At 39.6% G+C, this 288,358-nt stretch overlaps 5 protein-coding genes and 2 non-coding genes across 7 annotated transcripts; 2 read left to right on the top strand and 5 right to left on the bottom strand.

Moving 5' to 3' along the window:
* Positions 1–68,078: 68,078 nt before the first annotated feature.
* On the top strand, positions 68,079–97,656 carry gli2a (GLI family zinc finger 2a). The gene is made up of 11 exons (XM_063005590.1): positions 68,079–68,175; positions 71,443–71,640; positions 80,591–80,792; positions 80,899–81,094; positions 82,769–82,879; positions 85,881–86,009; positions 91,694–91,843; positions 92,001–92,165; positions 92,315–92,596; positions 95,089–95,425; positions 95,516–97,656. Exons 1-11 carry the CDS (start codon positions 68,094–68,096, stop codon positions 97,654–97,656), a joined length of 3,993 nt encoding a protein of 1,330 aa, XP_062861660.1. The 5' UTR covers positions 68,079–68,093.
* A 10,658-nt stretch (positions 97,657–108,314) lies between these two features.
* LOC134324559 (sterile alpha motif domain-containing protein 9-like) lies at positions 108,315–116,760 on the bottom strand. Its single transcript, XM_063006441.1, has 4 exons — positions 116,727–116,760; positions 115,916–115,971; positions 115,402–115,445; positions 108,315–114,712 (listed from the first exon to the last, which is right to left on the bottom strand). The coding sequence occupies exons 3-4, from the start codon at positions 115,426–115,428 to the stop codon at positions 110,261–110,263; spliced, it is 4,479 nt and encodes a 1,492-aa protein (XP_062862511.1). The 5' UTR covers positions 115,429–115,445; positions 115,916–115,971; positions 116,727–116,760; the 3' UTR covers positions 108,315–110,260.
* Positions 116,761–131,380: 14,620 nt separating this feature from the next.
* Positions 131,381–228,856, bottom strand: clasp1a (cytoplasmic linker associated protein 1a). The gene is made up of 42 exons (XM_063005986.1): positions 228,775–228,856; positions 224,453–225,008; positions 208,051–208,129; positions 206,160–206,263; positions 205,378–205,469; positions 204,822–204,897; positions 202,577–202,674; positions 200,533–200,603; positions 185,963–186,106; positions 181,880–181,956; positions 181,675–181,767; positions 181,428–181,573; positions 178,904–179,039; positions 177,337–177,407; positions 177,169–177,228; positions 176,043–176,120; positions 175,779–175,946; positions 171,828–171,874; positions 171,531–171,701; positions 167,954–168,061; positions 164,713–164,862; positions 163,481–163,588; positions 161,268–161,330; positions 160,514–160,617; positions 158,475–158,498; positions 155,918–156,165; positions 155,040–155,103; positions 154,859–154,861; positions 154,469–154,632; positions 152,319–152,397; positions 152,080–152,223; positions 149,875–150,015; positions 148,854–148,960; positions 148,413–148,535; positions 147,847–147,994; positions 146,296–146,536; positions 144,241–144,297; positions 143,507–143,679; positions 142,253–142,381; positions 138,881–139,087; positions 135,965–136,081; positions 131,381–135,109 (listed from the first exon to the last, which is right to left on the bottom strand). The coding sequence occupies exons 2-42, from the start codon at positions 224,645–224,647 to the stop codon at positions 135,023–135,025; spliced, it is 4,695 nt and encodes a 1,564-aa protein (XP_062862056.1). The 5' UTR covers positions 224,648–225,008; positions 228,775–228,856; the 3' UTR covers positions 131,381–135,022.
* Positions 228,857–234,138: 5,282 nt separating this feature from the next.
* nifk (nucleolar protein interacting with the FHA domain of MKI67) lies at positions 234,139–238,543 on the bottom strand. Its single transcript, XM_063005950.1, has 6 exons — positions 238,366–238,543; positions 236,291–236,413; positions 235,943–236,051; positions 235,645–235,856; positions 235,504–235,563; positions 234,139–234,994 (listed from the first exon to the last, which is right to left on the bottom strand). The coding sequence occupies exons 1-6, from the start codon at positions 238,477–238,479 to the stop codon at positions 234,788–234,790; spliced, it is 825 nt and encodes a 274-aa protein (XP_062862020.1). The 5' UTR covers positions 238,480–238,543; the 3' UTR covers positions 234,139–234,787.
* LOC134324764 (small nucleolar RNA ACA64) lies at positions 235,067–235,203 on the bottom strand. Its single transcript, XR_010014225.1, has one exon. It is a non-coding gene; the product is annotated as a small nucleolar RNA ACA64 (small nucleolar RNA).
* On the bottom strand, positions 236,123–236,250 carry LOC134324763 (small nucleolar RNA ACA64). The gene has a single exon (XR_010014224.1). It is a non-coding gene; the product is annotated as a small nucleolar RNA ACA64 (small nucleolar RNA).
* A 3,383-nt stretch (positions 238,544–241,926) lies between the features above and the next one.
* On the top strand, positions 241,927–260,459 carry si:dkey-219c10.4 (high affinity cGMP-specific 3',5'-cyclic phosphodiesterase 9A). Its single transcript, XM_063005336.1, has 14 exons — positions 241,927–242,014; positions 242,739–242,900; positions 245,581–245,632; positions 245,799–245,901; positions 246,762–246,904; positions 246,998–247,057; positions 251,493–251,670; positions 254,954–255,076; positions 255,199–255,291; positions 256,648–256,715; positions 256,805–256,907; positions 257,962–258,066; positions 259,792–259,938; positions 260,028–260,459. Exons 1-14 carry the CDS (start codon positions 241,927–241,929, stop codon positions 260,211–260,213), a joined length of 1,611 nt encoding a protein of 536 aa, XP_062861406.1. The 3' UTR covers positions 260,214–260,459.
* The last annotated feature ends 27,899 nt before the right edge of the window (positions 260,460–288,358 follow it).

Below are 288,358 nucleotides of genomic sequence, written 5' to 3'. Positions count from 1 at the left end.
TTTCTGTGCAAGCAAGAGAAAGGCTTTCAATTCTGAGTTAAGCTGAGCGAAGTAAAGTTTGTGTATGAAGAGAGTACTGGAGAACATCAGCGAGGTAAAGATACAACTCGTATCACACCGCTGCCTTTAACAACACACACCAAGAGTTTTCAGTTCACTCTGTGGGTTGTTTTTGTTGATTAACTTTACTCGGGTTTACTGGAAGCATCATATGTAAAAAAGACAATTTAGAATAAGTTCTTTTTATTAACTATTTAACTATAGCATTTGTACATTGTCCATCTAAGATGCTGTTGTTTTCTTTGAATCAGTGACAATTCCATAGTGTTGGATTTACTAATACTAATTCTTTATTCATGTTTTATGTCACTTTTCCCCTCTCACTGAAATGTGTTGATTGTTCTCATACCATATTGTCCTACACATATTCCATCCTACACAGACAGCTTATTTTAAAAATAACAATACATACAGAACTATTTTGTTTTAGGTTTTGTTTAAACAACTCATTTCACACCGCTGCTTTTAACATCACACACCAAGAGTTTTCAATTCACTCTGTGGGTTGTTTTTGTTGATTAACTTTACTCAGGTTTACTGGAAGCATCATATGTAAAAGACAATGTAAAATAAGTTACTTTTGATTTACTATTTAACTATAGCATTTGCACAATGTCCATCTAAGATGCTGTTGTTTTCTTTGAATCAGTGACAATTGCATAGTGTTGGACTTACCACTTACTTACTAATGCTAATTCTTTATTCATGTTTTATGTCACGTCTTTTCCCCTCTCACTGAAATGTGTTGATTGTTCTCATACCATATTGTCCTACACATATTCCATCCTACACAGACAGCTTATTTTAAAAATAACAATAATTACATAACTATTTTGTTTTGGGTTTTGTTTAAACCAAAAACGTTGACAGTTGTGTGTCTTGGTATGGATTCTTTATTCTTTACTTGTTTTTTTTTTAACTTACCAACAGATAAATCTAATTTTTCCTTTTATTTTGTGGTATTTTTCATGTTGTGTCAGCAGGCATTATTTTACAAAATCACATATTTGTACCAAATAAAAACCATCACTGGTGTGAGGAAAGCATTCTAAATTTTACAGAGTTGAGTTTGAATACAGGTTGCCCACATGACCTGTAGCACCAATGTGCTGCCCTGTTTTTCTAAATTGAATACTTAGAAACTATAAGTTGCCATTTAACTGCTGAGCAACCACTGTAACATTTACAGACAAGATGCAGTCTCATTTATGAACAGAGGATTAATGTGCAGATGCAAAAAGGTTTGTTAACACAATACATGTTTCAATTTTCCTCTAAATTGTAAGGAACACACAGCTAATACACAAACTATTGTAACTGAACACTTTGATTAAAAATCAGTCAACTGGAAGAAGTGATCTCGTTTTTCAATATTGTTAGGTAGGTAGGTAGGTAGGTAGGTAGGTAGGTAGGTAGATAGATAGATAGATAGATAGATAGATAGATAGATAGATAGATTCTTTGCATGCTTTTTTAGACTTCTTTCACCCTGTTCTCAGCACTGCAGTGACACTGACATGGTGGTGGTGTGTTAGTGTGTGTTGTGCTGGTATTAGTGGATCAGACACCGCAGCACTGCTGGAGTTTTTAAATACCATGTCCACTCACTGTCCACTCTATTAGACACTCCTACCTAGTTGGTCCCACTGGCATTATTTTACAAAATCACATATTTGACTGATTTTGTCAGAGGACTTGCTTGTTTTATGTTTATAAAATTAGAGATTATAGACATAAAAATTTGTTACTGTAATTTTGCCACCACAATGACAGAATGACCCAGTTGTAAAGGAGACACATGAATTACCCAAAGTCAAAATAAACCATTCAGAGGACCTGGATTGGTTAACATCAGTCTGTGACCTATAATCTTGTGAAGATAATTTTTTCATTATAAAATAAATAATATAACAAATGCATTTATTAACTTTTTAACATACCGTTCTTCTTCTGAAATCTAGTCTAAGTTTTTAGTTTTTACACATAATTCTTGTTGTGCTTTCGATTGTTTCCTGATGCTTGAAATAATAAGTGTTTAAGATTGTTTTAAGGCATATCACAGTAGCTCTTTCATCTTACATTACATTTTTACATTTTAGGCATTTAGCAGACACCTTTATCCAGAGTGACTTACATTACAGTATACAGTCTGAGCAATTAAGGGTTAAGGGCCTTGCTGAAGGGCCCAACAACAGCAACCTAGCAGTGGTGGGGCTTGAGCCAGCAACCTTCTGATTACCAGTCCAGTACCTTAACCACTAGTCTACGGCTTGCCTTAGGTTAATGTGCAGATTATTGATAAAGCCACTTAATAATGTACTCAGATTATGTTTACTTTGATTGATAGTATGTACAGTACAAACTTAATGTTTGTAAAAGTTGCAGTTTTTACTTTGACTTAAGCTGCTCAATAGTTAGACTTTCACAAATTGTCAGATTCTCCTCATCGAGATGTGCCACACAATTATAATAAAACACAGAACTGGACTGCCGGCAGGCTAGTCCAGCACATTCTGTTGCTGAAATAAATATAGACCTCTTGGGCAAAGATGCCACCTTGATAGCAGCATATGTTTCTCTAAAATCCCAATATATGCCTCTCTGATAATGCGACCTCCATATGTATGCAGCACACCCATGCATGGTTACTGATGCACTTCAATATCATGACAGATGTTGACTTTTGCACCTTTTGCTGATAACAGTCTGTATGGTCCTTTTTTGTCTGTTTTTGTCTGTTTTTGTCTGTTTTTGTCTGTTTTCCTGTGATGAGCTTGGACTCAGAAAACTGGCATTCTTGCATAGAACTGATTTATGCTTTTCTCTTGATGCAAAATACAGTTTCAGGCTGCATTTTTTGATGCAGTGGCAGTGACAACGGTTTTCAGATGTATATTTAAGCACATGTGGCTATTTTTATCACAGCAGCATGGTTTCTTATGCAATGCCATCTGGTGTTTGGCTGTACCCTACATGGACTGAGACTTATATAGATTTACTGAATCTTTTCACAATATTATGCATAGTAGATGATGATTCAGGAAAAAAAAGTTTGGCAAATCTGAGCTTTTGGTGGATTCTTTATTATACCCTATCATAACATTGTTACCTGTTACTAATTCACCTGTCTATTGTGGGAGGTTTAAAAATCAATGTTTATAAACTTTTTACTTTTATTTTGCACTTGTCCCAACATTTTTAAATTTGCTGTAGGCGTTACATTTAAAAAGGAATTGTTTATTTTTAAATTGATTTTTACAAAATTCTATCAAATCAGTAATTTATTTGTACTTTTGTTCATTAAATAAAGGTTTGAGTCAAATCACAGATTGTTGTTTTTGTTACATTTCATGAAATGTTCCAATTTTTCCATAAATTGGATTTGTATACTAAATTTAGGTAGCAACATCACTGAGTAATGTGTGTTTTTGTGTCTGTGTTGTGTATGTGTTAAATTTAATGTGATGCCCCAGTTGAGTCCATTAGCATAAGAAGAAAGGTCTTAGTGAATTTGCTATTGTGTGGAATGAGGAGTTTCAACAGTCAGAGGCAGAACCAGTGAAAAGCTGTAAAGAAGTGATGGGCTATTCAGATTATTCAGCTCGCCTTGGGCTCCAGTCATGAGCCTCAGAGACACAAGACGTCAGTGATCACTTTCATCTCCAAGGCCTTTTCTGTGCATCACTACCCTCTAGCTTTTCCCTCTGGTGTGCAAACTTCAATGAAGGTTTAAAAAGGGTACCGTAGGACAAAACCCAAATGCTAGGCAATGGTAGAGGAACTCAAGTAACAGCTTGGTAAAAAAAATGCCTACAGTTAATCTGATGCAAAAGTGTGAAAACTCTGGGTCTGTGCAATCACAAGTAAATGCAATAATGCTAATCCAATGTCTTCAGATCACGAGTGTTGGACTTTGGCACACTTTGCATTCATGAGATAGATAGATAGATAGATAGATAGATAGATAGATAGATAGATAGATAGATAGATAGATAGATAGATAGATAGATAGATAGATAGATAGATAGATAGATAGATAGATAGATAGATAGATAGATAGATAGATAGATAGATAGATAGATAGATAGATAGATAGATAGATAGATAGATAGATAGATACTTTATTTATCCCGAAGGAAATTATTGAATTCATGGGCTGTTTAGAGGTAACTTGTGGTATTGGTGTTTTTACAAGTGATTGTTAAAAGCAGTGTTGGTCAACCCTTAGTTGCTAGGTTGTATTCAGTCACAATTGTAAGTTTATTTAGATATAAGCATCCGCTAAATGCCTTAAAAACCACCTCCTTGTTTCTACAATCACTGTCCTATTTATCAGCTCCACTTACCATATAGAAGCACTTTGTATACTGACTGTAGTCACCGTGTTTTTCAGTGGTCAGGACCCCCACAGGACCACCAGCAGTAGGTATTATTTGGGTGGTGGATGATTCTCAGCACTGCAGTGACACTGACATGGTGGTGGTGTGTTAGTGTGTGTTGTGCTGGTATGAGTGGATCAGACACAGCAATGCTGATGGAGTTTTTTAACACCTCACTGTCACTGCTGGACTGAGAATAGTCCACCAACCAAATATATCCAGCCAACAGCGCCCCGTAGTCAGCGTCCTGTGACCACTGATGAAGGTCTAGAAGATGACCAACTCAAACAGCAGCAATAGATGAGCGATCGTCTCTGACTTTACATCTACAAGGTGGACCAACTAGGTAGGAGTGTCTTATAGAGTGGACAGTGAGTGGACACGGTATTTAAAAACTCCAGCAGTGCTGCTGTGTCTGACCCACGCATACCAGCACAACACACACTAACACACCACCACCATGTCAATGTCACTGCAGTGCTGAGAATGATCCACCCCCCAAATTATACCTGCTCTGTAGTGGTCCTGTGGGGGTCCTGACCATTGAAGAACAGCATAAAAGGGGGCTGACAAAGCATGCAGAGAAAGTCAGTAACTGACAGTCAGTAATTGTAGAACTGAGTGGAGCTGATAAAATGGACATTGAGTGTAGAAACAAGGAGGTGGTTTTAATGTTATGGCTGATCGGTGTATAAAGATTGTTTTAACATGTAATTCAATTGGTTAACACATATTTACATGTTAAGGCCTTGACGTATTATAAAGCTCATTATGTTAATTGAAATTAACATTTTTAAAGTAAAATGTATCCTTTGGAAGCTTATTGTAGTACAATATTGTGATACACTGGAATTGGTAGTCCATGAGCTAATCTCAAATTAGGCTCTTTTTGTACCTTGACCAAGATAGGTACAAAATGTTTCATACAAACCTGCAGTGTTGTTAACGGTGTTTTCAGCTGAAGAAACAGCCTGTGCGACAGGAAACAAGGGTGAAGGGTGCTAACTGCTTACATTCATTCACACTCAAAGAGTACTCTTTGAGTTACAGCTCTTCAGTTCTGCCTATTAAAGTTTAGGACAATCCCCTCATTTTAGTAACTGGTGTAAGAGACCCTTTTAGACATCTGATTCATTCTTACTTGAGTAGCTGGGGTTAATTAAGCCCACAGTACATCCGGTTTTGAGTGTGGATCCTTGAGGCTTTTCCCCACTCATGTAAAGCTACTAGCACATTGTTCAGTACTGACATTGTTTGTCCAGGATCTGTCATGAAGGAAGCAGATTAAACCATGAATGTGTGAAAATCTGTTTTAAAAATCTGCAATTAGCCATATGTAGAAGTTTTTCCGATTGTATTTGTGCATTTTCTCCCAATTTAGTGTAGTCAATTTGCTTTCCGCTGCTGGGGGATCTCTGATTGCAGTCGAGGTGGGTATATTGCTGCTCACGCCTCTTCCGACCCGCACGCAGCCCTTTGTGGAACCCTTTTTTACCTATGCACTCCGCACAGACAATCAGGGTCTTTACACAGCGTTTGAAGACCCTACCCACATAGTACGATCATCCCGCCCTATCAGAACTGTGTCTGCTGCAGGCACAGCCAATTGTGCACGCTAGATGGTGCCCAGCCAACCGGTCGCAACGGCAAGTTTCAAACCGAGAAGTTCAGAATCTCGGTGTTGATGTGCTCGCGGAATATCCCGCTGTCTACTAACAAACATCTGAAGCTTTATGTTGTCAATGTTGCCATTTTTTAAATAATCTTTATCTAGTTTAGTGTGCAGCTGCTTTCTGGGCTTTCACATTCAACTTTACAGGAAAAGAGTCAGGTCAAATGTAGTTTATGCTGGCTGTCTGTAAGGTTTGCATTGACTAAATAGTCCTGCATATTGTGTTAAAAGCTTTAAATGGGGGCGCCTAGGTGGCAAGCTCACAGCAAGAAGGTTCTGGGTTTGATTCCTCAGGGGGAGCGGTCTGGGTCCTTTCTGTATGGGGCTTGCATGTTCTCCCTGTGTCTGTGTGGGTTTTCCTCCGGAATCTCCGGTTTCCTCCCACAGTCCAAAGACATGTAACTTGAATTGTCCTATAACTATTTAACTATCTATCCTGCCTTGTATGTAACAAAAGTATGTAAAACATGACGTTAAAAGCTTTAAATGCCCTAACCCCTACATGTCCTAAGCCCCTTTTCCATTGCACAGTACTCCACAGTACAATATAATGGACACAATATGAGCTATCCACACTGTACTCTTGTCTGTTGTCATAAAAGTAGGAGGAGTTTGATAAAGGTGTGTATTAATAATAATAAATATTTGTTGAGGAAAAGAAAGGTAAAGCATCTACATTTTCTGGGTTTTAATAAAAATGAGATCTACAGCAAACATTTATTCTAGGATTTGCTAAGTCACTTTAACCTGATTATACTTCATTTTGTATTCTGGTCACCCACCCTAAAAATGAAAACGTTAGTAGATGAAATCACACTGTTTATACAAAGTTTTATATGGTTTGGCACGTCTAGACAGTTATTCTGTCTACAGAGCAATGCAAGCATTTCCCAAACCACACATCCACCTCTGATTCAGAGAAGAGAGCCCGGAGATTGCGGAGGATGGACTCAAATTTATTTAATTACCCGACCGAGAGTAATCACTATTTTTTTATCCAAATGATAGGTCACAGCTGCTAATTCTTCATTATAGTTTATTTTACACTATGAGGACATGTTTTAGTTAATCACGGTAAATGAATGTTGAAATGAGCTAGTGCAGTTATCTTGGTCCAGTTTATTGTCTGACTCATTGACAAGGAGAATGATGATATGGCTGGAGGAACACTGACCTTTTAAAAAAACACACATAACAATGTGTGAATCTGTAAGATAGAATGTGTTAAGAACATTAGGAATCAGAATACTTTACAGGACTGGCTTTGGTGTATGGTAGTGACATTATAATAGTTGTGGGATTGCAAGCAGCCTTGCTGTTTCTTACCAGCACACACTTAGACAATAGCGGTGTTCCAAGTGCAAATATGATACAGAACCAAATTCTGATCTGCTCAAAATCCTTAGCCAGATTGGTAAAGCCTTCATCTGGGGAGTCATCTGGTTTCATTCCCAAGACAGGATTATTTAAGGTTTAGAGGCCGCTATAGCTCAAACCTGACTTGCCAGGAATGGGGTGGGTGGACAGATCCCCCCAATATGTTCCATAGGATGAGCAGGACCATCTAAGGGGAATTCTGAATCCCTGCCAGGCATCAGATTCCTTTCTAGCCGGGTTGAAGACGAGTGGGATTGTGTTAATCTAGAAGGAGCCATGTGGAAGTCTTTAGCAATCAGCCCGTCCCACTTTCTGACATTCATATCCACTCCCACTAATGGCCTCTTGCTGAACGCCATTACGCTGAGTCTTCAGTCATAAGAATTCACTCATTATACCCAGCATTATCAAGATCATCTGCAATACTGACATCATCTGACAACACCTAAAGTTTCAGATTATGTGATTATTTACAGTGGGTGATAGAAGAGTATTTCTGCCAGAGGTAAAAGGGTCAGCACTGGTGTCAAACAGAGCTGGCAGTTATTACACATTCATCGCAGTAGGGTGCTGAACTGGACACTTTCTTAGAGCAGTTGGCTTGAAGGTGATTCTATCAGAGGTCGTACTGGAGCTGCGGTGTCAAGCGACTGGTATATTTCTGACCCCACACACATTCAACATCAGACGGCTCGGCCCCAGTTTCCAGTTCACAGCTGACACACAGCTGATTCACGACTCAGACTAAAAAGACAAATGGATGTCTCACACTGAGTAGTAAAATATACACACCCACTTTAACAGTGTTAAGAAATCTTGTGCAAGACAGCTTAAATCCGCTCTTGCTGGCCATTGCAGTTTAGCTGGGATGTAAAATTCATTTGATAATAAATACCATGCAAAACTGTGTCAATAGCAGAAAAAGGCAAAAACAGCCTAGATGTACTGTATATAGGGTTGGACACAAAATCAGCATACTGTGTGTCAGTATCATGTAATTTACCAGCAACATTAGTTTTACCAGTATATCCATGGTTACCCAGCTAAACTAGTACCAGACCAGCAATAACTTGCATAAATGTGTATGGATTTTATTCTAGCCAAATCTGTTTTAGGGCCTTTTACTTAGAACACAATACCTTATTGTTGTCTTGTAATGGAAATGACTTAAGCTATTAAAGACACCAAATCTTACACATTTTACTGATGTAGTAAATTAAAAATACATACCAATGGGTTTAATTTCTTTAACAACTTACTTACTGGACGTTACCTTTCAAGTCAAAACAAAATAAATACAGTGGTACCTTGAAACTTAACGTCAGCTGGTTCTGGAAGTGCCGTTAAGCTTAACAGACGTTGAGTTTTAAGGTATTTTTCCCCATAAGGATGTATGGAAAACCTGTTAATGCGTTCCATGGTCCCGTGGAACTGCATATATTTTAGGCTAATGTAAAATAATGAGGTTGTTTTTAACACTTATACACTAAAACTAACACAAATATAATATAAAAACACTGAAATACAATTAAAAAACTGTTAAAAATCAATAAACAATATATTATTTATTGGAGAGAACTAATGAGCAGTAATAATTAAGAGAGGTTTAATGTTCCTGTGTCGTTCTTTTGATACATTAAACCACATTAAGCTTTTTTTAACAGTAAGCCTTTTAGACTCTCTTGGAAAAGCTGATTCTCACAATTTCTATAACAGAGCTATAACACAAGTTTAAAAGTAAACAGGAGAAAAATCCAGCTAAGCACAGATACATGTGGAGCTTTCAGACTGGATTTGATGGTTATTCCACACAAATGCAGATTTGTCTCATATTCGCACTTTGATGACGTTTTACAGCACCGCTCAAGCCGAGCGCTGAACAAAGCAGCAGGTCACACACGTTGAGTTTAAGGGAAATGTTGAGTTTAAGGGAAATGTTGAGTTTAAGGGTACAAATTTCTTGACGAAGGGTGTTGAGTTTCAGAGATTTTGAGTTTAGGGGACGTTGAGTAACAAGGTACTGCTGTATTTTATTTTTACTATGAGCAAAGTAATCCCCTTTTTTATTTGGTTCACTAAAGGTTACATTTACTGGATTGAAATGTGTAAAAATGTAAATCAAGTAAATTCAAAGCATCCAATTTTATAATCATATTCTGAAGAAAACACAACAGTGTATAAGTATATATATAATTTTTTTCAGTAGCAACTTTACAAGTAGTAATTGGTTATATGTAATTTACCTGATTACCAATTCAAAGTCCAGGTATCTTAATCAGGTTTTCCTAATTAAATCCTTTAATTCCCATACTCTAATGTAAGATATCAACATATTTGTTTATGGGACAACTTAAGTAATCAGATAATTTCCAAAATCCAAAGACAATTAGAATATTTGTGTGGAGGTAATTGCACTTAATTACACAGCAAACGTAGGTCTTACTAGTGTTTCCGGGAAAGAGAAATAACAGCTGAGGCTGTGACATTAGAGTGCCAACAACACTGCTTGGTTTATAGCGATCCAACCAAATGGTGTCGAGAGGAAACACATTCTTTTATGAACCTTATTATTTGAAAATCAACAGCTGTGACCTCAGTGTGACCCGAGTCCCAGAGTATAATAATAATAATAATAATACATTTTATTTATATAGCGCTTTTCAAGATACTCAAAGACGCTTTACATAAGACAAATAATCAAAACAAATACGTACATACACCATACAAATCATAGTACAAAATCAAAATAGTACATCAACATCAAGAATAATTAAGATAAAAACAAAGAGAGCAGCATAAGACAGTTCATTAAAAATTAGCTAAATTATGAGAGAGAACAACAAATATAGAACAATTTCTTAAAATTAGACAGAAACAGGACAGATTCACATGCAATCAGGAAACTGAAAACTTTACAAGTTTTAGGATCTAGGACTTCACATTTCTGTCGTGATCTAAGTATAAAAACTATTAAAAAGAATAGCAAAAATAAAAGCATTTATTTCGTGTTGTTACAAGTTAAATGCCATATTGAATAGATGAGTTTTGAGAAGTGACTTGAATTTGGACAGGTCAGGACAATCTCGTAGGTGTTTGGGGAGAGCATTCCATAAAGATGGAGCAGCTATGGAAAAGGCCCTGTCACCCCAGGTCCGGTGCTTGGTCCTAGAGGGTATGGACAGTAGGTTAGCCTCAGAAGAGCGAAGGCTACGGGAGGGATATTGAGTAGTATGAAAAAATGAAAGTATGAGCTCGGTAAGCTGAGCTATTATTCCAAAACCTGTTTGTAGTGTTAACACAAGTGTCATAATGATTTAATTATCACTTTAAATATATACACATAGGATTCTTAGGCAGTGAGTGCAAAGCATTTGACATGCAAGAAGAATTCCTTCGCATGTTCATATGTAGTTTGTGAAGCCAACATCTGGTTTAGATTGGAGGGGCACAAAGAGATCAACCACAGGATATTGCATTTACTGGGGGCTCGAAGGGGGAAGGGCAAGCTCATCCTTTCAACATTGGTCTTTTTAAAACATTTTTCTGGACGTCAGTGATGTTACTGACTCAATCCAAATGCCAGCTCATCAAAGGTTGCAGTGTAGGCAAGATTTATACACTAAATGTGCTGCTAGAGTTTAGCACATCTGGATTCAATTGAGATTATACCTACCTTTGTCTCTATGCTATTGAAAAAAGTTGGTTTGTCTAGTTAAACTCATAGTTTTTTGCAGTAAATTTAGTAACCCCTCAAGGGCAAAAACAGGGTGTGTGTTCTGAAATGCTATAAAATACAGTTTCCTAAAACCATTATTCTGACATCATTTAAGTACGGCCATATATACTACAGGAAAAATGCTGGGTTGTTAAAAGTGGATTAAATTATAGTCTTAGTGTGTAGTCTGACTGCCAGGAGAAAGACAACATTGGTTGACCAGCCACAGCCACAAGCCGGATCTAAAAAATGCATGGCTATGTTTTGTCTGCATTAAGTTTTGCTTTTCATTTCAAGTCTGGAAAATGATTTTCAGTTGTGGAACTGGAAGTCTTTTTACTTTCCATCTTTTCCTTTTGACCTTTTTGTTTTATAACGACCATGTTATTTGATTAAAAGAACTATACACTTAGCAAATGTTGTGTTCTAGTAAATGTATGGTTGCAGCCAGGTTCTGAAATACATAGTCCAGTTGCTCACAGTTTATGCTTAATTAATTTTTAAAGTCTTTAAGTTGTTACATAAGCATTTGGGTGAACTGATTTAAATTCAGGCTGAAATATTCATCCCCATAAGTGCATCTGAGAGCAGCCCTAAACTAATGTTTGAAAGTAGGGAGTCTTTCCTGGGTCAACACAACATTATGCCAAGTTCACACTACACGACTGTCAAGTTGTTCAGATGGCTGTACAGTTCACACTACACAACCTTGATCTCTTGTGGTTTTCACACTACACGACTGATCGGCAATAGGGGGTCACACACTACACGATCTATCACCATGAGGAATCTCAGACGAGTCTATCTGGTCTCCCAAACTACGTTTTGTCACGAAAACACATGCGAGAAGTGACAAGTGATACCATGTCCAAAAAAGCACGTTAACATGAAGTGAGCGATCAAAGTTGTTTGAGTGCTGATGTGTAGCAGAAAAGCAGGTAGGAAAAATAAATGAATCTGGGTAAAGGAGTGGGTTTGGAATCGAGTCGTTAAACAGTTCATACATAGCAATCGAGAGCCAATATTTGAGCCCCGAGCAAAGGCGAGCGAAAATCAGGGCAAAAATAGTGTTGTGTGAACTAGACATTACGAGCAACTTAGCTCTGCTTCAAACAAGAATGTGGGTAGTAAACATGCTGTAGTAAAGAGTAAAAACGCATATTTTATGAGACATTCTAAACTAGTCAGTGCTCAGGCAGCTCTATATTGCTAAGATCACATAACATCTTAAAACCCTCCCATGTTATCACTGCTGTTTACTATCTGCCTTACCATTTGATGGACACTCAAGAACTTCCTAGTCCTTAAATTAGCCATGAAGACATTCCAATTTTTTTTTTTTTGGGGGGGGATTTTACCCCTTTTTTTTTCTCCCACTTTTAGCGCATCCAATTTCTACCCGTCAATCATCCTCTCACTAATGCTGGTCCCTGCTCCTAATTGGGGAGGACAAGGCTGCTCCACGCCCCCTCCAAAACGTGCACAGCAGTCGAACATCTTATCACCTACACTTGACGAGCGCAGTACAGTACAGCGCTGTGCATGGACAGCCACACCCCTTACCGCACTCCTTCCCCATCTCCGTGCAGGCGCCACCAACCAGCCAGCAAAGGTCGTAATCGCACTAGTCTGAGAAAGAGTCCCCATCCAGCTTCAGTCCCGCCCCTTATCTGAACAACAGGCCAGTCGTTGTTCATGTAGCCACTCAGCCTCAGCCGGCAAGGCAGAGCTGAGATTCGATACGATGTATTCGAGATCTCAGCTCTGGTGAACAGCGTGTGTTATAAAACGGATAGTTCCGGTCCTAAAATCTGATTGGCTGAGCCGCGTTCGAAGCCGTTGTAAAATCCCCGATAAACACACACCTAGGACCACCTCACATCATTCCATATTAATACGCCACTGAATCGAAAAAGTTAATGTTATTTTCGCCCTCATGTTGCCTAGCAACACTGTTAATCGAACTATTTTGCGTTGCGGAAGAATGCTTTATTGTAAGTTTATACACGATAAATACATTTATGAATTAAACATTGTTGTATTTATTATATTTTTTGTTGACCGCCGTTTTATAAAAGCAATAAGCCACTCGAGACCGTGCATTACTGTTATGATTTTAGCACGGGGAAAGAAATTTTAGGAAAAACGTCATCCTTGTGCTAAAATCACAGTAATGCACGGCCTCTCGTGGCTTATTGCTTTATTTTACTGCTGCGCCACCTGAGCGGCACATTCCAAATTTTGTTTTGGGTAGCCCTCTAAAGCACTTCTGGTGGAATGTAAACCGGCTTTGAACAAATGTGTTGGGGAAAAAACTGAAAATCTGATACTTAAGAGCAAAACTAATTATATTTCAATTGACCTGTGGATCATTTTATACGATTTAGCATTACCAGCTTAAAAATGAATCATCTTTGTGTAAGGATGACTTAATAGCAGGAAGCTGTACATTCACTGACCTGCTTTAAGGGTCACTGACTTTCCTTTCTGGAAGAAAATTGGTGAATCATCTTCCTGTGCCAAAGAAAGGAGGCAAAGAAGTAGAAAAAATGAACAATGTGTTTGCATTCTTTTGAGAACTAATGAAGGAGAGCAGATGAAGTGAAATGAGACTGGAAGCACATAATGCATCCTTAGTCTATTGCTAAGAATGCTGGAATTTTTGTGGTTATGTAGAACTGCAATGCATTGTCCTCTTTTTAGCATTGCAGCTAATCATATACGTTTTTAAACACTCAACTCTTTAGTCCAAGCATTGCTCCAATCTGAAATATGTTACCCCTGCATTGTTAGCCTAGCAATAAATAAAAAAAACGCTAGTTTTTATTATGTCTGACACTAGAAAAGTCATTTGGCTATATTGGTTATACTGTGATTAGAGACATGCTGTCAAAACATGACTACTTATCAACCAGCCAAAAGTGCTTTCTGAGTACAGAAGGAGAGTTTACATTTTATTTATACAGGACAAACTGTCTGCCAAGTGACTAAATCTGGCACCAAGTAGACAAATAAAACACAACTAATTTTCTCCCACAATTTTCTACATAAAATTTCCATAACGTTTGTACATTTATGACATTTAGTACACGATTTTATCCAAAGTAACTTATAATTGTGATATTATTTGAGGGTTACGTGCTTTTCTTAAGAGCCCAGCAGTGGCAGCATGGCAATGCAAAGACTTATACCCACATATACTGTAGGGATTTTGCCTATGTTGCCTACTAGTAAAGTAAATGCATTTCTTTTTACTACTTTAAGGAAGTTGGAACTTGGACAGCTTGGAGGTTACATTCATTTTCTTTGTATTAATATTTGTTATATCTAGTTCTGGGACTAGAATCTGATACATGTTAATTATTTCAAACTGATTACAGCCACTAAAATGGGTTAAAGCTGTGTTATGTTTTATTACTGCCAAATCTTAGTTCATACTTTTCTGTCTATGCAACAATAAACAATTAATTTTACCTATATCAAATGTATGGCATTTTGCAGGCATTTAGCAAGGCATCTCACAATTTTGACTTAATACTTCATATGCTATTAAAGGTAAAAGGTCTTGCTCAGAGGACCATTGGTAAAAACCTGGTGGGGGTGGGGTTTAAACCAGCAACTTTGTGGTTAGTAGTCAAGTACCTGAACCACTGTGCCACCAGTTCCACCTTTTTGCTTACATCTATGAGTAATCCAACATAACTGTAAACAGGTCATGCTCTTGTCATCCGTCTAACATAATATCCTGCTAGGTCTCCTTCAGCTAAATTTATATTGCTATAAAATAATATAAAACAATATAGAGGAGAATGACACATTTAAATGTTTTTTAGACTTTCTGTTTACCTTACAAAACTCTGGGCGGCACGGTGGCTAAGTGGGTAGCACTGTCGCCTCACAGCAAGGAGGTCCTGGGTTCAATCCACAACTGCTCCGGTTTCCTCCCACAGTCCAAAGACACGCAAGTGAGGTGAATTGGTGATTCAATATTGTTCGAGACTGTGTCTGACATTAAACTTGTGAACTGATGAATCTTGTGTAATGAGTAACTACCGTTCCTGTCATGAATGTAACCAAAGTGTAAAACATGACGTTAAAATCCTAATAAACAAACAAACCTAACAAAACTATAAGCTGTCTTTTGACCTAAAGATCCTTGAAGTAGTAAAAAGACCCTAAACAAATGCATTTACTTTTATTTATTAATTTTTCATTAGTAAACCTTACAGTTAATTATTAATAACAACATATGTGTACTATAATGTCATGTTATGTAAGACTTATTTACCATATTTATGTACTTAGTGATGTTACTGTCTGTCCATTAAATTTAACTGCACTGTAATTCTACTTTGCATCCAGAGCACTAGATAGCTTGTAAAGCACAACTGTGTTCTACTAAGTGTAGTAATCAATTAAAAGAAATATGAATTCATTTGGATTCTTGAAACTAGACTTATGAGCACACTTGAGTAGCTAGTACACTCTTTGTAGAACCACTTTCCTTGAAGCAAACTGGTAGTATTTGTTAAAGTTAAAATTTGCACTGGTACACTGATGCTAGAAGATATTTCTATGTTACTTATCCAAAGCAGTGGGCCAATCAGCAGAAAGATAACCATAGCAGTGGCCCCTGTGAATTCTCTGTGCAGCCATTGGTCATATAAACCTGGGGTTGTGATCCTTTTCACACGCTACACTTGTCAGAGCAGCCATCCAGAATTAAAAGGGTACTCTCTTGTTGTTCTTTCACCCCTACCACCACCTGTCTACCCGGTCCCTGACACCTGTACCATTCCATCAAGTCTCATGAGCCTTGTCAGAGGATCAGTCTCAGGCTGGTTGTTCCACCTTGAAGCGTGCATGAAAGCAAGCATGCAAAGCTGTGATTCCAAGTTTTGTTTGACATATGTGCTGGTTTTCTGTTTCAAAGTAAGCCATGATGAGGTCCTTTTCGGTTTGTGGTGCTTGTTGGAATGTGGACCCTGTCTTCAAAGATTAGTCTGTAGCCTGCCCAACGATTGTGCTAATGACATGGAACAAGAACAGCTCTTTCTCTGTGAGGGTGCAGGTTGTTTGGAGAGCGATTGAACATGAGAGACGTTTACAAACGTACAGCTTGTTATAACTGGCCATCAGCCACACGGTGACACCATGGAATTCAGCACCTATAAAAGCAGCATTTAAAATGTAAGTTACTTAGCTGCATCTCCAAAAGAAATCTCTGAAAGAGTTGCAAGTAATAGAAGATGGCAAATAGACTTTCTTGGCATCGGAGAAGTGACGCAGACGTCGTCCAAGCCCAACAGACCACCTCTAATCGGCTTACCTTGGCAGTGAGATCTTCAGTTGGCATTACTGAGACATGATGAATATGGTCAATGTTCATCTTACTGGATGCTGACCATAGGAAAAATCATATTTACATGTAGTGTGGTAAAACAGCAGATCTAAAATGCAAGCCTTGTAGACCACTAACATTCTGGTTCCAGTATGATGCCAAGAACAGTCAAACAATCTTACACGTAAGCATTTAGCAAAGCAGTAATACATCTATTTATCATACATTTATTCATCTTTATTAAATGCTTTTTGGTTGTCTTGGAATCGCTGGCTACAAGGCAAGAATACTTTGTGGACAGATCAGTTTATTCGAGAGCATTAAACACTAACCTTTTTACTTTTACATTTTGGGGATTTAACAGACGCTTTTATCCAAGCAACTTACAGTACTAAGACAGTATACAGTCTGAGCAATTGAGGGTTAAGGGCTTTGCTCAAGGGCCCAACAGCAGCAACCTGGCAGTGGTGGGGCTTGAACCAGCGGCCTTCCACTTAGGGACAAATAAACAAATATCCTATATGTGTAGCATGCAGCTACAAAGTACGTACTTACACATATTTAACAGAAGCCCATTGTTAGGTGATCTTCTTATGGTTTCCACTGACACATTTGTCCCAGTTTTCATCTGGCCATGCTGTAAGTCCTGTGACCACTGATGAAAGTCTAGAAGATGACCAACTCAAACAGCAGCAATAGATGAGCGGTCATCGCTGACTTTACATCTGCAAGGTGAACCAACTAGGTAGGAGTGTCTAATAGAGTGGACAGTGAGTGGACCCGGTATTTAAAAACTCCAGCAGCGCTGCTGTGTCTGATCCACTCATACCAGCACAACACACACTAACACACCACCATCATGTCATTGTCACTGCAGTGTTGAGAATGATCCACCACCTATGTAATACTGGGCCAGTGATAGCTCAGTGGTTAAGGTACTGGACTAGTAAACAGAAGGTTGCCGGTTCAAGCCCCGCCACCACCAAGTTGCCACTGTTGGGTCCCTGAGCAAGGCCCTTAACCCTCAATTGCTCATTGTGTTTCGCTCATTGTGTAAGTCGCTTTGGATAAAAGCGTCTGCTAAATGCTTAAAATGAAAATGTACTTGCTCTGTGGTGGTGTGGGATGGTCCTGGGGTGGTCCTGTGGGAAATGTATTATACAATTTATTAATAATTTCATTTAAAACAAAAACCCCTACAAATGTATGGTGTATGGACTTGTATAGGTGACAGAATGGTGCTTATTATGTGTAGCTGGCATGTGTGATGACAAAAAGCAATACATTAACCAGTTAAGGGAACCTAGTATTTACACAGGTATTAAGTGTAAAATGGGCTGTGTTTTTCTTTCTTAAAATGTTTAGGGAGCACTGACACAGAGTTGGTCATTCGAGGTTCATGACCTAAATCTCCTAAACCCAAAGCTGCTTCTGATTTAAATTGTTATCTATGTAATATTTGTATTTATTTATACAAGTTCACTAATATTGGTAAGAGAAGTAGTTGGCCAATTAAATCACTAAAAACATATGTTTCTCAGCCACTCTTAGGAGCCGTGTAGATCAGCTAAAGAGTAAACACAGTGGATAGACTTAATCAGTGCTTGAAAGGTTCCAAAGAAGGACTTCTTTTCAGTCTTTAACCGCCACTTGTTTGCACTGCACCAAGGATAATCTTGTAGGTTCCACAAAGTTAAACAAGTGGCACAGTGCCAAGTCATCTGCTCTCAGCACGGCAGTTGGGTCCAGTGCCAGAGATCCAGGAGACCGAGCTCTTTGTGCCCCTTCTTTTAATCACTATGCCACGTCTCTTGCTGTAGTCAACATTTAAATAAGACCCCAAACCCTTAAATGTAAAAGTGGGTATGTGGCGGGGGGGTCATAAGAAAATAATGTTTTTTTCTTTTTCTTTTTGGTCAATTTATTACAGTTAGTTGGTCACTCCAGTATGTTTTTTTCTAATCAGGGTCACAGACTGAGCTTAAAAACTAATTTACAAACAATTTGAATGGCGCATCTTAGTGAAGCCAGTCTACCTAGTAGTATGTCTTCAGGATTTGAAGATTGTCCAGAAGTTGTTGTGCTCCATCAGCTCCATCTACCATATAGAAACACTTTGTAGTTCTACAATTACTGATTATTGTTAGCCCCCTTTCATGCTGTTCTTCAATGGTCAGGACCCCCACAGGACCACCACAGAGTAGGTATTATTTGGGTGGTAGTTTAAACTCAGCACTGCAGTGACACTGACATGGTGGTGGTGTGTTAGTGTGTTTTGTGCTGGTATGAGTGGATCAGACACAGCAGCGCTGCTGGAGTTCTTAAATACTCACTGTCCACTCTATTAGACACTCCTACCTAGTAGGTCCACCTTGTAGATGTAAAGTCAGAGACGATCGAGTTGGTCATCTTCTAGACCTTCATCAGTGGTCACAGGAGGCTGCCCACGGGGCACTGTTGGCTGGATATTTTTGGTTGGTGGACTATTTCCAGTCCAGCAGTGACAGTGAGGTGTTTAAACTCCATCAGCGCTGCTGTGTCTTATCCACTCATACCAGCACAACACACACTAACACACCACCACCATGTCATTGTCACTGCAGTGCTGAGAATGATCCACCACCCATTTCTTTGCATTATCCATGACTTAGCTGCACGCTTACACTAACTGTAAAAGCATTTTCAGCTGACCTTGGGTGAGTAAATATTGTAGTGGTTGGACAGCACTGGTAGTGTAGCAGAACACAGCAGTCACCCAAAGTTCTAGTTCTCCCCACTTTCAGTTAAAAAACACTTATATTTTAACACTAAAGGTGTGGTCAGAACTTGCACATCAAATGTATAGACAGTGGCTACATGGATTTGTCACTGTATAATCCTCACTTTGTTTAAATTTTTCCTTAGGCTCTCTATAATTATCATCATGGAGACTAAAACTTCAGCTCCAGAGAAGAAGGAGTGCAAAGATTTAGGCCTGGATGGTAGCAGCTTCTCCAGTCTGCCCAAGAAGCCCTCACCAACCACACTAACACGAGGTATGAAAATAAAAGCTCACTGCATTACCAAATGTCCTTATTCACCTTGAAGTAAAAGTACTGTCCTAAATGAAATTCACATACAGTGTTCACCTTCAGATGAGTCAGACCAATGTATGAAATTCTAAACACGAGATGATCAAATGATGACCTCGAGGATAGTTATCAATTTTAATGAAACCAGGCATACAAAGCTTATATTTAAATGTAGGCATATGAAAAGTAAGCTTTATGAAAGACCTTCAGAACTTGTAACATGAGCAATAACTTGGTACACTTGAGAAAGACATTTTAATGTAGAAGTTAGAGGATGTAGACTCGCATTGACAGGCATTCCAAAAGATTCATTCATTTAGCATTGGTGCAAAGAGAGAATAAAGAAAAAAAAAAAAAAAAAAAAAGCAGCACATGTTTAAAAGATGTCAGTGAATGTGTGATGAAAAACCAGACTAACGAGGTTGAAAGACCTTGTTCTTGCCTCCAGAGGATAAATGTTATAAATTACTTAAAGCAGCTGGCGGAGCAGCGGTCCACACTGTCTTTCAGAGGCCTCTGACAAACATGAGTCTGGTTGAAGACCTTTGAAATGCTAATCGTCTTTTGATATTGTACAGTTTTACTGTTTAATGCTCTTGGTGACCTGCCATAAGAGAGAATTGATTATTAATAGTTAAAGGAAACTGGGCAATTTAGGACACGGATTGCAGGTTCTGTAAAGTCAATAAACACGAATACAGTCTGATGACGTCTCTGAATGAACATGTTATTTTAAAAAATACAGTGGTACCTTGAAACTCAACATCAATTGGTTCTGGGAGTGGCATTTAGTTTAAAAGGCATTGAGTTTTAAGGTATTTTTTCACATAAGGATGCATGGGAAACCTGTTAATGCGTTCCATGGTCCCGTAGAACTGCATATATTTTAGGCTAATGTAAGTTTTGACACTTATACACTGAAAATAACACAAATATAATATAAAAACACTGAAATACAATTAATATAAAAATATAATAAAACCTGCACTTTCCCTTATACTTCTTTATTGTTTCCTTGTGCTTCTTAATCATGAAGAGAACTCATGAGCAGTAATCATTAAGAGATGTTTAGTGTTTCTATGTCGTTTAAGCTTCACATTAAGTCACATTAAGCTTTTTTTTTAACAATAAGCATTTTAGACTTACTCGGAAAAGCTGATTCTCACAATTTCTCAGCACCTCGAGCAGTAACACAAGTTTAAAAGTGAAACAGTAAGGACAATACAGCTCAACAGAGATACATGTGGAGCTTTCAGAGTAGATTTGACGGTTATTCCACACAAATGCAGATTCGTCTCATATTTGCACTTTGATGACGTTTTACCGTTAAAGCAGAGCACTAAACAAAGCAGCAGTCGCACTTAAGTTGAGTTTAGGGAAAATGTTGAGTTTAAAGGTACAAATTACAGATTGAGTTACAAGGTATCACTGTACAGAATTGTAGATAAATATTTTAACTAATACCTAAAGCAAAATAAATATTAATACATATTTAGCAAAGAATATTATTGATCTCCAAAGCTGCTGCTTAAAGGTGGAGGATGCTGGGTCCTCTTATAAAGAAATGTGTGTAAAATAATCCTAAGCGTTCTACTTGTTTGTCCTAAAAGTTAATGAAACATTTGTACACATGACAAAACATGTCTAAATCCTTTCTATTTGTGATGTGTATTATTCACGTCATCTTAAAAAAAACTGCAATCCTTTAAATAATTAATAAATCTTACAGGGTGAAAAACAAACAACATAAACAATTGAATTACAGCCAATGGGATTTTATTTTTTCAGATAGTCCAGAAGTAGTCTATAAGGTTTTGGTACCCAGCTGTGACATATGATAGGATCGATAAATTAAGGGATAAATGTGGTTGATTCTTTGGGACTCAAGGTAGGATAGGTAGATGCACAATTGGTTGGATGGATGGATGGATGGATGGATAGATGGATGAATGGATTGATGAATGTTTTGTGGGTGTTTTTTACTACATTGTGACTCAGAATAAATAGATGGGTAGATAAATGTGGGGATGGAAGGTGGTTTGTGGTACATAACTGTGATTCAGGATGGTATATGTAGGGCCTAGTGAGCTACCTTGCTGTCTTACTGCCTACATAGGCAACTGCCTAAGTAGAGAGGATTCTAATAAGTCATTGACTTATAAGTCAGGTTATTCAAACGCACTTTTAAGGAGCGTACGTAAGATGACATGAAATGCTGTCTATGTAGAGAGCTCACTAAGTTTTCATACACACCCACAGATTGATGGATATTGGATGGCTGGTAGGTAGAGCAGTTCCTGACACCAGTACATCAATTGTAATTTATAAGAGGGTAAACACATAGACAGACAGTCAGTCTTCTGACCTATGTTTTAATACTTTCCTCTAGACAACCTTGCACATTTGTGTAATTCACAATAAGGAGGAATGGTAAGGTATATATGTATTATAATGTTTTATAAGAAAGAGTGTTTAAATGGCATGTATAGATAAAACTCTGTAGATTCTAGATTTTATTTATCGTGGAACTTTTCCTAGTATGAACTTTTCCCTTTTCTAGTATGTCCTTGATGATTATCAGACAGTCAGGCAGGGGTGGCAGTGTCAAAGAGGCAACATGCTCAGCCATGCGGCAGCTAACCGCAAGGATAAGAGAATGTTCTAGGGGTCAAGCCACTGGCAGAGAATATGTGGCTTTCAAAAGCTGTTCCATTTGTAGCCACTCTAAAGAACAAGCCACTAATCTTCCTGAGAAAGGGATTTATGCTCTGTTTTTTCTCTATCTCAGAATGAGGCCTTTCCACTGCAATGGTTTCTTGGTCTCACAGACAGTGAAAGAAGAGTGACTTTTTACAGGTTTAGCTATCTAAATCTAGATTGTTGCTTACATATGATTAAAAAACATGTAAAGATGTATGACTGTAGTCAGGTATTTATCTTTAAGTGAAGTTGTTACTAGAGATTGGAAGGTTACCCGTGTTCTTGGTAGGTCAGTGGTTGAAGTACTGGCCTTATGATTGAAAGGTCACTGGTTTAAGCCTTACCATTGCCAAGCTGCCAATGTCTTGCCCTTTGAACAAGGCCCTTAATCTTTAATTGCTTGTGATGTATGCGGTCTAGATGAGACGGAGTTGGGACAGTATGGAAATGTATTAGGGCTGCACGATATTGGAAAAAACTGACATTGCGATTTTTTTTTCCCCTGCGATATATATTGCGATATAAAAAAAATGCAGGAATTTTCACCACATTATTAATAATATTAATAATGCATGTATCTTACTCTGAATAAGGGGCTCATCTGTGAAAAAGGGTGGTGCCTACAAGGGATACAAAAGATTATGACAAGCTACATCTTTGTACTTGGTTGAAACTGAGCATTAAACTAAGAAAGCTTCAATATCTCTTCTCTCACAGAAAAATAAACATGGCTGACGGAGCAGACAAAGTTATTTTCAAACATAAATAAACAATTATTGATTTTTAACGAGTGTTTTTATTAGCAAGTTTGGGCTTGTCAGCAAATGTAACCGTTTTCTGTACACGAATCGAGATGTTATATTGACATGTTAGTGCTGTGACTAGGGTTGCCAACTGTCCCGCAAAATACGGAATCGTTCCGTATTTTTATCAATGGGAGAGAAATGCTGCAGATTAGACTGTTCAATACTAGAGCTGGGCGGTTCCTGAATCAACCGAGTTAATGATTCGAATCTTTGTACTGAATCAGGAATCACGAGTCCGAAATCACAATGAACCCAGATCCTATGAGTCCTCTGACTGGCTGCTGCTCAGTACACAAGGCGTGTGAGCCGTCATTGAAAATGAGAACGGTGTGAATTTTCGTTTTGTGTCAAGCAGCAAAAAAGTTGTAGCATGACGTATTTGATATAATTTGCATTAAGAAACATCGCACGTCCTGCGATGTGACTATCGCGCATGCACACATCGCGATGACGATGCTGAAACGAAATATCGTGCAGCCCTAAAATGTATTATTGCATTTATTATGCTTTATTACGTTTCTTACATTTACTTTGACTGTACTTTTTTAATATATATATATATATACCGTGAGCGAACATTCGGACAGCGGACGGTGTTGTTCCGGTGTTGTTCCGGTGTTTTCTTTATATTTTGTAAAATTCTATATTAAAATGGCCCCATAGAATGTGCTTAAAAGCTTAGTGGTGAGAAAATGAACAAATCTACATTACTATTTGTTGTGTTGTATAATTACTCCTGCCAGTAGCTGTCACTGTGTATCAGACAGAGGGGAGTTAGTGAGAGAGAAGAAGAAAGTTATTCTTTTATGCAATTACACCTATAAAATACAAAACTATTGAAATAAAGAAGGAAATAATAGCGAAATATGAGAGTTATTGATGTTTCTGGTAGATACATTTTATAAAACAAGAAGGAAATTTATTATGGTGGATGGTACAGCACACGTACTGTACTGAAATGTGATGTGTGTTTTTTTATGTACAGTACAGTATTACTCTGTATTGTTGTTTATTATTATTTATTACAGTAATGTCTATTCTATAATTTAAGATTTAAGGGAAAATATACTTGTATTTATAACAAAAAAGGACCTTTTAAGACATTAGAAAGGTTAGGTAAGGGGGTGGTTTGGGAGGTCTGGCACAGATTAATTCTGTTTACATTATTTCTTATGTGAAAAATAGGTTTAACTAACAAACATTTTGACTTAAGAACAGCCCTTCGGAACCAATTAAATTTGTAAGTCAAGGTACTACTGTATTGGGTTTATACTGTCTGCAGTTAAATAAAAGTCAAAGTAAATGTAAGAAACTCTGCAAAATTGCATTGTCCATACTGTCTATCATTTTTCTGATTTGGGGTTGCACCATATTATTAATTTTACAATACTCGTACTGTTTCTAACATAATTTACTCAAAATTACATCAAATGCCAATTAAAAAAACTAATTAGCAACAGCACAAGGCAAAAAATATGTTTTATCATGACAACTTCATACTATTTTTGGTAATCAAATGCACAGTTACATAATGTGATTAAAGGGTAGTTGATTGCAGCATAATTAAAAAAATAATATAGTAGATGACTTATTAGCTTAATCTGTGTGTTTATGCTTTAATAGTGCTGTAGCAATACAGAGAACTATTACAGAGGCTATTTAGGTCACTGATACAAGAATAAACAATCCCAAAAACTCTAAAAGGTTCTTAAGAAGTTTCCTGGTGTCTATAATAATACTTACCTTGTAAACCCTGATACACAAAACCTAAGTTGTTCAATCCTGATATTGGCTTGAAGAGTCAAAAATAACAAATCATATCTGGTGGTCTGTGTTTGTCAATACTGTCTCTTTTAATAACCGATACCCAAGAAGACTTGCTGGCAGATTACAGGAAGGTCTATCGACTCAAGACAATATTCCTGTTAGGAATACAGCTCGCCACTATCTGGAACTGACTGCCTTCCTCGACAAGACACAGATATATTTCTAATGTAAAGGCTCAGGCTTTATTCATTGATCAGCCACAACATTAAAACCACCTCCTTGTTTCTACACTCACTGTCCATTTTATCAGCTCCACTTACCATATAGAAGCACTTTGTAGTTCTACAATTACTGACTGTAGTCCATCTGTTTCTCTGCATGCTTTGTTAGCCCCCTTTCACCCTGTTCTTCAATGGTCAGAACCCCCACAGGACCACCACAGAGCAGATATTATTTAGGTGGTGGTTCATGCTCAGCACTGCAGTGACAATGACATGGTGGAGGTGTGTTAGTGTGTGTTGTGCTGGTATGAGTGGATCAGACACAGCAGCGCTGCTGGGGTTTTTAAATACCGTGTCCACTCTATTAGACACTCCCACCTAGTTGATTCACCTTGTAGTTGTAAAGTCAGAGACGATCGCTCGTCTATTGCTGCTGTTTGAGTTGGTCATCTTCTAGACCTTCATCAGTGTTCACAGGACGCTGCCCACAGGGTGCTGTTGGCTGGATATTTTTGGTTGGTGGACTATTCTCAGTCCAGCAGTGACAGTGAGGTTTTTAAAAACTCCATCAGTGTCTTATTCACTCATACCGGCACAACACACACTAACATACCACCACCATGTCAGTGTCACTGCAGTGCTGAGAATGATCCACCACCCAAATAATACCTACTCTGTAGTGGTCCTGGGAGAGTCCTGACCATTGAAGAACAGCATGAAAAGGGGCTAACAAAGCATGCAGAGAAACAGATGGACTACAGTCAGTAATTGTAGAACTACAAAGTGCTTCTATATGGTAAGTGGAGCTGATAAAATGGACAATGTGTGTAGAAACAAGGTAGTTTTAATGTTATGGCTGATCGGTGTATATCTGCTAAAGTGTAAGGTGACCCAAAACATTCTTAGACTTGATCCATGCTTGGAGTAAGACCTTTGACAAGTTTTAAACTGTGGGTTATTGTGTTAGATCAGTTTGTGTAGTCAAAAGAACTGTTGCTTGAATATTAGTTGTTCTGTCAGTACTCTTTGCATTCTGTGCAGTTTGACTTTTCTGTCCAGTGGTGGCCCGGTAAATAACTAGGCTAAGGGGATTTGTGAGAAGATTAATTCATGTGGCGTTTATAAACAGTGAACTTGATGGCTTTTCAAGCTGCCCCCTCTTCTCTTCATATTAAATTTCACTTGTGGGACTAGCTAGCCCTAAAAGGGATTTAAAGATTAGATATGGTAACTGAAAGCAGAAAAAGGGATGTCTTGATTTTGTTTTGGAGGTTTTGCTCTGTTTCTAGGAAGCATAAAGCAAAAACATACAGGACATGACTGCTTTGTGCCTTAGTCAGCTCAGTTTTGTTGGTAACTTATGCTAGAAATGTATCAACACTTTAAAGATGGAAGATATGGTTTCACAGTGTTTTTACAGACAACCATGCAAAAAGTATCTGAAGAAAGCAATATATTGTTTGATATACTGATGATTTGTGTAAAATAGTTTGGTAGAATATTTATAGTTTATTCTAAGGCACATCTGAATAAACATCACAAAACCTTAGAGCTTAGTTGAAAGAACATCAAAAAGTCTTGAGAAGTTGTACTGCTTCTCGACCAGTTAATGGAAATTAAAATCTTTAAAATGATGCTGTTTGGAGTACGTTCTGATTATCTCTCTTTAAAGTAAGCTTGAATTATTCCACAGGGGTTTTCTTTTCTTCTTTTCTTCAGCATTTGACTTTAAAATGCACTTAAAATAGTTTGGCATATTTCTAAGTCTAAGCTAAGCACATATAATCAATTAAAAATTACAGTTTCAACTTGTGAGGAATATCGTTAAGTAATACTTTTAAAAGCAGATACAAACCTCATTTTCAGAAAAGTTGAGACCTAATTGTGTTTTGTAAATATTAATAAACAATAGAATATGATGCCTAAAACACACTCAAAAAAAGAGTAGACAGAGGCAAAATAAGACTTGTTCTTTAAGGTTCCGGAACTGGTAACAGGTCAGGTCATCAAGGAACATCTAAAGAAGACTTAGTCTTTGCAAGCATGGATGGGTTGTGTGTCCCCAGATTTGAACAGAGAATGTTTCTCAGCACACGACTGCAAAGAATTTAGGTCTTTTCCCATTTACAGTTACAGATAATATCATGAAAAGATTCAGGGAGTCAGGGTGAATAAAGGCCAGGGGCATAAAAGCCAAGGATGGTAATCGCTGCTGTATGTGTGTGACCATCATGCCCTTAGGTGGTAATGTTAGAGAAACTATAGTAATGGACAAAGCCACATGAGTGGCTCCGGAGTACTTTGGAAAATCATTGTCACTTAACACAGTTTGGTGCTACATCAAGAAATGCAACCTGAAAAAGGAAACCATATATTAATTGTGCACAGAAACAAAGGTGAGTTCTCTGGACCTGAATTCATCTGGGGTGGACCGAAGGTTAGTGGAAACATGTTCTGTTTATCAGACGAGTCTACATTTTAGCTCATTTTTAGGGAAAACTGTTGAAAGTGCCAAGATAAAAAAAGACCATCCAGACTGTTTTCAACGAAAAGTGCAAAAATCTGCATCTTTGATCTCATGGGGGTGCATCAGTGTCAACAGTATGGGTGATCTTTATATACGTGAAGGTGCCATTGATGGCTTACATTGGTACAGTATAGAGAGACATAAGCTGCCATGAAGATGAAATCTTTTCCCAGTGTGAACTCCATGTCTATTTTAGCAGGACAATGTCAGGCCTCATTCTGCTTGAGTTACAGCGGTGTGGCTTTGTAGACATAGAGTGTGTGTGCTTGAATGGCCTGCCTGCAGTCCAGATCTGTCTTCTATTAAAATGTATGGTGAAAAATTAAGAGGAGAATCAGACAGCAGCGACCACTGACTATTGAGCAGCTAAAGTCTTGTATACAGCAAGAATCCAGCAAATTTTCCACTTGCAAAACTGCAACAATTAGTATCATCAACCAAATGATTAAAAAGTTTAAATAAAAAAGGTGATGTGACCCAGTGGTATACATGCCTCTGTTTTTCTGTGTCCTTTTATCTGTTAAATAAAGGTTTTAGGGTAAATAAAGTGAATTAACAAATTACAGATTTCTGTTTTTATTGAGGGCGGCACGGTGACTCGGTGGGTAGCACCGTCGCCTCACAGCAAGAAGGTCCTGGGTTCGATCCCCAGGCAGGGCGGTCCAGGTCCTTTCTGTGCGGAGTTTGCATTTTCTCCCCGTGTCTGCGTGGATTTCCTCCGGAAGCTCCGGTTTCCTCCCACAGTCCAAAAACATGCAGTCAGGTTAATTGGAGACACTGAATGCCCCTATAGGTGAATGGATGTGCGTGTGTGTGTGTATGTGTGTCTGCCCTGCGATGGACTGGCACCCCATCCAGGTTGTTACTGTGTGCCTTGTGCCCATTGAAAAGCTGGGATAGGCTCCAGCACCCGCGCGACTCCAAATGGCTGAGTGAGTGAGTGAGTGTTTTTATTGCATTTTTAGAAAGTGTCCCAATTTTTTCAGAATAGGTGAAACGTTCTGATCCACATTTAAGCCACATTTTAATTATATTCTGATATATCTTTCGAGCATGGACATAGATACGGCACAACTCATGGGAAGATGAGTTATTATATAATAATAAATAAGAATAAATTACACTGAAATGAAAGTATATCTCTGTTATATTACTTTAATGCCAGAAGGCTCTGCTCTTGCTTCAAAGCCTCTAGTTAAAAGTCAGAAAGATGGCGCTTCAGGCAATGTCTGCACACATAAATCTCTCTGTATTAAAGAAGTCCACACACACAGGCTCCAAAGACAACATGTTACATTCCAAGCCATTTACAAGCAGTGGGAGAGGAGTTGGGAGCAATATATGGATGCTTTAGGGGATTAAGCAACTCCCCCTTTCATCCCTGCTTCATTTCTCCATCTCCATTCTTCTTCTCCTTTTTAAGAACATACCATTCCCAGCATGCAAAGTTTAATCCTAGCATCAGGCTCACACGTAGTTCCCTCCTGTCTTTGCTTCCTTGTCCTCTTTTTTCTCCTGCTCCACACTTATCTACCAGCACTTTAAAACACTAACCAGATTTGTCATCGAATAGGCATCAGGAATAATAAACAATTAAAGAGCTTAAAAGAGAAGAACGTGCGAGAGCTGTAAACATGAACTTGTGTGAGCAAGCTACTTCCTCCAGCTAGCGTGCAATAAGACACTGGGAGATGTGGCATCTTTAGCGTTCAGACACATCTGTGTCCACCGTAATGAAAACATGCTGTCAGCCAGTACCCACATCTCAGCCTTGAGCCAAGCCAGTTAAGCGTGACAGAAAGGACATGTCTGAAGCCATCCATGTAAAAGAAAAGGAACATACATTGAACAGAGACATAACTTATAGTACTAAATAAGAGCAAACAAAACTTTAGACATAACTGTTATTTTTTACATTTAAAAAAATTGTCTTATGTTCAAAAAGAATAATTTTAATGTGACAACTGGTGTATGATGACTTATTTCTTTCATGCATTGTCTATTTGCAGTTATTATCTTATAACAATAAGATGTTTTCTTATGAAAGCACTGCTGAAAAATATAGGAGGCTTTGGGTCTATTAATTTAGTTTTAATGGGGCTGCAAGAATGGAACAGAACCCAGATGCAAAATGTTTTAACTAAGGCGGAACAATACTGTGGCTAAACAGCCACTTACAAAAATAAATATGGTGGCCAAAATAATGGAAACAAGTAATAAATGAAAGACACAAAAATGTCTGCAGCCCACAATGGAGAAAGAGGATCAGAAAGGGATAGCGCAGAAAAGAGAACTGGTTGTCACAATATGACAGGCTGCTCTGGCCCTCTACAACAACTCAATTGTTGGAAAAAGGGACGATAGGGAACCTTAACACAAGCCGGGACAGAAAAACACTATCAACAGGCATGGTCAGACAGCATGGCTCCACTACGTAGGGAACGCTACGGGAAATGGGGCGTAATTCGTCCATTAATTTAGTTTTAGTTTAAGAAAAGACCTCTGCTGGCTGATTGATGGCATCTGCCCAGAGAAAGAAATAATGTTGATCAGGGTGTGGCGCTCCGTGCACAAGGCTGATCGGCATATGAACTCGCCTCGTGCAGGTGAAAAGATGCAGTCGGCTACTGCTAATCGTGTCAAAGGGGGCATGTGATAGTGCGCTCTCCTCAGTCGGGGCATGGGTCAGCACCAATAGAGAGGAAGCATGACGCAATTGGGTAAAATTGGACGCGCTAAAAATCGGGAGAAAAGGGGTGAAAATGCATTTGATAAAAAAGTCTGGTAGCTACCAATAATATTTATTTGGTACAGTTTCTGAAATTGGGTTATAATTAAGGGTTCACAAGAAAGCAAGAACATTTCTTGCGAGTACTTTGTTCATATTTGTGTAAACAGACTTTAACAAGAGAGGAAATGTAATATTTAGCCCGTATTAAATACCATTACCAGTTAGCCCACCTGTCAGATTAGTCACAGCAACTCATTCAAGCATTTTAAAGTTTTAGCTAGAGGAGACAGATTTAGAAATGCAAAAATATGACATAAAATAAAAAAGAAAGAATAATTTGCCAGCGGGATTATGACTCAAATTAAATCCTATTTTACCACAGACTGGCAGTGTCTTTAGTGGCAAAAGTTCTTATTTAAAGAAGAGTAGGAGGCTGGGCGACAGCAGTCATTATTCAAGAATCCAGTCCAAATAGTCTGTAGAATAAATGTGTCACAGCAAAATAAGCAGCAGGGAATTACTGTTATCCCTTGGTTCACTGAATTTACACAAACAAAGCAATTGTCCAACTGCCGCTGGACACACAGTCATCCTAAAACAGGAGGGGACTGAGCCATTTAGGCAAAACACTCAAGTGAAATGAATGGTGCCGTGATTGCATTAGCTCATGCTAATTCCTAGTGCATACTGTGTGCCGTGACGTGTTGCAGTGACCTTGCTGCAATGGTGTTTTGTTAGTCCAATGGTAGTGGATTGTGGTTGTGACCAACTGAGTTTTTTTTTTAGTGAGATGAGGTCAAAGCCCAGGAGAAACCAAGATTTGTTTGGACAGAAGGGAGTTGGTGTATTTTGGCATTAAGTTTGCAAAAAAAGCAAGTTTACAAGGCCCTCTAATTTAAAATGGAAATGAGCAAAATGGCTGCTTTAGGAAAGCATGTTTATATACTGTACTCAAAACAACTCCAAACTTTATCTGGACTAGGATTGTCTGATGTCAGCCATGTCAAATTTTAATAAAGTAAAGTATAAAAAATTATATATATATAAAAAAAATTAAATAAGATTCAAGGGCAGGTCCAAATTTGACACCCTTGAACTGCCGCTACACCGGCTAAGTTCCCTGAAAATAGATAAAAAATGCAGGCATCCCTTGCCAGCAAAAACCAGACCACACCTAGCCCAACATCATGGTTTCACAGAGAAAAGCAGATTTGGCCTGCAACACATTCCAAACAAAGTTGGGACGGTAACGGATTAACCACTTTGCAATGTTGACATTCCTTCTCACAACACTTAATAGATGTTTTGGCATCGAGAATACCAAGCCATAAAGGGCTTTAGGTGTTATTTTATCCTATTATTACTGCAAACACAAAGTTGTTTGCAGGAATAATACAGGGTTGCCATTGTAGCATTTTCACTTAAAAAATGCATGGACATCCCTGGAAAAGATCAACTTAAGGGCAGCATATGCTCTAAAATTTCAATGTAAATTTGTGCATTAATGCTGCCATCACAGAAGTGTGAATTACCTTTACCAAGGGCACTGAAACAACCCCATACCATGACAGACCCTGGGTTTCAGACATGTTGCTGATAACAGTCTGAATAGTCTTAGTTCAATTAGATCTATTGTTGGTTGGGTAAAAGTTCAGGGTCGTAAGTCTGCAATTGCAATTGTTCTGTTGGTTGATGCAAATTCACATGTTAAAAAAATAATAAAATAATGTAAGTGCTGGCCGCTCAGGTGGCGCAGCGGTAAAATACACGAGCACACCAGAGTTAGGTTTTCGAATACATCCTATCGAAACTCAGTTCTGCCATCCGGCCGGGCCGGGCGGCTGCATGAACATCGATTGGCTGTTGTTCATAGGGTTAGGCAAGCCGGATCATGGGTCCTCATAACTGGTGCAATTACGACCCCTGCTGGCTGATTGATGGCGCCTGCACAGAGCTGAGGAATAATGCCGATCAGGGTGTAGCTCTCCGTACACAGTGCTGACCGGTATATATGAACTCGACTCGTGCAGGGAAAAAATGCAGTCTGGCCGCTCAGGTGGCGCAGTGGTAAAAACACACGCTGCAACCAGAGCTGGATCTCGAATACATCGTATCGAATCTCAGCTCTGCCTTGCCGGCTGAAGGCTGAGTGGCCACATGAACAACGATTGGCCTGTTGTTCAGATGGGCGGGACTAGGCCGGATATGGGTCTCTCTCTGTCAGTCTGGTGCAATTACGATCTCTGCTGGCTGATTAGAGGCGCCTACACAGAGATGAGGAAAGAGTGCTCTTAGGGTGTGTCTCTCCGTACACAACGCTAGGTGGCACAACACTCATCAATGTGTGGGTGATAAGATGCATACGGCTTGCTGCCCACGTGTCGGGGGGGCGTGGGTTAGCTTCGATCTCCTCGGTCAGAGCAGGGATCGGCATAGGCGGAGAGGAAGCATGATGCAATTGGGCAATTTGATGCGCTAAAAGGGAGAAAAGGGGGAGAAAATGCATTTTTTTTTTAAATGCAGTCTGTACTGAGCACGTGCCGGAGGGGGCGTGTGACAGTTGAGAAGCGTCAGCGGTGGAGGGTTGAATCAGTGGAGGATGCAATCAGGGTAATTGGACACAGCTTGATTAGGGAGAAAATTGGGGGAAAAAGGTTGGAAAAATAGAAAATGTAAATAAATAAATAAATAAAAATAATATAAGTGCTGACAAAAAGCTGTTTAACTTGTTAAAAATATAATTGGATTTTTATACAATGTTGGACTCAAGGTCCTACCGTATTCCAAGGTGTAACTCTATGCAAATGTAAAAGCCTGTAAGAGAGTCCATTTCATGGCTCAGGTAATTTCCCACAATGTAAACTATGCATTCTTGGCCTGGGCTTCAAAGAGAAGCAAGGTCAGCTTACCACTTTAACAGATACGGACTTGTTCCTCGCTCTCATGTTCATCCCGCTTCTTCTCCCTCCAGCACACGGATGGTTCAGCGGGTATCCGGGGGATCTTATCTTAACTGTGACTCAGACGATGGGATGAAGCTGATGAAATAAACAAGACATACTCATGACATGCTGTGACTTGGAACCATGTACATATTATCGCAAACACACACTTGATCTCGCAAGAGCAGAACCAAAAAGCATGTCTCAGGTTCTAGGCTTGAATCTGAGTGCCAGTGAAATAATGACATGATGATTATTACTCTTGAGTGGCTGTTAGTTCAGCTTGTGCATTTTTCGAATCATACTGTACACGCATTGTAATTGTTGTTTTTGCAACTAAAGTGAATCAGGTACTTGGAGTAAAACCCTGTCCTAATCCTTCTTATTCAAGACAGTTGTGCTGTACCAAAGGATAATGCTTGCTCTGAAATTCCCACGACACACAGGGGATATTTAAGAATAAAGGAAGGAGAAAAAAAATATATATCAAACACAGAGACTTCTTTGGCTCCACCAAAAACAAAAGAAGTTACTGTGTAAAGTGGTGAGCCAAAGTGTTTTTGGGCATCACAAAATGTGTTATTATTGAGGATATTTGTATTTACCCAGACATACAAAGGGCTATACCACAGAAAGTGAGTATAATCATTGTGGTATTAGGATTAAATACATTTTAATACCCATGTTTTGAAATAAGAGAATGCTTTTGTTACCTAACGTTACCTGAAGTATGTGAATACACTCAGTAAGCACTTTATTAGGTATAGTTATCTTGTTCATACTTTTATTTAGTACAACCCATACAAATGCACTTTGTGAGTATACACCGATCAGCCATAACATTAAAACCACCCCCTTGTTTCTACACTCACTGTTCATTTCATCAGCTCCACTGTGTAGTTCTACAATTACTGACTGTTGTTAGCCCGCTTTCATGCTATTCTTCAATGGTCAGGACTCTCCCAGGACCACCACAGAGCAGGTATTATTTGGGTGGTGGATCATTCTCAGCACTACAATGACAATGACATGGTAGTGGTGTGTTAGTGTGTGTTGTGCTGGTATGAGTGGATCAGACACAGCAATGCTGATGGAGTTTTTTAACACCTCACTGTCACTGCTGGACTAAGAATAGTCCACCAACCAAAAATATATCCAGCCAACAGTGCCCCGTGGGCAGCGTCCTGTGACCACTGATGAAGGTCTAGAGGATGACCAACTCAAACAGCAGCAATGGATGAGTGATCGTCTCTGACTTTACATCTACAAGGTGGACCAACTAGGTAGGAGTGATTACTTAGCCCATCTGTTGGTCTGTATACTTCATTAACCCCGTACCCAATTTATTAATTAACATGAAGCCCTATCGGACCCCTACTGACCAGATGAGCTTAAGCCAAACACAGCCTTCATTGCTCTATGTAAGATTTGTTCTGGAGAATAAAGTGCCATGTTGATTGACCTGGTCAACCACTTTTATGGTACAGTTAAATAAGTTCAGTTAACTTGCTAACCCTAAAATCCCATTGGATTTAATGCAGAAATTCACCTTGAACAACTTGAACATCGGTATTGATAATGACTCCTTTGCTATTCCTTTGCTATTTTGTTTTACTGTTTACACAATGTTTAACTTAGTTAAAAAATAGTAATTTAAGAAAAGAAGCTCTCACCGGTGAGGCGCTCTCACAGACACAGTTAGCTGCATCTGGGGGAGGGAATGGTCGAAGCTGTTTCTCATTGCTGCTGCAATTGTGGCTGACTGGTCTAGCATGAGCAATAGATGATTCATGGATCCTAGTGTGTGATTCTTTGTACACAATGACCCTGTCTCTGTCAGGTTAAAAAACGCAGTCTGTGACTGCATGCGTGTCAGAGTAATTGTCTGCAGCTCTTCTCGGTCAGGGTGGGCGTCTGAACTGGCAGAAGAAGTTACAGTTGGGAAATCAGATTTGACTAGATTGGGAAAAAGGGAAAATGCACAAGAAATAGAAAAGAAGCTTTCACTCTTGCTGTTGTGAGCCTACCATAAAAGCTGACCTTTATATACAATATATGGCTAAAAGTATGTGGACACCTGACCATAAACTTGGTGGAGATCCCATTTTCTGGAAAATGTCTGGAGCTCAATAATAACAGTGCAAATTGTAAGGTTAGGAACTGTTGTTGGATGAGAAGCCCTGGCTCCCAATCGATGTTGCAGTTCATTCCAGAGGTGTGAGGTTAGGGGTCTGTGCAGGCCAATGGAATACCTCCGCATCTCCAAACTCATTGAATAATGTTGTTTTGAGCTTTGATTTGATACCAGATTTGCATACAGGTGTGGCTGTAACACTGTAACTAGGGCTGGGCGGTATATCACAAATATCGCTAAATTCTATATTACTTTTTACACGATGTTGAAAATGACCATATTCGATATATCAAGTATGCGTAAAATACACAGATTACCATTTCCTTCACGTATGAGCGGTTGGGCGTGTGCACGGCGTACACACACACACGGGAAAACTGAATCACTGAGTCAACGAGTCAGAAACGACTCTTTTTAAACAAATTATTCATTGGAATCGAATCAGGAAGCTGTGCTCTTATCTATGGTAAAGATTTATTCCTTTTGCTTACTCTGTTTCAGTTCATTTGTTGAAGAGATTCAGCTGTATAAACCAATCAGGAATTTCAATCTCTCTCTTCATTGGTTGTTGTATAAGTGAAAGCTTAGTGAACGAATTACCAGTTTCAGTGTTTTACCGCGAAAGCCGAGAGGATAAATGATCTAAAATGGTTTTTATTAGTTGTTATTAGTAGTAACTGTGGATAAACACAGTTAAATATGGATTTTTATACTCTGGAAATATTCTGGAAACATACAAGATGGCCTCCAAGAAGAAAAAAGTGGATTACACCCCTAATGAAACAACACACAGATATAGATTTGGTCTCAATTTAAAGAAGAGAAGCTCAGGAAAGCAGCGGTTATGATTTTATGCTGCTGTGTGGTTGATCTGGGTCGTGGTTCTGCTGTTTACCGTGCGCTTTCATTTTGCAATGATAGCAAAGCGGTTTTTATGCTCATTTATTGGAAGTAAAGCAGACAGCAGAAATGTGACTGAGATTCTGCTGGTTTGATTGATACAAATATTGTCAATATTAATATAAATACAGGCTGTAATAATACAAAATAGTCAGAAATAATCAGAACTTCAGTATTTTGTGTTTTTAAGATTGACACTGTAACTAAAATATGGGCAGTGGCCTGCCATTGTACTTTAAGTTTACATTATATCGTATCGTATATCACCACTTCTCAAAAGTATATCGAGATATGAGTTTTTTTAGTCATATCGCACAGCCCTAACTTTAACCATAGTGTATGTATGTTTCAGTTAATGAAAACATTTGTCTTATTATTATTGAAACACCATTGTAATAATAATGGGAAGTGTAATTTATGTGTATTAGAGGTATATTAATGCTATAAGACTAACAAATATCTAACAGTTGGTAAGGCAAATAAAGAGGAAGAAACTAATCACAGTAAATTAGACTTTTTTCCTACTGCTGATTCCCTCTGTTTTCTGCAGTTTGCTACAAGCAGCCAATTAACCTTCAGCTTCAGGTAGGATTTTCTTCTATCAGATGGGGCTTACCCTGCTGTTAGAGACACAGAGGCGTCTAGGCTTGAAGGGAGTCATTCCAGGCCTGCCAAGAGTAAACTGAAAGAAAAAAACCCAAACCCATAGCTGCTTTCACACAAAACAACACCTTAAAGCCAGAAGATGACAGCCCCCACCTTGCAGAGTTGTCCAGGTTTGCCATGTGACTAAAAGGTCCTGAGTGTCTTCTGTGTTTGCCCAGCAGCTAAATGCCTAAACAGAAAGGGGGGACAATGTTGACTGAGCAATTGAGATTGATCAACTGAAATGAGAAAGTGGATTTGAAAGCAAGTCTGCTTTGTCTTATCTGATTTGGAAAGCTGGATGCTATATACAGAATCCTGTGGGCTTTTGGTGGTCGCCAGCCAGGGTTCTGCTTCAATTTTTATGATTTATATACACCGATGAGGCATAACATTATGACCACCTTCCTAATATTGTGTTGGTCCCCCTTTTGCTGCCAAAACAGCCCTGCAACTGTGATGCACTGTGTATTCTGACACCTTTCTATCAGAACCAGCACTGACTTCTTCAGCAATTTGAACTACAGTAGCTCGTCTGTTGGAGCGGACCACGCGGGCCAGCCTTCGCTCCCCACATGCATCAATGAGTCTTGGTCGCCCATGATCCTGTCGCCAGTTTTCCACTGTTCCTTCCTTGGACCACGTTTGATAGATACTGACCACTGCAGTCTGGGAACACCCCACAAGAGCTGCAGTTTTGGAGATGCTCTGACCCAGACATCTAGCCATCACAAAATTTGGCCCTTGTCAGACTCGCTCAAATCCTTACGCTCGCCCATTTTCCTGATTCTAACACATCAACTTTGAGTATAAAATGTTTACTTGCTGCCTAATATATCCCACCCACTTACAGGTGCCATGATGAAGAGATAATCAGTGTTATGTACTTCACCTGTCAGTGGTCATAATGTTATACCTTGTCAGTGTATATAAGTGAAACCCAGTGTTGATGTGTTTATTATTAAGACCTTTTCTATTGCATACTGTATTTACTATATAGCTATTTGCTATACTTAAACAAGGTTCTAAACCACAAGATATGCTTTGCTGGAGAAGTAAACTGCCAGATATTGTTTTTTAAACAAAATATTAATTTATAATAATTTAAATGACCAAAAAACAAACTTTACATCAGCACAACTAAAATAGGCTCACACTGGCATCATTGCACTGATTTAGGTAACAAAAGGGGGGGTGGGGAATCTAGCATATGATACCCATTACCAATGAGAAGAATAAACTGTGGATCTAGACAAATCTGTGGCACATGTGTATCTTAATCAAGGCAGCAGTGATTGTTAAATTTTAGTGTTCTTTGAGATTACTTTGAGGAAAAAGCGACTACTCTTTAATCACATTTCTTGTAGGCTTTGCCTTTTTAACTCCGCGTTGCTTTTATCACAAAGGTAGGAACCAGATGTTGGTTTAACTTGCTGTGTAACTTAACTATAATTTCCATTAAAGGTATCTCATTATGTGCTACCACTTATCACAAGTGTCCATCTGTTAACACTTCATATTGTTTTAATATTGGTACATTCATAACATGTAATCTAACCCCCTAAGGGAGGTTTCTTAAAATGTTAATACATTTATTCTGAACATTTTCATTGTCTCTCTTTCAAAGCATTTCAGAGGAAACATAAAACCTGTAACTTTCTTTGATAACCTTCCAAACATCTCATTAGAGGGAACTTGGTTCTGTTAATGACTTCCACATGGGCCAAATGAACCAACTTTTTACTTACAGTTGAGGTCCATCACGCTTTAGATGACTGTGTTGTGAGGCCGAATATTATAATACCAACATAATAAGGTACAAGTACTCAGTATCCACAGTTTTATAGTGTTTAGTTTTTTAGTTTAGTTGCTGCACAGCATTTGGGTCTTACCTGGGTTCAAACCTTGGTTCTGGCAGTTTAGTTAGTTTTTTTTTTTTTTGCCTTGTCCTGGGGGCTCAAAGTTTCCCTGTCCAGGGTGTATTACTGTTTTACACCCACATTGTTCCCAGCTAGGCAAAAATCAAATAATGCTGTCACATCAGCTGTTCCAATTTTGATGCAAAGATTGAGGCTGCATCACAGACCTAATACTTGAGTAAATACCATGTCCGTGTCAAAATACATGGTTTGAATGTGATCTGTGATGAGCTTTTTTGTCTCTGTACAGATTCCTTTCACACATACACTGACCAGGCATAACATTATGACCACTGAGGGGTGAAGTGAATAACACAGATTATCTCTTCATCAGGGCACCTGTTAGTGTGTGGGATATATTAGGCAGCAAGTGAACATTTTATCCTCAAAGTTGATGTGTTAGAAGCAGGAAAAATTGGCAAGTGTAAGGATTCAAGCGAGTTTGACAAGGGCCAAATTGTGATGGCTAGACGACTGGGTCAGAGCATCTCCAAAACTGCAGCTCTTGTGGGGTGTTCCCAGTCTGCAGTGGTCAGTATCTTTCAAACGTGGTCCAAGGAAGGAACAGTGGTAAACTGGCGACAGGGTCATGGGCGGCCAAGGCTCATTGATGCACGTGGGGAGCGAAGGCTGGCCTGTGTGGTCCGATCCAACAGACGAGCTACTGTAGCTCAAATTGCTGAAGAAGTCAATGCTGGTTCTGATAGAAAGGTGTCAGAATACACAGTGCATCGCAGTTTGTTGTGTATAGGGCAGCAAAAGAGGGACTGACACAATATTAGGAAGGTGGTCATAATGTTATGCCTGATCGGTTTATACAGATCTAACAAAACAGCATTTTTTTTATTTCTCAGAATCTAAAAATGGACGATGTAATTTCAGGGATAATTTTAAAATATGTTAAAGTAAACACTATGCACTAGACATGACAATCACAGCTCAATATACCCCAACATAATAAACCTAGTGGGTGTTCTGCAAGCTTTTTCGTCATGAAATCCTCAAAGATAACCTGTGCAGACACTGAAAAAATGCAACTTTCTAACAGACAGTGACTGGAAATGAGGCCCGAATTTAGGTTCTCTGATCCTGTGTTGCTGTGCAGCTTTAGTCATTCAGTGAAATTGCCAGACTGAACCCTGTTCTGAAATACACTACCCACTTTAAAAAGATACATCTATAAAGTTACATCTTTAAAGTTACATGTATAAAGTTTCTCCAGTGTGGTCATTCCTTTTTAGAGCAAGTTTGCCTGTCATTAATGGACAAATTATCAAATTAATGTGTCTAAAATGATGTCTTTTTCTCTATTATTTGTGTTAATGACCCTATTCCAAGCTGAGACAGAGCTCATGTTTGAAGTCTTCCTCGCTGTCATCCTGAAATCATTCGAATAAAGCGGCTCTTAATGGCCACCCGTTTTAAACATTTAGATCAATGATTTTCAGTTCCTACATTCACTCTTATTGCCTCTGTAATTGCTAACAATTACAATCCTGATTGTAGTTCATTGTTATTATGATGGTAAGTGACAGATGGATGTGGGTTGGTAATTCTGTTAGATAAAAAGGTGGATAATGACAGATTTCTTAAGTATAAAAATGTGTAAATTTGTTCCTCATACATTTCCAGTAACTGCTTTGTTCTGGTCAGGGTTACAGTAGATTTCAGAGCCTATTTTAGAAACACTTGAAGCAAGGTGAGATTGTACCATGGACAGGGTGCAAGTCCATTGCAGGGCATAAGGCTCTTACTATGTCCTTATTCCCTAACTCACTCCTCAAAGGTAAATTAAACAGCCAGAATAGATTTGCACTGGACATTTTGTCATTGGTTATTACTTGTAGTTCTTTACTTGTAGTCATAGTCATTCAGATGGAATTTTTGTTGGCAGTTTAATTCTTTTTTGAAACATTTGTCTAATTTTTGTCTAATAATGCAACCAAACACTGTCTAAACTAGCAGTTTTATGGCATTTTAAGATTGTTACTTAAGCAGTTTCAAACAGTTGCAAGATGAACATGCCTAGAGATACAAACATGCCAGCCAAGGCCAAGATTATAATATCACAATTTAGTTTTACTGTGTTCTCCAAAAAATGGCATTTGTAGTCTAGTGGTTAAGGTACTGGACTAGTAATCAAAAGATTGCCGGTTCAAGCTTCACCACTGCCAGGTTGCCACTGTTGGGCCCTTGAGCAAGGCCCTTAACCCTCAATTGCTTAGACAATATACTGTGACAGTACTGTAAGCCGCTTTGGATAAAAGCTTCTGCTAAATGCTGAAAATGTAAATATATATGTCCACCTTTTTTGTAATAGAAACACACATATTAACAGTTGCTCCTTTAATTTTTTTTCTTGGGTTGGCATGGTGAATCAGTGGGCAGCGTTGTCGCCTTACACAAGAAGGTCCTGGGATTGATTCCCAGGTGGGGCAGTCCAGGTCCTTTTTGTGTCTGTGCGAGTTTCCTTCTGGAGTCAGTCCAAAGACATGTAAGTTAATTGGAGATACAAAATTGTCTGTGATGGTGTTGCACAATAAACCTGATGAATCATATGTAACTACCTGTCCTGTCATGAATGTAAGAAAAGTGTAAAATGTGACATTAAAATAATTTAAATAAATTAAAAAAAAAAAACATTAAAATAAATTTGTTGGCGCCCAGGTGGCGGAGCGGGATATTCCCGAGTTGAGGCTCGGTGTTGCCACCGGTTGGCTGGGCACCATCTGGCAGGCATAATTGGCAGTGCCTGCAGCAGATACTAATTGGCCACCATATCTGCAGGGTATATGTGGGTGGGTGGGTCTTCATGCGCTGTGTAAAGACCCTGATTGGCAATAGAGACGCCCGTGCAGGAAGCACGGACGAGAAGAGGAGGGATGTACACGTGTAAAGAAGGCGTGGGCAGCGGCGTGCTCTCCTTGGATGCAAAATCTGGTGTCTGTCAGCAGCGGAAGACAAATTGGATGCGCTAAATCGGGAGGAAAAATGGGGAGAAAAATTCATTAAAAAATAAATAAATCAAAAATAAATGTGTACACTTGCATTAACTGTGCTTAACTTCTACCAAAAAAAAAAAAACTTAATACTTAATTTTCAATTCTTCATATTGTCACTCAATTGATTTGTTACATTAACATTAAATGTACTTTTTTACTTTCTGTTTTAAATGAAGTTTTGATTTGTGCATTCCTGGTATCCTTTCACTACAAAATATAAAAACAAATCATCAGACAAGTCTGCCTAAGCCTGAAACAACATGGCTGTGGCATCCCATTTGGAAAAAGATCAGTTCCCTTTCTAGTTAATGTTCCTGACCTGTCATCAAACAATGAGGTGTTAACATGCTGTTGTCTGATCTCCAGTTAACACAGTGTTGTAGAATCAGAGGTGAACCACTGGTCCTTTTTAGTAGTGTTACAGGGCTATCTCCAGTCCCTCTGAAGTGTTCACGTAGACCTTTTGTGCTGCTTTTCAGCCTGCTCCGCCAGCTTGTGCTAAGATAAATATTGCTTTACCAGAGTGCACTCTGAGGGCCAGACAGAAGCATGCTTCTGCTCGTCCGACAATGTTTACAAAGAGTACAGAGAAGACTTAAACAAGTGTGTGAACAAAAACACAGTGGACCTACAATTGACTTTGACTTCCTCAGCTTCACTTTATATACACAAGGTTTAATCTTGTTTAAAAAATTTAGTCCCTCTTTGGTCCCTCTATTCTTGTTTTTAGATCCTAAAATGTACCTTTAATTTATTTTAGGTCCTTGTATTTATTACTCTGGTTTTGTCTGTTTTCTTCACCTGCATTTGTGTTCTGTGTTGCATCATGGTCCTGGAGGAATGTTGTTTCATTTCATTATGTACTTGTGTAAAGCTGGAATGATAATGAACTCTTGAACTTACTCAGGTAATGTTAACAAAATAGGCTTGTTATTCTACAACAAGCTTTGTCTTTCAAATATTAGGTCAGTGATATTCTAGACTTTCAAAAAGCTTTATAGAAAATTGTTTGACAGTAAACTTTGAATGTACACTTTATGGGCACAAATATATGGTCACCCCTTCTGCTTACTGAAAGTAGGTATTTTAGGTGTCCACATACTTTTGGTCATACTGTGCACATTAATCATTAAGCTTTAAAAATTGTATAATTTATTTTTATGAAATATAAACCCTAAGAAAAAAGGTCAGATCACAAAACTACACCTAAGTAAATTTAAGAATGTTCTTTGGTACGAGGTTACGAAGTACTTAGCGTTACGAACATTTTGGGAAACGCACCCCAGTTCAGTTTTGATTGGTGTCTAAATTGTTTTAAGGATCATACCAAGTCAGTGTGAGAAAATGTTAACAAGTTAAAGATGTATGGTTTTTGGAAAACAAAGGGTCTCAGGATGTCAGGTCAGAGGTGAAGCCAAACTGAAAAGAATCTTAGCAGGATGTTTAACAAAATAAACAGATTGGTTCCTAAAATAAAAACAGTGGTAGTAACATCATGACTAAGCAAAATACTCATTGTCAAAAAAGAGGGAAACTGGGCAGGACAAGCTTTCATTGTCATTTGTTGCCAAACACAAAGATCTGACCAGTGCTTTTCAAGGCAACTGAGTCCATTGTTAGTCTCTGTTAGAATTACAAAACACACAGGTTGGTAACGCTTGAAACCCAGTGAGACTGCAAATTGACTTTGACTTCCTCAGCTTCAGTTTATATACACAAGGTTTAATCTTGCTTGTGTTTTTGGTCCCGTGGTGTCTTTTGGTCCCTCCATTCACGATTTTAGGTCCTAAAATGTACCTTTTATTTATTGTAGGTCCTTGTATTTATTACACTGTTTTGTCTGATGATAAGTGAGATTCAGTGCAGCAAGATTCAGTACAGTATTCTATGTAAAATCGTATTTAATCTGGAGTGGGAACTAAAAAGAGCACTGGTTTTTGCCAAGTAATATAAATATTTTCTGGTACTGACATAATGTGGTTCCACAAAATCTTTTGTTGCTACTTTGTTCCAGAAAATAAATGTCCCCCTTGAAATAAAAGTCTTCAAGAAGTGTTCTGAAGTTGAAGTGGGTGATAATCTATCTCATGTTTTACTCATGAATCTACAGACTTGTTTAAATGGCACGTGGTACAACTCAGTCTCTTGTTTTGAGAGTCACTGCTGCAATCACACTCCACTCCAGAGAAGAAAAACAGTCTCAGAGCTTGTTTGCTTGCCAGATCCTAGAGTTTGCATTTTAATTCATGTCATTGTTGACTCTGTCCCAATTGCCGTCCTCTTTAGACTTCAGTAACTAGTCCCCCTGCTGACCAAAGCTGTATATCTTTTTTTTCAATAAGGCTAACACTGTTGTGCTGGGGCAGAAAATGTTTGATGTGGGCATTGCTTTCTTTGACCCCTTCCTCCTGGGTCATTTTGGGTGCCAGAGCCTGTTACAGACCCTCCTACAGTCTACAGTGAATCACTATAGATGAATTGCTCCCCTATTGTTGAAAATAAAAGTCTGCTGTGCTTCCCATCCCCCTTGCCCTTCAGTAATAGGGGGCCCCCATGCCAGACTGTTGGACATCTTCCTGCTCCCTTCCCCCTTTCACCCTGTTGCTATCCCGTAAATTGAGCTTTCCCCTTGGAAGCACTAATTAAGAGCCTAATCTTTTCTTCCATTGAAAAAAACAAGCTGAAGGGCAACATTTCTGTGGAGCACTACATTATCCGTGTGTCCATTGTCCTGGATTAAAAAGTAAATAATCATTCAATTATTTATGCATAGCAAATCCTTTTGTTTGCTGCTTTGATTACTTAAATTATCAATTCTAATAAATATGCTGGGTGCAAATGACTAAGCCAGAATCATGTGCAAAAATTTTATTACCAGGTAACTTAGATGCTTATTTAGATTGCTTAAAAATGAGTGTAATAGCGGTATAAGTGAGCACCTAAACAGTGAAAATGACTTTAAGGATACATCTTAAACATGTTGAAGATTTGGTGTAGATGGTATTGGAGTGTGACCATTCAAACCTGTAACCCTGTATTTACTATACTTATATACTTATTATATTTACTATACTTTGCTATAATATAAATATTCTTACATGTATGGTCCCAAATAAAGAAAGATTGCAGGTATGCATTGTATAACAATTAATCATGTTTAAGCAAGCACTTGTTTTATGAAGATAGCTGGCCATTGTATGTGACTAAAGCTATTTAAATTAACAAACACAAACAAAATACAGCCCCCTGTAGAGGAACATTCATGGCAACCCCTAGGAATAGCACCCAAAGGCAAATTATTATGTGCCTCCACATCTGTTTTTAATTTTTGCCTTTAAAGCAAATTCTTTCCTAAAACCACACTGAAGTCAGAGCCAGATCCAGGATTAGTCTAGAACTTTAGGTGCCTGTTTTATTTAAATGGCCCATTCATTAATCATTTCTTATCAAGGTATATAGTCTCTCATGCACGCTGTTTCTTAGACTTCTTGTTTTTGTCCTGCGTAAAGTCCTGAGCACAACACATTCTGAACTCCAGCTGGGATTTACTTAGTGTGACCAGCACGCTTTGTCCATCTGAGAGAGCACTTCCTCTAAAGCTTTTCTCTCGATTGTAAAACTGTTTTAGGGCACCTAGTGCTGAGGCAGCATTGACCAATACGACTGAGGGATGTTTGAACATCTATTGTGCCAGCTAAAGCATAAAGGCAGACAGAAGAGAGGACCAAACAAGCCATGGGTCTAATAAGGACATAAAAACGGCTGAAAATGATAAAATATAAATTATCATGTCATTCATTGTAAGTGTGGAGAGAAAGGTATAAAAGCAAAAACAATCTCAAAACAATACCTGAAGTGGGTGGCTATATTTAAATCACAAGCCTGTTTTCACAGATTTGTAATTGTAAAGGGTGCTACAGTGATATTTTAACTGTTACACACGTAACATTTTTTAAGACACTGTTTTAGACACTGGCATGTGTATTCTCTTCCTTACATGTAAATTGTACTTTTATTTTGCCAGACCTAGAGGCACAGTAACATAGTAAGCGGTAATACAGTAAGAGTAGGATTTTTTACAATACTATATGTGAACAATCATTGACTACATTGTTGTTTTTTTGCATACATACCATGTTAAAAAATACAGATTTCATATTACCAAAAAATGTAATTTGTACAAGTAATACGCATTAAATAGGTGAAGTACTGAAAGCTCAGTTCAAAATTATTAAGTAAGCAAAGGCTAAAGGTACGTTAGAAATATTAAGTAAGTATTATACCTACAATGCTTGTAGGTAATAAATATATATGCCATATGTAATATAATAGACAAACTATAAAAGTGTCCTGTGCATTAAATATCCATAGACGTGCAATGTCGGTTCCATAAACAGTGACAGTAATATAAGTCTGTCCTGATAGTCCTGGTATTGACTCAGTGTGCAGTGATGTCCCGGCACAGTGGAGATGAGTTATACAGTGAGATCGCTGTTGGTATAAACTATTCCTTTATTGTTCCTTCTTGTTCTGCTCTGCTGTCATTGAGGGGGTGTGATGCATTGTCCAATATAGAACTCAAAACCTTCCAATGAGCAGTGAGCCAATAGTAATAAACATGAATGAAAAAAACAGTATTTTACTAAAAAGCTTTACAGGATCCTGCTGAAGATGCACCACATCTAAACCTCCCACATGTATGACAGGTTCCCTCTAAATAACTGCCTTGATTGTGATTTAATTGTTTAGCAAAATGGCTACATTTACAAACTAGCTAAATACAGTTGTTTTTCATGATTGGGCTCCTAGATTTGGTTATACAAATCAATAAGAAAATGAGTGATGCTCGTAGTCCACAATTAAAGACACTATCTTGAGCATTTGAAAGGTTACTCTACAAAATTAAAGCCTTTTAACTTGTGCTGTATGTACAAAAGGTGTTAATTTTACAACAAAAGAATGTGTTGTAAGGCAATATTTAAAACCACTGACAGACTGTGGTTACCGTCAGGGAAGTTATAAGATAATGGAAAACGAAGTACTTGCACATACACAGTTAGGAGAGAAATATAATCCAAACATTTTAAATCCTGTATATGTAATTCCCCTGGAGTTGTTCCAGCCACACATACATCAACAAGCCAGAACATTAAAACTGGCACCAAGATGTTAGCAGCTGAATCTTTAAGTTCAGTAAGCTGGTTGCAAGGTGGGTCCTCCATGGATCAGACTTGGTTTTTTGTAGGACATCCTACAGATGCACGGTCGAATGGAGGATTCGGAGACCAAGTAAACACTTTGAACTCTCAATCATGTTCCTCAAACCATCCCATACAACAAATTTTGTAATGTGGCAGGGCACATTATTCTTTTAAAAGATGTCACTGTCATTAGGGAATACCATACTTTGGTTTCCTGCCAGTGCTGAGAGAGGTTATTAGTCATTTCAAAAACAAATTACATTACTTGTATACATAGTCACCTTTCTTTGCAATGCATTTTTTCCAGCATCATATCATTTTAATGCCATTGCAAAAAAACTATTTTTGGATATACGTGGTATTTTAAACTGGATTTGATGTTTATTTCACACAGATGGATGTTGGTGTTGTGGAACTTTTATGATGTTTTATCGCTCAAGCCGAGCGCTGAGCAAATCGGTTATTTGTGCCGAGAGTTGCGGTGAAAGCGAAGCGCAAAACTCCTCTCACGTTAATAAACTAAAGAAAACAACAACTGAGAAAAACACGTCACGTCTTCTTATCACCGATAGTTAGATTGATGCTTTTTACATAAAAACAAACATCTGTAACAGCAGCACAAATGCTCGCACATAATCCACACACTCCACCATGTTATTACTACTCTGAACTTAGTAACGCCCACCGATGATGACGCTGCTTAGTTCTCAAAAACTGGTGGAAACGCACATCGGTTCTCTACAGAACACCAAGGTTCAGAGAAACCTGAACAGAATCGGTTCAACAACCATGGTTTTTTTGGTGGGAAAAGGGGTAAGATTCACCGCTGCTTTCACATCATCATCACATGAAAATCTTCTTCCCCTTAAAGCTTCTTTGAGGGGTCCAAAAAGGTGGAAATCAGATGGCGCAAAATCCGGACTATAAGTCTCTCAGACACGACTAATTACTACTCCTCCCACCCTCACCGTTTCCAACAAAATTATAAAGTCGAGGTGGGTATATTGCTGCTTACGCCTCCCCCGACCCGTGCGCAGCCCTTAGCAGAACCCTTTTTTCACCTATGCACTCTGCACAAAATGGCTCTTTATTTGCCAATCAGGGTCCTTACACAGCGTTTGAAGACCCCACCCAAATAGTCCGGTCATTCCGCCCTAGCAGAAACGTGTCTGCTGCAGGCACTGCCAATTATGCCCGCTAGATGGCACCCAGCCGACCGGTGGCAACGTCGGGTTTCAAACCGAGGAGTTCAGAATCTCGGCACTCGTGTGCCAGCGGAATATACCGCTGCGCCACCTGGGCGCCCAATCAGTGTGTTTTTGTTAATTTACCCTAACCCTCTTGTGTCACATCAAGAGCAAACATTCCTTCTTAATAAAAAAGACCAAATTTTTCCTAATGCCTCATCTTTAACTTTACCTACACCACAATATGTCCATTCATTCCTGAAGGTGTGTTTTATACACACAAATACGTCCTAATTCCAATACTAATGCTAACACTAATGCAGTTAAACAGAGATTTGTTGTAGCGTGCACTTTTCCATGGTGTGGAAAACTAGATTTAAAAATGTAGATTTGTGTGGATGTATGTCAGTTCATGAAAAAGCTTATGTTTAAAACAAATTGCAGTCTACTAAAGCTGCTGGAGGCTACTATTTGGCTTGCAGCTTCACAGGGCTCAAGACAGCTTGGGAACTTAGTATGTAGTAGTTGGCATGGGGCTGTGTTGTTAGGCCCCTTGCCATTTTATTCTGCTGGAATTTCCTGTCAAGAGTTGACTCCCACTTGCTTACTCCCTTCTTGCTCCTGGAGCAAAAGAGAAAAGCTTTTTTTAATTACACTGCCACTGCCTGGCCTCTAAGTATATTATTATTGTTCTTGAGTGCTTCCTCTGAGGATGAGCCGCTCTCACCACACTTGGCTACGTTAGGACATGAAAAGTGAGTGTTTTTTATGCGCTTTGAGATTCAGAGTGCGTGCTGTTAATGTCTACCACCTGGCATTGTCTTTAAAAGGAGATCAGATCCTAGCTTAATCCCCCTACAAAAAGAGTGACTGGTTCTCACAAGGTCCTAACAGGATGTTTTAAGCTTTTGGAATCTGAAGGTTTTTTTTAAAGCTCAGGTAAACTTCCTAAAGAAACACAAGTATTCCAACACATACAGAACTAAACTAATACAAAAATAAATTTTGTGCTGTATGCTTTGTTTAAAACATATTCTGCTCATGCCAAGTCAACCTAATGCTTAGCTAGGGCTGTAGACCACTGACCACAAGTCTAAGTCTAAAACCACAGAGCCATGAATGCATCCAAATGAGAGCAAGTCAAGAAAATGTTTTAATGTACCATGGTCCATATACTATCTGAAGTGCAACTGACTGTTTAGCAGAAGTATATACAGTATACACTGATCAGCCATAACATTAAAACTACCTCCTTGTTTCTACATTCACTGTCCATTTAATTAGCCCCACTTACCATATAAAGAAGCACTTTGTAGTTCTAAAAAGTTCTACAATTACCGACTGTAGTCCATCTGTTTCTCTGCATGTTTTTTAAGCCTGCTTTCACCCTGTTCTTTAATGGTCAGGACCCCCACAGGACCACAACAGAGCAGGTATTATTTAAGTGGTGGATGATTCTCAGCACTGCAGTGACAATGACATGGTGGTGGTGTGTTAGTGTGCGTTGTGCTGTTGAGTTTTTAAATACCGTGTCACCTCACTGTCCACTCTATTAGACACTCCTACCTAGTTGGTCCAACTTGTAGATGTAAAGTCAGAGACGATCGCTCATCTATTGCTGCTGAGTTGGTCATCTTCTAGACCATGGTAAAACAGCCCTGATACTTATAATTTTTTTTTTAGATTTTAAATGTTTTGTAGACTATGGGCTTTGATTATGCACTGTGCTTTTACGGATAGCCTGTCCTTTATCACTATGTCCAGATTTTGCTCATTGTTATGACGTCAGTGTAGGTTTTCTGAAGGCAGTCTGACCCACTGCCGTCCTGATCAGGGTGAAGCTGTTATTAAAGAATGGATTTGTAGTAACAACCCAGCAGCTTAATCTAATAAATGCAAACTGAAAAATAAAAAATAAAGTGTTCCTGTGATCTGAAGTGGTTTAATAGGTTTAATTTCACCTGTTACTTATTAAAAGTTCTATGTACAGTAACCTACTGAAGTTAAACAGGACAAATTAATTTAGCTTTTGGGAATAGTTGAGGCCTGACAACTAGCAGAAGCATTTTTAATTACACAGATATCCCAGAAGGCCACCTTTCCTGTGCCTAATATGACTTACATGTTGAATGACTGTGCATGAATGTAGCTGAAGCTGAAATGAAGACATTAAGCATGCACAGGCTTCATTTCCCAAAAGCCCTAATGGAGAGGCTCATTATTCTGGTCCCTATACAAGGCTTCAGCAATGTTTCTCTTTCCAACTCACCAAGGACAAGAAGGCTAACTCAGTGGCAAGAAAATATCCACTTATTAGATTCACAGATTCTGAAAGTATTCAGTCACATTGTTCTGAAGGTCTGTTTTAATAAGGTTGATTTTTTTAGATGCTGTGTAAAAATCTTACTTGATTCTTGCATACAAGTGCAGATGTTGATTACTTTCCCAGAAATGAGATCAGTTGATTGCAACATGCACACTTTCCATTGGTGTATTTAACTACAAAAAATACAAACACTTTTAATTTATGTAGATACAGTTAATCATACCATTGTAAATAAAAGTTATTTCCAAAATATTTGTTTACCCCTGGTTTTACATTTCTGTAAAAGGTATGGATATATTTCTGCCTTCTAGAAGCAGAGCAGATCATCCAGAATTTTTAAAACTTTTTTAGGACGACCCATTGGCATTTAACACACTTTAATAAGAGTAAAGCTATGCATACTTCACAATCATTCCCTATATGGGAGTGATGGAATTAAAACATTCACTCATGCAAGCCCCTGGACGAGGCTTGTTTCTTTTAGCTTTGCCCCCATGTGCTCTCAGGTAAAGATAAGAATCACTTTTCCTGTGTTTTCCATTTGTTGACTTACTGTCACATGTCATATGTTAAGAATTTTGTAGTGGGCCAGAAATGGGTGCCCAGAAAAATGACCCCCTTTTGGAACATGGAGGCATGTTAGCTCCCACACAGAGAAACAAATCTGGAAATGTTAATGCGTAGCACACACTGCACAATTGTAGGTCTGATTTTCCAGTCACAACTTTTAAGGAGGTAATTAAACTTGGCATGTACCCGCCAATAGTACTCCCCGAGCCTCTGATATTTCCCAGCATTTTGAAATCATTGGCAACCATTCATCTTGTATGAGCTCTCTAAGACAGTAGAACAGACAAAAACAACTTGGTTGTGTCCACAACCACATGCTACTACAATAAAATGTTACATTGGTACATGTTGTTTCTATTTTAAATGTGCTCTTTAATAAGTAGTATGAGATTTGAAACAGGTCACAGCAGCACTTCATCTCTGCTCTTTGTGCTTAGCATCATTCAGTGACACTTAAAAACTTAATCCAACTGTTGCACCATAGTAACATACTCCTAATGTTTCTATTTGTTATGTCTTATAATACAAAGGTGTATGGATTGGTGTGGGAAGAGAAGAGGTCTTCCACAAGTTGGTTTTTGACATGAGAAAAATCCGCACTTAATTTATTCAGGAAATTCATCAAGAAATTATTATTTAAGCACGTGTTACAATTATTGGGACTGGAAATTCTTAAAAAGTAAATGTAACTGAACATTTGTATATTACTTTTCTTTATTACTTTTTATGTTGATCGGAGTGTCTGTGACCTTTCAAGCAGTAATCCATTCCTGTTTCACTGAGGTATGCACATGAAGTGACAGGTCAAATTCTCTTAGGCATTCTTTAAGGCAAAGACGAGAGAAGTCTCCTGACCATTATAAGTAAGGGAACAAGTATAAAATAGCTTTTGACCTAAAAATGACCATAGCTACAGTTAGGGAAATCATTAAAAAGTTCCAATCAACTGGAACTGTGACAAACCTGCTTGGACTTGCCAAGGTTTGTTTTGCTCCCATGTGGTGGATGTTAAGAGAGGCAAAAAATCCTCATCCCATCTTAATCCCCTTATCTGAACTCCATAGAAAACATGTGGGTAAGCTAAGGAGGACAGTGCACAAGATATGATGTAGGACCCTGAGCTATCTGGAATGATACTGTGAAGATGAATGGTCTCAAATTGTATTCTTAAATCTGTAAGATGCTATAAGAGAAAACTAGGCTATAAGCTTTTTTAAAGGGCAGTTGTACAAAGCATTAAATGCAGTGGTGGAATAATAATTGTGGCACACATGGTTTTGTTAAAATAATTTTTTATTAGGGTTTTATTCTCTAAATAAATTAACTTTGAGATTAAGCTACTTTCTAAATCTTTTTTACTTTATAATTTCTTAAAATTCATTTTACTTATCTTTACCAGGGATGCCAATAATTGTGGAGGAGGCTGTATTTTCATATAAAGATGTATTAGCGTCAATTTTTAATGATCTCACCCACATATGATATTGCCTCTGATTTATCTGATCAGCACTGTAGCCTCTCTTTATACTTTAGATTTTTTTACCTGACAGCTCAACCCAATTCTCTTTTTTCTCTCCCCATGTCCTTGACTACACAGGTCCTCCTCTGTTCCCAACATTCCACACACCAATTCCCATCGACATGCGCCACCATGAGGGTAGATACCATTTTGAGCCACACCCTCTTCATGCTATGCATGGGTAAGTCTGTTCAGTCTATAATATTAATCAAACATTTACATTTTTACATTTTCTGCATTTAGCAGACGCCTTTATCCAAAGCGACTTACAGTACAGTTACAGTATACAGTTTGAGCAATTGAGGGTTAAGGGCCTTGCTCAACAGTTGCAACCTGGCAGAGGTGAGGCTTGAACCGGCAACCCTCTGATGACTAGTCCAGTACCTTAACCACTAGGCTACAGCTGCCTCAAACAGTCGAACTATAATATTAATACTATAGTAAAATGGGTTTTGAGTGAACCTTTTTAGAAAATTAGTCAGATGTTGGTTTAGCATAGCACAGCTTTAAGATCTCTTTCCTGTGTTACATCTAAATTGAGAATTACACAAATCTGATGAATTATTGAGAGTAAAGCTTGCATGGCCCCTGCACTTGGTTTTTCCATTGCTATTTGAGTATTTCAGTTTTTTGTGATTCTAAAATGCAGTTAATCAATGGAACCTCTGCCAACTGCCATACATTTTAAATTTGTGGGGCTTTATGTGTGGTGGATTTGTTTTACTTACACAATTAAGTCAATCTAAAACAATGAACAAGAAAAACACATGTAAGGAACCAACAGACATGTAAAGATACAATAGTGACCCTTGTCAGCACCTGTTATTTACAAGATGCACTTGGAGAGTTCAAAGCTTTAACATCAAGCTGTAAAATGAATGTTAAATAAGACTGTAAACATGCATTAAAACCTATTGTTAGGGCCCAGAACGCATGCAGTGTTACACTTAATAATATATAAAAAGAACACTATTCTGCTCACACTACACAATTTACATTTGCAATGATCTCTCGTATTTTTAAAGGACAAAACACATTTTTATATTTTTTAATATTAGAAAAGTCTATATAATGTAAGGTAATATAATGTTTTTAAAAGAAATGTATTATTTTTCCTCAACCATCAATGAGAAAGTTGGTAGATGTATGCTTGTACAACCCCTGGCAAAAATTATGGAATCACCACTCTTGGAAGATCTTCTTTCAATTGTTTAATTTTGTAGAAAAAAAATAAATCACAGACATGCCACAAAACTATCATTTCTCAAACTGTCAACCCTCTGGCATTAAGAAACAATAAAAAAAGAAACAAATATAATAGTTGTGGTCAGTCACAATTGCTTTTTTTTAGATCAAGTAGAGGAAAAAAAATATGGAATCACTCAAATCTGAGGAAAAAATTATGGAATCATTAGAAAACACTGCACCATTATTACTTTGTTGCACCACCTCTGGCTTTTATAATGGTTTAAACTCTCTGAGGCATGGAGTTAACTAATGACAAACAGTATTCTTCATCAATCTGCCTTCAACTGTCTCTTGCTGTTGCCAGATCAGCTTTGCAGGTTGGAACCTTGTCATTGACCATTTTCTTCAATTTCCACCAGAGATTTTCAAATGGATTGAGATCCGGACTATTTGCAGGCCATGCCATTGACATTATATGTTTTCTTGAAGGAAAGTTTTCACGTCCTTTGCCCTATGGCAAGATGCATTATCATCTTGAAAAATGAAGTCATCATCACCAAACATCCTTTCAACTGATGGAATAAGAAAAGCGTCCAAAATTTCAATGTGGACTTTGGCATTTATTGAAGACCATCTCCCCTGTGCCTTTACCCGACATGCAGGCCCATATCATCAACAACTGTGGAAATTAACATGTTTTCTTTAGGCAGTTATCTTCATAAATTTCATTGGACAGACACCAAACAAAAGTTCCAGCATCATCACCTTGCCCAATGCAGATTCGCGATTCATCACTGAAGATCACTTTTATCCAGTCACCCACAGTCCACGATTGCTTTTCTTTAGCCTACTTTAACCTTGTTCTTTTCTTTTTAGGTGTTAATGATGGCTTTTGTTTGACTTTTCTGTATGTAAATCCCATTTCTTTTAGGTGATTTCTTACAGTTCAGTCACAGACATTGACTCCACTTTCCGGCCACTTGTTTCTCATTTGTTTTGTTGTGCATTTTCTGTTTTCAAGACATATTGCTTTAAGTTTTCTATCTTGATGCTTTGATGTCTTACTTGGTCTACCAGTATGCTTCCCTTTTACAACCTTCCCATTTTGTTTGTACTTGGTCCAGATTTTAAACACAGCTTACTGGGAACAACCAACATCTTTTGCGACATTCCACAATGATTTATCTTCTTGAAGGAGTTTTATAATCCTCTTATTTGTTTCAACTGACATATCTTGTGTTGGAACCATGATTCATGACAATCTGCTTTGTGCAACAGCTCTCCGAGGTGTAAGCGCTCTTTTTAAACTGAAGAATAATTAGCAAATCTAATCTGCTGCAGATGTTTTGTTTTTAAACTGCAAATTACAGAGTGATTCCATAATTTTTTCTTCAGATTTGAGTGATTCCATATTTTTTTCCTCTACTTGATCTAAAAAAAGCAATTGTGACTGACCACAACTATTATATTTGTTTCTTTTTTTTATTGTTTCTTAATGCCAGAAGGTTGACATTTTGAAAAATGATAGTTTTGTGGCATGTCTGTGATTTATTTTTTTTCTACAAAATTAAACAATTGACAGAACATCTTCCAAGAGTAGTGATTCCATAATTTTTGCCAGGGGTTGTATACAACATATCACCACCAAATGTGATGGTTGTAGTGTAGTAATGCACACCTATGCAGCAAAAGATTCAGTCACAGAGCACAAAGCAGGACAAGAACATCTTTCTTTTTAAACTCTAACTTCTCTGAGTAGTGTGACTTCATAAAGGCCCCACAATTCATCAGGTCCTTAATGAAAGCTGCCCTAGCCAAAATTACTAATAAAATACAACATACAGGCGCCCAGGTGGCGCAGCGGGATAGTCCGCTAGCACACCAGCGCAGAGATTTTGAACTCCTCGGTTCGAAACTCGGTGTTGCCACCAGTCGGCTGGGTGCCATCTAGCGGGCAGGGAGAGATGACCGGACTATGTGGGTGGGGTCTTCAAACGCTGTGTAAGGACCCTGATTAGCAGATAGAGAGGCGCATGTGCAGAATGCATGGGTGAAAAAAGGTCCGCTAAGGGCTGCATGCGGGTTGAAGGAGGCGTAAGCAGCAATATACCCACCTCTGCTGCAATCGGGGATCCCCCAGCAGTGAAAGACAAATTGACTACACTAAATTGGGAGAAAATGGGAGAAAATGCATGAATAAAATAGAAAAATACAAAATACACTATGTGGACCAAAGTATTGGGACACTTGACCATGAGTTTGTTGGACATCACATTCCAAAACCCTGGACATTTATATTAAATTTCTCCCTCTGTCCCTTTCTCTCTCTTTCTGGGAAGTCTTTCTAAATGTCTTGGAATTTGTGCCCATTTAATTCAATTTAAAGGTACAGTAGCTTTATTGGCATGACAAATAAGGACATTCGTATTGCCAAAGCTAAGTTACAGTTTTTAGGAAAAGGAATTGAGAAAAAAAACAATCAAATAGTACAATATATACAAAATAATAAGAAGTAAAATAAAATAATGATTAAACAGTGCAAATTGTAACAACAACAAAATGGTAGCAGTGACAATAACAGTAATAATATTATATGTAGGTATTACTAAGAATAATTTGTGTGTGTGTGTGTGTGTGTGTGTGTGTGTGTGTGTGCGTGTGTATAGTCCCTCACCTAGTGGCAGGTGTGTGTATGGTGCTCTAAGTGTGCAGCTCCCTCTGTGCTCCCCCAGTAGATGGGGCAGTTTGTTGGGGTCTGGAAATAAGTTAAAGTCTGGGATGATGGTGTTGAATTTAGGAAAGAATTGGGTCCCAATGTTTAGTCAATATTTAGTCAATACAGTCAGTGAGGTCAGGCACTGATGTTGGAAGAGAAGGCCTGGTTTTCAATCCAAGGTTAATTCAGACCAGAAGTGTTCATTTGGGTTGAGACCAGAGCTCAGCTAAAGCAACTAAAGCTTTTTTGCAGACTAGTCAAACCATGTCATAACAGACCTTGCTTTGTGCTCAAGGGCAGGATCATTTTGAAAGAGGAAAAATCCCCAAACTGTTGCCACAATGTTACAAGTATGTCATTTACCTAATATAATTTTTTTACACCAGTTAACAATGGATGTGACAGAAGTCATTAGAAGTGGTGTCCACATACACAGATCAGGAATAAGATTATGACCACCTTCCTAACTGACTGGTCTGTGGCTATGCAGCCCTATATGCAACTGTGATGCACTGTGTATTCTGACACATTTCTATCAGAACCAGCATTAACTTCAGCAATTTGAGCTACAGTAGCTCGTCTGCTGGATCGGACCACACGGGCCAGCCTTCACTCCCCATTTTTCCTGCGTCTAACACATCAACTTTGAGGATAAAATGTTCACTTGCTGCCTAATATATCCCACCTACTAACAGGTGCCGTGATGAAGAGATAATCAGTGTTATTCACTTCACCTGTCAGTGGTCATAATGTTATTCCGGATCGGTGTATGTTTGACCATATTGTACATGTAGTAAAGCAAATTAAGCACTGTGTCAATGCTAGGCATGCCTGGTGCTGAGTTGTCCACTCCGACTCCTGACGCTGATTGGTGAACACAACTGCTACATATAGTTCCTGTTCATCACTGTTTGCAATGACGAGATATTAAGACTTTTGTGACTTTGTTACTGCGGTTTCCCAAACAGGACACAAAGAGGCTTAACTCTGTATGAGGAAAGAACCATAATTCTCTTGTGTAGGACCTTGTTACAATTTTTTTATTTAATGCACAGTAGAATAATAATCATAATCTATGATAAAGGGCATAGAGGGAATACAGTACTATTGTAAGAGTGAATATTCTGCAAATATCACACCAAGCACAACAGGCCGTTCAAAGAGGAACTCAGGTTTAAAGCTAAATCATGAGAACTTAACAAAAGTATCCTAATGTGCCCACTTTAGGAAATAGACTAATACAGTGGACCCTTGACTTATGAATTTAATTGGTTCCAAAGGGCTGTTTTTAAGTCAAAATGTTTGTTAGTTAAACCTATTTTTCCCTTAAGAAATAATGTAAACAGAATTAATCCGTGCCAGACCTCCCAAACCACCCCCTTACATAACTTCTCTAATGTCTTAAATGGTCTTTTTTGTTATAAATACAAGTATATTTTCCCTTAATCTTAAATTATAGAATAGACATTACCGTAATAAACAATAATAAACAATACACAGTAGTACTGTACATAAACACACATCACATTTCAGTACAGTACGTGTGCTGTACCATCCACCATAATACGTACATTTCCTTCTTTTTTATAAAATATATCTACCAGAAACAACAATAACTCTCAAATTTCTCTATTATTTCCCTCTTTATTTCAGTAGTGTTGTATTTTGTAGGTGTAATTGCATGAAAGAAACAATACTTTACTCAGCAACTTCCTTCTTCTCTCCCACTCACTACCCCTCTGTCTGATACACAGTGACAGCTACTGGCAGAAGTAATTATACAACACAACAAATAGTGATTTTTTAATTTTCTCACCACTACACTTCCTCTGCACACTCTTTGGGGACATTTAAATATTGAATTTGACAAAATATAAAGAAAACACCGGAAAAACACTGTCCGCTGTCCGAATGTTCGCTCACTGTATATATATATAGAGAGAGATATATATATAGTTTCGTGAATTTTGGTTCGTAATCTGAAATTTGTTCGTACATTAGGTTGAAAAAGATAGTTCGTGACCCAAAATGTTCGTATGGTAAATTGTTCGTAACTCAAGGGTCTACTGTAGTGTTAAGAAAAGTGTTCCACAGAAAGGCATGCAAGCATAACCTGAAGCAAAATTGCTTAACAGATCTTTTGTGCTGTTACAGAGGAAAGTAAAGAGCACTGTTAGAGCATGTAAAAAGACAAATAGTCAATTCTGTATCCAAATTGTAGTTTCCTGCTTCCAGATCTTTTAACAAAACAGTAATTGCCATGTTGATTGCGCAACATTTATGTTTGCCCAAGGTTTTCTGTGGTAAGGTTTCTGGCCTTGGCAGTCTCAAACTAGATAGAACAGCCTAAGCACACTGCGGACATGGGGTAAACTTTATTTTTAATGTTTACACTTAGCCTCTTTTTAGCTGTTGGTGATAACGCCTGTTATTGTTGTCCTATTTGATTGTTTGTGGTGCTGGTTTTTGGTTCAGGCATTGGGAGTTAATGGTGTGTAGAATGTGCCTGATGTGCAAAGGGAGATGGAGCCATTTATCATGCTCATATGTAAATAAACCACAGCTGAGGCCATCGTGTCTTTACTGACCCTGGTCTGCGCCCACAATAAACCACAACAATAACTATACACTGCAGTAATTCTGGCAGAACTTTTGTTTATTTTTAAGTCACACAGGGGTTTAGCATAAACAACACTCTAAATCCAGTAATGGAAACAATTAACTGAGGTTGAAAACAAACGTGGTAGAGCATCTAAAAGCTGGTTAAACTTAACGGTTGTGTAATAACTAATCTAACTCAAATCAGCTGACCATCAGATGTCTGTAGGTTCTTAATAAGTAATAAATTAACATTTATTTAAGTTACATGGTCTTAAAATGAATTTAAGTTATTTTAGTTTTATTAGATTTCATCTATTGCTATAGATCATGTGTTATAAACCAGCGCTTCCCAACCTTTTTTGATCCATAGACCTGTTTCATATAAGATATAATTTCATGGACTGACGGATGGAACTGTAGAATGGAAAATCGGTGGGAACCCTGCGCTTTTTTCGCTGCAACGAGACACTGCTCCCACCTAGTGGTGATTAGAGACACTAACACCCCAAGAGAATTGGAAATGTAATTGCTCGTAGCGATTTCTAATTATTTATTCTTTTTGTGCAACCCGGTAATAAATGACCTATAAATGACCGGTACCGGTCTGCGGCCCAGTGGTTGGGGTCCACTGTTATAAACAATATATTACATTGTCATATAGAGACAATCCAATATTTCGTCATTTAATTTTCATCTAGCAGTTTATCCTGGCCAGATTCTCGGCAGGTCTGGCAGAACTGGGAAGTATATTGGAAGGCACAGCAATTTATGTCTGTGCAGACATCTGGCCAGCTGATAGCACCACTGAGATTCAAACCTGAATCTCAGCTGTGGTGGATTAGTATAATAAATCGCTGCCAGCGTACGTAGTGTACGTATTACGTCCCGTATCAGCGGGAAATGGTCCGATAGTCAATCAAGCGGAGCGCTTACCAAAGTCGCACAACAACATTTTTACAGATTTTGGAACTCAGTGCACACATAAGGCGCACCGGATTATCAGGTGCACGGCAGATTTTTGAGAAAATTTAAGGCTCTTAGGTGCGCCTTATAGTGCGGAAAATACGGTATACAGAAAGAAAGGTTTAAAAAGAATCTAAGAAGTGAGTGGAGTGTAACGGGTACTTCCATCTGTTTTACCAACTTAGAAGTATAGTGCATACAGCCGCTCAGGTGGTGCAGCTGTAAAACACATGCTGAAACCAGAGCTGGGATCTTGAATACATCGTATCGAGTCTCAGCTCTGCCTGCCGACTGGGCTGAGCAGCCACATGAACAGTGATTGGCCTGTTGTTCATATAGGGGTGGGATATTAAAAAGTCGGATAGGGACTCTTTCATAACTAATGTAATTACGACCTCTGCTGGCTTATTGATGGCGCCTGCACAGAGACGGGAAAACAGTGCTGTCAGGGTGTGTCTCTCTGTACACAGTGCTGATCCGCATTGCACTCATCAAAGTGTAGGTGACAAGATGCATACGGCATGCTGCCCACGTGTCGGAGGGGACGTGGGTTAGCTTCGTTCTCCTCAATCAGAGCGGGGATCGGCATTGGTGGAGAGGAAGCATGACGCAATCGGGCAGTTGGATGTGCTAAAAAAGAGAGAAAAAAGGGGAGAAAATGCATTAAAAAAATTAATAAAAAGAAGTATAGTGCATGCTATGTCTTATTGTTATGGGTCTGCCTACAGTGGTCACTTGGATCAACAGGAGGAAGAGCAGGTCAATGCTTAGTACTTAGCTGCATGGTAGCTCAGTGGGTATAAGGTCCTGGGTTTGATTTCCAGGTGGAGCGGTTCGGGTCCTTTCTATGTGGAGTTTGCACATTCTCCCTGTGTCTGTGTGGGTTTCCTACGGGAGCTCCGGTTTCCTCCCACAGTTCAAAGGCATGCAAGTGAGGTAAATTGGAAATACAAATTGTCCATGACTGTTTTACATTAAACTTGAACTGATGAATCTTGTGTAACAAGTAATTACTTGTCCTGTCATGAATGTAACCAAAGTGTAAAACATGACATTAAAATACTAATTAAATAAATAAAATAAAAAATAAGAATGTTTTCAAATATGTAGTATTTTTAGTCAACTCCAACAGTTCAGTCTTTGTTCGTATAGGTAGACATTAATTGGAAATCACTAAGAGCTTAAGTCAGTAAATAAAGTAGAAGTACACCAGAACAATTGTGTAGCATTATACAGTAAAGCTCAAAGCATTAGTGTCATTGCACAAGAATGCTTTCCAACTTCTCAAACTACAGGTTAGGTAATTGTAATACAAACCTCTCATTTAGCTTGGTTACATGGACCAGAGCCACCCATGGTGATATGATGAAATAGTTTGAGGATCTTTATGGCAGCTTTTAGTTCTTTTCATAGCACAGATTGTCAGTGACTAAGGCCGAGTAAGGTCTTGTTTTAAAAAGGTGGAACAACATGATTTCAGTAATTGTGCCTGTCACACGGTCTCCTATTTCTCATCCCCGTTGGGTACAGTGGTAAATTATGGCACATTATTTATGGCTTAAACATGCACTCTGTAGTTTGCTTGATTTATTTCTGTGGTAATATGTCCTGCTGTCATGGACGACTGTCTGACTGTCATGGCTTACTGTCTGGGTTCAGCTGATATGGGCATATACACCGATCAGCCATAACATTAAAACCACCTCTTTGTTTCTACACTTACTTTCCATTTTATCAGCTCCACTTACCATATAGGAGCACTTTGTAGTTCTACAATTATTGACTGTAGTCTCTACTGTTTCTCTACATATCTTTTCAACCTGCTTTCACCCTGTTCTTCAATGGTCAGGTATTATTTAGTAAGTATTATTTAGGTGGTGGTGACACTGACATGGTGGTGGTGTGTTAGTGTGTGTTGTGCTGGTATGAGTGGATTAGACACAGCAGCGCTGCTGGAGTTTTTAAACATCTCACTGTGACTGCTGGATTGAGAATACTCCACCAACCAAAAATATATTCGGCCAACAATGCCCCGTGGGCAGCTTCCTGTGACCACTGATGGAGGTCTAGAAGATGACCAACTCAAACAGCAGCAATAGATGAGCGATCGTCTCTGAATGGACCAACTAGGTAGGAGTGTCTAATAGAGTGGACAGTGTGACACGGTATTTAAAAACTCCAGCAGCGCTGCTGTGTCTGATCCACTCATACAAGCACAACACACCTTAGAACACCACCACCATGTCAGTGTCACTGCAGTGCTGAGAATGATTTACCACCTAAATAATACCTGCTCTGTGGTGGTCCTGTGGGGGTCCTGACCATTGAAGAACAGGGTGAAAGCAGGTTAAAAAAGTATGTAAAGAAACAGATGGACTACAGTCAGTAATTGTAGAACTACAAAGTGCTTCTATATGGTAAGTGGAGCTGATAAAATGGACAGTGAGTGTAGAAACCAGGAGGTGGTTTTAATGTTATGGCTGATCAGTGTAGACTTTTTATACTTTTTGAACATTTTTAAATATTGGAAATCATTGACATATCCTAGGCTAATCATGTACACATCGATAGTAACCCAATCCTCACATAAAATAGCATGTAACATGAATCATGACAATTTTGCACCTTGAGTTTCCTTACAGTGATGATTAGAAAGACTTTATACCCAGATGCTACATTACAATTGTCAAACATTTTTTTATTTGTTGTTCATAGAATGTAATACTTGAATATCTGTCATAACACAGGAAGAAACAGGCCAACCTTCTCAGTTGTACCACAACGTTTGCTAAACGTTAATGTTGAAAACTTGCTTCATTCCTGCTAAATGGAGGGGAGGGCTGCATGTTTTGTCTATGGGCATCTGTTTTCTCTCAGCCCCTCTAGAACAGAGCCGTCTTTATGGCAATCCTTTCGGGGGGACTGATGGCAGAAAGTTGGCCACTGCACAAGCTCGGTAGTCTGCAGGCATTTACTGGAAACTGTACTCAGCTCCGTCTGGCACAGGTCGGCTTCCACACAGAGAAGATATAAGTAAAGTACTGAAATGAACCCGGACCGTTCCAAGCATAATGTATGTGATGTGCGCTTTTTTAAGCTTAAGTCCTTAAGTAATCAGAAGTTAATTCAGTATAAACATGAAATGTGTCAACGTTAATTCACATTAAAGAAAAGTTAGGGAGTGAAATTCTGGAGTGGTTTCACTGAGCACAACTGAGTGTGCTTAGTTGTGTTAGTGCTATAAAAGTATTTGTAATCCAATTCAAAAAAAATTAATAAAACCCTTTACTTTTGCTCTTATATAGAACAGTTAATTTTATAATCTAAACTGTAAAATACAGTTACTGCTTCAACAGTAACGCCCCATCACCCAGCTCCCTCTCTAAATGCGTACTTTGAGCACAAACTGTTATTAACCCTTTATTGGTCTGCTCAACCATTTGGTTGAACTTACTTTAAGTATAAATATCTGGGTAAAAATAAGCTGTATTTAAATAATCTTGTTTGGGCTGTATCTACTCCTTGGCTGATGTGAGCCAGTGATAGCTCAGTGGTTAAGGTACTGGACTAGTAAACAGAAGGTTGCCGGTTCAAGCCGCGCCACCACCAAGTTGCCACTGTTGGGTCCCTGAGCAAGGCCCTTAACCCTCAATTGCTCATTGTGTAAGTCGCTTTGGATAAAAGCGTCTGCTAAATGCTGAAAATGTAAATGTGTTGAACTCAAAAATATTAGTAGATGACACTGTCATTTTAAGACACGATTTTAAGAAAACAGCCTTTCTAACCTATGTGTCAACTTGAAGCTAGTAGCTGAAAAATCATCCATGAAAGCTGCATCATTTTTGTGATCATCTCAACTGTTTGGTAGAGGCTCATAAAAAAATACTGTGTGCACTAGTAAAAAATATTAATTGTTTGTTGTTGGTATAGTCCCAAGAAACTAAGAAATGCAAAGAAATTATTTTTTAACATTATTGGTAATTAGTAAAGAAAATATTAGGACATGTTTATTGTTGTAACATTTTTATTAGAGGGAGAGCTCAGGTAGGACGTTTTAGAGACCAGATGGGTCTCTGAGAGTGTTATCGAGAGAAGGGTGCAAAGGATGGAGTCACCAGGCAAAAATAGGAGAGGCTGAAGAGGAAGATTATAGATGTGGTATAAAAGTTTATGTTTATTTTATAATGTGAATTGTAGTTACTTCAGCATGAGTGCCCACTGAATTATGCAACCACCATGCACTAGGGACATTGTAGTCTATTGTTTTTAAATATGTGACATCATCCTTAGGATTTGTACTTAATTGTACTGTAGTTAATAGAAATATTTATTAGCATTTTTAAATGTCTAGGATTCAGAGTTGAAACTAACAAATTTATTACTATAATAACAATGTAATGTGGTTTCTTTACTTTATTTGTAAAAAGTAGTTACACTGCTTAATTCTACTTAAAATATTATATATATATATTTTATATATACAGTATATATATATATATATATATATATATATATATATATATATATATATATATATATATATACTGTATATACACACAGTGGGGCCAAAAAGTATTTAGTCAGCCACTGATTGTGCAAGTTCTCCTACTTAGAAAGATGAGAGAGGTCTGTAATTCTCATCATAGGTACACTTCAACAATGAGAGACAAAATCCAGAAAAAAAAATCCAGGAAATCACATTGTAGGATTTTTAAAGAATTTATTTGTAAATTATGGTGGAAAATAAGTATTTGGTCACCCACAAACAAGCAAGATTTCTGGCTCTCACAGACCTGTAACTTCTTCTTTAAGACGCTCTTCTGTCCTCCACTCGTTACCTGTATTAATGGCACCTGTTTGACCTCGTTATCTGTATAAAAGACACCTGTCCACAGCCTCAAACAGTCAGACTCCAAACTCAACCATGGCCAAGACCAAAGAGCTGTCGAAGGACACCAGGAAGAAAATTGTAGACCTGCACCAGGCTGGGAAGAGTGAATCTACAATAGGCAAGCAGGTTGGTGTGAATAAATCAACTGTGGGAGCAATTGTAAGAAAATGGAAGACATACAAGACCATTGATAATCTCCCTCGATCTGGGGCCCCACGCAAGATCTCATCCCGTGGGGTCAAAATGATCATGAGAACGGTGAGCAAAAATCCCAGAACTACACGGAGGGACCTGATGAATGACCTGCAGAGAGCTGGGACCAAAGTAACAAAGGCTACCATCAGTAACACACTACGCCGAGAGGGACTCAAATCCTGCAGTGCCAGGCGTGTCCCCCTGCTTAAGCCAGTACATGTCCAGGCCCATCTGAAGTTTGCCAGAGAGCATATGGATGATCCAGAAGAGGATTGGGAGAATATCATGTGGTCAGATGAAACCAAAATGGAACTTTTTGGTAAAAAATCAACTCGTCGTGTTTGGAGGAAGAAGAATGCTGAGTTGCATCCCAGGAACACCATACCTACTGTGAAGCATGGGGGTGGAAACATCATGCTTTGGGGCTGTTTTTCTGCAAAGGGGACAGGACGACTGATCCTTGTTAAGGTAAGAATGAACGGGGCCATGTATCGTGAGATTTTAAGCCAAAACCTCCTTCCATCAGTGAGAGCATTGAAGATGGAACGTGGCTGGGTCTTCCAGCATGACAATGATCCCAAACACACCGCTCGGGCAACGAAGGAGTGGCTCCGTAAAAAGCATTTCAAGGTCCTGGAGTGGCCTAGCCAGTCTCCAGACCTCAACCCCATAGAAAATTTGTGGAGGGAGTTGAAAGTCCGTGTTGCCCAGCGACAGCCCCAAAACATCACTGCTCTAGAGGAGATCTGCATGGAGGAATGGGCCAAAATACCAGCTAAAGTTTGCAAACCTGGTGAAGACTTACAGGAAACGTTTGACCTCTGTCATTGCCAAAAAAGGTTATGTTACAAAGTATTGAGTTGAACTTTTGTTATTGACCAAATACTTATTTTCCACCATAATTTACAAATAAATTCTTTAAAAATCCTACAATGCGATTTCCTGTATTTTTTTTTCTCATTTTGTCTCTCATAGTTGAAGTGTACCTATGATGAAAATTACAGACCTCTCTCATCTTTCTAAGTAGGAGAACCTGCACAATCAGTGGCTGACTAAATACTTTTTGGCCCCACTGTATAAACACTGATCAGCCTGATCAGGACCACCACAGAGTAGGTATTATTTAGGTGGTGGATCATTCTCAGCACTGCAGTGACACTGACATGGTTAGTGTGTGTTGTGCTAGTATTAGTGGATCAGACACAGCAGCGCTGCAGGAGTTTTTAAATACCGTGTCCACTCACTGTCCACTCTATTAGACACTCCTACCTAGTTGGTCCACCTTGTAGATGTAAATTCAGAGACAATCGCTCATCTATTGCTGCTGTTTGAGTTGGTCATTTTCTAGACCTTCATCAGTGGTCATAGGACGCTGCCCACGGGGCGCTGTTGGCTGGTTTTTTTTGGTTGGTGGACTATTCTCAGTCCAGCAGTTACAGAGAGGTGTTTAAAAACTCCATCAGCATTGCTGTGCAAGTCAGTCAGTAATTGTAGAACTATAAAGTGCTTCTATATGGTAAGTGGAGCTGATAAAATGGACAGTGAGTGTAGAAACAAGGAGGTGGTTTCGATGATATGGCTGATTGGTGTATATATTACCCAACTCTGTTACAGGAGAAATCAGGATAAGTGACTCATTGAAGAACTAAAAGTAAACTTTTAGGAAGATTTGTTCAAAGTCTGCTAATAGAAGCATTGCAAACTAATTTAGTGACTTTATTATTCTCTTTTCTAGTTCAAAGGATTGGTTTGTTGGTTATATTGTTGGTTATAGTGACAGTTAAAGTTGATCTGGAAACCAAGATGTGACTTTATAGTAAAATATGAAACAGTTTTTTGAATACATAGCTTTGCTAATCAAATTTAGACCACAACATAATTCATAAATACTGTACAATGAGCAGGTTGGTAGAATATCTTAGCACAATTTGCTTTGTGATCCTGGAATTAAGTACCTGTGGGATACTGTGATTCATCTTTGTCTTGTCTGATCTACAAGTCTTTTAACAAATAAGGTAAAGAATGACATCAAACTGAGAGAAAACACAATTACATGTGTACAAGTAACAAGTCTCCTTCCTGGCGAGGCATCCATGGGTGGGCAGTGGGGCCCAGCAACCTGCCATAAGTTGAGGAATTAATATTCCCATCTTAATTTGTCAACTGTAATTGAACTTCCAGTCTGGGATTGTCTACCATTCTACCATTTAGCTCAGGTAAAGGACAGTAATTCGACAGATATATTGGATATATTAAATAGTTGCTTCTCTTCTGGGGAGACATGTGCTTCTGTGTTAAAGAGCCATCCATCCCAGACATTATTATTAACACGAATGTATTCTATTTATCTACGTCTTAACTTGCCCACTGCCACAGGCACATAAAGAAACCACATACCAAAGTTTCAGTATAATAGTAATAGTGGGTGTAACATGAAAAACATGACCAGTATTATAGTGATTCATCAGTGCTCAGATTTCATCACCTATGGACCTATTTGATTAAAGTCTTTTGTCTATGTATAACAGTATTTGATTGTCAGGGAGACAGAGTGTCTAGCTTCGGCCTTAATCCATTGTCAATCTGTGAATTCGCTTGAGGTGCAAAGCTTAAAATGGCTTAAACATCTGAAGGCACCATTGCCCTTTAGATGGATTATGGACTAATATCAGTGTGCTTTTTGCACATCTTTATCTTTTCTTCTAGACCTGCTGTATTAGCTGGAAGTCCGGTCATTTCGGATATCTCCCTGATCCGAGTGTCTCCTCATGCCGCAGCCACAGGGGAGTCCCCGTTTAGCCCACCACATGCCTACGTTAACCCCCACATGGAACAGTACCTGCGCTCAGTGCACAACAGTCCCACACTGTCCGTCCTCTCTGCGGCTCGAGGCCTCAGTCCATCTGATGGTAAGTCAAACACCAAGAGGTTTTGCTTTACTGCTTTTTCCCTGCCCACTGTGAATCCTTGCTTCTGCATACACTACAGTCACGTTGGCAAAGAAAGTCTGTGTTCTAGCACATGCCTCCTGGAACACGTGTGAAACCACTGATCACATCTTTTCACCAGCCAGTGCCGGAATCCTACAGAGGGTTTTAACTTGGATTTCTACATCCCACATGCTCTTGCCTTAAGCAGAAAGGAGGAGTTGCTGTTGTAACAGCAAGGGCTGATTTAGTCATCCGATCTTACTGTCCTTAAACATGGCCTATTGTTCCTTGAGCATGACACATTCTCCAGAAAAACACTAGATTATTTTCAGTATTTAGTTCTATATATTTATATTCTGGTATTTATTATGAAGTTATTCTTGGATTCTGTATGTTTAATGGTTTTAAATGACCCATTTTGGCACACTTGTTTAAAAATGGGACTTTGTGGCCCAAAATCCACTGTATTGTTGGAATGACAAAGTATTAATGATGTTTAAGTATATAATCCAGAGCTGTGCATTAAGTGGATTAAAGAAAAAGGTACAGGCTATACTTAGGAAGGAAGAAGAGCTAATGGTTCCCTGTTAATAGCTCTTTTACAAATGCAGTGACACTACAAAGACTACCACACCACTCTGCCTGTGTAAGTTTACATTAGGGCTTATCTCTTCTGTTATGGTCATTAATCCTGTCAAATACCCTTTGAAACTTAAAACAAATCTCGAGACTTAAATGTGGGAACGAGTAGGCCCATGTAAATCTATAAAGAAAATGGAGACACATTTCCCCCAAAATATTACCTACAATCTAGGCAGCTTTGCTCTTGTTACCATGTTTAAAAAAAAAACAGGTCGGGACGAGTTGGCCGAATCTAAGATTAATTATCTTCGACAGTCTGTTGGCAGTAATAGCTTTCTGCTTTTACAGTTATATAAGTAATGCATACAAGATTGCATCACTGAGTAAATAGCCAAAAAAATTATGCAAATCGTCATTAGTGAGCCTAGATAAAGACTCTCAAGTCTCTATAACATGATTCTTTTGTACCAAAGTACCAAGGACCTCCATCAAACTGAATTGTAAGAACTGATTAATGATGTGTCAAAATAAAAAGGTAATGCTATTTTAAATGATTAGTTTCCACCACAACCCTGAACAGAATAAAGTGGTGGCAAAACACACCATGGTTAATAAATCAATGACTTTTTTATTTGTATTACAGTTTTATTGTGAAGCTGTGAACCTTAAAATATCAGTTTTGAGATCCGTTTTCTCAGATGTATGGATTAGACTGTTTTAGTAATATTGGAGTCCAGTGCATGGCCCAGATTCCCCTGAGGGGCTCAGCAGGCCTGACTTGGCCACACTCCTCAGCTTTTTTACTCAGGGCCCCTAAAGAGACGGCTGTGGAGAAAATAAACGCCCTTGTTCTGCCATGAATTCAGCACAAACACGTGTCTGTTCTCCTTTACCATGACCTGGCCTAATTGTTTCTGATAGAGCAGATGGGTCAGAAATGGCCCAGAGTGCTCTAGAGGCCCAGGGGGCATAGAAACGGGCCAGAACTCCCTCCACGACCAGCATGGACACGAATGGCCTTTTCATTGAGCATGCTGGATGGGGGAGAGGAAACACTAGACAAGAGGCACTAATGGTTATTCGAGCCAGCCAGAAAAAAAAAACAAATGCATTTTTTTGTGTGGATTGCCCTTGACACATTGGTTTCTTAAAGCCTAGTACGTTCTACATATCATTTAAAAGCTATGAATGGATGTAACACTTACACTACACGGTATAATTAAGTTCTGATTAGTCTTCCAGTGAACATAGAAGTGCACATCTTAATCTTTAAGTGGCCAACAAATTGGTCTTAAAGACACTCACATTTAAAGCACATAAGAAGTAGATAAAAGGCACTGAATAGCAATGTGCATGGCAGCATTTCTGTCAGTTTTATCATATCGATCAGTCAAGTCAAGTCAAATTTATTTATATAGCGCTTTTTACAATGGACATTGTCTCAAAGCAACTTTACAGAATCCAGGACCAACAGACCAAAAAAGACCCTATTGAGCAAGCCGAGGGCGACAGTGGCAAGGAAAAACTCCCTTAAAATTACAGGAAGAAATGTTGAGAGGAACCAGACTCAGCAGGGACCCATCCTTCTTGGGTGGCCTGGAGGATACTTTAAATAAATAGGATTTACACAAATTATACAAACACGAAATTAAATTGACCTGAAAGTTATAACTAGCAAAAAAATAAGTTCTTAAAGAGTTCTTCATTATACAGTTCGGTCTGTGATAAAGCCCATTGTAAGTTCTGGACATTTTTGGTTCAAACACGCCAGGTGTCCGTCACATCTAGTAGAAGCAGCATTGTTGACACAGCAGTCTCGACTTGCAGTCTTTAACCTCGCGAGGGTAAACAGGTTTCCGTCAGAACCACCTCGGGGTAAAACCACAGAAGATGTAGTTACAATGTGAAATCGTTAAGAGTAAAACGCCAGTTTTACAGTGAGTAGCTTTAGACTCCGGCACCCCTAATTATTACAGCATAACTAAGTTTGCTTGTTTAGTTTGACAAGACTAATGAAAAGCCTGAGTAAATAAATATGTTTTCAATCTAGACTTGAACATTGAGACTGTGTCCGAGTCCCGGACAGAGGCAGGGAGATTATTCCAAAGTTGTGGAGCTTTGTAAGAAAATGCTCTTCCACCAGCCGTGATCTTTTTAATTCTAGGAACTATAAGTAACCCTGCATTTTGTGAACAAAGTGAGCCAGACCATGTAGTGATTTATAAGTTAGTAGAAGTATTTTGTAATCAATACATAATTTAACTGGCAGCCTGTGTAGCGATGATAGAACAGGAGTAATATGACCAAACTTTCTAGTTCTGGTTAGCACTCGAGCTGCTGCAGTCAGAATAACTGATTGGTATGATGAAAGAATAAAAACAAATAGGCCAAACCCTTTTCTCTAAAAGACACTTGCGGACTCAAAGCATGCCAGCGTTAAACCCACACCCCACAGCATAACAGAGCTATGACCCCCTCAGTCTAGGGGTCAAGAATCCAGGCCTATACAAGTCTAGTCATGAAAACACAACTTTGTTTGTATGGTTCTGCTTACATCAACTTACATCACTTTTACCCAAACCACATGTTTAGTGCAGTTATTAGACTGTAAGGTAAGAAATTGCACTGACCTTCCAGTGTAACCGTTTGCTTTTTCTTGCGCAGTGACTCATGAGCATCTAAAAGAACGGGGTCTTTTCAGCCTCCCTCCTCCCCCGCATGGGGCGAACCCAGCCGACTATTATCACCTGATGGCCAACCATCGCAGTCCGTATGGAGACCTGCTCATGCAGACAGGGGCAGCCGCTGCCGCCGCCGCTGCAGCTGCAGCACATCTTCCAGACTACATGAGCCCTGTGGACAGTGAGTAAATCCCAGACATAAATCCCACCAGTACTGTGTCAATCATGCATGCAAAGCTGGAATCAAAACTGAATGGTCAATTGTTTCTGAGTTGTAATTTAGGTTCTACATTAATGACTTAAAATTTACAGAAAAAAAATGTTACAGCTTGATCATTTTTCTTGCTTGATGTAGTTCTTTACTATTAAACACATTTATCATTTGTTCTTCCCCTGCATCCATTTACCATAAACACAACATGAAGTCACAAGTGGAACTTGAAGTGTCGCACAGATCCAATGACGCTGATTTGATTTCTGCTTCCAGTTAGGACTTATGTGGAGTTAAGCATGTTTTCTTAAATTTTTTTTAAAAATGCTAGTGGGTGAATTGGCTGCTTCAAATTTTCTGTAAGTGGGTGTACACTGATCAACCATAACAATTAAACCACCTCCTTGTTTCTACACTCACTGTCCATTTTATCAGCTCCACTTACCATCTGTCAATCTGTTTCTCTGCATGCTTTGTAAGCCCCCTTTTATGCTGTTCTTCAATGGTCAGGACTCTCCCAGGACCACTACAGAGTAGGTATTTTTAAGTGGTGGATCATTCTTAGCACTGCAGTGACACTGACATGGTGGTGGTGTGTTAGTGTGTGTTGTGCTGGTAGTTCACCAACCAAAAATATCCAGCCAACAGCGCTTCGTGGGCAGCGTCCTGTGACCACTGATGAAGGTCTAGAAGATGACCAACTCAAACAACAGCAATAGATGAGCGATCGTCTCTGACTTTACATCTACAAGGTGGACCAACTAGGTAGGAGTGTCTAATAGAGTGGACAGTGAGTGGACACGGTATTTAAAAACTCCAGCAGCGCTGCTGTGTCTGATCCACTCATACAAGCACAACACACACTAACACACCACCACCATGTCAGTGTCACTGCAGGGCTGAGAATGATCAACCACCTAAATAATACCTGCTCTGTGGTGGTCCTGTGGGGGTCCTGACCGTTGAAGAACAGGGTGAAAGCAGGCTAAAAACATGCAGAGAAACAGATGGACTACAGTCAGTAATTGTAGAATTGTAAAGTGCTTCTACATGGTAAGTGGAGCTGATAAAATGGACAGTGGGTGTAGAAACAAGGAGGTGGTTTTAATGTTATGGCTGATCAGTGTAAATGAATAAGTGAGTTGCTCTTGTACAGGTAGAATCACAGAACAGTCGTTTAGTTATTCATAGTAGAAGTCTCAGAGCAGTCAGCAACACCATGCTAATTTCTTCCTTGATCAATAATGAAAATGCTGGATTACTGCTTAAATGTAAAACTACTAATATTTACATTTAAGAAAAATGAAAGCTTGGATGCTGGGGTTTTTTAATAAATTAGTTTAGACATAAGCCAGTTCAAATTGTAAAACAAACACTGGAATAATGATGGGAACATATTACAAATTGTTTGGTTGAAACATTTGGTTTTCAGTATTCAGCCCTGATGGTGTGGAAAACATGAATCAAAGTCAAAATTGTCTATAAGCATGTGCATTCCCAGTCATTTATGAGGTGTTCCTCCTGTGGCCTCAAATTCAGACCATGCAACAGGTGTGCTTTGTTATTATAAGTAACATCTTTACACATCCACTATAACCTTATATGGAGTGTCTGAAAGTCTTGGGGTTATGGATACTAGAGTCTGTGGCAGAGCTTTCATCTCTGCTCTTTGTTTCTGAAGTAGTGTTATGGCAGGTATGTAGCACCCTTCAAGTGGTTTGTATGCTGACATAATTAGTAATGTTCTCTACTTCTTAAATCTTTTGTGCCTTCAGTTTTAAGTGTGGCATAAATTTGATTTCCAGAGGTGCTGGTCTCAAAAAATGCTTTCCTCACATAAGGGTCATTATTTAGGGTCGCAATTAGGGCTGCCGCGATTGGTCGACCTAATCGATGACGTCGACGCATCGTTTTTAAAACTGTTTATAAATGATCCCTTTTAATTTCTACAATGTCTCCATTCATATAACCATTCATATGATTTCCCTCAGCACTACTTGTTGCATACTACACAGCAGCACTAGCACGATGTTGCACGTCTATATTGTTTCATTAAGCTTCTTAATCGCGAGACCTTGGAATACCGTATTCCTTAGCGAGTTCAGTTTAGGGCGCATTTATGTGAAAAGCAACAGGCGCCACTCAGTTTGCTGCGTTGGGCTGGCATTTTTTGTGGTTGCCGCAGCGCTCAAATCGCAAAAAGCTTCTCATGTGAATGTGTAGATTAGAATCTGGGCTCATTCTGTCTTTACTGCACGTTAGACGTAATGAGACGTGCCTACCTCTAACTATTTTATTTCTGCTATAAGTTTAAGCACATTGCTTTGTGTACGGAATGCCATAAACACATGTTGCACTTTGTTTAATATGGAGCACTTGAGAATTTGATATTGTGGACAAAACCCTGTGTACATTTAGTTTTGTGCCGACATTTTTGGAGGAAAATTGGTTGTTTAGATTAATCGACTAATCGGTAAAATAGATTAATCGTTAGTGGCAGCCCTAGTCGCAATAAACATGCCATCCAAGTTATTAAAAATTATTTAAGTTTGACTGAGTTTGAATGTCTTGCAGACATACTGAAATTTTTAATTCTGATCACTCTGGTTCTAGTGAGGCTAGACTAACAACATCTTTGTCAGACAGGGCAACCAGATAAAGCAGCCCAAAGGAGCTACAGCTTTGCTTGGTTAAAGCCGTTTTATGGCTTGGCTTATGCTGTTTTATAAGCAGGGTATAACAGTGGTAGTCCCACTGTATCAACAAAGTTGGTGCATTTTTAATATATGTACAAAATTCCATATGAAGCGCCCAACAACCAAGCAGTGGGCAAAATATTTACCTGCAGCTGGACTTAAAAGTAACCCAGTTCCCTGAGACAGCCTCGCACCGAGAGAGCATGTAAAGTGTATGATAGTAATATGTGGGATTTTAGTTCATGTAAGCTTACATTGTCTTATACATCATCCAGTTAGCCAGAAGTTTATATGCTGTTTAATGGTGACATACATACACTGATTAGCCATAACATTAAAACCACCTCCTGGTTTCTACACACACTGTCCATTTTATCAGCTCCACTTGCCATATAGAAGCACTTTGTAGCTCTACAATTACTGACTGTAGTCCATCTGTTTATCTACATACTTTTTTAGCCTGCTTTAATGCTGTTCTTTAATGGTCAGGACCCCCACAGGATACATTGATAGTTATTTTTTTATTTCATTTAAAAATGTATTATTATAAAAACAATAAACAGACCCAGTTGACCTTTATATGCCCATTGTTGACCATATAATCATGTAATCTTGTACCTGTTCAAGTAAGCAGGGCCATCTAAAAGCTAAAAAGCATTTTGGCTTTGATTTGGCTATAATTTTACATAAAGGTGTTAATGAATTGAATCTTATGAATAGTTAAAACTTCACAGAGAGATAAATGATGGGTAAATTTGAGAATTAGCTCATAGTGTCTGTTCAGCAAATTTGTTAATGTAAATAATCATGCCTTTTGCTTTCACTGGCACTGGTGAGCCACAAAAAGTCATGTTTCTCTCTCAATGACGCCTCATTTGTTCCATGCCTGTCCTGCATTAATCTTTGCTTTTCCAGCAAAACGGCACACCATCACTCTCACATTGCTTACTGCAATTACCACTCATTCCACTAATCAAACACAACCTTGATGAGATGGTCATTAGAGTACATGCATCTGCAGCCACAAGCCCAGGCCTCCACCAAACTGTATGTCTACAGTTTGTGGAGTGAAGTCTGTTTGTGCAAAAACACCCACAAACACCAACACAGCACATGGCTTTCTTCTCCTGAACGCATGCCTTCGGCCTCATCCACTGACCGAATTGATGTGGTCTCCTTTTCAGCACTAGTGTGCCCAGGGCTCTCCATGCTGTCCCACAGACACAGGGCTCTCATTGAGTAAGAGTGCCAGCTAATGGCTTGGCGACCAGCCCTCAAATAAAGGAGCCCCTTCAGCAGAGCGAAGGCCTGATAAATATGCAAAGCACAACTCACTGTTTGTCTTGGAATGAAGGGCCAGTAAAATTCAGATGCATATTTAAGAGTGAATTGATGCAATAATAAATTCAGAAGACCCACCACAAGAGTGACTTCTTGCTGAACTTAAAGTGTGGCTCTTGTTTTCTGATCATTCCTATTTGACTATTAGCCAACAGGACAAGAGGTCTCAGGTTTATGTCTTTCTGTAAATGGTAACTTCACTAGAAAGAGAAACACACACATGAAAAAATTACTTCCAAAATGTCCAGCAAAAATCATACACAGACTTTTCAAGTGAATTTAAAGTAGGTTTTACTGTAAACTAGTCTGATTTTCTAAATCATTAATGCTTTGTAACATCACCTGTTAGCATTATTCTTTATTTATGCCATAAAGACCACAAAATCCTCGAACCTTGCAGGACATTAACCCCAATACCTCTTTTTCTCCATACCTGATTGCAATACAGTCTAGCCTTAAAACTAAAGTTACTGCACTCATAAGCATTATTGCACGTCACCTGAGCTCATGGGTACAAAACTGTGCTTTCAGCTCAGTGCAGTGTTGAGTCTTTGCATTGTGCTTTGACTAAGCTGGTAAGGTAGATAGCCAGTGTTGCTACCTCTTAGAACCACATTAAACTCATTTTGTTTTTGGTCACAACACTTTTCAGTTTTCTGACAGATTTAGAGAAAGAAGCATTTGTTTGTAATTGTGTTAAAGCACATTGGTGGATCGAGTAGCTGGCTCGAGTTTCAGTTAGAATTTTTTCCCTGGTAGCGCAGGCTGGTAGTGGAAGTGGTGATAACTGGTCAGCCTGTTAACCAAATAATTATAATATAAAATAATATAAAGCTGCATAAAGAACAATATAATCTATAAGCACACCATGTATATTCACTTTATATGTAGGCAGGTGACATGTTCTGAGGGCAGCAGAGTTTTGCATTATCTCCCTGTGATTAAATGGATTTTCTTTGGATACTCTGTTTTTCCCCTTCTTCCAAAATGCCAATATATAGGCTGGCTACATCGAATGGTCCCTAGGTCTAAGTGAATGTAAAGAATGAGTGTGATGTCCTTAATATAGCTGCCCTACGCATAGTATTTTAGGCTGTAGATCCACTGCAACCTCACAGAATAAAATAGTTGCTGCAGATGAATTAAGTATGAAATAAACTGCCATAAACAACATAATCAGTACTGTGGGGTAAGACACTAATAAGTTATCAGACTATAAGAAACATACTGAGTGTGTAGGTAGAGTGTATATATGAATGACTAATTAATAGAGGAATAAATGACTGAATGAATGAATAAACTTAGAAAATAAGTACGGTGCTGTTAGGGACAAATTTTTGGAAGTCTTATTTAAAGCAGACTTGTGGCACTACAGACAGTATTGGTGCTGCACAATTGCTTATACTCAGAAGGGGCCCAGGTACCAGCTATTTATTACCGGGCAGCACAGAAAGAATGAATAATTAGAGATAGCTAGAAGAGCAGTTTTCACTGCTTCTATTTCGGATGTTATTGTTTCGGATCACCCCTAGGTGGGAGCACCATCTTGTTGCCGCGAAAAAAGCTCATTTTACATTATTTATAAGCAGTATAATTAAATCCTCCCTCCCCTGCTGGTCCGTGAAATTATATCTTATATGAAACCGGTCCGTGGTGCAAAAATGGTTGGGTTCCGCTGCTGTAGAGTGCATTTTCTTTCTGCATCTGTATGGCTTTCCTATCGTTTTCTACACAAGCTTTTTACCCCCAAATTTCTTCTTGTTTTTTTTAACACATACCAAAAACATACACACCTTGATTGGCTGTTTCCTCTAGGTAAGTGAGTGTAAATGAGTAGGCCCCTGGAATCGAATGGCACCTTGGCATTTGGTGTGTTTTGTCTTGTATTCAATGTTATCGTGACATTAGAGGCATTAGACCCATAGCAACCATTACCAACAAAATGTACATATGAAGTTTATTAATAAGTAAATAAATGAATAAACATAACAAATTATATATAATACAGTTCAATTTCAATTAGGTAACTCCTGCAGTTTCTGAAATGTGTGCATCGGGCAGACTAAACTCAACAAAACACTTCAGTTCAATGCTGAATTCATGCCTGTGCCAATTGTGTGTACATGCTAATCAAGGCCATGGGCCTAACTGGGCAACATGCCAAGGGAAATCATAAAGACTACAAAACAGCCCCTTTCTCTCAGTGATAGAGAAACTATCAACAATTATACTGAATTGCACATGCAGTGTTTTGAGTAGTCGTACTCATTGAGACTAATTGAAATATATAAGATTAGCAATAGTAATGGATTGATATAATCTATTTGCACCCGACTTGTTGGCAACTCTGACTTAGCTAAACCCAGAAGAACCCGATCTTAGATTGCATCTCTAATTGTAATGCTTTAGGAGGAACAGTCAAAGAGAATGAAAAGAGAGAAGTGGAGCTCATTGTGTACTCATGTGTAGTGTGTAGTGGAGCCAACAGGCAATCAAATCCACAGTATACCAGCAGCCAAAGCAAACATCTGGTGTCCGGTTATCAACAAAAACCTGTTGGAATGTAGACATTCAAACACAAAAGAAAAGGTTCTTGTTTACACTGCAGAACACTTGCACGTGTGCATGGCCCTGCCACACGGCCTAGGTCAGGCCCCCCTCTACATTTACTACAAAGTAGAAGGACATTTGTTAGAATAACACCTGCTGTGGTAATTAATGGCAGTGTTTATGGATTAATTAGATAGGGTTAAACACCAAAAGATTATTTAAATGAGCTCAAGGGGAAAAGTGCTTATAATATTTTTTTGATGTTGTATAAATACAAGAGGGTACATCAGTTCAAACATTCAAAAAATTGTTAAGTAAAATTTATTTATATAGCGCTTTTTACAATGAACATTGTCTCAAAGCAACTTTACAAAATCCAGGACCAACAGACCAAAAACCCCTACTGAGCAAGCTGAGGGCAAGGAAAAACTCCCTTAGAATTACAGGAACCCATCCTTCTTGGGTGGTCTGAAGTAAACTTTAAATAAATAGGATTTAAACAAATCATACAAACACAAAATTAAATTGAACTTAAAGTTGTAACTAGCAAAAAATAATTGGAGTTCTTCCAATCTGGAGTTCAGTCCAGTCTGTGATAATGTCTGTTGTAAGTTCTGGACATTTTTGGTGCAAACACCCATCCCATCTAGTAGGAGCAGCATTGTTGGCACTGCAGTCTCAAATTGCAGTCTTTAACCTCAAGAGAGTAAACAGGTTTCCGTCAGAACCACCTCAAGATAAAACAACAGTCCATTAGCAGTCCAGTTTAGCACCGTTGGCAGAGGCAGTGCAGCACTTAAGTGTCTGCTCTGCTTCTAAAAAGGCCTATTTTACCTCAAATCAGGGTCACTGTTCAAGAATTGGAAGACGTCAGAGTATAGTTGCCAGAGCCACAGACTACCTACTGCAGGCCTTGCCTTCCTGGGAAACCATGCAGAATTACACCTCTTTTAACACTTGTAATCCAGAGTTTCAAAAGCCTGTTGTTATAGAAAAAACATACACAACACTGGGTTCTTGGTAGGCTTCCTTTGGCCAGTGGCAGTGGCAGCTTAGCCCTGGGAGGCCTATAAAGGCTATTTCAGTAACAGCTAGAACCGGAGGGCTGAAAAAAACGGTCAACACCCACAAAATACAATATTCCAAACCTGCACAAAGGATTTCCAATTAAAAGTAGTGCAGCAGATGTCACCAGTAATTGCCTCCTCTTTTGTAAATGCATAAAGTGTCTGTAAATTTAAAGCTGCATATCAGGCCAACTTCCCAATTAGAACAGCCACCTCTATTTTTTCAGTCTCCCATAGGCTACATGGCTCCCTCAGTCATACAGACACCAGAAAGTGACACAGCACCACACATCTGCTTTAGCACTAGCCCAGGAACATGCACACGTCTAAATTAGACTAAATTAGCTCAGGTGGCGCAGCGGTTAAAACACACATTGTGATGCCAGAGCTGGGATCTCGAATACATCGTATTGAGTCTCAGCTCTGCCTGCCGGCTGGGCTGAGCAGCCGCATGAACGACTGGCTTGTTGTTCATATAGGTGTGGGATATTAAAGCCAGATAGGGACTCTCTCATAACTAATGCAATTATGACCTCTGCTGGCTGATTGATGGCGCCTGCACAAAGACGGGAAAAGAATGCTGTCAGGGTGTGTCTCTCCGTACACAGTGCTGAGCCACACTGCACTTGTCAAAGTGTAGGTAACAAAATGCATACGGCTGCTGCCCACGTGTCGGAGGGGGCATGGGTTAGCTTCGTTCTCCTCAATCGGAGCGGGGATAGGCATTGGTGGAGAGGAAGCATGACGCAATCGGGCACTTGGACACGCTAAAAAAGAACGAAAAAGGGAAGAAAATGCATCAACAAAATACAAAAAAAATCAAATAGCTGTACAACTGTAAGAAATTAAGTGGAGGTCTGGTCATAAGTAATGCAAAACACAAAAAAATCAAGCCAGGTCAGCCTTAATTCTTTGTTTTCATGGTCTGCTACAAATTGGTAGTTCATGACCCCTCTCTAAGTATTTGCTCCTTGATTATGTACTTGAAGTTGCTAAATTGCCACTGTTTAACTTGCTGCGGTGAATCAGGCTTGGGAAGATTAGTATCAACGCAATTACAGTAAACCTTTTGACTGGTTAATTATTTAGTGCAGCAGTGCGGGAGCGATCCTTTTGATAAAAGGAGGTAAATCAAATCACTCCTGCCATCATACACATAGCCCTGTACCCAAACCACAAAGAGAATTAAAGGGGAGGAAAAAAAGAAGAAAGACTTTACCGAAATCAGAGTGTTTAAATGGATACTGCATTTGTTTCTTCCTCCAGTGTCCCGTTTCCCAAGCCCCAGGCTGACGCCCAGACTGAGTCGAAAGCGAGCACTTTCAATTTCGCCACTGTCAGATGCCAGCATCGACCTGCAGACCATGATCCGAACCTCACCCAACTCTCTGGTGGCTTACATCAATAACTCACGATCCAGCTCCAATGCCAGTAGCTCCTACGGACACCTCTCTGTCGGAGCCATTAGGTACAAACGCTTGATGGCATATTTGCTTGCTATAAATTACCAATGTGCATGTTTTCATATATAAATCTTACATTAAGGGTTTTTCTATTTTTCTGTTGCCTATCAGTCCATCCTTTACCTTTCCCCACCCTATTACGCCGGTGGCATACCAGCAGCTGCTGTCTCAGCAAAGGGGGCTAAGTGCATTTGGGCATACACCACCCATTCTCCAACCCACTCCAGCCTTTATTAGCCGCCAACAACCTATCGGAACCACCACAGCTCATAGCACCAACAATGTCGCCAGCAAAGATGCAAGCCAGGTGAGTTGGAAAGAGAGAACTGCTGCTAAATTAAAAGTGGTCCTGAATGAACAAAAACATGAATTAAACAATTATCTATATGTACACCGATCCGGCATAACATTATGGCCACTGACAGGTGAAGTGAATAACTCTAATTATCTCTTCATCATGGCACCTGTTAGTGGGTGGGATATATTAGGCAGCAAGTGAACATTTAATCCTCAAAGTTGATGTGTTAGAAGCAGGAAAAATGAGCAAGCATAAGGATTTGAGTGAGTTTGACAAGGGCCAAATTGTGATGGCTAGACGACTGGGTCAGAGCATCTCCAAAACTGCAGCTCTTGTGAGGTGTTCCTGGTCTGCAGTGGTCAGTATCTATCAAAAGTGGTCCAAGGAAGGAACAGTGGCAAACCGGCGACAGGGTCATGGGCACCCAAGGCTCATTGATGCACGTGGGGAGCAAAGACTGTCCCATGTGGCACTATGGGAGGAACGCAAGCCGGCGGAGGCAGTGTGATTCTTTGGGCAATGTTCTGCTGGGAAACCTTGAGTCCTGCCATTCATCTGGATGTTACTTTGACACGTACCACCTACCTAAGCATTGTTGCAGACCATGTACACCCTTTGATGGAAACGGTATTTCCTGATGGCTGTGACCTCTTTCAGCAGGATGATGCACCCTGCCACAAAGCAAAAATGGTTCAGGAATGGTTTGAGGAGCACAACAACAAGTTTGAGGTGTTGACTTGGCCTCCAAATTCCCCAGATCTCAATCCAATCGAGCATCTGTGGGATGTGCTGGACAAACAAGTCTGATCCATGGAGGCCCCACCTCGCAACTTACAGGAGTTAAAGGATCTGCTGCTAACATCTTGGTGCCAGATACCACCGCAGACCTTCAGGGGTCTAGTGAAGTCCATGCCTCCACAGGTCAGGGCTGTTTTGGCAGCAAAAGGAGGACACAATATTAGGAAGGTGGTCATAATGTTATGCTTAATCGGTGTTTTTGAATGATTTTGATCAGTATAAGGGTTATAAGGGTAAGCAGGGGTACTGTAGCTTTTGTGTGGGTCAGGCCCAAATACACTACCTCATAGCACTTGTATTGTGTATGTGGAAATGCAAAATCATGCTCTTCCCATGCTGCAGTGTTCTTCATCCAAAGTTTTAAGTGTTGCATCCATCTCCTCTATTACTTTCATGTAAACATTATGGCTGCCTAGAATGTAAACGTCTTCCAACTCACTGACCCACTTTCACCATATCCAGACACCCAATAAATCAATTTTCATTCCATTTCTATTTCACCACACTGACACACTGATGAGAAACACATTTCCATTGCATATCATACAAAAAAATCTGTCAGTTGAAGAGTTATGGAAAACATTACTTTGCTCTGGTTGCTGGGTGGGATTTGGATTTTCATCTTCTTCAATCTATGTGAATAAACTTTGTGCTCCAAGAGCTTGGTGTGTTTCTCTTTTTTTCATATTTTTATTTGATGAGTGCACATAGGGTTATCTAAATTGTTTAGTCTTTGTTGTATTTTGCTTTTTAAAAGATGGGATTTTGGGCATGGTGCCTCTGTAGAATCATTTCCAGTTGGTGCAGTGCCAATATGATTCATAAAGGTATTTCTTTTTCTACTTTCTGGTTCTTTCTCTTTCTGTCGAACAATTGACTCCTTAGAATGCTGGAGGAGACTCAGCTGTGAGCAGCACAGTCAATCCCATGATCACCAAGAGGTCAAAAGTGAAGACAGAAGCGGATGCGCCGTGTCCAGTCTCTCCATTCTCTCAGGTATTAAAATTAAATACTTTATTTAACAAAAGTTTACTTGACACAGATTAGTTCTACGAAGACGAAACAGTTCACATAATAATAATAAACTTTAAATGAGTATTTAACAAGAATGCATATTACACTTTGCATAAACAATGAAATGTCTGATTAATATACATACTGTATATACTGGTGCTGGTCTTAAAATTAGAATATCATGGAAAAGTTGATTTATTTCAGTAATTCCATTCAAAAAGTGAAACTTTTATTATATTTTATTATATTATATATATTATATTATATTATATTATATTATTATATTATATTATATTCATTCATTACACACAGACTGATATATTTCAAATGTTTATTTCTTTTAATGTTGATGATTATAACTGACAACTAATGAAAACCCCAAATTCAGTATCTCAGAAAATTAGAACATTGTGACAAGGTACAATATTGAAGACACCTGGTGCCACACTCTAATCAGCTAATTAACTCAAAACACCTGCAAAGGCCTTTAAATGGTCTCTCAGTCTAGTTCTGTAGGCTACACAATCATGGGAAAGACTGCTGACTTGACAGTTGTCCAAAAGATGACCATCGACACCTTGCACAAAGAGGGCAAGACACAAAAGGTCATTGCTAAAGAGGCTGGCTGTTCACAGAGCTCTGTGTCCAAGCACATTAATAGAGAGGCGAAGGGAAGGAAAAGATGTGGTAGAAAAAAGTGTACAAGCAATAGGGATAACCGCACCCTGGAGAGGATTGTGAAACAAAACCCATTCAAAAATGTGGGGGAGATTCACAAAGAGTGGACTGCAGCTGGAGTCAGTGCTTCAAGAACCACCACGCACAGACGTATGCAAGACATGGGTTTCAGCTGTCGCATTCCTTGTGTCAAGCCACTCTTGAACAAGAGACAGCGTCAGAAGCGTCTTGCCTGGGCTAAAGACAAAATGGACTGCTGAGTGTTCCAAAGTTATGTTCTCTGATGAAAGTAAATTTTGCATTACCTTTGGAAATCAAGGTCCCAGAGTCTGGAGGAAGAGAGGAGAGGCACAGAATCCACGTTGCTTGAGGTCCAGTGTAAAGTTTCCACAGTCAGTGATGGTTTGGAGTGCCATGTCATCTGTGGTGTTGGTCCACTGTGTTTTCTAAGGTCCAAGGTCAACGCAGCCATCTACCAGGAAGTTTTATAGCACTTCATGCTTCCTGCTGCTTACCAACTTTATGGAGATGCAGATTTCATTTTCCAACAGGACTTGGCACCTGAACACAGTGCCAAAGCTACCAGTACCTGGTTTAAGGACCATGGTATCCCTGTTCTTAATTGGCCAGCAAACTCGCCTGACCTTAACCCCATAGAAAATCTATGGGGTATTGTGAAGAGGAAGATGCGATACGCCAGACCCAACAATTCAGAAGAGCTGAAGGCCACTATCAGAGCAACCTGGGCTCTCATAACACCTGAGCAGTGCCACAGACTGATGGACTCCATGCCACGCCGCATTGCTGCAGTAATCCAGGCAAAAGGAGCCCCAACTAAGTATTGAGTGCTGTTCATGCTCATACTTTTCATGTTCATACTTTTCAGTTGGCCAACATTTCTAAAAATCCTTTTTTTGTATTGGTCTTAAGTAATATTCTAATTTTCTGAGATACTGAATTTGGGGTTTTCATTAGTTGTCAGTTATAATCATCAAAATTAAAAGAAATAAACATTTGAAATATATCAGTCTGTGTGTAATGAATGAATATAATATACAAGTTTCACTTTTTGAATGGAATTACTGAAATAAATCAACTTTTTCATGATATTTTATGACCAGCACCAGTATAGATAGATAGATAGATAGATAGATAGATAGATAGATAGATAGATAGATAGATAGATAGATAGATAGATAGATAGATAGATAGATAGATAGATAGATAGATAGATAGATAGATAGTAAGTATGTCATGGTATGGGGATGCATCAGTACCCATAACAAAATAGGTACTGATGTACCCCCTTACCATGACAGATGTTGGCTGTTGTATCCTAGTATGCTATGCTCATACTGTAAATAATTTAATTTTGCCCACTCCAAAAGTGACTCAAAACAATAATAAATCAATACAAAATAAGTATAGAAATACTTAATTTTCTATTTATTTTGTATTGATTTCATTTCTTGAAAATTTAATTATTAGCCGCTTAGGTGGCGCAGCGGTAAAACACGCTAGTATACCAGAGCTGACATTTCGAACTCGTCGGTTTGAAACTCAGCTCTGCCACCCGGCTGGGCTGAACGGCTACATGAACAACGTTTGGCTGGTGTTCATACAGGGAGTGAAATGCTGGATAGGGACCTCATAACTGATGCAATTACGACCTCCACTGGCTGATTGATGGCGTCTGCACAGAGTAGAGGAATAATGCTGATCAGGGTGTGGCTCTCCATGCACAAAGCTGATACGCATATGAACTCGCCTTGTGCAGGTGAAAAGATGCAGTCGGCTACTGCAAACGTGTCGTGGGGGCGTGTGTCAGTTTGCTCTCCTCAATCGGAGCGGGGGTCAGCACCAGTAGAGAGGAAAAATAATGCAATTGGGTAAAAATTTTACGTACTAACAATCAGGATGAAACAAGGGATAAAAGCATCATTTACTTAACTATAAAAATACTTGAAGTAACTAGTTTCCTTTAATTAATGTATACATGCAGTTTTATTGATATATTTTATAAATAAAGAATTTTATCTGCCAAAGTATCAAATTGGTACTAAAAACTGATACAGGCTACCAGAATTTAAGTGTTTTTACAGAAATATTTATATATGGATGAAAAAGTATTATTTTTGTTTGTCTGAATTAATTAAAACTTGAAGCAAATTTCTCTCAGAAAAAAAGTATTTATGTTCTGTATGTCTTCCATGCAAAACCACTGGCAAATTTAGTGTATGCTACTGTGCTTGGTGAAAAATGGTGATACACCCGTAATTGACCAAGTGTGTGACCTCTTTTACAGGACCACGAAGAGCTGAGAGAAGATCTGGATAAGGACGAGTGCAAACAGGAGCCAGAGGCTGTATACGAAACCAACTGCCACTGGGAGGGTTGCTCTAAAGAATACGACACACAGGAGCAGTTAGTGCATGTAAGGGATGTCTGCTGTTATATACAGTGGATTCAGAAAGTATTAAGACACCTTCACTGTACACTTCATTGTGTTGTGGATTTAATTTTGAACAGGTGTAATTATTCTCTTCAATCTGCACTTAATCACTCGTAATAACATAGGTCAAGTTAAAACATGAAATGTTTATTTCAACACGTAGAAATTAGGTAAAAATCTAAAATCTTCTCACAAAAGTCTTTATTCACTCACTTACTTAACCGCTTATCCAATCAGGGTCGCGTGGGGGTGCTGGAGCCTTTCCCAGCTTTTCAATGGACGCACGGCACACAGTAACACCCTGGACATGGTGCCAGTCCATCGCAGGGCAGACACACACACACATACACACACCCATTCATCTATAGGGCAATTCAGTGTTTCCAATTAATCTGACTTCATGTTTTTGGACTGTGAGAGGAAACCGGAGCTCCCGGAGGAAACCCACGCAGACACGGGGAGAACATGCAAACTCCACACAGAAAGGACCCGGACCACCCCGTCTGGGGATCGAACCCAGGACCCTCTTGCTGTGAGGTGCCGCCCACAGAAGTCTTTAGTCAAGTCAAATTTAATTGTATAGTGCTTTTTACAGTAGACATTGTCTCAAAGCAACTTTGCAGAATCCAGGACGATAGACCAAAAACTTCAGTTGAGAAAGCCAGGGGTGACAGTGGCACAGAAAAACAGAGAGGAACCAGACTCAGCAGGGACTTATCCTCTTTGGGTTGCCTGGAGAATAATTTTATGAATAGAATTTACAAATTATACGTACACAAAATTAATTTAAACTAATAATTATGATTAGCAAAAAGAATAATCAAGCAATTGGAGTCTTCAAGTCAGTAGTGAGTTCTGGACATTTCTGGTGCAAACACACCAGGTTCCTTTCGTAGTTAGCAAGTATTTATTGGATACTTTGTGAGACTTACAGCCTTCTTTAATACGTCTTTGCACTTATGGATTTGTGCAGTTTATCCTATTCTTCATGGCAGAGCCTCCCACTCTCTGTCAGATTGGATGGCATGCATCAGTGAACTACCATCTACAGGTCTCTTCATAGATGTTTCTCTTGGTCACTAAAAGGCATTTAGAGACTTACGCTAAAGCCTCTCTTGTTTTGTTGTTTTGGCTCTTTAAGGTGAAACAGGGCATCTATCTGAGTTTGCATGTACAGGGGGACACGTACTAAAATAAGCAGAAACTTTCATACAAAGTTTAGAACTTAATGTTACTTTTAAAAAATGCACTTGATGTGAATCAAGGGCAGAGCGAAGCAGAGATCTAACTTTTGACTCAACTTAAAACAGGACAATAGGGCTGGGTTAGCTAACACAGTACAACACCAGTAAACAACTTCACATAACCACATAAATAACATTAAAAAGTACATCAGGCTTTACACCACATCACACATATACACTCAGTAATGTTGCAAACACAAATACTTAAACATTTACACTAATATTTATAACTTTTTACATATTTTTTTACACAAAGAGTGGCAAAAGGCATGCTAGGAGCGCCAGGATAGCCACACCCGCTGTCTTAATCCATCGAGCCAGCACCGTTCACCACAATATCAAAGGTTTTGCAACGTTATGTTGTTACTTTCAAATTTGTTACTTTAGTGTGAATGGGCCTTGATCATTTTGGAATGGAGAATGACCATAGTATCAAAATTGAATGTACCCTATGTACACTCTATAAATGTTTATTCCCTCCTAAAGTCTTATGAATTATTTCAAATTAAACAATAACTAAAGGTGGCAGTATATATTTTCAGTAAATATAAATCTCTATTCTCTCCAAATGCAGAAGTTGTGTGAAGTACCACAAATTGAACAATACCAAATAGTTGGAGTGTATATTTATTACCATAATGCTGTACAGATGTGACTATGACAATTTAGCCTGCTCAGGGGAGGCAGTGTTGAAACAGATTTTTTCCTGTTGCTGACTCGTGTTGGTAATGAACAGATCGATTCCCACAGACATGCAGCCAGTTATGCTAAAGCCTTCTCATCTCACTTAAGACACACACATACACACACTTACTTTAAAACACTCCCATGGCCTCATTCTCTAAATTCCCCCTGGACTTTGACCTTGCTTTGGCCCAGTACTTAATCCATCCTCATGCCAGCAATCCTAATGTGGCTCTGCTATGACTCTTCAGACCAGCCCCTGTGTAATTAACAGCTTGTGTTCCACACCATGACAGAATCACTCACAAACTGTGAGACTTTTATACAGGCCTGGAAGCTTGGAGCCTTGCCGGCTTCACAGAAAAAAAACAAGGGTTAGAAGAGGTTTAAGGGTCAGTGGGGAGGCCTCTGGTGGTGGTGCCATTCCTAGCTTCCTAAACTAAACAAGCCAGATTCAGCATTTGTCCAAATATGCCTGCAATTCTCTGTAAAGAGCCTTATTTTATCAGTTAAAGAGGTATAGAATTTCTAAACCACCTATCTGTAGAATCACACTGCCCAAAGTAAAATGCATTATGTCTAAATTGTTCCAGATGAGCAATTGTTTTTGACTACAAACTTTTTTGTCTAGAAATCTTTTGATTTTATTAAAAAAGTACAACCCCGAATCAGAATAAGTTGGGACAGCATGGAAAATGCAAATAATAAAAACACATTCTTACATGTACTTACATTACTTACATTGACTTTTATTTCACTGCAGACAGGATGAACCTGAGATATTTCATGTTTTGTCTGCTTAACTTCATTTTATTTAATAATAAACATCCATTCCTGGATTTCAGGCCTGCAATACATTCCAAAAAAAAGTTGGGACAGTAAAGCATGTACCACTTGGTAATGTTGCGATTCCTTTTCACCACACCTAAAAGACGCTTTGGCACCGAGGATACCAAGTGATTTAGTGTTTCTGCTTTTATTTTGTCCTATTTTTCCTTCAAACACGTCTTAAGATGTGCAACAGTACGGGGTCGTCGTTGTCACATTTTTCGTTTCGAAATTCTCCACACATTCTCTATTGGGGACAGGTCAGGACTGCAGGCAGGTCAGTCCAGTACCCGTACCCTCTTCTTCCGCAGCCATGCCTGCATGGACATCTCTGAAAAAGATGAGTATATGTTGCTCTAAGATTTCAATGTACTTTTCTGCATTAATGCTGCCATCACAGAAGTGTAAATTACCTTTGCCAAGGGCACTGACACAGCCCCATACCATGACAGACCCTGGCTTTTGGACTTGTTGCTGATAACAGTCATTATTTATTTTTTGACCTCATTACTAGCCATGAATGGCCCCTGTCCAAACTTTTTTTGGAATGTGTTGCAGGCCTGAAATGCAGGAATGGAGGTATATTAAATTAGGTATATTATTAGGTATATTAAACTGTCTGCAATCAAATAAAAGTGAAAGTAAATGTAAGGAGCATTTTCATTTTATTTGCATTTTCTATACTGTCCCAACTTTTTCTGATTTGGGGTTGTAGATATAATGCATAAGGAAATGTAAGCGTGTCTGAAATGGGTATAATTATTAGCAAAGCATAGGTGGGGATTGAATTATAATGTAAAGTACTGTGTTCAGAAACCACAGCAACAAGTCAAATACCTCGTCAGTACAAGCCCTCATTGGTACTAAGGCTTTAATCTGTGCATTTTCCATGCACATCAAATTACACACCTTGAGAAAGCAAAATAATGACATGGTGTTTGGTTTTATTTGTTCCAAGTAATCGTTCTCCATAACTTTTAATTATGGTTTTAGTTTAGGAGGAGGAGCATAAACCTGGGATTAGAACTGCATTCCTAACCACCAACAAGCTCCTGTCTTTTTCAACCATAGCAGATGACTTTTTAAATTAGAAGGCCTAGTAAAGCTCAAGCCCAGTTTAGTTCAGCTTTAATTTTGAGTCAAAAAACAGATATTAGAAGCACATAGTGGCTCGCTTAAGCCAAGTATGAGACCATTCCCCGCCTTTGCTTCAAGATTGTATTTCACTCCTGCAAAATTGTATCCAGTTGCCATATAGTACTGGGTTTGTTTGGGATGTATTCTACCCACACAACATTTTACAGTCTCACTGTGATGCATGTAATACATTAAAATAATCTAACATAGTCTTACATAAATGCTTTTTTTTTTCATTTGAGTGTCTGCTGAAATTCCTACATCACATTTACATTTGCAACTTACAATTCTGACTTAGGACTATTTGAGCAATTAAGGGTTAAGGCCCTTGCTCAGGAGCCTAACAGCGGCAGCTTGTCGGTGGTGGGGTTCGAACCACCAACCTTCTGATTGCCAGTTCAATACCTTAACCACTGAGCTACCACTGCCCTCACAACATAGTGTTACAACATACACTGATCAGCCATAACATTAAAACCACCTCCTTGTTTCTACACTCACTGTCTATTGTATCAGCTCCACTTATCATATAGAAGCACTTTGTACACCTGTTCTTCAATGGTCAGGACCACCACAGAGCAGGTATTATTGAGGTGGTGGATCATTCTCAGCACTGCAGTGACACTGACATGGTGGTTGTGTGTTGTGCTGGTATGAGTGGATCAGACACAGCAGCGCTGCTGGAGTTTTTAAATACCGTGTCCACTCACTGTCCACTCTATTAGACACTCCTACCTAGTTGGTCCACCTTGTAGATTTAAAGTCAGAGACGATCGCTCATCTATTGCTGCTGTTTGAGTTGGTCATCTTCTAGACCTTCATCAGTGGTCACAGGACGCTGCCCATGGGCCGTTGTTTGCTGGATATTTTTTGGTTGGTGGACTATTCTCAGTCCAGCAGTGACAGTGTGGTGTTTAAAAACTTCATCAGCATTGCTGTGTCTTATCCACTCATACCAGCACAACACACACCAACACACCACCACCATGTTAGTGTCACTGCAGTGCTGAGAATGATCCTTCACCCAAATAATACCTGCTCTGTGGTGGTCCTGTGGGGGTCCTGACCATTGAAGAACAGCATGAAAGGGGGCTAACAAAGCATGCAAAGAAACAAATGGACTACAGTCAGTAATTGTAGAACTACAAAGTGCTTCTATATGGTAAGTGGAGCTGATAAAATGGACAGTGAGTGTAGAAACAAGGAGGTGGTTTTAATGTTATGGCTGATCGGTGTATGTGTATGTGTAAAACTTGTATATACAAACCCCATTTTCAGAAAAAGTTGGGACATTTTGTAAAATGCTAAAATATCAAGAATTCGTGACTCGTTTATTTTTTTGTACCTTTATTTACCTGACAAAAAGTACAAAGAACAGATATACAGAAGAATGTAACTCTAATGTAACTCTGAATTTAATGTAATTTATTTGAAATGTAATTTACTTTCCAATTTAATTTAAGCAGCTATATAACTACACACCCGTTTGGTCAGAAGTGACATAATGTTTGATGCTAATGTAGTTTTTTAGAGAAGAAGGGGTTTTTATAACCCCATTTTGGATGAATGCTCTTCACAACCAGGTCTACTACCTAAGTGCAGTCAGCATTACCATTACACTTTGTTTAGGTGTAATGTATCAGAATTATTGTGTCCCTTTGATGGATGGAACTTTTTATGGTTTAGACGAAATGATAGCTCAGAACACCATTATGAGCACTGAATAGCAATATGTCAAACTGGAGTGTAAAAGAGACTCTTCTCTCCTTACAGCACATCAATAATGACCATATACATGGTGAGAAGAAGGAATTTGTGTGTCGCTGGAAGGAATGCTCACGAGAACAGAAACCTTTCAAGGCCCAGTACATGCTGGTAGTCCATATGCGACGACACACCGGAGAGAAACCTCACAAGTGCACAGTAAGTAGTATATCTTCTTCCAAGTAGTCTATCTTCCCTGACCCAAGACTGCCCTCATTTTTCATTTGATGTTAATACAATACATAGATGTCACAGATGCATGGCTAGTGTGGTGTCCTGCTTTTGTGAATATCCCATCTCTCAATGTTCTCTTTAGTTTGAAGGCTGCTTCAAGGCATACTCTCGACTAGAGAACCTGAAGACCCATCTGAGGTCACACACAGGAGAGAAGCCGTATGTATGTGAGCATGAGGGCTGCAACAAAGCCTTCTCCAACGCTTCAGACCGAGCCAAGCACCAGAACCGCACACATTCAAACGAGGTTTGATATTTGTTTTATTTAATCCTGCATTAAGATTAGTCCAAATAATGTTACATTATTTAGATTTCAAGCATAAGTATATAACACGTGAACAAAAAGTATCATCATCTAAGCATTTAATTTAAGCTTTTATTTTTACGTTCATGCAGAAACCATACATCTGCAAGATCCCAGGTTGTACAAAGCGCTACACAGACCCTAGTTCTCTCAGGAAACATGTTAAGACAGTACATGGTCCAGAAGCACACGTAACAAAGAAGCAACGCAGCGATGCTCCAACAAAACCCCAGCCACCTAAAGGAAATGCAGAGAACGAGGTCAACCATAAGCATTCTGGAAGAGGAACAGAGGGCTTATCTGAAGCCAACAGCACCACCAAAGGGGGGGAGGATTACCTGCAAGTCAGTTCGATCAAGACTGAGAAAACTGTGGTAAGAACACTTATTCACCTTCTGTAGCATTATTCTCTATTAAACAAATACTTGAGCATGTTGAAATATTTGGTATTGTTAGAGCTGTCACAGTTTCAAAGCTTTGTAATCACAAGCTGATTAGAATTTATGTTTTACTTAGTATATTAAATTACTTATTCATTAACGCTTATTTATTTATTCATTATTGTTGGTTATTATAAAGATGTTATATTATATAGATCCAAATAAATATGTTGGAGTTTTCTCTGATGTGGTCATAAAGTGTTATGTTTAATGTGAAATTAAATTTTATTTACCTGGCTTTTAAATGCTCTAAATGGACAGACAGTACTCAGGTGAGGACAATCTGTATCTTGTTTTTTGTAGTTATATACATTAATCCACAATTCACCAGTACAGCATGTGTTTTTTGTATTTGTAATACCCATATATTCATTTTTAATACCCATATACACCGATCAGGCATAACATTATGGCCACCTTGCTAACATTGTGTTGGTCCCCCTTCTGCTGCCAAAACAGCCCTGCAACTGTGATGCACTGTGTATTCTGACACCTTTCTATCAGAACCAGCATTATCTTCTTCAGCAGTTTGAGCTACAGTAGCTCGTCTGTTGGATCTGACCACACGGGCCAGCCTTCGTTCCCCACGTCCATCAATATGCCTTGGCTGCCCATGACCCTGTCGCCGGTTTACCACTGTTCCTTCCTTGGACCGCTTTTGATAGATACTACCACTGCAGACCGGGAACACCCCACAAGAGCGGCAGTTTTGGAGATGTTCTGACCCATCACAATTTGGCCCTTGTCAAACTCACTTAAATCCTTACGCTTGCCCATTTTTCCTGCTTCTAACACATCAACTTTGAGGATAAAATGTTCACTTGCTGCCCCACTATCCCACCCACTAACAGGTACCGTGATGAAGAGATAATCAGTGTCATTCACTTCACCTGTCAGTGGTCATAATGTTATGCCTCATTGCTGTATTTGTATTATCTGTTATGCAAGGCAGACTAAAGAAAGGTATTGAAAGGTGCTTTATTTAAACATTTTTGTTGTTGCATGTGACCCAATTTTCCCACTTCATAAAATATGCAGAAATGGGTTTTAAACTTTTCTTTGTATTTGTGGGAGTAGTGTTTTTTGAAGTCGTCCACTTGAAGTCATCCATATTATCTTACCATACTCCATTCTCTTTCTTTGTTACTGAGGGAATTGCTGGTTTCCTTTGTAGTGCAATGGTAAAAACAGGACATTAAACATGAAAGTACTATTAGGAGTATTAAGTAGTATTAAGAGGCTGACACTGTGTATACTGAACAAAAATAATCTGTGATTACACTACGATAAAGAAGCACTCTTTAAATTAAACATCAACATTAAAACCACCTCCTTGTTTCTACACACATTGTCCATTTTATCAGCTCCCCTTACCATGTAGGAGCACTTTGTAGTTCTACAATTACTGACTGTAGTCCATCTGTTTCTCTACATGCTTTGTTAGCCCCCTTTCATACTGTTCTTTAATGTTCAGGTCTCTCCCAGGACCACTACAGAGCAGGTATTATTTAGGTGGTGGATCATTCTCAGCACTGCAGTGACACTGACATGGTGGTGGTGTGTTAGTGTGTGTTGTGCTGGTATGAGTGAATAAGACACATCAATGCTGTTTTTTAAAAACCTCACTGTCCCTGATGGACTGAAAATAGACCACCAACCAAAAATATATCCAGCTAACAGCGCCTTGCAGGCAGCATCCTGTGACCACTGATGAAGGTCTAGAAGATGACCAACTCAAACAGCAGCAATACATAAGCAATTGTCTCTTGACTTTACATCTACAAGGTGGACAACTAGGCAGGAGTGTCCAATAGAGTGGACATTGAGTGGACACGGTATTTAAAAACTCCAGCAGCGCTGCTGTGTCTGATCCACTCATACCAGCACAACACACACTAACACACCACCACCATGTCAGTGTCACTGCAGTGCTGAGAATGATCCACCACCTAAATAATACCTGCTCTGTGGTGGTTCTGTGGTGGTCCTGACCATTGAAGAACAGGGTGAAAGCAGGCTAAAAAGGTATGTAGAGGAATAGACAGACTACAATCAGTAATTGTAGAACTACAAAGTGCTTCTATATGGTAAGCGGAGCTGATAAAATGGACAGTGAGTGTAGAAACAAGGTGGTTTTAATGTTAAGGCAGTTAGTCTTGTTTACAGAATTATCCACCATTCACAATGGCAGCAATACATTGAGGTATCAGTAAACACATGTTTACTTCTATTCCGACGGTTTTCTGGTGAAACTGGACTTTCAGGATCCTGATCAGGATAAAGTACTCGCTTAATTTAAAAAAAAATTATTATTATTACTGTTGTGGAGAAATACCTTGTAGGGAAAAACAGTAAGAAACTTAGTTGGTTATACTGGTGTAATGTGAGTAAGCATTAAAAGGCATTCTTTATTTTACCTCTTTTAGATGTATCAGTCCAGTCCTGGTGGTCAGTCATCATGCAGCAGTGAACCATCGCCACTTGGTAGCTCCACCAACAATGACAGTGGAGTAGAGATGGCCATGCACAGTGGAGGCAGTCTGGGGGACCTTTGCGCTCTGGATGACCATTCTGTAGTAGATTCCACAGGTTCTTCACTGACCTCAGCAGGAGTAGGTCTCCAGCTACGTAAAAACAGGGGTGTCCTTCTACAAGTTGATCATATCAAGAAGGAGAAACTGAAGACCATGAGAGACTCCTGCTCTTGGACAAACACAGCTCCTCAAGTTCGAAACACCAAGCTGCCTCCTATACCAGCTGCCGGTAAGCATGTCTGACATGTTTATTCACTAACCTCATTAACTCATAAACTCAATAACTAATGAATATGTTGCCCTTTTTCTCTGTCTTTAGGATCTTTGCTGGATGGTTCAAATATGGGCCTTCAAAGTGCTGGCCTGCCATGCCAACGTTTTGGAGACTTACCCTTGTGTGAAATGACAGTAATAAACCAGCTAAATGAGCGCAGAGACAGCACCACGAGTACAGTCAGCTCAGCCTACACTCTCAGCCGTAGGTCCTCAGGAATCTCACCCTGCTACTCCAGCCGCCGCTCCAGTGAAGCCTCGCAGTTTGGGGTACGCAACAACAATGTCAGCTCAGCAGACTCTTATGATCCCATCTCCACTGATCTCTCCCGTCGATCTAGTGAGGCCAGTCAGTGTGGTGGAAGTGCTCTGCCGAGCATGCTGAGCCTCACTCCAGCCCAGCATTACCGCTTGAAGGCAAAATATGCAGCAGCCACTGGGGGTGCTCCACCTACACCCCTACCAAATATGGACCGCATGAGTCTTAGAACTAGAATGGCCTTGTACAATGATTCCCAAGAAGGTTCTGCTCATTTGTTCCATGCCCGGGCTGCAACCATTTCAAGGCGCTGCAGTGATATGACCTATGGAGCACCTGGCATGATGCCGCATGAGATCCCAAACAATCTGCCAAGAAGAGCTAGTGACCCTGTCCGCAGGACGACTCTGGATCCTCTCTTCTTGCCACGTGTTCAGCGCTACAACAGCATGAGTAGCATGAATCCATCTCAGCTGACTCCTAACTTGCAAATTGTTAACTTGCAGAACAACAACTACTCTGATGGCACCTTGCATCGTCATGCTTTTAACCAAAGGCCATCAAGCATCTCTGAGAATGTTATCATGGAAAACATGGCCATGGATAAAGCTGACCAGGCTGAAGATGACATGGTGCTTCCAGATGATGTGGTGCAGTATCTTAGGTCCCAGCATGCTGGCTCGAATCAGGAAATGGCCTACAACAGCGATCAGGCACATAATTTTCAAAACAACATGAACTCCCAGCAACAGCAGCAATTTCATGGCCAACGACGCATGGCCTTGATTAATGCAAACATGAACCAGTCAGAGCAAGTAATGCCACCATTTCAAACCAGTTCGGGCTCTCAGCAGCCATTCCAGGCATCCAATGGCTTAAATAAGAATCATATGCCTGTACAGTGGAATGAAGTAAGCTCAGGTACGGTAGACGACACGTCAAGGCCAAAGCAGCAGCTTATAAGAGCCAACCTGGCCCTAATCCAACAACGGCAAAGCATGGGCTCTTATGAAAGCTATAGTGCAAATCAACAATCTGTACCAGTCAGCCCGAACGTGGCTTCTCTGCAGCAGGGGTCCTCACAAAAGACCAATCAAAGAATTAACCCCATCCAGCACTCTAGACAGTCATTTGTTAACTCTTGTCAGAACCTCAATGAGCAAGCAAAAGCCCACCGAGGATATAGACAGGAAATAAACTCCAATGTCTTGTCAGAAAACACCTACCAGGGGCAAGTATGTAGTAATGTAACTTTAAAGAATCAAGAAATGCAGAATTACAAGCCTGGTTACTCACACATGGAAAACCAGCAGAATTTTGTGCCGTATTCCCAAACAGCCCTTCAGAATGGAGGTAGAGTGCTGTTTCAGCCAAGACCCCCACCTGAACCCAAACCTTCAAGCAGACATCACTCAGGTTTAGGACCGCCCCAGGAGACTGGTTACTCCTTGTTTAATAATAGCTCTGACTTCAACAGTTCAGAAGCAAGTCCTAAAAGACCATCTGGAACTACCCAGCTAACCAGTGGAAATAATAACAGCATGTGCTATTCAGGTGAGGTCATGGACTATAACTCACCGATGTCTCCATCTGCCAGTCAAGTTGCTTGTAATGCAATGGTTACGATGGCATCGCCTGGGGTTAACCAGGTTACCAGTACAGTGGACACTTCTCAGAATACTGAGCACACACAAATAGACTTTGATGCTATGCTGGATGATGGAGATCATTCTAGCCTAATGTCTGGCACACTAAGCCCTGGCCTTTTGCAAAGTCTTTCTCAGAACTCCTCACGACTCACAACCCCACGTAACTCGGTCACTCTGGCCTCAGTACCAGCAGGTATTAGCAATATGGCTATTGGCGATATGAGCTCTATGTTAACTGCTCTTGCGGAGGAAAGCAAGTTTCTTAACATGATGGCTTAGAAATTAATAAGGTATATACTGTACGTTGAAATATTTAGTATGTCTGATGATCTATCTACATTTTGTATGAATAATTTTATAGATATTTGTGACAAAATAGATACTGTCCAGATGCGAGCAAACTATGTACATATATTTTTAAAGGAAAAAGCACTGATATAGAAACCAATGTAAAATAAAAATTCAGGTTGGTTTTACCAAACAGCTTTATTAAAATAGCTTACCTTTTCAGAATGAGCTATACAATCTACTGCAAACTGTAGAAACCTCAAGGTGGCGCATATCTCAGTAATGAAGTTATATGTTTCACTTATAATGAACCATTCACATAACATCAGGGTATTGGTCTCAGGCCAGCTTATAATAATTCTTGATTTTCTCAGCATTTCACTAATCATGGTGTAAATCATAAGTGCCTTGCAAAAAACACACACAAAAGAAGCATTAAAACCCAGTTCATTTGCATATCTTGTATTTTGTTACAATGCTAGCCATATGGATATTTCTATTGCATTTTATTTCAGTTTTATTGGATAATAGTTACTGTATGCTAAGTGAATTAAAATGTTGATTACCTATTAACTGCACAACTTTAATTTGTTAAAAATGTGTACAGTTTTTGCTGGTGTTCTCTTCATACTCAAGGACTTCAATAGGACCTGCTGAAATACTGTCCTTATTAGGCTCTCAAAATATGAATTTTGTTGAAACTATCAAGATGTTCTTTAAGTGCCTTCCAAAAAAAACTAAATATTTGAATGCAGCCATTCAGGTTTGTGTTCCTGAAAAGAAAAGCATCACATCCTGGAGTAAAGGCCTACGGGTTCAGATATCTCAAGGAATATGCAAGTACTCTTCATGATCTCAGTGGACATCACCCTAATTAAGATGTTTTTTACCCCCTCATGAAGGACCACTTTTTATTAGCTTACAGAACGGAATGTGTATGATCCTACAGTGCTGGAAAATCCAATCAGTGTCACAATGTTTAATTTTGAATGTATGAATTAAACTTTTTTGTATTTGACCATACCAGGCCCAGTGTCTGTTAAACTTAAGTCCATCTTCAATACAGCACCTTACACACTCTTCTGTCATAACCTAGGGTTCTAGGTTCTAGGGTTTTTCTCTCCTTTTTGAAATCATTATTATTATTATTATTTTTTTTTAACTCACTAGCACATCTACACACATTTGACTGGTCCAAACAGACTTAAACAATAATAATAATCTAAATACACTTTTACCAGACTGCAATATATTACATATACACCAATCAGCCATAACATTAAAACCACCTCCTTGTTTTTACACTCACTGTCCATTTTATCAGCTCCACTTACCATATAGAAGCACTTTGTAGTTCTACAATTACTGACTGTAGTCCATCTGTTTCTCTGCATGCTTTGTTATCCCCCTTTCATGCAGTTCTTTAATGGTCAGGACCCCCACAGAGCAGGTATTATTTGGGTGTTGGATCATTCTCAGCACTGCAGTGACACTGACATGGTGGTGGGGTGTTAGTGTGTGTTGTGCTGGTATGAGTGGCTCAGAGCAATGCTGATGGATTTCAGTAATTGTAGAACTACAAAGTGCTTCTATATGGTAAGTGGAGCTGACCACCAGGAGGTGGTTTTAATGTTATGGCTGATCGGGCTTTATAAAATGATATAAATTAGTAAACTGAATTTCCACTAAATTATTTTAATAATAAACCGTGCTTTAACACAAATAATTTAAATAAAAACGAGAACATAATAAAAAAATAGCGAATAAGTTAGTAAAAAAAATTAAATATATAAATAAGTTAGTAAAATTAGTTTTTTTTCTGTATCAGATGTGTGTACTTACAAGGGGCATTAAAATTTTCACATACATATTAGCATTTGTAGAGGGTGCATACTTTTTATTTTTTAAATTCCAAAAGTTTAAAAGTCCAAAATCCAGGATCTGTCATGGTAAGGGGTTTTTGGTCAGTGCCCATGGTAAAGTTTTTTACACTGCTGTGATGGCAGCATTAATGCAAGAAAGTAAGATTTTAGAGCAACATATGCTGCCTTCAAGACGTCATCTTTTCCAGGGACGTCCATGCAACCACATGCTGCACACATTACAAAGGCATGGCTGTGGAAGAAGAGGGTACGGGTACTGGACTGGCCTGCCTGCAGTCCTGACCTGTCCCCAATAGAGAATGTGTAGAGAATTGTTTAATGTTCTAAAAATACATTGTATGAATAAAAGGGGAACACATGTAATAAATAATTTCTATCCTGATATGAGTAGCTTTTTGCAGTCATTAAATCTCAACCCGATGTTTTCATTAAAAGATTTTGAAGTGTTATCCACTACCACCATTTAACACTGTTTGAAAATATACATTTTGGAAAAAAATTGATTCACCTATTTAGTTGAGTTGGAGACTTGTAGAACATATGCCAAGTGCCAAACATAAATTTGTTCTGGCTGCTTGTCGAGACCCAATACCTCACAGGTAAATATAATGGGTTTTTTTGTCACTCATCTGTATTTTATATGGATTCAGGTTTGGTTTTGTATGTCAGTTGCTAAAATCTATGTGTACTTGAAAATGCAAACTAAGTAATATTTACATTTTCTTACATACACCGACCAGGCATAACATTATCACCACTGACAGGTGAAGTGAAAACACACGGCACCTGTTAGTGGGTGGGATAAATATATCACCCACTATATATATATAATTAGGCAGCAAGTGAACAAATTTGTGATGACTAGACAACTGGTTCAGAGCATCTCCAAAACTCTTGTGGGGTGTTTCTGGTCTGCAGTGGTCAGTATCTATTGAAAGTGGTCCAAGGAAGGAACAGTAGTAAACCGGCGACAGGGTCATGGGCGGCCAAGGCTCATTGAAGGCTGGCCCATGTGGTCTGATCCAACAGACGAGCTACTGTAGCTCAAACTGCTGAAGAAGTTAATGCTGATTCTGATAGAAGGGTGTCAGAATACACAGTGCATCACAGTTGCAGGGCTGTTTTGGCAGCAAAAGGGGGACCAACACAATGTTAGGAAGGTGGTCATAATGTTATGCCTGAGCGGTGTACTATTGAATATTAACAGGGGCAAGACTGGCCTCCATGAATAATTGCAGGAAGCACATAAAACACCCATTTCAAAAGGAAAAGAAGGAAGGAGAGAAGCTATTGAATAGGAATATGCATGTAAAGAGGGTGACAAACGGCTTTGCTCTGACAGCATATTTTTCTGAGGATTCATTTGATCCAGAGCCGGCTGATTATTTATGTCATTGGAATTCCATATTCTCTCAGAGAAAAGATGAAGGAAAAATAGCCTAAGGGGAAGAAACATTAGAAGTTGCAAGAGCTGAGTGAAAAAGGCTAAAGGAAGCAAAAAGATACGAACCGTTAAACAAATATTACAGAAGATAGATAACGTCCTCACAAAACTATGCATACAGATGACTGTGTCAGAAAGTATTACAGCCACAGTTTTGCCAAAAATGCATAAAATGACAACAAAGACACTTAATTCTACACTGACCAGAAAGAAATCTGGACAGGCCGTGTGCAGCTGTCTTCTCTATGGGGGACAGAAGACAGCTGGGAGAGGACAGCTGCTGCCTGTAAGGCTGGACACCTATAAACATGCTCATTAAATCAAGCATCTCCAGATGTCCACAAAAACAGTAACATAGTTTCTGGTAAGCATTAAATAATGTTCAAAAACTACATTTTACTATGAAGTTAATTAAATATTTATTTTCAGTACAGATAGACAGTTTAGACTTGTTAAGCAGACTTTGCCTTTAGCTAAAGAATGACCCCTTGTCTCAAGGATTTAGTCTGAACCCCAGTGTAATGATGTGTTGACAGCCAGATCTCTAAATAAGTCTGCAAGAACCCAATTGGAGGTGAACAAGGGTTCAGAGAATGAATAAATTTTATATGACTTAGCAGAAGGTCATTATATACAGCCAAAGTCAAAAGTTTACTTGTACCTAGACTTGTAAGGGACATGTACACTATATAGCCAAAAGTATATGGATATTTGACCATGACTTTTTTTTGGCATGGGTCATTATATGGACCTCAGCCACCACTTTATGGACAAGCACTGCAAAAGATTTTGGTGTGTATGGGAATTTGTTTCCAATTAACCATAATCGCATTTGTAAGACCAAAGATCCTTGTCTTTTATAGTATTTTACAAAATAAACCAACATTTCAGAAAATGAAGTTTGCACAGTACTGTGAAAAATATCTGCCCGCCACCCAATTTCTAAATTGTTATATTTAAATGTTTCAGATCTTTCAACTAAGTTTTTTGCATTTCCCCCCCAATTCTCCTCCCAATCTAGTCATATCCAATTACCCGATTGCATTACACTTTCTCTCTACTAATGTTGACCTCCACTCCTGACTGAGGACAGCTGTGACTAACACACAGCCCCTCCGACACGTGTACAGTAGCCCCACTGCATCTTTTTTTGTGGCAGCACTTGATATTTTGATGGATGGATTGGATGGCTAAATGGGTGGATGGATGGATGGATAAATGGGTGGATACATGGGTGGATGGATAAATGGGTGGATGGATGGATGGAATTGGATGGATAAATGGGTGAATGGATGGGTGGGTGGATGGATGGGTGGGTGGGTGGATGGAATTGGATGGATAAATGGGTGGATAAATGGGTGGATGGATGGGTGGGTGGGTGGATGGATGGAATTGGATGGATAAATGGGTGGATGGATGGGTGGGTGGGTGGATGGATGGGTGGAATTGGATGGATAAATGGGTGGATGGATGGGTGGGCGGATGGGTGGGTGGATTGGATGGAATTGGATGGATAAATGGGTGGATAAATGGGTGGATGGATGGGTGGGTGGGTGGGTGGAATTGGATGGATAAATGGGTGGATGGATGGGTGGGTGGATGGATGGGTGGGTGGGTGGATGGAATTGGATGGATACATGGGTGGATGGATAAATGGGTGGATGGATGGATGGATGGATGGAATTGGATGGATAAATGGGTGGATGGATGGGTGGGTGGGTGGATGGAATTGGATGGATAAATGGGTGGATGGATGGGTGGGTGGGTGGATGGATGGAATTGGATGGATAAATGGGTGGGTGGATGGATGGGTGGGTGGGTGGGTGGGTGGGTGGAATTGGATGGATAAATGGGTGGATAAATGGGTGGATAAATGGGTGGGTGGATGGATGGAATTGGATGGATAAATGGGTGGATGGATGGATAAATGGGTGGGTGGGTGGATGGATGGATAAAAGGGTGAATGGATGAATGGATGAATGGATGAATGGGTGGGTGGATGGATAGATGGGTGGGTGGGTGGATGGATAGATGGGTGGGTGGGTGGGTGGATGGATGGATAAATGGGTGGATGGATAAATGGATGGATGGATGGATAAATGGGTGGATGGATGGATAAATGGGTGGATGGAATTGGACGGATAAATGGGTGGATGGATGGATAAATGGGTGGATACATAGGTAGATGGATAAATGGGTGGATGGATGGATAAATGGGTGGATAGATGGATGGATGGATAAACGGGTGGATGGATAAATGGATGGATGGATAAATGGGTGGATGGATGGTGAATGGATGGATGGATGGTGAATGGATGGATGGATAAATGGGTGGATGGATGGATGGATGGATAAATGGGTGGATGGATGGATGGTAAATGTATGGATGGATGGATGGATGGATGGATAAATGGTTGGATGGATGGATGGATGGTGAATGGATGGGTGGATGGATGGATGGATGACTGGATGGATGGATGGATAAATGGGTGGATAAATGGATGGATAGATGGATAAATGGGTGGATGGATGGATGGATAAATGGATGGATGGGTGGATAAATGTGTGGATGGATAGATGGACGGATAAATGGGTGGCTGAATGGATGGATGGGTGGGTGGATGGATGGATGGATAAATGGGTGGATGGATGGATGGATGGATGGATGGATGGATGGATAAATAGATGGATGGATAAATAGGTGGATGGATGGATGGAAGAATGGATGGATGGATGGATAAATGGGTGGCTGGATAAACGGGTGGCTGGATGGTGAATGGATGGATGGATGGTGAATGGATGGATGGATGGATAAATGGGTGGATGGATGGATGGATGGATAAATGGGTGGATGGATGGATGGATGGATGGATGGATGGATAAATGGTTGGATGGATGGATGGTGAATGGATGGGTGGATGGATTGATGGATGGATGGCTGGATGGATGGATAAATGGGTGGATAAATGGGTGGATAAATGGATGGATGGATGGATAGATGGATAAATGGGTGAATAAATGGGTGCGTGGATGGATGGATGGATGGATGGATAAATGGATGGATGGGTGGATAAATGTGTGGATGGATAGATGGACGGATAGATGGACGGATAAATGGGTGGCTGAATGGATGGATGGGTGGGTGGATGGATGGATGGATAAATGGGTGGATAAATGGGTGGATGGATGGATGGATGGATAAATAGATGGATGGATAAATAGGTGGATGGATGGATGGATGGATGGATGGATATATAAATGGGTGGCTGGATAAACGGGTGGATGGATGGATGGGTGGGTGGGTGGATGGATGGAATTGGATGGATAAATGGGTGGATGGATGGATAAATGGGTGGATGTATGAGTGGGTGGATGGATGGAATTGGATGGATAAATGGGTGGGTGGGTGGATGGATGGGTGGGTGGGTGGGTGGATGGAATTGGATGGATAAATGGGTGGATGGATGGATGGATGGATGGATGGATGGATGGATGGGTGGGTGGGTGGATGGATGGGTGGGTGGATGGATGGAATTGGATGGATAAATGGGTGGATGGATGGATAAATGGGTGGATGGATGGGTGGGTGGATAGATGGAATTGGATGGATAAATGGGTGGATGGGTGGGTGGGTGGATGGAATTGGATGGATAAATGGGTGGATGGATGGATAAATGGGTGGATGGATGGATAAATGGGTGGATGGATAAATGGATGTATGGATGGATAAATGGGTGGATGGATGGATGGATGGATGGTGAATGGATGGATGGATGGATAAATGGGTGGATCGATGGATAGATGGACTGGATGTAAATGTTTCCATATCAGTTATCCTTCGCTTGCGACCACTGTTCCTTTTTGCTGAACTAACTTGTCTACCTTTTTTAGTGCAATGAATTTAAAATTGTTCCTTCTGAAAGATTGTTAGTTGTGTACTGTTGCTGATAGATTTTCTTTTGTAGCAGATAAATACTGAGATTACTCTGACCCTCCATGTGCAGTAAAGCTTAAGTGGGGCTTCACCACCAGAAAATAAAAAATGAGTTTTTTTTTGTGTATTTTGTGCAGTCCCCGTATGTACAGTGGGGCCAAAAAGTATTTAGTCAGCCACTGACTGTGCAGGTTCTCCTACTTAGAAAGATGAGAGAGGTCTGTAATTATTATTCATCATAGGTACACTTCAACTATGAGAGACAAAATGAGAAAAAAAATCCAGGAAATCACATTGTAGGATTTTTAAAGATTTTATTTGTAAATTATGGTGGAAAATAAGTATTTGGTCAATAACAAAAGTTCAACTCAATACTTTGTAACATAACCTTTGTTGGCAAAGACAGAGGTGAAACGTTTCCTGTAAGTCTTCACCAGGTTTGCACACACTGTAGCTGGTATTTTGGCCCATTCCTCCATGCAGATCTCCTCTAGAGCAGTGATGTTTTGGGGCTGTCGCTGGGCAACACGGACTCCACAAATTTTCTATGGGGTTGAGGTCTGGAGACTGGCTAGGCCACTCCAGGACCTTGAAATGCTTTTTACGGAGCCACTCCTTCGTTGCCCGAGCGGTGTGTTTGGGATCATTGTCATGCTGGAAGACCCAGCCACGTTCCATCTTCAATGCTCTCACTGATGGAAGGAGGTTTTGGCTTAAAATCTCACGATACATGGCCCCGTTCATTCTTCCCTTAACACGGATCAGTCGTCCTGTCCCCTTTGCAGAAAAACAGCCCCAAAGCATGATGTTTCCACCCCCATGCTTCACAGTAGGTATGGTGTTCTTGGGTTTTTCTTCTTCCTCCAAACACGACGAGTTGAGTTTTTACCAAAAAGTTCCATTTTGGTTTCATCTGACCACATGATATTCTCCCAATCCTCTTCTGGATCATCTATATGCTCTCTGGCAAGCTTCAGACGGGCCTGGACATGTACTGGCTTAAGCAGGGGGACACGCCTGGCACTGCAGGATTTGAGTCCCTCTCGGCGTAGTGTGTTACTGATGGTAGCCTTTGTTACTTTGGTCCCAGCTCTCTGCAGGTCATTCATCAGGTCCCTCCGTGTAGTTCTGGGATTTTTGCTCACCGTTCTCATGATCATTTTGACCCCACGGGATGAGATCTTGACCCCAAGGGAGATTATCAATGGTCTTGTATGTCTTCCATTTTCTTACAATTGTTCCCACAGTTGATTTATTCACACCAACCTGCTTGCCTATTGTAGATTTACTCTTCCCAGCCTGGTGCAGGTCTACAATTTTCTTCCTGGTGTCCTTCGACAGCTCTTTGGTCTTGGCCATGGTTGAGTTTGGAGTCTGACTGTTTGAGGCTGTGGACAGGTGTCTTTTATACAGATAACGAGGTCAAACAGGTGCCATTAATACAGGTAACGAGTGGAGGACAGAAGAGCTTCTTAAAGAAGAAGTTACAGGTCTGTGAGAGCCAGAGATCTTGTTTGTTATTGACCAAATACTTATTTTCCACCATAATTTACGAATAAATTCTTTAAAAATCCTACAATGTGATTTCCTGGATTTTTTTTCTCATTTTGTCTTTCATAGTTGAAGTGTACCTATGATGAAAATTACAGACCTCTCTCATCTTTCTAAGAAGGAGAACCTGCACAATCAGTGGCTGACTAAATACTTTTTGACCCCACTGTATGTGACAGGAAGTGAGGAAATAACCATATAACTACATCTTTTTTGCGGATCTGGATTTTAACTGGCGTGTCTCCCCATAACTCGTTACTCTGAGGGTAGGTCATCACAATATAGTGACTTGACCAGACTTCTCTGTCTTTCTCTCTTGTGAAGCTTTGTTAAGACCCTCTATCAAAGGGAAGTAGGATATAAAGCAGTCTTTTGAAATCAGATGGATTTAACCTAGGTCAGGATCTGAGGCACACAACTACTATTCTCTGCATATGCATTAATGCTTTGGGCAGTAAAGTTTTGGACATGTTTAGGGCATGACACCCACCATAAAGGGTTACATTGTTATCAGGATGAACACTTACTTCTTTGGTGGTTTGCAGCTAAGACCTTGAACATTTGTATGTTTGTATGTAATGGGTTTGTATGTAATGGGTAGATTCACTATTATAACTTCATTATGCAATATGGTACGGTACGTAATGGTACGTACAAGGGTGAAATAATTCTCATATTAAAATAAAACTCACATTAATTAGCTAATAAAATATAGGGACATACTTTGCCTTTCTGTCACAAAAGTCCTGAATGTGTTGTGATTGTGTTGCTTACCATAAAAATCAGTGAAGGACAAATGAGGTGGGTATCTACATCTATAATATTTTGCAGACGTTTTTATCCCAAGCAAATTACAAATACAATTTGAGCATTGGCGGGTTAAGTGCCTTGCCTGGGGCTCAACAGTGGTCGCGTGGTGGTGGTAGGGCTTAAACCATATAATCACTAATCCAGTAGCCTACCTTAACCACTAAAATACCACTGCCCTTCTAAATCACAGAAACATTATTTTTCTACTTTCTAGGACAGAACTTAACAGAAATCTTTGCATTTTAATCTTCAGCTTGATGTTTATGAGCTCATTACTTCAGCTTGATGTTTATCAAACTACTATTAAATAATTAAGCAGAATAAACTCTTTATTTCCCTGAATTATAGAAATCTGAAGTACAGGAGTCTTTGCACCAAAGGTTGCACCTGAATCCTAAATAAAGCTGACAAAGTGGCAAAGCTCTCTATGCTGCCCTTATAATGTAACCAAATAATTCTTTACACATTCTCTATTGGGGACAGGTCAGGACTGCATGCAGGCCAGTCCAGTACCCGTACCCGTACCCTCTTTTTCCGCAGCCATGCCTTTGTAATGTGTGCAGCATGTGGTGTTGCACTGTCCTTGTATGTATGATCAGTAAAACCAAACTAGAGAGCAGTAAATATTTTTGACAGCTGTTATGAGTCGACAAGCTTTTAATGATGAGATGAAATCAATGTCTGGCACAATATAGTTATGTACAGATGATCTGATATGCTCAGAGCAGCAAACTGATCATGGTATATTTATGTCGAAAATCCTTTCGGACAAAATGTTCATTAATTCAGCAATAAGAAGTACTTGTGACCATAAATAAGTGAGAAGTTTGCTGTTCCAAGTGCATTAGGTCACGTTATGTGCATGACACATTCATCTTTGTATCTTAACTACTGTATTCTGCGTTTTCTATCAACAAAGTATTAGCATGTTCGAAAACTGGACACTAGGTGGCAGCATAAACTTATGTATTTATTATTTTTGACTCAAACTACACATAAAATGTAATGTAATAAATGTAATACAAAGTCAATGTAACAAAATGTTTTAATTAATCACAAAATAAGGTAAACAATGTATGCTGTCTTAAATTCAGTATAAGAAGTTTACATTTAATTACATTATAACTGTAAATATAGCTTTGCAACTGGACAGTCAGATGCAGATTATTTTTTGTTAAATCATAGTTCATGAAAAACTAAAACCACTAATTAACTAAGGAATGGTTAAAATATGGCAACTGCTTGACAGTTTAGATCACATAGTAAACATATTAACTCAACACCAAGCAGCAAGAAGTAGAATATTTACATTAAACGCACAAGGTAGGCCCTGCAAAATTCTTAACACGTAAATGCAAAGTCAGGATATATAATTATCTACTTACAGTTATAATGTCATTGGAATCAAACGCACAACCCCTCTTTCTCTAAGTATAATGAGCTGAATTATTGTTAAAGTTCTATTGTGTTTCATCTGACTACTGTTTAATGTATTTGCTTGGGTGCAAATTTTGGCAAATTGTAGCTCGGTGGGTAGCACATCAAGAAGATCCTGGATTAGATCCCCAGACGGGGCAGTCCGGGTCCTTTCTGTGTGGAGTTTGCATGTTCTCCCCGTGTCTGTGTGGGTTTCTTCCCACAGTCCAAAAACATGCCATCAGTTAATTGGAGACATTGAATTGGTGACTGTACGTGACCCTGATTGGATAAGCGGTTAAAAAGTGAGTGAGTGAGTGCAGTCCAATGTTTAGTGTGTAACTGTGGTTTCTTGCTGTTTTTAAAAGCAGATTCAGAAATCAGGCATGTGCCACCTGTCTAGTGACAATTTAACTGATTAAAATGACAAGGATATTTAAAGTGTTTGCGATGGCTCTGCAATTTTTACATTCGGGTGATGTTTAATAATTTTGTCATTAAGAAATTTCATTCACCAAAATGTTGTGATTTCTTTCAAATCAGAAGTGGCAACATTTTTATCTTAATATAAAGTAGGTAAAATTGTATTTTTGTGCACAGTTTATATCTAGAACTTAAACTATTTGAATGCATTTTCATATTTAATATATTTAATATATTGAAAATATTCCCTCAATGTTTATGTTAATCTCCGTTCTTGTAACATTAAATTATTCACAGTCCATATGTACAGATAAAAAGATAACACATGGGGGCTAATTACACACCAGGCCCTAGCTAGTTACATATTGGGCCCCAAAAAAGGTTCAGACTAACTTGGTACTGGCTTTTAGTACAGGCTTTTCTTTTAATTTAACATTAACATTTTATTTTGTTTCTTAATGTTGATGATGGCAACAAAATTGTCAATTAACATATTTATTGTTATTCAAAATATGATATAGTAGAAACAAAAGACAAAAAATAATCCACCAAAATTAAAAATAATAGATTGTACAATATTCACACAGTATTAACAATATTAAGTGGGAAAAAAGTTTTGAAATCTTTAAATAAATACAACTGTTAAAATAGTCAACGGTGACAATCAAATGGCAAAACTAAAATGATGAAATGCGACAAACTCTGTAATAAAAAACAGTTAAAAATAAACTACAATAAACCAAACATACATAGCTCAACTAATTAACATGGCCATGTTTAAACACTACAGTAAATGAATCCTAAATGAAAACAATCGTCATCTCACTTGACATACAATATTTTGTTGCCAAGAAGCACATCATTTTGTGATCTATTTTACAAACAAGTTCATCAAGTTAATCTGTAACACTTAACTAAAAACTATTTAGTAATTAGCCAGCTACATAAGCCATGACAGGCTAATGAAAGACTATTAGAATATGAGTCTGGCCTTATTAAAGGTCAGTGTCTGATAGCCTTCTTATTTTATCAAAAAAACAAATGTACACATTATGCCTTGGTAGGTAAAATGTTGTAGAGCAATTCATTTAAGTTTTGTCAACCACATTTTTTACCCATGTGTCAGTTAAAAACCTACATTACAGGCTGAACGTCTACCGCAATTGGCCCATTCATGGAAAAACCAACAAAAAATGATACTCTGGATCCAGGTCTTTTACCTAACTGACTTTTGAAAAATGGTAAAACTTCAACTTTCAAATTAGCATTGGATGTTTCTGCCATAATGTAGTCTTTGGAAATTGTTCCTGTAACTCTGAGGAGCATATTTATCACTCTGTCGTGTTTCCATAGCTTTCCACTTTGCAACTGAGATACAATTGTGTTCTCTGGACCCACACATTCATCAATATCCTTCTGAGGGATCAGACGCATGTAACCTGTTTTCCTTCCCAGGTAAAAATGAATAGTTGCTCTTTTGCCATGGCAAACATGTTTCATTGTATTGTCAAAAGAATTTCTCATCTGCGTTATATAACTCCCCAACTTGTCACTTGATTTGCCACCTGTCTCAGGCCATGCCATCATAACTGCAATGAAATGCAGTGGTAAGCTTTCACTAGAAGGGGTGGGACATGAAAGTGTCTGAAAAAGCAGACTAACAAGCTTCTTGTATGACAGAAGGTGCCGAGATTCAGGTTTAACTTGACTGAGAACAATATTTGCATAAAAGTAGTTGACAGTGTCTTTACAGCATCTATTTTCAGATTTATCTAAAATAAACCTATAATATGTAGCAATTTGTTCAATGTTTTCTGCGGAGTTTATGCTGTAAAAACAGTCAAGCAGTCCACTAAAAGAATCAGCTTTGCTCTTTTCCAGAAACAGTCTCTTTTCTTCAATCTGGTTCATGATGCCCCAGGCTTGGTTTCTACTCATTTCCTGAGATTCTGAACTTAAAAAAAGGTTAGCATATTCTTGAAAGCACTTGGAAGTCTTCTGTCGCAGATTCAACTTGTGTTGATCTATTTCGGGATGATATGGCCTCAAGTTGACAAAATAACTGTCAAAGAAATCGAATTGGTTTTTCATGTTGTGTTTGAGGTTATAAAGGAGATCTTCAAACTTGGGCAATACATTGTAATAGGATGTATTCGTTGTCTGATCTGGATCTTGTGCTTTCACATCATCTATTTTTGTTTTACCTGAGAGAATCTGACACAGAACATCTACAGAAAATAATGGGCACCTCTGTAGTATGTCAATCACCATTACAGCAACCTGCAGCTCACCAAGGTGACCTGCTGTGTTATAGGGACTAAAATCCCTTTTCCCTTGATATTGATCAGAAATTTCCTTTTTAGCAATGGCCTGTGTTTCTTTGAAAACCTCTGTGGCAGACTCAGCCATTTTGAGATACTCTTCCAATCTGTCAGCTTTGATTGGATTGTCTTTGTCATTGCTGATGGCATCTTTCAGCTCGTGCTTAATTACTTGTGCACATGTATCACAAAAGTAGGAGCTATCCTTCTGAAGATCTCTTGCCTTTTTTGCCCACGGGTTTGCCTCTCTATAGTCTTTTTTCTTCAGATAATAGTACCTTGAAAGAAGCTGGAACATTACTGCATTGTTACCCAAGCGTTTTTCAGCATTGAGTAAAACCTTTTCTTCAAGTCCAGGAGTCTCCTTTGCAATGTCTTGGATAAGAGGTGAAAACTTGGAAGTAGCTGACCTTTTAACCAACATATTGTGGACATCTTGCTTGAGTTTTTTTTTTCCCTGAATGCAACTGTAAAACACATCTGTTGTGATCAGGAATGTAATTATTTGTTCTTTATATACATTAAATGTATCTGTAAGTTCTTCTAAACAGTGTTCTGCCACACTTGAGTGGATCACCTTTATAGCCTCAAACTTCACAGAAGACTCTACTAAGCACCGTGTAACAAGAGTGGAAAACTTTTCAAAGCCATCCTCCACTTTGCATGAACTAGAATGTGGTGGACCTAGAAATTCTTCACAAACTGAAACTGACAAACCTGCACTCTTGCTGTAGCATTCCAAAAGTACTAAAACTGCGATTAGTTGTGCATGTTTATTTTTAAAGTTAAAGCCCTTCAGGGTATTTTTGACAACACCCTGTATATACTTTGTTGAAAAATCTGTTTTCAGGATCATGAAACCATAGAATGTTTCAGCATTTGTGTAGATTTTTTCAATTTCCTCCAACTTTTTCTCAAAGAATTTTTTTTCATTCTCTGATAGTTTGTTGCCGATGAAAACTGTATCATCTGTTGCTTCAGTTTGTTCAATCCGGTCTGTTCTCATGCAATTTAAAAGTATGACTTGGGGAAACCTGAAGGTAACCACTTTTTTTAGACATTCTGTTTCAATGTGCTGTTGGAGATCATTTATATCATTAATGTCTTTAAAGTCATCAATCATGAGCAAAACCGGAAGCTGAGCTTGTTGCTCATTTTTCTCAAAAGTCAACAAGGTAACTACTTGTTGGGCTACATCAGCATAATCAGCTGCATTGTTTTTTAATACAGCACAACGAAATTTCTCTTTTACATTCCACAAGACATGCATGGCTAGAGTAGTTCCTCCACAACCAGTGATATGACATACGTTCAAACGAACACAAGCTTTCCTGAGGGAGCACATATCTGGTATCATAGTATCAATGATGTAGTCAACCTTGTCTCGTTTGATAAATGGCACTGATCCAGCCTGCTCTGAAAAGTAGAAGTTCCACCAAGACACCTTCCCTCCCTTGTAAAAACTTTCCTCCAATTGGAGTTTGTCCTCATTGCCTCCTTCGCACTGGTTTACACAAAGAACATTCAGTGTATCTAAACTGCCCTCCACTTTCTTGGGTAACAGAACTTTACCACACCCACCAGGCAAAAATCTATCTAATTTTCGATTTTCTGACCAAAGATTGAGCACAGTGCCATTAATCTCAGCAAGGCTGAGCTCATAAATGCATCTTTTAGAAATGTCTACACTATATCGACAATTAATGAGTTCATTCCAGTGAATATATGAACTTTCATTTTCACATATGCATAAGATTTGCTTCGTACCATTCAGCTCCTGCCAAAACATACTGAAAGTCTCAAGCAGAGGATCATGTATGTCAGTAACATCACTTAACAGCGTAAATATTACAAGAAATTTCTTGTGAGGCAACACTTCTTTTCGACAAAGAAATGACACCACATCACGGGCAGAGGACCCTTTCTCTCTCAGCCAGTTACCAAGATCAGAGGGTTGTTCATCATTCACTTCTCCATTACAGAAAACCCAGCTAGTGGTTCTGGTTAGCTTAAGCTTACATGCTATATCCTCAACTGCCTCTGTGATTTTATAATTCACAGGTTTATGAACATTAGTGTTTCTCTCCTCAAACACCTTTTTTAAGCCAGTGTCGGCAGATTCTGGATCAAAGTCCAAAACAGCTGTCAGGTTCAGGTCTAGAAGGAATGACAGTGATTCTCTTTGAACTAAATGGGATTTGTTGGTAACTAGAATGTACTGCTCAAAATTAGATTTGTCCAGAGAATGAGAACCTCCTGTTAGCATCTCACAAAGCTTAGAACCCTGCACACTGTCTTTAACATTGGTAAGGTGTTTTTTCTCAGCTTCTTTCCTCATCTGGGACAAATGCGGCATGTTTTCAATATGTTTGCGGTACTCTTCTGAAGAAGATTCACTGAGCAGATTTCTGCTACTACTACTATCTCGAATGTAATATAATTTTGCACCCACACCTTTGCCTGATTTTTTATATTTTCTTGAGTTTATCTTGTAAACGTGAAATGAGCTTTCGTTGCAAATAAAGGATAATGGCTCAACGTCAACCTCAATGACATACTTTGCTAAGAATTTATCTGCATCAAGTACCTCAACAAATCTAGGAGGTTTAATACATTTTTCTGCCACATTGATTTGATTACCTTCAAAATGGCCCTTAATTGCTTCAACTCGCGCTGTTTCAAATGCTTCTCTGTTTTCAACGTAAGTACCCAAAATTTGCCCATGTTCGTAGTCTGGTAAATCTCCAACACCAAAATGAATAGTACCATTAGTGCGGCTATTCATGCAGGCAGAAGCAAATCTTATAACTTCATCTGTAAACTTATTCAATTTATCTTTTTCCGTCACATCATTGAAATTGACAAATGCTTTATACTCATGGCATGGCTCTATGAGGTTTAGAGGACCTGTTTCTATTACATCAAGTATGCTGTTTTCCTTGTATCTGTGGGCAGAGTGAAATCTGTTGAAAGGGTAGGGCTTGCATAAATTAGCAATTGGGTTCTGTTGTCTGTTTACCTGATAAGACTTCAGTTCCTCTCTCTTGTCAATAATCAGTATTGCTGGACCCAGCTTAATGCCTATATTTAGAAGATCAGACTTCTCCAGCAATAAAAGACTAGGCCCAGTAATGTCGTTATTACACAAAATATTTGCACTTTCACTGTCCACATCTGGTAATCCATGAATCCAATCTCTCACATGTTCTTTCTTCCAGTCCTTAATATCGGCAGGAAATTTGAATGGTATTTCGCCTTTACTGTTCTGAAAGACAGAAAAAAAATCAATCATCATACAGTATAATACCAGCTATAAATACTACTTAATATTGTTTCAAGCCTTTCAGTTTCACAGAGGTCACATTTTGTTTAAATATACAACTGTTATAATTTGACATTAATCAAGAAAATAAGTATGATAATTGGACAGGACATAAATGCACAAAGAAGATATGAATAAACAACACAATATTAAATACTAATTTACAATTAAAAGAAACACTGAGGAATGTAAAAAAGATTCTTAGGAATAGACAAAGTTTGGCAATGCTTGTAAACTTTGAAAAATCAGGTCCTTATTCATGTTTGCAATGCAAAACAATTATTTACATAATGTGATTTACGTAATACAGCCACAGAGAGTGGCAGAAGCAGGTGCAGTGAAAATGAGTATGTTATAACCAGGACATAGCGACTAGACAAGGGACACTAAGCTAACATTCAACAAATGTAGCTATTGTGAACACTGTTAAACTGTTAGTAGCTGAGCAGTTAAGGAAGAATCCCCAAGCTGCCACTGTTGGGCCCCAGAGCAAGGCCCCTAAATTGCTTACACTGTATTTGGCCACAATCGTAAATCCCTTCGGTCAAAATCATTTGCTAAATGCGACACATTTTAACAGATGTGTGTATCTTTATAATGCTGACCCATGCAACAAAGGGAAACTATAGTACCTTTTCCACAGCTTCTGTCTCAGCCATTCTAGAAACAATCAAGCCTAAAATTAAGAACAAAAATGTTAACATATATATAACTATAGGTGTAGCACAATACCAAATAACACATTATAGTGAGCTTAACGATATGAAAATTGTGAGCTCAGCTAACAGAGGCCAAACAGCGTTCAATTTCACTGTCAGTGATAATTACAGTTTTGTCAATAATAGTGTGGAAAAGTAACGTTTCTGAATGTTGATTTTAGGGTTGGCTCGATACCACTTTTTAATGTCCAATACGATACTGCAAATTGAGTATCTGCCAATACCATTACCAATCCGATACCATCATTTCTCCTCTCAAACAACTAAGCAGTAATAATACATGTCTCAATGCACCATGGTTAATGTAGCTATTTAAATAACAATGCTCAGAAACTGTGAAACAAATATTCTAAAGGAATAAATACAGAACCTACATCATCACACTTTTACACGCAGAACATTTAGAAGTATTGTTTGTTTTACTTACATTCGAGCTGTTGTTCAAGTGACACATCTCGCTTTACGCCGTGTGGTCCAAAGTATCTACAATTGGAAGATGAGGATGTCAATCAAACATGATGGACCTATTAGAATTGGCGCAGAGTTTGGTTGAGATTTTCCGTTAAAGTTCTGTCACTTTTTTAGATTATTAAAAACCAAAGCTTGCTTATTAAAAAACCAGTGGTGTGTAGTAACGAAGTAATAATACTTCGTTACAGTACTTAAGTAGTTTTTTGGAGTATCTGTATTTTACTGGAGTATAAAAAAATTCGTTAATTTGTACTTTTACTTTACTACATTTCCTAAAGAAATTGTGTACTTTTACTCCACTACATTTCCTAAAGAAACTGAGTACTTTTACTCCGATACATTTTCTGTATGCGAATTCGTTACTCGTTACTACACAATATAACGACAAGAATTTTTTAGCTAAATAATGTGAGATGTGTGACAGACTGCAGCAGGTTTGGCGAATCTGCGCTTGTAAATTACATCAGCTGTTAAACACATTATTGCGCAGATGCAAACGTTTTCTAAAAGCGCATCGTTCACTCAAAGATACGGAATAATCGGCATTTCAGAATCTCCCCGTCCTACACACTGATGTAAGTTAAGAATGATAAATAAAGTAAAGCCACAGCACCATTGTTTTTATTATTATTATTAGCATTAGCATTAACATTGTTCAGATATCTAGCTACCGATTACATTCGAACCACAAATAAAACGTTTCACTACATTAGTTTGTAATTAATTCAGTGCAGACATGATGTGTCCCATCATTTTTAAAAACTCACCTACGGACAAATATTTCCTCAGATAACTTCTGTATTAGTGATGGGTCGGTCGCGAACGATCCGGCTCTAAGAGCCGGCTCTTCAAAGTGAACGACGGGATCCGGCTCCTGATTGGGAGCCGATTCATTTTTTTCCGGTTTTTTTTTTCTGTCAAAGCCGCACGTGATTGGTCAAGATACGTGGCGGCGTTTGTGTGTTTACACTGAGCAGGAGGGGAGGGGTTACACACACACACACACACACACACACACACACAGAGACACACACAGAGACAGCGTGCACACGAACAGGAGAGAGAGAGTGAGAGAGTGAGAGAGAGAGAGAGAGAGAGTGAGAGAGAGAGAGAGAGAGAGAGAACTCAGCGCTTTACACAGCCAGACGTTACACGCTGGAAAGGTGAGGAAAATGAGTGAGAGGAAACATAGTAAAGTTTGGGCACGAGAAGCCCCTTTTACAGAGAAGTTTAGACATCTGTCCTCTCAGAGAGAATCTATTTTAACAGGGCAGATCATAACAGAAAGGAGAAACAGGATCAACCCATCAAAGATGATCTTCTTGGTTTTTCTGAATGCCAATCTTCACTAAATGCTTACAAATACTGTCACCTGGATTTTCTTTTTGTTTTGCACATTTTCATTTATATTTTGTTGAGTGTGAGTGATGCTTCGTTGATGTTGTGTTGTTTCACTGTAGATGCTTGTTTATTTTGTTTTGTTTATTAGGATTTTAACGTCACGTTTTACACTTTAGTCTTTGGACTGTGGGAGGAAACCGGAGCACCCGGAGGAAACCCACGTGGACACGGCAAACTCCACACAGAAAGGACCCGGGCTCTTCACCTGGGGATCGAACCCAGGACCTTCTTGCCATGAGGCGACAGTGCCAACCACTTAGCCACCATACCGTCCCACTCTAGATGCAAATGTACAAATAATATACACAATCGGATCTTTTTGTCTAATTGAGATGGGTCTTTGTTTTTGTATTTTATAATTTATTGTTGGAGCACTCTGTTCCATGTTGAGTATATAAATAAAACAATTTAAATAATAAACATTTGATACAATGTTTTTTTACATTAGTAATTCATTTTACATGTAATTTGGTAATAAATTAATTAAAGCAACAAAAAAATCTAAGGAGCCACTTGGGAGCCAAAAGAGCCGGCTCTTTTTAGTGAGCCGAGCCAAAAGAACCGGCTCTCTAAAAGGAGCCGAAATTCCCATCACTATTCTGTATTACACTGACAGGAAAGATTAATGGTGCTGAGGAACATGCAGCACGTCTTTAACCCTTTAATGGTCTCAACAAGAACTCAACTTTCAAAATGTTATGGATGATCTTTCAGCTGCTGCTTCAGGTTGACACATAAGTTAGAAATGGTGTTTTCTTAAAGTAAGAATACCAATATTTTTTAAGTTTAACACATGCCAATCAGGGAGTAGATACAGCCCAAAAAAGATTATTTAAATACAGCTTATTTTACCCAGCTATTTAGATTCAAACTAATGGTTGAGCAGATTATTAAAGGGTTAAAAATGCCACACGTTTAGTTAAACTTGCTTGAGTTTTGCTTTTAAATTAATTCTGCCAAAATTCAGTTGTTTTAGGTTATTGGGATATATACAGTATCTACTGTATAACTTGAATGTACTACCCAAATCAAAAAAATGGGACAGTATAGAAAATGCAAATAAAATAGATGCAGTGTTTCTTACATTTACATCGACTCTGATTCCATCTTTTATGAACCCAAAATATTTCATGTTTTGTCTGGTCAACTTCATTCTTAACATACACATACATGCATTTTAAGCTACAACACATTCTAAAAAAAGTTGGAACAGGGCAATTTAGTCCTCGTAATAAGGTTAAAAAACAACTAAATAATGACGTGATTTTAAATAGGTGATGTGAACAGCTGATTATAATCACAAATTGGCACAGATCATGTTCAGATGGAAGGAAGAAAAAAGATTGTTAAGTTGGTTTACAGGCTTAAAAGAACAATCTTATATTTTTCTAAATGACTGCTTCAGTTTATACTAACAGCATTTACTTTTACTTCTACTTTTAATACTTAAGTACATTTAATATCAAATTACTTTTAATACTTAAGTACATTAAATATCAGATACTTTTAGACTTTTACTCAAGTAATATTTTAAAAGGTGACTTTTACTTCTATCTAAGTAAATTTCTGGTAAGATACTTGTACTTTTACTCAAGTATGGCCTTCAGGTACTTTATACACCACTGTTAAAAACCCTGCTGGATTTTGAAGAGGACATCTGTGGCTAAACGGAATATGGTGTAGTTTGTTTTATTTCATACAATAATGGATTAATCGTTGAGGATGTGAGAGATCTCCAAGCCGGGACAAGATTTATCATTTATAAAGCAATTTGTATTGTGTTTATACAGTGTTTTTAGATGTGGCAGTAGTAGATGATTTTTTTAAATGCTAAAAGTTTAAGTAGATCAGTGTGTTTTAACTTCTGAATGGCTGCTGCAGATGAGTTGTAAATCAGTGGCACATGTTAATGATGCCATCAAGATGTACCTTGTTACGGCAGTTGCCGAGTGAGCTGGCAATAAACGGCACTCTGTTGGAACGTATCTTCTTGTGTTATTTGCTTTACACACAAACAATGGCCTTGTTTACATTAATTGTTATATACATTAAGCAACAGTATCGGATCGAATTACACAAGTATTGGATCGGTGCCAGCACTAGTTGATTTAGATAAGTGTCAAGCTTCCCAATTTCACAAAGGCTAATTTTTTTCAGATATACAACTGTTATAATTTAATATTTAACAAATATATAAGCATAATAATTGGATAGGATATAAATACACAAAGAAGATATACATTAACAAAAAAGTACTAATGTGCAATTAAAAGAAACACTGAGCAAAGTAAACTGAAATATGCAGGAACAGAGAATGCTAAAAAGAGAAAGTTTGGCAAAGAAACCTTACAATGCTTGTAAACCTTGAAAAACCAGGTTGCATAATGTGATTTACATAATGCAGCCACAGGGAGAGTGGCAGAAGCAGTGAAAAATTAGTTTTAAGGCATAGGGACCAGGGCATAGCTACAAGACAAGAGACACTAAGCTAACTTTCAACTGTTGGGCTCCAGAGCAAGGCCCTTAACACTAAATTGCTTACACTGTGTTTGGACACAATCGAAAATCCCTTTGGTCAAAAGCATTTGCTAAAAGCGGGAAGCTATAGAACCTTTTCCACAGTTTCTTTCTCAGCCATTCTAGAAACAATCTGTAATTTTCTATTCTTAAGCCTAAAAAAGGGAAATACATTAGCATATGCATAAATAATATAAGTATATTATAGAGTATATGTATCAAAGTTCGTTAGGTCAATTATTCCTCTCTTCTGGGAATGAAATTCACAGCGCTAAGTTTTGTGTAATCATAATGTTTATTAAACATTAAAAATATAGCATAGACAAGGTTATTAATCAGTCATAAAGCAGCTAAGTAGTTAAAAGTAGGATGAATGTGTAGGTACCAAATTAATGCTGAGAACTCGTGACTGACCTTAACAGCGATGTTATCTGGTGTCAGAGCTGTCAAACCGGTCTCAACCGGTCTCAAGACAACTTCCTTCTTTTCTCTTGGTTGTAGCACAGAGGTCAGTGGTAGGACTCACACGATGCTGTTAGTGAAGAGACTGGGTTAGTGAAATTCAGGTCAAAGAGTTTTAAAATTCTTAACCTGGTCAAAAGCAGAGTTTCAGATGTCGAAGAGCAAGCAAGCAACTCACCACTCTTAACTTAACTACCTATTGTTACCACTCCTTTTTAAGGAATGTGGGAGGTGTGGTTTTGGCAGTGGTGTATAAAGTACCTAAAAGCCGAATTTACTTTGATAGATGTAAAATTCACCTTTTAGAATATTACTTGAGTAAAAGTCTAAAAGTATCTGATGTTTAATGTACTTAAGTATCAAAAGTGATTTACTGATATTAATTGTACTTAAGTATTAAAAGTGGAAGTAAAAGTAAATGCTGTTAATAAAAACAGAAGCAGTCAGAATTTTGAAAAATATGAAGAAAAACAAGGTCTTTACAACATAAGAATTTATAGAACAAAATTATTTTTCTTCCTTCCCTCTGTGCCAAATCATGATTATAATCAGCTGTTGACACTACCTATTTAAAATCATGTCATTATTTTATATATTTTTTCACCTTATTACTATTGCCCTGTTCCAACTATTTGGAATGTTGTGGGCCTAAAATGCATGTATATGTATGCACAGAGGTCAGTGGTAGATAAGATAAGATAAGACTTTATTGATCCCTTTAGAGAAATTAACTTGTAACAGCAGTATGAAGACAGGAAAAAACAGAAAGAAATACAACTAAGTGAAAATATTGCACACATAGTGTGTAGTTACTGTATTTACTCCAAAAATAACTCCAATAATATATACATTCAGATATGCAAAATATATTAAGTATTGCACTTATTGTAAATAAGTTACATATTGCACCTCTTATTTCGCCATGAACATGAACATGTAAGTATAGGTATGAGTGACATTATTACATATTATCACACAATGCTGTTGAAGAGATTGGGTTTTTTTGTGCGCAACCAAATTCAGGTCAAAGAGTTTCAAATTTCTTAACCTGGTCAATAGCAGAGTTTCAGATGTCGAAGAGCAAGCAAGCAACTCTCCACTCTTAACTTAACTACCTTTTCAAATGGTTACCACTCCATTTTAAGGAATGTGGGAGGTGTGGTTTTGGCAGTGGTGTATAAAGTACCTGAAAGCCGAATTTACTTTGATAGATGTAAAAGTCACCTTCTAGAATATTACTTGAGTTAAAGTTTAAAAGTATCTGATGTTTGTACTTAAGTATGAAAAGTGATTTTCTGATATTAATTGTACTTAAGTATTAAAAGTGGAAGTACAAGTAAATGCTGTTAATAAAAAGGGAAGCAATCAGAATTTTGAAAAATATGAAGAAAAACAAGGTCTTTACAACATAAGAATTTATGCCAAATCATCCCTCTGTGCCAAATCATGATTATAATCAGCTGTTGACACTACCTATTTAAAATCATGTCATTATTTTATATATTTTTTCACCTTATTACTATTGCCCTGTTCCAACTATTTGGAATGTTGTGGGCCTAAAATGCATGTATATGTATGTTAGAAGTTGAAATACATGTACAGTATATTGGGTTCATATAAGATGGAATAAGAGTCGTTGTAAATGTAAGAAACACTGCGTCTTTTTTATTTGCATTTTCTATACTGTCCCAATTTTTCTTTTTTTTATTTGGGTAGTACATTCAAGTCATACAGTAGATATATGTATTGTCTACTCAACCACTAGTTTAAATCAAAATATTTGAGTATAAAAGCTATGTTTAAATAATATTGTTTGGGACGTATCTACTCCCTGGTTGAAATGTATTAAACTCAAACTGATTGATAGATGACACTGTTATTTAAAGAAAACACTATTTTTAACTTATATGTCAACTTGAAGCTAGTAGCTGAAAAATCATCCATGAAAAGTTGGAAAAGCTGAAAACTAGGAAAAGTTATTTTCTTGTTGAGACCATTAAATGGTTAAAGACGTGCATGTTCCTCATAACCGTGAATGCTTCCTCTGTCGGTGCAATACAGAAGTTAGTTGAAAAAATATTTGTCGGCAAGTGAGTTTTTGAAAAATATGGACGTGTCTTCATGAGTTCTGCACTGAATTAATTCCAAGAAAATTGAGTGTGGTTCGAATGTACTTTAACGAAGTATTATTACTTCATTACTATACACCACTGGGTTTTGGGTGGATGTAACCAATAAGCAATGAAGCGCTCATAGGGGTATGTGATGAAATCGGACACCTTTTCGTGTTGCCCACAAATGAGACAAACCACTAGTGGTCAATAGATGCTGCAACAAGCACATCCTCAACATGAACATTGGCTCACAAAAGAAACGCTTTCAATTATACAATTATATATTAATGATTAATTCTTTCAATTATTCAACTATATAATTCTTAATACACACTGATACAAGCTTACTTGTTATAACTAGACAGATCCAAACACCAGATATGTGCAACAGTTTGGCATACATCACAACAACTACATTACAAGTCCATTACAACAAACACACAGTCTATTACGTAAATAATAACTATGTAATAATCGATACATGATATAATCATGCAATATAATTAAGGTTTATAATAACATATTCATTAAGGCTGATAATATAATTTCTTACACTATAACTTGGGTTTAAAGTTCTACCCTGAAAAAGAACAAATATTAATAAGGATGTTTTAGTTTAATTCAGTTCCAGTATCCCCAGATTGGAGATTTGTGACCGTATCTGTCTGTTTTTCTTTGTCCTGGTAAAATAGTTATAAACAGAACATAAAAGGCTTGAGAAATGGAGGCACAAGACTTGGGCTCCAGTCATTCAGAAATTGTATAACTTTTAAGGATATGGAGCTGTAGGGAATTCCAGAGTCCTAATGTCCATAAGATTGGTGTAAGTCCATTCTACTACATCTTCCCTACTTGGTCTGATGCTCTGCCAACAGGTAAACGGCTGTGGATGTCAAGTGGTTAGTAGACACAGATTTTTCTTGCTCACATCAATGGCTTGGTTCTGTTGAGTGGTGGTATGAGATGTGAATCTAGTGACAATGGTTTTCTCATGTACTCCTGAGTCCATGTGGCGTTATCATGCATTGCCATCTGTGGCGCTTGAAGGTCACGGTAGGCTAATAATTTATCTAAATGAGTTAAAATCATTTACTGCTCACATATTTAGGGGTTGCCACAGCAGATCTTGTCTGCATACCAAACTTGGCACAGTTTTTACGCTAAATGCCCTTCCTAATGCAACCCTGCTATTCAAGCTTAGGACCAAGTGCATCTCACAATGGTTATGCTGTTTCAGCCATCCACCCTCAGACATTAGTCAGTTGTGCCCATGCCAATCATTAACCAATCATCACTGGTCGATAACACAGTTAAAATTTAAACCTCAGTTTCAGAATCACAGCAGTATTGTGCTAGCTTCTTTGTTTCTAACTCCTCCTTGCAGAATTCTTCTATCAGAGGAAAACTTCTAGGTAGACTTTCAGTCACTGCCTTATGGGTGATGGTTGAGCATGGTTGACTTTGAGGATGATTGTAAATTGTAGTTAAGTGTTCATTACTGAAACATTGTTAATCATTACCGTTATGCGTTTTATATTACCGCAAAGTATAGTATTGATGATTCATTAAACTTAGATAAATAAACTAAATGAATAAACTTAACTATCTAATCTAAAATATGTGTCAGGGCCTTTATACAGTGTTTAAACTGTTTTTTTTTTAATGCAATGCATTAAAACAAAATCACAATGAAAATTGATTTGAAAAACTTAACATTTTATGGTGATAAAATAATTGTTTGCATTAAATTATGTACAATGTACACCCCTCACATTTCTGCAAATATTTTATTATATCTTTTCATGGGACAACACTATAGAAATAAAACTTGGATATAACTTAGAGTAGTCAGTGTACAACTTGTATAGCAGTGTAGATTTACTGTCTTCTGAAAATAACTCAACACACAGCCATTAATGTCTAAATAGCTGGCAACATAAGTGAGTACACCCCACAGTGAACATGTCCAAATTGTGCCCAAATGTGTCGTTGTCCCTCCCTGGTGTCATGTGTCAAGGTCCCAGGTGTAAATGGGGAGCAGGGCTGTTAAATTTGGTGTTTTGGGTACAATTCTCTCATACTGGCCACTGGATATTCAACATGGCACCTCATGGCAAAGAACTCTCTGAGGATGTGAGAAATAGAATTGTTGCTCTCCACAAAGATGGCCTGGGCTATAAGAAAATTGCTAACACCCTGAAACTGAGCTACAGCATGGTGGCCAAGGTCATACAGCGGTTTTCCAGGACAGGTTCCACTCGGAACAGGCTTCGCCAGGGTCGACCAAAGAAGTTGAGTCCACGTGTTCGGCGTCATATCCAGAGGTTGGCTTTAAAAAATAGACACATGAGTGCTGCCAGCATTGCTGCAGAGGTTGAAGACGTGGGAGGTCAGCCTGTCAGTGCTCAGACCATACGCCACACACTGCATCAACTCGGTCTGCATGGTCGTCATCCCAGAAGGAAGCTGACGCACAAGAAAGCCCGCAAACAGTTTGCTGAAGACAAGCAGTCCAAGAACATGGATTACTGGAATGCCCTGTGGTCTGACGAGACCAAGATAAACTTGTTTGGCTCAGATGGTGTCCAGCATGTGTGGCGGCGCCCTGGTGAGAAGTACCAAGACAACTGTATCTTGCCTACAGTCAAGCATGGTGGTGGTAGCATCATGGTCTTGGGCTGCATGAGTGTTGCTGGCACTGGGGAGCTGCAGTTCATTGAGGGAAACATGAATTCCAACATGTACTGTGACATTCTGAAACAGAGCATGATCCCCTCCCTTCGAAAACTGCAGGTAAAAGGTGATGGACTAAACCCAATTGAGCACCTGTGGCGCATCCTCAAGTGGAAGGTGGAGGAGTTCAAGGTGTCTAACATCCACCAGCTCCGTGATGTCATCATGGAGGAGTGGAAGAGGATTCCAGTAGCAACCTGTGCAGCTCTGGTGAATTCCATGCCCAGAAGGGTTAAGGCAGTGCTGGATAATAATGGTGGTCACACAAAATATTGACACTTTGGGCACAATTTGGACATGTTCACTGTGGGGTGTACTCACTTATGTTGCCAGCCATTTAGACATTAATGGCTGTGTGTTGAGTTATTTTCAGAAGACAGTAAATCTACACTGCTATACAAGTTGTACACTGACTACTCTAAGTTATATCCAAGTTTCATGTCTATAGTGTTGTCCCATGAAAAAATATAATAAAATATTTGCAGAAATGTGAGGGGTGTACTCACTTTTGTGATACACTGTATATATTTTAATAATAAACATTTCATGGTGATACCCACTACAACTGAGTCAGTTGAAGTGCTTGCCAATGAAAAAAGCGGAAGATCAGTTTAGTTGTTTTATAATTCTAATTAAAATACAGTAATAAATGTATTTTCTCACAGTGTATCTAAAAATTTCTTAAAATCTTTTAATTTTAAAATAAAAAAAAAAAGGTGAAAATGTGAGTTGTTTTTTGCTGAGTGGTACCATGTTCATGAGTCAACGCTGCACACACACACACTACAGTCGCTCTCTAGTTAACATAGTGATAACAACAGACCACACCTCCCACCACGCACTGCCCTTAAAGACAAACACACACAACACTGTTTATTTATTAGGATTCAACTGTCATGTTTTACACTTTGGTTACAGGACAGGTAGTTACAGGTTATAAATGATTTATTACTTTAAGTTCAATATCAAACACTCTTATGGGCAATTTTGTATCTCCAATTCATCTAACTAACATGTCTTTGAACTGTGGGAGGAAACCGTAGCTCCCGTAGGAAACCCATGCAGACACATGAGAACATGCAAACTCCACACAGAAAGCACCTGAATCGCTTCACCTAGAAATCAAACTTAAGACCTTTTTAAGGGGGGAAACAGTGCTACCCACCAACCCCTGTGACAAACCTCTTATAACAAGTTAACACAAACATACAGTGAAAGCAGTACCATGAAATGTACATCTTAATTTTCATACTAATACAAATTAGTTTTGATATTTTATTAATTACATAAATTATGTCATGGTCTGTTTTACCACCAGTGCATTATAAGGCAGACACACACATCTGAGGCATTACTAGTATGTCATCTTTGGTTGCACATTTGCAATTATTTGGATGGAAAACAACAAAAAAATGCTTTTCCTAAATGACCTAAAAGTGTATGTAAAAAGGGGAGTAGTTTCATTTTAAAAAGCTGCAAAAAGAATAAAATGACAGCATCCAATTTTTAAGGTGGTTCAGAGCCACCTATCCATGCTGGAAGATTTACCTAGCTAATAAAACTAATCATGTGACCCTTCTGTAAAATAATTTCATACTGTTCCCACATGACAACTATAAGAATTAGAATTAGAGACTGCTGAGAGCAGCTAGCTACAAACAGACTTAGCAGTTTACTGAACCACGTCACTATTGCATGTGTGAAGAAGTGCTGGACAGCTCTGGATTTTTCTAGACCAGTACACTAGAATCACAGCAACTCCCTCCATATGCACGTTTCACATGTCTCAAAGTGTAAAAGTAAAATGTTTACTTGCTGCCTTATATATCCCACCTACTAACAGGTGCCGTGATGAAGAGATAATCAGTGTTATTCACTTCACTTCACTTGCAGTGAAACAGCTAAACCATAAACACAGGCCAACCAAAACCTAACCAAAACCTAAAATAACCAGGAGGGTATATACCAGTTTAACAATCTATATAAACTACATCTTTTTAAAAGTCCAGCATAGACAAGCTGGTTTCTAATATTAAATACAAATGTATTGCTGGTTTAAGTTAATCATTTCTGGTTGTGTCTTCAACCAGTCTTATCAAGCAAAAACGTGTTTAAAACAAAAATGCTGCTCACGAGCATAACCTGCTGGTCTGAGCTGTTTTAGCAGAGATTTTAGCTCTAAATAAAAATAATCAATCGTTTCAGTTACATACCTGTCAAGTCTCCCGTTTTGGCCGGGAAACTACCGTATTTTACCCCTCTTTCCTCTTTCCCATATTATAATTAGTGATGGGTCGGTCGCGAACGATCCGGCTCTAAGAGTCGGCTCTTTAAAGTGAACGACGGGATACGGCTCCTGATCGGGAGCCGATTCGTTTTTTTTTTCCGGGTTTTTTTTCTGTTAAAGCCGCACATGATTGGTCAAGATGCGTAGCTGTGTGCACACGAACAGGAGAGAGAGAGAGCGAGAGAGAGAGAGAGAGAGAGAGAGAGAGAGTATTATTGAGAGAATTATTGGGAAACTGAAACTAAAACTCAAAGTAAAATGCAGTGTTATCTGGCCCTAAACAGACACTACAGTGCAGCAGATTATCTGAGCACAGTATCCCACCCTAAATTAAGAAACACCCTGACGAGGTACAGACTGAGCACACACGACCTGGCCGTGGAGACGGGGCGACACACCCGGTCCTGGCTGCCCCGGGAGGAGAGGTTGTGTCAGCACTGCACTCTCAGTACAGTAGAGACGGAGCTGCACTTCCTCACCCGGTGTACCAAGTACCACCACGTCCGCTCCCAATTCTTCCCTAAATTTAATAACATCATCCCCAACTTTACCTCCCTCCCAGACCCCGACAAACTGCCCCACCTACTGGGGGAGCACAGAGAGAGCTGCACACTAGCAGCACTCTATAGTCACCAGGTGAGGGACAGTGGGTGACCATGTCTCATACACACACACACACACGCACACACACACACACACGCACACACAAACTGATTGTTTTACTACCTCATTAATGTAAATATACTTTTTATTGTTATTATTTTGCACTGTTTTTATTAATATTTTATTCTATTCTATATTTTTTGCACATGTAACTGTTCTGTATACTTTTGTTCTTTCTTATTTTTATTGTTAATATTTCTCTGTAACTTGCTTTGGCAATACGAATGTCCTTATTTGTCATGCCAATAAAGCTTCTTTTGAGTTTGAGTTGAGAGAGAGAGAGAAAACTTGATGAAGTTTGACATTGCGCTTTACATACGCAGACATTACACGCTGGAAAGGTGAGGAACATGAGTGAGAGGAAACAGTAAAGTTTGGACACGAGGAGCCCCTTTTACAGACCCACTGAACTGGTGTATTCAGTCTACCCACATCTTATTACATGTGATGGCACATAGACTGTGTAATGTAGCAACATCTGTCCCCTCAAAGAGAATCTTTTCAAAAAAACAGGGCAGATGAAAACAGAAGGAGAAACAGGATCTTCGCTAAAGACTTACAAATACCTGGATGCTGCTTTTTTATTTTCATTTATACTTTGTTGAGTGATGCTTTGTTGATGTGTTCTTTTACTCTAGATGCAAATGTACAAATAATATACACAATCAGACCTTTTTGTTTAATTGAGATGGGTCTTTGTTTTTGTATTTTATAATTTATTGTTGTAGCACTCTTCCATGTTGAGTATATAAATAAAACAATTTAAATAATAAACATTTGATACAATGTTTTTACATTAGTAATTAATTTTACATGTAATTTGGTAATAAATAAATGTAAGGAACAAAAAAATCTAAGGAGCCACTTGGGAGCCGAAAGAGCCGGCTCTTTTCAGTGAGCCGAGCCAAAAGAACCGGCTCTCTAAAAAGAGCCGGAATTCCCATCACTAATTATAATTTTAAAAAACATTCCTGTGCCTCTCCAAACTGAAATGTCACTAACCTCATGAGAACTGTCACCCAGGCTGCTGCAAGTGGCAGTTCTCACGAGGTTAGTGCGGACAGCGGGAGCAAACCTGGAACAGGGAGAGATGGATGGATGCAAGGAGAGAGAGGGCATTCCTGCCAAAAAAGTAAAGACTGCATGTAAATATCTAGAGAAATGGGACATCGAATTTACCTTTCTAAAGAGGAGCAGGATGGGGCAGAGTTATGCATTCTGTAAGGTTTGTAACTGTGTTTTCATTTAGGCTGTATTATAAGAATTACATGTAGGAATGTCCACAGCATTTCAGTGTCAACAAAGGTAGGCCTATCAGATTCTGATCATCTAATTGCAGTTTGTAAGTGGTTCACAGGTGATTATTTTAGATTTCTTGTAAACCTGTCTTAAAATGTAAGGGATACTGAACCTCGGTTGGGCTGGTGGGACGGCTGGAAGCGCGCGGCGGAAAATTTCCCTTATTTTTAAATCCAAAACTCAACAGGTATGCAGTTAGGGTTCATACCTAAACATCAACCAATGCTTATTTACCATATAAAGAAATATTAAACCAATACTGTCCTTCTGTCAATCTTATCCAGTAAAAGCTTAGATCAGCAACAATTTTTAACTTAGGTTTTTAGATCAAGTACCATCTATAGTAGGCCATGATAAAGAAACAAACATGAAACACACAGTCCTACACTGAATATAAAAAAAAATTACTCTACACACTCCTGTTACAATGCCACTTTCCACCTTTAATGTGACATAATTTGTACAATTTCATTGAGAAACTAACTGGATTGGATTGAGGTCTGGGCTGTGACTAGCCCATTTTAAAACGATCTTTTTCTGGTGAAGCCATCATTTATTTAATGTGGAGGGATGCGCTGGATCGTTGTTGTGCCAAAAGTGACTAATATTTGTTCATAATAACTCCACTCCAAAATTTGCCCTCCACCACTAAAGCCCCAGTTCCAGTTGAAGAAAAGCAGCCCAAAGCATAATGCTGCCACCATCATGCTTCACTGTGGGTATGGTGTTCTACCGGTGATGTGCAGTGTTGTTTTTGCACCAGACATACCTTTTGGAATTATGGCCACAAAGTTCAACCTTGGTTGCATCAGACCACAACACATTTTCCCACATGCTTTCAGCAGACTTGATGTAGGTTTTTAGAAAATGTAGCCAGGCATGGATGTTTTTCTTGCCACCCTACACCACAGCCCAGACATATAAAGAATATGGGAAATTGTCACAGAGGTGTTGTCACAGGTAAACAACCAGCAACCAGCAACCAGCAGAAATTCCTATAGCTTCTTTGAATTTGCTGTAGGTCTCTTGGCAGCCTCCTGGATTAGATTTCCAGGGCCGACGTTAGGGCTCTGTGCTTTGTGACCACACGTCAGGTCTGGCCTCTTTTTTCCACACCCTTTTAATTCACACGAGCAATTCTTAAATAAAAGGGCTATTCTCCTAGAGCAAAGTGCTATGTTTTCTTTCCATCTCAGAGACACCACAATACAATACTTTCCTAAACCTTTGACCAGTAAAAATGAAATTCTCTCAGTAAAGTTCACACAGTTTTAATGTCATGAATTCGGTCTTGTTCTGATAGCTGCAGTGAGTCAGCTGAAATATGGCTAGTCACACTGATTAGCTGGGGTCGAAACTGGAGCAGAAAGGCTTTTAAGGCTGGCAATTGGTGCCTACGTTTTGACAAATGTATTTGAAAATAATTATATATTTAAGAACTTTTGAGATGTAATTATTTTCAAAGTTCAAACTTTTTTTTAATGTTTTTTTTCTCCTGATCTCAGCACGTCCCATTTTTACCCAATTTCATTATGCTTCCTCTCTACTGGAACTGACCCCCGCCCCAATTGAGGAGAGTTAGACTGTCACACGCCCGCTTGTCTGCATCTTTCCACCTGCACGAGGCGAGTTCATATGCCGATCAGCTTTGTGCACGAAGAGCCACACCCTGATCAACATTATTCCTCGACTCAGTACAGACACCATCAACCAGCCAACAAAGTTATGTGAAACCCTGGTCTGACTTTATCCTTACCCTGTGAACAACAACCAATCGTTGTTCATGCAGCCGCTCATTTGATGTATTCGAAATCTCAGCTCTGGTGTGCTAGTGTGTTTTAACGCTGCGCCACCTGAGTGGCCAAAGTTTCAATTAGATTGTTAATACTGATTATATTATAAATTATTATAAATTTGTGGAAAAAAATCAATCGAATCAATCAGACGCTTTTACAATGGTTTATTTTTCAGGGCAAACGAATTTAGGTTACAAATCTTTCACACATGGCCCTTAAAAAAAAAATAAAGAAAAGAAAAACACAACTGTACAGTTATGATGATAAAATAAAATAAAATATCTAAATACAGATACAAGTGTTACATGGCAGAACAAAGTTAATTTGTGCAGAAAGCAATTTGTTGGAATACTTGTTGTGGCCCCACATTTCCAGATATCCTCGAGTGGAGTAATACTTGCAAAAGTAACTGTCAAAAGTTGGTTCCTTTTTACATTGGACCCAATTCAAGCAACATCAAAAAAATCTACTCCGTCAGTCCATCAATAGTGCACGGCCACTCTACAAAAAAAGCTGCAAATGACACAATGACACCGCACAGTGTACCATCGTAAAAGCCAGAATTCCAGAAAAAAAAAAAACTGTAATGAAAACCAGGGTCCTGTTATCACCTTCCCTGGAATCGTTTGACAGACGATGTAAAAACAGACACATTTTAGACAACGTATTAAATCCTGTTTTAATTCTACTCTTGGCTGCCTCCTCGTATGTGTTAGGGGAAGGGGAAAATAACACTATTTACAGACTGACCACATAAACAAGGAGGCAAGAGCTCAAAATCTGCAACAGCAAGGCCGATCACTGTGGCGCCATACGGTCGAGGTCCAACACATGCAGGCTATTTGCTAACGTGCAAAAAAGTGCAAAAGCCGAGTATTTTTGCCGTTTTTGGTGATGAGTTATGTACAAAAAGCATCCGATAGCAAAAGCTGCTTAAGTTGAAAGGTTCAAACATGTGAAAATGGTCACATGGTTTTAAGTTCAGCACTTTGTGTGTCGATTGTGAGGAATTTCACAAGGCCACAGACACATTCATGTATCTCTATCTGTCTGTTCACATTTCAAACAAGTGCACACTCATAGCAAGAAGTGTACTAGGAGAAGACTGGACAGAGGACATTGTAGTGTTTAAAGTTTCTGTAGCTATTCAAGCGGTCTTAAAAGCATGAACCGCTGCTAACGGCAGGGAAACGGAGTCCTCATGTGCAGCACAAGCAAAGTCAGTTCAGGAGTTTGCCGTTCAGTTTAAGAGTCAGTGGGGATTTTATTTTATTTTAATTCGTTACATCTTTGCCTCAAGACGATCATGTTCAGGCTTTTAAAAAAAACATTTGACACCTTATACTTCCCGCCTGATAGTTGAACTTTTTTCCAGCACAACTTGAATGATTAATAATTTAATTAATAATTCCGATTGTCATTTTCTAGTGAAAGAGGGTTTTTACATCTGTCCATATTATAAGTAGTCCATCCAGGATTTTGCAGCGTTCACAAATACTTCAAACGTATGATTGTGTTTACTACAGTACGCAGCTCTTTTAAATTCAGTCAAAATATCCGAAAGCTAGCCGCTCAGGTGGCGCAGAGGTAAAGTATGCTAGCGCACCAGAGTTGTGGTTTCGAATACATCGTATCGTATCGAATCTCAGCCCGGCTTTTCCGACTGGGCTGGGCGGCAGCGTGAACAATGATTGGCTGTTGTTCAGGGTTAGCGGGTAAGAAAGTCTAGTCATAGGTCCTCATAACTGATGCGACTGCGGCCCCTGCTGGCTGACTGATAACACCTGCACAGGGCTGAGGAATAATGCTGATGGGGGAGGAGCCCACCATACACAGTGCCCGTCAAGTGTATGAACTCGACTCGTGCAGGTGAAAAATGCACTATCTGTACTGACTGTACGTACCGGAGGGGGGCGTATGTCAGTTGAGAGGCGTCCTCAGTCAGCGGTGAAGGGTCGAATCAGTATAGAGGACGCATTCAGGGTAATTGGACACGAAATATCCGAAAGCTGATATTGATATCACTGGTAACAATTAGAACATGCTGATAACTTTGGTCACATCCAACTGGAATAAATAAACTAACTAATGTGAGCAGTTAAGGACCTTTGGTTTCAGATTGCAATTTCCGGTGCTCTGTATTGCCATTTTGATGTAAACCATGAATTCCATTTATTTCAAGTTGCAATTTCTTACCATTTTAAATGCTAAATGTAATAGTAAATTTTGTTGCATTTTTCTCCCAATTTTCCTTCCAATCTAGTCATATCCAATTACCTAATTGCATTATGCTTCCTCTCTACTGATAATGACCACCACTCCTGACTGAGGAGAGCCGTGATACACTGACTTCATATGTGAGTTCATATGTGGATCAGCTTTGCGCACGGAGAGTCACGCACTGATCCCATTATCCCCCATCTCTGTGCAGGCCCCATCAATCACCGAGCAGAGGTCGTAATTGAATGAGTTATGAGGAATTTGTTTGTTTATTAGGATGTTTTACACTTTGGTTACATTCATGACAGGAACAGTAGTTACTCATTACACAAGATTCATCAGTTCACAAGGTTATATCTAACACAGTCATGGACAATTCAGTGTCTCCAATTTACCTCACTTGCATGTCTTTGGACCATGAGAAGAAACCGGAACACCCGGAGGAAACCCACGCGGACACGGGGAGAACATGCAAACTCCACCCCACCTGGGGATTGAACCCAGGACCTTCTTGCTGTGAGGCGACAGTGCTACCCACTACCCCACTTACCCACCGTGCTGCCCAGTTATGGGGAATTCCCTCCGGCACAATCCCTGCAAACGAGCCAATCATTGTTTGTGTAGGCGCCCAGACTGCCGGTAACAAATCTGAGATTCGAACCGACAAGTTCGAGATTTCAGCTTTGGCATACTAGTGTGTTTTACCACTGCACCACAGTACATTTTTTTAATGACTGATTAAAAAAAAAAAAGAGCTCATGCTGATTCTATAATCACTGATTAAAGGCAAAATCATGGATGGACTAAAAAATCTGATAATTATCGGTCTTTTTTAATGTTCTGACATAAATTACCTTAAAACTAAAAGCTATAAAGAAAAGCAACTCCAAATGATAAAATTCTATAAACTTAAAATAATCCTTCAATAACAAATAATTTTTGATCATTTTCTGCAGGACAAGCAGAACTGGTGGCATGTCATTTTAAATATAATTTAAATAAATGTCTATATTTAGTCCTACATTATTTGGTTGCATTTTAGCTTAACCTTAAAAATTACGATCTTTTCTTATGATCACATTTAAATCACTCGGCCAGCCAAATGATCCTCCACCACTGAGATTCAAGTGACGTGTTCGACCTACAAAACGGTCCCCTATTTAAAATAAAAATGCATACTTTTCCAACACTGCAGATTTGCAAAATGAGCACATTACATTAATATTAAATAATAACTTGTTTCTTCAGAAATAAAGCAAGCCTATGCATTAAAAAAATGAACTTGGTGATGGCAGGAAACAACATTCTAAAAATGTGATTCAAATAAGAGTAAATAATAATAACAATAAAAATAACTAGCATGTCCTTCTTAGTTTCAACTCTCTTTACATTCATTCACACGTGGAAGAAGAAATGTGAAGGAATACTTAAAATAAGCAAAAACATTTCTTGTAAATAGTCAGAAACATGAAAAGAAAAAAATAAATAAAATCAATAATAAAATGAATGGAAAGAGGCACGACTAAGGTCCCATTCTTGAGTGAAGAGCGCTGATAAGCCAGCCCTCCACATTAGCTGTGGGACGACACGTCAGACGAACTGCTGCTGTTACTGTTGGTTGTCTGAGCTCTTTTGATGTACAGGTTTAGCAGCTTCATCTGTGGAGAGAACATCCAGCATGGATATTAAATTCACATATTAATCAATTGAAAGTTGCGTCACTGATTGTGAAATGATGAAGTTTGCTGTGACACTGTGTTTAGCGATTTAACATTTTTAATACGCATAGCGACAATGCTACACACTTAGCCACCCAGTTATGAGGTTGATTTGCACTATGAGGAGGTCCTAACAATCCAACCGAAATTCAGTTAGCAATCGGTTAGTCCAAATGTCCAAGATGTCAAAGTGTAAAGCAGCTAAAAACACTACTCAGGTAACTAAGTTTGGAAAACTCCCAACCATTTCTGTGGATGCAGAGGGGATTGTGTCAAAACACAGATGAGTATTTTCGTCTTTGAGACAGAACCCCACCGTCACTGAATGTTTTATGTTTACATTCAAACGTTAAGGTGGGCTGTGCTGTGTATTGTAGCTTCTGTTTATGCCATCATTCAATTTCTGTATTGCATACAGAGTCAGCCACTGCCAATGAGGAATGAGGCATCCCTGGTCAATCGCTGTCTCTACCCCTGTAAACACAGAGCCAATCTGTTGATAGCACAGCTGAGATCTCTAGACCGCTTCTCTAGAAGTTTTTAATTAATTTAGTAAAAATGGAATAACGTATCAAGTTTAAATACAAGGGTGAATCGTTATCCTGAAGCTGCTAATGAGGCGCATTTTTAGGTTATCATCAACACTTAGCCTGAACACTAATCAAATTAATCTTGATTGTTTTTATTTGCCTTTTATTTATTTATTTTAGTGAAAATAATCAAGAAAGCAAATGTAAAAAGCCATAGAGATGTCAGAGGAAAAAGACAGATAGAAAGAATAATGCATGATTTTACCTTACTGCCCGTGAGCTGGGCCAAGTAGGGCTTGAGTTCCTCACCGATCACAGAGTATACAGCTACCAGGCAGAACACACTGGCCTTGCGAACGCTGCTTTCTGTGTTGTCGTAGCCCTTTAGAAAGTAAGCTAGCTGTTAGAATTTGCACTTTAAGACACAAGCACACATATGCACGTGTACAGTGTATCACAAAAGTGAGTACACCCCTCACATTTCTGCAAATATTTCATTATATCTTTTCATGGGACAACACTATAGACATGAAACTTGGATATAAGTTAGAGTAGTCAGTGTACAACTTGTATAGCAGTGTAGATTTACTGTCTTCTGAAAATAACTCAACACACAGCCATTAATGTCTAAATAGCTGGCAACATAAGTGAGTACACCCCACAGTGAACATGTCCAAATTGTGCCCAAAGTGTCAATATTTTGTGTGACCACCATTATTATGCAGCACTGCCTTAACCCTCCTGGGCATGGAATTCACCAGAGCTGCACAGGTTGCTACTGGAATCCTCTTCCACTCCTCCATGATGACATCACGGAGCTGGTGGATGTTAGACACCTTGAACTCCTCCACCTTCCACTTGAGGATGCGCCACAGGTGCTCAATTGGGTTTAGTCCATCACCTTTACCTTCAGCTTCCTCAGCAAGGCAGTTGTCATCTTGGAGATTGTGTTTGGGGTCGTTATCCTGTTGGAAAACTGCCATGAGGCCCAGTTTTCGAAGGGAGGGGATCATGCTCTGTTTCAGAATGTCATAGTACATGTTGGAATTCATGTTTCCCTCAATGAACTGCAGCTCCCCAGTGCCAGCAACACTCATGCAGCCCAAGACCATGATGCTACCACCACCATGCTTGACTGTAGGCAAGATACAGTTGTCTTGGTACTTCTCACCAGGGCGCCGCCACACATGCTGGACACCATCTGAGCCAAACAAGTTTATCTTGGTCTCGTCAGACCACAGGGCATTTCAGTAATCCATGTTCTTGGACTGCTTGTCTTCAGCAAACTGTTTGCGGGCTTTCTTGTGCGTCAGCTTCCTTCTGGGATGATGACCATGCAGACCGAGTTGATGCAGTGTGCGGCGTATGGTCTGAGCACTGACAGGCTGACCTCCCACGTCTTCAACCTCTGCTGCAATGCTGGCAGCACTCATGTGTCTATTTTTTAAAGCCAACCTCTGGATATGACGCCGAACACGTGGACTCAACTTCTTTGGTCGACCCTGGCGAAGCCTGTTCCGAGTGGAACCTGTCCTGGAAAACCGCTGTATGACCTTGGCCACCATGCTGTAGCTCAGTTTCAGGGTGTTAGCAATCTTCTTATAGCCTAGGCCATCTTTGTGGAGAGCAACAATTTTATTTCTCACATCCTCAGAGAGTGCTTTGCCATGAGGTGCCATGTTGAATATCCAGTGGCCAGTATGAGAGAATTGTACCCAAAACACCAAATTTAACAGCCCTGCTCCCCATTTACACCTGGGACCTTGACACATGACACCAGGGAGGGACAACGACACATTTGGGCACAATTTGGACATGTTCACTGTGGGGTGTACTCACTTATGTTGCCAGCTATTTAGACATTAATGGCTGTGTGTTGAGTTATTTTCAGAAGACAGTAAATCTACACTGCTATACAAGTTGTACACTGACTACTCTAAGTTATATCCAAGTTTCATGTCTATAGTGTTGTCCCATGAAAAGATATAATGAAATATTTGCAGAAATGTGAGGGGTGTACTCACTTTTGTGATACACTGTATATTTAACCCCCAAACAAAATATAGATTTATAAATAAGCTTTTCTGCAGAGCTAGATTTTGCTTTAAATAAAGCCTTTATCAGTTGAATGATGCAGCAAACCAAACAATGTGAAATAAATAATGTAGTATATTTCTGAGTAGTGGGATATTTTGTTAATAATACCATGTCACAATTAATCAACCCCTACATAATATTGCTGATCTTAAAAAGTTAGGCTACAACATAATTGCATCAAATTTAGTTTGGTACAATGTGGTGAGCAATGAAGCATCATTGCTTGAGCCTAGAGTCTTTTAAAATGGTGTAACTTAAATACAGTGGTACCTTGAAACTCAACGTCAGTTGGTTCTGGGAGTGGCGTTGAGTTTAAAAGGCGTCGAGTTCCAAGGTATTTTTTCCCATAAGGATGTTTGGAAAACCTGTTAATGTGTTCCATGGTCCTGTGGAACTGCATATATTCTAGGCTAATGTAAAATAATGGGGTTGTTTTTGACATGTATACACTGAAAATAACACAAATATAATATAAAAAACACTGAAATAAAATGCTGATTTTAACAATTTCTTAGAACCTCGAGCTATACCACAAGTTACACAAGTGAAACAGTGAGGAAAATCCAGATAAACACAGATACATGTGGAGCTTTCAGAGTGGATTTGACGGTTATGCAGCTTCGTCTCATGTTCGCATTTTGAGGACATATTACCGCACCACTCAAGCTGAGCACTGAACAAAGCGACTGTTCATTGTTAATTTGAAATAAAACAAATAAATTTTTAAAAAACAAACTGAACACGTTGAGTTTAAGGGTACACATTTCTCAACGAAGGGCATAGAAAGATTTTGAGTTCAGGGGACATTGAGTTACAAGGTACCACTGTATTCTATAAATCTTTACTATTATTTTGTCCCTGTCCCAACTTTAAGTGTGTTGCAGGCATCAAGCTTAAAATTTGTTTATACTTAATTAGTAAGTTAGTATGTACACAGTAATATTAGTAATGTAAATGAACGTAGTGAGCATTGTAAAGCCAAGTTTTAGTTCAGAATCCCGGTTCTGTCTGTCAACATAATTCACTTTCATGACTGACATGTTACAAGTCAAAAACATGCATAACAAAAACATTAGAAACCCACTTGTAAGAGTCCAGGAATGATGTCTGCAAGCAGCTGATGCAGGGAATCCTTGCTGATGCGTTCCACCACTTTAGTCTGCATTTTGATAGCTGCCAGATTAATAGGGTAATCTGCAGTCTGAACAATGGGACACAGCACCTTAATGCACTGCTCTGGGTGGATGGAACCAGCCAGAGTTGAGGCAGACTCTTCAGCAGCCCTCACCACCTGTGCATGAAGCAGAGAAAAAGATACGCTTATCATAAACTCTACTTCACTGAACTTTTATGAAATCTATGGATATGAGATATGCAAATAAAAAACGTATTCATTTATTTATTAGTATTTTAACATCATCACATTACACTGGTTATATTCATGACAGAAACGGTAGTTACTCATTACACAAGATCAATCAGTTCAAACACAATCATGGACAATTTAGTATCTCCAATTCACCTCACTTGCATGTCTTTGGACTGTGGGAGGAAACCGGAGAACCAAGGAGAACATGCAAACTTCACACAGAAAGGACCTGGACCGCTCCACATGAGGATTGAACCCAGGACCTTCTTGCTGTGAGGCGACAGTGCTACCCACTGAGCCACCGTGCCCAAAGAGAATACAGAGGAATTAAAAATGAATGCCCGGACCTGGACCGCTCCACATGAGGATTGAACCCAGGACCTTCTTGCTGTGAGGCGACAGTGCTACCCACTGAGCCACCGTGCCCAAATAGAACACAGAGGAAATAAAAATTTAAGCTGTAGCTATAGTAACATACTGTATTTACTTTGTACCTATAAATATGTACAAGAACAGAATAGAATAAACAAATGCATTTAAATACTTCCCCACCCAGATTTTGTTGACATTTAGACATGAATTAATGAATCAAGGCATTGATTATCCTGAAGAGGGTGCCAATCTATCACATGGTTTCAGCCACTAGCTGCCCCAAGTTTTAATCTCAGCAGAGGCGGTCTAGCCTAAAGGCCTGCTGTGCCACCGGAGTGCTACACCATATATCAATACCATTGGTAATTTAATGTAATGTTGCCAATGGAAGTTTAGAGGCATCTTTGATAAGAAAAAAAACAACAGCTCTTTGCAGTATTGTCGTTACATTTATGTCCATTCCATCTAGCAAATTTTCCAGAGTAACCAGATTTTAATTGATGGTTCAATGAACTTTTCATTTCATCAGTTACTGAATAAGTTGTACTAAAAGGGATTAGAGAGGGTGTTCACTATAGCTCTGTAACTTTAATAATCCTGTTTAAGATTAAACTTCTATAAGCCTCTTCACCTTAATTGCTAATTGTTCTGTGAAGTCATGGTCTAGAATACACTGTCGATTATAATGACCACTCCCTAGTATCGACAGCTGCAGCACGTAGCTCATGAAGGAAGTCATGTTTCGTGAACTGGCTTGGTGGGTATATACAGTGTGAAAGGCACTCTCAACAGATTTGGGTATGAATGCATTCTTGCAGATCTTGTACACCCATATATGTCGATTGTCTTCCCTGGGGCAGATGGGATCTTCCAGTAAGACAATTAAACATGTTACATGGCTAAATGTCAGACATTGGTTGGAAGAGCATGACCAAGACTTTCAAGTACTACCCTGACCCTATAATTTCCCATTCTTGAACCCAATTGAGCATCTGTGAGACCACTTTGATCATCATGTTTGCTCTATGGATCCTCCCCCCACACCCTCCAGCAGCTGTGGTATACACTGCAGTCAGACTGGTCCTCTGGATATTAGCTGGTGGTCATAATAATGTGACTCCGCAAGGTACAACCAGGCAAACTTTGCACAGAAACATTTTTATTTGCAACATCACTATCTAAAACTTTTGTTTTTAGTTTGTCATAGCTTACTGTATGCTCATTTGTTTTCAAAAGCAGCACTAAGATTAAAGGAATGATGGTAATATTTGGCACAGAAAGCAGTGTAAACTGACCGCATATTTTGTACTGCACCCTAAAATTCATTCATGTGTAACAATTAACTTGATATTTTTTCAATTCTAGGTGTTACATTTATTTGTTCGAAATATACACTGCAGTTTGACAAAAATTACCTCATTCTTACAATATAATTATTTTATTTTCTTCTTTAAACAACACATGTATTTCCCCCTCCCCAGCTCCTCCAAAATCCCAACAAGCCAAAGTGTTCACCAATACAACAATTGTCCAAAAAAAAATATCTTGTCCCACAAGTAAAAAATTCTGGAAAAACAGTCCTTAACAATGCATTGCCAAAAATACAAAAAATACACAAAAAAAACCAGTTGGATCTCACCGGCGTATTCCACAAAGTGCTCCAAGCTCCAGGCTTTAAATCCTCTCCACTCTGCTTGTTCCTTGTGCCATGGTGGGGTCCCAAAATAACAGTTGGAGGCTTTTGGGCCTTTATCCCCAGAATAACCCAAAACACACCAAACTTTCCTTTGTCCCCCCTTTTTCCCGCCTTTTTCCCTCCTTATGTAGTCCTCCTCAGTAGCTCCGCCCCCAGCCTTCTTAAAGGAACAGTGATAATGGTTCACAAGAATTCATTATGGCCCTTTTGTTTTTTTTGTTTTTTTCTTGCTTGACCAAATGGCAAAACTCCTATACTTTAAATGAATGCACACAGAAAAGTTTACCCTTGCAAGGAGTTATTTTATTAAATCTTTTCCTAGTTTTAATGTGCTAAAATAGACCTTTTTATTTATTTATTTATTTTTTTAAAAACAACACTTTTTATGTGGCAATGTCACACATGGATTTATGTCATTTATGTCTTGGTGCACTGTTACTTCAGGTGTAGACTTTTACTGCGATTGACTAACCACGACAAACCTTTCAAAGGAGAAAGGTGCTGCTAAATGTTTCTAAATTACCTTAATTAATACTATGTACTAATGCAAGGTTTTTGACCCTTGGGTGGGTCGCGAGGCAAAAAAAATTGGTCGAAGACAAAAATAATAATAATTAAATAAACAAATTTTAGCAGGCACATAAAAAGCCTTGTGGAGGCTTTACGTTACACCTTCAGTCAGTCCATGAGGTGCTTTGCATTTTAAATGTAAGATCCATCATTTTCCAAGACAGCTCATAAACACACAAGACTGAAGGCCGAGACAGTCAAGTTAAATGATAAATTGATGAATTGATGGAGAACAAATCACTCCACTCACTGTTTTAGGGCAGTTGTAGCCTAGTGGTTAAGGCACTGGACCAGCAATCCGAAGGTCGCTGGTTCAAGCCTCGCCACTGTTGGGCCCTTGAGCAAGGCCCTTAACTCTCAATTACACAATATACTGTCACAGTGCTGTAAGTCGCTTTGGATAAAAGCTTCTGCTAAATGCCGTAAATGTAAATGCAAATGTTTCAAACCTCCTTGTGAGAGTCCTTGTGAGCCTCCAGTGTCTTCATGATGGTGAGTTCTGCATAGTTCTTGAAGCGGGCTGGTTGAATCCTTAGAATTTCTTTTAAAACCCGCAAAGCCAGGGCCCGAATCATGTGCTGAAAGAAAAAAAAAAAAAAAAAAAAGTTCAATCAATGGTTCAATCACATACATCTCGTCATATGGGCCATTCCGCCGAATCGGTGGCATTTCCGGTCCAAGGACATTATATGTATAAATGTATATGACAATTAACTTTAAAATGCATTTTTTAATAAAGCAAAGTGTCTTGCACACTGATCTAATTTCACATTTAGGATTTATATTTGAAACGTTAATAAAAACTCCCTATAACCATGAAAACATTTTAGTTTTTCATGCCCCACTCTCTAACGATACACTTTATATTGAAATATAAAGAGTAAAATCTTTCAGAAATCCTTTTTTTCAGAAAGAGTTCAGACCCCATGACATCTTAAAGATATTGAAAGCTAACTAAAATAGACCTGACTGACCACAATTTGGAGTGTAGTAGCAAAGGGACTAAATGCTATTCTGAATTAAATCTATCAGATCAGGCATGTGGTATCCAACTCAAGCTGCAGCAGCACAAGTGTGCAAGAAAAGTCATGAAATACTGAGAATATATATATTCTCGCTTTAACATGATTATAAAATAATGAGCTTCAATCTGAATGCATCATGTGTGATGTTCCACACTTTATTTTAAAAACCAATCATGTTCTTGAACACAGTTTGGCATACAAAGCAATAAGTAAAAATCAACACAACACAATGTGACCAATGTGCAAATAGCTGTCCCGCTCAAGTCTCACATCTTTAGCCGCTCAGGTGGCACAGCGGTAAAGTATGCTAGCTCACCAGAGTTGGGGTTTCGAATACATCGTATCGAACCTCAGCTCTGCATTTCTGACTAGGCTGGACGGCAGTATGAACAACGATTGGCTGTTGTTCTTAGGGGTAGGAAAGTCGGATCATAGGTCCTCATGCTGGCTGACTGATGGAATAATGCTGAGGAATAATGCTGAGGAATAATGCTGATGGGGGTGTGGCCCTCCTTGCACAGTGCCTGTCAAGTATATGAACTCGACTCGTGCAGGTGAAAAATGCACTATCTGTACTGACTGTGCGTACCAGAGGGGGCGCATGTCAGTTGAGAGGCGTCCTCAGTCAGCGGTGAAGGGTCTAATCAGTATAGAGATATAAATAATAAAAAGTCTCACATCTTTATCTCCCAGCGTCTCCAGCAGCAGCAGCAAAATGGTTTTGAAGTGCTCATTCCACACCGCCAGACTGTCCTCCCGTGTGATCTTTAGCAGCTCCACTAGTGCCGCCTTCCTCTCCTCCACTCGCTCGTTGTGATTAGACAGCTCTTTCAACAGGTCTGCCACCAAATCTGATGGATCCAAAACAACATAAATCAGACAGGAAAACCAACAGGACAGGGCTGCTAACCTCTTACATAATTTGGTCATTGGGCTTCATGTGTTCCTGCAGTATGAGGTAAAAAGAGGGTTTTTTTTAATATAGAAAAAGTTAATGCTGTATACATACATGAAATAAATTTATTAGTGTTCTGGTGAATTGTAAGCAAGCAACTTTCATTTTTGCTAAACAGCAAGGAATGAAGTTTATTACACACACCAATTAGAGTTAGAAGTTACAGGTTTTTCCACATGGCAAAAAGCAATGATCTAAGTATTGGACGGAAAAACATACTGCAATAAAAAAAAGCTCCCACCCAACAATCTATAATATCACATTGCTGAATAGTATTAGTGATTTAAGCGTTAAAGGGTATTTATAGCACCGCTAGTACAGAAGAAGCCATGCAATTCAAGAAGGGGATGGAAAAATGGGGATAAATGTTACAATGCAGGTTAAAAGAGGATGAAACATAAATGGACAGATGTTTGCAGGAGGCAGCAATATCTTATTCTATCATGGCGGCTTTTACCAGGAGTAAAGCCCTTGGAGAGCACCATCTTGTTCTCACCACACTCCTGCCGCCGGCCTGTGGAGGAAGGAAAAGGAGGGAGGACAGCAGGGATGTGATGAACGAAACTTTGTGAAAAGCAAGACCCTCCCTCGGCTCTTACAACAATTTGGTAATTACTGTAATTACTTCCTTCTGTTTGAATGTGAATATATACAGTATATGCCAATTCATGAAGTTCCAACGAATTGGAACTAATTTGAAGTCTAATGTTAACATCCATGCTACTTGTTTTTATACTGACTGATTAGAATGATTTATTATTCAACACGCTGCTGTGTGTATTATTTTTATCCACATCTAATAAAACTACTTATAGTTTAGATAAAATTTTTGATTATTGGAGGTGCACAATACCTGATCCATTGCTGATTAGGGGTTACAAAACACGCAATTTATCATTCGCAGATGAAAATCGCTTACTCACATATCCGTAAAATTAACAAACATTAATAATCGGTAGAAGAAAAAGTGGAATAAAAGCTACAGAAAAGAAAATACTGATTTGTAAAATCAGTGCGCAAGTCGCTAATAGCGCAAGAAAGGAAAAAGTGTAGAATTTATTTATTGTTTGTTTATTGGGATTTTAACGTCATGTTTTACTCTTTGGTTACATTCATGACAGGAACAGTAGTTACTCATTACACAAGATTAATTAGTTCACAAGTTTAATGTCAAACACAGTCATGGACAATTTTGTATCTATAGTATACAGTCTGAGCAACTGAGGGTTAATGGCCTTGCTCAAGGACCCAACAGCTGCAACCTTGAACCAGCGACCTTCTGATTACTAGTCTAGTACCTTAACCACTAGGGTACAGCTTGCCCTATGTCCAGCAGGAGTTGTGAACAATCGGTTGCTTGAAAGATGATCACTTAAATGGCATCAATAATTATTTACTTCATTTTCATGTTTTTGTCACCACTTTATTCTGGTCATTACTGCGGTGGGTCTGACTTGCCCAGAATTACTGGACTCGGTGTAGTAACACACCCTGGACAGGACATCAATCCATCACTGGGCCTCAACCATCCCTCCATATACATAGTCAATCAAGTCTGTATGTAGACACCTGAACTTATAATCATCTGGCATCATTTATTATTTATCTAATTAACAATGTATTATTTGGACTAATAATGTAAATTTTATTATTTTAGCATAATTTATTATATTATTTACTAGCACATATATAAACAGAAATTTATTACAAATACCTACAATTTGTTCAAAATTTCAGAGGGAAAGAGATTTTTAGGCTATGCATTGGCTTTGCAGTTGCCACCTCTTTGTCTGGCTATCATCTAGAGTCAGATTTCCTCCAACATTACTTCTTGTATTTTGTGCAAAGTTTTGCATCAGTAATAAAGGGTTAGGGGGGGCCTAGGGTTATTTACAGTTTTTCGCCTGAAACTTTTCCTTCTGCTTATTCCAAAAATATAAGAGCCTATATAAATCTGATGCCCAGGGATGACCTCTGACACAAGCGCATATGTCAGATACATGTCAAACCCAGACAACAATCAACAGAAAGCTTGGGCACCTCAAAATATTTTATTCTAGTTGTAGAATCAGGCTTAAAATCAGGTACTTTATTCTGCTGTGGTTCATTTTTAAAGCTGCGTACACCGTATGTAAAGCACAGCAAGTGAGTTTATTAAACAATTGTTTTAGATTTATATTAATGTAAATAATCAAAAAAATATATTATTTAAGGCATTTTTCAGACTGTGTATTTGCAAATCAAACCAAATGTAAATTGACAGTGATGTTGTAAATGTATACATTTGTACCTAAAACTGAAGATGTGTTTAAGGCTACTTATTGTTTAGTAGATTTCTATAATTGTGCTATTTTTTATGACAGGCACCGATTACCAAACTAAAACCAGTTGTGTGTCTTCTATTAAATATAACACAGACAATGATGACGAGATGAAGTGGTATGAAACAAGCACAACGTGCATGCCAAAAAAACAAACCAAAAAAAGGATCACTGCCAGAAAGCAAACTCACAATCACGGAACTGCTCCACATCGTCATCAAAGACGGCTTCCTTTAGAGCGCTCTTATCATAACCACCGATGGTGTCTCCATAACCATATGGTGCAAACTCGCGCGTTCTTGGACCGGCAAAAGAACGAGCGGAAGGGGTGTTGAGGAGAGACGTCTTGTTATCCAATGCTGTGCGACCGCCCTCGACTATATCCAACCCTAACCGAGAATCAGATCCAGGTGATGCTGTGTCCCGGCTGACCTGCAAGAGTTAATAAGTCAGAATCATTAAACTAGTACTTGATTGCAGAGGTGATTAAGAAATATTTAATAAAAATGTAAAAAGCCTTCACAATATACTGTTTAGCATCATTATTCTTAGTATTACTGCCTGATAATACCTTGTGAACCATTTTATATGATGTCTGGAGTAAAGGTGTCAATAATGAACCAATAACTAGCAACAAAAAGAGTCATCATTTGATGAATGCTGGTGGTTAAAAAAGGAACTGCTATTCATTTCCAACAGCTACTATTTTTCTGTGCATCAATAAGATGTAATGAGTCCTTTGATTGATTGTTAGTTTATTAGGTTTTTAACGTCATGTTTTACACTTTAGTTACATTCATGACAGGATTGGTAGTTACTCATTACACAAGATTCATCAGTTCACGAGGTTATATCGAACACAGTCATGGACAATTTAGTGTCTCCAATTCACCTCACTTGCATGTCTTTGGACTGTGGGAGGAAACCGTAACACCCGGAGTAAACCCACGCAGACACGGGGAAAACATGCAAACTCCACACAGAAAGGACCCATTAACCTATTTCCCTTTTCTTACCTTCTCAGGTCTACAAATGACGACACTGCCAGAGCTTTCTGGTATAAACTAAAATATGTTTGATACAAAACCGCAGTTGAATAAAATATCAATACTGTCAGTCAATACTGCTTATTGTTTGCCAGCTTGCTGTTCAGTGGTACAGTCAGCAGAAAGTGGTTTTGCTGCGTATAATGTGAAAGGCTTAAACCAAGGGTCCAAACTCCGGCCAGCTGACCGACTGCGGCCTGTGATTTATTTTAATTGTCCCGCAGCAAATTCTAAAAATAGAATAGACAAAGGCCCTCTCATGAAATTTGTGCTTGATTGTGTTGTACATCTTAGTTTGGGAGCTACTGTCTTGAACAAGGCAGCTTCTTCACAAAACGAGATTAATCGGCAGATTTAGGGATTGCCTTTACCGCTAAGGAAGCATCCCTTGTTATTCAGGAAGTTTATTGCTTTGAAATAGGGCACCTCCATAAGGCAGCATTTTAAAACATCTGAGAGTTTGGAGAGTCTTCTTCTCAGGAGCATGATGACGCAAAATGCTGTCTATGTAGAGAGATCGCTAGGTTTTCAAACAGACCCTTAGAATACTCATCAGAACAGGATGTTAATCAAATCTGAGATACCTTAATGTTAATAATGCTGTTACGAAGACCGAAGTCATCAGATTTCAAGCAGAGCCTGAGCTTGATCAGAATAAACACTCATTTTTACCATAATGCACAAACAACATCCTACCAATTCATCCTTTTTGCATTCTCGCCGTATTGAATCATTGAGGTCTTCTTGGCTGCGATAGCTAAAGCTCTGGATTGCCTCCGTCACTCCACGCAGAGAACTGTAGATCTCGTCAGAGTTCATATTCTCCGTGTCATACTCCAGCATACTGTCAGGGGAACGCAGAGTGTTACAGTTAGTGTTTGGCTACAAATGCTCAGAGCATGATATCATTGGAAAAAGGAACGACTAATCTAATGGGAATCACAATCAGACTTGCCAAGCAGTGAAGAGCTCTAAAACATGCATGAACAACCACTACATGTGTCATTGTTAAAAATGCATGCTGGGTTTTTTTTTTGTGAGAGGAAAAACAGGCAGAAAATCTTGCACTACTCAGTACAAGTGGAACAGAGAAAAATCGATTGCTGGATAGATCTTAAGGCATTTCAAAGCCAATTTGTGGAACAATTTTATCACTGGACCAAAACAAACACAAACTGGAACCATTTCCTGGTAAGACTTGTCCTGAGTGTGTGGGTCCTTAGCACCTATGCCACCCCTCCTCTCTGCGATAGGCTAGTTACCTGGGGGAGAGTGCGCAGCGGATGGTTCTGAGAGAAGGGGCGGGGACTGAGGGCTGAGACGGAGTAGGAGGAGGAGGAGCTGGGTGCTTTGAGAACCCATCGACACTCCAACCCCACAAGCGGCTGTGCCCAAAGAACAGCCAGAGAGAGAAAAAGGAAGAGTGACCGGGAGGGACATAAACACACAAGACAGGAGAGAGTAGAGGAAAGTAGAGCAAAAAAGAGCAGAGGGAAAAAAGAGCAGTGTATGGAGCCAAGAAGAAGCTGGAGTTAAAGAGCGTTTTACAATGGAGCAGAAACTCATCGTACAAAATCTTAAAGACAACTGTATAAGTATAGCTGTACCGGCAGGTTTAGTTTTGAGAATGCAACATGTCAAGTCAGTAAGGTTAGAGCTGATGTAGTTCATGGTAGATTTAATGAGATTTAGAGAGGATTTACCTTGGTGAAAGGCCAGCATGAGAAGAATTAGTGGGTGAGGTAAGAGGGCTTGTCCTGCTTGATGAATGTCTGGCTGGGGTGCGACCAATCGTGTTGCTGGGTGAACTCTAAACAAAACAAAGAATAAAAAAAATAAAACTCAACTTGAAAGTATACAAACCCTATTTCTAAAAAGTTGCGACACTTTCTAAACAAGCAATAAAACATAGTTAGCAGTAAAACACGCTAGATCGCCATCACTGAGATCTGTACACTCGACCGGCTGATAGCCATCGGGATGAGCAGCTGTCAATGCGCTGTCAGTGCCTGTCCCAAGCCTGGATAAAATAAGCAGGGCTGCATTCAAGGAGGGCATTTGTTGTAAAAACTGTGCCAAGTCAGGTATGCAGACCAGGATGATTCGCTACAGTGACCTCAAAATACAGATGTTCAACCCGTTTATCCAGGGCAGGGTTGTGGCAGGTCCGGTTCTACCAGGAAAATACCCTAGATCTATCCCCTGTTCCACTCCCCTTTCAGACATATCCAATAACGTCTGTGTAGATGCACAGCTGGATTCTGGCACTTCTGATGTTCTAACTCGGATCTCAGCAGCAATGGGCCAGAGTAATAGACAGCTGTGCCACCCGAGCACCAGGGATGACAGGAACCGGTTACTAAAATAAACAATAGCATATGAAAGCATCTGATAAATGAGCAGCTCATTTAACTAGTTAACTAGCTGTAAGACAGTGGGTGGTTATGAGGGTTATCACAGCATATCAGGCTACAAACAGCTTTTCACTACTGCCAGCTCAGTTATTTATTTATTTATTGAGACAAAGTAGGAAATTGCAAACCTGGAAGCATGTGAATAAAAACTCAAACACGCCCCGATTCCAAAAGCACTTGCTTTCTGACTGTCCACCTGCATCAAGCTGCTATGTCAGGCCATGTGCTCACATCTGGTGTGCAACATTCATTCAGTGTACCATACCTCTTTCTGCCTGAATCTGAAAATACAGTTTAAAGCTGCACATACCACGCTGCTGGTGCTGCTTTTTAGGTGGGTGTGGAGGAGCTTGGTCGCTCCATCTTGGAATGTTTTAGGCAGAGCTCCTAATAGCATGGTGAACTCGGGCGTGTTCAGCTCAAAAAGTGAGATCAGCACCACCTGGGCAGCCTACAAAACATAAGGCATGGTCAATCGGGAAAACAGACAAAGCCGAGACAGTATATTTTACCAGACTAATGAAAAATTCAATTCAGACAAATGATAAAATCTTGTGTATATTAGCGTACAAATGTCATCACACTTATTCAGCATTTACACACATTCATGCAGAAGCTCACATCAGCTGTTTTGTCTGAACATATCGGCTGTTAGGCAGAAGAGAAATTAGATACAGTTCATATACTCATACAGTTCTCCCTCGATATTGCAAACCAGATGCGGAAAGGCACAGATAACTCCACCCAACCCTTTATTACACATATTTCTGATTACATTTAACACAGAAAAACAAGCAGTGCACCGCAGTCTACTGCATATTACACTACAGTAACAATGTATGCTATCAAAGAGAAAGAGAAGCAATCTCTACATGTATATGTGATGCAATACATGTACAGTGTACATACTGTTCATACATAGCAGTGGTCGGACACATTTTTTACATTTTTGACTACAGCTTTCTACGTAGAAGTTTGTATATATATATATATATATATATATACATATATATATATATATACACATATATATATATATATATATATATATATATATATATATATATATATATATATAAAAAATTCACGAACGTAAAACATATCAACATCGAGGGAGAACTGTGTAATACACACACACACACACAATCTGAAATGTTCCCAAATAAAATAAGAATCTATAAACTTTTCTGTAGAGCTTGATTTTGTTTTAAATTAAGTATTAATCAGTTCAAATAAACAAAGAATATTAATGATGCAGTATTTTGGAGTAGCAGAATTGAACCTTGGGCATATTTACTTACTAGGATTTTAACGTCATTACACACTTTGGTTACATTCATGACAGGACGGGTAGTTACTGATTAGACAAGATTCATCAGTTTAATGTCAAACACAATCATGGACAATTTTGATGGACCTCACTTGCATGTCTTTGGACTAGGGGAGGAAACCGGAGCACCTGGAGGAAACCCACGCAGACATGGGAAAAACTCCACACAGAAAGGACCCGGACCGCTCCACCTAAGAATCAAACCCAGGACCTTCTTGCTGTGAGGTGACAGTGCTACCCATTAAGTCACTGTGCTGCACAAACCTTGGGGATCCCAAGCACACCTCCAAGTCAACTTCATAGAAAATCTTTGGTGGGATTTAAAGAGAGCAGTTGCAGCACGACAGCCATCAAATCAGGAGCCTCAATAAGGAGCTTTTGCATGACAAGAACTGGCAAAAATTCCACCAGAGAAGAGTACGAAGCTTACTAGGACATACCAAAATTACTTTTTATAGGTTATAAAGGCAAAAAGATGTTCCAACACGTATTAAGGCTGGAGTTTAAATAAAAGTTCACATAGACACTTGTCAAGAGAACCAGATGTTTTTCATTTTAGCTCAAAATGATATCAACTTATGTTCTCAAAGTGTCCTGTATGTAAGGTCACCATAAAACGCAGGGAGGGTTGAATATTTCTAATTGTGTGTATGTGTGCATAGAAGAAAAAAGTAAAGGCACAGAGGTTAACAAAAATACACTCGATCATAATCTGTTGTGATGTGTCAGATCTAATTTGCATTATCAAATCATGGCAGAGGAAGTGTTATGCATGTTAGAGAAAGAGTAAGTTTTCACTTGAAGTGATGTCACGCTCGTGCTGTGGTTAGTGGCCATACGTTACGCTTATTGGCGGTCACCCCAAAAACAGGGACTACCTGCTTACACCTTTCCTCCAGGTTACCATCTCCGGGGAGCTGGGCTGTAGTGCTTGGTCTGCCTGAAAACTCCTCACTCGCCCAGTTATGAAGGGTCTAGGCCACAGAGGCAGGGCACAGGGTGTAAGACTAAACAATACTGATCACTAATTTTATGCCTTCAGAAACCTGCTGGAGAAACGTGTCGATCCTTCACTACTGAGGTAGAGCTGGTCATTAAAAGAACCACGTCCAGCTGTTTAAAACAATCCAGACAAATAGCAAGACTGAACTTTTTCTTAAGTGTACCTGTCTTTGCAAATCCTACCTTTCTAACATCAGAGCTTTTGGGTTCTGTGGTCCAGGTAATGATACGAGACACAGCTAGTCTCGTCTCACTGGAATTCACAAAGTCTCCAGGGTCCATATGCCTGGCCAGGGACTCGATGTACTTCAGGATGGCCACCTTTACCTGCCAATTCCAAAAGCAGTGGTTAATACATACAACCTACAAGATAAAAACATAAGAAGGACTGTGCCATCCTGCAATCCAAGCAAAGCAACTACCTTCAAGTTGGGAGTCTGTGTTTGATCAACAATGAACCTCATTAGGATGTTGAATTGCTGGTCGAATGGAAATGATTCACTGCAGGACAAAGAGAAAACATTCAAATGCACAGAATAGAAAGCAGCAAGTTCAATTTATTACTTAAGATTTTTCATTTGACAGATTAAGTGTAATTTAAGACCAAAATTTAGGATGTTTTGGGTTTGCAAACAATAAAAATAAACCATTTAATCCAGGGTTTTTCAAACCCTGGGTCAAATAAAAATATCGGTCGAAGAGAACAAATTTAACAGGCACATAAACACAAAATAAACTTGTCAGAGTATGCCCCAATGTGGAGGCTTTACGTTACATGTTGTAGACCACAGTTTGACCAGATTTTCCCCCCAATTTTCCTCCTAATCTAGTCGTATCCAATTACCCGACTGCATTATGCTTCCTCTCTACTAATGTCGATCTCCACTACTGAATGAGAAAAGCGAGACTGACATGTGCCCACTCAAACAGGTGCAGTTAGTTTTGTTTGTTTGTTTATTAGGATTTTAACATCATGTTTTACACTCTTTGGTTACATTCATATCAGAAACGGTAGTCACTCGTTACACAAGATTCATCAGTTCACAAGGTTATATCGAACGCAGTCATGGACAATTTTGTATCTCCAATTCACCTCACTTGCATGTCTTTGGAATGTGGGAGGAAACCGGAGCACCCGGAGGAAACCCACTCAGACACGGGGAGAACATGCAAACTCCACACTGTGATCGAACCCAGGACCTGCTTGCTGTGAGGCGACAGTGCTACCCACTGAGCCACCGTGCCGCCCTGTGACGTGCACGGTAGCCGACTGCATCATTTCACCTGCACAAGGCGAGTCCATATGCGGATCAGCTTTGCGTACGGAGAGCCACACCCTGATCAACGCATTATACCTCGACCCCGTGCAGCACCATCAATCAGCCAGCAGAGGTAGTAATTGCATCAGTTATGAGGTCCCGGCTCCCACCCTGTATGAACAACAGCCAATCGTTTTTTGTGTAGTCGCCCAGCCTGCTGGATAGCAGAGACCACCAATTTTATTAATTAAGTATATTTTGTTTCGTGTTTCATTTTAATGCATTGTTTGTGTTGACTGGGTAAAAATCATGGACAAAATGTGGGTCGCTTAAAAAAAAATTATTTTTTAACTCTGATTTAATTCATCTCGTGGAAAAAATTGTAATACTTAATTATTTTTAAAATTGGTGTGTGGCCACTCAGGTGGCGCAGCGGTAAAATACACTAGCACACCAGAGCTGGGATTTCGAATAAATCGTATCAAATCTCAGCTCTGCCATCCGGCTTGGCGGCTATATGAACAAGGTTTGGCTGTTGTTCATCCAGGTTGGGAGCCGGATAGGGACCTGATAACTGATGCAATTACGTCCTCTGCTGGCTGATTGATGGAGTAGAGGAATAATGCTGATCAGGGTGAGGCTCTCCGTGCACAAGGCTGATCGGCATATGAACTCGCCTCGTGAAGCAGTCGGCTACTGCTCACGTGTCGGAGGGGGCGTGTGTCAGTTCGCTCACCTCAATCGGGGCGGGGGTCAGCACCAATAGAGAGAAAGCATAATGCAATTGGGTAAAAATTGGACGCGCTAAAAATCTGGAGAAAAAGGGAGAAGATTAGTGTGTGATCATTTTATGTCTTAAATAACTTGAGCCAGGCAAGTGCACTAATTATGCATTTCAATTCTGCTGCTACACTTAATGTTCCAGTGCCAGCTGTTTAAACATTTACATTTTCAGCATTTAGCAGACGCTTTTATCCAAAGCGACTTACACAATGAGCGGAGCATGATGAGCAATTGAGAGTTAAGGGCCTTGCTCAGGCCACCCAACAGTGTCAACTTGTTGGTGGCGGGGCTTGAACCGGCAGCCTTCTGTTTACTAGTCCAGTACCTTAACCACTGAGCTATCACTGGCCCCTCACTATTTTATAAGGTGTTTAAAAATGTCAAGAAGACTTTACAGACTGCAGTGGAAAACGTTAGAGGAAAAGCGTCTTATAATTAACTTGGCACATGATTTAATGTCATACTATTTAAACAGACTGTCAGTTTTGCTGCAAAGGAATGAACGTCTTGTATTAAGAAAATATTCTAACCGAGTGATGTCCAGAGCCTTCTGGACTTTAGCCTGTACTGAACCCAGGAGGTCAGCTCCCATCTTTTTCAGTAGCTGAGTGAGCAGAACAAAAAGCCAGTCCTGCAGGTCTTCTCTGTGAACTGTAACAAAATCTACCAGAGTCTCCAGGAACATACTGAAGACCTGAAACCCAGAATGCACTCATTAGGTACACCAACATGACCATCTTATAAGAACAAACATATATATGTATCTACACACACACACACACAAACACACACACACACACACACACACACACACGATGAAAAGGCAGAATTCATGTTAGGGTAAATGTTTAAGTATTTATGATGAAATAAATGAATAATATGTGAATGTAAAAGAATGAACCTGTACAAGTTTCACTTACTCTCTGTTATTAATATCCAGACCAAGGCAGAGCATGCAAAATAAAACACACACTTCGTTAGTGGGCCCAAATACATTCTTTTATACGTTTTCTAAAACATTTAGCATTCCTCTGTAAATGGTTATTTAATACAAAGTTAGTAAGTGAATGAAAGCCACATGCCAGCTTCTGTGTATGTTACCTTGCTGTGAGGATCTGCAAACATCCTGGTAAAAATCTCACATAATCTTTTCAGCTCCACTCGACTGCCAAACACACACACACACACACACAGCTGATTTCAGTGATACACAAGTAATAAATAAACTAGCAATAGGTTTGTTTATTTTTTGTTGTTTATTAGGAGTTTAACGTCATGTTTTACGCTTTGGTTACATTCATGACAGACATGGTAGTTAGGTTCATCAGTTCACAAGGTTATATCGAACACAGTCATGGACAATTTTGTGTCTTCAATTCACCTCACTTGCATGTCTTTGGACTGTGGGAGGAAACCGGAGCACCCGGAGTAAACCCACGCAGACACAGGGAGAACATGCAAACTCCACACAGAAAGGACACGGACTGCCCCACCTGGGGATCGATCCCAGGACCTTCTTGCTGTGAGGCGACAGTGCTACCCACTTAGCCACCGTGCCGCCCTAGCACTAGGCAATGAAGGTATTTTAACACTTGGCCATGAGCTTGTTGGACATCCCATGTCAGAACAATGGGCTACACACCTAACCATAAGCTTGTTGGAGATCCCATGTCAGAACAAAGGACATAACACCTGGTCATAAGCTTGCTGGACATTCCATTTCAGAACAATGGGTATTAATATAAGGTTAAATATCTACTAATAATTTCAAGAAATGTCCAGGCCAAACCCTACAGCCACACAAGCTTATAGAAACGGACCAGTAACTACCAGTAAGTACATAGCAATGTTAAAAAAAACTCTGCCCTTGGCAACTCCTTCATGGTTTATGTTGTCTTCATAGAAAATAGGTCTTCAATGTGTTTACATAAAGCCCAACCAAAAGAAGAGTCGCTTGTTCAAATCTGGTGTAGGTTTACCTGAGAACACGCTGGCTCTTGAGTAAATTCTGCAAACCCAGAAGTCCTTCCTTCCTCTCGGACCAGTTGGAGCTTGCACAGTGATTGAGCACCTCGGCGACATCCTCGGTTTGTCGAAGGTAGTGTGGAATCCCTCCGTTCCGAGAGCCGTACGAGCGCTCTGAGCATGCACTAGAAGCATCGCTGTTAGCATCGTCATCAGAGTACATTCCTGGAGACTCGAACCGCCTTCTAATAGGCTTTCGCTGCTTAAACCACAGATATAGGAGGTTGTGTAATGTAGTACCCTGTTTTTTTTGTTTTTGTTTAATTGACCAGCTAGAGGACAGTTACCTAAAGTTCAGCATGCATAGCCCATGTGTGCAATAAGATGTCATGCAGGATTTAACAGTAGTAGAGCGAGTACAGTTATTAATATCACCATGGCTTTGGTGTAGAAAATTGTCATAAATTAGTGGTGATTTACTACTAACAAGTGCAGGAACAAAATGTAAATGACCACTGTCAAAACTATGGCAGTTCAAAGGACCAACGTACAGCCAGCACAGGCACCAATTACTAAATCGAATTGTCAATCTTAGTATATTTTAGGCAATAACTAAGGCCCTACCTAATACATGGCCCTGAAAATCGCATCACGGATTGTGAAATGAGATGGTTCCCGTGTAATATGCAATTTGCTGTGAAATTCAAAATTGAAGGTGACAGGCGATTTATCATTTTTCATTCCTGTACAGTTCAAGTGCCTCACGTTTAATGGTTAATTTAGACTACGTGGAGGCCCTAGCAAGCCTACGGCCAAACAGTTAGCAATCGCTTAGTCAAAAGGTCCAAGATGTCAAAGTGTAAAGCAGCCTAAATCACTACTCAGGTACACCCTGATCACATTATCCCCCATCTTTGTCCAGGTGCCATCAACCAGCCAGCAGAGGTTCGTGTAGGCAGCCAGCCTGCTGGGTGGCAGAGCTGAGATTCGAACCTACTAGTTCGAGATGTCAGCTCTGGTGTGGTAGTGCAGGGGTTTTCAACCTGTGGGGCGCCAAGCGCACTTGTCTGGGGGCCAGGGGCATGGCATTATGAGATTTTTTATACTTATAAAACTAAAGCAATTCATTTTTCACCCACGGGAGACATATTTCATTAGTCTAACTGACCACGCACACACGCACGTTTAATGTTATTCAGTTCAGTCTGAAAAAAGATTCAGAATAGGCCTCACAGCGAAGATAACCGGTAACAAAAGCGACGACTGCTGTTAAAGGACGTGTGTGTGTCTTTAAGAGAGACGCTCTGTTCACAGTATCGATGTAAGTGATTCAGGAGTCAATTCAGTTTAAGCGCAGCGTAAGTTTCTTTTCTCAAGAACTACTAAAGAACATTTTGTGTGACTCGCTTACCTTAAAAAGCTCTCAGGCTAAATTAAACTGGCTATTACCACAAAGCGGGAGCCGACTCAGAGTCGTTCTGTCTGTGGAGCTAAACGTTTTTTGTCACTAACCAACTTAGTAATTGATGAACTTTTGTCTATGCTTGACTCTGAAGTAATGTTTTCTGCTCTCATCTATATCAAAAAGCTAGAACTGCTTATGATTTACCAAAGTGAACCACGAATTTATATAATGTGCTGACAGAATCGGCTCTGATGGGATCGGACTGTATTATCTTTTTAAAGTAATATTTTCAATCAGCAAAATTGCATCGTATGTATGATGTGCACAACGTTAATTACGTTATTTTAGCTCGTCAGAATGTCAGCTTTGTCAATGATTTCTGTGCGGTGGTTGACGAAGGGAAGGGGGTGTGGCGCAAGTTGGGGGTGGGGTTTGGGGCACGCGCAAGTTTGCAGTTGGCACACGAAGGGGGGCGCATGTCCAAAAAGGTTGAAAACCCCTGTGCTAGTGTGTTTTACCGCTGTGCCACCTGAGCGCCATTATAGCAGCATTTAATGTTTCTTTTTTCGTTACCCCCCATCTCCTTCTCTTAAGTTAATAGTTTTCAAGTCTCGCTTGTACGTCCCAGTCATCAGCCACTTCTTTTCACTTGCTAACGTTTGATTCCCTCGTAGAGCTGTATCACACGTATTATGCCAAGCTTTATGTGACTCCCTCACGACTTGCACAGGTGCCCCGATTAGTCCCAGATTTTGCACATTGCAGTGGTAAAACACCCTGTCCAAACTCCCTCTCTCAAAGACGGGCAATTATGTTTGTGTGGATGGCCCAGCTAGGTCGGTGGCTCTGCTGAGATTTGAACTCGCAAGCTCCAATTTGTTGTAGTGTTGTGCTAGCGTGTTAGACAGCTTTACTAAAACACGTGATGTTTAACTGATTAAAATATTCTATATAAGAAATTTGACAGTCATTTTAAACAGTTTAATCACTTGTGCTGACACGCTGCATGAGAAAATGTTGGTGGAAACTAAACATTAGATGAGACTAATCTAGAACTAAAAAAGTTCATGCTGCTTTAAAGCTCTTACAGCTTTGTTTGTAATTAATGATATGAGTGACACACAGATTAGTGAATAGGATGGCAAAACAGACGTTGTAATAGCTACCTTATTCCTGGAGTCTCCTAACATCTGGGGATATTACCAGACCAACAAGAAAAAAAGGCATACATTTAAAAGAGGACTTGACAGTGTAAAGTAGTGCAGAGACATGACACATTTCTGTGACACGTCATTTCACTAAACATACATTGATGTAAGCATAAGAAATAAAGCATGACACACAAAAATCAGTTATATACACTGATCACCCATAACATTAAAACCACCTTGTTTCTACACTCAGTCCATTTTATCAGCTCCACTTACCATATAGAAGCACTTTGTAGTTCTACAATTACTGACTGTAGTCCATCTGTTACTCTGCATGCTTTGTTAGCCCCCTTTCATGCTGTTCTTCAATGGTCAGGACCCCCACAGGATCACCACAGAGCAGGTATTATTTAGATGGTGGATCATTCTCAGCACTGCAGTGACACTGACATGGTGGTGGTGTGTTAGTGTGTGTTGTGCTGGTATGACTGGATCAGACACAGCAGCGCTGTTGAAGTTTTTAATTACTGTGTCCACTCACTGCCCACTCTATTAGACACTCCTACCTAAATGGTCCACCTTGTAGATGTGAAGTCAGAGATGACCGCTCATCTATTGCTGCTGTTTGAGTTGGTCATCTTCTAGACCTTCATCAGTGGTCACAAGATGCTGCCCACAGGGCGCTGTTGGCTGGTTATTTTTGGTTGGTGGACTATTCTAGCAGTGACATTGAGGTGTTTAAAAACTCAATCAGCATTGCTGTGTCTTATCCACTCATACCAGCACAACACACACTAACACACCACCACCATGTCAGTGTCACTGCAGTGCTGAGAATGATCCACCACCTAAATAATACCTGCTCTGTGGTGGTCCTGGGAGAGTCCTGACCATTGAAGAACAGGGTGAAAGCAGGCTAAAAAAGCATGCAGAGAAACAGATGGACTACAGTCAGTAATTGTAGAACTACAAAGTGCTTCTATATGGTAAGTGGAGCTGATAAAATGGACAGTGAGTGTAGAAACAAGAAGGTGGTTTTAATGTTATGCCTGATCAGTGTTTAAAGACACAATTTAACCCTTGTCTTTCTTTATACTCTACTAGTACAAAGGATCAAAATGACCTACCCTCACTGAATCCCTAAAATAAGACAGCTTAGTTAAATTTTAAAACCCAAACCTACTTTGCACAAAGAAACAACCTGTCGTTCATCACAAACCTTGGGGTCACTCTTGGAAAAGTCAAATCTTAGGTTAAAATAAAATCTTACCTGCTAATAATCATACTCGAGACAACACAAGAGTTAAAGCAAGTATTTTGGACGATGGGTCTGTTCGAAAACCTAGTGAGCTGCCCTGCTGCCTACTCCCTACCTACTGAAGTAGAGAGGATTCAAATAAGACATCAAATTTATAGGGCAGGTTATTCAGACACTACTTAGACTGGTGATTGCATTACCGCAGTTTTCACTTACTAAGCCAGTTAGCCTTAAGCCATTCAACCCAATAGGCTGAGGCGGCACAACCCACTAGAATGCCAGCTAACATCTCCCTCCATTTACCTAAAATGGTTAAACTGTCACAGACAATCCAGAATTTGCAAATAAATGACACTTGTGCACCTTTATAGAGATAAAAAATTAACAATGTATTTACATTGGAAAATAACTTGTTTGTTGCTCCACGTTTGTGTGCCATATTTGTAATTTTTTGTGAGAAAAGTTGTGCCGCACTGAATGCTGGGATTGCCTTCACCGCTAAGAAAGCATCGGATGATCCCTCCCTTATTCAGTCAGATTATCGCTTTGAAATAAGGCACCTTAGTAAGGTATCTAAGAATTCAGGCGTCTTCTCGGAAGCGTGTGTAGGATGATGTAAAATGCTGACTGTTTAGAGAGCTCACTAGGTTTTCTGACAGATCCAATATCTTTACTATGCACATTTTCTACACATATCGTATTTCTATCTTAGCCGAACCATCTTATATTGACTTTGATCATTTCTAACCTTAAAATCATATTTTTTTAGCCAGTTGTGACCCTTGTTTGATCTTACCAATGCATCTGCAACTGCAGCCTCGACCTCGGTCCCCGTGTTCAGAACCCTCATAGCATTGACCGAGGCAGAGATACGGGCCTGGTGGATGAGCCCAAATCGATCTAAAGAGAAAAGAACACCAGAATAAGCGTATATTGCAGTGGAGGCAAATATGAAGCTACTTACCGTGTCAGAAACCTTATGGAAACTCTCTTAGAGCAAGGAAACAAATCAGCAAAATCAATTATGCATGAGAGATAGATGTTCGAATATGCAGCGAAATTAAAAAATAAGCCACTGTAGTCTGAAAAAAAACAAAAAAAAACACACCACCACAAAATACAATGAGGCCCAAACATAACTCTATATATGTCGAAACACCACAAGATTCCACAGGCTTTGTGTAACTGTAAGAATGAAAAACAAAAGCCATCACAAATAAAAAGCAAGACAAATGAAATGTTTCTTTCCTCATGCTAGTGAAAATGACTAATAAATAAAAAACTGAGAAGCAAAAACTTTCTAAATAAATAAAACGGGAACCGAAACTTCAGCATGAACACAGAACATGTGATGAGCGTAAAACTACACACCTGCACTAGCTGCACAGTGCAGTTGTACATCAATATACCAACTATGCCACTTCCCCACAATCTGATGTTTGACCATCTAATAAACACTCAACCAAACAACGTGAAGTGTGAAAAACTGCACAGACATTGGATGGTTTTAAAACATGCTGACTGGAAGATAGGGGGGGCATGCAGGTCACCTGACTGGGCCACAGACTCGGCTGTGGACAGCGCACTGGTAGAGCGAGAGTGCCGTCGGGATGCTGCAGGGACAGGAAGAAGGAAGAAGGAAAGGGGATTGGGGGCACACCCCACAGAGGGTTAGTGTTATAGTAGTGTGTTTACCCGAAGTGCTATCCAACGATGAGAGACAGACACGGACTAGACTGAACATGATCAAGCAATGCGAGAACAATGTTTGCTACTGACAATCACAAGGAGAATCGGATTAGCAGTCAACACACATAGCATTGATGTGTAAACTGAGGTACATACAGTGCCTATATAAGATTGTCATACCCTATCGAAATATTTGCCTTTTGTTGCATGATAACATGAATAAGGGGCAGTGGTAGCTCAGTGGTTATGATATTGGCCCTGCAACCATAAGGCTGATGATCGACACCCCACCAAGCAAGGCCAGTCAGCCTCAATTGCTTGCGTTGTATTTAGATATGTGTGTAAGCTAAATTTTATTTGTTTGTTTGTTTATCAGTATTTTTAACGTCATGTTTAACACTTTTGGTTACATGTCTTTGGACTGAGGGAGGAAACTGGAGCACCCGGAGTAAACCCACGCAGACACGGGGAGAACATGCAAACTCCACACAGAAAGGACCCGGACCGCCCCACCTGGGGATCGAACTCAGGACCTTCTTGCTGTGAGGCCACAGTGCTACCCACTTAGCCACCGTGCCGCCCCTAAATTTTATTTTATTAAAACTTAAATGTTAGGTTTTACACACTTTGGTTGCATTTATGACAGGGCAGATAGTTACTGGTTACAGAAGATTCATTAGTTCAAGTTTTTATTGTTAAACAAAGTAATGGACAATTTTGTATCTCCAATTCACCTCACTTGCATGTTTTTGGATTGTGGGAGGAAACCAAAGCCTCTTGAGGAAGGCCACACAGACACGGGAAGAACATGCAAACAGCACACAGAAAAGACCGGGATCGCTCCACCTGGGAATCAAACCCAGGACCTTCTTGTTACCCACCGAGCCACTGTGCCACCATCAGCTAAATGCCATAATATTAACGAAAAAAAATTAAGTCTAACTTTTTTTCTATATTTACATGCTATAACCCTCATCATGCTGGTTTCAAAGCCCTGACCTAAATTTGATTTTTTTTTAAAAATTGTGGATGGACTTGAAAAGAGCAGAGCATTTCCAATCACCACGAAATTTGTCTGAACTCAGTTCTGCATGGCTGGTAGGGACTTATCCAAGCAGACTGATGGGTGTGATCAAAATACGTTACTAGCACTGAGGTACTAAATCAGAGGACTGAACATTTTTCATATTCTATTTTTGCTGTTTTTTTATTATTATTAAATTTTAAATTTTTAATGTTATATGGCAAAATGTGTAAATAAAGCTGGATGAATATGAGTTTTGATTTCAGGTTGTAAGACAAGAAAAGTACACTATATAGAAAAAAAAAGTATTGGGACAATTCTTCGAATTTTTAAATTCACGTGTTTCTCAACAACAATTGCTGGTATAATACATAAATTAGATATTATGTGCTTCCAAGTTTACAGCAAGGGTTTCCTGTTCCAGCATGACTGTGGCCCTGTGCACAAAGCAAGCTCTATAAAGACGAAGAAAAGCTTGGTTTAAAGAAACAGAGCCCTGACTTCAGCCCCACTGAACAGCTTTGGAATTAACTGGAACATTAATTAATTAATTAACAAATTAACTAATTAATTAACTGAGCACAGATTCGCACAGCCAGACTTCAAACTCTTGTGAGATGCCTTCTCTGGCTGAAAAAATCACATAGATGTCACTATTTTAAAATCATTTGTTTTTGAAATAGGAAGTCCAACAAGCTTATGGTCAGGTGTCCAAATACTTTTGGCCATACAGACTTAGTTTCAAAAGGGTATGACGATTTTCTATAGGCACTGTGTGCTGGCGTTATTTTGTTTACACATTATTCTTTCCAATCTATCTATGGTTAATAAATCACAAAGAGAAAATACTAGTACTGATTATTTTGAAATGTTAAGGCAAGCAAAAGACAACTATACAAATAATGAAATAGGTATTAGGATGGGACAGATCTACAGAGAAAGGTGGAAAGACTATTTGGGTACTAGGAATTTTTTTAGGACTATCTTAGGATTTGTAGTGAACAGGTGGCTATTTGGGAACTCCATCAGTACCTGGTCCGTTTTACTCACCCAGAGGAGTGAAACCCCGAGCAGGGCTGGTATCGCGGCTGCTCTCGCGACTCGTGTCACGGCTGCAGCCCTGACTCATGCTGGGGCGCGGGATGCGACTGCTCCTGGCTAGCGTGCGGTAACGAGAAGCAGCAGGAAGAAGAACTTTACCACACAGCTCAGCTGTTAGAACACACGTTAGGGCGTTAGTCAGGCTGATGAGGGGCCAGTGAGTGTTTTAGGAAGAAAGGAGGCTTCGCTACTAGAGGGTTGTTTTGCATTACAAAAAGGTTAAGACGGTAAAAGCAAATGCTAACAGTTTTGAATGCATTAGCGTATCAAGGCAACATTCAACATTTAAATGTCAACCAGCAAAGGAACAGATTATGCATGAGCAGTGTAAGAATATAAAATCTAGCCAAGACCTGTGGCTAGTCAAAGGTGTACAACAAGAGAAATGATTAGTCACCATATTTCTTTATTTATTTGGGGTTTAACATAGATTAATGACACTTAGATGACACTTAAGTGACATCTGCTCTTTTTTTATGGTTGCTCCCATATTTCGGGGTCGCAACAGCAGATCATCCTGGTCTGCATACCTAATTTGGCACAACCCTTTTTATTTTATCCGAGCATAGGACCGGCACTGAGAGTGCATCTCCCAATGGAACTGGATGTATTTAATTCTCCTATGCACAACATCCTGGCTGGTGCCTAGCACATGTCTCCCCTTAGACTTCTGCAGGCTGTTAATGGCATTTGCACATAGGGTAACTAATTTAGGGATACTAAAACGTGGCTCTCTGTGTGCGATACAAAACTCCTAGCGCAGTCTAGTGCACTGAGAGTCACGCACCAACCTCCATTATCCCCCATCAATCAGCCAGTAGAGGCCATAAATACATGAGTTATGAGAAATCCTCTCTGGCATCCAATCCTGACGAACGAGCCAATCATTGTCCATGTAAGAGCCCAGCCTGCCGGTAGCAGAGCTAAGTTTTGAACTCGTGAGTTTGAGATGTCAGCTCCGGTAGTGCCACCTGAGCGCCCTATATAATGATTTTTAATAAGGCAGTCATTACATTTTTTCATTAAATGTTGTGGCTAAAACGATCATATTTGTGATCTTGGATATTCCTCAGGAGTACACCACACCTTTAAGTCTTCAGGGATTAATATGGATAAGAACATATCAGTAAGACCTCTAGGTTTTGGGGTAATAAACCATGAGCCAATGTGTGTCGCCTTACCTATGCCCATTCTGCTAGGGCTGGTCTCTCGGCTACAGCCCTGGCTTCTTGGGACCCTTGCACGTGGTGTAGAAGCTGTCGGTGTGGTGCGTGGAACTCTGCCGTATGTGTGACCCAGCAGCTTTCCTGGAGAACTGGAACGGCTGCCGGCTACAGAAAATGCAAGCGTCAGTGCAGTAGATCATTTCATACAGAAACTAAAGGTAGTAAAGCTGTCCAAGCTCTATTAAGTGCAAATCTAAAGTCACCCCAGTCGTGCAGGCATCTAAACTTATCCCAGAGATTGCATATTGCAGTGGAAGCAATAAGAAACCCTACCCTCCCTCAAACAAGGTCAACTGTGTGTGTGTTAGCATGTTTCAAAGCAAGTGGCTTGTAGTCAGTAATACACTGATCAGGCATAACATTATGAGCACTGACGGGTGAATTGAATAACACTGATTATCTCTTCATCACGGCACCTGTTAGTGGGTGGGATATATATATATTGATGTGTTAGAAGCAGGAAAAATGGACAAGCGTTGTGATGACTAGACCACTGGGTCAGAGCATCTTCAAAACTGCAGCTCTTGTGGGGTGTTCCTGGTCTGCAGTGGTCAGTATCTATCAAACATGGTCCAAGGAAGGAACAGTGGTAAACCGACGACAGGATCAAGGGCGGCCAAGGCTCATTGATGCACGTGGGTAGCGAAGGCTGGCCCGTGTGGTCCAACCCAACAGAAGAGCTCCTGCAGCTCAAATTGCTGAAGTAGTTAATGCTGGTTCTGATAGAAAGGTGTCAGACTCCATGCCTCAACGGGTCAGGGCTGTTTTGGCAGCAAAAGGGGGACCAACACAATATTAGGAAGGTGGTCATAATGTCATGTTTGTTACTGTGCCTCATTACCAAGTTGAATATTTGCTTAGCAATAACAAGGGTTAAATAGCCATTCCTCGTTTTCTTGGTGATCTTAATCTATTATATTAGATTATATAAAATTAGCTGTATGGCCCACTTTGCACAAAGCATATCGTTTATGCTATAAAAGTGTTAAAATGCCTAGATTAAACCCTGGCTTGGACCCTTAAATGGGTCACGAGCCAAAAAAAATTGTGCTGCAAGGAAAAATAATAATAATTAAATTAACTTGTACATGAACGCCCCTCTTGTGGAGGCTTTATGTTACATCTTAACCACAGTAAACCACAGTAGGATCCGATCGTAGAGAGAGAAAGATGAATTATTTGGATTGCCTGGGTCACAGAAAACATCATGGACAAAATGTGGGTCTAAGATGAGATTTCAGCATTGCACAAACACTTTCCAATGTACATCAGGACGTACTTGTGCTATTTGCAAGATCAAGTGTTTGTACTGGCACCAACTACTACACAAGTTTGACATAAAATACAAAGACTACAAATAAATGAGTCACAACTATGAACCACAATAAAAAATAAAATAGAACACAAATAAAAAGATGAAATCTGGTGAAGAAACCAATAACAATGGTTAAAAAAAAGACAATGATGACATCTATTAAGGTGAAAACATGCTTTATGGTATTTATGACAAAAGCAGGGTACAGTCATGCAGCCTGTGGGGTTGATGATGCATTAGTTTTGAGATGAACTTGGGGGTCTTACCACCAGTGGGGTTAGCTGATCTTGATCCTTGTGTATGGAGGTGCCAAAGGACAGGTGAAAAGTAGCCGGTTACAAAAGCAGCTTAGTGTGACGTGGTTACCCAACATGCACCAGACAAAATGTTTTCCATTCCAGCATTAGACAGATTAGAAAAGCTTTTTTTAAAAGACGTTACATTACTAGCATTTAGGGATGTCACGATCCGATCTCAAAGATCGGAATCGGGGGCGATCAAGGCATTTTTTAACTGATCGGTATCGGCTTTACTAAAGGCCGATCCTAATTCCGATCCTTCGTTTTACGTCAGCAGGTCCGCTGTGTGGAAATACTTTAAATTGGAAAGTGAAACAAGTCCAACAGTGAAGTGGAATGTCTGCAATGTGAGCGTTTCACGAGGTGGTGGGAGCAGAGCTGCGTTCATTACTGTAGAATTTTACTGTTTATATGGTGTGTGAGTCGAGGATCACTCCGGTTTACAAAACAATAACTTTTAATCCGAGTATGAAAACTTCAGGACCATAACATACAGCTTTTACGAGTTTACGTGTTACAAGACTGAACAACATCTCAGTATCAAGCACTCTGATTGGCTTAGTTATGTAACCGAGCGTCGTAGTGATGCACTCGCTTAATAAAGAAAGAAATACACGCTATATTCACAAATTGTCGGGAGCATAACACTTTATTAACTTCTTCTGTTACGGTACCGAACAGCGGACAGCTAGAGTTATGGCGTTAGCCAAGCATGCTATTCCATGCACTATGGAAGCCCCAAAGGGTCAAAACACACTCACTTCGCATAGAAACGTCCATCAAACCACTGTCACAATACAAGCACTTTAAGAACTGGCTTTCCTTCATAACAAAAGAGTGACTTTCCATTTTATTTTGGTATTCAGGTTTTACTGTAATGCTCTTAAGTAACTTTTTTGTTTGTTTTTATATTCAAGTTAAGCTGCTACACCACTTCTGAGTGGAGATTTCTGTTCATTTTTAGTGTATCACTGCATTAAACAGAATTATGTTCTTTGAATGTAAAGTTCAAAGTGAAACTGTAATTATCTCACTCATTTTGAGTGTTCTAGTTTTACTACTACAATGCTGCACTAAGTTTGTTTACTTTTATTTTGTAAAGATAAAAGAACATTAAGCCAATAGCTTGGATGCAGGCATTTTTTTTCCTACAGCACTGCAGAGCTATTCAGTTGTTAAACATATACACTGGATTAATTTGAATAACTGTAATGTACTTGAAGTGTGCACTGTGTGAACAGTATTATCTAGTTCTTATCTAGACAATATCTAGAAAATACAAGTATCGGTTTGAGACTCGATATCGGCTCGGGATCAAAATTAATGATCGGGAACAAAAAAACGTGATCGGGACATCCCTACTAGCATTACATGTTTAAAGTGCTCTTTTCATCTGTGTATAGGACATAGAAAACTGCCAACAGAGATATTTGGCCGCAGGAAAAGGAGAACATGTCATACTGCAGTAGTATGTCATTCTGGAAATGAATGTGTTTGGTATGTTGGGCTTGGCAAAAATGACTCTCGAATGACCTACTCAAATATTGTTGGAAATAAGAGAAGGCAGAATGTGGAAACTTACGCTGAGACTGAGACACCAGTTTAGCTCTGCTTCGTCCTCGACTGTCTGTTACTGTAGTGTTTGCACCAGCAGTGCTTCCAGAGCTCTGCCTTCTTGTACGCACACGACCTGTATGGAACACAAGCGAAACGTACAGATATGGACAAGTCATTAGATAGAGAGAAAGAAGTAATATTAATAAAGAAAGGGAGAAAATAGATTTTTTATTAAATAAAGGAAAGAACTTTAAGACATTAAAGAACAAGGAGTTTGATAGACATGCGTACTAGGGATGTAACGATACACTATACCACTGATGCGATGCGATTCACGATAGTGTTCACGATACGATTTTTTCCCAATTTTTTAAACAAAATGAAATTGAAGACAAATGATGACAGTTTCCTTTTATTATTTCTCTTTAAAAAATAAAATAAAATACTGTATTTGTGCTCATGTTTTATTCATCTAAATAATTAATGTATTTTTATCTCTGAGGTAGGTACAAACTATGCAAAACAATGCTGCACATTTCCCTTTTAATGTATTAAAAAAAAAAAAAAAAAAAAAAAAAAAAAAAAAAAAAAAAAAAAGTGCCCGTACCAGTGCCCTCTGCTGTTTAAAGTGAATATCGATTCATTATGCATGTAAACCGATTCAAATCGTTACACATGTGAATCGATTTTTAACTGTCTTGTGGCGCATCGTTACATCCCTAACGCTTACATAAAATCTTTTCAACCATTTTTTGCTTGGTCATTAACTTAGTTTGTGTTTCAGGAATGGAGTCAGGTGTAGAATTCATTTTCAAGAAGCACACTGGTAAACTTAAGCTCGTTTCATTTTTCAGATCACTAACACACATTTTAAGGTACATGAGGTACAAATTCATGTTTTAATGGGTATACGATGAACTAGAGCAGTAAATGGAACCAATGCGAAGTAAGCTAAAGGCCTGTTGAGATTGTAGTTACCATGGTATATTTGTGCATGTTTGGCAAAAAATCTATAAAAAAAAAATTAAAAAAAATCAGGATTCTGATATTGAAATGACCTGTGTGAGGCTTGCTGGGGTGTAAAGCATATACAGTGTACTAGTGTCGGAATACTAGCACCACCACCATTTAATTAAATCGAAATATAGGATGCTTGGGTTTATTTTGAGTACATCTGCAGGTAAATGTAATTATTATAAGTTATAACATTTGGATAGATTTGTTTATTGTTAAAAAAATTTATTTATTTATTTTAATATGATTTTAACATCATGTTTTACACTTTGGTTACATTCATGACAGAAATGGTAGTTACTCATTACACAAGATTAATCCGTTCAAGTTTATTGTCAAACACAGTCATGGACAATTTTGTATCTCTAATTCACCTCACTTGCACGTTTTTGGACTGTGGGAGGAAACCGAAGCACCCAGAGAGAACCCATGCAAACTCAACTCAGAAAGGACCCAGACCACTCCACCTGGGAATCGAACTTGGGACCTTCTTACTGTGAGGCGACAGTGTTACCCACCGAGCCACCATTGTTAAATAAATAATATTATAATCCAAACAGAAACTAAGATGCTGAATTATTAACAAATGCTTGTATCAACAAATGACAAATGAGCACTAAGGTGGCACAGTGGTAAAGGACACTAGCCCACTACTGCTGCGACCTGGGGATCAAATATTTCACTATATTTTAGCTTTTTTATTTTTGTTAAATAACTTAAGGTTTAATTTTTGAGTTGCTGTAATAAGTGACGTTCCTCTGTCATCTGTTTACCTACCGGGCGGGCGGAACGGTGCTAAGTGGGTAGCACTGTCGCCTCACAGCAAGAAGGTCCTGGGTTCAATCCCCAAGTGGGGCAGTCCAGGTCCTTTCTGTGTGGACTTTGCACGTTCTCCCAGTGTCTGCGCAAGTTTCCTCCGGGAGCTCCGGTTTCCTCCCACAGTCCAAAGACATGCAAGTGAGGTGAATTGGAGATACAAAATTGTCCATGACTGTGTTGGATATAACCTTGTGAACTGATGGATCTTGTGTAACGAGTGACTACCGTTTCTGTCATGGATGTACCCGAAGGGTGTGAAACACGACGTTAAAATCCAAATAAACAAACAAACAAACAAACCTACCGGGCATCCACAAACACATGACTCATTAACGTCCGGCGGGATGAATGCCAGAACAATCTAGCCATTGAGAGATGCAGATGTTAATGCGCTTTCAGATCTGTGTCGACCCCTAATATATATATAGTGACAAATGTGAGCAGTGGTCCCCAACCGGTACCGGTCGGTGGGTCATTTATTACCGGGCCGCACACAAAGAATAAATAATTAGAGATTAATACATCAGCAATGAAAACACTACTTTTTACGGGTGTTATTGTTTCTAATCACCCCTAGATGAGAGCAGCGTCTCATTGCAGGAAAAAAACTCATTTATGAGCAGCTTAGTTTATTCTATTTTAAATCCTCCTGCCCCGCCGGTTTGTGAAATTATATATTATATGAAACCAGTCCGTAGTGCAAAAAAGGTTGGGGACCACTGAGCTAAAGTACTTTGGTAGCACTTAGCAAGGCAGCCTTGTATAATAATAAAAAAAAAGACATTGGAGTGTTTTTTAAAAGCTTTTTTTGAAAACCCATTGATGATGATGCTCGCTATTTTGCATTGTATATTTTTATGAAGGTATATTTCATTAAATAAACCCAACTATCATTTGAAACAACTTGAACATGTTACTTATAAGATAAGGAATAGCTTAATGTAGTAGTAGTTTTAAAAAGCATTAGTACATCATGCAGACAGGCATGCAGAAAAAGAGTCACCACAAGGATTGGAGTGTTGTCACTGACATACAGGAAAAAACACAGAACAGTACCGGTCACACTAACAGTACTAAGCTTAGACTTAGAGACACACACATACACACAAATCTTACCATCTATTTTACCAGCAGTACCATCTTTGGGGCAAAAACAAAGATGGAGAGTGCGGGGAGTGAAGAAAGGAGGTATAAGAGGCAGAGATTAGAGTCAGTTAGGCTTAAAGCATGGAAGGCTGTAACCGAAGATAGGGCTTGCAGAGAAGCAGAGGTGGATATTTGTTTAATGAGTGCAAGTAAAGGAGAAAAGAATGATTAAACAAAATCACACCAAGACCAAAATATGAGAAGAAAAAAGTTAGCGGATAACGTCTGGTATAGTTTGTTCAATCAAGTTTGAAATCAATTAAAATTCCTGCTTACTGATCGCCTCATTTATTTACCGTAATCTATAGGTCAAAACATTAGTTTGATTCATGAAGTCTGACTTTCTTAAAATGCTTTGAAGCTTGCCAAAAGCACAGTTAACCAATTACACCACCATACATGACAGTGATTGCTGTTTGTTCCTCATCAGAGCACAGTTTAATAGCATCTAAGGTGGCCATCAGCTTTATTAATGAGCTGTTGTGACCATAAAAGCCAGTGGTTTTATGGGCATTTGATTAAAATTCTCTAATGAAGGTTGAGACTGGAGAAAATATGGATTAACTAGCTACGGTCTGGATGCTCTGAGTTGACGGCTGTTAGCTTGAGGTTTGGGTTCTTACCCAGGGAGGCATAGGATCCTGGGGGCAGGGCTGCAGCTGAGCTGAAGGGTGCGGGCGAAGGTACGGCAGGCATTCGGGACTTGGCGCTGGCAGCGGCGTTGACGTCGACGTCACTGCGTGAGCGCTGGAGTGAGCCGGGGGTGGAGGGTGTTCTGGAGCTCACCACCTTACCTATCAAGACAAAAAAAATCAAGTTTTTAGGAAGAGAACCTTAGAGTGTGTCGTAAAGGAAAGAAATTGATGTTATGATATGTGATCATGGTAACAGTGTGTGGGTATCAGAAATGAACATCTTACTTCTGGTCATGCTTCCTCCTATAGCACTCCTCACAGACAGGGGTCGACTAAAAGGGAAAAGAATGCAATGTGCAATTACTTATGTGTCAGTGGCAGCAAATTAAAGATGGACAAAAAGGTTAAAACTGTATTTTTGTCAAAAACTTAAATAAATATGCTAGGGTGGTGTAGTGGTCTAACGTACAGCAGTATAACCCACTAGTACACCACTGCAAAGTGTTCAAACTTGTGAGTTTCAACCTGGGCGGACGTTCAGACCAACACAACTTGTCATGATTGCGGTAGGAAAGGTCAGACAGGGGGCCTGTCCAAAAACCTAGTGAGCTGCCTTGCTGCCTACTGCCTCTCTAAGCAGCTGCCCAAGTAATAAGACTTTAAACTTATAAGGCAGGTTATTCAGACACACAACTTAGACAGTAATTACGATTATTGTGTAGCTTACTAAGGTATCACAGTTAGCCTCAGGCTATTCATGAAGGCAGAGCAGTTGTAGCCTATCGGTTAAGGTACTGTACTAATAAGCAAAAGGTTTCTGGTTCAAACCCCACCAAGTTGCCGCTGTCGGGCCCTTGAGCAAGGCCCTTAACCCTCAATTGCTTAGACTGTACACCAATCAGCCATAACATTAAAACCACCTCCTTGTTTCTACATTCACTGTCTATTTTATTAGCTCCACTTACCATATAGAAAGACTTTGTAGTTCTACAATTACTGACTGTAGTCCATCTGTTTCTCTACATACCTTTTCAGCCCACTTTCACCCTGTTCTTTAATGGTCAGGACCCCCACAGGACTACTACAGAGCAGGTATTATTTGGGTGGTGGATCATTCTCAGCACTGCAGTGACACTGACATGGTGGTGGTGTGTTAGTGTGTGTTGTGCTGGTATGAGTGGATCAGACACAGCAGCGCTGCTGGTATACAAAGTATGCAGAGAAACAGATGGACTACAGTCAGTAATTGTAGAACTACAAAGTGCTTCTATATGATTAGTGGAGCTGATAAAATGGACAGTGAGTGTAGGAACAAGGAGGTGGTTTTAATGTTATGGCTGATCGGTGTAATCTAAGTCGCTTTGGACAAAAGCAGGCAGACACGGGGAGAACATGAAAACTCCACACAGAAAGGACCCGAACCGCCCCATCTGGGGATCGAACCCAGGACCTTCTTGCTGTGAGGCGACAGTGCTACCCACCGAGGCCACCGTGCCGTCCGACAGGTGATGAGATTTCCTTAATCAGATAGGGGTTTTGCAAGCAGCAGCAAATTCAGAATTGGGCATTGAAATTGACAATTGAAAAAAGAGAAAAAATAATTCTAGGTATTCAGACGTGAGGCAGCAGTGTGAGAAAACTTTTACTGACGATTCACTGACAAATTAAGGCAGATGGGTTCTGTGGCCACAATATACAAATAAACTAAACAGACAGGACTTATTCACTCCGCAGTTCTTCATTGGTGTGTTTTGAAAATGAAACGAAACCATTATAACTGCAAATCGCATTTGAACGCCAGTCTAAGCATGAAATGGCACACCAGTTTCCTAAAGAGATTTCTTGGGTAGATAAATGTGAGGTGATAACATCGATGTTCTTCTGCTTGATAAATAATGTACTGGCTCATTTCATGAACAGCAAATATCTCGATGAAGCTCTTGACTGGGAGCTAAACAGTGAGTGTGAACATTAGGCCAGTCAATTCAGCACACACGTGATGAATGTAGCCTGACAATGTCACTTTCTTTAAACAGACGATCTAGCAGATGCCAGTCGGAGATGAGATAATTGCCTAATATCAGTCGGGAGGTCACTATGCTAGAGAACACATCAGTCAATCATGGCACATGTTCATTCTGAGTTGGCATCCGATTACAGTACCAGACTTGAATTGATTCACAAATGTTTGTTAAGGCTGCAAGACTGCATGGCTAAGTGTTAGATTTTATACACCTGTGGCAATGGGACTGAACGAAACATCTGATTTCAGTTATTAAGATATATAAATATCACAGGTAGACAAACAGTATATTTATTTTTAGTCTTATTTGTGTGTGATACTAACGTTTCTGTATCAAATGTATTTAATCAGTGTTTTATTTTTTCAGAAGTGGTTCATTAATAATAAGCTAGAATTTCAGCTGAGTGACACTCGGTATACTTTGGGGTTCAACCAGATCTAATGTACAAGTGGAAGATGATGGTGGCACCAAGAATACTTATGATTTTTAGTAACCTTAATTAAAACTTACTATTTAAAAGGCTTATTTTCCATATAAAGAACACACACAAAAATGACAAATTGGAAAAAAAAACTGCATGGAAAGCAGAAATGCTTCATAAAAATTAAAATACAAATAAAATACAAACTACTTTTAATTTAAAAAAAATATGAAAAAAATCAGCATTAGGATGTCAAATGTCTGTTTCGAATGTGTTACATAACGAAACCAGACTAAACCAAACATGTAGTGATTAGGGATGTCCCGATCACGGTTTTTTGTTCCCGATACCGATCCCGATTATTAATTTTGATCCCGATCCGATACCGAGTCTCAAACCGATACTTGTATTTTCTAGATATTGTCTAGATGAGAACTAGATAATACTGTTCACACAGTGCACACTTCAAGTACATTACAATTATTCAAATTAATCCAGTGTATATGTTTAACAACTGAATAGCTCTGCAGTGCTGAAGGGAAAAATGCTGCATCCAAGCTATTGCTTAATGTTTTTGTATTTTTACAAAATCAATCAAAATTGAGATAATTACAGTTTTACTTTAAACTTTACATTGGAAGAAAAAAAATCTGTTTAATGCAGTGATACACTAAAAATGAACAGAAATCTGTGTAGCAGCTTAACTTGAATATAAGAAAAAAAGTTACTTAAAAGCATTACAGTAAAACCTGAATACCAAAATAAAATGGAAAGGCTCTTTTGTTATGAAGGAAAGCCAGTTTTTAAAGTGCTTGTATTGTGACAATGGTTTTATGGACGTTTCTATGCGAAGTGAGTGTGTTTTGACCCTTTGGGGCTTCCATAGTGCATGGAATAGCGTGCTTGACTCAACTGTCGGCTATTCGGAACCGTAACAGAAGAAGTTAATAAAGTTTTATTCTCCCGACAATATGTGAATACCGTGTATTTATTTATTAAGCAAGTGCATCACTACGTTGTTTTGTAAACCGGAGTGATCCTTGACTCACACACCATATAAATAGTAAAATTCTACAGTAATGAACGCAGCTCTGCTCCTACCGCCTCGTGAAACGCTCACATTGCAGACGTTACACTTCACTGTTGGACTTGTTTCACTTTCCAATTCAAACTATTTCCACACAGCGGACATGCCGACGTAAAACAAAAGATCGGGATTAGGATCGGGTTTAGTAAAGCCGATTCCGGTCAGTTAAAAAATGCCTTGATCGGCCCCAATCCCGATCTTTGAGATCGGATCGGGACATCCCTAGTAGTGATATAATAAAAGTTTTGATTTTATTAAATCCAGATACTTTATTGGCAAACCGTTTAAATGCAGCATTAGTGATTGTAAGTAAGCTCTGTCTACATTTGCATTTTTGATGCTGTGTCAGCTACAACTGAAAGCAAAGTTTGTTTATTTATTAGGATTTTTATGTCATGTTTTACACTTTGGTTACATTCATGACAGGAGCGGTAGTTACTCGTTACACAAGGTTCATCAGTTCACGAGGTTATATCAAACACACTCATGGACAATTTAGTGTCTCCAGTTTACCTCACTTGCATGTCTTTGGACTGTGGGAGGAAACCGGAGCTCCCAGAGGAAACCCACGCAGACACGGGGAGAACATGCAAACTCCACATAGAAAGGACCCGGACCGCCCCACCTGGGGATCGAACCCAGGACCTTCTTGTGAAAGCAAAGTAATGTCAAAGTAAAACCATTGATGTGTGTGTGTGTCTTACTTGAGGCTCTCCTGAGAGCTGGAAGAGGAACGGTCAGATTGAGGCAGAGACACAACACTGTCTGAACTCTTCAGGTAGGACTGGATGGCTTTCTGATAGGTGGACTCCAAAGCCTGGAACAGATGCTCCGCCTCTCGGCTGTAGTGTCCATGGAAACCCCAGTAACACCTTAAAATGACCAAAATAACTTCTTTAATTTCTGAAGTAGATGGCAAATAAAATCAGTTGTTTTTTTAACATAAACAAAATACTTAAATGACTTACTTTCTGGCTATGGATCTGGCCTCAGAGTCAGCATCATGGATTCCTTTTTTGATGGTCTCGGTAAGAACTGCAACATGCCTAGGATAGTACGGAAACATCATCAAAAGAACTGCAAACTTCTAGTTGCAAGGTCTGGTCCTTAGACAACAGAAAGTCTTGAAAGTCAGGAACGTCTTTTAAAAAATTATTGGACCTAGTAGCGGACCCTTAAGACATTCAACTCGCAGCAAAAGCAGCCCGAAAAGAAAGAGGGGAGAGTGGCAAGCCAGCACTCTTTATAAAAGGGGAGTAGGGAACATTGCCATGGAAACAGCAGGGACGCATGGTTGCTGCTCAATCCAGGCTCATCAATTAAGACCCCCGAAAAGACTCATCTGTTGCCCGTTCAGCCAAGATAAGACAAGTAATAAACACTCTTACAAGTAAAATGCCAACAAAGCTGGAGCTGGGGAGCTGAAGTAAACAACATGACTACATCCACACATTGGTGTAAATGGAAAACACGCTTGCTCCTAAAAACGTTGCATTTCTTTTTATTAGTCAGTTTATTATTATGATGTCCGTTTGATTCAAATTTTTTATTTATTTCTCTTTATTTTTTGCACTTAGCTTTGTTGTAACCCTGGCTGTAACCCTGCTAAACTCTACCACACCACTTTAAAAGTATCACTGCACTCTGGATCGCACTAAACTTTGTAATATTCACAAGTGTACCATTTTATCTGTATATACCATCAGTATTTGCAAATGTGCACATGGTACTATTGCACTATTTACACCAGCACAATCTGCTATATTTATATACTGTACTTTATTTATTGTCATTAATTACTTATTCATTTAGCCACTTTTATTTACCGGTCATCATGTAATTATATACTAGTCTACCTGTATATACTGTATAATCAGCATTATCTGTTTAAAATTCTTTGACTTGTGTCTCCTCGTTTCACTTATATGGTCCCTTCTGCACTTTAACTGTAATATATGTAAAAATACATACTGTAAATATGTAATAAATGTAAATCTCTATCTTGCACTTCTGGCTAGATGCTAGTTATATGTTTATTAGAATTTATTAGATGTAACATTCTTTAATGTTACACCTGGGAATTGAAGCACCTACCTTTCTAATGTGTTTGTCTGCCATTCTTGCAACAAAAGATCTAAAAATTCATAACACCGCCTGAAAAGATAAAGATTTCGCTTGAAAAAAAATATGACATAGAAATGTAATCACAACATGTATTCCTTGTTAATATCGTTACATAGACATTTCTGTTCAAGTTGTTACCTTCGAACGGCTACTGATTTGCAGGTGCAGTTACTGGTGATGATTGGGATGAGTCGAGAATAGTGTGTATGCTGGAAATATGAAAAAGAAACAGTGTTATGGGTCAAAGATTTATACCGCTATGCTGGAAAAGGTTTACTGTGACATTTTATAAATGATTAGGTACTTCTGTGGTGCCAACTGATGCACGATGCCTTCATCAACACAATTACCAGCTAAAAAGAATTAACCTCATAACAAAAGCCCTAGCTTTTTCAAGACATATAGATGTATTACAAACCTAAAACTGTCCTTTTTCTTTAATATACACCAATGAACCAACACATTAGGACCATCCCATAGTGTGCATGGTAATGTCTATTTTGTAACATAAATAGTGAGCCAGTTATGAGAGCACTTTCTTTACATAGTGTTGGGCTTTAATGCATTATTGTTTGTTTATTAAGAATTTAACGTCATTTTGTATCTCCAATTTACCTCACTTGCATTTCTTTGGACTGTGGGAGCATACCGGAGCACCCGGAGGAAACCCACGCGGACACGGGGAGAACATGCAAACTCCACACAAAAAGGACCCAGACCGCCTCACCTAGGGATTGAACCCAGGACCTTCTTGCTGTGAGGCGACAGTGCTACCCACTTAGCCACCGTGCCGCCCCCTTTAATGCATTAAGGTGTTGAAGCTGACCTCTTTCAGATCTCTAATATACATTTGCATTTACAGGTTTTTCCGTCCTGTGTGATTGTTATTGTCTTATAATGCCATGTTATCACATTTGTGAAATTTGTATTAAGTGCAATTTTGTTCTTTTGGAGATTCCATAATCAATGGAAAAGTGTGCTTCTTTACACACGTGATCATCTCTGTGCTGTGCCTCAAAAGAACAAGTCAGTAAAGTATTATGCTCCCTATAGTTTGTCTATGTACAGTTTATTTCTTTTTTTTATATTAACTTAGCAAATTCTGTAGACGCTCGGTTACATTAGCAATCAGTTAGTCAAAATGTCTAAGATGTTGAAGTGTAAACTAGCTAAAAATACTACTTGGTTAACTGAGAATGGTGGTGTGTCAAAACATGCACGAGTATTTTCGTCTTTAAGACGCAACTGCACCATTTGTGTATTGTAGATTCCATTTATTCTGTCATTCAAATTATAAGTGTAATTTAATGACTGACATAAAATATGGAAAATTTTAAGTTAGTAGAGCTATATGTACTGGGCATATGTAGTCTTTGTCTTTCTCTGTTGCAGGTGGGGTCTTCTCCTAGTATTAAGTGTTGGTGTGTCAATTTAAAATGACCTCTTCTACATCTAGTGTAACTTGGTCTGTACATTTTCCATAATGTATTTTTGGTTTATTCCTGACATTGGGGTGAATCTGTTTGTGCATTTCATTCCAATTGCCATTTATTTTTAACATAGTCGTTTATTAGGGTTTGATGTCTGTTGGTGGAGGTTTGAGATTGGTTAAGGATTTTCCTGTGCGATAATAAAGCATCATTCAAACCCCTAAAGAAACACTTCAGAAAGTTTTCAGGACAAACTATGTGGTAAAGACACTTACTCGTAAAATGAGGCGGATAGCAGCGACACCTGACGTGGCCATTACTTTGGCGCTGTTGGGCACGAGATTGAGCAGCGCAGGCATGATGTTCTCTGCTCCGTGATCAAATTTGTTCCCCAACACTAAGGACAAATGTCTGATGGCAAAAACAACAGAAATGTATCAAGCAGGGATTTGGATGGCAGTAAAACATAAACCCATTAATATTCATCAGCCGGCTACATTCAGACATTAAACGTGACTCCGTGCTCCACTGACATGTCTCACAACATTAAAAAAACATTAAGGTATGATATCATTAAGGCTGTGCACGGGATACAGATTTCAGTGAGCCAAGGACATTTTCTATGAGTGACAGCTTTTAAATTGACGGTGACACAAACATGAAATACGTGACAGTTTTTGACAGGATTTTTGAAATAACACTTCTAAAATGAGACTTATTTGTCTTTAGATGTCAACACTTTACCAAACTTGTTTTTAATGGATAAGTGCATTTAAAGTGTCCGAAGATAAATAGCACTTACACAGATATGGTCAAAAACAAAGAACAGCATCTCCTAATTCTACTTTTTTATTATATAGGACCTAAATAACAGTTATCTGGTCTTTATCAACTTTATCAAACAAACAAGATGGCAAAAAATACACAACAGGTTTAATGTGACCAACATTCAGAAAGCAGGTAGAGAGAAAAAAAATACACAATCCACCAAAACATTATACACATCCACATATTGGAAGTTGCCTTTAGTAGACATGTCAAAAAAAGCAGATATGAAGGTTAAAAAATCTGGATGAGTTGGATAGGCCAGAATACTGTGTTAAGGTATCTACGAAATAAAATCTTCCTCAGCTGTTTTTTTGGCAGAACCAGCCATTAACCTTAGTACAATGGGTACCAGGGCTTTCTCCTATGTTGCACCTAAACTCTGGAACACAATCCCCCACCCATATTCGAACATTGCAATCCATCGCAGAATTCAAAACGGGTCTTAAGTCATCTTTTTAAACTGGCTTATTCACTTTAACATATCTTGTACTTTTTGTTTTATGCTTGTGTGTTGTGATAATTTGTTTGTTGTAGTTGTAATAACTTATTGTATGTTTTAATTCTTGTTTTAGTTGATGTAAGGTGACCTTGAGTGTCATGAAAGGCGCCAACAAATAAAATGTATTATTATTATTATTATAAAATAGTAATGGATGCTCAAAGTCAGCCGATGCTCAGTGGTCGAATGAGGGACATGAACCACGACACACTGTTGGGTATCCAAGACTCATTAATGCCAGAGGACATTAAGCCTGTGGTATCTGGTACGGGCCAATAGAAGAGCTACTGTGGCTCATTTTAATACTGGTGGTAAGGTGAATATGTCACAAGACACAGTGCATGTGTGCTGAGCTGAGTAGTTGTTGGTCAGTCAAAGTGCCTATGCACTCCTAAGATCTAAGTGGAGATGTTTGGTCATCATGCAAAGTACAACCACCACAAACACCTCATGGCAACTGTAAAGCATGGTGGTAGAGGGGGTGTGATATTGTTTTTTCAGCAGCTGTTTTTAATGCCGTATCAGAACATTGAGGCTATTCATACGACTATATAGATTGTGTCTTAAGTCAATTGTCATTTAAAACAAATTATAGAAGATGTTTTAGATTTAAATGTGTCAAAAAATTTTGTATTTACCCTGATGCTGTTGTCTTAAGCAGGTTTTGAATATTGTTTTCACTGTTTATAGTGTTTGGTAGTCTGTCAGTATGTGTTTAATTGTTAGTCTATCTTTACATAGCTGGCAAGTTGGTGCATCTTCCCCAGTAAGAAGGTGCTTGTGTGTTAGCTTGGAGTGTCCGATGCGATATCTTGTAAGGATAGACTTGGGGGGAAAAAGAGACAATGATAACCTCTACTTTGTAGCACAAAGGGAAGGCAAAGTCATCTGTGTAGCAGCTTGAGCTGGGCCAAAATAGGATCAGGCGGCAGGTCAATGACCCATTGCACACCAACAAATAGATATCTGAATGACTATAGAAGAAAACAATCTGAGGTGTCAAACTAGACGAGTTTAGGTTTAGATTTTAGTCCCACTCTGATACTTGAGCAGCCCTCAAAAAGTAAGTTAACTGAAGAATGTTGATGATGCCCATCTGTTAACTTCTGAGGTGGACAAATCAAATATTTCAAAGATCCAACATAGGCTACAGGGGTAGGGGCTTAGGGGTAGAGTTGGAGCATAGGTCCTCATAACTGGTACAACTGCGGCCCCTGCACAGGGCTGAGGAATAACATTGAGGGGGGTGTGACCCTGCGTGCGCAGTGTCTCTCGGTGTATGAACTCGGCTCGTGCAGGTGAAAAATGCAGGCTGTACCGATTGCGTACCGGAGGGGGCGCAAGTCAGTTGAGTGGCGTCCTCAGTCAACGGCAAAAGGGTCGAATCAGCATAGAGGACAAAAAAAAAAAAAAAGAACCACTGCTGTATGGCATGGTGAACTTATTTCACAATAAGCACAAGTGTTACATACCCTAAGGTAATGCAGGCTTCCCGGACTACTTGAGAGCGCAGGTCTTTTGCAGAGAGCTTAAAAGCAGCTTCCAAAAGTCTGAGCTGTTGGAGAAATCCTTCATGTTCTGTAGCTCCAGCCAAAACCAGTGAGCGCACCTTCTTCAGCTAAAGAACAGCAAAATACTCAATGTTTTTACAGCTTACAGCAGAATTAGCAAAGCGATTTCACATTGATGCGTAAGTATGGTAGATTGTGCAGCACTTACAGCAGTCACTCGGTGCTCCCAGTCATGTTTTTCATCAGAGAGCGCCTCACGGATCTTAGTCAAGGAGTCTTCTAATTCTCTACTGGAATAAATCTATTGAAAGTACAACACAGTACATATTAAATGAAAAAAAAAAACACCTAAGGAAATTATTTACATTTTAATGTACTGGCAAAGCATACATTTCCATGTTTGTGACATTTACCTGCACAGTAGGAACATCTTCAAATGCCTTGATAAAGTCCTCTTCATCTATAGCCCCTGCACTGGCTCCTTCTTTTCCTAGACAAGAGTCACTTGCAATTACTGGTCAACATTAGCATGTTTATTTATTTATTAGGATTTTAACATCATGTTTTACACACTTTAGGTACATTCATGACATGACAGGTAGTTACTGGTTACACAAGATTCATCAGTTCAAGTCTTTAATGTCAAACACAGTCATGGACAATTTTGTATCTCCAATTCAATTCTGTTGAATGTCTTTGGACTGTGGGAGGAAACCGGAGCTTCTGGAGGAAACCCACAACACGGGGAGAACGTGCAAACTCCACACAGAAAGGACCCGGTCCGCTCCATCTGGGAATCAAACCCAGGACCTTCTTGCTGTGAGGCGTCAGTGCTACCCACCCAGCCACTGTGTCGCCCCGCTTGGCCATTAAAACATAACACATGAGATATGCATGTGCATGGGATTAAAACCTATAATAGTTTTATAGAAACCTTTAACAATGACTAACTGATGACCAACAAAGTCACTGTTTGATTAATACAGATATTTCATGTGCAGTCGAGGTTGGTGTGCTCATCTCCCTCAATGTGCATGCACCAAGCAACCGGTTATATTCATTTAGAAAAAAGTGTGTTGCAGTTCTGATCAGAAAAAAACAAACACATATTAGGGCAGGGCGATTTTGCGATTTTATTTTTAAATTATTACAGATTCTCGAATACGATTTCAATTTTTTTGTTCTTGTATAATGCAATTGAAAAAAGACTCAAATACCTTTTTTTTACATTTTAATTTAAAAGACCGCAGAAGTGCAAAAATAGTAACTGCACCACCGATAATTATCCTTTCAAGGAACTCAAACTTTATAACAATAACTGTATAACAATTAACAATAATTAAAACAAAATAGAAATCTTAATAAGCTATAACCTTTATAAGAATAACTCACAAACAACTCACTTTAAATAATGTGCAGCAGAACCTCCTTACATTAAGAAAAGTGCAAAACTATACAAGTTATTTACAGGTTTCTTAAAAGGAACACGAGTCCATTTGCTGTTTCCACCACTGAAGTGAGTCTGTATCAGTATCTACACTGGGGGGCATCAAGTAATCACTCAGCTCAGCTTTGATTTTGTCCTCTTGTGACTCTGGGGGGGTGGATGGAGGTCTTAATATCTGCTTCTAACAATATAGACTACAATTCCCATGCTCCCACGGACTGTCACGCGATTATCACATGTCCCCGGTCAGCCAATCCTGATCGCGCTCATCGGCTCTGGAGTTTTGATTCATTTCAGCTGTGTTCGATTCAGTGAATCTTAATTAAACTCTTCTGTTCATGTGTCTTGTTTTGCCGATCGTGTTTGCGCTCCTTATTACTGAATCTAACCGTTACCGTGTATGACACTTGTTGTCTTCCTTTTACTGTATTAGTTTTCACTGATTTTGTACACTGTTTTTGCATTTTTTATATTAAACTTTCCTTGATATACAGTACAGGCCAAAAGTTTGGACACACCTTCTCATTCAATGCGTTTTCTGTATTTTCATGACTATTTACATTGTAGATTCTCACTGAAGGCATCAAAACTATGAATGAACACATGTGGAGTTATGTACTTAACAAAAAAAGGTGAAATAACTGAAAACATGTTTTATATTCTAGTTTCTTCAAAATAGCCACCCTTTGCTCTGATTACTGCTTTGCACACTCTTGGCATTCTCTCAATGAGCTTCAAGAGGTAGTCACCTGAAATGGTTTTCAGGTGTGCCTTATCAGGGTTAATTAGTGGAATTTCTTGCTTTATCAATGGGGTTGGGACCATCAGTTGTGTTGTGCAGAAGACAGGTTACTACACAGCCGACAGCCCTATTGGACAACTGTCAAAATTCATATTATGGCAAGAACCAATCAGCTAACTAAAGACAAACAAGTGGCCATCATTACTTTAAGAAATGAAGGTCAGTCAGTCCGGAAAATTGCAAAAACTTTAAATGTGTCCCCAAGTGGAGTCACAAAAACCATCAAGCGCTACAGCGAAACTGGCACACACGAGGACCGACCCAGGAAAGGAAGACCAAGAGTCACCTCTGCTTCTCAGGACAAGTTCATCCGAGTCACCAGCCTCAGAAATCGCAAGTTAACAGCAGCTCAGATCACAGACCAGTTGAATGCCACACAGAGTTCTAGCAGCAGACCCATCTCTAGAACAACTGTTAAGAGGAGACTGCGCAAATCAGGCCTTCATGGTCAAATAGCTGCTAGGAAACCACTGCTAAGGAGAGGCAACAAGCAGAAGAGATTTGTTTGGGCCAAAAAACACAAGGAATGGACATTAGACTAGTGGAAATCTGTGCTTTGGTCTGATGAGTCCAAATTTGAGATCTTTGGTTCCAACCGCCGTGTCTTTGTGAGATGCAGAAAAGGTGAACGGATGGATTCCACATGCCTGGTTCCCACTGTGAAGCATGGAGGAGGAGCTGTGATGGTGTGGGGGTGTTTTGCTGGTGACACTGTTGGGGATTTATTCAAAATTGAAGGCACACTGAACCAGCATGGCTACCACAGCATCCTGCAGCGACATGCCAACCCATCTGGTTTGCGTTTAGTTGGACCATCATTTATTTTTCAACAGGACAATGACCCCAAACACACCTCCAGGCTGTGTAAGGGCTATTTGAGCAAGAAGGAGAGTGATGGAGTGCTGCGGCAGATGACTTGGCCTCCACAGTCACCGGACCTGAACCCAATCGAGATGGTTTGGGGTGAGCTGGACCGCAGAGTGAAGGCAAAGGGGCCAACAAGTGCTAAACACCTCTGGGAACTCCTTCAAGACTGTTGGAAAACCATTTCAGGTGACTACCTCTTGAAGCTCATTGAGAGAATGCCAAGAGTGTGCAAAGCAGTAATCAGAGCAAAGGGTGGCTATTTTGAAGAAACTAGAATATAAAACATGTTTTCAGTTATTTCACCTTTTTTTGTTAAGTACATAACTCCACATGTGTTCATTCATAGTTTTGATGCCTCCAGTGAGAATCTACAATGTAAATAGTCATGAAAATACAGAAAACGCATTGAATGAGAAGGTGTGTCCAAACTTTTGGCCTGTACTGTATATTCCGCGAGCGTCTGCTCAGTTTCTCCCTCGTGACATGTTAGTATTTTAATTAAAATATAAAGTATGTAAACAATCACGATTGTCACATTTCTAACATCGGGTGAAAACGGTCACACGAATTAACCGAATTAATCGTGAAAATCTCCCAGCCCTAACACATATATATTTGTATGATTTAAGTCTTGAAAATACCAGCTGCATTCATATAAAATTTATGACCAGCATATTTAGTTAACACTAGTAATAAACTGTTTACAATAGACTCAGTGTAAAATCTACATTCTAAATGCTGAATCGATTTTTCTTGCGGTGTTTATGTTCATCACACTTCTACCTTACCTCTACTAAAACTTGTTAAAATGAAATGTTTTATATTGTGACAGGACGCTGTCAGTTAACCGCTCACTAATGACTGATTATTGGTTTAAAGAAATTGGTCAAATTTTGATCCATAACAGCTTTATAGCTACAAACCCCATTTTCAGAAAACTTCAGACACTTTGACTCCTTAACAAGAACCATCTGTGATTTTTTTACATTCTCTTGAATCTTAATTTAACTGACAAATTATCAACACATTTAAAATGTGATGCTTGCCACACACTCCAAAAAAGTCAGGACAGAGGCACAATAAGAGGAAAAACTTATTTCCACAATAAACAGGTGGATTGGTAGCAGGAGATGGAATCATGATTGGGTTTAAAAGGATCCACCAAAGCACCAATCGGTAATTGGTTGTGGCTCACTATTGTGCTCCAAACATAAGACATGAAAAAATTGTCAATCAGTAAAAAAAATTGTCCAGATGAGATTGTCCAGATAATTTAGGTCCTTCTACTGTTCATAAAATTATTGATTTCTACTTCAAGAAATCTTACAACTGATCCACACTCTCTGCGACAAACAGCTAAGGTTCCTGTATGTAACTTACCTGCAGCTCTGGGTGCGGAGGCCGAGCTGGGTCGTCTCATGGAGCCCATACTACCTACTCGCCTGCTGCTGGAGAAAGCTTTCGATGAGGTGGAAGAGGAGGACCTGCCCCCGTCCACAGAGTCATCATCATCAAAATTCTTATCTGCGAAGGATAGGTGAAATGCTGAGTGCAATTGCTTTTAAACACTTTTACCATTCACAAACAACCTACTGCTAGCAGATCTATTTAATTCAATAAATCAATACACTTCCTTTCACAGTTTACTAAGACTTCTGTTTGTGTATTTCAATTTAGGTCTACACACTTCATCATAATATCTCTTAAAGTGAGGGTGTTTGAGAATTTACAACCGCAACTGCACATCCAAAGTGGGTGTAAATAAGAAAGAGGTCGGCGAGTGTATATGTCCGTTCTTATTGATCTGGTTTTAAATTGTGTTGACTGACTAATTTTAACAGCACAGAGCCCTAAACTGATCTGGTAGCTGTTTATTTACTGCGTGTTCTTAAGAACACTATGTAGAAACCATATAAGTTCATCTTAAGGTTAATAGGCAGTACTCGAACTGAAGTTCTTAAACCTGCTATAATCTTTATGTACTTAGTTCAGGCATGTAGAAGAACATAAACACAAATATAAATGGAATCCCAGTGATGATTTATGCACAGGCAATTTAGTGACAGAATCTCATTTTCTACATGACGGATCATTTAAATAGTGCATCATGAAAAAGCAAACACCATCAAACATTAAGCAATCCGAATAAATCAGTCCGAACAGCACTAGATCAAACCTTGACTTAAATGTAAGGCTGATTAATCTACAATAAGTCACTAACGCTGTGATGAACTATTTAGCCGGGATCCCAAATCACCTTAACCTTTTCTGCATTTTATCACAGAGGTACCCACAAACTGTGCAATGACCTACAGCATCTCACTGCAAGAGTATGAACGAATCCTTTCCTCATTCTGTTCGACTACGTATTTGCTTTGGCACAGTTTTTACACCCGATGGCATTCTTTCTTGTTTGTTTATTAGGATTTTTAACGTCATGTTTTACACTTTGGTTACATTCATAACAGGAACGGTAGTTACTCATTACACAAGGTTCATCAGTTCACAAGGTTATATCCAACACAGTCATGGACAATTTAGTATCTCCAATTCACCTGCATTCACTTGCGCGTCTTTAGACTGTGGGAGGAAACCGGAGCTCCCGGAGTAAACCCACACAGACACGGGGAGAACATGCAAACTCCACACAGAAAGGACACGGACCGCCCCACCTTGGGATCGAACCCAGGACCTTCTTGCGTGGGCATGACAGTGCTACCCACTTAGCCACCGTGTCACCCCGATGGTATTCTTAATGCAACACTTAATGCAAGGCTTTGCTTGTGTCCCCTCAGTGGATAGGTTCATGTGCCTTCTGTATTTTTTTTCCTCAGACATAAGCCTTAAACATATTTTTAGTTTCCAGCATTTGAAGTCCTAAAGATATTTGGCAAACACACTGAATAGCCAAAACATTATGACCACCTGCCTAAAATACAGGGAACCTCGATTTAACAGACATAAGGGAGTGGGGGGTTCACTGGTCCGTAAAATGCGATTTCCTAAAACAGCAAGGTTGTTTTTCCAGGGGATGCAAAAATATATGAAAACACAGAACTAAGTGCTAAACATGCACATATTACATGCACATAACCAGTAAAATTAACAACGTAAATAAAAATGTAACTATGTAATGTAAAATTGGTGTACTGTACTACTGGGGAAAATTTCATTTACCTTGTGTGTGTTTTTTTTTTTTTTTTTTTTATGCCGTGATCGGATAGTGGGGACTCAGAGTATCTATTATTCTGATTCTGAAGCACTGCTGGTGGCTATTGGAGCAGTGCTGGTCCATAAATAAGCACTAGACTAGAACTTAAAAATTAAGCATAAAACACAGAGAAAAAGGCTAGAACAAAGCAAGCCTCCCTACAAAACAAAGCTTATCACTCATTTAAACAGAAAGACGTGCGCCTGCTAGCAGACCATTATTTACTGAACTACTGGTCTCGGTACGCTTCACGCGGGAATTTAAACAATCGGACCGGACACTTGGTTTTCCAGATTTTGTCCATTACATCAGAAATCCGTTAAATGGAGGTCCATCACATTGCGATTCCACTGTAGTGTCAAAATAGTTCACTAAATAGTTTAAAATGTTTTAGGATAGACTGAATTCTTCATGTTAGGGGTTGGTCAACTATAAATTCCTTAAATCTGTAAAATTACTATTATCCTAAACTTGTCTGTTAATCATACTAGCCGTTTGGTAAGCGTGTTCTCTGATTAAGTAAAGAAGCAGCTAACTGATCCTTACTCCCAACCATCTGCTCTGGAGTTCCGCTTAAATGTCAGGAAGTAAATGGTCTGCTGTTCCTCACACCCTTCAAACAGCTGTTTTTAAATTTTGACGACCCACATTTTCCCCATTCTTACAATGCTTTGTCCTGTCCACATCAGATCATTTTCCACTATCTGTGGAGTAAACAATCAACATTCGAAATGAAGGCAAAAAAGGCCTCAAATAGAAATGCATCATGTTTTAAACACACAGATCCTTAAACAGGTCCAAAAGATATGCAATGAAAATCAGTGTTGCTTTTACCTCTGGATTAGCCAGTGGTTTAAAATGTGTTCTCTCACACTGTCCTATTTACTGGTGTATGAACACAAGCGACACAAAGGCCAAATTCTATTACATATCGACCACTTTGAGAAAGACTAGATAACAGAGCAATGATATACAACAGAAAATCACTAAGATCACAGCTGGGAAATTGCAGACATTAAGTAGGTCTTGAAAAAGCATCTTAAAATTTCAATAATAAGCTGAAGTTTTTGGTCTTAAGTAGGACGATGTACTATTTCTAAAAGGGGCCAAAATAAAGCTTTTTGGCAGCACGTGCCAAAGGTAAATTACACACAGAAAGGAAAGGAGCCATGCAGAAAAGTAGCTCACCCACAACGTTTAATCTGACTGACTCAATCTACCACTGACCTTCTCACCACCAATGGGGCAAACTGTCCACATGACATAGAAGCACAGAAATGGAGGAAACTGATTCCCAATGTTTCACAAAAACATAAACTCGCCGCTCAGGTGGCGCAGCGGTACAGCGCACGCTGTTCACCAGAGCCGAGATCTCGAATACATCGTATCGAATCTCGACTCTGCCTTGCCGGCTGAGGCTGAGCGGCTACATGAACAACGATTGGCCTGTTGTTCAGATAAGGGGCGGGACTAAATAATAAGGGATGGGGACTCTCTCCCAGACTAGTGCGATTACGACCTCTGCTGGCTGGTTGGTGGCACCTGCACGGAGATGGGGAAGGAGTGCGGTAGAGGGTGTTGCCCTCCGTGCACAGCGCTGTACCGCACTGCGTTCGTCAAGTGTAGGTGATAAGATGTTCGATGGCTGCGCACGTGTCGGAGGGGGCGTGGAGCAGCCTCGCCCTCCCCAATCAGGAGCAGGGACCAGCATTAGTGAGAGGATGATGGATGGGTAGAAATTGGATGCGCTAAAGTGGGAGAAAGGGGGGTATATAAATAAAATATAAATAAAGTATTAAATAAATAAATAAATAAATAAATAAATAAATAAACTCTTGTATTCTATTTTAAATGGAACAAAGGAACCTAGACATGATGAGGAAAATACAACATAACAAGTGGGTTTTAAATTTCATATAGCAGTCCCACATTTTTTAATCCTGGAATCACTTGTTGTGGCTTTGTAGCTATTTAACAAGATTTGAATGAAGCAATAAACATTCATGAACACTTGCTTTTTTTCATCTACTCATGTCTCGAAATTACAACCATTGCAAAGCTTTCCTGTACAAACTAATCAACATTACGAATTACATACATACAAAACTGCATTTGAATACAGTATCAACCGTGTCAGTAATTATTGCTTATTGTTATCAAGCTTGTTGTTCAGTGGTACATCCAGCAGAAAGCAGTGAAGGAACCGAAACGCTATAGGGTACACTATATATCCAAAGGTATTTGGACACCTGAGCTTGTTAGACATCCTGTTTCAAAAACGAATGGTATTAAAATAGTGTCACCTGTGTGATCTTTTCAGCTAGAACAAAAGCCATTGTTCTAAAAGCCACTGTTCTTGGAAGTATGTCTGTGGGAATTTGTGCCCATTCAGTCTAAAGAGCATATAGCTGGGCACTGATGTTGGCCAAGAGATCCAGTTCATTCCCAGTATGTTCAGTGGGGCTGAGGTCAGTTTCTTTAAAGTTTAAACCAAGCTTTTCATGTTTTTATAGACCTTGCTTTGTACACAGGGGCAGTCATGCTGGAAGGGCCATCCCTAAACTGTTGATGCAAAGTTGGAAGCTCAAAATTTCCTTCATATCAGTGTTTTTCAAACTTTTTTTAAGCAACCCACATTTTGTTCATGACTGTTTATGTGACCCAGAAAACACAAACAATGCATCTTACTCTCTCTGTACAATTTGGTCCCACTGTGGTTAACAAGATGTAACATAAGATGTTCACGTACAAGTTTATTTCATTATTATTATTTTTCTCTGCGACCCCTATTTTCGGCTTGCAACCCTACCCAGGGCTTGAAAAACCCTGCTTTATATAAGTAATTTATTACACCTGTTATGGCTAACAGACATAAATTCAGTAATTAAGAGGTGTCCCAATACTTTTGTCCCGCATAGTGTAACTGGCATTGGGCAGTTGTGGGAAATATCTGTTGCTGTAATTCACATTTTAACCACTAGACCCAAACATCTACGTTATACACTTCTAAGCAGAGAGATAATAACACACATGCCACTACATTTAATTCAATCTCAATTCATTAAACCAATAATTACATCATATAACATAATAAATGAACCTGTTCAACTTCCTTCCATCATACACACACAATCAGTAAATACAGCAATTAATATTATTTCACTGACTGTAAAACGGGTGTTCTGTTCTAATCCTTACCTTCCCTTGTTGTTACAGTGCAAGCAATCATATGGTGCGCTTTCAGAATACAAAAAGAAAACACCACTCAGGCTATTTCAGACCCTCACTTGGTCTCTCTGGTGTCCTGTCCCCTCCCTTCCCTTCCTTCCGACTGCCCTGGTCTTGTGACTGCACACCAGACAAATGCCACCCCACACTGTGCTGACAGGAGACTGAACCAACTCGCATGTGTCTAAATTTTATGAAACCCCAACTTTTGCTATCGTCTCTATTTATGTTCTGTTTAAATTGAAATGCATTTAATGTGGGGTAAAACACAGTGCTAACCTTATTAATCCATGCATAACAAAAGGTTTAGGTCACAGCGATAGCTTTCCATTCAAAGTGGGCATGGTCAGCTGAACATTTTAGATGGATAGACAGACAGACAGATAGATAGACAGACATATAGGTAGATAGTTGGATATAAGTCTCTATGGACTGTAAGAATTACAGCATGGACCAAAAGATGACTGGCTTATTTCCTTACAGGATGGAGCTGCTGCAATCGGCTGCCACTCAGCACAGCGTCAGAATCATAAATTTTTGCTATAAATGCTCAGCCAGCCGCTAAGTTTCAACTTTTACAAGTTTTATTAATGCAAATGAATGTCCTGAAATTAACTTGGGGACCAAACACACTGTTGGCTAAACACACTGGTTGCAGATGTGAATTAATTGGTCTAAAGTCAACAAATTTGAGCCATGCTTGAAATTTTGCCTGTTTTAATAAATCTTTTTGGTAAAATAATGTATTGTTTTTTGTTATGTGGATTAATTAGTCTACAGCATCAGGAATCCATACAGGTATCATTCAGCAAAAATACACACTGTATGGGGTGGCAGTTCATCTTACATACTCATTCACGCTCGGGGGCAATTTAGAGTCATTAATAAACCAACAGGCATGTCTTTGGGAGGCTGAAGGAAACTGGAGAACCCATTGAAAGGACATGTGGACAGACAGCAACCAAAGATGTGGCACCAACACTACCTGAAATGCCCTGAGGTACATTTCATAATTACATTCCTCCCTAATGCTAGCTGGATCTATATGCTGTACAAACTGTCCTGAGAGATGGGTGTCTGGAAACAACACCTAAAACACACTACGATTAGAAGACTAAAGCTAAAATTAATTTCAGCATCATTAATTTAAATGTGACAGAATTGTACAACAGGGCAACAATAATTGCTCTGTGAGCCTTCCTTCTGTGCTTAAAAATAAAAAGCTAAACCTAAGGATAGTTACATGGTGCAGCAGTCTACTAATCTAGCCCATCACTGCTGAGATCCAGGTTTGAATCTCAAGGGTGCTATCCAAAGTATAAGCATCCAACACAGACATGATTTGTTATGCTTTGAGTAAATTGAAAGAAAAAAACATAAGAAACTAAATGAAAAAGTATAAAGAATATAATAAAAATATAATAACATACGTGTGTACACACATATGATCATACATCATTTGCCAGCTACTGATATGAGAAGTTATTGGCATTGACCCAGAATTCCCATATTGGTGTGTTCTCCAAAAAAAAGGTGCAGTTTGTGGGGTTTTTTTTTTATAATTATGATCTAAGAATAATACATGAATGACTTTTAGGCAAAATTGAATGCCAGAATTGGTAGTCCTGGCTATACTGCATATTGATAATTATCTGATGTAAGACTGCATTTGAGGATATTTTTATTTCAGGCCACTAGATGGCGACATGAGCAGCACAGCGCATTTTATGAGCTACACCTACTATACAGATAAACGTTGTGAGCATACGATTACTGACTGTAGCCCATCTGATGCTCTGTACACTCTGTCATTCACCTGTACCTAATTTATCAGTCAAAAGAAAACCTTCATAGGACCCTTCCTCACCAGATTTTATTCAGCCTTGCAATGGCACTATGGTAATAACATTTGGTGCAGCAGTGTTGTTAAAACCTTATTACCAGTGCTTGATGAGAATTGTTCTCTGACCAACAATGTAAAGCCAAAAAAGTGCCGAGATCAAAAACCAAGATTAACACAAAACATCTAGTTCTAGTCTTAAAGTGTACACCTACAACCAGTGCTACCTTGGAATGTGTTCCTAACAAACAAGCCGGTAAGTTGAAACAATGTTTAAAAATCCCTTTAACCCTTTAACAACCCTGCTGCACCTGCTATACTCAAAATATCACAACCCCACTTTTTTTAAATCACGCTGTTGTTACTGCAGTGCTGAGAATGCTCCCTCATTCAAATAATATACAGTCAGTGGGGATTCGACAGGGCGGCACGGTGGCCAAGTGGGTAGCACTGTCGCCTCACAGCAAGAAGGTCCTGGGTTCAACCCCAGGTGGGGCGGTCCGGGTCCTTTCTGTGCGAAGTTTGCATGTTCTCCCCGTGTCTGCGTGGGTTTCCTCCGGGTGCTCCGGTTTCCTCCCACAGAAACAAAACATCCAAAAACATGCAGCCAGGCTAATTGGAGACACTTAATTGTCCTATAAGTACCTAGCTGCTAGGATGCATAAACCAGTGCATTGTAGTGCCGGTCCCAAGCCCGGATAAAATAGGGAGGGTTGTGTCAGGAAACACTGTGCCAAATCAATAATGCGGAAGAAATAAAGAAGAAATAAATAGAGTGGGGGTTCGACAGGGGTCGCTTGTTGATAACCTCAATTTCTGTGTAACAGGTGTATCAATTATTGAACGTACCAAATAAGTAAACATAATAAGGTGCTTGATGAATGAAAATGGCATTTTTATAAGCGCCATGCTGTGTACGGTGGATTTTCTTTCTTTTTTTACACCCTCCTTATCATAGCTTGGGATGGTCATGGAGAGTGCACTGACGAGTACATCTCCTCCCAGTGGCTCGGCTGTTTGGTCATCCAGCACTCCAGTTCTAAAATCTCTGGTCTATAAATCACTGAATGGGTTCGGCCCAGAATACATCTCAGAAATGTTTAGAGAATATAAACCCAGTAGATCTCTTAGATCCATGGACTCAGGTCAACTAGTTGAGCCCAGAGTCCAAACTAAACACGGTGAAGCAGCATTTAGCTGTTGGGCTGCATATAACTGGAACAGACTGCCAGGAGATATTAGATGTTCCGCAAATGTAGAAATGTTTAAATCCAGGTTAAAAACTTTTCTTTTTTCTTGTGCCTATGATTGAGCTCAAAATTTTTGCTATTACCCTCATTTTACCATATTTCTTTTAGTTTTTCATGCTCTTAATAATTCTTTTTATAGAGTAGTGTACATTCTAAATTGTAGGGTATATTTTACAATATTTTCTTTTAGTTTTCATGTTTTAATTGCTTATCTCTTGTTTTAATTTCGTATTTCCCAAATTGTAGGGTATATTTTACAATATTTTCTTTTAATTTTTCATGTTCTTAATTTTTTCTCTCGTTTGAATTTCATGTTGTCTTAATTGTAACTAAATGTTTGCAAGAAGTCTTTCTGAGGTTCTAGATCTCAGGAATGTTTTAATGCTTTTAATTAACTTGTTTTTTTCCTTATGTAAAGCACTTTGAATTGCCACTGTGTATGAAAGATGCTATACAAATAAACTTGCCTTGCCTCCCTCCATAAGTATTAATGAGTAATTGTATCCAATAAAAGAAAAACAATATATTGTGCTAAGATTTTTTGACACATTGACCAATCCGGAACGTTTATTTATTGCTGCTGAAAGACAAAATCCATTTACTATGTTTTCCCTCTGCCTGCCTACATACTTTCAGACTAGAGTGTAGGTCAAAATAGCATAAACACAGAACAGTAGAGCGTACATTACAACTGCAAAAAAGCAACATTTTGCCCACAATTACGAGACAAAACAGGTCTCCTGGCAACACTGAGGACACAAAGAGTGACAACGGCTCTAATGGAAGTCGCTCATCACGGTGGAATACAATAGCCCGGACTGTTTTGCTTCATAGCCAGTGAGTGCGAAGGTAGAGCACTAAAGCTTGCCAAGAGCTGAGCACTCATGCTGTGGGCCAGCACGCTTCAGTTAGCCTTTAAACACAATGGCATCTCATGCATTTAGCAAAAACAAACAAGTCTTTCGCAATGACAACTTATGGACTAATCAACACGTTGTGCTTTAATCAGCACAGATTCTAATCTGAATTGTGCAATGCTGCTTAAGAATTTTTACCCAATTTAGCATAGCCGATCCGCTGCTGGGGACCCCGATGGCATACAAGGAGGGTGTATATTCGCCTGACACACACTGCCTACAATGTGTGTGCAGTCCACCAATCCCATCTTATTGTCCCATACTTCTGTGGATTTGCGCACAGAGAGCCATGCACTAATCTCTCCGGGCTCCTGCACAGGTGCCCTTGGCAACCATGGTCCTTACACAGAGTTTTGCCACTCAGTGGACTAGAGGCCAATTTTGTCTGCTACAGGCACTGGAGAGCTCCCAGCCGACTGACAGCAGAGCCGAAATTCGAACTCAAAAGCTCAGAATCTTAGCACTGGTGTGCTAGCGGATTATCCCGCTGTGTCCCTTGGACCGGCACAGTTAATGCATTTAAATGGCAGCATTTTCGCTTCACATGTGCACTATATACAATGCATTTTAGCACATGCTATGTACAGTTGTGAGCCTTCTCAATTACCACTTGAAACCTGTGCTAAAAGAATCAGTCAGTGCAAGCCGACCCCCAGTAGGCGAACTCATCTACTGAGCAGATAGCAATCATGGCTCACAGCCATCAACACACACCACTCAAGCAGGACTTGACGTGTACACTTACGCAGAAATCTTACACAGTCTGACGCAGGAACAATCTGCTTTAAAAAAGAAGAAAAAACATGGTATGGTGCTATGTGGTACAGTCTAATTTATCATAAATGATCTTTAATAATAAGGTGCGACCTTTCCACACGTGAATGGTGTTTCCCTTTACAGTAACAATGCTGTAAAAAACAAACAAAAAAACGTTTCACTGAAAAGATCTGTGGGACAGTATGAGGAAATCGAGAGGGGCAGGGAAGTTAATAAGGTTGGTGCAAGATATGGACAAGGACAGCGTGACAGCAGTTAGATGTGAAGTAGGAATGACAGACGGGTTCTAAATGGATGTGGGACTGCATCAATTGGGTCAGCTGAGTCCATTCTGATTGGCAATGGTCATGGACTGGATGACAAATGAGGTAAGGTAGAAATCTAGAGGGAATATGACATTTCTGAATGTCATCATGATTTGAGATGAGGGAGACTGGAAGATATGCATTAGAGAAAAGTGGAATCAGTGTTAGCGGGAATAATACAGTACATGTAGTACATGTGCATAAATGAAAGAGGGGCGATGGAAAGATGAGGTTGAAAAGAGTAGAGGTGGTAACGGTGTACAAAGTGGTGGTTAGCTTAGAGTGGCAGGAGTGACTTGTGATTAGGGATGCATCAATAAAAATTTTTCCCAACCAAGTACAAGTACATGTATATGTATTTTTGTACTTGCCGATACCGATACCAATACCTATTTAGAATGATGGAGTTAATGAATTAATGAGTTGGAGGTTAATAAATATGTTTTGTAGAGAACGATCAGGTCAGAAATACTGTAAAATGTGTGTGTGCTGGTGTATTCTGATATAAACTATATTATCCCCCTGTCCCACCTGTTTACACTCCTCTCCTGCATTTCCCCTCACACCGTATCCTGCATTCTCATTGGCTGTTCGACATGTCACTCATTCCCAGTCGCACATCTCAGATCAGATATCCGACATGCTAAAAAACTTGAAAAAGTTGTTGGATAGTTCACACTTAGCGAACGAGAGCCGAGTTTTGATCGCCGAGCGAACGCCGAGTTGCTCCCGAGCCGGCAAATCTAGCGCCGACCAGTCGCCGAGCGAAAATCAGGACAAAAATCGTGTAGTGCACTAGGCACACGGTATCGGATGTTTAGTATCGGAGCCTCGTTTCCGAGTACGAGTACAAGTTAATGAGTGTCGTATCGGGCAAATACCCGATACCAGTATCGGTACTCATGCATTTTTACTTGTGATAGAAGGGTATCTGCCAGAGTAAAGGTGAAAGTTTACATAACAGCAATGAAACCTGCTATGTTATATGGCTTGGAGGCAGTGGCATTGACTAAAAGAGGAAAGGAAGCTGGAGGTGTCTGAGATGAAGATAAGAAGTGACAAGAATAAACAAGATTAGGAAGGAGTTTATTAGAGGGACAGCCAGGTAGGATGTTTTGAAAACAAAGATAAGAAAGACAGACTGGAATGGTTTGGGAATGAGAGTTGTATCGGGAGAAGGGTGCTGAGAATGGAGCCGCCAGCCAGGAGGAGAGGAGAAAGTACAAAGAGGAGGTTTATGGATGAGGGAGGAATTGCAGACGCTTAGGACAGGGCAAGATGTAGACCAATGTATTTATATTTATTTATTTATTAGGATTTTAATGTCATGTTTTACACACTTGGGTTAGATTTTATGACAGGGCAGGTAAAAACTGGTTACACAAGATTCATCAGTTCAAGTCTTAAATGCCAAATACAGTCATGGACAATTTTGTTTCTCCAATTTACCTTACTTGCATGTCTTTGGACTGTGGGAGGAAACCCAAGCAGACACGGGGTGAACATGCAAACTCCATACAGAAAGGACCCGGACCGCTTCATCTGGGAATCGAACCCAGGACCTTCTTGCTGTGAGGTGACCGTGCTATCCACTGAGCCACTGTGCTGCCCTGAAACAAACCCTAACGGGAGTCTGCTGGAGGGAGTGATGTGTCTGGTACAGGTCTCTACAAAACTGATTGTTAGGCCCTTGATAAAACATGTACTACAAAAACAATACAGTTTTATCAATGTTCTATGACGACATTTAGGGCCTCTGTTAAAAAATTTTTTATATCAGACTTTAAAAATAAAGCTATTATATTACAAGAATTAAGTCATAATATGTCAATAAGGAAGTCATAAAGTAAGAAGAATAAAGTTGCATATTTCAAGGATAAATTAGCCTTACTGTAGAAGCACAAACAAAAGTGTGCATCGTAGCTCCCACCTATGAACCGCCTAAAAAAATGCAGTTTCTTTCATGCTTCTGATGCTCATGTGCAACATTACCAAATCCTCAACATCCCTTATGTAAACAGGAGGAGGTAGTTATCTTTCTTTAACACAGCCTTTGTCCATAATATTATGACTTTCCCTAATAATTATTTTACACCCAGTTTTACTGACAATTTTCCACCCAGGACACGGACTGTTTGTCCCTCTGCCTTCAGGACAGAGATACAGGACAATAAAGACTCGGACTAGCAGGCTAAGGAATATCTTCTTCCCCAGAGCTGTGACCGCCATCACCCCCTCTGCACACCCCTACTCAAATTCTCAAGAACTCACACATTTTTGCACCTCATATCTTTGCTGCTACTATTGGCTGCATGTTTTGTCTGTCTGTGTATTGTGTTTTACTTGTTTTTCTGTTTATATGATTCATGTACAATGTACAACGACAAAGTTTCTATTCTATAATAATACCACTCATAATTCTTTCACTTTATTACCAAAACATTACAATTGTATTAGAAAATATGACTTTTATTCTATCTCTTTAATTTTTCATTGGGAGACTAGTGGCCATAAAACATCATTGTAATTTGACAGTGCACACTAAAAAACGCAAATACAAGTCTTAAAGGATGCTATATAACATTAATCAATTGGCCATTTTATTTCATTACTCATTTATTTCATCAGTTGTGTAAATTTGTTCAGTTGAATTATTAATCTACATTTGTCTGCATGGTGTGTTTGCCTGTGTGAGAACTACAAACTGCTGTGTCATGCCACCATCTAATTTAACTGTGTACACAATACTGCACATGGATCAGCATTCAACATATATACAACAATTCGAGACTAATACCATGCCAAATGTTGTACCCACTACAACAGTAAACTCTGTGTATTGTCTTTTACAGCTTCATTAGCATTTCTTTAGGCAAACCTTGCAGAAATTAGTTTGAAATGTCTAGATGGAAAATTACTGCATATGAAAGGTGCATAAAATTCTATAATGCAACAATTGTCCTTGCCTTATACAATAATAAGCCAAAACATTAGGACCACCCACCTAATGTGCTGTCAAGGAAGATTTCACCTGCAGAAACATATGAAGGAGCCTTGTGGTATCTGGTTCCAGGACAATACAAACACGTCCTTTACGAAGTCCTTTATTTGTCATATATATATATACAGTACATGTCTACAGTACAATAAAATTCTTTTTTTTTTTCTGCATATGCCAGCTTGTTTTGAAGCTCGGGTTAGAGCGCAGGGTCAGTCATTGTACGGCACCACTCGAGCAGACAGGGTTAAGGGCCTTGCTCAAGAGCCCGACCATGGCTGCATAGCAGAGCCTGGATTTGAATGGGCAATCTTCCGACCGATAGCCCAAAGCTTTACCCACTAGGGCAGGGTTTTTCTAACTTTTCGACCCATATTTTGTCCATGATTTTTACCACGCCCAAGACAGCACATCAAATTCATCAAAACACAAAACAAAATATACACAACTAATGAAAATGGTGGCAATCTGGTCCCACTGTGACTTACAAGGTGTAATGTAAAGCCTTCACAAGAGGGCTGTCACGTACAAGTTCATTAGTTTTTTTATATGCTTGTTAAAATTTGTTTATTGATTATTATTAACCCATGAATATGTGCCTGGCTGTTCACATAATCTTGGAGAAAACAGGATGTGTCCAGTTCTGATGCATGCATGCCCATTGTAGGTGTTTTGATGGTGGAGAGGAGTCAGCATGGACACTGGTAGCGGGACAGTGGTAGCCTAGGGAATAGAGCTTTGTGCTATCAATCGAAAGGTTAATCCTAGCTCTGCCATTCAGCCACTGTTAGGCCCTTAACCCCGTTTGCTCCAGTGGTGCTGTACAATGGGGCTGACCCTTTGCTCTGACCCCAGCTTCCAGACAATTTGGGATATGCAAAAAAAGAATGTGTGTACTTTACATCGATATATGTATATATGACAAATAAAGGTATTCTATTCTATTTCTATTCTAACTACACGTTGTGATATATTCACCTCGTCACCGGTATTAAAATGATCTGAAATTTGAGCCTTCTGTTGTTCTGTACCAGATGCCATAGCCTTGGCTGCCCAACAACCTGTTGGCAGTTTGTGGTTTGTCCCTCCTCTGACCACTATCTCTGGGTATTACTATGGCTGCCTGTGAGCACTCCTTGCTTTAACACAGATTGACTTGAAGTTTTGGCCTTTATCAAAGTGACTCAGGTCTTTATGCCTGATCATATCTGCTGCATTCAACATGTGAACCCATTAGCTCAACATTTATTATATTTCTGACTGTATCATGTAAATTTTTGGGGGTGGTCCTATGTAGAGTTATTCGAATGGGTAGTTACATTTGACAGGGCTAAACCTGAACTTAAGTCAAAACCAATTATTAAAAATGTTACTATTACGAACGGCTTGTCAAGCATGCAGAATGTGCAGAAAGGGACCCTTACCTGAGCCAGAGGAGGGAATCATGCTGCCAGATTTTTGGACTTCATCAAATTTGCTAAATATGACATTCAACCTAAAAAAAAAAAAAACAAGAACAATTTAAATAAGTTCATTTTTTTATTTTAAAAGACACAAAACATTCCTTCCAAAAACCAGCACACATCTCAATCATCAACTTTAGAAAGAAACTGAAACTTTAAATCAAACTTTACCCTGTATTAGAGTACCGTCAAACAAACAGGTACTTTCACAAATCTGTTCTGAAACTGAAAACAAAACTCTCTGAGCCGTGTCCATATAACTGAAAGCTGCCGTCAAGTATATCGCATCAACATGCACTCTCATAATGCATTGCAAATGAGGAATTATCTTAGGATTACAGCATGAATAAGAAAGATATTTCAGCCTGATAAGCAAAACCTCTTTCTTTTAAACTCAGTGCTAGATATAATCGGTGCTTGGCTGAACAAGTTGCAAATAAATCCCTTAAGCACTAAATAATGAGAACTCTAAGCTTTAAGATGATTCCACCTTACACAACAATACTACCAGATCAGAGTGAGGAGCCATAAACATAAAGCTAGCCCTAAATCCTTGACTGTAGGAGGTTAATGGAAGGTTTGCTTTAAGGTAAGAATGCACTGGATTAAAATGGTACGAAGAGAAGAATCCAACACTGACTGACACAGACTGTTAGGCAGTGTTTCAAGAGAAAAAACAAAAAAAGAAAAAAAGGTTGAAAATACCACTAGCAAGACTGGATTTTAGGACGCATTGGATTAAAATTTGTCCGCAATCAGGTTATACTCCCTTGTCACTAATAAATTCAGAACACAGTAAAAACCTCATATCAATTTAAATAAACAAGTACATTTTCTGTCCAATTGCTGTTTAAATATCTGTTTTAGGTTCGATTCTCTATTAAAGTAGAAAGCTTTATTCTGAAGACTGACATAGTGATCAGTGATTAGTAATTGCTATTTAGGTTTGTTTGTTTATTAGGGCTTTAACGTCATGTTTTACACTCTTTGGTTACACTCATGACAGAAACTGTAGTTACTCATTACACAAGATTCATCAGTTCACAAAATTATATCGAACACAGTCTTGGACAATTTAGTGTCTCCAATTCACCTCACTTGCATGTCTTTGGACTGTGGGAGGAAACCGGAGCACCCAGAGAAAACCCACGCAGACATGGGGAGAACATGCAAACCCCACACAGAAAGGACCCAGACCGCCCCACCTGGGGATCGAACCCAGGACCTACTTGCCGTGAGGCGACAGTGCTACCTACTTAGCCACCGTGCTGCCCTGCTATTTAGATAGACCGGAAAATAAGAGTGAAATACTAATGTTACATAGTTTTATACAACAGCTAGGTGAACCTTAATATATTATTTTGCCAAATGCACACATCTGCTAATCAATATTTAGACAGAGGTTTAACCTAAGTGAGGGTAATATTGATTATCTATTATTATCTATTAATAAAGAATTAACAGCAAACAATTACAACTAAGCTAATAATAACTAACATATCCAAAAAAAGTGTAATTTCTCTTATCAAAATTACAAAATAATGTTTGTTTGGGTTTATTGCCATATTAGCAACACATTGGCTATTTTATGGCATAGACATTTATTAGATCTTACTATTAGAATTTAGTAAAACATGAAAATAAATAGTAAAAACAATAGTAAAAAAAATATGCTCAGATCATTTGTTTAAAAACTTTCTAAAAAGTTAAGAATTTTAGATGGAGAAATCTTCTCAAACAGTTCTTTTATATTCTCAACCCTGTAAAAATAGTCTCTGATGACTGAAACTGTAGGACCATTCTAATAAAATATGTTCGATTGTTTGGGGTTTACCACAGAATTGACAGGTTGGTGCCTGCTCGCCAACCAGCAGGTACAAAATAATGTAAGAAACTAGTTAATACAACATGACAGAATGGCGTGGTGTTATAATACATGCAAAAATGCATAATAGATGCCCAGAAGCATAATAGATACAGTATATTTAGTGAAGACAAAGCTCACCTTGATTGTGGAAGTCCTTTTTTGCTGAGGTCTACTCTGACCCGCTCACCAACATGTCTATATATCTCAACAAGGCAATTCATGGCACTGTCCCTCACCTATCAAAAACATAGGATAAGACATAAATACTGAACTTAAACAGACAAGCACATAAGCTCACACACTTAAAAAGAGACTACAAATCAAATTGCCAGAAAAGTTGGGACATGTAAAATGCAAGAAAAACAAGAATCTGTGATCTGTGAAAAATCTGGCATTATGACTGGGTATATTTAAGTATGATCCACCAAAGGCTAGTGATCCACCAAAGACTTTGTGACAAACTTTGCTAGAGAATTGTCAATAAGTTAAAAAAAAAAAACATCTCACTGCAAGACCGCAAATAATTTAGGTATTTTACCATGCACCAAACATAATATAGTAAAAAGATTCAGGCAATCTGGAGAAATCTCAGTCAGTGTCGAATGAGGTCAGAAAACACTGTTAAAATGTGTGACCTTCAAGCCACCCAGACTGGTATTAGCAAAAAGCACAAAGGTCAACTTCTGTCAAAAGTATATTTGGGATTTTAGGGAGATGTATGCCGCCATCATGAAGATGTCTTTTCCTAAGTCCATGCTTATTTCAGTAAGACACAATTAGATCTCATTCTGCACGCACTACAACAGCATGGCATCATAGATGTTTGTGCTTGACTGGCCTGGCTGCAGTCCAGATCTGTATCATGTATGTATAGAGCATTATGAGAAAGAAATTACATAAGGGTGAGCAGAGACTGTCTTGTGTCAAAACTTGTTTGCAAACCATAAAAAAGTATAAATAATAGAAAATTTAATTATTCACTGTGGTAAACATGCCTCGGTTACACCTTGTGCTGTGGGCATCATTTACATTTAAGCATTTAGCAGATGCTTTTATTAGAGATGTCCCGATCATGTTTTTTTGTTCCCGATACCGATCCCGATTATTAATTTTGATCCCGATCCGATACCGATTCTCAAACCGATACTTGTATTTTCTAGATATTGTCTAGATAAGAACTAGATAATACTGTTCACACAGTGCACACTTCAAGTACATTACAGTTATTCAAATTAATCCAATGTATATGTTTAACAACTGAATAGCTCTGCAGTACTGAAGGGGAAAATGCTGCATCCAAGCTATTGGCTTAATGTTTTTGTATTTTTACAAAATCAATGAAAATGAGTGAGATAATTAGTTTTACTTTAAACTTCACATTCAAAGAAAAAAAATTTTTAATGCAGTGATACACTAAAAATGAACAGAAATCTGTGTAGCAGCTTAACTTGAATATAAGAAAAAAAGTTATGAAGGAAAGCCAGTTCTTAAAGTGCTTGTATTGTGACAATGGTTTGATGGACGTTTGTACACGAAGTGAGTGTGTTTTGACCCTTTAGGCCTTTTATAGAACATGAAATAGCGTGCTTGACTCAACTGTCGGCTATTCGGTACCGTAACAGAAGAAGTTAATAAAGTGTTCTGCTCCCGACAATGTGTGAATATACTGTGCATTTATTTCTTTATTAAGCAAGTGCATCACTACGTTGTTTTGTAAACCGGTGTGATCCTTGACTCACACACACTCTCACACATGAACGCAGCTCTGCTCCCACCGCCTCGTGAAACGCTCACACTGCAGACGTTACACTTCACTGTTGGACTTGTTTTACTTTTCAATTTAAAGTATTTCCACACAGCGGACATGCTGACGTAACATAGAAGATCGGGATTAAGATCGGGTTTAGTAAAGCCGATTCCGATCAGTTAAAAAATGCCTTGATCGGCCCCGATCCCGATCTTTGAGATCGGATCGGGACATCCCTAGCTTTTATCCAAAGTGACTTACAGTACAGTGACAGTATACTTTCTAAGCAATTAAGGGTTGAGGGCCTTGCTCAAGGGCCCAACAGTAGCAACTTGGCAGTGGTCGGGCTTGAACCACACCTTTCAATTACTAGTCCAGTACTCACACTAGGCTACAACTGCCCAAAATCTAAATGTGTATATACTTCAGTACAAAACACTGGACATATCTTTCTTGTACTTTTATGAGTTAAATATTCAAGAGCAATAACAAATCACAGATTCTTCTTGACAGGAAATTGAGTCTGCATTGAATATCTTTTAAATAACTGTGAAGAAGCATTGTGTAAGCGGAAGGTCTACAATCCTTTAAATGACTTTACTTAAACTAATGTGTAAACAATAAAAAGATGCATACCTGGCTTGTGGGGTCTCCCAACAGATTACATATATGAGGTACTATTTTGCTTAGTGTTAAGCCCTGGGCACCATATCTGAAACAACAGACAGACGAGAAAATATTTACAACAGATGCATTCCTGATCCACCTCACAACGTACACAAGTTGAAAGACCTGCTGGTAACGTTCTTGTTAGGCTCTGTGGTAAGCTTTATCTGCAGGAACAGATTGTAAAATGGTATGCTCAGCTTAGATATCAAAGAGTCCAGAACAATAAGTATATGGACACTTAAAATATCACAGTTCTGCTACCTGATACCACAGGATACTTTTAGAGGTCTTGTTGAGTCCATTTGACAAAGGTTCAAAGCACACAGGAGCAGAAAAACATGTTATGCAAGTGGTCATAATTTTTCCCTCGTCAGTGGACAGATACACAGTGGATGGAGAAAGTATTCAGACCTACTGACTTTTTTGCACACTGCGTGTTGTGGATTTATTTTAAAGAAATATAATTTTAAAATAAAAAAGATATTAAAAAAAACAATGACAGTGTAAAACAAGAAGCACTTACGCATTTAATGTTGAAATAAGACAAAGGCAGACTCCTTCTCTGGTCCTGTTGTTTTTGTGTTTAAATCCCCCCAGCATTCTGTCCCAGACATACTGCAAGAGCAATTACACATTAATAAGCTTTCAATAAATGCCTGTGAATTTTATAATCTAATATCTTTCTCTGAGAGTGTGCGCTATTGCTAAATTACTAAGCCCTACATCCTAATTTAGATATTCTTGGTTTGCATAGATACCAGTGGTATTTTGCCCTACATTATTTCAACCAATGGTGCAAACAAATATTAGTGCCATGGGTACAAATGATCACAAATTATTACCAAGGTTGCCTCACCAACATCGCCTACAGCAGCAATAATAAAGATGTTTTTATTTATTAGCACATTATGGGTTCTTCACGCCTGTGGAATAACTACAGCTCATTAAAATTTCAATACAGCCACAGTATTATCACTGTAAAAACCTAAAAATCCAACACACAAATTAACTTAACGGCGCCCGAGTGGTGCAGCGGTCTAGTGGTCTAGCGGTCTAGTGCACTAGTCCACCACAACTTGAATCTCGAGTTCCAGCTGTGCTAGTAACCGGAGGACACCAACACAGACACATAATTGGCTGTGTGTTTGTAGAGGGGAGGAAATGGTCAAAGCAGATGCCTGTACAGGAGGCAGATGATCATGGATGGCAGTGTGTGGCTCTCCGCATGCAATACCGTGCTCTGTGAGACCTGATGTCTTTCACATATAGGACAAAAATCCCTCCTAACACTTAGCATGAAGTTACCTGAGGGTTAGATGCCTGGTCCATGATCTTTAGCAGCAATGCCTGATCCTGGTCTCTGACTTGATCTTTGGCATCGCCTAACCGATCTATTAAACTCGGTAAAACTAGGTCAAAACAGACACAAACACACAAAAATATATATTTTGAACAGTAAGAACAGGCTACATTTAGCACATGTATTTACACATCTGGCGATCTCTATAATCCATAAATCTAAATTCAGCCTTCTTGAAAACGGCACTGGGTGGAATTTTGGTTCTTAAGGTTGGTTCATCTCTTGATCCTGCCGCCTCTTTTTCACACATTTACATATAAAGCCCAACATCTTCCAATCCAGGTTAGTTTCGTATAAAAAAAATTAAAAAAAAAAAAGTCATTTTTCCTGGTCTGGGTCACAGTGGGTCGGTTTCCTAAACAGGAAACCAATGCATCGCAAGATCTCAGGCAAAACCACTATGGGTGGGTTTATAAAATCGATTTTTCGATTCAAATCGATCTTTATTTGAACGATCCGATATCGATTCATATAAACGCGAGATCGATCTTTTAAATACGCCCCTTTTTACGGTGCACATGGAAATCTGTTACCCCCTTTAATTTCGCGTGACCAGCCGCTGTTTTTTCATGCAACGAGATCTGACCTGCACATCAGTTTAGCACGGCAGAAGCTCAAGTTATGACCACTACACAACTTTTTGCACAGATTTTCGCTTGGCGACGGGTCGGTGCTGGATTCGGGAGGAACTCGGTGTTCGCTCTGCCATCAAAACTCGGCTCTCAATCAATGTGAGAAACAGCGAGGGGAAACACAGGGGAGAGGTTGTAAACAGGTGGTACAGGTGGTAATATAGTTTCTATCAGAATACATCAGCACACGAGTTTTACAGTATTTCTGACCTGATCGTTCTCTACAAAACAAAATATTTATTAACCTCCAACTCACTGTAGAACGATCCATGCTGCTCGTGTTGCCAAATCCACTCAGATTCATTTATTTCATCAGCGCACAAACTTTGATCTCTCGCTACTTGTTGATGTGCATGTTTGGACGTGGTATCATTAAACCTTTCATCACTTCTCACGTGTGTTTTCGTGACAAAACGTAGTCTTGGAGACCAGAGAAGCTCGCCTGTGATTCCCCCTGGTGATAGATGGTGTAGTGTAAAACCCCCCATCGCCGATCAGTCGTGTAGTGTGAACATTACAGCGACCAGGTGTTAATCAGAGTGTCGTGTAGTGTAAACTTGGCATAAGCTGTTCAACAGCCAGGTGTATGTTTACATTACATTTACAATGTTGTAGTGTGTCAGACATATAAAATAATAATAAAAAATGAATGTTACTGATTTCTGTTTTGGATTAATTATTTATGTAAACAAAATACACAAATATTTTTAATAATGAGTGTTCTTTGTACAATTATCACATTCGTTCTCTGAACATCTTTACATATTTAAACAAAACCTGTTAATGTAACTCAAATATGCCTAACTGTGTTGAATCGAAATTGAATCGACTCGGGACCTTGTGAATCGAATCGAATCGATCCAGGAAATTAGTGGCGATACCCAGCCCTAAAAACCACCATACAATAAAGACTGAATAGCTCACTACACCTACATGATTACACTTTTTGCAGTAGAGAACATTTTTTTCACAGCATCAGTAAGTTAAAAGGCTAGCGGATCAGCAGTTGTTTTACCATGTCTTCTTTGCGTTCTTAAAAACACACCCCTAAACTGTAATACCAGGAACAATAAATGTTGCACAAAATTCCACCCAGCACAATGTTTAACACTAAATGGAAATACAACAAATGTAATTAATTAATTTTTCTGCCCATACAGACAAATGACTGCATTAAGAGACAAAATAATGGTAGGGGGCTTACCTGTTACAACTTGGGTCCGAAAGCGGTCCTGCAGTCTTGTGACTAAGGCAGACAAAATGTCAATTCCCAGCAAAGCCAACTACAAAAGATAAAATAAAATAAGAAAATGTTTTAATTATGTATATTACACAAAATATAAAGTCAGGGCCGTGGAAGCTCAGTGGTTACGGTACTGGTCTAGTGATTGTAAAGTCGCTGGTTTAAGCCTCAGCACTGTCAAGTTTCAACTGTTGGGCCCTTGAGCAAAGCAACTACTTGCATTTAGACATAAGGAAGTTAATAAATCTTCCCTTAAACTATAAAATACATCAAAAGTTTCACATTAACAAGTCTTGATGCTTTATGGATTTAAAACTGAAGCACAGTAAACATGGCAGTAATGTAGAACAGTAAGATAAACATGAACACCACAGGTAAAACCGGTTTCGCATTTAGAATGTACATTTTACACCATGTCTGTATCAAAGAGTTATTTACAAGAACTATAGATGATAGTCCTAACTAACAGAGATGCAGTCGGTATATTAAAGCTGTTCCTAAAAACATTAGTGTCATTATTATAAGATCATAAGCAGAGTTTTATCTTACTAAACCTTAATACACCTTCCAGCTGCAACCCTCGTATTTATCTATGCTTGGGACTGCCACTATGGGGCACTGGGTTCCCTCAATGGCTAAGTTCATGCGCCTTCTGTATTTGTGAGCCCAGCCCAGTCCAGGATTTAAACACCCGGAACTCAGACACTGCTGATACCAGCAGCATGGCTTTTACCATTACACCACACGTTTACACTTGGAAAAGTAGTATTTGATTTTGTTGCTAACCAGCATCTATGGCTTCATTCATGGTAAATACTTTATTTAAAGACATTTATGATCCTGTGTTATAAGGGAACTTTGGAAAGAGCAGTTCTGGGATTTACGTCCATATTTGAAAAAAGATGGTGGTATTTTCTCAAAGAGGTTTGTAACATTTCCTTCCAAACAGCAATTCTGACTTGTGGTGTTGAGGTCTGGGCAGTCCAGTAGGATGTGTACAGAATACAAACAAGAGTCAGCTGGTCTGTTTTCTACTACAAACATATATGCACATAAACTTCTCAAAGCAATTCCCTGAATCTACACACTACAGCTCTTTCAACAGACGGGGTTAAAGGCATCACCCAGATTCTTTGTTCTTAGACAAAGAGGAATTACAGTAATTATAGTGATGTGGTCGCATAAAGGAAGACTAAAAAAAGCTAAGCTGCAACAGATAGAAAACCAAATAGCCTGCAGGAGAGAAATAAACTACTGCACAAAAAAATTATTATTGGATAAATCATCATTAATTCAGTCATTTATAGCCATGCAGGTGTCCAGTGTTCAGAAGCAAGGGCTGAATTCCTGTTGAAGAACAAACTAAAAGCTATTACCAAGAGTTTATCTAAAACAAACCAAGGGTGACCTGATTGCTCTCAAGGTTCATACCTGAATCCCTAGCTAATTTGCGGCCGTGTAATCTGCCTCACAGACCCGAAGTGTGCCAGCCTTCGAGTGCCTCATGTTTACTGGTTAATTTGCACTGAGACAGTACCAGCAATTCTACAGCATTTCAGTTGGCAATCGGTAAGTCAAAATGTCCAAGATGTCAAAGTCTTAAGCTGCTAAAGACACTACTCAGGTAGCTGAGCTGGAAAACTCTCAAGCAATTCTGTAGACGCAGAGGGGGTGTATCAAAACACAGACGAGTATTCTCGTATTTGAGATGGAGCCTCACGGCGTTGCTGGATGCTTTAGGTTTACATTCAACTGTAAAGGTAGGCTATGCTGTGTGTTGTAGCTTCCATTTATTCTATCATTCAATTGATGAGCTGTGAAATGTGGCACTTTTCTTTAAAAATTCGTGAAATCTGTGATTTTTGAAAGGTGAGGTCCATGAAATTAAGCACATTTATTCATACCTCACCAACAGTGGCAATATTGGCAGATGGCAGCCTGCACTGATGTATACCACTGGCAAGTATTATAAGTATACCACTGGTATAAGTATTTAGGTGGGCTGAGGCTTTAAGCCAGGGGTTTCCAAACCTTTGTATGAGTACCATGGGAGATACAGGAAGCACACCCAGCTAAATGAACTTAGTAGTACCACCTGGCAAATGTATACCTTTTAAAAACAAGGCATAAATATCAGCCAACTGTGTGACAACTAATCTATCTTTTAATCTTGACCTAGAATTTACTACTGGGTTTTTCCGAATGATGCATTGCGATTTATTTACATTTGTCATTTACTTATTCTCAATTCTGTGATCAGAGGAGAGCACGCTACACAATTAGTCAAAGACTTGCTTGGGAAATCAGTAGAGATGGAACGATCGATCGGCTATAAATCGATATCGGCCGATTTTTAATCAAAATATGCTATCGGCGATCGGCGATATTTCCCAAATGTAGCCGATCCGATCGTGCGATATATAAAGACCATGTTAAGCTTAACAGCTCAGTGGATTGATCCAGACTTTGAGCTACAAAGCACCAACCATCACATCACCATTCATCAACCATCGTACAGAAACCATCGTGAAAGCTCTTCACGACCTAAAATAACATCATTAACGTTGTGCATCATACATGGTTCAGGATCATCTGCTCTGACTGAAAACTTTTAGCTCCACAGACAGAACGAGTCTGACTCGGTTACAGATCGGTGGTAATAGCAGTTTAATTAAGCTTTTTAATTAAGCTTTTTAATGTAAGAGAGTCACACAAAATGTTCCGTAGAAGCTGGTGTTTATTTAAAATAGGGATGCATCAATACCATTTTTTCCCAACCGAGTACGAGTACAAGTACATGTATTTTTGTACTCGCCGATACCGATACCTATTTAGAATGATGCAATCTGGAGCATTATGGAATAGTGTAGTTTTTAGAGTAAAATAGTGCAGTGGAACAGTTGCTTCGGTTGCCATCACTTGTTAAAAAAAAAATAAAAAAATAAAAACACCGCACAGACATCATTGAGAAAGCTTCTGACAAGCTAACGTTAACGTTCATTAATAAACGCATAAAAAGATAATACAGTCCGATCCCATCTGAGCCGATTCTATCAGCACGTACATTCGTGGTTCACCTCGGTAAATCGTAAACGACTCTGAGTCGGCTCCCGCTCTGTGGTAATAACCAGTATAATTAAGCCTGAGCTTTATAAGGTAAGCGAGTCACACAAAATGTTCTGTAGTAGTTGGTGTTTATTTACAACCGCAACATTCATTATAACAGTAAACACTGAGAATTGACTGAGAAAAGAAACTTACGCTGCGCTTAAAACGAGTCGACTCATGAATCACTTGTATCGACACTGTAAACAGAGTATTAAACACACAAGCGTCGTGTAACAGCGGTCGCTGCTTTTCTAACCGGTTATCTTCACTGTTAGCTCTATTTTAAAGGGGTTTCTTTTCTCAAACGGAACTAAATAACATTAAACGTGCATGTGAGCGTGGTCAGTGAGAATAATTCAGTCTGTCTCCTGTGGGTGAAAATGAATTGCTTTAGTTTTAGAAGTGAAAAGATCTCGTAATGTCACGCCCCCCGGTCAGGCGTCAGGCACTCGCGCCCCACAGGTTGAAAATCCCTGCGTTAACGCAGCAACGTGCACTAGGTACAAGGTATCGGATGTTAGTATCGGAGCCTCGTTTGCGAGTACGAGTACGAGTTAATGAGCGCGGTATCGGGCCGATACCCGATACTAGTATCGGTACTCATGCATCTCTAATTTAAAACCACGACATTAAATAATAACAGTAAACACGGAGAGATAACTGAGAAGAGAAACTTACGCTTCGCATAAAATGAATCATGAATCACTTATATCGATACTGTGAACAGAGCGTCTCTCTTAAAGACACACACACGTGAATGCTTCCGTCACCGGTTTATCTTCACTGTTCGTCCTATTTTATTTATTATTTTTTTTATTTATTTATTTATTTTTTTACCCCTTTTTCTCCCCTTTTAGCGCATCCAATTGTTCAATTAGCATCGTGCTTCCTCTCTGTCTATGCCGAACCCTGCCCTGACGGAGGTGATTGAAGCTAACCCGTATCCCCTCCGAAACACGAGCAGCAGCCAGATGCATCTTTGCCACCCACACATTGACGAGTTTGGCGCCACCCAGCGTTGCATGCGGAGAGACACACCCTAAGGGCACCCTCTCCCATCTCTGTGCAAGCGCCTCCAATCAGCCGGCAGAGAACGCAATCGCATTCTGACAGAGAGAGACCCACATCCGGTTCTTTGTCCCACCCCCCATATGAGCAACCGGCCAATCGTTGCTCATATAGCCACTCAGCTTCGAACCGGTAAAGCAAGGCTGGATTCGATACCACGTTCTCAGAATCCAGCCCTGGTTGCAGCGCGTCTCTTTTTACCGCTGCGCCACCTGAGCGGCTGTTCGTCCTATTTTTAAGGTTTTTTCAGACTCAACTGGATAACATCTAACCTGCGTGTGTGTGCGTGGTCAGTTAGACTAATGAGATATGTCTCCCGTGGGTGAAAAATGAATTGCTTTAGTTTTAGAAGTAAAAAAATCTCGCAATGCCGCCACACCCCCTGGTCAGGCACTCGCGAACCACAGGTTGACCCCCCATCGGAATCGGCTATCGGCCGATCGCTCTGAAAAGAAATCGGAGATCGAAATCGGCGTCAAAAACCCCGATCGGTACATCTCTAGAAATCAGGGCTGCGGTGTAAAGAGAGAACTGAACAGTTTACATAAACTTGTTTAGTTATTTATACAGCACACTTGTAGCAGTTTAGCAGGAATTAATTGAGCACGGCATGCAAAACTTGCATTCTTATGCAGCACATAGAGCAGAAAGACGCAGAAAGGTACAGGCTCAGACAAGGCCAGAGAGCAGTAACAGATGTCTGTTTAGCCTACTCTATCATTATCAGATCCATGCAGTCTACTGTATTACACTGAATGACTAATAATTACCGCCATTTGTTTTATAGTGTCAGTGAGCATAAAGCACAGATCCCCTTCCCTAGAACAAGTCATCCTGAAGCAATGCAAAGTCAGCTGTAACACATGGTGAACGTTATTCGAGACGTGCACACAAGCAGGATAGGAACTTGGACGGAAGGCAACAATAAAGGATTTGTAAAAAATTACACCGTTTGTTGCATTTCAACGAAGTGTAACATTTTTTTCCATTTATTCAAAGCAACTATATACAACCCGAGCAAATTGGGGATCAAGAGCCTTGCTCAGGAAGCCAACAGTGGCAACTTGAAACAGCAACCTTACGATCACTAGTCCAGCACTTTATACTTTGTGCTACTACTACCATATACACCGACCAGGCATAACATTATGACCACTAAGAGGTGAAGTAAATAACACTGATTATCTCTTTATCACAGCACCTGTTAGTGGGTGGGATATATTAGGCAGCAAGTGAACATTTTATCCTCAAAGTTGATGTGTTAGCATCAGGAGAAATGGGTAAGCGTAAGGATTTGAGCGAGTTTGACAAGGGCCAAATTGTGATGGCTAGACGACTAGGTCAGAACATCTCCAAAACTGCAGCTCTTGTGGGGTGTTCCCGGTCTGCAGTGGTCAGTATCTAGCAAAAGTGGTCCAAGAAAGGAAAAGTAGTAAACCGGTGACAGGGTCATGGGCAATCAAGGCTCACTGATGCATAAGGGGAGCGAAGGCTGGCCCGCGTGGTCCGATCCAACAGACGAGCTACTTTAGCCCAAACTGTTGAAGAAGTTAACGATGGTTCTGATAGAAAGGTGTCAGAATACACAGTGCATCGCAGTTTGTTGCGTATGGGGCAGCAAAAGGGGGACCAAAACAATATTAGGAAGGTGATCATAATGTTATGCCTGATCGGTGTATGGTTATAAATCAGAGAGTGGAGAACAACTTGGTCCCTCAGTCAGAACAAAGTAAACCGACTGGTGTCAATCAGACTTCGACTTCTATCTGGTAGAATAACGAAAACTTTCAAATAGCTAATAGAAGAATAATCACTATGACAAATTTTGTAAATTCTTATCTACAGATCATTCAGATGGCATAAGACTTTTTGTGAGGCAAAAGATACTAAATCCAGGGTAAAACTGTGCCAAACCAGGTATGCGACCAGAATGATCCACTGCGGCAATTTGGGGGCAGATGAAAGAAGGAAAAGGTCTAATAATATATAGTGAGACATAATCACTTAATTTTTCCTTGCTTTCTTGGTTTGTTTTGGAAAGATTAGCCAATCACATTAAAAATAACTGAGGGATTTTAATCTGAATTTTTTAATCAGGTTTAATCAGGTGTTAGAAGTTACTTGCACCAGTGCTTCTAAATAATATTACAAGCTTCAATGCAGATGCAATTTTCAGTCTCAAATTCAAGTAAACTGCTGACGGTGTGTACAGGCCTGTGAATGATGTTTTGCTTAAACTAAGTTGAATATTACAAGCACAGAGATTAGCCACATACACATTTGACACTTGTATGGGAGGGTTCATGCAGAGATTCTTAGATGACTGGATGAAAGATGTAAGGGTTGCTTGGATAGAAACGTCATTGTAAAAGCGTACAGTGCCAATGCATTGACTGTTTGTACTTGCAGGCTGTCTGATGTGTCTCTACTTATCAAGCTCTAGGGAGAAAACTTCACTCTCGTGCTGAGCAACCCAGAAGCGATATAAAAGGTTAGAGCAGCCAGATCAACTGTGAGGTTGAAACTACTAATGCTCCCACAGGAATCAGATGCATCATTATATTGTTTAAATACCATCACACAAGCCGCTCAGGTGGCGCAGCGGTAAAAACACACGCTGTTCACCAGAGCTGAGATCTCGAATACATCGTATCTGCCTGCCGGCTGAGGCTGAGCGACCACGTGAACAACGATTGACCTGCTGTTCAGATAGGGGCAGGATTAGCTGATGGGGACTCTCTCTCAGACTAGTGTGACTACGACCTTTGCTGGCTGGTTGGTGGCGCCTGCACGGAGATGGGAAAGGAGTGCGGTAGAGGGTGTGGCTCTCCGTACACAGCGCTGTACTGCACTGCGCTCGTCAAGTGTAGGTGATAAGATGTTCGATTGCTGCGCACGTGTCGGAGGGGGCGTGGAGCAGCCTCGTCCTCCCCAATCGGGAGCAGGGACCAGCATTAGTGAGAGGATGATTGTCGGGTAGAAATTGGATGCGCTAAAGTGGGAGAAGGGGGGGTTGCTTGTTAAATTGAAAGTTGATTATTACAAGCACAGAGATTAGCCACATACACATCTGAAACTGGTATGGGAGGGTTCAAGCAGAGATTCTTAGATGAATCTCAATTCATTGATTTTACAATAATTTCAGTTTGAATTGCTGGACGAAAGATGTAAGTCTTGCTTGGATAGAAACGTCATTGTAAAAGCGTACAGTGCCAATGTATTGACTGTTTGTACTTGCAGGCTGTCTGATGTGTCTCTACTTATCAAGCTCTAGGGAGAAAACTTCACTCTCGTGCTGAGCAACCCAGAAGCGATATAAAAGGTTAGAGCAGCCAGATCAACTGTGAGGTTGAAACTACTAATGCGCCCACAGGAATCAGATGCATCATTATGTTGTTTAAATACCATCACACTCTATGAGAGCTATTAAATGTAGCTACTACGGATGTCAGTGATTGACCAGTAAATCGATAACCGACAAGGTTTAAAAAAGTGAATTAAATCCATTTACAACAGCTGATGTTTGATTTAAACAGAAAGCCTGAGAGTAAATCCAGCATGGACAGACCATCAAAGCATCAAAGAAAATTAAATGCAATTACATTTAAAGCTACCAAATACACCGTCTGGCAGACGGAAACCAGAACGCAAGTAGAACATGTTAACCTTCACACTGACAGTAACCAGGGCACAGGGTGATGTCAAATTATTTTACATTTACACTGGTTCCCAGTTGGCCTTACTTAGATTATGAGCAAATCAATGAAGGTATCTTGATTTCTGCACAGTAACTGGTTTATATAAGTCGTATAAATGCATATTCGACTTGAAATTCCTGGAAACAGTTAACGCTACATAAGGTGACAAAGTAAACACTGACACGTTAGATGTGTTGAGCCAATATTGGCGTAATAAACGTGCTGCATGTATCATCCACATGGATGGCAGGACCCAAGGTTTCCCAGCAGAACATTGCCCAAAGCATCACACTGCCTCCGCCGGCTTGCCTTCTTCCAATAGTGCCATGTGTTCTGCAGGTAAGCAACGTGTCCGCACCCGGCCATCCACATGATGTAAATTACCCTGTTGCCTGTTTACCACTGGACCACTTTTGATAGATACTGACCACTGCAGACCGGGAACATCCCACAAGAGCTGCAGTTTTAGAGATTCTCTGACCCAGTTGCCATCACAATTTGGCCCTCGTCAAACTCACTCAAATCCTTACGCTCGCCCATTTTCCTGCTTCTAACACATCAACTTTGAAGATTAAATGTTCACTTGCTGCCTAATATATCCCACCCACTAACAGGTGCCGTGATGAAGAGATAATCAGTGTTATTCACTTCACCTGTCAGTGCTAATAATGTTAAGCCTGGTCGGTGTACATATTAATATGATTATTAGCAATAGTAGTACTAGTAATAGTTGTACTAGTAGTGGGAATATTAAGTGTCATTCAGTTAATCCCAAGTCCTGACAACCACATGGAACACAGTGTCCTCTGATTGAGTCTTTAGGCTTTTTAACAGCTTGTTTATTGCTCCTCTAATGGAATCCAGGCTGTCCTCTTTTCCTGCACCTACAACTCTCCAATGCATAATTGTCTTCTCCAATTAATTGTTTTTTTCTCATAATGGGTCCAAGATAAGAGAATTTGGTAATCCGGGTTTTCAGTAAGAGGTTCGGGTTGATTTAATCAAGGATCCAATTGCTTTTTTGCTGTCCAAGGTACTCTCAAAAGTCTTCGCCCAGCGCCAAAATTCATTTATTTTCCAGCGTTCACATTCATAATAAATCACAGAGAAGACTATAGTCTGGACAATTCTGATCTTTGTTTGGAGAGGCAAATGTTTTCCATTTTAACTTCACTTTGGTTCTGCCAAGTGCCAGTCTGGTTCATATTTTCTAATTGCTGGATCGTTTGCTGTTAATAATTGATCCAAGTAGGCAAAAGCTGGTCATCACTGACATCTTTGCCGTCAATGGTAAAGTTTGAGGTCATTCCTTTTGGCACGACTATTGTTTTCTTCATATTTTGCTTAAGTCCTATTTTTTTCACACTGCCCTTTAACTTTTCCTACAAGAAGGGCGGAGTGTTATCATCTGCATATTGAAGGTTATTAATGTTTCGTTCAGTCGGTCATCCTCCTCCAGTCCTACTCCTCTCATTATGTACTTGGTGTACAGGTTAAACAGGAGCGGTGACTAAATGCAATCTTGTCTAACTCCTTTGCCAATGTGGAACCAGTATGTGTGAACATTTTCTGTCATGACTGCGACTTCCCAATCAGTTCTAAAAAGAATCAGTGCAGAGCTTTCTTATTAGAAGGATAATATGCTTTAGTATGTCCATCTTCCTGAGGGCATCGTGTGGTCCAGTGTACATCTGCAATGATATATCGTTCTTCTGCCTTTTCTAAATCCTGCTTGCACATCTGGCAGTTTTCTTTCAATTGAAAGTGGATAAGTATTATACGAGGAGGATTGTATTATAGACTGTGAAAATGATGTTTGTCCTATTTTTAAAGTATCATTTAGGTAAAAGCAGATATACATCTTCGCTTTAAGTGATGCCCCAGAATAAGCATTTGTTATTTATTTTCAGGACATGTTGAAAGAATCTCAAGAGGTTGCCACCACAGTCAATCTGTAATCAACACTGTAATTAACACTGTAAGTGTATACACTCAGTGTATTTATATGGTGCTATAAAAATAATTCAAACTATTCAAACACATTGTTTGAGAACAAAGAGGTTTAAGGTTAAGCTCTGTAGGCCTTTCAAATAACTAATAAGAGCCATAGATTTGATTAGCAGCCTTTAAATAACAGGAAGCATTTACAAAGCACAATGGCAATAAAGAATGCAGAAGTGCGAAGAAGAATGTATCTGTGAAGAGACAAAGATAAACAGTCTTACTTATAGACCAGACCGTTTATTGTCATCGGTTTACAATTAATTTGTTCATTATTTACCGTTTAACCAATAATCGACAATGTCAGTCATGTGATTTTCGCTCGCCAACTGGTTGGCGCTAGATTTGCCGGCTCGGGAGCAACTCTGCAATCACTTGGCGATCGAAACTCGACTCTCAATCGTTATGTGTGAACTACCCAACAACTCGATCCGAGCGGCTCGCCGACTGAAGAAATATCTCTAGCTTGTCAAATATCTGGATATGAGTCGGCCGACTGGCAATGAGTTCTATGACGAACAGCCAGTGAGAACGCAAGATACGGTGTGAGGGAAAACGCAGGGGAGGAGTTGTAAAAAGGTGGGACGAGGCATAATATAGTTTATATCAGAATACATCGGTGCACACATGTTTTACAGTATTTCTGACCTTATCATTCTCAACAAAACATAATACCAACGCTGCACTGCAATAAATATTTATTAGCCTTCAACTCACTATAGAACAATCCACTCATTCATTTATTTTTTCTCCCTGATTTTACGTTGCACATCAGAGCACAAACTTTAAATCGCTAGCTACTAGTTGACGTGCATTTTCGGACGTGGTATCATTAAACCCCTCGTCACTTCTCGCGTTTGTTTTCGTGACAAAACGTAGTTTGCGAGACCAGAGAAGCTCGCCTGCGATTCCAGTTGGTGATAGATGGTGTAGTGTGAAACCCCCTATCGCCGATCAGTCGTGTAGTGTGAAATACACACCGACTTGAAAGGCTCCAGATTACAAGAGATCCAGTTGTGTAGTGTAAACTGTACAGCGACCTGACGACTTGGAAAGTCGTGTAGTGTGAACTTGGCATAATGCAAATGTGTAAGATTACAGCAAAATTCTCAGCCTAAACAAGAAAACCGTATAGTGCATGTATATTATTTAAATAATGAATGATGGAACGATTACACATTTAAACCACGAACAGAGACTGCATGGTAATCTTTGACCTTTTTTTTTTTTTTTACAAAAATGATGTGGATATTCTGCATCATACTCCAGTATGAAGGTGAAACTCTACTTAGCATCTTATAAGTATCTACTTATTACTGACTAGTTCTACAATTACTGACTGTAGTCCATCTATTTCTCTGCATGTTTTGTTAGCCCCCTTTCATGCTGTTATTCAATGGTCAGGACCCCCACAGGACCACTACAGAGCAGGTATTATTTAGGTGGTGGATCATTCTCAGCACTGCAGTGACACCGACATGGTGGTGGTGTGTTAGTGTGTGTTGTGCTGGTATGAATGGATAAGACACAGCAGCGCTGATGGCTAAAAAAGTATGCAGAGAAACAGATGGACTACAGTCAGTAATTGTAGAACTACAGAGTGAAGTGGGGCTGATAAAATGGACAGTGAGAGTAGAAACAAGGAGGTGGTTTTAATGTTATGGCTAATCAGTGTATACTGAGTGCATCTCTATTCATTATAATAAGCATGTTGTTTAGCCAGTGGTAACTGTTTTCTACTGACTTGGATTAAAATCTTTGATCAGAATGATAAACATATTCAACAAGTCACGTTACTGCTAACTTCACTGTCACTTTCACTACATTACACTGTTTTTCAGTCAGTAAAGCATGAAGACCTGTTGATATGAAGCTTAGGGATGTGTTTCAGATTTTAATAGGATGCTGAAAGCTTGTTGGTTATCGGTCAACAGTGGACTAAAGAAGGTATGCTATCAGTTAACAAAAATGGGCAATATTTGTATGCCTAATAAACAACATAGAAATCTTTTAAACATAGCTACAGCACCACAAGGTATAAAATGTGTGTAATTGGGATTTATTTTTAAATATAAGCATGAAATACGATTAATGCAAGACCCACTTTTAAACAATTTTACTTGCTTAAAGGGGCGGCACGGTGGCTAAGTGGGTAGCACTGTCGCCTCACAGCAAGAAGGTCCTGGGTTCGATCCCCAGGTGGGGCAATCCAGGTCCTTTCTGTGTGGAGTTTGCATGTTCTCCCCGTGTCTGCGTGGGTTTACTCCGGGTGCTCCGGTTTCCTCCCACAGTCCAAAAACATGCAAGAGAGGTAAATTGGAAATACAAAATTGTCCATGACTGTGTTCGATATAACCTTGTGAACTGATGAACCTTGTGTGAAGATACACTCCCGTTCCTGTCATGAATGTAACCAAAAAGTGTAAAAAACATGACGTTAAAATCCTAACAAACAAACTTGCTTAAAGCCTATTGTAACAAACATCCACGATCATTTTTAAAGGAATAGAGAGATTTTTAAAAACATTAAAACACAAAAATTAAGCATCCCCCCCCAAAAAACACAATGAAATAAAAATAAAAAAAAAACCCATTCTCTTTAATGTATATAGTAACAGTGACCTTCAAATTGTGTAAAATTCTATGAAATGTTTTAAGAAGAATAAATAAATAAAATTATTTTAAACTAGGCCTCTAAAACCTCAGGTGACATGTCATAAACAAAATAGCAAACAACAATTTAACTGTCTTGCCTATCAAGTTTGTGCCACACTAAATGCCTAAAAGTTTAAGATTAAACATGAACACGTCAAGGCAATTAAAAAGAATTAAGAATAATGAGGAGAAATGAAGACATCTATAAAACTTATCAAACACAAAGAACTATACCAATGTTTTATTTCCTTGTTACACAAAAATCATCAGCTAGAAGAAATAACCCAGGATTTTGATTCAACTGATGAAGCCATTTAAAATGAACCTCCAGTTTACAATTGTAAAATCAACGCAGTCGTCTAAAATTACACATAATGGAAACTGACTTATGACCAATAGAATTTGGTGGCGTGCCTAAACAAACATGGTTAAATGCCATTATTGTTAATGACCACAGACATACTGGAATAAAAACCAGTAATGAGATCCCTAAATAGCACAGTTGCAAAACAACTGGAGCAATGTTTTCCTCCTCAACAGGTCTTTTGGAACACCTACAATTTAATTAAACCAATTATTAGGAACATGTAGAGCGTGACTAATAACCACTATTAAGACAATTTTAACACCACATAAATTTGCTGGTGAGCTGCATTCGTGATAAATCTTTTCATATCAATAAATAAATAAACATCCATTTATTCTCTAAACAGTTATTTGACATAAAGAATACATTTCCTCCAAACCCATCCAAACCCAAAGTCAGATGTCAACTCCTTAAGCTGTGCCTAAAACAAAAGTGACATGTTTGCTTTAGCACAGCACAAGTTCAGCTTGACCTGGATTTAACACGTCATATGAGCAGTAGAAAAAGTAGATGCCAGTCTAGCAAAAAAAACCTTTAGTAATGTGTTAACCTTTTTAGGTACACCTATCTGGTATGTACATTCAATGGTTATTTTAAAAGCACTTTTATAGAAGGGGCTGCAAGAATTACTGGAATTACAAGTACTGCAGAAAGTACTGGTTGTGTACTACAGTACATATGACAATCTTCCATATTCTTTATATGTATGGGCGGTGGGGTAGGGTAGCAAGAAAAACATCCAAGCCCCTACATCAAGTCTGTCAAAAGTATGTGGAAACAAGATATTAATGCTATATATCTAGAAATGTGTTACAGTCTGGTGAGACCAAGGTAGATTTTTTTTGCGTTAATCCAAAAGGTGTATTTGGCACAAAAACACTCACTGCACATCACCAAACCCACATTAAAGCATGACGGTGGCAGCATTATGCTTTGTACAGATTGGAACAAGTACACCCTGGCATTATAACAGGGGTGTGTACTTTTAAAATTCACCATGTGTGTACTGAGGACATTCTGTATCTGTATCTCTGTTACTCAGTAAATAAAGATTCATGTATATGTCTTTCAGTTGTGTGGTCAATTTTCATTTTACTAACTATGGTTTGGATACAAATGATTCCGTTTTGGCAAAGCATGTTTCTTAAAAGAACTACTTTCTTTTAGATTTCTGACAAATTAACATAACTCATGCCACATTTCCCACCATTTATTAGAAACACCAGATTTAAACTAAGGAGGACAGATCTGGTCAGATCTGGTGACTGGCAGGGCAACAGGAGTGTTCTGAGCTTACTGTCACGATCATGGTAAATAAGATGTGGTCATAAAGGCATGCACAATGTCAGTAGCAGTACTAAGATACTGCTGTGATGTGGCCTTTTGCTGTTGTAGCCTTCAATGACTAATGTAAAAAAACAAATGACGATAGTTCTTCTGTCCATTCCAATATGATCTATGAAAAAGGTGCTTCTGCATGCAGAGCTATCACTGACTATATACGTATATGTTTTTGCACTCATCTCTAAACTAGCACTGGTGCTAGAACTCTTAGCACCTCAATAAATAAAGTGTAATTTTTTTTATTCCTTGTACATCACATGGACATTATGTAAAACAAAAGTGTCCAGTTGATGCAAGATGAGCAACAAAGATTTGGGATGGTTTACAGCAAAGCTCTAATGACACATCTATACAGCAGTATAAACAAAGCCAATTCTCTACCTGTAGACACATTTCCATCATCAGATTGTTTATCTAGTCATATTACCCAGGCCTAGCTGCCCCTTATGAATAGCAGCCAAAAGCCAAAACAGCTGCATGGCAAAGCAGATACACTGCCCTGCCTATAACTTCCCTGTTGCTATTAGTGTCAGAAAAGACAGAGAAAGTCCTACACAATCTTATACAGAGAAAGTCTTACACAATTTCACAATCTAATCTGATTCTACAAAGCTGTTTGCACTGGAGAATATATCCAAATGTTCCTGAAAAAGAACCAAACCCAGTACACAATGCACTTTCTATTCAAAGCAAGTGTTGTTTGTTCCTACAGAACAGCATGACTGTGGGTCAATGAACAAAGCAAGGTCCATAAAGACATTGTTTAATGAACTTGGTGCAGAGGATCTTCAGTATCCTAAGTTACAGTAAACATCTAACTGAATTTCAATGAATAAGAACATCCATTGCAAATCTAACATCACTGGCTGACCTCAGAACTGCTATTTTGACAAATTCTTAAAGTAACACTTTGACTTGACTTTTTTTTTTAATCAAAAAATAAAATCTCTTATATAAACTCAATATAAAAGTACTCAGACACCTTGAGGAAACACGAGGAGATGGATGACTGCAGCCAAATACAGAAACACACTTGAAGAAAACCTCCTCCAGAGCACATGCAAATGGGAGGTGACGGAAAGCCTTTCAGCACAAAAGTGAACAACATTATAGAGCCTAAACAATTTTGGGAGTGGTTCCAGAGCAGGTATTTGAATGGCTTTGCATTGACCAGACAAAGCCCAGACTTAAATTCTTCCAAACGGCTGTGAAGAGGCCTGAAGTAGTTCACTGATGCTCACAATTCAATAAGACAAAGCCTGAGAAGATCAGCAATAAAGAAGGGGATAAACTGCCCAAATTTAGGTATGCAAAACTTGTCACATGTCCAAAAACACTTGCAGTTGTAATTGCTGCCAAAGAGAATTCTACAAGCGTTGAATTAAGGATTTAAATAGGATTTTAAGGAAGAGATTCCAGTTTTTGATTTTTAATTCATTTAAAAACTCCTACAAAACAGGTCTGTACTTTGTCATTATGGGTGATTACTTTTTTTTACTATTTAATCTTACATGAGCAGTCCTTCCTATATGCAACCCTTCTATTTCTACTCTAATTTTTAACCAGTCTGTATTACTGCAGTAAACAGCTATAAAACATTAAGCCTATTTTTAAAGCCTGTTAATTGTTTTTTAAGCAAGCAAATCATGGGCTTGGGCATGGGTTTGGTTACCCAGTGAACTAATTTGCCCAGTAGAGTGGCTTTTCTTAGGTACAAAGCCTTTTGTACACGCACCAGTTTTTTTTGTTTACTGCCACTTGAATAAGAGCACAGATGTAGCCTGTATCAATGGCTTCCAGTCTAATGATCTTCGCCGAACACAAGGCCTTTAATCAGCTTTTAGGCCCTAGGTTCTTCTGTAAAGACCTTATTATTTTCAGTGTCATGCTCCTAGGGTTAAGAGCTGAATAGTAGATACGATAAAAATAGGTGCTCACACAAGACAAGAGTCACAATGCAGATAGTAATCAATTTTGCCTAGAAAATAAGTACCATAAAAAGCTGTTTCTGACAATTTCTGCATTAGATAGAAAAGAACAAACCCTATATCATGCAGACATAGAACAAACCCTACATTGTATCCTTTATGTACTCTATAGCCTTAAAGAACGGTGTGCTTACCTTAAAGTTACTGGAGTTGACCCAGGATGAGGCAATGCCATCCACCATCTTATCTAGTGCAGTTTGGTCCTGTTCCAAGTCATAGGATTTGTCCTTATCACTAATGTAGTCGATGAGCTCCTGGCCCACCTGCAGTCTGCGTCCTACATCCTTCTGTAGTACCTGCGCCAGACAGTACTCCATATTGGGCTCCATGGCCTATGCTTGGAGCCCACCGCAGAGGTAGTGAAAGTAAAAACTAAACAATGCACTTAATGTCCTGGTCTGACCCAAAGGGAAAAATCTCCTATAGGGTGAAAAATCCTATTTCAATCACAAAGTAGCAAAAGGCTGAGGATTGGGGATGTAGGCCTGGGAACGGCAACAATGCACCATATGTGCCTCAACAACAGCTGATGTGGCTTATGAACCCTCTCTGTCCTTTCCTTCTTTCTGGCAGAGCAATCCAAAAACCTAACAAGGCTGACTGCAGCATGAAGTGTAACTCTAGTGCTGGAAAGGCAGGGTCCAGTGGAACATTGCTTTATAATTTAGTAGTCCACTCATGTTGTACTGCCTAAGGACAAGAAGATAAAACAGTAAATCGTTAGCTAGTAACCATGCAAAAAGAGCAGCATAACCAGTGCTTTAAATTATTTTCTGTGGTGTGAAAGATATGGGGCAAACATTTTACTGTAAAATAAATTATGTAAATAATAATATGTCATGGGCAGGATTTGCTTATAGCAGAGTATTGCAATTGCCATAAAACAGCATTACAAACGTGAAGAAAAACTTATTTATGGGCAGATATCAGTGTTAAAATAGGCTTCTACCTGAGAAGTGTTGCACAATAAAAAATAATATAAATAACAGACGTTTAAACAAATAAAATAAAAATACTCAGGTAACAGCTAAATATTACCCTTATTAAAGAAAGGAGAAACACTTATTATGAGAAAACATCCCAAACAATAATAATGCCACTGCAAACTTGATGTTGGCGTATTTGGTGTAGACCATGTTGGCATTTAAAGTAGAGAAGAACATTAAGGTGAATAAAACTTGACAAATAAACACAAATTTCATGTTAAATCAAAGACATGATCCACAACTGAATGTCTGTCATCACTCTTCAAGGTCAATGAGTTCAGAACAACAAATATATCCCCTTAAAAATTGTGTATACGCTTACATTCCCAACCTACTGAACAAGGGATTAAAGCTTCACTGTAGGTCAGGCATGTTTCAGCTTATGTTTTCAGCCCACAAAATATATATTAGTCAAAATCCTAGCCTGGTTCCAGCTTGTCAAGGCACTGTGAGTACTGCGCTCACATTCAGTTAAGCTCTAGATTTAAGGTGTTCAGTGTACACAGGTGAGAGAGTTTAAATATTTGAATTGCATGAGAGTAAACACTAGCCAGGAATGGCTGCACTTGTTTATCTTGAAATACAGCTTCTATTCATGTGATGTAAAAGTAATTAAGAGTTTGTGAAATCATTTGTATTTATATATAATTATAGCATTTAATTCTATTAAGTTTCACTCTGTGGGTTGTAAAGGAGTGCTACCATGATTCAGTATCAATATTGGTTTACCAAACACTAGTCAATATATGGGCAAGCAACAAAATCCCAAACTTTGTGTTTTGTGTATAAAACATGTATGACCCTAAACAAGCAGTGTATAGTGCAGTGCATAAAATGTTAGACTTCCCCTTTCCACTGATATTTGATTTATGCAAATGTGTAACTATTTTGGTATTTTGGTTTTTAACTGTGTAACTAAAAGCCAAAGTAGTTTATCAAAGCTTTTCATATGTTCTGAGATCAATGTCTTTAACTCTTTTATTAAAAGGTTCTTATTATTTCACAGCAACTCAGTGCCTCAAGCAGGCAATTTAGGCTCAGTTTGAATGACACGCCGCAGATTTAGTCATTCAAAAGCTAATGCCAGACACACAAGCGAAGAAAGCGGTCGCTGATTGCTTACATTTGCATTGTGTTCTGTCAACTTTGTACATCTAGCCCCAAGTGTTGTAAGATAAATCAATGGCATTATAAGGCTTAAAACCGGGCTACATACGTTATACAAACAGTGTATTGGGATTACATTGCTCTACCTCGTAACTGTTTTTTTAAACTATTAAATGGGTGTCACAGCTGATTGTGGCCTTGCAGTAATCCAATGAAAAGTGAATTTTAATCTGTATTCTAGCTATTACTTTTGGCCAATAACTGATCAGTAAAACTTAGATTTCTTAGTTGACACATTTCAAAATTAAAGGCACTGTTACAAGATATCAAGATAATCCATTTTACTCCTTATTCTTTATTTATTCCCCAGGTCTTTCTAAACATTTCTAGCATGGTTGAGTCTCTACATGTACTTTTAACTAATTTTTTCTTTTATAATCTGTACTGTTTGTACTCTTTTGTAAATATATTAGAGACGCAAAAAATAAGATACAGACTGGTGACAAATTACAAAAAAAAATAAACTAAGTAAATGATTTAGTAAATACAAATTATGCTATTGGTCCCAATAAGTTTTTTGCATGGTTTGGTGCTTTATCAATATGACAGAAGAATTAATACGGGTGGTATTTGATTCTTCAAAATGACAATGCCTCTATCTCAGGGCATCAGTGGCATTAAATGGTTTATTTTGTAAATCGTATGCTGTGGACAATGTATGTGGGTGGCATAGTGGTCTGTTATATTCTGTTATGCTAGCCCACCACCTCTGAGATCTGGGTTCGAATCTCAGCAGTGCTCTCAGCTGGCTGAATGTCTTCACAGATATGATTACTATGATGTGACTATGTCAAGGAAGGAGGGGAGGTGGAATGGCACCCTGTCCAGGGAATACCCTAAAAATCTGAAATGAAAACCTAAAATTTGAAATGAAAATATGTTATGGCATTTGCACTTACCAGGAATGATCTATTTATTTATTTATTAGGATTTTAGCGTCATGTTTTATACACTTGGTTACATTCATGACAGAGACGGTAGCTACACAAGAATCATCAGTTCACAGGTTTACTGTCAAACACAGTCATGGACAATTTTGTATCTCCAATTCACCTCACTTGCATGTCTTTGGATTGTGGGAGGAAACCGGAGCACCTGATGGAAACCCACGTAGACATGAGGAGAACATGCAAACACCACGCAGAGAGGACCCCAGACCACCCGGGGATCGAACCCAGGAACTTATTGCTGTAAGGTGACAGTGCTACCCACTGAGCCACCGTGTCACCTCACCAGATATTACAGTACCCTATACAAGGGTATATATTCTTTAAAGGATGGTCTTCCATCCATCTAGAGACTTGTGAGTATTTGCCAAGGCGTTTTAAAGTGATATTGGTGACTTGTGGTGGTCCAAAACATAATGTTCAATGAATTGCATATTAATTACTTGCTAAACAATAAAACAAACACAACTGAGATCTGTTATATATTTGTTTCATATCAAGAGCATAGCAATCCACTTTCGTTTGCTTTTATCAATTCCTAAACAAGCTGGAAAAACAACATGAGTGAAGGGATTTTAATGATTAAATGTTTATGTTGTATTAGACTCAACCAGCCACTGGATGATGAATTTTAGTTTATAATCTGATTGGTCAAAATCATACAAAACAAAGGCATAAAGTACAGGCAAGACATTGCCCCTGCGATCGAGACCATTCGTTCAGCTGATCTGTCATTGCACTTAATGTACTTGTAGGTGAAAATAGACCGAAATAAAATGAAATGTAATGAACACATGCGCTATACTTTATTAATATTTAGGCTGATTTTCCTTTAATTTGTCATTACACTGTATGCAAACTAGCTAACTCAAACAGAAATGAATCAAAGAACAAAACATTAACCTAGAATAAGTTAAGCCGATTAAAGAGTTACCTGAGAACTACACATTTATATTTTGGTAAATGTTTGTAAGTGACTGAGGTTATCTAGGAAATATTACATTTGTTTAGTGTCAGGATGCGCCTTGTCATCGCCGTTAGCGTTAGCTGGGGTGCTTAAGCTACTGTTCTAGCCTCGAAAAAGCTTCATATGACACACAACATACATTATTAACACTTCTTTTAGTAAAATAACAGAATAAAACTGAACTATGTTTCGAAATGTGTAAGCCACACTGAGTATTTAGGCCAAACAAATACCAGCACTTTTTTCATTGATAATTTGTAACACTTGCTAACCGGCTAACGTTAGCTCACACACATCCCGCACAAAGCAGCCACTGACAAAATTCAACTATATAACAAATAAAAGTTAAAAGCGACGAGCTGGTCGGAAATATTATTATGTATACTCACCCTGCTACTAATAATAAAAACAAGCAGATAAACCAGTTTCAGACACTGGGGGAAAACGGCAGCATCAAAGTGTCGGTTCCACTGCTGCCCTGCTGTTGGAACAATGACTGATTTAAACCGCGCATGCGTGAATCGTCCAGTCTTTATTACCAATGTTATGATACCAATAATGACGTTTAAGTCACTTGTGTTCCATCCCTGAACTTTATTCTGAATATTTCTAAATTACTAGGCGTTTGTATAGTACAACGAAAAGCCATAAAATCTGATGAACTGAATCAGATCCCAGTCAAAGAAAAGCCAACACACACTCACACACTCAAACACTCACAAGAAGCAATTTAAAACAGTCAATCCACCTACTGGCATGTATTTGCGCAGTAAGATGAACCTGGATTCCCCAGATAAACCCCACACAGATCAAAAAACAACATGCAAAACTTCATGCAGTGATTGCTGAGGAGGGCTGAAACCAGACCGCCAGGACATATTTTGCATTGTGGCACCCACTGTACCAGCAGCACTGTACCACATGTACTTTGTGTAGACTATTGATATTTGTTTCATTGCTCTGGGACATTTTTTTTACTTTTAAACAGGATAATAACAATTACTTTACAATTAAAACATGTTTAAACATATTTATTTTAATATCTGCATTATTATATTTCATACACATGACCAAGGTTTAACCTTTTTAACATACTGGTTAAATTGGTTGATAATTTCCCTCAGGCTAAATAAAGTGTATATCTATCTAAACTACACTATATTGCCAAAAGTATTTGCTCATCTGCCTTCACGCGCATATAAACTTGAGTGACATCCTATTCTTAATCCATAGGGTTTAATATGGTGTCGGCCCACCCTTTGCAGCTATAACAGCTTCAACTCTTCTGGGATTGGCTGAGTTGCTGTCGCTCCAATCGCTTCCACTTTGTTATAATACCACTGACAGTCGACTGTGGAATATTTAGTAGCGAGGAAATTTCACGACCGGACTTGTTGCACAGGTGGCATCGCTGGAATTCACTGAGCTCCTGAGAGCGACCCATTCTTTCACAAATGTTTGTAGAAGCAGTCTGCATGCCTAGGTGCTTGTTTTATATACCTGTGGCCATGGAAGTGATTGGAACACCTGAATTCAATTATTTGGATGGGTGAGTGAATACTTTTGGCAATATAGTGTATCTCAGACTGTAAACTGGACCAGCCTCATTAAAACTGAAAAACTTTCTTTTTATTTTCATGGAATGGCTTCTGATCTAGTCACTACAACACAAGTGTCATTTGGGGCCTTCTTTATATTCTGTTATGCTACGACTTTGTCTTTCCTTAAAAACCTGACACCAGTATTTAGAACACAATACAGTCCCACTGTGCAATATGCCATAAAATGAGATTAAAAGCATGAAACCATACCAAAATATTCTATGCAGATATAATACCTAATATTATTTATTAATTTATTAGACACACACACAGACACACACACACAGATCAGCCATAACAGTAAAACCACCTCCTCGTTTCTACACTCACTGTCCATGTTATCAGCTCCACCTACCATATAGAAGCACTTTGAAGTTCTACAATTACTGACTGTAGTCAGTCTGTTTCTCTACATACCTTTTTGTCCTGCTTTCACCCTGTTCTTCAATGGCCAGGACCCCCACAGGACCACCACAGAGCAGATATTGTTTAGGTGGTGGATCACTCTCATCACTGCAGTGACACTGACATGATTGGTATGAGTGAATCAGACACAGCAGCGCTGCTGGAGTTTTTAAAAACCGTGTCCACTCACTGTCCACTCTATTAGACACTCTTACCCAGTTGGTCCACCTTGTAGATGTAAAGTCAGAGACGATCGCTCATCTATTGCTGCTGTTTGAGCTGGTCATCTTCTAGACCTTCATCAGTGGTCACAGGACGCTGCCCACGGGGCGCTGTTGGCTGGATGTTTTTGGTTGGTGGACTATTCTCAGTCCAGCAGTGACAGTGAGGTGTTTAAAAACCAGTGATATCACTGATATCACTGATCCAGGGCCAGTGATAGCTCAGTGGTTAAGGTACTGGACTAGTGAACAGAAGGTTGCCGGTTCAAGCCCCGCCACCACCAAGTTGCCACTGTTGGGTCCCTGAGCAAGACCCTTAACCCTCAATTGCTCATCGTGTTCAGCTCATTGTGTAAGTCGCTTTGGATAAAAGCGTCTGCTAAATGCTGAAAATGTAAAATGTAAATGTAAAAACCCCATCAGCATTGATGTGTCTTATACACTCATACCACCATGTCAGTGTCTCTGCAGTGCTGAGAATGATCCACCACCCAAATAATACCTCATCTGTAGTGGTCCTTACCATTAAAGAACAGTATGAAAGGGGGCTAACAAAGCATGTAGAGAAACAGATGGGACTACAGATGGACTATATGCTAACTATTGGCTGTAAGACAATCGAACTGGCCAGTTATTTTAAAGATCTAACATGACCCTGATTATAAATGAATATTTAGACCCTTACTTGTTCGTGTAACAAATACAGTGAGCTGGTAGAAGCTCCCCGGTCAGCCACCACATAAAACTTCCATTGTTTGCTTCTGCTTTCAATAACCTCCATTAATGCCAGCAGTTCAGTTTATGTACACTGTGGGTTCTAAACCTTTTTTTTAGAAGAGTGACTCCATTGAAAGGGGCTTAACATTTTCACGACCATACCAACACCCCAGTTTTAACAGTGGGTTATCTTTTTAGTGCAGTACTGCAATTAAGTGTTGTACCGTTGGTGTAAATACACCTGATACAGCCGGTCTTAACATTTAAACACTGTCAGGCTGTAAATGTCAGACCCATGCTGACTGGTGAACTGCTGCCTTTCCATGGAAACCGCATTTAAAGTAAATATATCCACATTGAGACGTGGAAGGTGGGGGAAACGTTCACCAAATGTCAAAGCAGTTCACGTTTATTTAGCGTGTTTGTTGAGTATTTTACAACTTACGCTGTTGCATCAAAATCTGCTCTCGCTGCGGCTTAACACCCTTCATGGCGGTTCGACTGCGGTAACAGGTCACGGTGAAAAGTCCAAACTGAATGTAACACTAAGCTGTTCTGGGCCTCTACTTACCGTATTAAACCAGTTCTTGCACCCCCTGGTGGCTACTATGTTCCTTAAAAGTATAATGTATTTATTTACTAGGATTTTAACGTCATGCTTTACACACTTTTGGTTACATTCATGACGGGGCAGCACGGTGGCTAAGTGGGTAGCACTGTTGCCTTACTGCAAGAAAGTCCAGGTGGGGCAGTCCAGGTCCTTTCTGTGCTGAGTTTGCATGTTCTCCCCGTGTCTGCGTGGGTTTCCTCCCACAGTTCAAAGACATGCAAGTGAGGTAAATTGGAGATACTAAATTGTCCATAACTGTTAAGATGTAACGAGATGTATCGAGATTGTTAACTCCTATAGGTACCCGGGTGTTCACCTTAACAATAAACTGGACTGGTCGGACAATACACAGGCCTTGTACAAGAAGGGCCAAAGCAGACTCTATTTGTTGAGGAGGCTTCGTTCTTTTGGAATTCAGGGGAACCTTCTCAGCTCTTTTTATGACTCGGTTGTGGCATCAGCCATTTTCTATGGTGTTATCTGCTGGGGCAGCAGCATGACGGCAGCAGACAGGAAGAAACTGGACAAACTAATTAGAAAGGCGAGTTCTGTCCTGGGCTGTACCCTGGACTCGGTGGAAGTAGTGGGGGAGAGAAGGATGATGACCAAGCTGTCATCCGTAATGGAGAACACTGATCACCCGCTGCATGAAACTGTGGCTTCACTGGGCAGCTCCTTTAGCGACAGGCTTCTGCACCCGCGTTGCTCAAAGGAGAGATACCGCAGCTGCTTTCTTCCTTCTGCTGTCAGGCTATACAACCAGCACCGCCCCAAACGCAGATAATCACAATAATTCACTTGGTTTTTTAGTACTTCCCTGTGCAATTACTTTTTAATTATGTGCAATACTTGCTGTGCCTGCTGTACTTTGTGCAATATTTTTAATCTGTGCAATATTTGGTTAACTTTATTCAAAAATACTGTTTATATTTTTGTAACTTTTACATATTCTTACTTTTTAATATATTTGTACATACGTGTGAACACTTTGTACTTTTCTATTTTTTGTATTCTTAAAAGCTGCTATAACACAAAAAATTTCCCCCTGTGGGATAATAATAAATATCTTATGAGCCTTGTGTGATGAGTGACTACCGTTTCCTGTCATGAATGTAACCAAGGTGTAAAACATGACGTTAAAATCCTAATAAACAAACATTCATGACAAAACAGTTTTTTTTTTTAAATTATTTTGTCTATGCATTTTCTCCCCTTTTAGTGCGTCCAATTGCTCGATTGCGTCATGCTTCCTCTCCACCAATGCCGATCTGTGCTCTGATTGAGGAGAATAAAGCTAACCCACGCCTCCTCCGACACACGGGCAGCAGCCGTATGCATCTTGTCACCTACACTTTGACGGAGAGACACACCTTGACAGCACTCTTTTCCCGTCTCTGTGCAGGCGCCATCAATCAGCCTGCAGAGGTCGTAGTTGCATCAGTTACGAGGAGTCCCTATCCGGCTCCCACCCGGTATGAACAACAGCCAGTCTTTGTTCACGTGGCTGCTTAGCCCAGCTGGCCGGCAAAGCCGAGACTCGATACGATGTATTCGAGATCAGCTCTGGTTCCAGCGTGTTTTAACCGCTGCACCACCTGAATGGTCCATCAGTTCACAAGTTTAAAGTCAAACACAGCCATGGACAATTTTGTATCTCCAATTCACCTCATTTGCACGTCTTTGGACTGTGGGAGGAAACCGGAGCACCCGGAGGAAACCCATGTGGACATATTGTATTTCCAGTTCACCTCACTTGCATGTCTTTGGACTGTGGGAGGAAACCAGAGCACCCGGAGGAAACCCACGTGGACACGGGGAGTACATGCAAACTTCACACAGAAAGGACCAGGACCTTCTTGCTCGTGAGGAGACAGTGCTACCCACTGAGCCACCGTGCCAACTTACTCTGAAACGTATAAAGATTCGTTTGGGGATTGTAATGACTTCAGCTGTTCAAGGTGGCTGAACTTAAACAAAAATTGCAAAGAAAAAATTACTTTATGTGAATCACTGAAATCTTAAGACCCATCACACACATCCTTTACAAAACCTCTGATTTAAATTGTAAATGTAGCTAGTGAAAATCCACGAATTAAAATAAACTGTACAAACCATTTAACATTACCCGTAAAGTTGCTAGTCTTAACAAAATCATATATATTTTTTAATCCCCAAAGGACTTGACAAATAAAAAAAAAATACAAATTATATATCATTTTTTTAATTAGAGAAAAATAAAATGTTGAAGTTTAGTTAACAATTCCCCAAACACTGGGCTGCAACAGTGACAAAAAGCACATTTTGCCAAACCAGTCATATTAATCAGTGAATACTGTATTGTAATAACATCTTAATAATAATGCTACACTTCCACAAATAATCACTGATTTATATTTACCCATTACAGCTTAATAAATTGATTTTGTATGCACATTTCATACAGCTAAATAGAAATGTATTTGCTGTCCATAACAGTATTTTGACCATCTTCCTTTTTCAAAATGTACAAAAGGTCAAGTGATTTTACATAGAGTCCCATGAAACAAGTATTATCTGTATTTTTAGAGCTGATTGGACTGCATGCTTAAAGCACAAAATTGCTTAAACAAAACAGTGAACAGAACCATAGTAAGTGGAACACCAGAGATAAAACTGGCATAAAAATATACACAAATGCTGAAAGTTTCTGAGTGCATTGAACAACGTCAACACAGAACATCAGCAATGTCTGAAATTCCCCTTAATTGTAGAGGAACAAACATACAACTACACACTAGGCTGTCCAGTGTAGCCCATTATTATGATTTAAGTTGTATTTTTTCAGTTTTAATTCATTTCCAGATGAGGTTCAAGCCTCATCATCATCCGACTGTTCCTCCTCTTCCTCTGAACATTCATCCTCCTCCTCCTCTGTATCAGCAGAATCATAATCTTCGTCTGTGTTATTTAATGAAGGCTGGACTTTGAGAACAATTTCATTATCTATATCTTCATCTTCGACTTTCATAGACCTTCTTCGCTCCAGCACTGATGGTGTGCAGACCGGTGTTACATCCTGTAAACCAAACAGAAATGAGTAAAAATGCTCTGGCTGTGTTGGAACAAATTGTTACGGTTCGCAAATGGGAAATGTTGGCACATGGGTTTCATTGTGCCAACTATGGAACTATGTGAGCTGACAATAAGCTTAAATGTACCAGTTTTCTGTTGGCACAGTTATCTTAATCCAGAAGACAGGTACAGCTGGAGTAATTTTCAGACTGTGCCAAATAACACTTAAAATTACCAACCGAGATGGCAATTCTGTGCAGCAAAAAATATATATAATAAACAAATAATTCATTATTTTAGTGCTAGTGCTAACTGTATGAAAGAATATCAACAATAAAAACAAGGCATGCACCTTCCAGGGTATCTCTCGTTCTTTATCTATTTACTTCAATAAAAAGAATCCTAGCTCTGCATTCTGCTAGCACTTTTATTCTGCAAGTTTTATTTGCATTTATTTGGCTGTCTACTCATTGGAGAAAAGAAAATCATATTTAACAGAAAAACTGAGCTTACCTCACTACAGACCGACACATCAGCATCTAACTGGGATTTCTTTTCTGGAATTTGAGCCGCCTGAATTAAAGAAAAAGAGTTACCAAAACACACTGGATAGATAACACATAATTACAATAAGTGTGTAAATTAAATACTAACAAATCCAGGAAAATCGTAGTCAATGCCCTTTGCTGCCAGTCTCTTACGAAGCTTGGATTCTTTGCTTAGGAGCTTATCAGTAAGTTTCTTCATTTTCTCCGAGTCATGACTTTTATTATAGCGTGCAACGGCAGGCCGACAGGGCTTTTTAAACAATTTCTCAGAACCAACAAAGAGCTTTTCATGAATCTTCTCAGGTGGCACCAGGTGACCTGTCCAAATAAACACAACAGGTTAATTATATCAGTATTCAATAATGATCAACTACAACTAGATAGATCCGTATAATGTTACTCACATTTGATCAGCCTCTCTCCCATAAGGTAGTTGTCCATGGTCTCAGCAACAATCTTGGCTACCTCGTCACAGTCAAACTCCACAAAGCAGTAGCCTTTACTTCTGCCAGTCTGCAATTGTCAACAAATTCATTCTTAAGGTAATCCAACATAGCCATAAAGTTAATAAATCAAAAAAGGAAAATTGTAGGTACATGGGTTTCATTGCACAACTATGCAGAGTTGCCAATAAGCTAAATGAACCACCTTTGTGTCGGCACAATTATCTTACCCACAGCAAGTGATGCGCTACAGGTAATTTTCAGATTGTGCCAGTTAAAGTTACAAAAGTTTCTTGTAAAAGTGGCTACCTTTTTACTTCTGGAGAGCCTTAAGCGTTGAATTTTCCCAAATTGGGAAAAGTATGATCGGAGCTGTGGCTCAGCTAGAGTGCGAGGAAGGTGGCCCATGTACACCACACCTGGACTTAGAGACTAGAAACAGGGAAAAAATTAATTAGGGTGATTGTCAGACAGTCAAGATGTTTACACAAAGAATATTAAAAAACAAAATACATGCTTTACAACAAACAGTAAAACACAAGAACTTAAAGGTATGGCTGGGCATACTATTCTGGGTTCTATCTATCTATTCACTCGGATGCTCCTGTTAGGGGTCGCCGGCGGATCACGACCCGCATTACTGATTTGGCACAGATTTATGCCGGATGCCCTTCCTGACACAACCCTCCCTATTTATCTGGGCTTGGGACCGGCACTACAATGCACTGGTTTATGCATCCCAGTGGCTAAGTACCTATAGGACAATTCAGTGTCTCCAATTAGCCTGGCTGCATGTTTTTGGACTGTGGGAGGACACCGGAGCACCCGGAGGAAACCCACGCAGACACGGGGAGAACATGCAAACTCAGCACAAAAAGGACCCGGACCGCCCCACCTGGGGATCGAACCCAAGACCTTCTTGCTGTGAGGTGACAGTGCTACCCACTTAGCCACATACTATTCTGGGTTATTCTGCCATATTTTAAGTCAGTGGTATTGGTCTATATTGTTTGATGTGTTTTCATAAATAAATGTAAAGAAACTGTTCGAAATCTTACCTATGTACCTGAACAATATATATTATTGTACAGTGGCACAATAGTACATCAACCAATTATTTTTCCATTTGGAAAATTAAAATCTACTTTAAAAGTGTTTGATTTTGGTTTAGTTTAATTTGTGAAAGCAATTCTTAATAGTTTTTAAGGACACATTTAAAGTAATCTATAAGAACACGTGGAAACCTTTTATTACTGATGCAGTATGTAATGTGAGAACTAAATTTGGGTAATGTCAACTGCCTAGTGAGTAGAGCTTTGGGCTATTAAATAAATAGTCTACAGTTAGAATCTTCGCTCTGCCATGCAGTCACCATTGGGCCCTTGAGCAAGGTCCTTAACCCTGCCTGCTCCAGGAGCACCATACAATAGCTGAACCTGTACTGTGACCCCAGCTTTTAAAAACAAGCTGGGATATGCGAAGAAAGAATTTCGTTGTACTGTACACCTGTATATATAAATATGACAAATAAAGGCATTCTATTAACTGGTTTGGGGTGGCACGGTGGCTAAGTGGGTAGCACTGTCGCATCACAGCAAGAAGGTCCTGGGTTCGATCCCCAAGTGGGGCGGTCTGGTCCGGGTCCTTTCTGTGTGGAGTTTGCATGTTCTCCACGTGTCTGCTTGGGTTTACTCCGGGTGCTCCGGTTTCCTCCCACAGTCCAAAGACATGCAAGTGAGGTGAATTGGAGACACAAAATGGTCCATGACTGTTCAATATAACCTTGTGAACTGATGAATCTTGTGTAATGAGTAACTATGTAACCAAAGTGTAAAACATGACGTTAAAATATCCTAATAAATATTAACTGGTTTAAACAGTATAATCTCTCTCTGTCAAACTCAAACACACACAAAACACAGTGTTCCGTACAGCCTCAACAGTGGAGACGTTTAATGATAGAACGTCCATGCAAAGACGGACTATTGTTAACAATGGTGTAATGGTGTTTTACTCATGAGAATATGTCGGGGTTTTATTTAAGTAATAAGTTTAATGCCTAAAGCTTACCGAACACATGGTTTAAACGCTAGTTATACATTTATAAACCCCGCTGTTTATACCATAAATGTATCTGCCGCATCATTACACCGAATCTTTAAAAACGTACGGAACACTGTGACTACACGATACCAAGTAAAGAATGCTGGTGTTAATTCGGTTAATAACAAAACTTGAAATCATTGTTAAATTACTCAACACACGCTAACAAACAAAATCATATAAAGCATATAAATAAACAAACAAAAAAAAACTAATTCACACTTTTTCTGCACACTCGTTAGCCATTAGCTTCCTAACTACACGTGAGGAGAATCTCGTACCTCTTGTTTATTCTTTTTAACCTGCTGCACTTTGTTCTTGAACGCTGCATCCTCGCTGGGGTTGAGAGCCAACAGTTTCTGACTCCGCTTCGATTTCTGCTTTCCTTCTGTCATGGCTAAAACTTAATAAAATAAACTGAATACAGAGCTATTAACTACACGTGAGACTCACGGCAATCACGTTTCTTACTGGAGGAAGTGCTGTGTGGTCATGTCCACACTACTTGCTTTGCTAGAAGCTGTTCGGTGACTAGTACAGCGCCGCTGCAGTACTGGAGGACTCCATTATGCTAACATTATCGTTTACTGTCAAACCAGGGCTGATCTTTACATCAAAGGTGTAACCTCCAGAATATACACCGATCAGCCATAGCATTAAAACCACCTCCCTGTTTCTACACTCACTGTCCATTTTTAGCTCCACTTACCATATTGAAGCACTTTGTAGTTCTACAATTACTGACTGTAGTCCGTCTGTTTCTCTGCATGCTTTGTTAGCCCTCTTTCACGCTGTTCTTCAATGATCAGGACACCCACAGGACCACTACAGAATAAGTATAATTTAGGTGGCGGATCATTCTCGTCACTGCAGTGCAGTGTGTTGTGCTGGTATGAGTGGATAAGACACTGCAATGCTGATGGAGTTTTTAAACACCTCACTGTCACTGCTAGACTGAGAACAGTCCACCAACCAAAAATGTATCCAGCCAACAGCGCCCGGTGGGCAGCGTCCTGTGACCACTGATGAAGGTCTAGAAGATGACCAACTCAAACAGCAGCAATAGATGAGCGTCCGTCTCTGACTTTACATCTACAAGGTCTAATACAGTGGACAGTGAGTGGACACGGTATTTAAAAACTCCAGCAGCGCTGCTGTGTCTGATCCACTCGTACCAGCACAACACACACTAACACACCACCACCATGTCAGTGTCACTGCAGTGCTGAGAATGATCCACTACCTAAATAATACCTACTCTGTAGTGGTCCTGGAAGAGTCCTGACCATTGAAGAACAGCATGAAAGAGGCCTAACAAAGCATGCAGAGGAACAGATGGACTACAGTCAGTAATTGTAGAACTACAAAGTGCTCCTGAATGACAATGGCTCGTTAACATCTCTTAGCAGTTGTCTTGAGGACATAAAGAGGTGGATGGCTGACAATTTTCTTCAGCTGAATGAAAGCAAGTCAGAGGTTATCGTTTTTGGGGTCCTCATCACATCAATAGTGTCTCCAATAACCTTGGTCACTTGTCTACATGTGTCAAAACATCTGTGAGAAATATTGGTGTTATCTTTGACTCTGACCTCCGATTTGATAAACAAATCAACTCTGTGGTAAGGAATAGCTTCTTCCAGCTCAGAAATATTGCGAAGATTAAGCCTTTTCTCTGCTATTCTGACCTGGAAAAAGTTATTCATGCATTCATTTCTGCCAGAATTGACTACTGTAATTCTCTGTATATTGGGATTAGTCAGTCTCTGTTGCGGCGCTTGCAGGTAGTCCAGAATGCAGCAGCAAGGTTACTGACTAATACCAAGAAAAGAAACCATATTACACCCGTCCTTGCCTCACTACATTGGCTGCCTGTTCAGCACAGGATTCATTTTAAAGTGCTTTTATTTGTTTTTAAAGCGCTTAATGGTCAAGCCCCGGCTTATCTCAGTGGTATGCTTTCTCCCGCAACCACACAGCGATCTTTAAGATCAGCCACTCAGAAATTGTTGACTGTTCCTAGGGCTCGTTTGAAGCTAAAAGGTGATCGTGCATTTGCAGTTTGTGCTCCGAGGCTATGGAACACTCTACCTCTTAATATTCGACAAGTACCTTCGGCCGCTGTTTTTAAATCACTCCTAAAAACATACCTTTATAAGCTGGCATTTGAACAGTGAGGAGCTGTGTTAATTTTAATTGTTTAGTCTATTTGTATTTGTTTTATTTTGTCTCTTACTCTGTATTTTTATTTGGTTCTTACTTTTTTATTTTTTTTGTTTTTTTTGTTTTTTATATAATGTTGTGTTATGTATGCTTGTTCGATGTACAGCACTTTGGTCAACGTAAGTTGTTTTAAGAGTGCTTTATAAATAAAATTTACTTACTTACTTACTTACTTACTTACTCCTATATGGTAAGTGGAGCTGATAAAATGGACAGTGAGTGTAGAAACAAGGAGGTGGTTTTAATGTTATGGCTGATCAGTGTATATTGAAGGATTGGGGGGTGGGGTGGGTATGTCAATATTCAGATATGCTCAAAATGATCCCCCAGTATAATGAGGTAAAATTATAAATAAACAATTTTCCTCTTTTTTGGACCAACAAAATGCATCCAGTCGGGATTTGTAAATAACTAAAATGTCAGGGATTCGGCTTTTGTAGTCTGCTTGCCCTATTCTTGTGAGTTTTTGCACTGATATCACCTTTCTCTTGAGATCCCGCCATCTCGCACTTCTCTTTAAAACGCCCAAGTTCAAATGAAAATTCACAGATGAATTACAGAAAAAAATCTGTGTTTTTGTCTTGGTCGGGATCCTTGGGACGCAGAATGCATGACCTGCAAAGCTGACACATGCGTTGTGTTAAATAAAGGTGACAGTTCAGCAAAACACAAAACTGCAGCTAAAAGAAAGAGTTCATCGGGTAAAGACCGGATAACACAGAAGATGTTGTTACTGCTGCAGGGGAAGGATTTGCATTTCACACCACAAAGCATCTCAACAGCTACAGATCAATAGACTGCATGCCTGCCTTGTTAAAAAGTCTTTCCCTGTTTGTTGTAAGTAACGGACTAGCCCAATACTGCTGGAATCCATGGTTTGAATCCTATCTGCCAGTCGACCTACATACAGACATGATGTCTGGGGGGCATCCTGTCCAGGGTGTTACTGCATTGTGCCCAGTGATTCCAAAACTGGATCCACCATGACCTTGATCAGAATAAAGTGGTGGTAAAGTATGAAAATGAAATGAAAAACTATTGATCGAAAGGTTGATGAAATACAAGAATGGAAATAGCAAATGAAATGAAGTTGACCAGACAAACCATGAAATCTTGGGTCCATATTATCTGCACTGTGGGTTATTTCCATACATTTTTCCATACATGAAGATTTGGAGTTGTAAAGGAATACTTTTAATACTGCATAGATTACATACCTTATGTGTGCACTTGCTTAGTTTAAGTATCAAAATATAAGCAAGGTTGTTTTGCATAAAATTAATAATGTATTATCAGCCATTTGCAAACACTTTAATGATTTTTTTTTAAAATAAAATGCTCTGTACAGCAGAAGCCCAGTGTTGAATCATCACCTACACTGCTTGTATAATTACAAGACAACAAGTTAACACTGCAGCACTGTAGGCGATAACTGAACACAGGGGATGTTTGCTTACAGGTGAGGAAGAATTAAAAATGATGAGGATAAGGAGGGATGGATGGGAGAAGGGGAGAAGGGGAGGGAGGGGCTGTGAAGTGGCTGTTTGTTAAATAAATGTCACACACTGTACACACTTCATTCAGCTGTTTGGTAAGAATGAAAGAGCTGTTGACTGGCACACATGGAAACTAAAATCATTTATTTTACAGTAAATGGAAGACCAGAGCGGGCTGAATTTCCTATCGACTGTCCTGCTCAAGATGTCAAAGGTAAGAACATGCTCAAGATTATACAATATTAAAATTATGTATTTAATAGATAGATAGATAGATAGATAGATAGATAGATAGATAGATAGATAGATAGATAGATAGATAGATAGATAGATAGATAGGTAGGTAGGTAGGTAGGTAGGTAGGTAGGTAGGTAGGTAGATAGATAGATAGATAGATAGATAGATAGATAGATAGATAGATAGATAGATAGATAGATTGTTTTTACTTATTTAGGAACTATCGTGCATGCTGATGCAAATGTAGGTGTTTTATACAAGTGTTTAAATTTTAATGTTTTGTTTTTTACTTTCAAATTTTTACTTTTTTACTTAATTATTCAAAATGATCTGTGATCAATCTTATCAATTTATTGTTTCAACATAAACTAGATTACCAGCATATAAAAAAAACAGAAGTGATGCTTTATTGAATCAGAAGCATACCCTCATACTACATGTTACATACATCATTGGTGTCATGTGCTGATTATTGTTTTTGAACTTTAAACAAAATTAACAGGTTATTGATGGTAAAGGAAATATATTTTTTTGTTAAATAATGAAGTGTATGCAGCTCAATTTGAATGACATGGGCCACAGGTGGTGCTGACAAAGCTCTCCTGAAGTGGCAGCTCTCTGTCAAGCACATGCTATTTGTAAAAGTCATGCTGTTTTCTAAATTGAACATGATGATTCACATTATATGGGTACCTTTACAGACCTGTTCCGATCTGCAGCTGAAGCTGGCCCACATGATATCCTGAAGCTCTACAACCCCAATGGCAACATCATTAATATCTCTACACAGCTGACTCCCAACACTCCTCAGTCATGCTACAAGCTGGAGGTGGTTGCTGCTGACTGCAACAGTGAGCCATTAGGTATGGGCCTAAAGAAGTTACATAAGGGGTGTCAAACTTGAAATGGGTTATGGAATATATATATAAAATAAATAAAACAAAATAATAAATAAAATCTAATAATGAAATACACAAGAGTGGTATTTTATTATTTTAATTGTTATACTACACATAGTCCAATTATTTTGTCCTGGAGTCAAACCAAGTTTATAAGTTTTATGAATAAATAACTAACCCTAAATAAATTTGAATATACACTGATCAGCCATAACATTAAAACCACCTCCTTGTTTCTACACTCACTGTCCATTTGATCAGCTCCACTTACCATATAGGAGCACTTTGTAGTTCAACAATTATTGACTGTAGTCCATCTATTTCTCTACATACCTTTTTAGCCTGCTTTCACCCTGTTCCTTAATGATCAGGACCCCCACAGTACCACTACAGAGCAGGTATTATTTAGGTGGTGGATCATTCTCAGCACTGCAGTGACACTGACATGGTGGTGGTGTGTTAGTGTGTGTTGTGCTGGTATGAGTGGATCAGACACAGCAGCGCTGCTGGAGTTTTAAAATGCTGTGTCCACTCACTGTCCACTCTATTAGACACTCCTACCTAGGTGGTCCACCTTGTAGATGTGAAGTCAGAGATGATTGCTCATTCAAGACGCTGACCACAGGGCGCTGTTGGCTGGATATTTTTGGTTGGTGGACTATTCACAGTCCTGCAGTGACATTGAGGTGTTTAAAAACTCCATCAGCACTGCTGTGTCTTATCCACTCATACCAGCACAACACAAACTAACACACCACCACCATGTCAGTGTCACTGCAGTGCTGAGAATGATCCACCACCCAAATAATACCTACTCTGTAGTGGTCCTGTGGGGGTCCTGACCATTGAAGAACAGCATGAAAGGGGGCTAACAAAGCATGCAGAGAAACAGATGAACTACAGTCAGTAATTGTAGATCTACAAAGTGCTTCTATATGGAAGTGGACAGTGTGTGTAGAAACAAAGAGGTGGTTTTAATGTTATGGCTGATCGGTGTATTTTACCACAGAAATTTGTATTTTACAACTTAAAACATTTTAACATAGGTAAATATCTGCAGTGTTTTCTTATTAAATTGTCATGAAAGTATTAATACATTATGCAACCCATTTGTAAACATTTTGACATATTATAGCAATCATTTTAAGTGATAATATATGCTTAATAAAATAACTTCCATTAAAATGAAATCATTTTTAGTAACACATGTTAAAAAGGGTTTAATTGTCTAATAATTTCATTATCGTCTAATAACAAAAACTATAAGAAATGTGCGTATATCCAACTATTATTTATTGCAGTGCATTTTTACATGCTACACTATATGCCCAAAAGTATTTGGATGCCTGACCATGAGCTTGCTGGACACCCCATTTCAAAAACAAATGTATTAAAGTAGAGTGACCTCTAGTGATCCTTTCAGCTGTAAAACAGCCATTCTTCTAAAAATGCTTTCTAAGGGCTTATAATAGATTTATTTCACTTGTTAGTATTTTCCTTGTGGCTAAAACACGTGAATTCAAAATTTAGAAGAGGTGTTCCAATACTGTTTTTCCCCAATGAGTGTATATGATAGTGTCTTTTTTCACAGGATGACATATAGTCAATAGTTAATTGTTTAGAAACAATAATCCAAAAACATTTATTTTTTAATGGCTTCAAAATCAAATGTTATATAACACTGGTGCATTATTTAACACCCGAGCATTGTATCATGGCTAGTGTGATTGTAGGTGATACTATGTAATAATGAAATTTAATTATAAAACCTATATATACTCCTAATGGTGCCGTGGAGGTGGCTGCCTGTTGCAACAGCTCCTGCTCACGTTTGTGTTTTTTCGTACTTTTTTCCTTTCCTGAGGACTTTCTTTGACACAGTGGTGGCATCAGCCATCTTTTATGGAGTGGTATGCTGGGGCAGCAGCATCTCTACAACGGACAGGAAGAGACTAGACAAACTCATTAAGAGGGCCGGCTCTGTCCTGGGGAGCCCCTTAGACCCAGTGCAGGTGGTGGTAGACAGAAGGATGTTAGCCAAGCTGGCATCCATGCTGGAGAATGACTCCCACCCCGTGCATGAGACTCTTGCAGCACTGGGTAGCTCCTTCAGTGACAGGCTGCTTCACCCCAAATGTGGGAAAGAGCGGTACCGCAGGTCCTTCCTTCCTGCTGCTGTTAGACTGTATAACCAGCACTGTTCCAGGCAGATCACACACACACTTTAAATTATTCATAACTATGTGCAACTGTTTCCTCATGTGAAATTATTACAATGTGCAATATTTTTCCCATGTGCAATTATTTGTAAATATTTTTCAGAGTTTTTCCTGACTTATTATTATTATACATTGTTCTTCTTATTGTCTATTTTTTTATACTGAGTGCTGTACTATCCCTTCATTGCTGCAACGATGAGAATTTCCCCACTGTGGGACTAATAAAGGATTATCTTATCTTATCTTATCTTATCTTATCTTATCTTATCTTGTCTTGTCTTGTCTTGTCTTGTCTTATCTTGTCTTATCTTGTCTTATCTTGTCTTGTCTTGTCTCTTGTCTTGTCTTGTCTTATCTTATCTTATCTTATCTTAAAAATCTAATTTAAATGCATCTTTGTAAAGTATGACTATGTCATGTTCTAGGTACAGAGCTAGCAGTGGCCCTTGGCTTTGATCTCTCCTCCATGGAGAAAAGGTAGATATCAGTTCAACTAAACTATATACACTATATATACACATTTTATATACAAATATATACAATATTTTTACAGTGGCTTTAATTACGACGTACTGAAATAAAAACAATAAACTGAATAATTTTAAAGACAAAACAAATATTTTGAAATATATTTTCTGAATAGGTTACAAAGCCTAGAAAAGAAGATTTGTATTGAAGCTGGCAAAACTCCAGGAATTGTTTATGAGATGAAGCAACAGGTGGAGTCATTCAGAGAAAAACTTGAGGTAAGCTCAGGGATTCATTTAGACCACAGTAATTACAAAAGTAACATGTTATAATTGTTATCAGTGGCGCTCAGGTGGTGCAGCAGTAAAACACGCTAGCACACCAGAGCTGACATTTCGATCTCTGCCATCCATCTGGGCTGGGCTCACACATGAACAACGATCGGCTGTTGTTCATACAGGGTGGGATAGAAACTCCTCATAACTGAGGCAATTACGACCTCTGCGGGCTGATTGATGGTGCATGCAGTCGAGTGATAATGCTTTGATCAGGGTGTGGCTCGCCGTACACAAAGCTGATCCACATATGAACTCGCCTCGTGCAGGTGAATAGATGCAGTCGGCTACTGCACATATGTTGGAGGGGCGTGTGTCAGTCTCGCTCTCCTCAATCGGTTAAAAAATATCTAAAAAATATATATACAAAAATTATAATGATTGTTATCAGTTCTTGATACAATAATTGATAAGAAATATTGACAAAACAAGTGCCCCTTTTAGCTATTTTCACAATTACAGCTATAATAAATTGGTTCCTTAAGTGGCATTAAAATGAACAGTTACAGTTACATTTTATCGTGTTAAACTGCAATAAAAAAATTTATGTTTCTGTGTCTGACGGACAAGTACTTGTGAATTACTTCTTAAAATGTAAAAGGTAAATAGAGCAATAATTTAGCTCTGGGATTTCAAGTCATAGTTGTGTTTTCAAACAACCTCAATCAAGAATTCAACTTTGCACTGGCAGAAATAAAAAAAAAAGCCATCTTAGTGATTTAACTCTAAAGACCTGCATTTTGTAAAATCAGTTGTTCGTGACCTTAGTTTCCATGCTACTCACCGAGTTGTTATCTTTTTAGAGTGTGGAGCACCTGAGCTGGCTGGGTCTGTTTAAGGAAATGTCTAAGGGTACCCACAAACCCTCACCGTTCTACCATAAGAGAACACTGCGCAAGACGAGAGAAGAGTGTGAACTTGTGAAAGAAAAGTTCCTCCAAATGAGGTGAGTTTGACACTGTAACTGTCAGTCCCACACAGTAATAATTATTAAAAATTAAAGTAAAATAAAGTAAAATAACCCGTTATGTTCACACAGTTCCTTGGAGGTTTCTGAGGAGGTGAGACAATACCTAAAGACCCCTACCTTTGATAACTGGTGAGTTTTGTTTCATACTATATGGTAATTAAATGCTGGTATCTCTAAGAACCAGTTTAAAAAACAATGCATGGGAGAGCGCTGTACAACACTGTAATGGATATTATTTGTTTTAGTAATAGTAGATTGTATAACATAACCATGGCACTACTGTGTCCCCTGTTGATCTGAGCAACTTTATTGTATAAAAAGATGCAATTTTTGTCTTTTATAACCTTGCTGATTTCCCCAATGCCAGTACATAAACTGCAGTTGAAAAGGGGTGTGGCCAGCTTTACACATCATAGAGAAAGCACATGTTAGCCCTCACTTTACCAGATTTGTAGCTGTCATGCATAGAAAGTTGGAATTTGCAGTAACTGAAATTGAAGGAAAGGTCGATAATGATAATAATAATTAATGGGGCAGGACGGTGGCTCAATGGGTAGCACTGTCGCCTCACAGCAAGAAGGGTTTGATTCCAGGTTAAGTGCTTCCGGTCCTTTCTGTGTGGAGTTTGCATGGTCTACCTGTGTCCATGTGGGTTTTCTCCAGGTGATCCAGTTTCCTACCATAGTCCAGTGGCATACAGTCAGGTTAACTGGAGAAAGAGACTGGAGATGTGTGTGTGTGTGTGTATGAATTGGTTGAAGCGGTAGGAAAAAGACAATGAATGAATGAAAATGAATGAATGAATGACTGAAAGAATAATAATAATGATGATGATTATAATAATAAGGGTTTGGTGGTGCTGGTGCCATGCAAAGATTACCCATTACCCTAATGGGTAAGTATGTTGTACTCTGCAATATATTCACTTCCTTTCCAGTGTGTACTTATGCCTTGCTTCCAGTGTTTCTAGGCAGCACTGGACCACTTGTCCATACTCTAATTAGGGTGAAGAAGGTCCTGGGTTTGATTCCCAGGTTAAATGCTCTGGGTCTTTTCTGTGTGGAGTTTGCATGTTCTGCCCGTGTCCATGTGGGTTTTCTCCAGGTGCTCCGGTTTCCCACCACAGTCCAATGGCATACAGTCAGGTTAATTGGAGATATTAAATTGCTCTAGGTGTGTGGTGTGTGTGTGTGTGTGTGTGTGTGTGTGTGTGTGCGCGTGGATGAATTGGATGAAGCGATGGGAAAAAAGACAATAAATAAATAAATGAATAATAATGATGATGATAATAATAATAAGGGTTTGGTGGGTCTGGTGCCATGTAGAGATACATCCTGGACAGGGCACCCAAATCCAGGTTCACAAAATCTGCCCCTCTCTCCTAATTGGTAAGTATGTTGTGCTCTCTAGTCTATTAACTTCTTTTCCAGTGTGTACTTATGCCTTGCTTCCAGTGTTTCCAGGCAGCACTGGACCACTTGTCCATGCCCTAATCAGGATGAAGAAGTTAGTGAATAATTAATACCAACTCATTTCCCACAAATACAATATGTTTTAATTTGGATTTAATCTTACTGTAGTTCTGGGTCAGTATAGGAATGGTTTTGTAATTTGGTGGATTTACAGTGAAGAGCACTACTCTTATGCAAGTCATTAAATTTAGCATGTACAACCAATTCTATATATTCATTTGAAATGTGTATAGATCAATTACATCAAAAATTGTCACTGCAATCACTTTAAAAAGGAAATTAGAAATTAGAATACTGTCCTGCACCTTGTTTTAAATATTTCATTATTCACAATACTTCAGGTCATACATCAATTATTTTTCTCAAGGCTGAGGATGCTAAACTATTAAACCTCATCAACCTGTGTGAGTTGAATAAATGAGCTCTGCACCTGCTACAACTAAATGGATGTTCATTACAGAAGCAAAGCTTTTTTACCATGCATAAAGAGGACAAAGGAGACTCTGTCCTTTCATCTGCCCGAAAGACCTCATATCATTATGGATGGTTGTTTGGAAGGCTTCACAATCAATAGCAGTGCTTCTAAGCTCTGGGCTTTCAACCATGTATTTATGCAGCAGTCTTCCAGCTTGGTTTTAGAACCCGGACCTTTCAGGGTGTAAAAAACAGGATGCAGCTTTTCTGGAATTGATTCAAAAGAACTGTTCAGAAACAAAGACATTAACTTGTCAGCCTTGTGTTTCTATCAAAGAGCAGCACATAAAGTGTAATAAAGGCTGTTAAGCACGTAATGGGGAGGACTTAACAGCAGCAGGGGTCAGGACCCAGTTGCAGAACTGGATTAAATGAGGTGGTTTTTGTGTAACTATTGCACCACACTGGAAGATATAGTGGCCTGGTCCACTCTGCAAGAAAAGGAGGGGAGAGGGTACCTAAGAACCTCTCAATCCCTACCTAAGCCTGCAAGGAAGAGAGATAGATGGCTACAGTCAGTTGACCAGCTACTCGATCCACCAGCCTACTAACACGCATTTGAGGCCCGAAGCTTCTCTTTTTTAGCTAAACTGGAAAATATTGGTGTTAAGAAGAGAAGTCAATACAGGGAGTTGACTCAGAGCCAAAAGTCAGGCAGTGAGTTAGTTCAGGTAATCAACTCCACAAAGGAATAACTATGAAAGATATAGAAGCAAGGGCAAGTTAAACAAGCTTGAGAAAGCTGTCCCTGTCTTTAACCAAAAATAAACCAGCCCTGGTCAGAAATAGGGATGAACAGATGTCCTTTGAGGCTAGGGGGTCCCGGGTGTACTCATCCACACACTTCTGTTCCGTGACTTATAACAATAACAATAACAACTAGCTACTCGATCCACCTTCAGCTCAGTTACAGCCACTTTTCTCGTATCTCCAACAGGATGCTTTACCTACCTTTTCCTATTGCAGATTAGAGATATTGGGAAACCAGTCGGATTGCATATAAATGCAAGCTAGTCTTTCCATTGATCTCTAAATTCTTGAATCTGTCTTTGCTTGGCCATATTGTTGGTTAGTAAGCTATGCAAGATTGTTGTCTGTGTTGCTATGTGACCAGCAGTCTGTGCACCAATCCCCAGGGTTAACACTAGAAGTGCTGCTCCTCATTAACCTACTGTGGTATCCACATTTATGTTCTTATCAGGTGTGTAAGAAGCAATACTGTTTTTTTGTAAACATTTATTGAATATCTCAGAGATCGTGACATGTTTAGCTTTCACAAGGCCGACAGCACTTGTGTTCTTGTCATCTATGAAATTCGGATTGTCTCAATGAAAGTCAGCAGGCTAATATTCATGCAGTTTCATGCTTTTACTGCCCGTTACACCTCTCAAAACACTGCCCATGAATGCTTTCAGCTTATTATTATTTCAAACTCATCATTATTTTGATCAGCTTCTGCTTCTGTGTATACCGAATCTCATTCCAAATTTCTGTGTCAAACACAGTAAGCTGCTCACAATGTAAGACTTGGCAGAGGTTTTTTCATGATATTTTTTCATAACACAGTCAGTGTGATCTTTCATATACGATCGAGACACGATTGGGAAGCGGAAGACTAAAAGGGATAATCCATGATGCTAGTATTGCTGACAAGTAATAAATGTTTTCAGCTGCCAAGTTAAGATTTGCTAAATGCTAAATGCATAGTTACTGACTTACCATAAATGATGATGATGTTATTTGATGTTCAGGAATTTCAGTTGCAATTTCACTTGAAATAATTATTTATTTACAAGGGATCTTCAAAAAGTTTCTGCAATTTTATATTTTTGTTGGAAACGGTGAGGGTAGTAATTGGTCGTGTCTGAGAGACTGAGAGAGAGCTTATAGTCCAGATTTATCTCCATCTGATTTCCACCTTTTTGGACCGCTCAAATAAGCTTTAAGGAGAAGAAGATTTTGATGTGATGATGATGTGAAAGCAGCGTTGCATCAGAGGCTACGCACTCAACCTGACTATGTAGAAAAGTGATGTTGTTTGTTTTTGAAATTCTTAATAATTAGAGTAAAAAAAGTGTGGAAAGAGTGTAAAAGTAGGTCAAAGTAGGTCAACCATGCGCAGTGCTTTTAGAAAGACATCTCAGCACTCTGACTGGCATACCGCTTGTCTAATGTTCAAGGTTGTTGAATTAGCAGTTACATATTAATCCCAGCATTTAGAACCAAAACTGTTTCCGTTACAATAGTCAGCAAAGTATTATTCTACTGTTAAGCACCATATTACAGGAAAAGTAGGTTATTTTACCTTAATTTAAAAATCTGATTTTGCTGCGCAGCCGCAAGAGGGCAGCAAAAACTGCATGCGGCTCTAGAGCCAACTCAGAACTTAAACCAGTCAATCTACACTACAGGCCATGTGAGGAGCCGAATGAAGGTAATTGACTCATTACATAGTGACTGTCTGTGAATCAGAAAATGAGTGTAAAACCAGGTAACCAGCCTACTGTGTGTTTGAATAAAGCAGACAAAATGTCACCAGAACACAAAGCAGGCTGAAGATGATGGTTATTGTGTGTGTGTGTGTGTGTGTGTGTGTGTGTGTGTGTGTGTATGTGTAGGCAGTGGGAGGATGCTGAGATTATGGTGTTGCTACAGGTGATGTACACAGACCTGGACTTTATCTCTGCTTTTAACATAGAGCTGGATGTGCTGCAGCAGTTTCTTTATGAGGTCTACAAACGCTACAACAACATCCCGTTTCACAACTTTAAGCACTGCTTCTGTGTTACTCAAATGGTAAGAGAGAGGACAATACAGGTTACATTTTGTTTACTTTATTTTTTTATTATAAAACCTATATTTATCTCCTGATCTATTTATCTCCTGATCTATTTATCTCCTGAGCTATTTATCTCCTGGTGAACAGGAAGTCATCAATCATGATGTGTAAACTAAACCAGTTGTTGTTTTGATTCACTTAATGTACTAGATGTAATCATCTATGATGCCAGCATTGCTAAGTTTATAGCTGCTAAGTATAAATTTAACAAATGAAATGCGTAATTACTGACTAAATGACCTTATGGTTTAGCTAGAAAACTGTTAGCTGGGGGCCACTAAGGGGTGCTGCCCATTAATGCCATAAAAACAGCCCTGGGAATGAAATCAGCAGAAGCAAAAAAGGCATAACATCGGAGCTAGTGTTATGGGACCACTTATCTTTTTTTGTGGACCAAAATGAATAGATGTGATTCTCTTGATGACTCCCAGATCAGACCATCTGATAATGTAAGGAGCCTTGGTGTTGTCCTGGATAACCAGCTGACCTTCTCTTCTCATGTAGCCAACATGACAAGATCGTGCCGGTTCCTCCTGTACAACATCAGGAAGATTTGGCCATTTATCTCCATGGCAGCTACTCAGATTCTTGTGCAGTCACTTGTAATCTCACGGTTGGACTACTGCAACTCCCTCCTGGCAGGAGCTCCCATGTCCACTACTAAACCCTTGCAGTTCATTCAAAATGCAGCTGCTTGTTTGGTTTTTACCCAGCCTAAACACTGCCACATCACCCCACTGCTACGTTCTCTTCACTGGCTTCCTGTAGCTGCACACATTCAGTTTAAAACACTGGTGCTCACCTACAAAGCCAAAAATGGACCAGCTCCAAGCTACAGTGTATCACAAAAGTGAGTACACCCCTCACATTTCTGCAGATATTTAAGTATATCTTTTCATGGGACAACACTGACAAAATGACACTTTGACACAATGAAAAGTAGTCTGTGTGCAGCTTATATAACAGTGTAAATTTATTCTTCCCTCAAAATAACTCAATATACAGCCATTAATGTCTAAACCACCAGCAACAAAAGTGAGTACACCCCTTAGTGAAAGTTCCTGAAGTGTCAATATTTTGTGTGGCCACCATTATTTCCCAGAACTGCCTTAACTCTCCTGGGCATGGAGTTTACCAGAGCTTCACAGGTTGCCACTGGAATGCTTTTCCACTCCTCCATGATGACATCACGGAGCTGGCGGATATTCGAGACTTTGCGCTCCTCCACCTTCCGCTTGAGGATGCCCCAAAGATGTTCTATTGGGTTTAGGTCTGGAGACATGCTTGGCCAGTCCATCACCTTTACCCTCAGCCTCTTCAATAAAGCAGTGGTCGTCTTAGAGGTGTGTTTGGGGTCATTATCATGCTGAAACACTGCCCTGCAACCCAGTTTCCGGAGGGAGGGGATCATGCTCTGCTTCAGTATTTCACAGTACATATTGGAGTTAATGTGTCCCTCAATGAAATGTAACTCCCCAACACCTGCTGCACTCATGCAGCCCCAGACCATGGCATTCCCACCACCATGCTTGACTGTAGGCATGACACACTTATCTTTGTACTCCTCACCTGATTGCCGCCACACATGCTTGAGACCATCTGAACCAAACAAATTAATCTTGGTCTCATCAGACCATAGGACATGGTTCCAGTAATCCATGTCCTTTGTTGACATGTCTTCAGCAAACTGTTTGCGGGCTTTCTTGTGTAGAGACTTCAGAAGAGGCTTCCTTCTGGGGTGACAGCCATGCAGACCAATTTGATGTAGTGTGCGGCGTATGGTCTGAGCACTGACAGGCTGACCCCCCACCTTTTCAATCTCTGCAGCAATGCTGACAGCACTCCTGCGCCTATCTTTCAAAGACAGCAGCTGGTTGTGACGCTGAGCATGTGCACTCAGCTTCTTTGGACGACCAACGCGAGGTCTGTTCTGAGTGGACCCTGCTCTTTTAAAACGCTGGATGATCTTGGCCACTGTGCTGCAGCTCAGTTTCAGGGTGTTGGCAATCTTCTTGTAGCCTTGGCCATCTTCATGTAGCGCAACAATTCGTCTTTTAAGATCCTCAGAGAGTTTTTTGCCATGAGGTGCCATGTTGGAAGTTTCAGTGACCAGTATGAGAGAGTGTGAGAGCTGTACTACTAAATTGAACACACCTGCTCCCTATGCACACCTGAGACCTAGTAACACTAACAAATCACATGACATTTTGGAGGGAAAATGACAAGCAGTGCTCAATTTGGACATTTAGGGGTGTAGTCTCTTAGGGGTGTACTCACTTTTGTTGCCGGTGGTTTAGACATTAATGGCTGTATATTGAGTTATTTTGAGGGAAGAATAAATTTACACTGTTATATAAGCTGCACACAGACTACTTTTCATTGTGTCAAAGTGTCATTTTGTCAGTGTTGTCCCATGAAAAGATATACTTAAATATCTGCAGAAATGTGAGGGGTGTACTCACTTTTGTGATACACTGTACCTTCGAGGTCTAATCAAACCTCGCTCTGTACAATGCAACCTCCGAGCCACTGGTCTCGCTCGACTTGATCCTCCACCCAGGACTCGAGGAAGACGAGCATCAAGGCTCTTCTCTGTACTTGCACCCAAGTGGTGGAACGAACTTCCTCTGTCTGTCCGAACATCTGAGTCTCTCGCTGTCTTTCAAAAATTATTGAAAACCCACCTCTATACTAAGCACCTAAGATGACTTACTTATTTACTAACTCTGTTATTCGTTTTTTGCAAAAAAAAAACAAAAAAAAAACTTTGGTTCTAACAGGTTTTAGTAGATTTGTGTTCTTGGACTGTTGTTTACTTGTTGTTTAGAGTAAGGTAGTGTTAACTATGGATTCACTTCAGTTTGTTTCTGTTTGTTAAGGAATCATACATAACACGTTTATTAAAAGTATTTAACGTTTGACAAAAGTGCATTGTGGATTTTAACAGCAAAAACAGCCAACTGGAAACATGTTTATTTCAGATATTTATATTAGATAGTATTAGAATGATAATATATTTGCATTGATTTGCATGTTTTTCCATGCATTTGCATTTTAATATAGGTACTTTATGTTTATTGACAGTTAATATGTAGCTCAAGTATGTACTGATTTAGGCATGCAATTTGCAAAACCCTAATATGGTAACTATTAGCATGTCATACAGCTTATTTTACATTCTTGTCAATATTTCTGAGCTCATACTGTTCACATGTGTTTGTGTATTCTTTTTGTTGGCAGATGTATGGCCTTATATGGCTAACAGATCTGAGGAGTAAGATTGACAGCATTGATCTCTTAATCATGTTGACCTCAGCTGTGTGTCATGATCTTGACCACACTGGCTACAACAATGCCTACCAGGTGGTAGAGACAACTTATCATGCTTTTTGTGCCAAAATGTTGCATTAAATATAAACACTGCCTATTTTTATTGATTTATAGTTATTTAATACCAACTGTCCTAACTTTATACTGATTTGTAGATAAATGCTCGCACTGAACTCGCCTTGAGGTACAATGACATTTCACCATTGGAGAATCATCACTGTGCAGTAGCATTTGAGATTCTGGAGAAGGTAGCTCATGCACATTCTTTGATTTCAGAATTATAGCATAGAATATCACATTAATATACTGTATTACTGTATTACAGTTTAACAGATTTAATGTTTAGTCTGGCATATTAGGTAACAAAAAATGTTATCTTATAAAGAATGAAAGCAAACAGGCAACATGTTATCTGATGTTCTCTATTAGTAATATAAAAATCAAACCTATATCTTTCCTTAGTCCCAAATGCCTGTTTTCTATTAAAAACCCCTCTGTAATGTCATCACTCTTGTCAAACTGTATGAGTAATGTGTGTCCTATTGTTAAATTTATATTTATCGGGTTCGAATCTCAGCTCTGCTACTGGTCGGCTGGGCACCCTCTAGCAGGCATAATTGGCTAATGCCTGCTGCAGACAAAAATTGGCCTCCAGTCTGCTATGTGGAAAAAGACCGGACAAAGGGGGTGGGGTTATCAAAGCTGTGTAAGGACCTTGGTTGCCCAGGGCACCTGTAAAGAAAGTAGAGGGGCGCAGAGATTGGGCCGTGGCTCTTCATGCGAGAAGCCAACCTCACACGCAAATTCACCGAAGTCTGGGATAATAAGCAGGGATTAGTAAGTCTCCACACACATTGGAGGGAGTGTGTGTCGGTCAAGACACACCCTCCTTGGATGCTGTTGAGGTCCCCAGCAGAGGATTGGCTATGGTAATTTGGGAGAAAATAGGGGTAAAATGCAAAAAATAAATCAATTAATTGATTAATTTTATTGATTATATTTACATACATTATACTGATTATATTATATTATTATAATACCATAGTCTGGGATAATAAGCAGGGATTAGTAAGTCTCCGCACACATTGGAGGGAGTGTGTGTCGGTCAAGACACACCCTCCTTGGATGCTGTCGGGGTCCCCAGCAGCGGACTGGCTACGGTAATTTGGGAGAAAATAGGGGTAAAATTCAAAAAATAAATAAATAAATTAATTAATTTTATTGATTATATTTACATGTATTATACTGATAATATTATATTATTATAATACCATATATATATATATATATATATATATATATATATATATATATATATATATATATATACATACATACATACATATAAAATATCTTGGATTTTGTAAGGTATTCTCGCTTTCTTGGCAAAATGATTTCTAAAAACATTATTGTCATCTCGTGATTATGATTACGATTATGTTATGCTGTAGCATTTTTACCTTGAAACAGTTTACTTAAGCCAGCAGGCTATATCTGGTCCTCAGGCTTTGAGTTTAACACATGACCTAAACACACAAACATGAAGAATCTTTGTAAAAGTTATGCGCAATGAAAATGCCCTACTCAATTTCAACCTCTTTCAGACTGACAGCAACATCTTCCGGAACCTGACAACAGATCAATACAAGAGGATAAGAGAAGGCATAATTAAGTATGATAGCTTTCACAAATTGAGTTACAGAACAATAGATACTCAGTTAAAGGCACAGTGTGCAGGAGTTGTATTTTTATTTTCCTCAGGTGCGTCCTTGCTACAGACATGAGCAGGCACACTGAAATTCTCAACAAGTTTAAAAGCATTCTGTCTCAGTTTGACTTCAGCAACAAGGACCACAGAGATGTGGTAAGATATTCTATTGTCATCTATTTTAATGTATTCAAATAATTGTAACATTTGGTATAAAAGATTTAATACATATACTATATAATTTAAACCTTTGCGTCCTGCATACATGCAATAACATATAGGAATCACGTAGAAGTGCTGAATGTGCCTGGCTTGCCGATAATAAACCTGTGTTTTGTTTTTTTTGTTTTTTACATACAATTTTATTAGCAGTAAATGATACTTGGTCCAATGTTTGGACAGCTTTGGTTAATTTTCTGTTTCTGGGTGGAAATAAGTTAATACATCCTCTACAGTGAATAAAATGCATTTAAATGCACAACTACTGTTTATTAAAATAAACATACTGCCGCTCATGTGGTGCAGCAGTAAAACAAGCTAGCACACCAGAGCTGACATTTCGAACTCATCAGTTTAAAACTCAGCTCTGCCTTCCAGCTGAGCTGGGTGCCTACATAAACAATGATTGACTGTTGTTTAAACAGGGTGGGAGCTGGATAGGAACTCCTCATAACTGAGGCAATTCCGACCTCTGCTGGCTGATTGATGGCGCCTGCACAGAGACAAGGGATAATGCGTTGATCAGGGTTCAGCATATGAACTCACTTCGTGCAGATGAAAGGATGCAGTCGGCTACTGCACAAGTGTGTCAGTCTCGCTCTCCTCAATCAGGACGGGGATCGGCATCGGCAGGGTCTGTGTTAAATCCTGAGCTCTGTTTCCTGCCTTTGTAGAGTTTGGTCTGTTCTTCCACCTCCCAAAATTGCCTATAGGTTCAAGTGTAAATTAATGAGTAATGTGTATTGATCTGTAAATGACTTGTTTGCTGTCACCCCATCTACGGTGTATTCTCAGCTTGCTTTCATTGTTCCTAACCTCTCTTGATCCACTGTGACCCTGACTTTGCATAAATAACACTGTTTGTTCTATTCTCTAACTGTGTATTTGTGGAAGTACCAGAACAAGCAATTACATTTATGGATAAAATAATTTGTTCTTTTAAAATCAAACTATTCAACTATTACAGAGTTTATGCTCTTTTCTGTTTCAGCTTATGATGATCATGATTAAAGTGAGTGACATTTCGAATGAAGCGAGGCCTATGGATGTGGCTGAGCCCTGGCTGGACTGCTTGTTGCAGGAGTTTTTCAACCAGGTGACAATTTAAACTTATTTAAAATTATTCAAAAATTTATTTCCAAAAAAAAGGAACAAAAATTAAGGTACTGTATGGGGTTAAAAATTAAGGTACTATATGGGGTTAAAAATTAAGGTAGTGTATGGGGTTAAAGAATTAAGGTACTGTATGGGGGTAAAAAATTAAGGTACTGTATGGGGTTAAAAATTAAGGTACTGTATGGGGTTAAAATTAAGGTATTGTATGGGGTTAAAATTTAGGTACTGTATGGGGTTAAAATTAAGGTACTGTATGGGGTTAAAATTAAGGTATTGTATGGGGTTAAAATTAAGGTACAGTATGGGGTTAAAATTAAGGTACAGTATGGGGTTAAAATTAAGGTATTGTATGGGGTTAAAATTAAGGTACTGTATGGGGTTAAAATTAAGGTATTGTATGGGGTTAAAATTAAGGTACTGTATGGAGTTAAAAATTAAGGAGCTGTATGGGGGTTAAAAAATTAAGGTACTGTATGGGGTTAAAATTAAGGTACAGTATGGAGTTAAAAATTAAGGAACTGTATGGGGTTAAAATTAAGGTATTGTATTGGGTTAAAATTAAGGAACTGTATGGGGGTTAAAAATTTAAGGTACTGTATGGGGTTAAAATTAAGGTACAGTATGGAGTTAAAAATTAAGGAACTGTATGGGGTTAAAATTAAGGTATTGTATGGGGTTAAAATTAAGGAACTGTATGGGGGTTAAAAATGTAAGGTACTGTATGGGGTTAAAATTAAGGTATTGTATGGGGTTAAAATTAAGGTACTGTATGGAGTTAAAAATTAAGGTACTGTATTGGGTTAAAATTAAGGAACTGTATGGGGGTTAAAATTAAGGTATTGTATTGGGTTAAAATTAAGGAACTGTATAGGGGTTAAAAATTTTAGGTACTGTATGGGGTTAAAATTAAGGTACAGTATTGGGTTAAAATTAAGGTATTGTATGGGGTTAAAATTAAGGTACTGTATGGAGTTAAAAATTAAGGAACTGTATGGGGGTTAAAAAATTAAGGTACTGTATGGGGTTAAAATTAAGGTATTGTATGGGGTTAAAATTAAGGTACAGTATGGGGTTAAAAAATTAAGGTACAGTATGGGGTTAAAATTAAGGTACAGTATTTGGTTAAAATTAAGTTATTTTATGGGGTTAAAATTAAGGTATTGTATGGGGTTAAAATTAAGGTACAGTATGGGGTTACAATTAAGGTACAGTATGGGGTTACAATTAAGGTACAGTATGGGGTTAAAATTAAGGTATTGTATGGGGTTAAAATTAAGGTATTGTATGGGGTTAATATTAAGGTACTGTATGGAGTTAAAAATTAAGGAACTGTATGGGGGTTAAAAAATTAAGGTACAGTATGGGGTTAAAATTAAAGTACTGTATGGAGTTAAAAATTAAGGTACTGTATGGGGGTTAAAAAATTAAGGTACAGTATGGGGTTAAAATTAAAGTACTGTATGGAGTTAAAAATTAAGGTACAGTATGGAGTTAAAAATTAAGGAACTGTATGGGGGTTAAAAAATTAAGGTACAGTATGGGGTTAAAATTAAAGTACTGTATGGAGTTAAAATTAAGGTACTGTATGGGGTTAAAATTAAGGTACTGTATGGGGTTAAAATTAAGGTACTGTATGGGGTTAAAATTAAGGTACTGTATGGGGTTTTAAAACAGCCCATGCAATTTTCTTTTGGAAACCACTTAGAGTGACATGGAAAAGCTAGAGGGGCTTCCTGTCACACCATTTATGGATCGGGACAAGGTTACCAAGCCCTCCTCTCAGACTGGCTTTATTCGTTTTGTCCTGTTTCCACTCTTCATTGAGCTGGCCAATCTCTTCCCCTGTCTCGAGGTGAGCACAAAGCTTGAACTTCATTTTTTATTTTAATAACAGCTGTACAACACAACCTGGTATAATAATTGCTCATTTGTGTCTTACAGCAACACATAATTGACCCTGTTAGAAAAGCCCTGGATTACTACACGGAAATGGAAAAGGCATTTGAGAGGGAGAAGCAGAATCAGACCCAGAATGAAAAAATAACCAAACCTGATGAGAGGGCAAGGTCAAACCAATCTGAGCCTTTAGCAGAGCCAGGACAAACACTAAAATCAAGCTCGGTGTGAACAAAGTTTCTCAGAAATAGTGATGTTGTATGAGCATCTCCAAGAGGTTCAGAAGACAAGCAGACCCCTGAAGACAAGGATACAATAAAAGCAAACTTATTTTTGGTTGAAGTGTGTTAATTTAAAAATCATGTTTTGCTGTCAGTTTTCTTTATATTTGTTAGTGATTGACTTAAATAGTTCAATTTAGGCCTACAATGCCTATAAAAGATTATCATACACTGTAAAAATCCTTAGGTTTTATCACATTACACTACAAAATTACATTACAAAATTAAAATAAAGGAATCTAACTGAAATTAAATCTATTTCCAGTTGTTTTATGAACACATTATGAGTGGGATGGTGGATTAGCATTGTCACCTCACAGAAAGAAGGTCCTTGGTTCAACACCCCAGGTAGAGTGGTCCGGGTCCTTTCTGTGGGGAGTTTAAGTTAGGTAAACTGAAGATACGAAGTTGCTTGTAATGGTGTTTGACATGAACTTGAACTGATGAAGCATGTGTAACCTGTAAATACCCGTCGGGCGGCACGGTGGCTAAGTGGGTGGCACTGTCGCCTCACAGCAACAAGGCCCTGGGTTCGATACCCAGGTGGGGCGGTCTGGGTCCTTTCTGTTTCAAGCTTGCATGTTCTAGTGTCCGCGTGGGTTTCCTCCGGGTGCTCCGGTTTCTCCCACAGTCTACAGTCTACACAGACAATGATTGGCTCGTACGTCTGCAATTACGACCTCTGCTGGCTGATTGATGGCGCCTGCATCAGTGGTGGGGGATAATAGAGATCAGTGCGTGACTCCCTGTACGCAAAACTGATCCGCATATGAACTCGTCTTGTGCAGGTGAAAAGATACAGTCGGCTACTGCACACGTGTCAAAGGGGTGTGTGTAGGTTACGGTTCTTCTCGGTCAGAAGTGGTTTGGATAAGTTTTCAACCATTTTGAGTAACCTACATTTACTCATGTAAACCAATCACTTTCTAGATTACATTAGGGTGACCATACGTCCTCTTTTTCCTGGACATAAAAAATGCGTCCGGCCGGGATTTTTAAATCACCAAAAATGTCTGGGATTCGACTTTTCTAGTCTGCACTCGCTTTTCTGTGTGTATGTTTTTGCGTTGGTTTGCATTGGTTTGTTTTTAGGTCTTTTTAGGAGTGCATCTGTTTTGTTAAAATAAGTCTGATTTTCACGTGCATGTACTAACACAGAGGCTCTTGTCAACACCGTGATGGCACTGCATTCTGTGGAAATTGCTCAGCAAGCACTAGAAGACAAATCTTACTGCTGGGTTTCTACTAAAAATATACTAAAATATACTTGTGTACACCAAGTACAAAAACTTGTATTTCTCTCCCACTTTTACCCATCAATGTTATTCACGCCCACAGTCAAGATGTGTATTAGCACAGAGTCAGCAGCAGGTGGCGCCTACGTTTACCTTCATTTGTTCCTCTTTAAAACTGCTTCATTCTGATGGGGTAAAAAGTGGTCTGGCTTCAATCAGAAACACTGAGCACACATAATTAATACAACCTTGTGTATTACATTTACATCCTCACTTATGTTTAGGGGCAATTTAAAACATCTAATCCACCTTTTACACATTTTTGGTTATGGGAAACCCAAGTACCTGGAGTAAACTAATGCAGGCACTAGGTAAACATGCTAAACTTTTCTCAGAAACTGACCTAAATGATGTGCAGAATCCACTCTACTATCACTAGGGTGTCCATGCGTACGGTTTTAGGGCAAACGGACCAGGTTTTTCATCTGCCTGTCTGCAGTTTGGCACAATGCCTGGAAAACACACCTCACAAAATACACCATATCTACTGTGAAGCATGGTGTTGACATTGTGATTGGGGTATTTCTTTAGTGGGAACTTTTTTCAGACACAAATTTGTCTTCCTTTGACAGCTACCGGATGCTTGTAACGATCATAATTAGTTTGCTAATTCATCATTGGCTTACGAACATGTCAAAAAATATTACTTGAATTTCACTGGTTTAAAGCCACCACTTGTCGTGAGGACATCCACCACTTTGATGCTTGACACCAAGCCCTGTAATGCTAAAGTTCTGTTCACAGCTCACTCAAAACAACGTGCAACTTTGAGTGGTCCGCTCATCACCCTTTCATTTTGAAGAGTAGGGAAGATGAATTTCATGCTTTTTGTACTAAATGATCACAAGTAGACTCTAGAACATTCATCATGAATTTTCTAGTTCATTTGGTTGCATCACAATTATGTCAATTAAGGTTTTGGTCTGATGTTCTCCTTTTTGGGGTTATGGAAGTGGCCATCCTAACCATCTATTTATCACATATTTCTCTTTAATAACATAATCTTTCTAACTAAGGGTATCGTTGGTTGAGCCTGCCTGGAAGCTCATGCAAAACAAGAACATGCCAAACTTCTCACAGACAGTGACAGCTCGGTGGAAAAAGCTACTGGGCTAGTGGACACAAGGTCACTGTATAAAGCCCTAAAACCAGCAAGTTACCACAGTTGTTACCAAGTTGCCATCTAAATTCTCAACTACATACATTGTATTTAGTCTCAATTTTAAATCACTTTGCATAAAAGCACCTGCTAAATGCTATACATATAAATGTGATCAAGTAACTGTAAATGTGAAAACAGGTCCACAAGAACTAAATTGCAGGGTATAGCACCCATTATATCGTCTGCACTGTCACTCCATTGTCACCTTATTTTCATTCCTTAACTAGGCTCTATATCCTGGTCAGCATCACAGTAAAAGTGCCACCCAGAATCATTGGGTGCAAAGCTAAAAAAAAAAAAAAAAAAAAAAGGGCAACACAGTCTATCCTGGAAGTTCACTTTAGGTACTTGGTTTCCCTCTTACTTTCTAAAACATGTAGAATGTTGGCTGGACTAAATCATGTATGTAAGTATGTACAGTACCAGTCAAAAGTTTGGACACACCTTCTCATTTAGTGGTTTTTCTTGATTATTTTAATTTTCTACATTGTAGATTAATACTGAAGACATCCAAACTATGAAGGAACACATATGGAATTATGTGGTAAACAAAAAAGTGTTAAACAAACCAAAATATGTTTTATATTTTAGATTCTTCAAAGTAGCCACCTTTTGCTTTGATGACAGCTTGGGACACTCTTGGCATTCTCTCAATCAGCTTCATGAGGTAGCCACCTGGAATGGTTTTCAATTAATGGGTGTGCCTTGTCAAGAGTTAATTTCTGGAATATCTTGCCTTCGTAATGTGTTTGAGACCATCAGTTGTATTGTGCAGAGGTAGTTTTGGTACAAAGGTCCATACAGTGAATAATCCTATTTGACTACTGTTCTAATCCATATTATGGCAAAAATCACTCAACTAACAATTCATCATTACTTTAAGACATGAAGGTCAGTCAAACCCGGAACATTTTAAGAACTTTGAATGTATTCTCAAGTGCAGTCGCAAAGATCATCAAACGCTATGATGAACTTGTTTTAGAGCAATTTGACGAATACTCTAAAATCTATTGAAGTTATTAATAAAAATCTGTTTTTATTATGTAATCAAGGGTGACAGTGCCAGTATAAGAGTTGTAGTATGTAATTTGGGTTACACTTGATAAAATACAACTTGTTTTGGAGCAATATGACTAAAAACTTTAAAAGCTATTGAAGTTGTTTTAGAGCAATATAACAAATACTTTAAAAGCTATTGAAGTGATTAAATAAAAATCTGTTTTTATTATGTAATAAAGGGTAAAAGTGTCAGTATATAGTAGTATAGCAGTATATAATATTGTAATATGTAATGTGGGTTATACTTGATAAAATACAACTTGTACAACTAAAAGCTATTGAAGTTATTAATATGCTGAATACTTTACATGCTATTGAAGTTATTAATATGCTGAATACTTTTAATGCTATTGAAGTTATTAATAAAAATCAGTTTTTTAATATTTAAATAAAAGTGTCAGTATAAGAACTGTAGTATGTAATGTGGGTTACACTTGATAAGATACAACTTGTTTTGGAGCAATTTGATGAATGTTTTAAAAGATATTGAAGTTATGTTATTAATATGCTGAATACTTTAAATGCTATTAAAGTTATGAATAGAAATCTGTTTTTTATTATGTAAAACAAGATAAAAGTGTCAGTATAAGAGTTGTAGTATGTAATGTGGGTTACATGTGATAAAATGAATGAATATTTTAAAAGCTATTGAAGTTACTAATATGCTGAATACTTTATATGCTATTGAAGTTACTAATATGCTGAATACTTTAAATGCTACTGTAGTTACTAATATGCTGAATTTTTTAAATGCTATTGAAGTTACTAATATGTCCAAAATTTTCTTGGTGATATGATGGGTGATCTGTGTGCTTTAAATTGTTGCAATGAAACTGAGGCAGTTGATCAAAGTTTACTTGATTTATTCAGAAAATATCTAGTAACACATTTCAGGTTTTTCCCTACTCTTATAAGACTTGGGCACCACCTAATCCCGCCAACAACCCAGGGAACTGTAACGCTTTGTGGGCTAAGACAGACAGGAGGGGCGGACACACACGCAGAGATGAGAATAACTAGACTATATTTATTAATAAACAAAAGACAGGTACAACAAGACAAGACAAGCTAACACACAGAGCTAACAAACAGAGCTAACACATGGAGGTTAAACAAACAAAAGGCTAATGCTAACAAACTAAACAGGGTAAACAGACTTAACAAGACTAAACAGGATTAACAAGGCTAACAGGGCTTACATGACTAACAGGGTGAACAAACAGGCTAAACCGACTAAACAGGCTAACGGACAGGCTAAACAAAGACTAAACAGGCTAAACAGACTAAACAGGCTAACGGACAGGCTAAACAAAGACTAAACAGGCTAAACAGACTAACCAGGCTAACGGACAGGCTAAACAAAGACTAAACAGACTAAACAGGCTAACGGACAGGCTAAACAAAGACTAAACCGGCGAAACAGACTAAACAGGCTAACGGACAGGCTAAACAAAGACTAAACAGACTAAACAGGCTAACGGACAGGCTAAACAAAGACTAAACCGGCGAAACAGACTAAACAGGCTAACGGACAGGCTAAACAAAGACTAAACAGACTAAACAGGACTGAACAGACTAAACAGGCTAACAAACACACGCTAACAGACAGGATCAGGCTAACAGACAGGATCAGAACAAATCACCAAGACAGGAACTAGTAGCAAACCGTAAGGCAAAGTTACAATGAAACAAATCCAATAATCCCCACCAGCCTCTCCCAGTTCCTCTCTTAAATATATTGCAGCTGGGGCTAATTAGCCCCAGAGAACCAATCCAGAGAGGGGAGCTGGCTGGAGGCTGATTGCTCCAATAGAGGTGGGTGTGGCAGACAGGAGCACACAGAAGGCTCAAGTGTGACAGTAGCCCCCCCTGTAGGCACGACTCCCGGCGTGCCCAAATATAAACACAAAAGGGGGTCCTGGACCCTGCGGGGCGAATTTAAAGTAATTCATAACGTTCCGAGGCAGGCATGACATAAGTGCGGTAACTCGGGGTGCCGACGGAAATCCAGAAGCGCCGTCGGGGGGCGCCAACGAGGGTTCAGAAGCACTGTCAGGGGGTGCCGACAAGAGTTCAGAAGCGCCATCGGGGGCCGCTGGCGAGGAGCCAGAAGCACCATCTAAGGGCGCCAACTCATGAACTGAAGTGCCATCGGAGGACACCAACTCGGGAACAGAAGCACCCTCTGGGGGTACCAACTCAGGAGCAGAAGCGCCATCGGGGGCCGCCAACTCAGGAACAGGAGCGCCATCAGAGGGCGCCGACTTGAGGACAGAAGCGCTGTCAGGAAGCGCCAACGAGGAAACAGAAGTGCCGCCGGTGGGTGCCGATGAGGAAACAGGAGCACCTTCGAAGGACACCAACTCTGGAACAGGAGCGCCATCAGGGGGCGCCAACTCAGGAACAGGAGTGCCGTCGGAGGACACCAACTCAGGAACAGAAGTGCCGTCGGAGGACACCAACTCAGGAACAGAAGCGCCATCGGGGGCCGCCAACTCAGGAACAGGAGCGCCATCAGAGGGCGCCGACTTGAGGACAGAAGCGCTGTCAGGAAGCGCCAACGAGGAAACAGAAGTGCCGCCGGTGGGTGCCGATGAGGAAACAGGAGCACCTTCGAAGGACACCAACTCTGGAACAGGAGCGCCATCAGGGGGCACCAACTCAGGAACAGGAGTGCCGTCGGAGGACACCAACTCAGGAACAGAAGTGCCGTCGGAGGACACCAACTCAGGAACAGAAGTGCCGTCGGAGGACACCAACTCAGGAACAGAAGTGCCGTCGGAGGACACCAACTCAGGAACAGAAGTGCCGTCGGAGGACACCAACTCAGGAACAGAAATCAACTGCGTGGAGCCTGGCGAAGAGGCTTCGGGAGTCAGCTGCGATGAGCCTGGCGAAGAGGCTTCGGGAGTCAGCTGCTGTGAGCCTGGCGAAGAGGCTTCGGGAGTCAGCTGCGGTGAGCCTGGCGAAGAAGCTTCGGGAGTCAGCTGCTGTGAGCCTGGCGAAGAGGCTTCGGGAGTCAGCTGCGGTGAGCCTGGCGAAGAGGCTTCGGGAGTCAGCTGCGGTGAGCCTGGCGAAGAGGCTTCGGGAGTCAGCTGCGGTGAGCCTGGCGAAGAGGCTTCGGGAGTCAGCTGCGGTGAGCCTGGCGAAGAGGCTTCGGGAGTCAGCTGCGTGGACCCTTGAGAAGAGGCGTCCGGAGTCAGCTGCGTGGACCCTTGAGAAGAGGCGTCCGGAGTCAGCTGCGTGGACCCTTGAGAAGAGGCGTCCGGAGTCAGCTGCGTGGACCCTTGAGAAGAGGCGTCCGGAGTCAGCTGCGTGGACCCTTGAGAAGAGGCGTCCGGAGTCAGCTGCGTGGACCCTTGAGAAGAGGCGTCCGGAGTCAGCTGCGTGGACCCTTGAGAAGAGGCGTCCGGAGTCAGCTGCAAAAACACTGGAGAAACGTCATTAATCAGCTGCACAAATGTTTGAGAATCTCCTTGATTCAGCTGTGAGGACCCTGGAGAGGCGTCCAAAGTCACTTGCGAAAACACTGGAGAAACATTCAGCTGCGTGGACCCTGGAGAGGCGTCCGAAGTTAGCTGCGAAAACACTGGAGAAACATTGCTCAGCTGCGAGGACACTGGGGAGGCGTCCGAAATCAGCTGCTTGGACCCTGGATATGCGTCAGAAGTCAGCTGTTTGGACCCTGGAGAGACTGGACTCGGCTGCGAAAACACTGGAGAGGCATCCGAAATCAGCTACTTGGACCCTGGAAATGCGTCAGAAGTCAGCTGTTTGGACCCTGGAGAAACTGGACTCATCTGAACCCGAGTACACGGGACTGGAGCCGGCGAACAAACAGAAGGACCCCCGGAGCCCTTGGGGTCGAAACAGGAAACAGGACCTAAATAATATTGGCTGGCTCCTAACGTGGACTTGGGAGGTTGGGAAAACGTCCCTACACCAGACCCGTAAGGGTTCTTTCCTGGATATTGAGCTCGCATGAGGCCCTCAAACACCTTAACCGATTTCAGCTCGGCTCCCCTGTCAGACCAAAGCTGCCTAGCCCAATCACGAGCAGCACCCCTCAGTCTTGACATCATAAACAGTACCTTGTCTGTTTCAGCTGGCTGGGGGTCCAGAAGGTTCTGCAGGTAGAGCTGGCTCTGAAGAAGGAAGCCTCCGACAAATGAGTCGCTTCCATCATATGGAGCTGGCCTACTTAGCGGGAAGGTCAGAGGGAACCCCATGGAGTCAAAATCAGGGAACATTGAAACAAAAGACATCTCGCTGTGTCCTTTTAAGGGGGGATTATTCTGTAACGCTTTGTGGGCTAAGACAGACAGGAGGGGCGGACACACACGCAGAGATGAGAATAACTAGACTATATTTATTAATAAACAAAAGACAGGTACAACAAGACAAGACAAGCTAACACACAGAGCTAACAAACAGAGCTAACACATGGAGGTTAAACAAACAAAAGGCTAATGCTAACAAACTAAACAGGGTAAACAGACTTAACAAGACTAAACAGGATTAACAAGGCTAACAGGGCTTACATGACTAACAGGGTGAACAAACAGGCTAAACCGACTAAACAGGCTAACGGACAGGCTAAACAAAGACTAAACAGGCTAAACAGACTAAACAGGCTAACGGACAGGCTAAACAAAGACTAAACAGGCTAAACAGACTAACCAGGCTAACGGACAGGCTAAACAAAGACTAAACAGACTAAACAGGCTAACGGACAGGCTAAACAAAGACTAAACCGGCGAAACAGACTAAACAGGCTAACGGACAGGCTAAACAAAGACTAAACAGACTAAACAGGCTAACGGACAGGCTAAACAAAGACTAAACCGGCGAAACAGACTAAACAGGCTAACGGACAGGCTAAACAAAGACTAAACAGACTAAACAGGACTGAACAGACTAAACAGGCTAACAAACACACGCTAACAGACAGGATCAGGCTAACAGACAGGATCAGAACAAATCACCAAGACAGGAACTAGTAGCAAACCGTAAGGCAAAGTTACAATGAAACAAATCCAATAATCCCCACCAGCCTCTCCCAGTTCCTCTCTTAAATATATTGCAGCTGGGGCTAATTAGCCCCAGAGAACCAATCCAGAGAGGGGAGCTGGCTGGAGGCTGATTGCTCCAATAGAGGTGGGTGTGGCAGACAGGAGCACACAGAAGGCTCAAGTGTGACAGTAGCCCCCCCTGTAGGCACGACTCCCGGCGTGCCCAAATATAAACACAAAAGGGGGTCCTGGACCCTGCGGGGCGAATTTAAAGTAATTCATAACGTTCCGAGGCAGGCATGACATAAGTGCGGTAACTCGGGGTGCCGACGGAAATCCAGAAGCGCCGTCGGGGGGCGCCAACGAGGGTTCAGAAGCACTGTCAGGGGGTGCCGACAAGAGTTCAGAAGCGCCATCGGGGGCCGCTGGCGAGGAGCCAGAAGCACCATCTAAGGGCGCCAACTCATGAACTGAAGTGCCATCGGAGGACACCAACTCGGGAACAGAAGCACCCTCTGGGGGTACCAACTCAGGAGCAGAAGCGCCATCGGGGGCCGCCAACTCAGGAACAGGAGCGCCATCAGAGGGCGCCGACTTGAGGACAGAAGCGCTGTCAGGAAGCGCCAACGAGGAAACAGAAGTGCCGCCGGTGGGTGCCGATGAGGAAACAGGAGCACCTTCGAAGGACACCAACTCTGGAACAGGAGCGCCATCAGGGGGCGCCAACTCAGGAACAGGAGTGCCGTCGGAGGACACCAACTCAGGAACAGAAGTGCCGTCGGAGGACACCAACTCAGGAACAGAAGCGCCATCGGGGGCCGCCAACTCAGGAACAGGAGCGCCATCAGAGGGCGCCGACTTGAGGACAGAAGCGCTGTCAGGAAGCGCCAACGAGGAAACAGAAGTGCCGCCGGTGGGTGCCGATGAGGAAACAGGAGCACCTTCGAAGGACACCAACTCTGGAACAGGAGCGCCATCAGGGGGCACCAACTCAGGAACAGGAGTGCCGTCGGAGGACACCAACTCAGGAACAGAAGTGCCGTCGGAGGACACCAACTCAGGAACAGAAGTGCCGTCGGAGGACACCAACTCAGGAACAGAAGTGCCGTCGGAGGACACCAACTCAGGAACAGAAGTGCCGTCGGAGGACACCAACTCAGGAACAGAAATCAACTGCGTGGAGCCTGGCGAAGAGGCTTCGGGAGTCAGCTGCGATGAGCCTGGCGAAGAGGCTTCGGGAGTCAGCTGCTGTGAGCCTGGCGAAGAGGCTTCGGGAGTCAGCTGCGGTGAGCCTGGCGAAGAAGCTTCGGGAGTCAGCTGCTGTGAGCCTGGCGAAGAGGCTTCGGGAGTCAGCTGCGGTGAGCCTGGCGAAGAGGCTTCGGGAGTCAGCTGCGGTGAGCCTGGCGAAGAGGCTTCGGGAGTCAGCTGCGGTGAGCCTGGCGAAGAGGCTTCGGGAGTCAGCTGCGGTGAGCCTGGCGAAGAGGCTTCGGGAGTCAGCTGCGTGGACCCTTGAGAAGAGGCGTCCGGAGTCAGCTGCGTGGACCCTTGAGAAGAGGCGTCCGGAGTCAGCTGCGTGGACCCTTGAGAAGAGGCGTCCGGAGTCAGCTGCGTGGACCCTTGAGAAGAGGCGTCCGGAGTCAGCTGCGTGGACCCTTGAGAAGAGGCGTCCGGAGTCAGCTGCGTGGACCCTTGAGAAGAGGCGTCCGGAGTCAGCTGCGTGGACCCTTGAGAAGAGGCGTCCGGAGTCAGCTGCAAAAACACTGGAGAAACGTCATTAATCAGCTGCACAAATGTTTGAGAATCTCCTTGATTCAGCTGCGAGGACCCTGGAGAGGCGTCCGAAGTTAGCTGCGAAAACACTGGAGAAACATTGCTCAGCTGCGAGGACACTGGGGAGGCGTCCGAAATCAGCTGCTTGGACCCTGGATATGCGTCAGAAGTCAGCTGTTTGGACCCTGGAGAGACTGGACTCGGCTGCGAAAACACTGGAGAGGCATCCGAAATCAGCTACTTGGACCCTGGAAATGCGTCAGAAGTCAGCTGTTTGGACCCTGGAGAAACTGGACTCATCTGAACCCGAGTACACGGGACTGGAGCCGGCGAACAAACAGAAGGACCCCCGGAGCCCTTGGGGTCGAAACAGGAAACAGGACCTAAATAATATTGGCTGGCTCCTAACGTGGACTTGGGAGGTTGGGAAAACGTCCCTACACCAGACCCGTAAGGGTTCTTTCCTGGATATTGAGCTCGCATGAGGCCCTCAAACACCTTAACCGATTTCAGCTCGGCTCCCCTGTCAGACCAAAGCTGCCTAGCCCAATCACGAGCAGCACCCCTCAGTCTTGACATCATAAACAGTACCTTGTCTGTTTCAGCTGGCTGGGGGTCCAGAAGGTTCTGCAGGTAGAGCTGGCTCTGAAGAAGGAAGCCTCCGACAAATGAGTCGCTTCCATCATATGGAGCTGGCCTACTTAGCGGGAAGGTCAGAGGGAACCCCATGGAGTCAAAATCAGGGAACATTGAAACAAAAGACATCTCGCTGTGTCCTTTTAAGGGGGGATTATTCTGTAACGCTTTGTGGGCTAAGACAGACAGGAGGGGCGGACACACACGCAGAGATGAGAATAACTAGACTATATTTATTAATAAACAAAAGACAGGTACAACAAGACAAGACAAGCTAACACACAGAGCTAACAAACAGAGCTAACACATGGAGGTTAAACAAACAAAAGGCTAATGCTAACAAACTAAACAGGGTAAACAGACTTAACAAGACTAAACAGGATTAACAAGGCTAACAGGGCTTACATGACTAACAGGGTGAACAAACAGGCTAAACCGACTAAACAGGCTAACGGACAGGCTAAACAAAGACTAAACAGGCTAAACAGACTAAACAGGCTAACGGACAGGCTAAACAAAGACTAAACAGGCTAAACAGACTAACCAGGCTAACGGACAGGCTAAACAAAGACTAAACAGACTAAACAGGCTAACGGACAGGCTAAACAAAGACTAAACCGGCGAAACAGACTAAACAGGCTAACGGACAGGCTAAACAAAGACTAAACAGACTAAACAGGCTAACGGACAGGCTAAACAAAGACTAAACCGGCGAAACAGACTAAACAGGCTAACGGACAGGCTAAACAAAGACTAAACAGACTAAACAGGACTGAACAGACTAAACAGGCTAACAAACACACGCTAACAGACAGGATCAGGCTAACAGACAGGATCAGAACAAATCACCAAGACAGGAACTAGTAGCAAACCGTAAGGCAAAGTTACAATGAAACAAATCCAATAATCCCCACCAGCCTCTCCCAGTTCCTCTCTTAAATATATTGCAGCTGGGGCTAATTAGCCCCAGAGAACCAATCCAGAGAGGGGAGCTGGCTGGAGGCTGATTGCTCCAATAGAGGTGGGTGTGGCAGACAGGAGCACACAGAAGGCTCAAGTGTGACAGGAACACCCTGCATTTGTGCCATTGTGTTTTAGCTATTGTAGCATTCTGTTAACTACAGATTTTAAATATGAAATTAAAAACAGGTTTTTTTATTCCAGGAAAATGGCCACATGTCAAGGAGGGCTGCTGAGGTTGAGAGAGTCTCAGTGTCCGACAGAGAAGACCCCGGTATTGTAGATAACAGTATCTGCCTACATTCACATCATCACATAAGGATGGGGTTTCCATATTTTTGTTCATGATAGTAGCAACAAGTTTGATATTCAGTACATTGCTTTACAATCACATCCACAGAATGTTACTGTTTTTGTAGCCCCAGAAAACTACATATCCTAAATCACTTCATTCTAGGACACATTCTATGCCTGTAAAAGAGAAAATTACAAGGAGGCCTGAATCCCGGAAACTTGAAGTAAGTGCTAGTTGATTTTTGAAACATATATTGTGTTTAAAATATATTTGTGTTAAAATATGTGAAACAACTCACTTCTTTACAGTTTTGGTGCTGACAATATCTATTCATCCATCCATTCATCCACCTTTGTGTCCTCCTGCCCATCTATGTATGCTTAAAGCCCTGACTGTTTTCAACTTCTGTTGGGTGTGTTACTACGGGGTAAATGCTAAACTGTGTACTGATTGCATAGCTGCCGATATTATTTAATTGTTTGATTCTTTTTTCAGTCTACTAGTGAATCAGAAGATTCTGATGATTCAGATGATCCATGCTGATCCATCTTAAGGCAGTCTGAGCTACTAAAATAATGAAATTAACGAGAGAGAACATCTGTCTGCATTGTTGCAGATGAAGGTAAGTCCTGTTTTTTGGCAATAAATATTTTGTGCACCATAAGATTTAATGGTGAGGTTAAAAAGTTCTTATATAAAATACACAATACTCTGTCTGTTATTTTGCCTTCTGCTTAAGATCAATCAATCTTTTGACCATGTATAAATATATGTTTACATACTGATATGCTTCAAGTATCAGTAGCGTTCATTGACGCTTCAAGGCATCAAGTCTATGCCTTATGACACATTAGATGTAATGCATTGCTGATCAAATATATTAGGGCCCCTGTAGCTTAGAGGTGAAGGAGGCAAATATTTATTTTATTTATTTATTAATTTTTTTGCATTTTCAAAGGTGGCTGAGCAGATTTTCCCCATGAAGGAGGTCCAGAAAATGTACTTCACCAGCAAATTCAACATTGTGGACAAGCTAGGAAAACAAGAGGTGTAATTCATGTCACAGTTCACGCCCCCCCCCCCCCACACACACACAGACATAGGACGCATCCAAGCACCCAATACTGCCATAAATAAATGCATAGTGAATGATTATGAATTAGATTTTTTCATTATGTATGTATAGAGTTTATATATTGGTTTATACCATAATACATTATTCAATTATATAATTGTATAATATATTACTGTATAATAAAATTATATTCTTGTATAATTACAATTGTAAAATAAATTAATAAATGTAATATAATTATGTTATTATTGTTACGGGGCTCAAACGCCTCGTGTTGTGTTTTCCCAGATCTTAAATAACGGTCTGGTGGGACCCAAAAGCAGATTTGAAAAATCGCAGTGAATGAGATTCGAACCGGGATCGCGGGTGTTAAAGAGCTTTGCTCTACCCGATTCGCTATGGGCTACTATACTACATTAACCCCGCACGTCAGCGTACTGAGCTCGAGAGACTGAGGCACTAACCACTACTCTATAGGGTAAACTAAAGAAACAGCGATCTGAATCACTTATTAACATATGCGCCTCAAACAGGCGGGAAACGAAACAAAGGATGCCAAACAAACCCAAAAAAATACACAAAGAAAAACTAATCTGATGAGCTACCCGCTGGCTGTTGGGTAGTCGTTTCAGAACTCAAAGAGACCTCAACAAAGGTGTGAGGTTACTAAAGAAATGATAAATTACTTTACTTTTCTAAAACTGTTTCAGTTATTTAAACAGGGAGATTTAAACAAAAAGGTCTTTCTTTTAGGGGAAAACCAATGTTCCCGAAACAGAGAAAAAGAGGACGAAAGATGTCTTTCTTAAGAAGAGAATACCAAATTACCGGCGAGGTCTGGTATTACTACATTAACACAAGACTCTGCGCCGAGTGAGCCGTGCGCAGCCTTTATAAAGGTGCTGCACAGCTGATGTCAATCAGCTTAATTATCCCTGGGTGTGGCACGCGGTCTCCCTCTAGTGGTGGGAGGATGGCGGTGTCTTACAGGACCCCCTCCCCGAGGGGTGTCTCCTGACATCCCCAGGCCGGTCACTCGATCCCGGTTAAAGGTCCGGATGAGATCGGGATCGAGAATCTGCGCTGCCGGTACCCAGGAACGCTCTTCCGGGCCATATCCCTCCCAGTCCACCAAATATTGGACTCGATTTTGGACTTGTCGGGAATCGAGTATCCTATTTACTGTGTAGGCTGGAGAACCGTCAACCATGCGAACAGGGGGAGGTTTTGGTGATCGGGTCCCAGGGGAACACAGGTATGGTTTGAGGCGGGAAACGTGAAAGGTTGGATTAACCCTGAACGAGGGCGGGAGTTGCAACCTGTAGGAAACTGGGTTGATGCGTCTGACTATTTTGAATGGTCCAACGTATCGAGGCGCCAGTTTTCTGTTGCTGACCTTCAGAGGTAAGTCTTTTGCGCTTAGCCATACTCGTTGGCCCGGGCGGAAAGTATTTCCCAACCTTCTCTTACGGTCTGCTGTGCTCTTCCGTGAGGTTGTTTGGGCTACCAGGACCGCCCGAGCTCGTCGCCAGGTGGACCTGCAACGGCGTACCATATGGCTGGCTGACGATGTGGCCAGCTGAGTTTCCTGTTCAGGGAACAGGGGAGGTGGATAGCCAAACTGGCACTCAAAGGGGGACATGCCCAAAGAGGAGTGCCAGAGAGTATTGTGGGCGAATTCCGCCCACAATAGGTGATCCGCCCAGGTGGAGGGGCTGGTTGAAGCCAGACACCTTAGCGACTGCTCTAGATCTTGGTTCACCCTTTCAGTCTGCCCATTGGACTGGGGGTGAAAACCTGAAGAGAGGCTGACAGAGGCCCCTAGGGAAGCACAAAAAGCTTTCCAAAATTGGCTAGCAAACTGAGGACCCCTATCTGAAACCAGGTCTGTGGGCAGGCCATGATACCGCACAACCTGTTGAAGGATGAGGTGGGCCGTCTCTCTGGCTGAGGGAAGTTTGGGCAAGCCAATGAATCTGGCGGCCTTAGAAAACCTGTCTACCACCACCAGAATTACTGACAGGCCTTTAGAATTGGGCAGGCCAGTGATAAAGTCCAGAGACAGATGTGACCATGGACGATGGGGAATGGGCAAAGGGTGTAACAACCCTGGTGGCTTGGCTCTGGAGTCCTTGTTGCGTGCACACGTTTCACACACAGAGACGAATTGCCGGATATCCCGAGCCATATTAGCCCACCAGAACCGCCTCTGAATTAACTTCAGGGTGCGAGTAGCTCCAGGGTGTCCTGCGAAGAAGCTCTCGTGCCCCCATTGCAAGACCTGAGTCCGGGCTGATGCGGGGACATACAGGCAATGGGTAGGGGTTCCCCCTGGGTCGGGTTCGGCTAGAAGGGCTCTCTTGACTACTTCCTCAACTCCCCAACGCAGCGGTGCCACTATGCGTTCTGGAGGAAGGATGGGTAATGTTGGTCGGGCTTGTGGCTCCTCCCACTGTCTGGAGAGGGCGTCAGGTTTGGCGTTCTTGGTGCCTGGCCGGTATGAGAGGGTGAAGTCAAAGCGACTAAAAAATAGCGTCCAACGGGCTTGCCGGGGGTTTAGTCGTTTGGCTTCCTGAATGTATGCAAGGTTCTTATGGTCCGTCCAGACCAAGAACGGATGTTTGGTTCCCTCTAGCCAGTGCCGCCACTCTTCGAGAGCCATCTTGACTGCAAGGAGTTCTCTATCTCCTACACCATAATTGCGTTCAGTAGGCGTTAGGCGATGGGAGAAGTAGGCGCAAGGATGAAGTTTCCTGTCCACGCCCGAGCGCTGAGAAAGGATTGCCCCTACCCCTACCTCGGAGGCATCTACCTCCACTAGAAAAGGAAGTTGGGGATCAGGAAGATGAAGAATGGGCGCCGAGATCAGTCTACGCTTAAGTTCGTCGAACGCCTTCTGTGCTTCGTCTGTCCACCGAAAAGGTCCTGGCACTTTTCGGGTAAGAGCCGTCAGGGGCGCTGCGACTGACCCAAAACCTCTAACAAACCGTCGGTAAAAGTTGGTAAAACCCAAAAAGCGTTGGACCAGCCGGAGAGAGGTTGGACGTGGCCATTCAGCCACAGCCTTGAGTTTAGCAGGGTCCATGGCCAGTTTGCCCTGGGAAACCACAAACCCTAGAAAGTGGACCTCGGGTATGTGGAACTGGGATTTCTCCAGTTTCACGAAAAGGTGGTTCTCAAGGAGTAGTTGAAGCACTCGTCGTACATGGCCGACGTGTTCCTTCACAGTTTTACTAAAGATGAGAATATCATCAAGGTATACAAAGGCGTAGAGACCAAGTGTTTCTCGGAGGACCTCGTGGATCAGGCGCTGAAAGACAGCTGGTGCGTTCATCAACCCGAACGGCATGACCAAGTATTCATAGTGACCGGTCGGGGTGATGAACGCTGTTTTCCATTCATCCCCAGATCTAACTCGCACGAGGTTATAGGCACTGCGAAGGTCTAGTTTAGAGAAAACAGACGCTTGTTGCAGTGTCTCGAAAGCAGATGTCATAAGGGGCAAGGGATATCGGTCTTTGACTGTGATTTTGTTAAGGCCTCTGTAATCGATACAGGGCCGTAGGCCTCCGTCCTTCTTGCCTACGAAGAAAAAGCCCGCTCCAGCGGGAGAGGATGAGGGTCTGATAAAGCCTTGGGCTAAGGCTTCTTGGACGTACTTCTCCATTGCTGTTCTCTCGGGTCCAGAGAGAGAGAAAAGGCGCCCCCTAGGGGGAGATGTGCCCGGTAGCAGATCAATGGCACAATCGAACGAGCGGTGGGGGGGTAGCACCTCCGTCTTCCGTTTACTAAAGACTTCTCGTAGGTCATGGTAGGTCACCGGAACCTTGCTCAAATCGACTGGTTCTTGAGAGAGGCTGCCTGGGTGACACCTAGGAGCCAAACAGGAGCCCTGACAATATGGGCCCCAGTGTCGGATGGATTTGGAAAGCCAGTCGATTCGGGGGTTATGTCTGACCAACCAGGGGAATCCTAGGATGACCGGCAAATCCGGCGCTTGCGTTAAAAAAAATGAAAGTGACTCCGAGTGTTGACCTACACTCACAGTAATGGGTCTGGTCTGTCTTTTGATGGCCCCAGACTGGAGTGGGAACCCGTCAATGGCAGCCACCGGTAGCGGTGTCACCAAAGGTTCCATGGGTAGCCCTAGTTCTAGGGCCATTGTGAGGTCCATAAAATTACCTGCGGCGCCGGAATCTATGAAGGCCTGCAATCTTTTTTCGGCGCGCGAGTTGTTCCAGCTCAACGTGACAGGAAGGAACAACCCACTGGACCTGGGGCCTAGAACTGGGCCTACCCTGGGGCCCCCTACCGGGGGTAGGCCTGGCCTTTTACTGGCCTGACTGGACACTGAGCCAGCTTGTGGCTTCCCTCCCCACAGTACATGCACCGCCCCCCCTGGCGACGTTGCTCAACCTCTTGGGGAGTCAGGTGAGCCCGCCCAATCTGCATGGGCTCACCTCCTTCGGAAGAGGCCGCAAGTCGGGGGCGGACAGGCGCTTCCTCTGGGGTCAGGGCTCGTTGTGCCTTCTTATTGGTCCGCCGACGCTCACGTAGGCGGTTGTCAAGTTTGGTAGTGACCTCGTACAGGTCCTCCAAACTGGCAGGAGGGTCTCTGGTGGCCAAGAGGTCTTTAAGGTCCTCATTAAGCCCCTGTTGGTAGACGGCCATCAGAGCCTCCGAGTTCCAACCACTCTCCGCTGCCCAAGTGCGGAAGGAGATGGTATAATCGGCGACTGAGAGTGAGCCCTGCCGTAAATTCAGAAGGGCTGAAGCAGCTTCGGCACCTCGTACAGGACTATCGAAGGTCCGCTTCATAGCTGCGGTAAAATCCGCAACGGTGCTACAGTCAGAAGACTTGCTCTCCCACAAGGCTGTAGCCCACGTTAAAGCTCTGTCCGTGAGGAGAGAAATCATATATGCGACCTTGGCTCCTTCAGTGGGGAACCGGGTGGGTGCGAGTTGGAATGTCAGGGAACACTGAAGCAGAAATCCCCTGCATGCCCCTGGTTCACCACTGAATCTAATGGGTGCTGGTAGCATGACGTCCTGGTGGATAGAGGGGAGTGGCTGATCAGGTGAAACAGAAGGTGTCTCCTCCTTGGGAGGGGAGTTTAACCGTTGGACTGCCAATGTTAGTTCATGCATGCGTTGGGCCAATTGGCTCAGCGCCTCCTCATGCTCCCCTAACCGGGCCCCCTGGGCTGTTATGGCTTGCTGCAACCTATTCCTGTCTGCTGGGTCCATGCTGGCAGAGTCTTTCTGTTACGGGGCTCAAACGCCTCGTGTTGTGTTTTCCCAGATCTTAAATAACGGTCTGGTGGGACCCAAAAGCAGATTTGAAAAATCGCAGTGAATGAGATTCGAACCGGGATCGCGGGTGTTAAAGAGCTTTGCTCTACCCGATTCGCTACGGGCTTGGTTAAAGTGCTTGTGACTTTAAACTACTTAACGGTTTTAAATGATAACCCTTAAATGTAAACAAATAGCAGAAGATATATGTGTATTTATATATATATAAAGGAACTGTGTGTTTGTTGAAAAAAAGGGAAAACAGAGAGGAAAGACTGACTGAAATAGCGGAGACCGCAACTTGATAATAAAAAATAAAAGGTGTGGTTTCGAACCCCGCACGTCAGCGTACTGAGCTCGAGAGACTGAGGCACTAACCACTACTCTATAGGGTAAACTAAAGAAACAGCGATCTGAATCACTTATTAACATATGCGCCTCAAACAGGCGGGAAACGAAACAAAGGATGCCAAACAAACCCAAAAAAATACACAAAGAAAAACTAATCTGATGAGCTACCCGCTGGCTGTTGGGTAGTCGTTTCAGAACTCAAAGAGACCTCAACAAAGGTGTGAGGTTACTAAAGAAATGATAAATTACTTTACTTTTCTAAAACTGTTTCAGTTATTTAAACAGGGAGATAAACAAAAAGGTCTTTCTTTTAAGGGAAAACCAATGTTCCCGAAACAGAGAAAAAGAGGACGAAAGATGTCTTTCTTAAGAAGAGAATACCAAATTACCGGCGAGGTCTGGTATTACTACATTAACACAAGACTCTGCGCCGAGTGAGCCGTGCGCAGCCTTTATAAAGGTGCTGCACAGCTGATGTCAATCAGCTTAATTATCCCTGGGTGTGGCACGCGGTCTCCCTCTAGTGGTGGGAGGATGGCGGTGTCTTACAATTATATAACAAATACAATCTATTACTATTATTTTCTATATTACTAGTATTATTGTACATTTGACAGTACAATATAGAATGCCAAGTTGGTAAATGTGTTATCAGTTTACCATTTAGAAGGTATCCTTACCAGTTGTTTTTGTGCTTGTGTTTGAAATCATACCATTGCTTAATAAATGGCAAAGAGCCAAAGATACAATTCTGGGTTGTGAGATGTATACATTGTATTGTATTGTATAATTGATGTCAAAGTACAGTAATTACAGTCAAAGTAACTGTTAAGTTCAGAGTAAAACTGTTTACCAAGTTTACAGTGGAACTGTTAAACATGATAATAAAATAATCAATCTGGTTTACAGTTTTACTATGAATTTTTTTTATAGTAGAACTGTGAAATAATTCATGGTTTTACTGTGAAAGTTCATAGTGGAACTGTCAAGTAGATTACTATAAAATTTCACAGTAGAACCATGAAGTGGCCAAATTACCATCAAAAATTCATGGTAGAACTGTATAATAATTCACAGTTTTACAATGAAATTTCACAGTAAATTTTTTCCTGGGGATGCAATGGCTGTTTAGCCTAATAAATCATCAAGTAAAATTATGTTGTATTAGTTGTTAACACTTTAATATGTTTCCAAACAACTGACAGTTGTATGCTTTTTAATAAAATTTAGATATAAACCTAATGTAAATAAACCCAAATGGTAGTTTTAAAGTCCTTGCATTAGAATTTAAGCTTATGTTCTACTGACTCCTACAACTGGAATATATTCAACTGGAATATTTCTCATGAACTTGGTTGAATGGTTGATCATGGTACAATAATGATTCCAGAACACTGATACAGCTAATGAAGGGCTTCATACTTAAGTTGGTCCTATAGACTGAGGCTGAGATCTCTCTCAGTGATATCAGATTTCTGATTCTGTACTTAACTCCCTTTAATAATGAGACTTGAAATGAAAGAAAACTGATGTGCACAGTCCTATTCTCCATACAACTAAAAGTATTAAGGTTTTCTATAACCTTAATATGGAAAATTCTAAGCTCATATTGTAAGAAGACTACTGGTACCAACATCAAGTACAGGCCCAATATTGTTTAAATACCAGTTCTTAAACAAAGAATAGGTTCTTTTTTAATTAACCAATAACCTTAAATTTACCTTCTATTTTATTGTGTAGTTATATACAAATGTGCAATATTGTTGTTAGGCATGCATTGTTTACACACTGGTAAATAAAATCTTTATGCCAATTACAAAAAAATAACACATTTCCTTATCATTTTAAAATAGAGACAAACAAAGCACAATACATACTGTACAGTTGGTACAAATCAAAGGTGAAAAACTCTGTAATCTTTTACATCAAAGTTCCAAAGAGGCCAGATGTTGGTAAATGAACTGTGGGTGCATCATTCCCCCAGAAAAGAAACACTCATATCTGATCTCTACAGTAGTTTAAAAGGTATAATTGCATTCATGAAATAAAAATTATGAATACCATTTCTGTATAATATATATACAAACTTTCTTAAATACTACAAATTCTCTTAAATATTGATTTAACTGATAAATGTGGTAAAAAAAAAAAAACATTTCCAATGTTTTCAGTGATCAACATTTAAACACATCTAAAGTAACACATTTAAAATGTGATGCCTGCAACACACTCAAAGTTGGGACAGAGGCATGTTTAGCACTGCATTCCATCATCTTGCTTATTAATGAGACTTGGAAACCTAGGACACTATTGTTACATTTTGCAAGTGGAATCATGTCCATTATTGCTTGATCAAGTCCATAGTCACTAATATCTGATTCTTCCATTCGTGAACCTACATTTTTAATAGGAGACAAACCTGAAGCAAATGCATTCTGTGTCTATGAGGCCACACTGTTGCAGTGTGTACAGAATGAGGCCTGGCATTGTCTTGTTAAAATAACTACAGACATTGCTTGTACAGACTGAGCCTTTGGTGAATCCCCCTTTTATACACAATTATGATTCTCTCGTCTGTTAATAATTAACTTGCTTGTTGTGGAATGTTTAAAACACTGTACTTATCTATATTTTGTATTATTTTGCCTACACTGTAAATTGTATTAGACTAATTCACTTTTTTTTTTTACCATGGCTCATTCGTTTTAGATGTATATAACAAATAGTATTCATCAAAAATCTATTGCTTATTTACAAAGATGCACTCTGTATATGGGTGTGCATAATTAGGCTGCAACTAATGTGGCATAATTTCTTTGTTTTATGCATTTCCTCCCTTTTTTTTCCCAATTAATATTTTTTGTTACATTTTTCCCCAGTTGCCGACTGCATCTTTTCACCGGCACAAGGCGAGTTCATATGTGGATCAGCTTTGTGTATGGAGAGCCACACCCTGATCGTCATTATCCCTCGACTCTATGCAGGCACCATCAATCAGCCAGCAGAGGTCGTAATTGCATCAATTATGAGGTGCCCGGTGTAGGCACCTAGCCTGCCTGATGGCAGAGCTGAGTTTCGAACTGATGAGTTCGCAGTGTCAGCTCTGGTGTGCTAGTGTGTTTTACCGCTGCACTACCTGAGTGCCCCCTTTTCTCCCAATCTTGTTGTATCAGTTACCCAGTTAGCTGAGCTGAGCAGAGATTCAGCGGAAGTGGGTGATAATGGGATAATGTGTTTCACTGCTAATATAATATAATTTAATTGTAATGCAAATGCAGAGACAATTTGACCTTTTAGTGTCCCATTTTCCAGCAAACTTTTGCTGCGTGTTATCAAAAATTCTGTAATTATGCCTTAGCATTTTACTGTGTATTAAATGCTTTGGGACAACAGGATAGATTTTTGGTGCAGACAGTCTATTTTAAAGGAAATGGAAAATGTTTTCAGAAGAAGGGGGCATTGGAAGCTCAGTGGTTAGGGTACTGGAGTAGTATCTTAAACTAGTACCTTGGACTAATATTAAGACTGTAATAATAATCAGAATGTTGCGGGTTCAAGCCCCACCTCCACTAAGTTGCCACTGTTGGGCCCTTGAGCAAGGTGTTTCAGTTGCTTGAATTGTATTCAGATGTTTCCAGTCTATCATACATGAAGTCACAGCCTGCTTCCTTTCACCAGTCAGTGGCATATTCTCCCAGAGAGCCTTATTGCTTATGGAGGGACATGCTATACCATCTGTGAATCAACCACCACTCATGCAGGCACCTCGACCAGACAGCAGAGGTTGCATTTCTGCAGTGGCAATAAGCTCTCTTCAGCGGTGGGTTAACGTTTTGGACTGCTGCACCACCTGATTGCCCCCTTTTGTTCTTTCAATTTTTTCAATTTTGACATTTCCAATTCCCTAAGAACTCGCAAACTCCACCATATGCACAACAGTCAAGCTGGACAAAGAGGGCTGCAGGCTCCAAAACATGTGCACTTACCTTCTCCACACAAACATGCCAGGCTCCTTCAGTCAGTTATGTTTGTAGAGTGCCAATCAAAGAGACTTGAATCCAGGTCTTCAAAAACATGCTAAAATCTATTTTGCAACTTTTTAAAGGATCTGCTTTTGTGCCAAAACAAGAAACATCAACTCTGCTGAGTCTGTTCTTTAATCATTGTTGCAACAGCTGGTCAGGAATAATTTCAGGCAAAAACAAAAAGAAATAACTGCTGACTGAAGTTTTCGCCAGATGATTATTTAGCATTAAAATGTCCATTGCAAAACAGTTACTAATTTTTAATTTTGAAACAACAGATTTTTACACTGCCACATTTTTATACAGAAAGGATTCAGTAAATTGTTGGTAAAATTGACAGTAAAATGCAAATGTGAAAGTAACTCTGTGACAATATTTTTGTTATTACTTGGATTGCTTTTACTTGTTTCTAAATGACAGAAAATGAAATGTCAAATGGAAATTTTGAGGCAGAACAGAGGCACAGCTGGGGCACAGTAAGGCAGGTCCTGCAAACCAAAATGGGCCCTAGGGACCTGTATTTGATCCTCACCTCTGGTCACTGTCAAACTGCCCAATCGCATAGTGTTTGACATGTACAGTGGGTGTTTGGGCTTCTTTCAGGAACTTATTTTCCTCCCACCTACCAAAAATATGCAGAAGGTGAACTGGCTACTCAACATTCCCACTAGATGGGAGTATGTAAGAAGGTAAGTATTTAATACCCTGAATGGCTGATTGTTCAAAGTGTACTCTTTACCTGTAACTGCTGATTTTGGATAAAGGATAAAGCAGTGGGAAACATGAAACTGAAATGAAATAATACAGTTGTTGTGTTTTTATGTGTTTGTATGAAAATGTTCTTAATGTATAAAACATTTCCTGAATGCAATTTGATTTTGCTATTGAATTTGAATGAAGTCTAAACCAAAATGTATAAAAAAAACATTTATCAGTATTTCCATAATGTTCTAAATTAAAGATTTACAAAATAAATCTTTAATGTCTGTGGATTTCCTTCTTTTTGTCCAGAATGTGGTCCTTGGGTTTAAAAGGCTTTGTTTTGGGTTTGAAACATTCAGAGAATGTGTTCATTAACAAACTTGGTCCCCAAACGTATAAATTATGTTAAATCCATAGCTGTTTTCTTTACTATTTTGTTTACGTCTGTTGTTGTAGTGTGTGTCTGTGTTTGTATGTGTATGAGTGTAGTGTGTGTTGTATGTGTCTATATGTTTGAAGTGTCTCTGAAGTGTCTGTGTGTAATGTGTATCTTTGTGTAGTGTGTGTTATACAATGTGTGTGTATATTTAAAGTGTGTCTGAAGTGTCTCTGTGTTGTGTTTGTTGTATGTGTGTGTAAGTTTAAGGTGTGTGTATGTCTGTGTGTAATGTGTATCTTTGTGTAGTGTGTGTTATACAATGTGTGTGTATATTTGAAGTGTGTCTGAAGTGTCTCTGGGTTGTATGTGTGTATATTTGAAGTGTGTCTGAAGTGTCTCTGGGTTGTATGTGTGTATATTTGAAGTGTGTCTGAAGTGTCTCTGTGTTGTATGTGTGTATATTTGAAGTGTGTCTGAAGTGTCTCTGTGTTGTATGTGTGTATATTTGAAGTGTGTCTGAAGTGTCTCTGTGTTGTATGTGTGTATATTTGAAGTGTGTCTGAAGTGTCTCTGTGTTGTATGTGTGTATATTTGAAGTGTGTCTGAAGTGTCTGTGTGTAGTGTGTGTTGTATGTGTGTGTATGTTTAAGGTGTGTGTATGTCTGTGTGCAATGTGTGTTGTATGTGTGTTTATGTTTGAAGTGTATCTGAAGTGTCTGTGTGTTGTGTGTGTTGATTGTGTGTGTATGTTTAAAGTGTGTCTGAAGTGTATGTGTGTAGTGTGTGTTGAATGTATGTGTGTATGTTTGAAGTGTGTCCAAAGTGTCTGTGTGTAATGTGTTGTATGTGTGTGTATATTTAAAGTGTGTTTGAAGTGTCTATGTGTAATGTGTTGTATGTGTGTGTATATTTAAAGTGTGTTTGAAGTGTCTATGTGTAATGTGTTGTATGTGTGTGTATATTTAAAGTGTGTTTGAAGTGTCTATGTGTAATGTGTTGTATGTGTGTGTATATTTAAAGTGTGTTTGAAGTGTCTGTGTGTAGTGTGTTGTATGTGTGTGTATATTTGAAGTGTGTGTGTCTGTGTGTAGTGTGTGTCTGTGTAGTGTGTGTTGAATGTGTGTGTATGTTTGAAGTGTGTCTGACGTGTCTCTGGGTGTCTGTGTGTAGTGTGTCTTGTATGTGTGTTTATGCTTGAAGTGTGTCTAATGTGTGTCTGAAGTGTCTGTGTGTAGTGTGTGTCTGTTTGTATGTGTCTGTATGTAGTGTGTGTTGTATGTGTGTATGTTTGAAGTGCGTCTGAAGTGTGTCTGTGTGTGTCTGTACTGTGTCTCTGTGTGTAGTGGGTCTGTGTGTAGTGTGTGTATCTGTGTAGTATGTGTTGTATGTGTGTGTATATATTTGAAGTGTGTCTGAAGTGTCTGTGCGTTATGTGTGTATGTTTGAATTGTCTCTAAACTGTCTGAAGTGTCTGTGTGTTTTGTGTATCTTTGTGTAGTGTGTGTGTGTGTGTGTGTGTATGTTTGAAGTGTGTCTGAAGTGTCTGTGTGTAGTGTGTGTGTGTAGTGTTTTTTGTATGTGTGTTTGAAGTGTGTGTCTGTGTGTGTCTGTGTGTCTGTAAGTGTATCTGAAGTGTCTCTGTGTAGTGTGTGTTGCGTGTGTTGAATGTGTGTGTATGTCTGAAGTGTATTCGAAGTGTCTCTGCGTGAGTCTGTGTGTAGTGTGTGTTGCATATGTGTTTATGTTTTAAGTGTATCTGAAGTGTCTCTGTGTAGTGTGTGTTGTGTGTTGAATGTGTGTGTATGTCTGAAGTGTCTATGTGTAGTGTGTGTTGTAAATGTGTTTATGTTTTAAGTGTATCTGAAGTGTCTCTGTGTGTAGTCTGTTGTAAATGTGTTTATGTTTTAAGTGTATCTGAAATGTCTATGTGTGTAGTGTGTGTTGTAAATGTGTTTATGTTTTAAGTGTATCTGAAATGTCTATGTGTGTAGTGTGTTGTAAATGTGTTTATGTTTTAGTGTATCTGAAGTGTCTATGTGTGTAGTGTGTTGTAAATGTGTTTATGTTTTAGTGTATCTGAAGTGTCTCTGTGTGTAGTCTGTTGTAAATGTGTTTATGTTTTAAGTGTATCTGAAGTGTCTATGTGTGTAGTGTGTGTTGTATGTTTGTTTATGTTTTAAGTGTATCCGAAGTGTAGTGTGTGATGGATGTGTGTTTATGTTTTAAGTGTATCTGAAGTGTCTATGTGTGTAGTGTGTGTTGTATGTGTGTTTATGTTTTAAGTGTATCTGAAGTGTAGTGTGTGTTGTATGTGTGTATGTTTTAAGTGTATCTGAAGTGTCTATGTGTGTAGTGTGTGTTGTATGTGTGTTTATGTTTTAAGTGTATCTGAAGTGTAGTGTGTGTTGTATGTGTGTTTATGTTTTAAGTGTATCTGAAGTGTCTATGTGTGTAGTGTGTGTTGTATGTGTGTTTATGTTTTAAGTGTATCTGAAGTGTAGTGTGTGTTGTATGTGTGTTTATGTTTTAAGTGTATCTGAAATGTCTATGTGTGTAGTGTATGTTGTGTGTGTATATATTTAATGTGCGTTTGAAGTATCTCTGTGTAGTGTGTGTTGTAAATGTGTTTTATGTTTTATGTGTATCTGAAGTGTCTATGTGTGTACTGTGTGTTGTGTGTGTTTTATGTTTTAAGTGTATCGGAAGTGTCTATGTGTGTAGTCTGTGTGTAGTGTGTATTGTATGTGTGTGTATGTGTTTTAAGTGTGTGTGTGTGTGTGTTTTGTTTGTCTGTGTATGGTGTGTGTAGTGTGTGTCTGTGTAGTGTGTGTTGAATGTGTGTGTATGTTTGAAGTGTGTCTGACGTGTCTCTGGGTGTCTGTGTGTAGTGTGTCTTGTATGTGTGTTTATGCTTGAAGTGTGTCTAATGTGTGTCTGAAGTGTCTGTGTGTAGTGTGTGTCTGTTTGTATGTGTCTGTATGTAGTGTGTGTTGTATGTGTGTATGTTTGAAGTGCGTCTGAAGTGTGTCTGTGTGTGTCTGTACTGTGTCTCTGTGTGTAGTGGGTCTGTGTGTAGTGTGTGTATCTGTGTAGTATGTGTTGTATGTGTGTGTATATATTTGAAGTGTGTCTGAAGTGTCTGTGCGTTATGTGTGTATGTTTGAATTGTCTCTAAACTGTCTGAAGTGTCTGTGTGTTTTGTGTATCTTTGTGTAGTGTGTGTGTGTGTGTGTGTGTGTATGTTTGAAGTGTGTCTGAAGTGTCTGTGTGTAGTGTGTGTGTGTGTAGTGTTTTTTGTATGTGTGTTTGAAGTGTGTGTCTGTGTGTGTCTGTGTCTGTAAGTGTATCTGAAGTGTCTCTGTGTAGTGTGTGTTGTGTGTTGAATGTGTGTGTATGTCTGAAGTGTCTATGTGTAGTGTGTGTTGTAAATGTGTTTATGTTTTAAGTGTATCTGAAGTGTCTCTGTGTGTAGTCTGTTGTAAATGTGTTTATGTTTTAAGTGTATCTGAAATGTCTATGTGTGTAGTGTGTTGTAAATGTGTTTATGTTTTAGTGTATCTGAAGTGTCTCTGTGTGTAGTCTGTTGTAAATGTGTTTATGTTTTAAGTGTATCTGAAGTGTCTATGTGTGTAGTGTGTGTTGTATGTGTGTTTATGTTTTAAGTGTATCTGAAGTGTAGTGTGTGTTGTATGTGTGTATGTTTTAAGTGTATCTGAAGTGTCTATGTGTGTAGTGTGTGTTGTATGTGTGTTTATGTTTTAAGTGTATCTGAAGTGTAGTGTGTGTTGTATGTGTGTTTATGTTTTAAGTGTATCTGAAGTGTCTATGTGTGTAGTGTGTGTTGTGTGTGTATATATTTAATGTGCGTTTGAAGTATCTCTGTGTAGTGTGTGTTGTAAATGTGTTTATGTTTTAAGTGTATCTGAAGTGTCTCTGTGTAGTGTGTGTTGTGTGTTGAATGTGTGTGTATGTCTGAAGTGTCTATGTGTAGTGTGTGTTGTAAATGTGTTTATGTTTTATGTGTATCTGAAGTGTCTATGTGTGTACTGTGTGTTGTGTGTGTTTTATGTTTTAAGTGTATC

This window comes from Trichomycterus rosablanca, chromosome 12 (genome assembly GCF_030014385.1).
Source record: "Trichomycterus rosablanca isolate fTriRos1 chromosome 12, fTriRos1.hap1, whole genome shotgun sequence".
NCBI lineage: Eukaryota > Metazoa > Chordata > Actinopteri > Siluriformes > Trichomycteridae > Trichomycterus > Trichomycterus rosablanca.
This window is presented reverse-complemented; position numbering and strand designations above follow the sequence as displayed.

Coding starts and splice junctions, on each gene's coding strand:
- gli2a (XM_063005590.1), top strand. CDS start 68,094: ATGGAACAGTACCTGCGCTCAGTGCACAACAGTCCCACACTGTCCGTC. Junction 86,010..91,693: donor CACAGGAGCAGTTAGTGCAT/GTAAGGGATGTC, acceptor CTCTCCTTACAG/CACATCAATAATGACCATAT. Junction 92,597..95,088: donor TCAAGACTGAGAAAACTGTG/GTAAGAACACTT, acceptor TACCTCTTTTAG/ATGTATCAGTCCAGTCCTGG.
- LOC134324559 (XM_063006441.1), bottom strand. CDS start 115,428: ATGGCTGAGACAGAAGCTGTGGAAAAG. Junction 114,713..115,401: donor AGACAGAAGCTGTGGAAAAG/GTACTATAGTTT, acceptor TCTGTCTTTCAG/AACAGTAAAGGCGAAATACC.
- clasp1a (XM_063005986.1), bottom strand. CDS start 224,647: ATGGAGCCCAATATGGAGTACTGTCTGGCGCAGGTACTACAGAAGGAT. Junction 208,130..224,452: donor TCAACTCCAGTAACTTTAAG/GTAAGCACACCG, acceptor TATCTTTTGTAG/TTGGCTTTGCTGGGAATTGA. Junction 147,995..148,412: donor CGCTGCGCACTCTCCCCCAG/GTAACTAGCCTA, acceptor TTCCCCTGACAG/TATGCTGGAGTATGACACGG.
- nifk (XM_063005950.1), bottom strand. CDS start 238,479: ATGACAGAAGGAAAGCAGAAATCGAAGCGGAGTCAGAAACTGTTGGCT. Junction 236,052..236,290: donor GGCTCTCCAGAAGTAAAAAG/GTAGCCACTTTT, acceptor TGACAATTGCAG/ACTGGCAGAAGTAAAGGCTA. Junction 234,995..235,503: donor ATGTGTCGGTCTGTAGTGAG/GTAAGCTCAGTT, acceptor TTTGGTTTACAG/GATGTAACACCGGTCTGCAC.
- si:dkey-219c10.4 (XM_063005336.1), top strand. CDS start 241,927: ATGGAAACTAAAATCATTTATTTTACAGTAAATGGAAGACCAGAGCGG. Junction 247,058..251,492: donor ACCCCTACCTTTGATAACTG/GTGAGTTTTGTT, acceptor GTGTATGTGTAG/GCAGTGGGAGGATGCTGAGA. Junction 256,716..256,804: donor ATAAGAGAAGGCATAATTAA/GTATGATAGCTT, acceptor TATTTTCCTCAG/GTGCGTCCTTGCTACAGACA.